Source organism: Puntigrus tetrazona, chromosome 6, assembly GCF_018831695.1.
Source record: "Puntigrus tetrazona isolate hp1 chromosome 6, ASM1883169v1, whole genome shotgun sequence".
Lineage (NCBI taxonomy): Eukaryota > Metazoa > Chordata > Actinopteri > Cypriniformes > Cyprinidae > Puntigrus > Puntigrus tetrazona.
Window position 1 is genome coordinate 18,323,066 of NC_056704.1, and position 244,151 is coordinate 18,567,216.

At 35.9% G+C, this 244,151-nt stretch overlaps 4 protein-coding genes across 8 annotated transcripts in view; 2 read left to right on the forward strand and 2 right to left on the reverse strand.

Moving 5' to 3' along the window:
* oca2 (oculocutaneous albinism II) overlaps positions 1-10,210 on the forward strand; it is a 77,754-nt gene extending 67,544 nt beyond the window's left edge. Inside the window, exon 25 of the mRNA XM_043242595.1 lies at positions 9,774-10,210. Within this exon, the coding sequence (XP_043098530.1) occupies positions 9,774-9,861 (88 nt within the window). The 3' untranslated portion in view covers positions 9,862-10,210. The remainder of the gene's footprint in view (positions 1-9,773) is intronic.
* Positions 10,211-40,772: 30,562 nt separating this feature from the next.
* Positions 40,773-132,722, reverse strand: LOC122346396 (gamma-aminobutyric acid receptor subunit gamma-3). 2 transcript variants are annotated; one of them, XM_043240994.1, is made up of 10 exons: positions 131,979-132,722; positions 131,730-131,836; positions 129,765-129,913; positions 107,580-107,647; positions 71,740-71,960; positions 65,200-65,282; positions 51,277-51,414; positions 49,317-49,469; positions 46,135-46,340; positions 40,773-44,770 (listed from the first exon to the last, which is right to left on the reverse strand). In XM_043240994.1, the coding sequence occupies exons 2-10, from the start codon at positions 131,780-131,782 to the stop codon at positions 44,492-44,494; spliced, it is 1,350 nt and encodes a 449-aa protein (XP_043096929.1). In that variant the 5' UTR covers positions 131,783-131,836; positions 131,979-132,722; the 3' UTR covers positions 40,773-44,491. The 2 variants fall into 2 exon arrangements, with proteins under 2 accessions (XP_043096929.1, XP_043096928.1); XM_043240993.1 differs by having other exon boundaries at positions 131,730-132,722.
* A 2,339-nt stretch (positions 132,723-135,061) lies between these two features.
* On the reverse strand, positions 135,062-165,809 carry gabra5 (gamma-aminobutyric acid type A receptor subunit alpha5). 3 transcript variants are annotated; one of them, XM_043242319.1, is made up of 11 exons: positions 165,674-165,809; positions 160,093-160,335; positions 159,429-159,513; positions 159,092-159,216; positions 157,933-158,000; positions 157,317-157,537; positions 152,311-152,393; positions 145,674-145,817; positions 142,768-142,920; positions 139,076-139,287; positions 135,062-137,070 (listed from the first exon to the last, which is right to left on the reverse strand). In XM_043242319.1, the coding sequence occupies exons 3-11, from the start codon at positions 159,509-159,511 to the stop codon at positions 136,777-136,779; spliced, it is 1,383 nt and encodes a 460-aa protein (XP_043098254.1). In that variant the 5' UTR covers positions 159,512-159,513; positions 160,093-160,335; positions 165,674-165,809; the 3' UTR covers positions 135,062-136,776. The 3 variants fall into 3 exon arrangements, with proteins under 3 accessions (XP_043098254.1, XP_043098255.1, XP_043098253.1); XM_043242320.1 differs by lacking the exon at positions 165,674-165,809 and adding an exon at positions 160,556-161,122 and having other exon boundaries at positions 159,429-159,577; XM_043242318.1 differs by lacking the exon at positions 165,674-165,809 and adding an exon at positions 160,556-161,111.
* A 35-nt stretch (positions 165,810-165,844) lies between these two features.
* On the forward strand, positions 165,845-208,369 carry gabrb3 (gamma-aminobutyric acid type A receptor subunit beta3). 2 transcript variants are annotated; one of them, XM_043242316.1, is made up of 10 exons: positions 165,845-166,582; positions 166,675-166,766; positions 166,900-166,967; positions 184,256-184,476; positions 186,655-186,737; positions 188,169-188,306; positions 192,836-192,988; positions 203,303-203,547; positions 204,600-204,680; positions 206,294-208,369. In XM_043242316.1, the coding sequence occupies exons 1-10, from the start codon at positions 166,503-166,505 to the stop codon at positions 206,639-206,641; spliced, it is 1,509 nt and encodes a 502-aa protein (XP_043098251.1). In that variant the 5' UTR covers positions 165,845-166,502; the 3' UTR covers positions 206,642-208,369. The 2 variants fall into 2 exon arrangements, with proteins under 2 accessions (XP_043098251.1, XP_043098252.1); XM_043242317.1 differs by having other exon boundaries at positions 204,600-204,653.
* Positions 208,370-244,151: the final 35,782 nt, after the last annotated feature.

Genomic DNA, 244,151 nt, shown 5'->3' on the forward strand with positions numbered 1-244,151 from the left:
TTAATTGCATATTGTATATTTGTTTGGCTTTTTTGATACAAGGGATACATGAGTGTTTACTGTACACCACTGAAAATTAAGAATAGTTAGACATTGATGCGAGCTGTAAATTCTGTAGCTGCTCTGGTGTAAAGATCAATCTAAGATATCCAAAATGATTAGAGCATGAGTAATTAGTTATTAAAAAAACCCATTAAAATATTTCATTTCATACGGCAACATTTTGATATAGCATATAAAATAAAATATAAAATATAAAATATAGCATATAAAAAATATAAAATACTCCCCAGCACTGCTAATCATTTAAACACAGCATTAAAATTGTACTTTTGATGCAAGGAAAAATGAGCACCAGTAGTTTGAGTATTTTATATAAGATATTTGCATCTGAATGTGTGTGTGTGTGGTTCAGATTAAAGAACGTATAAATATAGATGTATGCATTTGCATACAAATGCATCAGCATTTTCATTAATGCTGAATTAATTAAACTAAGTGTACTGCAAAACACTTCCAGCAAAGAATCCATGAATACCATCGACTTGCTTCAGGGTGGATAAACAGTCGAAGTAACTAAAAACAACAGAGACAATACTGTCTGATTTACGTGGAAAGGGCCTCATTCTGTTGTTTCCAATAGACGAAGCCCCGCTTTCCTCTTCTGCGGATCTCCCACATCATGTGATGTAATTAGCATTCCCATTTACAGCCGCTGTGTCTCCATACCCCTGTAGCACAGACAATACCAAACCTGTGCTTGGAGACTGCAGGTGTGTAATCTGCATTTGGCACTGAATCAATTACTTACCCTGTATGGTAAATCAAGAACAATGAGTCCCATTCTGCATAGACCACCACAGACATCCTCTCCTCAAGATGTAATAGCTGTACACAACTGAACACCTAAAGAGAAAATAATAGAGCAGATCACTTTCACTGCCTCAGTCAGCCACCTTCTGATACCTTCTGGCTTTAAAACAATATTGAGTGTTTTTTATAACAGTACAACAATTTATTTCATTGTTGTATAGTGTGTTATGTAAGGACAACTTTTAGCTGTAGTGCAGGGCAGTTTGGGAGCAGAAACATTCATGTAACAGGGAGCAGACACATTCAAACATGGACATGACTTCTACTCTAAACAGACTGAATGAGGAGATGCAGTGGTCACAGAAGTTAAAAAAGGAAGATGCAACAAAGTATGTAGTATGTAGTATATAAAGTATGTTTTTTTCATCTGGAAATTGGGTTTGTGCCTTCATTAATCTACCAATCCAAAGAACAAGTGGTAAACGAAAAATAGATATAACAAAAAGCATGAGATGTTTGAAAGTTTTCTTTACTTTTCAATCCACTAAAGTGTTCTTTGGAACTTGGGAGATTTAGATTTTTTACTGAAAGCACAAATACAAAATGAAAGTATGGTTTATGCATGCAGATTTTTTTAAAGAAAATATGTAATAGGAAATATGCTTCTGTTTGCCTTACACTGACAAAAATCACTTTTAGCAGATACACACATTTAAAATGTATAGTCTTTCTCTTCCAGGAAAATTGTTTAAATATTTATGGCTCATGGTGTGCTACACAGATTTTACCCCACTCAAATACTCTCTAGAATGACACTGTGGCTCCGTTTGTGATCGACCACTATATACTGTCTCAAATCCGAGTTCATGAATGTGAGTTAGCTCTTTCTTTTTCAGTTGGACTTGAAAACTGAACATATCATGTAGTGGCATTGGGTCCTTAAGTCTTAAAATCACAATTGACAATAATAGATTTGTAATCAGTTCTCTTTGTTTGTTTCATTCTTTTTTTTTTACCTGTGTTGTAAAATGGACAATGCATGCTAAGTAGTGCATCGCATATGATCAGAGATACTCTCTATGATCCTTTCTCAAGAGATGTCCTCATACTAAAAGAATGCAGCAGGCCACTTATTCTGACTATAGCTGTGTGATTGTTTTGATTTTATTGAAAGATTCAACTTCACTAAAATAGTACAGAAATTATCAAAATTGTTCAACTGTTTTAAGGCCCATTTGTAATGCTGTGCTTAGAGATTACTATTGCACAATTGGTCTGTAATTGTTGAGAATTGAGACACTTAAATGATTCTTTTTCACAGTGTCTTGCACTATAACCACTTTTTAACCTTTATGCAACAGCTTTTAGACATAATCATGGTTGTTGGCCATTCAGACATTTATTATGATCAAAGTTTCATGCTATTACCAAGCTGCAATAAGAGTCCCACTCCATGTCAAATTATATCACACTCCCATTTGTTTGAAGCCTTGGACAAGAAGGAATGCTTGTTAGGGATCGGACTATCATGCTAATGGATTTCTCTTTAACATTCATTTAGGAACAAAGAGAAAAGGCTTTTAAAAACGTATCCTGATTTTGATGTTTCAGTCACTGATCTGTTAAGGTGCTGCACTTCTAAAGGCTGTCAACCTCAAGTCTCATGTGATTTTGTGTGTGTGTGTTTTAAGGCAAAACTTGACAAATGATTAGGGGCCCATTATTGCAGATAGGGAGGACCTAGATTGGTGCTATTTATAGCTGCTGCTGTAGCGTCACATTGGGAGCATGATTGATGCTGTCAGGCTTCTGTAATTAAGGGAAAGAGTTTAAGCGGCACACCTGGGTATACAGGTTTACAGAAAGGGAAGTTCAGTGTTTGAGTCTTTTAGAGAGAGAGAGAGGGGGAGAGAAAGATGCAAGCTTTCAGAAGAACCCTCATCCATTTTTTTGCATTATGTTAGTTTAGTTTGTAATTTGGTTTTAAAGGGAAGTACATGGAATTATTATTTAATCCCATTTTAAATGTTGCACATCTTCCAAACCTGTAATACCTTAGGAACTTCGATCTTCAGAACACAAGTTAAGATATGTTTAATTTACTCAATAATTCTTTTACCCTGTGTTACGTATCACAACGCATATGCACACTATTTGACATGATCCGGGGGAAAGCACGCACATGAATGTAATCTGCCGTTGTTTACGTTTAGAGCAAAGCGTAGAGGAAAGCATTGTGATACTCTCTAAATTAGCGGATAATGTAACTCTGGGAGAAGAATGGTTGAGTAAATTAGGTTACTTTTGTGCTGCTGTCTAGGGAGTGTCAGATGGCTCTCAAATTTCATCAAAAATATTTTTGCTCAGAAGATGATCAAAAGTCTTACGGGTTTGGAACAACATGAGGGTGGGTAATTAATGGCAGAATTTAAATTTTGGGGTGAACTAACCATTTAAATTGAGATTAAAGGACTTAGTAATATGCTATTTACTATTAGTTTTTTGTTAAAAAGTGCATATATTAACAAACTAAATACAGTATAGGCATAGTTCAAATATTTTTAAATATTGGTTAAAACTGTTCAAGAAATTATTTAAACAATCAACAATCAGACAAAAAAGCTTGGCAGTATTTATTAATATTTGATTAATATTTTGGCATAAATCAATGGCATTTGCAATACAAGGCCTCATGCCAGATATCAGATATTTTGACAAATCCGACTTTTTGTCCTGCTTGTTTACATTAATATCCCACCAAGATGGGCATTTTGATCAAGAAGTGCATTTGATGATTCACTGCTCAAGGCAGCCTCTCTGTCTGCCTACTTGGTTCCAACAAAAATTTGATTAAAATAATGTTTCTTTTGCTATTTTAGTAGCAACATACTACTGGTGTTTTTCATACTCTGGATTTGAATTAGGCAATTATTTCAATTAGTTAAAGCACTATGATGCCTCCTCCCTGTTTTTTTATTTTTTACACAGTTTCACTTACATCCCTAGAGAGACCACGTTGATCTAATGGCCTAATGTAAAACATAGTTCTGCTTCTTTTTTTGCAGTGAGTGAAATTGCTCATTGCTCTTTCACCTCTGTTTTACACTCTCTAGAGTAGACAGCTCAGTTATAGCCCTCAGCTAGTCTCCCTCCACAGATTTCCAAAAGTTCTTACATTTTTAAAGATGGGATTTGAAAGAGCTCCATTACATATTTCTTTTCTCCTATCATTTCTAATGAGTCTCTATTCAGCTACCACTTTTATGGAGGTGGAAAATGGAGCTCAAATAGCGTACACAATACCAGCAAATCCATTCAAAAAAAATTCCATTTATTTTTCACATCACTGTGGTCAGTTTTTAGTGCAAATGCAAAAATAGTTTATAAAAAAGACCGCAGATATAAGCTACAATGAACTGTGATTACAGGAGCTGCATTTCATTGCCTAGAAAACACTCATTTTTGTGGAACATAATCCTGATAGAGCTTTATTCAGCCGTAAAAGGTTAATCATTTCATATATGATTCTATTTTTTTAATTGCCTAATTTCAATGAAATGTGTTTGAGAATGGATATGCATTACTTTAACAGTACAAATCAGAAATACAGGTGCATGTTGTATCATAAACACTAGTAATGTTTGTTCTCTCCAAATGATCTATGTTTTCCTTTTTCTTATTGTCTTGAATATTAGAATTTTCATCACCTTTTGTTAATATTAATAAAATATATGAACAAATTAAGAATTTCCACCTACTAGCCATTTTTGATAGTAGTTTTGCATATCCCTATTTTCCATTCCTAGTCTGTCATTTTCTCCCATCTGTTGGTATGATTATACTTATATTCTGTGCTTCTGGGGAGCATGTGTGTGTGTGTGTAACCATGGGCAATCATGGCCTATTGTACAAACAAACCCAGAGCTTGGATCGCATTGTTATTCCCAGTACCATGCCAAGCCACTTTGGCCTTCACAATCCATCATGTGCCCCCTAACACTGGCATGTAAGATAATGGTGGATGTCCAAATGACAAACCATCTGGTGTGTCCCTTTTGAAAAGTACAGAATGATGACAATGATGGCATTTATAATAATGTCTGAAATATCAGGCTTAATCAACACTGACCTTAATTTCCACCCGCTACCGTATCTTTGTGTGACTTTGTGAAAGTCATTTCCTTCCCTAGTATTAATGGCTTTCCTCTCTTTTTCTCCAGTTATAACAAAAAATTGGCATTCTGATGCTTTCTGAGCCACATTAGATGGGTTTTCACAGTCGTAAGGAAATGTTGCGTACATCAGCAATCTTGTAGTAATAGTGAGTGAGATTGTGGCAGATAGCTGTTCTGATCTCATCACATGTTTGAGATGTCGAGTGTTTTTAATACAAAATACGCCACATAGTCGATAGCCTTGAGCAAGGAAGAGTGGACAACATGGATAAAAGAATCATATTTTTTTCCCTCAATTCGAAACAGATTTTTCCCCAAGGTCATGCATATGAGTGTTATAGTTTAGTAGTAAAGTTCTGAGCTTATAATTCAAAGGTTTTAACTTTGAACCCAATTAACATGCTGTGGAACAATGGCATCGTGCTGTTGCATATTTCAGAGAATATTCAAGGATACAAAATGCATGTGTACGTTACTAGAAATTCAGACTGCCCTTACATTGATTTTGGACTGCAAGGGTTTTAACTCGAAACAGTTTGGTAACACTTTAGTATAGGGATCAATTGTTTAATATTCATAACATATTGACTGCTTATTAGTATTTATAAAGAAAATATACAGCATGACCATATTTTATATCCCTAATACAAACTTAACTACCTTAATAACTATTAATAATCAGCCAATTAGGAGTTTATTGAGGCAAAAGTCATAGTTGATGGTTTGTTGGTGTGGCCCTGTTTTTTTTTGTCATGTATGAATAAGGTGTTGTGGTGGTAGAAGTGGTAAAATAAAGTAGCTTGTAATTGAAACATTGTAAAATGAAATCCAAGATGAATGGGTTGCAATCCTTGTGCAGGTATTATAACACACATAACTGACTCTGATTGTCCTCATAGTATAAAAAAGATCATTATCACTTTGAATAAAAATATCTGCTACATAAATAAATGGGAATGTAATGCACTGAACAGGTTGAAAGACTGCCTCCGTGTGCATGTTGGCGTCATCTTTGTCCTGCAAACAGTCATAATGGACTCACCTTTAAAACTTTTAGTCACATTACTGTTCCTTTCATTAGGCCGTTAGTGGAAAAAAAAGGACAAATTTCATTTTAGAATGGTTTATGCAGTACTTAGTGCCATTTAATGTGCTATTTATTCAGACAGTTTAACCAACCACATGTGGAGCCGCTTTTCAGGTTGCACAGCTCACACCCTGGAAACCCTGTGTTTCGGTGCACATCGATTTGTCCACTTCACTACTTATGAATAGGCATCTGGCTGCTTCATTCACATCATTCAAATTGTGCATTAGCCACCTGACCTGCCCTCACACCCGTGGCACGTGCACCTGCTTTGATGTATGTCAAAGTGCCTTATACAGATAATACACACCTGTTTCTTGTGCAGTCCAGCATTTAGCCTCCCCACCTGCCTTCTGGATACTGATAACACCTGGTTTTGTCCTTGGAACAGCTGTAATCTTTGCCATACTTACATAATAGGCCTTAAAATATGTGCTTTCCAATAATCTAATTTTAGAGAACGTTAGAAAGAGATGAAGTAGAAGACAGGAAGTGCTGGAGGACACTGTTCCTTGTGGAAGAGTATTATCCTCATGTCTCATTTTCAAGGCTTGATTTGTGTGCTTTGGCAGCCCCTTTCTCTATTGACTGATTACTATTCACTGATTCCTTATTTCAAATGCTAGTTTTACACTTTTTTTGTGTATCGATGGGACAAACTAATTGGCTACAGTTCTGGCTGCAGTTCATTTTTGCTGTACATTTTACATTTATGGATTTGGCAGACATTTTCAAAATAATTTGCACTGCACTTAAGGATTACATTTTATCAGTTTGTGAGAATTGATCCTGAATTGCTAGCAGCATGAGCTTAAAGCTATAAAGTAGTTCACTCAAAAATGTTGATGCAGATAAGTTTGTTTGTTCATTGAAACAGATTTGGAGAAATTAAACATTGTACAATTGAACACTTGTTCACTAGACGATGCTTGTCATGGGACTAACAGCCAAAAACTAAAACAAAACATCACAATAATCCACAAGTTTAGAACTGTTTTAGACAGGTTTTGTAGATAACACTTTATTTTAGGGTATTTTAACTATTTGCTTATTAGCATCCATTTTACTAGAACATTAGCCATTCATTAGTAATGTTAATGCCTTATTTTACATGACCTTATTCTACAGCCAAAATCCTACCCGCACATCCTGATTTTGCTGTCTTCCTAGGTCATAAGATTTTAATCCAAAGATTTTGTCTTGACCATGTCTCTTCACCTAAACCTAACCTTACCCATGAGTAATGCTTAAAATCAGAGGAAATAAAAGAAGAATGACACTGAAGTACAAACACCAAACACTAATTGTAAGCCTAAATGTCACAAAAACTACTTCAAATTTTTATTAATAAGAAGCAAATTAGCAATTTATTGAGGAAAAAGCCATAGTGAATAAGTGTTCCCTATTCTAAAGTGATATCTTTTTGCTTGGAAATTGTGTTTGATCTGTGCATTTGTAAATTCAGAAAAAGCTAACTTATCTGCAGTAAATTGGGTGAAGTGCAGTATTTCCTTAAGGAACACTCCAGCTTAACACTTTTTTAGACAAGAGTTATTTGGTTTAAGGCTTTGATTTGCAGAAAACCTTGTTTCTCTCTCTGTTACTTGTTTACTTGTTTTTATCATCCATTTGCCTTCCATCATCCTCTCAATCAGTAGCCACTTGCTCTTCTGAGCTTGTTGATTTCTCTATGCCCCAAATGCTCTGTATTTACCCATGCACTCAGTCAGTATCCACTGGACTGCTGAAGGTATGCACTCGGCCTAAATGGATGTCCAGAGCTTTCATCCTCACAAGTGCTTTGTCCTCTCAGCAGCTCTTTCACTCATTTATTCATTCCAGAATCCCTTTCTACGGGACTTTTTATTCAGCAACAAGATCTGACTCTTTTATAAACTATCAGAAAAGTAAACAGAACACAAATTATTAAAATTGCATGTGGATTTTTAGTGTTCTGTAAAAAGAAAGAGGGGACTCAGATCAGCAGGCCGTGGGGCAAAAACAAGACACCGATTTGCTACGTAAAGGTTCAATGTTTGAATTCTAAACAAGTTTTCATAAACTCCCCTCATATACCATTATTATGCTATAGACTTTAGTCAGGGTTGTGCCATGTTTTATTTTTTACCAGATTGAAAACAAAGCAGTGAGGAATAGAAGTGCAGTGTTATTAAATGATTGTACTAAAACAACATACTGATTGTTTAGATGATAAAATATCCAGCAGACAAATCTCCATGAAACAAGTTTGTTGTGAGTAGTAAAAATTTCACGATTTAGGAAGTTTATATACAGAGTATGCAATTGTATGGACTGTAAGTTCAAAATGGCATCTAAGCCGACTAAGACCTATTAAGTAATACAAAGACAATTATATAGAATCCCCATGGGTCTTTAATCTTAGAAATCTGTTAAATGTACAGTACTGCAAATGTAGTGCACATGACTTGTGTACAATATTTTTAATTAATTTAATTCATTATTCAGCGATAATCTTAATCTTCCCCTCCGGTGAGCTGTTAAATGGAGAACTGCTGAAACCAGATAATTGAATCAGTTTCAGTTCATGAACAAATCAACTCGATTCACGAACAAATGATTCTGATTCGTGAACAAAATGTTGAGTTTGTTTTGTCAACTCAATCAACTGAATCATGTATTTTTGGAGTCTTCCAGCCACTGAAGACATTGAACTTTGTTATATAAAACAAGAGCTACATATGGATGCTCATGGTTTTGAAATGGCATTGGGGTGAGTTAATAGTGGCAGAATCTCATTTATATTGGTCTCGATTATTTGATAAAGCGAGGGTTGGCCACATAGTTCTTGGTATATTTGCTGGGTGCTATTGTCCGTGTTCCCTCGATAATCTGACCACTTCTCTTTGTAATCTGTTGATTTCTTTTATACTGATTTACTCAATGTGCAGTTCTTCTACTGATAATATGTGAGATTGGATGGCATGTAGTATAATCCTCATGGACAGATGAGACGCAGCATGTTGAACCGAGGGTCAGAAGGGCACTGATGCATGCCGATCGAGTGTGGAGATTAGGACGGTGTCCAGTTGTAATTACAATGGTAATTCCACTCTCCAGATGGATGCTTTTACAAGCAAACACAGCAAGGACGGTCCACATGTCTCTGAGAGTTGGTGGCTTTGAGGAAAGCAGCTTACGTTAAATGGGGGGACAAGTATCATCAGGCCTATTGCTTCTCCAGCCTTTGACTTCACCGTTAATGCCTGGAGATCATACTATAATGCTCTTGTTTCCTGCGTTGGACTCTGCCGTAATGTTTAAAGACTCACACTGTAATACCACTTCTATGAACGTGCCTGCTACGCTCCTCAGCAGGAGAGCGTCAAGACCCCTGCTGTTCAGAATCGAATCTCACACGCATGCACACACACACACAAAAAACAGACATAAACAAATGCACAGAAGAAGGGAGAATAATGCAGAATGGCTCAGAAATCGTAATATGAGCAACAAAGGAGGAATGAAACAGAGAAAAATGCTGCGAGATGAACTTTAAGTGGAACACAAGAAAAAAGCACCAAGCGACAGACTGTTGCAGATTCTTCTCCCAAAAAGCTACATTGAATTTTGGGGCTTTCTAATCTTCAATTTTCGTCTTCATAGGAACTTTCCTGCAGGGACTCTAACTTGAATTCTCGCTGTGCTCTATTTCACAGGCTGGGCTTCCCCATGATGCTGATGACCTGCACAATAGGTATGTGCTACCTGCTCGCAACTCACATCGGACTTCGCTGGAACACATAAACGCTTTCTATCTGGGGAAGCAAAAAGACTTTGATTTCAAAGACTACGTGTGCCTGCGTGTGTGTGTGTGTGTGTGCTTTGAACGACACGTCTGTTCTTCTTGGAAGAATCCATGAAAACTAAACTTTGTAGACCTGGTTCATCCTGAGACACAGGGAAGATGAACCATGGAAACATCTGATCATCTGCTGTATTCTTACAGGTGTATCACACTGCTATGGTGCTACTGCTGCTTTGTGATAATGCTACAAACAGAGAGGGTTTTGGAAAGACTGTTTATATTTGCCAAAAATGAAGAAAACCAGACAATTGTTATTTTTAAATAAAAAATACAGATCTGCTTATATTATTTATTGACGCGCAGTTTTGTTTTATTTTTTAAATTCAAGTTTAAAATGTTCCCTTTTTTAGGTTTCCTCCAAAATGGATCCTTTTGTTTAATGGTTTAGAAATGAAAAATGATACAAATAATATAATTTACCATATTCATAAAATCTAAAATATATAGTCATGAGTCATGAGTGTAGTTATCCATTGATTTAATAAAAAAAAAAATTGACCCACCAATGTCTGCATTTAAAATTTAAATGCAAAGTTTTTAATGAGAGAAGTTTAATTTGTGCAAAATGCACAGTTGGTTAACACTTCCTACTCATAGTGACTATATAAAATATATTAGAATACATTATAATGCTTACACTGATAACAAAAAACAAAGTGTGTTTAATGCTCTATAAAGGTGAATAGTGAAAGGTAAATATTAATTGTGGTTACAGTTGTTTACAGTATGAATGTACGAAATGAAGACCTCTGTAGTGCCATTATACAGTGCATGATATACACAAAAAAGTGTTTCTGTTGTTGGTGGTGCCAGGCTTGTGGTTTGATCATGGTGTGCAGTCACTGGTTGTTTGCTTCAACAAGACATTCTTGTATTTGATCACAAAGAGAGAGAGAGAAAGTATGTAATCAGTAATGCATTCAATGTTTTTTAATCAGTTCCCATCATTTTTTTCAAATTTGGTCATTTCAGCGCTGACCCAATTAATCATTTCTATCACAATCCACTACAGAACTACAAGCTATTTTCGAATTAATTAAGTACTTCAAGCAATATATTGACTAAGCAGTTTAAATGTCACCGTGTAAGACAGGACCATCCTGAAACTGTATTCATTTAAGTGTGGAAAAATAACAAGCTGTAAATTATAACTTCACCTTCAAGTATTTGATTTTTAATTGATCATTCCATACAGTACAATGCAGGCTACCTGTTGAGGATATAGTTTATGTATATATATATATATATATATATGTATATGTATATGTGTATATATATATATATATATATATATATGTATATATATATATATATATATATATATATATATATATATATATATATATATATATATATATATATATATATATATATATATATATATATATATATATATATATATGTATATATATATATATATATATATATATATATATATATATATATATATATATATATATATATATATATATATATTGATGCTTGTATGTGCATTTTCTATGACTGGGACTAGCATTTATTGTACACTGGACATTGCAGTTTTATCATGAACATTTTGCTTACTATTTACATGTTCAAATATCAGAACATATCAGACTAACACATCCGTGTACTAAATTCATGCATGGAAAGAAACAATCTATTCGACTTAGGATTACTTTGGATTTAAAAGAGAATAAGAAATTTACATCATTCAACAGCTTCTGTATTGCTTTGATCAGCATCAGCTGCAGTTCACTTTTGCTCCATGTGCATTAAAAATTGGATTTGTGGGATATTCTGAGTATGACAAATGGATCAATAATTGTAATTTGCCCATTTGTTTATTCAACACATGTCTGCTGCATATCTTGAATGCACATTATCATTGAGTGAAGTTGAGCATGCATATCACCACACAACTACATGGAATAGCTGGAATGCTTGGGCTGGAGAAAATGAATTTGGCAAAGAGGTGCTGATTACCCCCAGCAGCCATGAAATGTCACAGGCAACACTGGGCAATGGAGCAGTCAGCCAGAAGGCCTTTGATTATTCCTTTATTTTCATAAAAAAGTGCATATCTTTTTCAGGGAATTGCTATAATGTATGTGATTAATTCATAAGTAGTAGTAACATTACACATTTTGCAAAAGCAACCTATTGCCTGATTTAATGTCTTGGCCAACTGAAGCGTAACATATTTATGATCTATCTAAAATACAAAACAAAACTAGATTTAATATATTGAAAGAAAAGCAGAGATCTTTCAATTTTATGAATTCAATACAATAGTCAAACCGTACACAGTAATTTTTGAACATTAATTAATCTTTATTTTAAAAAAAATATGATTTACCAAGATGATTTACCAAGACTTTGTGTGAGAAACCGTGAGAAGACTGTAAGCAGCAATTTTAAATGTTACACTTTACAGTGAACCTTTAACCATCTAACATCTAAAAGCATCATCTTGAGCAATCCGGATGGGTGACAGATAAATCTTGGACATTGTTTACCAAAAATAAAACACCATTTGGAGTAATAATACAAATTGATTTTATTTCTATATTGTACTATACCACTCACGATGGCAGCTTAGTGATCTACAAATAAAAATTCATTGAATCTTGGTAAGATACAGCTGTGCTTTTGAGCTTATAGTGCAGCTGCGTAGCTGTTTATATGTATGTATATGGCTGTGGTTTCTTGTGCTGTGTGTGTGTTTGTGTGTGTGTGTTTAGCTGTGGGGACTGGCTGCAAAGTGAGGATGTTAAAAGGTAAGTCAGTTCCCCTCTGAGTAAGTCTCAGAATAAAGCACACTGGGCTAGACAGTTGCACATATGGCATGATAACACTCTGCCGTGGCAACATCTGCTTAGCATTCGCAGAATCCACTGCATGTTTCGGTCTTGTAGAACATTAGCATACTGAGTTATTTCCTTGTAGTATCACTTTGACACATATGAAGCAAAATAAGACTTAAAATAGAACTGTCCATACAAAACATTTTCCATCAAACCTATGAATGATGTTTTTGAAATGTTAAGCAGTTTCCTTTTACATAGCAATGCTAAGATTTTTTGCATTTCATTTCTTGATCGCTTGCGTTTTGAATCTCTGTCAGCAACATTTGTCAGCTGGTTCCATTAGTTTTCAGCTTATTGTTCCCCTGACGTTGTATCAAATAAGGCAATGCACAGATTTATAGGGTAATGGTTGCAGAGAATAGCTTTTTACATGAGGCATTACGTTTCTGAGGCTCTGATTAGAAATGAGTATTAAATGGTGTACTGCAGAATTTGATGGAAAGAGGTTTTTCTGACACAACCAGGTTCACCTTTTTTTTTAGCTGCACAGCCGCTGTTTAACTATTTCCCTGCCTTTTTTATCCTTATTTTATATAAAAATTTACAAAGTGCTAATAATAAAGCTACAATTAGCACGTCCTTTCAACAAGTTCAGCTCTACTTTGTGATTACGTCTGTCCTGTAATAGCTCTAGGTTCTTTTGGCTGTCAGATTACACAAAAGTAAGCTACAATGATGGGTCAATCTTGTTATTAGGATTATTGCGTGATTGAAGGAACATAAAGCGTAGTAGATGTTCTACCACTGCCAGCTTCTTTTTTTGAAGGAAATGGCAGCATGAATTGGACAGGCATATTTTTCCTGTCTTTCTTTCACGTCACAGCTCAGTATTGTCACTAATAGAAGGCTTGGCACTATGTGTAGATCCCTTCTTGTAGATGTCATTTTCCTCCAATTGCAGTGTGGTTTGAGGAAGGCTGGCAGATTTCAAACCGTACCCAAGTACGATTTCAAGTCCATTGAATACTGGGCCAGTCAAAATCTGTCAGTGGCGTAAATGACTTCTCGAGGTATCAGAAAACCACTTTGTTACAGATATATGCAGTATGCAAATTCAAATTGGTTAGAAATAGATTTATATATATAATATACTGCAATATAAAAAACCCAAATACTTGTTCATGTTTTTCTGTCATATCTTTAATCCCACGCTTTAATTTTTCATTTCACCCAGTCGTTTGACAAACAGATGTGTCTCCTAGTCACAAATGTTTTCATCAGTATGAAAAACAAAAAGGGATCTTTTGTTTTTGCAGTTCTTTGATTCAGAATAAAGCTGGCAAAGGCCCGACTTAGAATTGTTTTGTGGTGTTGCCATGTCAGTCCATTGGGAATCTCACAATTGGTGCAGTGTCCTTAAAGCACTGTGTTTTCTGTTTTATTTCACTGAAAAAATTACATTGTTTCTGTTTCTTTCTTGTTTCAAGTGAAAATCACATCTCTCAGAGGCAGTGTGGTTGGCAGGAAATTACATTATCAAAGGCCTAAACAGGCTTTTGGGTGGTGGCAACAAAGCACGTGAAGATACAATTTCATTATAGCTAAACTGATGCAATTTTGTCCTTCATTTCAGTGTGCCCCTCTCAGTTTCTTTCTTCCAGGTTAGCCTTTCAAGGCTTAATATGCAATGTAAATGCCATTTAAAGAGCTGGATCTGCACCCCAGCTGCCAGCATTGATTAACGTTAGTTAGCACTGAATGAGTCATTATTGTGGTGCTACATCACCCACTATCTAATCTTTGTGCTTTACGCTTGTTTGAGGGCTGATCCCTAAGGGAGGCAAGCGTTTGGCTCTTTTCCAATCTCATATTCCTGCAGTTTTAGTTCTAGTCTCTGAATCACTCTAAAGTCTTGCGTGAGAGCATAGAACTGAAAGTTTTGCTTGAGCTTGTCAAATGTCATTCAGTGCTGAAGCTCCTAAACCCGCTGACACCAGCTATATAAGTTAAATATTTATTCCACTTATATGAGGGCCATGTGTTATCTATGGAGGTTTATTCTGGCTAGTCAAGGGGTGCTTAAAAGTACTTGAGACATATTCACACTCATCAGCCACTTTATTAGGTACCAGGCAGGACTCAATTTTGCTTTTCAGAACTGCCCTAATTCTTAATGGCACAGATTTGACAATGTGCTGGAAATATTCTTCAGAGATTTTGCTCTGTTGCTGCAGATTTGTCATTTGCACATCCATGATGGCAATATCCCGTTCCACCACATCCTGAAGGTGCTCTATTGGATTGGAAGTAATGATTTCCTTGTCATGTTCAAGAAACTATTTTGAGGTGATTTGAATTTTGTAACATGCCATATATCGTCCTGCGTCAGTATACGTCATAAAGGCATGGACTTGGTCAGCGACAATACACAGGTAGGCTGTGGCATGTAAACGATGCTCGGTTGGTACTCAGAGTGGCTCAAAGATTGCCAAGAAAATATCCCCCACACCATTAATACCACCATCACCAGCCGGACCATAGATATAAGGCAGGATGGATGCATGCTTTCATGTTGTTTACACCAAATTCTAACCCTCCCATCTGAATGTAGCAGTAGAAATTGAGACTCATCGGACCAGGCAACCTTTTTCCAATCTTCTATTATCCAATTTTGGTGAGCCAGTTTGAATTGTAGCCTCAATTTCCTGTTCTTAGCTGACAACGGTACATGTTGTGGTCTTTTGCTAGCCTGCAATAGCCAATATAGTATAGCTCAGTTGTAGTGAATGGTTATTTGAGTTCACCTCCTTTGACCGCTACTGTTAACTATAGGGGCGACAAGTGTCAGTCCTGCAGAGTTAGTATACCCTTCTAGTGTACCTTAGACCTTGATTAGCTGGACTGTGGCTATCTAGGACACCTCTGAAATATTTAAATGATTTGTGAAGATTAATGTAATAGCTGCTTTTAAAAAAATGTAATACAATTTTACTGTATTTTTTCTTGTAAAAAACATTCAAAAATGTACAAACTTTGAATAGTAATGTATATACTGTTGCTTGTTAAAAAGCTGTAACAAGTTTGCTTATTTTGAATGGACCAGAACCAGAGACTAAAGGCGTCATGCATTTTTAAGTAAACTCTGAACCGAATCAATCTCGCTCTGTATTTCCGCACTGCCAAATCACAGAGGGTAGAGAGAACATGCTGGATAATGAATGATGCTCTTCGGAAGCATATAGAAGCATTCATAAACATACAGTATGATCATTTGCATATGAATCTAGCATTTGACGAATCTGTAATCTCCTTTATTTTGGCACCATTATGCATAGTGTTGAATAGGAAAAATACCCGGTAAGCTGTGTAGGAGGCTTCGCCTGACATGGCGGTTTTACAATGTGAATTAAACTGTTACTCTTTTGTTCTACCAAGACAGATACTGTAATTGTCCTTTCAGCTCTCTGACCGAGTTTGCTCTCTTCCTGATTGTAGTCTGTGTCTAATTTTCATTGCCCTTCTCCCCCCAATACTACTGCATGCTGAGTCCCGTATTAATTAGAATGGGATTAAATGGGTTATGTCGACTGTAATTAAGAAGTTGGGTTTAGAGCTTAGGGGGGACTCAGTGGAAGGTTTCTGAATAATCGAACCTTGGCCTGTAGAAGCGCAAAGTAATAAGACACAAGATGAGATCAGCGTTGGCCCTGTCAGTCAGCAACCTCTGTGTGTTTCCAGGGATGACCTTTGAAATTCATTCCAAAAACAGCATATGTTTCCAGCTTATTCTGAACCAAATAATCGCAAAATAGACCAGGATTACATTTCACCAACTTGGAGAAGCTAAGATATAAATATATATATATATATATATATATATATATATATATATATATATATATATATATATATATATATATATATATATATATATATAGAGAGAGAGAGAGAGAGATTACTAAAGTTATGGATTTTTGACATTTCATGCAGTGTGTAACACAGCTGTAAGTGAATGAAAACATCCTGCAAAGTTTTAAATCTAAAAGTGCTGTTTCTTTCTCTCAAAAAAAGAGTTGACTCTGAATCTTTGAAACAAGTCATTTTTAAAATGAGTCCCAAGCCGTTTTATGGTGACATCAAAGTGAAACATTAGCATGTTGCACGTCCATTTGATTTTCGCGTCTGAATTAAAATGCAAATTGATTCTTTGCCACTAGGTGCAGCTTTTGGAGCGTTAAAAGCTCACAAACACTGCTTTAATAAATTAAATGGACATTTACCTCACACCAACGTCATGCAACGGAGGGGTTTGGAAAAACAGAATAGTCGTTGAACAAATAGGGTAAAAATAAGCGTTTTTTTTTTTTATTTTATTTAAAACAAAAAATATATATATCCAAGAAACTATATTAAACTTTGCCACCCCATAACAAGCTGCATACGACTTCACAAGTTGTTGACTGACAGTTTCGAAAGAGTTTTCTACAAATCCCTGTGGCTAATGTAGAGGCTCTTCTTGTATCCATGGCTACAGCAATGGCATGTCGTATGTTTTCCTGTTGTTGTGAGAGGGTGTTTTTTGAGGCTTTAGGAAAAAGCCAGCTACACAGACAAAGGAGCACAAGTCATGTCAGGGGCAGTGAAAGCAGTCTAGTCATTGTGACATCCATATTGATGACGCTCTCATTAGTCTTCCCTTCAGCTACATGAGGGCGGTCAGGGGTTGCCAAAAGATTTCCACTGTCAAACAGATACAGTTATTTATTTATTTACTGGTTCTCTGCATCTTGTGTTCAAGGTTAGCCCCTCTTTTCATAGTTCATAAACTTTGCTGAGGCCTGCATGATATTGAAGTGTGCTTGTTTTCATGTGATGTACAAAAGTGTGCACACATGCTATGTGCTGTATGATAAAAGGGCAAGTACAAGCACAGCTATAACCAGGAATACACGCATGGACTTATATAAATGCCATGCAGAGTGTGTGACAGTTACAAAGAAACATCAAATGTATAAACATCAAAGCAAGTTTCTAACTAACTAAACATGTAATCAGGGTCCTAATTTGCATATGCATGTTTAGATAATTCCCAAAATAAGACAATGAGCAAGCCATGAACGACACTGTGCAAGGAGATGATTATCCCTTAAGGGTGTGCTGAAGGCTCTAGTCCCCAGAGATTAACTAATAAAAGGACTTTTTACATGTAAAATAGTTAATACTAGGTCATTCCAAACCCCCAGGTAAATGGAATTCTTTGCTGCATCCCGATTCGCATACTATATACTAAATAGTATTTAAAAATAGAATTAGTGTCAAATTTTAATATGTTGAAATGAGTATGCCATTATCAATTAGAACCATGCATAAGAATAAAAACTGCTAGTCAGTAGAGACTGTCGTAGCATGTAAGTATTTGCTTAATACGTTCTATCTATTTCTGTTATTTAGATTAATATGTAGAAAGAAATAATTCTTAGTTTATTAGTATTTTTAATCAATATGTAACATGATGAAAAAACATTTAATATCTACATTTATTTCCTCTGGAACAACATTGCAAACTTTTAGAAAGATATGCTTGGTCAATAAACTTTAAATGCATCATTATGCAAATACATGCAGGTATTAAGAAGCTGACATTTCATGCTACATTCCTTAACTTGGGTTAACATTTTTATGGTGTCAGTGTCATATTTTTTCGTATGTATGTGCATGATAAGTGCAGCATTTCATATATAGTATATAAAAGACTACATTTAGACCCACTTTACATTAAGTGGCCTTAACTATGTACTTACATTAATACTTATATTAATACTTATACTGGTCCCTAACCATACCCATATCCCACCTTCATGGCAGCAAAGGTGTTTTACAATACAATATGAACACAGTAGGTACATTGTACTTATTTTTGATATAAGTACATACAGTAAGGCCATCTCTCACCTAATATGATGTAAGACCAACATTTCATATAAAATCCATTCTTAATTACTACACTTAATTACTATTTATTGAATCCTTAGGTCTGCCATATTGGATTTACTTTTTCAGGGAGAAATTTCTTCTCTACTGTATAAGGTGCATTGTCTAACGGGTCCATCAGCTCGAAGTGACTTGAGATAAAGTACTATGATATGTCAGGGAAACATGCAGAGAGGCTGAGCTGTGGATGCATTTATCTTTTAAAGGATAATAAATATGACATCAGTGATTGCTGTACTCTAACAGCACTCAGCTCTGTTGGGCACACAGAAAACACAGGGATTTTCTCTGATAGGTGTTATTTCAGATTTGATAGCTTTGAGTGTACAGTGAAAAACATTGCACTCGAAATGTTTAAATATTTTGCCTTCATCTTATCTACTACTGTATCTGAGAGTAGACCTAAAATAGTAGGCCTCACTCAAAAAATGTAAATGATCTCATGAATAAATGGAGCTTTTAGTATCACATTAAACTTTTGAACCCAGACGTGTTTTAAAGCTGATGAGAATGAGGCTGTGGGGAATTGGGTGTTTTTACCCTACAAAAGAAAAAGACTGACACAAATATTCAAGTCCTCTGTGACTGTAACAACTGTCTTTGCTTAAAAAAATGCTGACCTCATTCTCAGGTTTGCTGACCTGAATCTAGCTATATCAAGAAATTACATTTATGTTATTTGAGAAGTAGTGACTAATCTCCCTTTCTTAGAAAATCTGCGTAATTCTTCTTCAATTAATGATCACAGGATGAATCTCTTCCATGTCATCTTTTTTCTCTTTACTTTTGTCTAACTATCCTGCTATCCTTCCCTCCCCCACCACGTTTGTCCCTCCCAAAGGAACAAAAAAGATATACTTCCACAGTTCTGGTTCTGCTGTTATAAAATGAAGAATCCACAGATTTCTGTATCTCTTGTAATGTGTAGGAGTGACTACGCAGTAAACCAAGGCAAGTTTATTTATACAGCACATTTCATATACAGTGCTTTACATAAAAGGAAGTAAAATAATTATTAAATTAAGAACAATAAAAACAAGGAATAAAAAAGACATAGCACAGTGATAATTCAACAAATGCACAGCCAAACAGTTTTTAAGAGTTTTTTTTTTTTTTTTTTTTTTTTTAAAAAGAGTTTTTAATCTGGATTTAAAAGTGGCTAATGTTTTAGCACATCCGATCTCTTCTGGAAGCTGGTTCCAACTACAGGCAGCATAATAGCTAAAAGCAGACTCCCCTTGTTTTGTGTGAACCCTTGGTATTTCTAACTGACTCAATCCTAATGATCTGAGTAGTCTGTTAGGTTTATATTCAGTGAGCATATCTGCAGTGTACTTAGGCACTATGCCATTGAGTGACTTATAAACGAGTAAAAATACTTTAAAATCCATCCTAAATGTAACTAGAAGCCAGTATAAGGACCTGAGGACCAATGTGATATGCTCAGATTTTCTGCTTCTAGTCAGAATCCTGGCTGCAGGATGAACTTCTGGGTGAACTGCAGCTGTCAAATGGTCTTCTAGGGAAGGCCGGTGAGGAGACAATAATCTTCAAAAAAAAAAAAAAATTACAATAATCCAAATCTTGACTGGAAACAAAAGATCTAATTCCTGCAATGTTTTTGGGATGATGATTTAGTAGTATATGCTGATTTAGTAGTATATGTTTCAAGGTTTCAACTGATGCACAAAGAATATGATTGATAGAAATAGAATCCGCTTGATAACTGTAAAGATAAATTTTATCTGTCAGTCACTACAAGTTACGGTGTGATGACAGACTGGGGTCTTGCTTGGAGCCCTAATTAGTTTTGATTAAGAGAAAATGCCAATGACATTTGGTAAGTGGTAACTAATCCAGAGTCACTCACCGTCACACGGATATAAATATGTGACAGGTGTAACCACTCATCAGCTTTTTGCTTTGGAGCTGAGCTTTTGTGCATGACTGCCACGCAAAAGAGTTGGAGACAGAAGTTGAAGTCCTGTTGGCATTACAGCACGATCAGCGGCATCCCTGTTCGACCCTGTCCTCTTGGGTGTGGTCATTACCTCCCTGCTAATGATGGCCACAATTGCTGCCTTTAGTGTCTGGGACCCGAGCATGCTGAAGAAGCAATTGGGGAGGGGCCAGATTTCGGTGGGACCTGTGCCTGGCGACACACCGCCACCTGGCGGAATCGTCCTGGCCCCCCATCCAGAGCCTGAAGGACTACAGCAGGTCTTGCTGCTAAAGCCTACAGTGCCGCTGGCCAAGCTGCCCTCGGGAAGGCAATGTCCGCTCTGGCTTAGATCCGTGATGCTGACAAGATTTGTTTCTTGGACGCTCCCATCTCCCAGGCTGGGCTATTCGGTGACACTGTTGAGGACTTTGCTCAGCAGTTCTCGGCAGTACAAAAGCAGACTGAGGTGATCCAACACATCCTCCCCCGGTGTGACCCTCCATCTGCCACCACTCCCCTGCGGGTTCCCCCTCAGCCTGCTCATTGCCAAGGGCACCCTCCTGCAGCGACAAGACCTGCTCCGCCCAGTACTAAGACCCAGTCGAGGTCAGTGTGTCAAGCCCCCCGCAGGAAGGTGGCTTCAGGGGCAGTCCTAGACACTCCTGTCTTGCGCAAGGAGATGCCTGTCTTCTTGGCAAGGGATGCAGTGTTTTACAGCCTTTACTTCATTGTGCCTAATAAAGGCGGTAGTCTTCAACCAATCCTGGATCTGCGTGTTTTGAATCGGCCCTTCACAAGCTTGTGTTCAAAATGCTCACTCAGAAATGCATTACCAAGTGCATTCAAGTCCAGGATTGGTTTGCAGCGATCGACCTGAAGGACGCATACTTTCATGTCTCGATTCTTCCTCAACACAGAACATTTCTTTGTTCCTCCCCTTTGGGCTCTTTTTGACCGAGGTGCCCCTAGAACAAGTGTCTCGACATGTTGTTGTTATGACATATGCCTCCATGGTCTGGGCCGCCACATGCAACGGGCAGGCAGCTTTAGGATTCTGGACAAGAATGCTTTTGCACATCAACTGCCTAGAGCTGTTGGCAGTGCATTTGGCCTTGAGGCACTTCCGGCCACTGTTATAGGGTCCACACGGACAATACTGCAGCTGTCTCGTACATCAACCACCAGTGAGGTCTACAGTCACTCCGCATGTCACAGCTCGCCCGCCATTTCCTCCTTTGGAGTCAGACGCGGTCCAAGTCACTTTGCACCACCCACATTCTAGGGGAGCTCAGTCATGCAGCTGATGTGTTTTCACAACAACTTACGTTCTCGGAAGAATGGCGGCTCCATCCTGAGATGATCCATCTGATTTGGAGTCAATTTGAAGAAGTTCAGATAAATCTGTTTGCTTCTCGCAAGTCCTCCCACTGCCAGCTAATTTTTTGCCTGACTGAGGCCCCCCTCGGTACAGATGCACTGGCACAAAGGCTGTCACCTTCCACCTTGAAAGTGTATGTGGCTGCAATTGCAGCCCATCACGACGCAGTTGATAGCCAGTCTCAGAGGTTCCTGAGGGATGGCAGGAGGTTAAATCCTTCTAGGCCACCTCTAGTCCTCTCATGGGATCTCTCTGTCGACCTAGCTGGATTTCAGAGAGGTCCCTTTGAGCCACTGGAGTCAGTCAAACTTAAGTTCCGGTCTGCTGAGACAGCACTCCTTACCATGCTCACTTCCATCAAGAGGGTTCGTTTAGTTCAGTTTATTCAGTTCAACATTAAATTATCAGTTCATTCCTCTCCTTCCTTGGATAGGACCTGTTGCAGAGGCTAAGTTTGTGTGTTGCACTGCACCAGACCTGGTCTACATCAGTGTTTCCACATATCACCTCCCTTCGGTAGGATGTGGTCTCCGTAGCGTCCTTTTTCGGAAGGCTCACTTCCTCATCGATCCGCCAAACTGTAACAACAAATAGCAGAGTCCAGCAGTCTCTGGTTGAAGGTCAAAATACCTTCTCTTTAGAAACTCTCAGGAACAGCGGTTTGGCCTGGCAACATTTACAATGCCACAAGGTTGTGGGTACAGCTTGTGGCGTTTTCCATGGAACCCAGTCTGTCGTCATGATATACGGTTACGTATGTAACCCTTGTTCCCTGATGGAGGGAACGGATATGTTATGTCCCCTTACCACGACCATCGCTGGGTGACAGGGACTAGTTCACGCTCCTCAGCAAAACCTGATGAGTGGTTACAACTGTCACCTATTTACACCCGTGTGGCAGGGAGTGGCTAAGGATTAGTTAACCACTTGCCAAATTCTCTCTTAATCAAAGCTAATCAGGGCTCCAAGCAAGACCCCAGTCTGTCGTCATGACATAACATCTCTGTTCCCTCGATCAGGGAATGAGGGTTACATATGTAACTGAGACATTCTAAATATTAAAGGATAGGACACCACAACTATAACAATAAAGGCTCAGAGAAACATTGGAATCACTTTAAAAACTATTTTTTTTCATCTGATGAACGATACAAACATTAAAGATGAAGCTCAGAAAGAAACACAGAAGACCAGTATCAATTTCGTTACTGAATTTACCTTATTTTAACGTTGTTAACTTACCCACATTTACCAGTGACAAGTAGATGTAGAGATTCAAACACAGAAACACAGAAGACCAGTATCAGAAATGTTGATTTTATGGTGTACAAGGAAAAAAATATGTATTTTAATTTGCAATAAATGTTTAGTTTACTTCACTTACCTCGTTAATTTAATGTTGTCATCTGACCCATATTTGCCACGGTAAAGACTCCAACAGCGGCATACTTAACATACTTAATTTACTATTGTCACCCACATTTACCACGGTAAAGGCAGTGGCATAAAAGTGTCCAAAACGAAACACAGAAGACCAGTATCAGAAATACACAGATTTTAGGGTGTATACAAAAGAAAAAAATATTTTCTGATGATATTCAAGCACAGAAACACACAAGATTAGTATCAGAAAGACGGTGATTTTATGGTGTATATGAAAAAAAACCAACTAATTTTATATAATAATAAATGTTTAGTTTACATAACTTACCTTGATAATTTAATGTTGTCACTTTATCCATATTTACCACGGTAAAGAGTCCAACAGTGGCATATAGATAAAGTATAAAAGGAGAAATAATAGACCATTAGAAATCCTCAAAAAAGATTTTGTGGTGTATTGAAATGAAATGCACTGAAACTTTATATTGCAATCAACATTATTCAAAATACCTTCCTAATGTTGTAATTTCACCCACATTTACCACGGTAAAGGCTCGAACAGTGCCATGTAGATATAGTATAGAAAGAAACATAGCAGACAATTATCAGAAATACACAGATTTTGTGGTGCATGGAAATAAAATACATTGAGAATTTATATTCTAATGAACATTTGGGTTATTCAACATACCTTCTTAATTTCATGTAGTCACACACATTTACCACGGTAAAGGCTCAAACAGTGGGCATGTAGATGAAAAGATTCAAGCACAGAAACACAGAAGACCAGTACAGATATGTTGATTTTATGGTGTATGAGAAAAAAATACAGATTTTAAATTGCAATAAATGTTTAGTTTACTTCACTTACCTCATTAATTTAATGTTGTCATCTGACCAATATTTACCACGGTAAAGGCTCGAACAGCGGCATGTAGATATAGTATAGAAAAAATATAGTAGACATGTATCAGAAATACACAGATTTTGTGGTGAATGGAAATAAAATGCATTGAGAATTAATATTTTAATGAACCTTTTTGTTATTCAACATACCTTCTTAATTTAATGTTGTCATCTGAACATTTACCACGGTAAAGGCTCAAACAGTGGCATGTAGATATAGTATAGAAAGAAACATAGTAGACATGTATCATAAATACACAGATTTTGTGGTGCATGGAAATAAAATGCATTGAGAATTAATATTTTAATGAACCTTTGGGTTATTCAACATACCTTCTTAAATGAATGTAGTCACACACATTTACCACGGTAAAGGCTCAAACAGTGGAATGTGGATGAAGTATAGAAAGAGACATAGAAGACCAGTATCAATATGACGTTGATTTTATGGTGTATATGAAAAAATATATTATAATTTTATATAATAATAAATGTTTAGTTTAGATAACTTACCTTGATAATTTAATGTTGTCACTTTATCCATATTTACCACGGTAAAGACTCCAACAGTGGCATATAGATAAAGTATAGAAGGAGAAATAGTAGACCATCAGAAATCCTCAAAAATATTTTGTGGTGTATTGAAATGAAATGCACTAAAACTTTATATTGCAATCAACATTATTCAAAATACCTTCCTAATGTTGTAATTTCACCCACATTTACCACGGTAAAGGCTCGAACAGTGCCATGTAGATATAGTATAGAAAGAAACATAGCAGACAAGTATTAAAAATACACTGATTTAGTTGTGCATAGAAATAAAATACATCGAGAATTTATATCTTAAAGAACCTTTGGGTTATTCAACATACCTTCTTAATTTCATGTAGTCACACACACTTACCACGGTAAAGGCTCAAACAGTGGCATGTAGATGAAGTATAGAAAGAGACATAGAAGACCAGTATCAATATGACGTTGATTTTATGGTGTATATGAAAAAATATATTATAATTTTATATAATAATAAATGTTTAGTTTAGATAACTTACCTTGATAATTTAATGTTGTCACTTTATCCATATTTACCACGGTAAAGACTCCAACAGTGGCATATAGATAAAGTATAGAAGGAGAAATAATAGACCATTAGAAATCCTCAAAAAAGATTTTGTGTTGTATTGAAATGAAATGCACTGAAACTTTATATTGCAATCAACATTATTCAAAATACCTTCCTAATGTTGTAATTTCACCCACATTTACCACGGTAAAGGCTCGAACAGTGCCATGTAGATATAGTATAGAAAGAAACATAGCAGACAAGTATTAAAAATACACTGATTTAGTGGTGCATGAAAATAAAATACATTGAGAATTTATATCTTAAAGAACCTTTGGGTTATTCAACATACCTTCTTAATTTCATGTAGTCACACACATTTACCACGGTAAAGGCTCAAACAGTGGGCATATAGATAAAGTATAGAAGGAGACATAGTAGACCATCAGAAATCAAAAAAAAGATTTACTTTGTAATAAACATTTGGGTTACTCAACTTATCTTATTAAATGGATGTTGTCATCTGAACATTTACCACGGTAAAGACTCGAACAGTGCCATGTAGATATAGTATAGAAAGAAACACAGTAGACAATTCTCAGAAATACACAGATTTTGTGGTGCATGGAAATAAAATGCATTGAGAATTTATTTTCTAATGAACCTTTGGGTTATTCAACATACCTTCTTAATTTCATGTAGTCACACACATTTACCACGGTAAAGGCTCAAACAGTGGCATGTAGATGAAGAGATTCAAGCACAGAAACACAGAAGACCAGTATCAGAAATGTTGATTTTATGGTGTATGAGAAAAAAATACAGATTTTAAATTGCAATAAATGTTAATTTACTTCACTTACCTCATTAATTTAATGTTGTCATCTGACCCATATTTACCACGGTAAAGACTCCAACAGTGGCATATAGATAAAGTATAGAAGGAGAAATAGTAGACCATCAGAAATCCTCAAAAATATTTTGTGGTGTATTGAAATTAAATGCACTGAAACTTTATAATGCAATCAACATTATTCAAAATACCTTCCTAATGTTGTAATTTCACCCACATTTACCACGGTAAAGGCTCGAACAGTGCCATGTAGATATAGTATAGAAAGAAACATAGCAGACAATTATCAGAAATACACAGATTTTGTGGTGCATGAAAATAAAATACATTGAGAATTTATATTTTAATGAACATTTGGGTTATTCAACATACCTTCTTAATTTCATGTAGTCACACACATTTACCACGGTAAAGGCTCGAACAGTGGCATGAAGATATAGTATAGAAAGAAACATAGTAGACAATTATCAGAAATACACCGATTTTGTGGTGCATGAAAATTTATATTCTAATGAACATTTGGGTTATTCAACATACCTTCTTAATTTCATGTAGTCACACACATTTACCACGGTAAAGGCTCAAACAGTGGCATGTAGATGAAAAGATTCAAGCACAGAAACACAGAAGACCAGTATCAGAAGTACATCGATTATATGGTATGTACAAATATTGTATGTACATATTGATTTTATAATGTAATACATTTTAACTTACCTTGTTATTGTTGTCATCTAATCCACATTTACCATGGTAACAATACTCAAACAGTCTAAAGACTTCAACAAATCAACTGTGTTCCAAACTATAATGTTTTTATTAAATGTTGCTTCGCAACTACTACGCCATCGACTGACAGCCAATCACAATCCATCTTGTTATAACGAGCTCGATAATTTAAAGGAACACTCAACTTTTTTTGAAAATAGGTTCGTTCTCCAACTTTCTCAGAGTAAGAAGCTGAGTTTTATCGTTTGTGAATTAATTCCGCCGATTTCCGGCTTTGGCGACAACACTTTTAACATAACATGGCATAGATCTTTGAATCTGATTAGACCAGAAGCATCCCGTTTTCGACATTTTTTTATTTAAAGCTTGACTCTTCTATAGTTACATTGTGTACTAAGCCGACGGAAAATTAAAAGTTTTGGTTTTCTAGGCTGACTAGGAACTATACTCTCATCCCGGCGTAATAATCGAGGAACTTTGCAGCTTTGTGGAAAATAGTATGATAATAGCGAAAACCAGCTTGCAAGACACGCTGCCTGTGCAACCAAAAGGTCCGGCTGCTATCAAGCGCTGCAGCCATAGTATGCCAGCAAAGTTCCTTGATTATTTATAATAAATTAACATGAAAAAAAAGTAATTTTGAACAGGTGCGTTGTTCATTACTAGTTCATTACCAGTGCACACACATACGTACACACACACACACACACACATATATATATATATATATATATATATATATATATATATATATATATATATATATATATATATATATATATATATATATACAGTTATGAGCATTTTATGACAATCTGCTAGCTTGACAATTTGCAACCACCAACGAAAATCAGATCATGACTGTCACTCTGAAATATAAAAATTTTTATTACTTAAAATTATTGCATAATGGTAGTATGAATAATAGTATTTATTTTATTCAGCAATTCATTTGTTACAAAAAAAATATATATAATAATAAAAAAAGCAACATACTGAACTGTTTTGTGAATTTTCTTCCAGAAAATGTGCCTTAATAATTTTAATGTTTGCCCCTCCTTGTGCAATTCAAAATGTATATGTGCTACGCTCAGGTCTCCCATAGCATTTCACAAAACACACAAGAGTTTGGATGGTGTAGTCAGTCTGTCCTTTTTTGACATGTCAACTTTTGCATTGTTAGCCGCGACCTCAGCAAGAGGAGGTGACCCGATGTCCTCTCATCCTATCTGTGACACATCTTAACAGCGAAGAGCATCTTTTCTGCTCCGTCAGCAACACACCATCTGTCACATCGATAGGTCTCTTTAGCAAGAATGGCCTTGTGAAAGTGTCTCTGATGAGTCTTCATTTTGTGTGTGAGCCATGTCCCATGAGAAGCAGAGTTTCAGGATATCACACATGGATAGAATGACCTTCATTCTGACTCACAGCCTGCCTGTGTGAACTGCTGCTAGTCTTTACTATGTATATAGCTATTACAAAGCTATATGGTGAATTGTATAGCTTTGTAAAAGCTAAAGCTTTGGCAAGTATAAAACTTTATTGTGTTGTCTGCGTGTTCTGTTTAAACCCGAGCCTTAAATGATTGCCGATGACCATTAGATGTGGAAGGCTGATGTTATTTGTCTGGACGGAAAGAGAGCCACTGTCTAAAAAGACAAAGATCTCTTACGAGTATCAACAATCTGAACTCTGTCTCAGAAGCCTAACATCTTAATTCAAAACAACGCACCCAACTGAAAGGCACCTTATGTATGCTTCTCCACATCCACTTCTTTTACTCACTCTCCCTCTCTTTCCTCTCATTTGCATTTAAACACAGGACACTAGAGATCACCAAAGACACTTTTCTTAATCAGAGTTGTAACAATGCAACGGTTCATCTTGATGTTGTTTGAAAGGTCTCAGTGTGTCTGGTAAAAGGTCTCATTCTCTTAACAATAGGACAGACTGCCATCAAGATTAGAAAATGTTAGTACAGATCCTAAGAGTTTAGAAATAAGTTGAATACTGCAGAAAGTTTGTAATTTCCCAGTGTATTTCATGCAAATTACTTCCTTTCCCAAAAGGTGTTAAACTTAATCTATACAAATTATATATATATATATATATATATATATATATATATATATATATATATATATATATATATATATATATATATATATATATACATACACATGCACATATACATATATACATACATATACACACACACATACACATACATATACATACATTGATAACAATTCAAAATTACCTTTGATTAATTGGTTGTAGTGGAAAGTTCCATAATTTATTGTCTAATAATAATAATAATGGTAATAAAAAAATATATAATATTAGTTAGAATTTGATTATCTCTAATTCTGTGTTTAACAAAATAGTAATCACAATTTCAGCAGGGTATGTGTTGTGACATAGAAATTGAGCATAAACTCCAGAACAGTACAGCTTTTATTTAGTGAACAGCTCGACACCAAAATCTTTGATCAATGATAATCAGATGCAGGCCCACTAGGACTGAAATGTCATCCTTTCACTTAAAGGTTAATTTGAAAAGCAGTAAATGTAACAAACTCTACTCTCTTCAGTCTGTCATCTAAACATTTGCAGGCAGCTGTGAGCTTTTTCTTCAAAGGTCTCCCAGTTCAACATGCATTCACACCGTAAGATTCACCTTTAGAAATATGAAAGTAAAATGATTAAACTTGTAAACATTTGTGACATTAATGGCAGTTTGTTGTAACAAACAGTACTTTCCTATAATACTTGGTGTGGGCTTTCCATCTGTGACCAAAAAGGACAATAGCCAGGGCAAAATAAAAGCTAATGCAGAAGAATTTTAATAAATCTCTTATTTGTAGATATCCTAATTTGTATTCTGCATGCGGAAGAGGTTTATCTCATTGCTAAACATCCCTCTAAAACTTTTCTACAAGCAGTTGTTTACTGCATTTCAAATCTTATCAGGCTAGCCTAAAAATATTAATGCAAAGTGATCTTGTGTCCCTCATATGGAAGGCTTAGGGATGCCTTGTGGTCGAAGGGAGGAATTATCTCTGTGTGAGTAAGTGAATCTCAACAGTCATCTCTCATCTATCACAATAGAATATCATGCATACTTATCCAAACACCTTTGTGTTCTCAATTTAATTTAGTTTCCAAAGCCGCAGACACAGACATCTATATCTTCAGGGAAATTATATCTTAATCTACTGTTTTTAATCTTAAAAAAGCAGATTTTATTTGTCTTGCACGTTTGTTTAACCTTCTAAGCAGACTTCTGAAAGTCTCTACAGATTTGTGAACCAAGGAACAGACGCATGCTGCTGAAATGATCTTGACAATTTATTTAAATGCACTTAGAAATGCACTTCATTCCCGACACTTGCCACTTGACATATATGGCATTTACCAACATGCATATTGTTCTTTATTGTGCTTCATTCAGATCCCTCACTGACACAGTTTGGACTGATTATAGGTTATAAATGATTATATTTATTATTTATTAGATTAGTAACTTTTGAGCTGTTTGTGAATATGTTTTGTTAATAAATATAATTAATTAGATTTCCATTTAATATAGGATATAACATATAATTAGACATAAATTTGTTTAGTTTTTGAGCACTTGATTGCACTAGATCATTTTAAAGATATACATTTTTCAACCTGGTTTCATAAAAATACGTATCTCTGTAATTACACTTTATTGATTGAAACTTTCTCCATTTGTTTGAAAAAGAATAAAAGGTATCAGAGTTTTACTGCCTCTAGTGTTAATTTCCTTAATACTTGTTATATAATACTTGTTGTACGTATTTCGCATCTCGCTAAAACGTGCATCTAGGTTCGTTTCTGCCATGATACCAGGTAGCATATGTAACAATCTTTTGGTTAAATAAGTAATCATTTCAAATTGTAAGTACAGGCTATAAAAGGTTATAAAAGGTTATTGGTACCGGATTTGGACATATTTCGTGTCTCACTAAAAAGTGCACAAAGTAGGTTTATGTCATGAGAAAAAAATTATTTTGTAAGCTCTATATATTCAGTAACATTTCCTATAATTTCCACCAGACTGAACAGATTAAATTAATTAATTATTTACATTTTCTTTTATATTTTTAGTACAGCACTATGTACTTTTTTGACAATATTTTTAAATAAATTAATATTTAACAGATTTCTGTATTTTACTGTTTTCTGTTTACACACATAACAGCACAATTTCCACATTTTACTTGAAGCTACTTCTCTCTGTTTATGTCTATGATAAATCATGCAGTTATCGTGTCACTTCACACAGCTGTACCCGAATCAGTCTAAATTGTACGAACATAAAAACAGGTGTACCATAGTGATTCAGGACAAGCCAAAAACACAGTTATTTTATACATTTTGTGCATTTTAACACAGAAAGTTGCACACTGCAGCATTAAACTGAAGGCAAAATGTTTGTAAAGTTAAATGATTGAAAACAGAAAAAGAAAACCTTTTCTTTGAGGACAGTATAACTGTCCGTCATGTTAACTGCCTATATAGAATGTATAGTACTTCACTTTTCGTTTTTTTTTTTCTGTCTTCAGTGTTGCTTTTATTCACCTGTAAATCCCAGAAAAGTGGTGTGGAGCATATAGGACAGGATTTGAAAATGTGTCAAAGCTCATTAGTACTGGATCTCTGCATCCATTAGCCAGGCCTGCCGACGGAAGGCGAGAGATGAGAGGATGCATTTGACAGAAGTTCTGTATGTAAGATATCCTTGCAGACATAAGAGGATGGGGAGGGTGGGGAACATTCACGCTCTCTTTATAAGCCTGAGGTGATCCTGCTGCAGAAAGCCTATATGCTGTTCAATGGACGACACCTACTTTATGTCACCTACTTTATGTCCACCCCCCTATTTTTATTATCCATTATCCATTTTTCCATTCAGTTTGTGAAATGCATGACCTTGCAGCCATCCCATAAAGGCTCCGTTTGTATTTTATGTATTTCTTTATTTATTTTTTTTACGAAAGACAGGTGTATTGTAATACGTGCATTTTCCTGACAGTTGTTTTGTCCTTTTGCTTTTGTATATTGGCCTTCCCTCACCGGGTGTTAGACACATCTGGGCATGTCTCCATGGGAACACCCTCTATCTCGCTCCCACACCACTGTGTGGTGCCAGACTGAAGCAATCAATCTACCGATCCCATCAGGCTGAGGAGAAATCTGATCTATTAGGGAGCGCAAAGCAGAAATCCAACCTCAGGGTAGGGCTGTCAGTGCAGCCCTGGATAGGAGAAGAAAAGAGACAAAATCTAATAATTGAGACTGAAATGCCTCTTCATACCAGAAGGCATTGGCTGTCCTAGAGAGAGAAGGTGTTTAGAAAGATTAAACATCCTCTGGTTACATTCTAACCATAGCCAAACATTATGCTGCAGAACTAGCCGACATGTAGTTGCAAAGTTACTTATAGTTAGTAAAATGTCAAACTGATACATCCACAAATTTTCAGACAAGTTTCACAAACTTATTTGACAATAATGATGTGCATGTACTATTATTTATTTATGTATGATATTAATACTGCTAAATGAAATTAAAAATATCTTTTAATGATTTATTTTTTATGGATTAGTTTGTTTCACACAGGAAAAACAAGTCGTATTGTTTTGATGTAAAAATAAAATTAATTAAAATAATAATAATACTACTAATAATAAAAACATCAGACAACCCGTTCCTTAAGCAAAGTGAAAAGGTAATTTTGTTTTCTTTACGCATGTATGAGGTTATTAGAGTTTGCTTCCTCTGTGAAGGAGCCATATCCTACATCTTATAAAAGATGAAAAGCTAATGGAGGCTAAAGAAAGCCATTTTAGAGCTTTCTGGAGAGCCCACAGTGTACTGATGTATAAAGCCTGAAAAGATGCATTTCAGACGGAGAGATTCCATTTAGAATGCTCCTTACCTACTGAATGATGGGAAGGAGTGGATGTCCAAAGTCTTCATGATAGACAAACACTTTTCTGAATAAAAAATTAATTCACCTCCATTTTGAAATCAAAGGCCCATATCTTAGGGAACTGGGATGGACATTGTGTACATGGTACTTTTACAAGCAGTCCTTCTTTCATTTTTAACTCTTCCAGTAATCCTTATCTATGTTCAATGTACTTTTGCAATTTGCCTTTTGGGTAAGGACCTTTACCACTGCCTCCTGATATGACCATCAGTCGTTATACAGTGGTTTGTAGAACACTTTAAAATGTTGTCACAAAAGTTAGTACAGTATATGAAAAGATATAATTTCTGCGAGCACTGAAATTTGTGCACAAAGCATCATATCTCAGCAGGTGGTTGGCAGTACCTTGTTATTGTGCACAAATGTCACATGAGAAGAAAGCAATCAGACAGCTTTTCTAAATCATATATTTAAGAAACGAAAGAGAAAGAAAACTACAGAGAATCTAAATATTAAAGCAATAAGCCTTGAGCAGCTGTGTTACACTGATTTTACCACCGATAATGTTTTTAAGAGTACTTTGTGAGGAAATCTCTGTTACAGTACATCCAGCTTTGAGCAGCATTTTGCTTGTCAACAATGCTCAATGAAGAGTTACATTTATTAAGAATAATTATCAAATAAACAATTCTTCTTCCTAGTAGTTTATTATACTAGCATTAGCCTAGGCGGTTGCCAGGCAACATAGCAGTTTGGCACATCATTATAGAATGAGCATTCACAGGTGTGTGTGTGTGTGTTTGAAGCATTTTGGAGCATTTTGGAGTCTGTAGAATTAGTGTTTTACAACAGTTGCATAGTGTGCAGCAATAAAGCGTTCAGAAAGTCACACAAGGAGTGAAATTGGACAAAGGCTAATGGCAGTAAATCCTTAGCCATGAAATTGCTGGTGTTAAAGTATACTGGAGAGCGCCACTGTTCCTGAGATGCCTGGAGACTTAGTGTCGCTGTCAACCATATCAGAAGTCTGACAATACGGCACCCCACAATTTCTGCAAACATACTTTGATGAGAAGAATACAGGTTTTAGAGGGCAAGTACCAAAGTGATGCCTCTTTTGATCAGAGCCGATAGAGGACTCTCTCGTTCTCGACTGCTATAATGAGTTATTTGCATATCTATGACTAAAACATATTTCAATCACAAAGGCTTATCATTTATAAACATGTATCAAGTAATTGCAGGGAAGGGAAATGAGACTGGTTCTGCCTGAACCTAATTGGATTTCTTATCAGAAAATCGCGTATACAAAGAAACAATGCACTATTGTTGGCTTTGAAATTATGTACAGTTTGAACTTTTAGTTAACCATCTGAATCAAGCACCCTGTGCGAACTATAGCATAATACAGTGCATGAGCATATAACTATTTGAAAATAGAAATACATAATATCTCATTAGATATTTACTATTGGTTAAATACAGTGGGCCAAAATAGAATCCAGACATTTAAAAATGACTAATTAATGGTTATCATGCATTATAATTATCCATAATGTGCATTGCAATGCATTAGGCTTGTAAATAATTATAACTGAATTTTGAAAGCTTAGTGTAACAATGAATTCAAGCGTTATAATGTATTATCTGTGGTTGCTATTAAAATGCATTAAAATGTGTTACAAGGCATAAATACTGCATTAAAACTGCTATTATAATGCATTATCCATAAAGGCATTGTGCCATAATTTCTTTCCAAACAAGTCTTTGGTTAATCATGAAACACAAATAATTTACAATTTTCTTAATGAAATCTAGGTTTTTGCACTATGGAAACTCCAGGCAAAAAGTCATAAACGTTATTAACATAACATTAATATAAAACAAACCATTATCATTAATTTAATTAAAATGATTTTAATTAGTTTCAATTTATTTTAATTTGTTTAATTTTGCTTTCAAGTCACATTTAAATCTACGTTTTATTACAGTAAATATAATACATCAAAATAGGTGGCAACTGGTAACAAATGACACTACAGCACTTCTGAGATGTTTGTACGCATGAATTTAAAATGAAAAATAAAGAATAAATTGAAATAAATAAATTCCACTGATTTGATTTAAATAAATGATCTCTGCTTTATTCATTTATTTATTATGTTTTAAGTTTCCAAATGCTTTTGAGGCCACTGTACATTCATACCTAAAATAAAAAATATGCTTTTCCATTTATAATACATTTTTGTTCATCTATAATTTTGGATTTAGATGGATTTATCAATACATGTAACCTCAAACCTAAGTCTGTTAATTCACTTTAAACAATTTAAACACTATTCACTTTGTACCATGTGCTTTGTTTCTCCTGTTACGCTCCATGAAGGTTTCAGCTGAAAATTCCCATGAGACCTTTTGCTGAACATCCCAATTGCTGCCTCGCTGCCCTCTACTGTGAGCTGTACTGCAGAATGATCAATTGTCCTAAACTGAGCGAACAACAGCCGAAAGAGAAAATTAGACAGAGATAGAGCGAGTTAGTTGGGTGGTTCATCATCTCTCACAATTCCCACAGAACCATTAAGATCCAAAGTATAAGCAATTAAGCATAACACTCAAGCTAATTGCTTAAGTATCTGAAGGTGCGGGCATTACTGATTTCACTTTCCACTGGTTACCACAGGGCTTTACGTCAAATAATACACATTTGTTGTTGTGAGGGTCAAGCTGTTGACATTATTGACATAGAAAAACTTCTGGAGTCCTGGGCTGAATCAAATACCTGAGAATGCAGAAAAAAATCACTTTCTTTCTTTCTGCAAATAGAACAAGATTCTGCAGAACAAAATATAAAGTAAAGAGGGTCCTCTAAAGAAAAAAAGTGTTGTTTTTGTTATCACTGTAGGCTCAGACAGGAACTTCTAAAGACACTCTCCTGATTAAAATGTAATTATGAAGTGGTCTAGTTTCCATCCGTTTATGAGAGATGATAATAGTTGAAAGTACGACTATAATCATTTCTGTGCTTTACGGCTTCAATAATGACATTGCTTGTTCAATGAACTTCCACTTCCACCTCCAACTTGCTATTGCTGCACTAATGAGTGGCACTTTAATTCAGTTCAGTGTTTCTTTCAGAAATGATGTGAATGTGAATGGAAATATTTCATCTAATGAAAACTTTCCAGTCAAACAAAAGGTTATTCTCGTCTAATTCCGCTTTCACTAAAGCAAAAAGCCTGCAATTCCAATCGGTCAGCTAAAATTCTCCTCAAGCCTTCAGACATGTTTCTCAATGAAAATGCCTCACAGGAAATGGATGTGCCAGTTCTGACTTCTCGTGACATCACTTTATTCAATTTGCTCATTGTCTTCCCAGTTGCCTTGGTAACAATAGCTAGTTGAGACTTCGCTAAATAAAAAAGGGTAGATATTGATTGCTCCCAGAAAATATGCATCTCTGAGATCAAGATTGGTTTAAAGAGGGCAAAATGTAAAAGTACGGAACGACTGAATCAATTGAAACCCTTTTTCCAAATTTCATTCACAAATAGACAAACATCCCAGCCTGTCTGGAAACACTTTACGACATCCTGTGTGACACTGGTCACTGTGTTAGAGCAGATTTTTCTCTGGATAGACAAATGTCATGTTTTCTTCCTCTAATAGATGTGACAGGAGAGGGGCTCGTATGAAGGCTCTTAGAGCTGGAAAGCTAAGCAACTGAACTGTGAAAGCTTTCAAGGGATGGGAAGGAGGTGCAGTATAACCTTAATAGAGGAGAAGCCTATAGCTCAGCTGGATCCGTGGAGCGTACACAATACAGCACCATCTTTCATGTAGAGGCTTGTTGCTGCTGATGGACTTTCATCATGCTTTTCTGTGGAGGCCGAATGCTTGGTTATGGGAAAGATGAGAGACAGACCGTGACATTCTGTCCTGCTATATTCACAAACATCCATCACCCAATCTGGAAACCAGGCTTCATCAAAATAAACAGCAGCATGTGTTAGAAATCTGGAACTGACAGCAGTGAAAATGACGGAGAGAAAATGACCACGTAATGTCACTGTTATTTTCAGTAGAATGGATGAATTATAGAAATAACTGGGTCAGTGACAAATTAGGATATCTGAGATAATGAACAGGAGGAATCTTGTAAACACTTAGTTCATATATTAGTGCTGTCAAACGATTAATCGTGATTAATCACATACAAAATAAAAGTTTTGGCTTGCATAATATATGTGTGTGCACTGTGTATATTTATTATGTATATATAAATACACACATGCATGTATATATTTAAAAAGGTGATGTTTATATATCAAATATATTTAAATATGAATATAAATAAATGTTAAGTTTGTATGCAATTTGTTATGATGAAACAAAAAAAAACAACAACAAAAAAAAAATATATATATATATATATATATATATATATATATATATATATATATATATATATATATATATGCAAGCCCTAGAATGTAAAAAAATAAAATAAAATTATGACATACAGTAATTAAAGTTAAGCAGTTTAAACATAAATTGTATTCAAGCACTTGAAAGTACACATTAGTAAATATCACAATCATAAAAATTAAACATGCTTGATAACATTGAAAACAACTGTTAATAAATATGTTAAAAATGTACACTTTATTTTATGGCAAAAATTTTTTTTTAAAAGAATTGTTGAACTAACCTTATTTTTTAATTAATAAAATAAATCTGAATATCTAAAGATCTAAAGTTAAAATAAAAGATTAGCATATCTGCACTCTACATAATATCCTCTCTGTGATATAGTGTGCTATTTTATGTTTGTTTTTTTTGGTTTTGTAAAAAAAGTAATTGCTTTCTGGTTCTTGTTTAAAGTAGTTGTTGCTTGTTGTGAACATCAAGACTAGTGCAATTCTTGTTATTAAAAAAAAATCCATTTCATTACAATGACATTTCTCCAGAAAACAAAATCAGCTGAATCAAAAGACAAAGATACAATATCGCTGTGTGGTACTGTCAGTGCTATCAGGTCATTTGTCATATTTATCTGCTATTTGTGTATGGCCTCTGAAAACTGATGTATTGATTTATTTCGGAGTAATTCTTTAAGGATTGCAAAACACAAATTCTCATGTAATATCATGTGGCCTTCTGTGTATGATGTATAGCATCAGACTTTTCATTTGTCTGAAAGCACTTTGGTAGCATTTAGAGAATGCAATCTATGAAAATAAAAATAAAAAATAAGTTTGCTGAGACATTAAATATACACCCTTGCTTTACCTGGGTTAGGAGAACATATGAATGTTTCATACTGAGTGCATACTTTAATAAAAAATGTATGTCGTTTTTCAGCGAAAAAATGTTCTGCACTGTTAGGTCTGTAAGTGAATGACAAAAGGTAAAAATTCACCATCCCTGGATAAACACTGCACTGTGTTCTGGGACAACGAAGACAAACTTCATAAAGTAAAAGCCAAATGGAGAGTTAATAATTCATAATTGTAGCCTACTGAAACTGTGAGATGAAAAGGGTTTTGGGGCGATTTTAATTTGTGTTTTAAATTTTATTTAGGTGTTATTAGGTTATGGACATGAAAAAAGTGCTTATGTAAAGTGATAAAATCATTTATACATTCAAATGAATGCCCTGCAGGAACAGTGAGTGCACATATCAAAGGTTTGGAGTATGTATGAGGTTAACAAAGATTTGCTGTTATTCTGAGATAGGAAGGACTTGACTTGTTAATATTGTTGCCTGAGGATAATTAAATCTCCCAAACAGAGCAGAATAACTTACATTTTGGTGATTAATTCATTGCAAAAACAGCATGTTTGATGGAGTCGTGTTCGATATTATAATGCAGGATCATCAGAGGACATGTTTGCTGATATTATAATGAATGTGATGCAGCAGAGTTTTGATCCTCATCGTTATATTTCACAGAACTTCGTTCACTTCGGGTCTTAACAAAATGAAAAATTTGTAAAACGAAAATGTAGAGGGTAATTTCTATTTTTAAAAAAGGTTTTCAAGGAAAACGATATGAAATGTGAATATTTAAAAAAAAAAAATGTCCACCAGTAACATTCTGGTTCTTGATAATGGCATTATATTCATCAGAAGGACACATTTATCATGTAACATGTAAGAAAATCTAAAGTTAAAATGAATAGCAAACTTTCTAAGCATTAACTTTTAAGCAAGATCTGTTGAATTTTATATCAAATGCAAATCTCTTGATGCTTCATTTAGGAAAGCTGTCTGAGACTCGGAGACTCAAGGTTTGCGATGGTCCGATGTGATATAACCTCGACGAGATGATTATTGGCGAGAGTTGAGTGATTATGTCAAACAGCATGCGAGTTAGACAAGGAGTTAAAATGTCTTTAAAAAGTAGGTCAGACACTCCAGTTCCAAATCAGTCATCTCTCATCTTTGGCTTCACTTCATTACACACAGAACGAACAATGTTCCCATAGCAACCATTCCAAGTTTAGTGGTAGAGAGATTCAGGCCTCATCAGAATAGAGATTTCAAACAATTTCGATTACATGTGTTCAATTTAATTTTCATTCCTAATTCATTTGCTACAATATTTGTTTTTACTCAGATGGCAACAGCTTTATCATTACATTTAAGGAGGATTTGTGTTAGCCATGCTAGATTCCATTATAAAGAGGTGCAGGCACAAATTAAATAAACGTGCAACGTTCAGGATTTTCAAACTGAAGCCATTTCAAGGGCCTATGAACCCTCTATAACATCTGTCATATTACAAATGCCATTTGATATTGCCTTTCACCTAAAAAAATGATCAAAAGTGTGATTTAACAATATGCAATTTCATGACACTCCAGGGTTGGTGAACTTCAGTGGGAAAGTCTTTTAGATTAAATGTCATATACATCATTATCTCTATCTCTTTGACGTCATGTGTTATCCATCCATTTGCTCAGGGAATCTGATCTGTGACATTATCAAATGTAATCATCCACCCATCTCCCTGTGCATTTCATAAATACTACGTTCTCAAGGTTGGTAATGCTCAATGAATTATTTTGAGAGCGCAGGGCCTTTGTGGATACATATGCAACACTAACAGCATTAACCTACTTTTAGATTCCCAGTTTTGCGCGCTTACTGCTTCTGATGTTTCCATTGTTTATTTTCTCTCCGATTTTTTTATTTTTTTTTTATTTGTGTTTGCTTTTAGCTGAGATGCAGTTTTATCTGTCAACTACTGCTGAGTAAGCTGCACTGCAACAAGCAGATGTCTACCGGGCAGTGTTTTTAAAGGAATATTTCACCCAAAAGTGACCATTCCTTACTCACCCTCATATTGTTTACAAGCGAAAATGGGTCAAAAGCATCATAAGCAACATAAAGGCAGTCATTATGTAAATATGCCTTCAGAACTGTATTGAATCAACTGATTCATTAAAAAGATTCAACTCAAAAGAGTAACATGAAAGTGACAGAATGACGGAATATTCATTTTTGGGTGCACTATCCCTTTAATCGAGCTGATAACGTTGAATATGAACAATGGTTATTTTGATACACAGGCACTGAGGCTGTTATTGACAGCTGCTGGAGCAGAAATCAATATGAAATCGACTTGAGCATTCTCATACATCAGTCTTACTGGACCATGTACCGTTAATTACAGCATTCGATGAGATGGTAAAAAAACAGACGAATGAATGAAAAGTCAAATCTTCCAGCTAGCCAAAGAAACTTCCTCCTACTTACAAAATACCTTTAATTTGTTGTAAATACATAGAACTAAGTCACTTATAAAGTGCAGGTAAGATTGCAGTGATATACAGAAATGGGAAAAAAGAAAACAGTTTTATTTCACATCTTCTGATTCACCTCTGCACTTTACAATTCAATTATAAAAAGAACTACATATATGAAAATAGCACGAGAAATAGAAATGAGTTCATAGACAGGCCAAAAACTCACAGAAACCCTCTATTACCAAATCCATATGACAACCCCACTGACAACACTGCACATTGTGAGCACTTACAAACCATAGAAACATGAGAAATACACACCGAATTGTCATTGTAAACACAAAGCCATAATCTACAATGAAAGGTTGTGTGTTCGTGTGAAAAAGAGGTGCACAATGTGTGTATGTGTGACTGGGGCAATAAAGAAAAGAGTTTTTATTATGATTAATATCATTATCACTATCAGTACAGTGGTTATATTTTAAGACGATTCCCAGAAATAGTACAGGCCACTGACATTGATGTATTTAAAGATTGCTACTAATCTTAACACTTGAAAAAAAAAAAAAGGTTTTAGACATTTCTAGGAATGATGGTGTAATTTACTGTACTGTAATACACAAACAAATCCCAACAGCCTTTACTGAGAAAAATAAATGATATTACTGTGGGGGAGCCATCTTCATAGTAGATCAGTGAATGAGATTTCTTTGGCATTCGGCCTTTAACAGTTGACCTGCAGTTTGAAGGTTTTATTAATTCTATGTAAATTCCAAGCATGTGAAAGAAAGTCAAAATAAACGATGACTGATTTTGAACCAGATTTATCTGGTCTGCTCAGTGGCTGGACTGTGGGAAGGATGCTATAGAGTACTGAGTGTTCAGTGAATGCATGTTATATATCATTAAGGATAGCATATCCACCCTCTTAAAGGTCACTTGAATGTGTAAATCATTTTCTTGTTGTGCTGCAAAAAACAGCAACAACTAAACATTATATTTGTTGCGCTGAAAAGACCCCCTGGCTTGAATGGTGAAGAATGATATCCAGTGACAAAAAGTGACCAAATAATCTTGAAATACATCAAGGGCTAATGCACAAGATTTTCTATTTCCTTCCTCAGAGTACTTCGTCATTGGAATTAATGTCATTATTAGGCCACTATAAAAAGCAGTATAATTGGATTTAATTCCAGCATATGGCTTTAGGTAACTAACATGACTTTTTGGAAAAGTCGGATTTGTCTGATTCCTTGGGAGTGAAGAGCAAAAACAACTCGAACGATGGTCAGTTTGAAGCTCTAGCACCACTATAAATGAACAGCTAATAATTATTGTACGTCAAACTGAATTAACAGCTGCAATAACAACATGTTGAAGCACTCAAAGATTAGCATCAAACAGAATCGCGAAACAGGTCAATAGTGGATTGACACCTTCTAGAAGCCACAACAAAAAAAATCACTATAGCGTCATGAAATGCAAGAGGAGAATTGGCTTGGCAGCAATTCACAGCACATTTCTGGTTAATCAGAACGTCATTAACAGACTCCGAGACAATCCTTAAAAAGATTACCTTACATAGATGTTTGGCACAAACTAAAACGAGAACCTGTAAAAGATGAAATCGAATACAAACGTGACTTCAAAGATGAAAGTCACAGAGAGCACACACTGACAGGTGCAAAATGACTTGATTGATTAAATGTTGATACCTTCTGTAGGTCAGATGTATTAGAGCTGAAGCTGGTGCCAGAATGGTAGAACTCACAGCCCACCACAGTGGTATCAGATGGAAAAATTCAATTAAAAAAATAAAAATGCTACAATCATTGAGGAAGAAAATAACAATAATATTGCCTTGATGTGCATCACGCATTAACATATTACCCATGAGACGATAGTGATAATGAAGATCATGACTACAAAATAATTCATCATAGTTTGGGGAAAAAAAGAAGAATTGTTTCAGAATGTTTTCAGCTAGTGTGAATCCTTTGGTAATGACTATAATTTGAAGTAGATACCTTATATTAATCCATTTGTCTTTCTCTAATGGATCATCTCACAGTATCTCTGTGCAGGTGACCCTAAGGCAACACAGTAACAACTCTTATTGTGAATTACAGTTCGGTAATGAGCACAGTGATCATGTAGGGTTTCTTACTGCAGTGTGCTGAAGATTGTTTGGTAACACTTTCAATTCACTAACATGGGCTAATGCATAGGATATCACGATAGGTCTATCATAATGCTGTAAAAATGTGATTCATTCAAAGATACCTAATGCATTAATTAATGTTAACCATTTGTAAAGTGTTACTGATTGTTACTCTGACACTTCTTTTTATTACTAAATGGATATTTCACTCAAAAAAAAAATATATATATATATAAAATCTGTCAGTATTTACTCACTCTCAATTTCATTGTATGAGAAATCGCAGCCTTGACATTCTTCCACTCCTTTTGTATTCCACAAGTGGAAAATCTACTGTACAGTATGAGTGTGAATAAAGGGTGACAGAATTTTACTTTTTGAATGAACTATCCTATACAGTATATGCAGTGATACCCAACCTGCATGTGTCAAATGTATTGCCATATCATAGGATGGGGCTGTAGATGCAAATCATAAAATCTGTAAATAATACAAACGTATCCATGAAGATCCAGAGACACTCACTTTCCTTGATTTCCTTTGGGTGTAGACATGGACAGCAATTATTGTGCCAACTCATGGCTGGACTGAAGGGTGAGAATCTATGGAACTTAAGATCCATTCTATACATGCATTTTTTAACTAACAGATTGATGCTAATAGATTTTAGACATTTGAAAATAAAATATTATCTACTATATAATATATTGATTTAATCTTTAACGAAGCTCTCTTTTGTGTGGAAAAAAATATGCAATAAAAATCTAGAAATATAGTCAAACATTTGCAGTCTACATACTAATGAATATTCCAAATATTTCCAAATGGATCTACTCTCTTGTCATTATTGTGCTGATTCAGGGTAGAGCTTAATACTATCATATAACATGCAGTGATGCTGGGTTTAGACATGTTGAATGTATCAAAATAATGAATGACTATAACTAAAGCTCGAATAAACTCCAAAAGAAAACCATCAGCAGTCAGTCAAGACCAGATGATGCTCCTGCCATCATTTCTAAGATTTCTCTGCCTGATGGCTTCTCCTCCAGTGGAAGGCACTATAGATGGCTCAGAAAGCTGCGCTTACATGAAAGCCGCTCTGGTTTTGACTGATGGCTAGATGACAGGTTTCCATTCAAGTGAACGATCTACCAGGATTGTAAGAGACACCAAAAGTCAGAGGGTCACATGCTATGCAAGGCTTTTTTTTCTCACACTGTCTTGGCCTAAGGATTTTTCGCACCTTGACTTCTTACAGCTGCTCTCTCACCCATAAAAAGACGAGATTGTGTGAGAGGAACGTTGATTTTTTTTTTCCCTGGTACCTGAAGAACAAAAGGCAAAGGTCTCTGCCAGAGAATTGCAACCACTTAAAAGAGCTTGTGGTAATATCCTTCCTGACCATATAAAAACAGCCTGGTTTTAAGGGTTTTGATGTATCTGCTGTAGCTTTCGGTTCCTGTAGCATTGTCTCATTTTTCATTTTTGTCTTCTACTGGAGAAGTCCTTGAATCACCACAGCTCAACTCTGATAACCGGTATCCGCTTTTATTTGTACCCTACCTTGAAAAGTCCTGCTTCAGTCTGTTCTTCGTGTCTGCTCTGACAGAACCAAAAGTCAAGTTCTTTGTGTCATGAGGGACCGCTAGAGATACAAGTAGCCTACCCAGTAGACAACATTGAACAATAGGAAAGAGGTGGGAAAGAAGACACGAGAGTATGCATCGAGTTCCAAAATGTCTATATGCACACGGCCCTTTCGCCACGCTCCGTCTTTGCACTCTTCGTAGCAGCAGAAGAAACTCTGGCAGTCTTTTCCATCCAGGCACTCATAAACACAGGCATCATCAAACTCTTGCCAGTACATGGAGTTGTTGAGTGTGATAACTGTGGGAGGAGGACCCACATCCAGTACTGAGTAGTTCTGTTGGACAAAAACAACATCCTTTTAGAATTTTAAGGGCTCTTGTTCTGCAGTATGCATCTGAAAAAAAAATTATTTTGAGTGAAAGGAAATCATCACTGGAGTCCTAAATTTGGATGAGCTTTGCATGTACCGCTCACAAAATTTCCCTCAAAAGAACAACATAAGTTTAGCTGAAGTGCATCTAATCTATGCCGTGAGCAAAACAAATCCTTCAGAGTGGGCTGTCAATCAAAACATAAGATCATGGTGGCTTCTAAGAGATTCCCACTCACTTGAACTAACAGCGTTCTCTCCAGTGGGCAAGTCAAGTGCAGCATCGATCTCTCACGGGTAGGTACGATGACCTTAAAATCTGAGCATGGTTGTCCAAATCCTTCCTCTAAACCCTTCCAGACCACACACCGAAAACTCTGCAGCAGTTTTCTGCCACTTATTCCCTCTTATTCATCTCATTATTGTGACATAACTAGCAAAGCATGGTAATTACAGCGCTGAAAGATAATCTATGTGAGATCACCTATAGGGTAATATTTGTTTTGTGTAAAATTGCTATGGTAATTATCCGTGCTTCTCAGCAGAGATAAGATCTAATCAAAATGAGTGATCGGCGAGCGAGTGGGAAAATTTCACCTGCAGAGACTGCCACCGGAGAAACACAATGAATAAAAAGTAAGATGTGCTTGCTCAACCATAATTTAGCATCACATTACACACATAGACAAAGACTAACAACGTCAGCCTAATGAAATCATATTTCCAAACCATACCATCCGGAGAGATCGCCTATATCAAACACATGGGAAAAGGGACTTCTGTCTGCATAGATGGGATAATAATAACACATCACTATATTGTTATGAAATTATAACAACAATAGATTCTGCCATTCAATTCACACTAAATAGATTTTCCTGTATTTAAAGGGGAAACTGCCATACATGTCAATAGCAGATTACTTGATTCAATCATGGCCATTAGTATACATACTGTATATACACCGCTGTTTCCAAGATACATAATAATGTATGATAATATTACTTTGGTTTGTATTGCATTTTTGATCAAACGCAGCCTTGGTACACATAAGAGATTTTTGCACATGAAACATTTGCAAAATGTTGTAAATGTCTCTTATATTATTCCACTTTCTCTCTCTGTCTCACTTTAAGCCATAACACATTGATGCTAAATTAAAAATGATTAGCTGAATGTATTAAGAATGGCCTTGGACGCTATCTGTATTGATTTTAATATAAATATTGGACATGAAACCTTGAATAGATTGCTAGAAACTCAGGAGGCATATTGTATGAACGCATAGTTTTCACCTAACTTTAAATGATTCAGAATATGGTGCTCACCGATCTTTTCGTCTTGTTGCAGGTTGGTCTGCGACTGCGGGCGCTGTAGGAGTAGTAATTGAGTGTGGCGTACTCCATGAGAGCCGCAAAAACAAACAGGAAACAGACAGTGACGAAAAGGTCCATTGCCGTGACGTACGAGACTCTGGGTAGTGATGTCCGTGCCACCGTGCTGAGCGTTGTCATGGTTAATACCGTTGTTATTCCTGCATAACCAAAAGAGGATATGAAAATAACCCTGGTAACAAGGGAAATGGCTGACAATTAACAAGAATGAGCTAAATCATGTATGCTTAAAATATAGTTTGTTATCTCTACTAAATACAAAACACTTACTTTTGGGCTCTAAGCAAATTATGGGATGCCATTTTGCTGAGCAGACCTGATTAAAGTTCCATCTAAGACTCCATTGCTCAGATGGACAGGTGTAATACAATAGCTGTGGTCTAAAACCTAGGAAGTTCCCTTAGTAGGCTGCCTATCAAGTGCAGTATCCTAACTGAAAAGGAACTGATTTGAAATGCTCCACATATTCTGGATTGCAATATGAGAGAAACTAATGCAACACTTTAACCACCATCATAAATCACAAACTCAGGACATTATTTTTTTTTTAACAGAAAGAAAAAACAACACTTTTATATGTTGTATTTGTTTCTTTCAGTCTAACGTATGTCCGGATGTCGAAGTCATTCTCTTGTATTTGATAGGAACAGAGGCACCTGCAAATTAAAAAAATGCCACCCACACAAACACCTAGAATCTAAGAAGCGTGTAGACATTCTTAGCTCCACTCTTGCATGGACATTTAGAGTTGCCTCAGAGAACCAGTGACTGTGTTCCTGTTTTGCATGGGTTTCTATGGAAACAAGCAAGCTTCATCTATTTCAGACAGAAATTTCGCACTCCATTCCTTTCTCCTCTGCCGTTGCTGGCCACGGTGATTACCTTCACCTGTTAGACTGACTTCCCCTGATACAGTGGCACTTAGTTAAATGACTGCCTGCCTGAGTCAGAAAAGCTTGTGAATGAAATATGCGTTTCAAAATGGCACTCTTTCCCGAACTGCTTGGCTCCATTTTAGCCTCATTAGTTCTGTTCATCTGTTTTTGCGATGGATAAGAATAACATAACAACTCTCTGGATGTTTAAATGACTGTAATGTAGTACTTCCTGTACTTATCAAGGCTGTTGGTTTGGTTGGTTTTTATCCTAAAATTTACTAAACTTTTAGACTAATTTTTTTATACTAAATTTGCTCTTCCCGTTCTAAAACATTACAATAATATTCTAATTATTGGAGTAAAAAAAAAAGGTTTTAAGGTTTCCATAAAAATAAAGCTAAATAACATTATTTTCAACATTAATGATAAGAAGAAATGACCAAATCAGCATATTAGAAAGATTTGATTAGATTGAACAAACATTGCATATAAACTACATGGACATTCTCTTTTAAATAACAGATCTCACTATTTTAGTTAAGCCTACTAAAAGGTATAAATAGTATTAAGCAAACAGATTTGATTTTTTTTTTTAAATGGGCATCCTAAAACCTCTACACACAAGGCAGGGGATAAATCTGAACACCTAAATCTGAACACCACTGTGACACCAAGACCTCTGGGAAAAATCTGAGCAATGATTGTGCTCAACATCGGTGCCTGACCTCACTGATGCTCTCACGTCTAATAGGGGAGCAAATCCCAGCAGCCATGTTCCAACATATTGGAAAGTCTTCCCAACAGAGGGAAAGTTGTTATATATACACACACCCACAATAAATGTTCTTTACTGGCATCAGTGGTTCCACAAAGAACACATTCTTTGGCCATACATTGACTATGAACAAAAGCAGTTCATTTTCTCTAAACACAACAGTGCATTATAGTAATCAAAAGAAATTTTTAGGTAGGGAATTTTCAGGTTTGGCAGCAAAGTCGTTCAAAAAGACTGACTGACCACCCTATATTTGAACCCTCACTATTCTTCTGGGTTCTATCTTGGTCACATCCTTTTCCAACCTGACATTTCCACAGCTGTGAGCCCAAGCCCTCTCTCTCTCCCACATTTTATCTCAGCTGCCTTTCTCTCTGGACTTCATCGATCAACTGGACGCCTGTAAAGCAAATCTCTACTTTTTCTCCTACTCCCTTTCTTTCCACTGAAGGTGTAATGACTTCTTTTGTCAGACAGATTAATTGCATTCATCCTTCTTTTTCTTCTCAGAGTATGTTGCCAGTTTATTTCTTTTCTTCCAAACATAGATTGTGCAGGGCTCTGGCCTTTTCTTCCAGTTTTCTTAGCATTTAGCTATAGGATCGCCGTAAGATACCCAATTTATGTCAATCTAGCCTCCTGTTTTTTTCTGACCGTCACTGATCCTGCTTGTTAGCTTGAGAATACTCAGCGAAAACACAATCTCAGGGCAACACTGATCTGTGGTGTTTTCAGAGGTAATCAAACAAGACAGACTAAGAGTGGCAAGCTAATCAAGCTACATCATGAGACAGATTAAAAGCCTGTTGCATAATACTTTACATGCCGATCTCTAGTTGAACTATATGAGGATAAATGAAGGAAATAACATGGTCTAAACAAAATAAAACATGGTTTAAAGACTGAAATAATAAAAGGACCACAGGCATACCTAAAGTTAGTTGATAAAAAAAAACATGAAAAATGAAAAAGAAAAATTACCTTGACAAAAGTCACATTTACCAGGACAGGACATGGACTTAATCAAAGCAGGAAACTATAAAGAAATGAGTAAAGCCAACAGAAAAGCAGATGAAGTGCTTTCATGAAACATGAAAGAAAGTGGAACAAATACACACACTAAAAAGAAAGCAGAGATTTTCCCTTTATAAAACTGAATATGCGATAAAATATAAAGACAAATACTTTACTTTAATTGCCTTTCATTCCCATGACATGTGAACTTGGTTAATGAATAAAATAAAATATTTATTAAATAAATAGTTCCACCAAAATGTTTAATTTGCTCACCCTCAGGCCATCCAAGATACCAATTTTTATTTTTGGGGGAACTATTCCTTTAAATATCATAATTTTCTTCGCAAAAGAATTGTGTATTTAATGCTGCCTATTTAAATACAAAGAACCCAAACATGAATGAATCACACAAGGATCTGGTAGCTATCTGTATTTACTGCATGTACCTAGTGCTGTTCTGGCTGGAGTTGCATCTTTTTTGATCCAAAAGGAGACCCAAGAGAGAACCACAGTAAGTATGCAGGGGATGTAAGTCTGAATTGTGAAATATCCCATTCTTCTGCTTAGGTCGAAATATACAGTCATCACCACATAGTCACCTGGAAAGAGGGGGAAAAAAAAGACGCGTACATTAGTATTTTTCTCTAACACAAACAAAATAAATGTTGTCTCAAATATATGCTTTACAATGACTAAGTATGCAATACATGTAGTGACGAACTGAGTGAAAAGTGAGGCTCATACTACCTTTATATTTTCTTTGAAATGCCCTCCTCCTGTTTTTTATTTTTATATTTTTTTTGCAAGAGGCTGGCCATGACCTTGAAAATATCCTGGCACTCACTCTGATTTGATAGCAATGCTTTAGAATTTTTCACTCTTTACTGACACGATATCCAGATATCAAGGCTATTTTTAAGCGTTCAGATAGGGACATATCTAAAATATATAGAAAAAAGCTAAGTGCAAAATCTCTCAGTTGAACTGATTTAATAGCTGTGCTATTAGCATACAACATACAGTATGATTAGCCTTGTACAAGCACAAGTTTCTTTCTTGTTACTCTGAACTTTGTCTTTCAGTCATCGTTACTGTTTTGACTGGAGGCCTAAACAAAACCTTTCCACTTTTCATTGTAGCCTACAGAAGTTTTTTTCCCCTTCATACAGTGATAAACAGGTCACTATCCATTTTCACAGGCTGAGAATAAACAGTGTGCGAAACGATAGATAGAACGAAACAAAAATTAAACCGTACTGTCTTTTTTTGATCTTTTCTCGCATATTGCAAATATTTTTTCCATGCTGTGCTGCAGTTCTCACATACAGACCTTTTGTTCTGCTAGCCATGTTACAACATGCCCACAACATCGGCTTTTCTAGGATGTAGTTCACGTCTTCATGAAAACGTTTCTCTAACATTGGTTTGTTGATATTACCTGTATCTTAAGAGTTTATTAAATCTTGATGCATTGTCACAGTCCTTTGCAAATATCTCTATCTCTGAAAATATGATACATTACTGTATAACTTTGATTCAATACAACATTGATTTGTACAATAAAATGCCATTCTCTACCATCCTAGTGTAACAGATTTGGTATTTGAATATGAGTATATAAAAATTTCTAGTTCAGTTCATTGACCATGTTCACACTAACAGTTACTAAGCCCTGAGAAAATGTCATGTACAGTAGTGCTTTAACTAAAGTGACATTTCAACTGCTTACAATCCTCTGACCCAGAGTTTTCAATATTAATGGTGGTCCATTAAGATACTGCAGGGGGAAACATATTAGAAAAACTGTACATAAATTTTGATAAATATACTAGAAAGAAAAACAGCCTCATATATCATCTTCAGCTGATCTGGTCGCTTCTACTGAGCGTAAAACCATCATTAAACAAATGCAAATGTATTTCTGCCACAAATACAATTGCCCAATGAATCCAGAACATTAAACAGGATGTAAAGGTAGTTGCTTGAGAAAATAGGTCGATGCTAGTTTAGCATAATTTAATAATGTAAATTAAAGGAAGATATCATACTGAGCAGTTTTACTCATAATAGTTTGAATGAGGGTGGGTTAGAAAAGTTTGGACTTAAAACTTCCAGCCCTAAAACATACAGCTATAAAAACTATTTTACTGACAATTAAATGAATCAAAAGTATAAGTAAATATACAATTACAAAAGATTTCTATAAAAAAAGAAAGCTAATTTGTGTGTTTTTTTATTATTGAGAAATGTTTCTTAAAAGACAAATCAGTATCGCTAATGCAACCATTGATCATAAGTAACCAAAAAATAATCATACATTATTCATAATCAAACTCCTCTTAGATCCAAATAACAGACCAAAAAATAACTAAACAAAAAACTATAACTAAATAAAACAAAAATTACCTGCAGTTGTCTTGATTATATCTGTGGTGTTTCTCAGACCCATGAAATCAAACTGGTAAAGTCTCCATGATTTCTGATCCGCCGCCTGCACCGAATTTTTTCTCCACTTGTAAATCATTTCATCTCGTGGGTATCCATCTGTAATTACACAGAGCATAAGCCAGTGACCCCTAGCACCCCCTTCACTTATGATGGATGCCTGAGTGCAGCCCAGTGTCAGGCATCGAACTGCAGCATTTATCTCTAGCCCAGAGCATGCTAATAAAACGCACATCACAGGCACAAGGAAGACAAAGGCATAGAGAAAGAACAAGTAAATGAGAAGTTTGGTTCGATTATACACAGCATCCATCTTGATGCTGACACCCAACCTTGAGATGTATGCCTCTCGCGTACAACCTGTGGCCCAGAAAAGAGATTTGAAACAGCGGTCTCTTGAGCTTTTGGAACTTTAATCTTAGAAATGATCGCTGATGCTGCTCTTGCATTGATTATCAATGTCTCATAAGTACTGCTAAGTGGAGGGTATTTCAAGCTCTTTTTGAATTCTGCCTTAAAGGGATAGTTCACCCAGAAATAATCCATTATCCACTATTCTCTAAAAAGCATGACAAGTGCCTCTCCTGTGTGAATTAATGAGAGATGCATTAATGCTGGATTTGTAAACAGATTATTATTTTGAGTCAAATCACCAGGGCCTTGTTTCGGTGTGACCAAAAAGAAATTCACACAGGTTTGGAAACACATAAAGGTGATAATGTTTTCATTTCTGTATGAACTGTCCCTTGAAGCTGCTTCAAAGTCCAAGAGTTTTGAATATTTCTTCAAGAATATTTTTTGATAAGTGAGTTGATGCACTTCATCCAGTGCACAAACAGCACAATTAGATTTCCACACAAATATGTATTAATTCCATTGAACACAAAATGACCTGTGCTGTTAAATAGTAATTAAGCCTAATAGCCATCTGAGGTAACTGTCATTGTCTTACCAGATTAGACTAAATGTGGAAAAAGATGAAAGATGCTTTTTGAATAATTGAATTTCATTACAATTCTCCTTGGTCTATGCAGAGGGCATGAGTACCAATAAAGATGTTCTTGACCACAAACAGTTGACATTTTACACCAGTGATGAATAGATTAAAGGCATTTTTCTACCTGTCTGATATTGCTTAAACATTTAATAGATCTTACAGGGAGAGTGACTGAAGTCCAATCATTTGACCCCATTTATTTTTATGGTATGGACCAAAACAATATCAACACCTGTTAGACATCCATTAAATTCACAATCCTATTAATTTGCACTAGAAAGAACTATATCCAGTAGAGATGTACAGGAGGAAATGGAGAGAGGAAATGGGAAAAAAAAAAACACTTTATTAATTGGCACAAAAATAAGCTGAAAAATCCTCATCCTTACCCTGGGTAAATCCCGTTGTGCCATCCCTGTGAACTGTGAGAAATAATTAGTAGTGTATTGTATAAAGTTTACAACTTCTTGGCTCAATCAGCCATAAAGAGGTTGCACAGGATCAGCAAAATAGTTTCAATTAAAATTCTGTGTACACAAAATAAAATAGATGCAGCCTCTATAGATGTTTTTTAGAGGTACCAGGCGACCAGAGCTGAAATTGTGTTATCATTGATTGTCTGAACGTATTAAAGAGAATGGTTTCATAATCTTTTAGTGGTATATAGGTCCAAATGGATACTGACGAAATACCAAATTCAAAATAAAAAAATAGGGCTTTGGCAATTTTATTAATAGTAATTTGGATGGACTTTATGAGAAACTAAATGCTAAATAAAAGAATGGTTTAAATGGTTTAAATGGCAAGAACAACAGTGTGAAATTGTCAACCTAATTTAAGACATGCAATACTGTGCAAAAGTTAAATCTGCTTTAGAGTGCCAGTATGTCAATATCAAGTTTAGATTTTTTTCATTATATGTACATGCATGTACGGTATATACATGGCCTCTGTCAAACTCTAAATGCCTGGTCAGCAGAACCTTTCAATCATATTGTTGTCGTTCCTCAGACATTATAAAAAATAAACTGCTGTGTCCAATTTGATGCTACACTTCTGTTCTCCTTACATCATATTCAGTTTATTGGGTAAAAGTGGAGATCTCCTTATGTTTCTTTTGATAATCATCCATCGACAGTGTCAAAGAAACACTCCTGCTTCATTTCATCTCAACAGTTGCCCTGCCACCCTCTGTCTCTGTCTCTCCCATTTGCATTGTCCTTGGTTCATTATTGTATAACCCATAGGTCATGTTGGGCTAAAGGGTACAAGCAAATTCCACTTAATCAGAGGAAAAAATAGCCATCGCCATGGGAACCAGAACACCATCCACTGGCCTCAGTGGGTGAAGAAAGGGGCGCTGATGAATCACAGCATGCAAGAGCTTCCCGTGATGGTGGGAAGATCGGCAGAGGGAGGAAGACTATGTGATTTAAACCTAATAGGGTGTGTGGAGAAAGCCTTGGTAGCACAACAAATAACTCTGTAATTTCATCATTCATCAACAAAAGAGGTTACTATTGATTTGTGAAAGACTAAATGCGAGCCATACATTTCAGTTTATACATCCTGCCTCTGTCCGCCATGTCGGATGAGAATGCCATGGTTAGGTGGGCAAAAAAGATTTATGGCTCATCTTATGACCCGTAGAAATACAATCAAATAAGAATAAACAGATTGATCTTTGTTTAAAATTCAAAGATTTTACACATACACACACATACTGTTAATGTGTACTTCTACCTTACAGCCTTCTATTGCAGGATTTTGTATCCAGCAACTGACCGTTACATGTACTTAAAAAAAAACAAACATTATAGACCTTGTGAGTCCTGTCCTGTATGTGCTTTATCAGGTTTTTATCGGTGCAGGACTAGAGCACAGTACTAATACCCTCAATGCAGAGCTGGCTGGTTTGCTTTCATGCCTGCTGAGACTGGCTAAAACCAGACAGGATACAGAGACAGTCACAACCAAAATGGATACTGTCAGAACTAAACTGCTTCTTTCCAAAATAATGCACAGTTTCAGAAATAACTACCATTCCAAAGTTTGAAATCACTAAGATTTAGTGATGTTTTTGAAAGCATTCTTTTATTCTCACCAAGACTGGATTTATTTGATCACAGTAAAAAAAAAAAAAAACCTGGTTTTATTCCATCTCGTATTCTTAAAAGTCTGTCTTGCGGGGTTGACTAAAAATAGGCTCACAAAACTTTCTAGATTCTAAATCTAGAATAACATAAGCTCTTTAAACAGTAGTACAAGAGGATGTGGTGCTGGTCCTTCAAGAGTCACCCTCAACTAATCTGTCCATAAAGCCTAAAAATCAGAATGTTACTCTTATAGATGAGGGTAATTTTTTATGATTTTTTAATCTCTGAGAACCTGACACATTGCACATCTGGAAAATAATGGTGCTGGAGACTAAATGCTAATTAATTCTTAATTCTTTTGCAGTTAATGTGTCTTTTCTTCTATACTTGTTTTTTTCCCTGACCCCGCTGTCCCAGTGAGCATTTTTAACAGTAAAAGTAAATATGCCTAATAATTCTGCATATTATGTAAGAATATAAGGAGTTTTTCTACTTCCTGACTTCAAGTACAATTATATATCACTTATAAATTAGTAGATATAAAATCAATAGTAGTTATTTAGAGTTATGTGGTTTGGAAGTGGTAAAAAATGCTTGGAAATATATAAACGCAGTGTTTTTTCATCAAATATATGCAGCCTTGGTGGGTAAAAGAAACTAATTAAATAATGTTAAAGGTAAAACAAAGCTTTACATTAAATTTTACTTTACATTAGTTTTATGATCATAAAAAATAGTATGCAATGTTAATGACACTTATATGGTAAAATACCAATAATAATAATCACACAAACAACACACTTATATAACGTATACCCTCATTGTGTCAGTATTTGAGATATTAATAATTTTCAACTAAACATTTGGTCTTTATAAAAAGCAGCTCTAAATACAATTTAAAAAAATCAGCATGAGCTGTATCTTTTGTTATTTGATGAGCAAGTGTGTGTGTGGGGAGGGGATACAGCAATGAAAATAATCTTGAGTGACACCATTGATACAGAGATGTGGGGAATCATCTAGCAGAGTGGAGCTTTATATTTCACAGACAAAAGCAGAGCGAGTAAATTCTTTAGTCACACATTTTTAAAAGGCAACTGCAAAATCATCTCCTCCTCACTCAATAATCAGGACAGCTACATAACATTAGCATGAATATGCACAGACACAAAGTCACATTCAGACCAGCTGAGACATGGGTAAAACAATGGCTTTAGTCAGGGTTGGTGTGACGGGTTTTGGCCTGAAGTACTAAAGAAGAAACTGAATATGATGGTGACTGAGGATGAATGGTGTTTTAGACCTGCAAAAAATTGGGTGTCTCAGATGGGTTTCAGTGTAGCTGTGGGCCATGCGGAGAACATGAGAAGAGTAGAGTTAAATATGTTCCAGCAAGGAAAAACTGTAAAAAGAGTAAACATTCAAAAAGGGAAAGATTGAAAGCTTTGAGGCAAAAGACAACTGATGACAACCCACTCAGACAGTCAGGTCAAACCTCTACAAAAACCAAAAGCCATTACCCTGAACTAAACTGATGCAAATGAATAAAAAAAACACCCTGGTTGCAAAAAAATATATCTTAATATCATATTGGCTGCAAGAATTAGTGCAAATATAAAATATATGATTCTATTAATTTCCTCTTTCTGCTGGTTATGTTGTTATACCAGTAGGTGGTGACAAGTGACAAGTGTCTTAATAAGTGAATCTTGAATCATTAATTCTGTTGATTCATTCAAACATACTGATTCATTCAAGAACAATTCGAGTGACTTATAGAATTCTAAATCTAACATACTATTCTGACTATTCCCGCCAAAATATGTATCTGAATTCACGAACACACTTCATGAGTGAGCCACTGAATCATTTACTCAACTTCTTATCAACTTATAATTTACTCAATAAATTATTTCAGTGCTGATAGCCGTGTGGACAGCACATGAGTTTGATTCTCCACTTCTCTTCCTCTCACTATTCACTGTCTTATCAAAATAAAAGGAATAAAACACAGCCTGTGTGTTGCTCAGAGACAACTATACTGTTGGAAGATCAGAAACAGACAAAGGAAGTGGCATTGTGTCCAGAATGTAAGGAACTCAATATTCTTGTTCATTTACCTCGTTCAAAAGCAATATCACACTCACAATAAGACTGTTTGTTTGGAATAATGAGAATGACCAAAGTTTGAGTTTAACAGTACATTGCACCGGAAGACAATTAGTTTTAAATTTAGAAATGTCCCTGCTTATTTAGATGGTAAGCTTAGGTAAATATTTGCAAATTGGTAGAGGAAGTTATTATTTCTATGGTAATATGTATTGTCAAACGCTTTTTGTTCAATCTTTGTTGCCTGTGGAATTTATTGCCAGTTTATCTGCATTAAATAATATGTTCAAATGACTTCATGCTCTTGGTCTCTTACCAAAGGCATGTTGGTATGTGGCATATTATTACATTCCATTTCCAATGGCCAAATCCAAGAGTAAGGTTATAATCACATTATATAGCACTGACCTGTTTAAATCTAATCCTCACAATTAACTGTCAGCACTATTATTTGTGTAGTCTTGGCTCAAAAAAGCTGATATGTTGAACTGGGGTAGAAAGAACAGATTCATTGATTTGCCCAAGGGCTCTGAAAACCAGCCAGGACCCATGAACTGCAACCCAGTGGATGTCTATGCAACACTGAATGCTTCCATCCCTCTTTGGTACTAAACCACTGAACTGCACCATTTGCTTTGGATGGATTAAATAACTCTTGGAGACTTCATCACATCCAACACCTCTTTAAGCACTGGGGATTTCTCTCTGGGATTTCAGTTAATGGTACAGCACTTTCCTTCAGCACTTTGTCATGCCCCACCAGACTTGTGAATCCTGACTATGTAGGTCTCCTGCCAGACTCTGGCTTGCATAAGAACTGAGTTTTTGCCAAGGTTCTCATTAGATGAGTTTGATTAGGGATTAAAATCTCAGTGGTGGTTCATAACTTTTTAAAGACTTCAAATGTTCCATGCCATTTCCCAAGCCATTTACTATAGATGTTTCCGTAAGTAACATGATCAGGATCTCTTGACCTGTTTCAAAGGAGCTAAATCTTAATTTATGTCAGCACATTAGTGCAGATATTGATTCGATGTGGAAAAACAACGAGAAACATACACAAGCCATTACTTTGTTTAAAATGTTTTATGGAAATTTGAGGGTGGGGCATGATTAGGTTATGCACAACACCGTACAAGAAAATCATATAAGTTTGGGAAGGCATTTTTGGGTGAACTACAATTTTAAACCAATATTGGGCAACCTGACTTTTTAGTTGTGTTTTTATTGAGGGTTTTGTTGTTTGTAATATACTTTTCTACATGTTAACATGATCTTCTTAGTTCTGCTTGAGAACATTTTTTCACTTCCTGGCAATACTTAATCATTAATCCTCACCAACTCCTCTGACATCGAGGTATTAAGAGATCAGCATGTGTTCTTTTAGTGCCTGCCGAAGGAAGAGCTGTTGCAGACAGAAGAGGTGCATGATCAAAAGGTAATCACAGCAGTCCCTATCATCATTTAAAAATTCCCACTTTATTTAATGAACTGATTCCATCCTAGATCAGCATTATAATTGGTGTCTGAGTGTTTTGCTCAGTTTAAACATTACATCCTCTCTTTGTTCAGCTCACAATATTACTGATTGCCTTTTTAATCAAAGGTTGGAAACAGGACAATGTTCATGTATTTTTAGCCATACATTCCACATTATATACCATTTTCGTTTAAAACTTTCATTTACATAAACTTATTGTCACCTTTTTTTCATTTGCAAGCCTTTGATGACACTATAACTGAATGAAGATAATAAGTAGGTTCTCTAATTTCAGAATAATTTTTAAGTTTGGATTATGCCAGTGAACTGATCCCGTAAATTGCTTGGGAGATCATCAAACAGAACAAGAAAAGATGTTTTGAAGTTGAAAACGTATTGCAACATTTGAAATATTCAAAATATAGAGATGAAGCAAAAAGTGTGTTGCAGACAATAAAAGAGTGGAGAGAGAGAGAACAAAACAAATTAACACAAGAATGAGAACAAGAACAATTTTCTAATACTGACACAAAAAAGACAGACAGGTTTATTATGATTTATGAGCAGCACAACAGAAGCAAAAGCCACTAAATAAACTGCCAATCAATTACGATTTTGGAAATTAGAAGATTCACTTTGAGTATCCAGTGAACTGCATTTTTGCATATTGCTTAGTCATTTACTAATTTCCAAATCTCTTTCTTGTTTTGTGTCACTTGTCTTCTTCAGTCTCACACATTATTGCGAACATTTATGTGAGTAAATTATTCTCAGGAAGCTTCTCAGTTAATAACCCCAACATCCGTCTAGATCTGTTTTTGACCATCCTTTGAAAATGACCAATAAATGTTCCGGAATGTCTGAGCAGAAGTGCCATCAGAGCATGAGAGCGTTCATAACTGCCTCTATGCAGAGTAAAAAGGCTTTGATGGAAATGGTAATGTCTTCCCCTCCAAGCGAATCCATGAAGGGGAGTCAAAGCAATTCGATGAGTTAATGGCACTGAGGTGATTCTGTGCAGCAGGAAAAGCAGCTCCCATCGGTTAGGGCCACAAAAGGTGGTTTTGCAGGGATTGCAAGCACACGCAGCACTTTTAAATGAGTCTGAACACTCCATCTATCTTCATTACAGACTGTACAGAGTTTCATGACCGATGACTTTTCATCAGCTCTCCAAACGGTATTTAGGTCCAGATAGCTTGATGATTTTGGTGCATGTTGCATCACATACGATCGTGACGTGGCAATTTTTTGCTAATTATCTACACAATAAAATGCATGCATTTTTAAGTGTGACTCAAAAATCATAATACATTATTGTAACAATTTACCCTTAGATCATCCTAAACCAGTATGAATTTCTTTATTCTGTATAAAAAATATTAAAGACAATATTTAAGTGTTTCAGTGTTTTTGTCCATATACCAACCCAAGCTCAATGGAAATACATGTCACTAAACACATTTCTGCAAGAACATTACGTATCATACAGCATGTTTCAAGTGAAACGTCCAATGAGTGGCACTAAAAAGAGCTTTCGATATATGACCTCGACACATTTCTGTTACGCTGATAAAGGCACATATTGCTGTGTCTTTATTACATTGCTTTAGGTACATATTGCAGTGGTTCATAATTCAAATATATGTGGAGGGGCACTAAACGTTTATGCTCTATAGTGTTGGAAATATTCTCTACACCAAACCCAACCCTTAACCTACCCGAGAGTGTTAACAAATTTGAAAATTCTTATTTCTTATTAGTTTTACTGCTCTACTGTTCATTTAAACTGAAAACTGCAGCGAATTCGTAGGTATGCTTTTTTTCAGTTTTGCAGAAATGTATGTGGCATTTCCAATGAGCCTATGTTGCCATATGCAATAAAAATAGTTTGGGTCCTAACATTTTTGGTATCCTGCAGAAGTACAATACAGTGGTGATTAAATGGTAATAGAATGCTCATTTTTGGGTGAAATATCCTTTTAAAGAGTGTCATATTTGAAAGTCAGCCTGTTTAGAGTCTAGCCTTTTCTCTGATTTCTGGCCTCACTCCAATTAAAGAAAAGCTAGAAATGTTCATGAATAGGTAAAAATATATGCCACTTTAATGTCACTTAAAAAAAAGCCACTTTAATGTCACTTTAAAAAATATATGCCACTTTAATGTGAAAGCTTACAGCCTTGAGGCAGGTGATACCTTTGATAAACACAGGTAGAAAGGTGCCCACTGCTCTCTTCAGTTTACTTCAGCCGGATCAGAGAAGACAAACCTGATGCCTGGTGTCAGGTCTGCTAAACACCTGAAAGCCCCTCATTCCCTGTAGGGCAGGTACAGACACACTGGCTAGGGAGTGTTTCATTTGTCTGTTTGTTTATGCACACAGGGACTATAGCACTGTATGTTTGAGTCTGTTAAATATGCTTTAGAGAACAAGCTGCTGTGCTGGCCAGTGAGGTGTGAAATATTAAAATAATCTTTCTGGCAAATTGCTCCTCTCGGGTGCGGATGAGGGACCCTTTTCTTTGTGACTGATACAGGGGCAGGCATTTCGGTCCGAGTATGCTCGCTCCTGTGTGGCCGCAAACATGAGAAGGTCCGCAAGGTCCTGCCTGATGGGCATTAACCTTCATTTGCATATCAATTGAATTTAAAATGCAGGGCTTGGAACCCAGCGCCGGATTTTCAAAAACAAATGACGAATGCTACAGGGAAATGGAAGAAAGTAGCTTAGAGGTGAAGAAAAGGACTGAGGGTGTCCAGAAGCTTGAGGGATTGCTTATTATGGCTCATTCTCCTTTCCTCAACAGTGAAAATTTGGACCTTTGCTGTGTTTTAGAGGCCCTGCGGAGAAGGCTTGGACACAAGACAAAGAGAATTTAAATTCTACCCTTAAAAAAAGAAATCTTGCTCACATCCATTGTTAAGAAGCCCCAACTGAATTACCTCATTATATAAAACCTCATCTACATCCTGGCACTTCTAGTAGTAACATTGTATCCTACTACAAAACAAACCTGGCCTCATAAAAATAAGTACCTTTTTGCAGTTTTTATGTACCTTAAGTGCTGTTTCATGGCAGTTTCAAAGGAAAACAATGGTTCAATATGTGAACCCTGGCACATTTTTATTACGTTGATATAGATACGTATTGCTGAGTTTTTATTACATTGCTTTAGGTACTTATTGCGACGGTTCAGAATTCAAACATCTGGGGACTGTCACTAAAAGTTAATGCTCTATCGTGTTAAAAATAGGCCTCGGACCAAATCCAACCCTAAACCTACCCAAAAGTGTTAACTATAAATGCAAAACTAATATAAAAAGGCATTTGTTGCTGCAACTGTGCCATTACAACTACCTTTCACACAGATTGTAATTGTTTTATCAAACCGTAGTTACACAGGATTCGAACTTCGGAACTCCTTACATTTCAAGTACATCTCCGTACTCTGTAAGCTACCAAGTAAACCTGCCACCTTTGAAAACCCATAGATATAAAGCTGGATATGTGTGATGCTAACATTCAAAAGCATCAGTTTTCAAATCTCCAAGCATATTAATATTATTTTGAAGTCACAACATGATATTCTTCAAGTAATTGTGATAAAATAAATCTTTATTAATCAAAACTCTGTAAATTTGTGTGAAAAAAGGAATAAAAGGTGTTCCGAGTTTTACTGCCTCTAGTGTAAATTTCTTTTAGAAACTGCAGCTATATGTACCTATTGGTACATATTTCGTGTCTAGTGCACCCAGATATGTTTATGCCATGTGACCAGTTAGTACAAAACTTCATTATATATGCATACATCTGAGGTGAAAGTGTGAGCTGTAATAATTATTGATGGTTACATGTTATTATCTCTTGCAGCTGATAATGTAATTGCGATTTCCACATATATTTGACCCATATTTTTCAACATTTGTTGACCCAAATCCCCATGCAATAAGGACTCTCTGATATTATAAATCAGAAAAATTTGATAATTTGTTTAAGCACATTGTCCAGCACTGGAGGACCACAGCTTCTGTGTGCCTGCATCTTAGGAACCAGTGCCAAACGCAGCAGTGTACAGAGGCAGGACAGAGAAGACAGATGGTTTATACAGCATAAAGGATGTCATCTATGTCAAGATGCATCCCTGCACGGCGGGGGGAGAGTGGGGATCTACAACATCTCTTATGAGCTGCTTACAATGCCGTTCTGACATCTCTACATCGGCGGTTTCGCTCCAGTTCAAACTCACAGATTGTGATTCACAGCACCAGGCAGGTTATATCCTCAGTGATCTAAATTCATACCTTCACTGAAGCAATTCCCACAGCAATCTGGAGTTGCATGACGAGGTAGTGCGTGATAAGGTTAAATGCAGAGGATATTCCCATCTTACTACCACTAATGAAGCCATTCAGGGGAGAAACATACTACTGAGCAATATTTAATTTTGTATTGAATGAGCTCTATCTGAAATGAAAATTTTCCTGTAGCATCCTTAAAAATGGCGTGTTTCTGAACAGTCACTGCACAAATGCCATGCACGGGCCTTCACTTTTTTACAATTTTTTTTTCGCTTTTATTATCTGATATTCAAATAGTGTGACCCAACTTTGTCCTTATATAAACATGCAAGATATCCTATATGTTTTGTGTGCATCTTATATAAAACAGAATTAAATTAAATCATCGAATGAAGCCCTTCAAAGTGCATAAATCTGTATATTATTACACTTTACAAAGGGATTTTCTTTCTGAGTGTTTTTGTATTGTTTTCTAGTACAAATATCCAAGCATTCTTAAATCAAGACAAATTGCTTGAGAAGCAAAATGACATATATTATATATTTTTTCTTATTTTAAGCACAAAGTCAATTAAAAAAAAAAAAAAAAAGTAGGCCTATGTCATATTGCTTCTAAAGTAAATGTCTATTGATTTAATATTGTTTGTACTGGGAAAACAAAAATACAGAGAAAGAAAATCACTTTTTTTTCAATAAAAACAAATCTAAATTTGTTCTGCTTTAAAAATGGTAGAAAGAAATGAGTGCCTCAGTCCAGACCTAATTAAAACTAAAACAAACCTGTACACCAACTTTAAGAATTTATATAATTAGTAACTTAAAGACCCTGACCTTCCGAGATGCATGGTCATCAATTCACTAATTATGAGAAAAAATTAATAGTGTATATATACAAAAAACTATATATAAAACATTTCAAGGAAAGTAGCAATGACACACATAATGAATTAATTTTTGACACATAATTAATTTTAATTTAAGTCAATACTGTTAAATATAGACCAAAAGAGACTTTATCTTTAGTCTTCCTGCTTTGCAACGTTTCCCCCCTCAAGCGCAGTGTCTCGCAACCATTTTTGTATTCCTCACAGCACCATCAGTGACAATCAAGTACCCCTTCACTGACACCAAAGCAGAAATCTGTTTCATTGAACTCAAATTATATTGGATACTACTTAGCTTTATCATTAGCATAACAATGACCATTATTAAAATGATTCACTTTGAATGAGACAAGTAAAATAAGGCTCTTACAGAGTCATAGTCTGCTTTATATATTTAACACGACATTATCAAAGTCTTTCCAAGCGGCCCAGGAAGCTGCTTTAGTACCTCTTGGGGAGGAAGAGATGTTAACAATGTCACAAACTATTTTTCAAAAGAAACAAACCAAACCTGAGATTAAATTTTTCTATGGCAATCAAAAAGCAACCCAACCGACTTTTTTTTTATTCTTCAAGTCACTTAGGGCCAAGCTTTCAGAAAGGTTACAAAATCAAAGAGTATACACACATAAACAAATGTTTTAATGCCATGCAGCACAAAGGTGGCTATCAATAATTATCTAGTAGTTTATATATTTTCTAAAATGCTTGCATTAAGTAAATAACCATAAACATTTATTATAACAGCTCTCTCAATAAAAAAAATACTTTTTGAAAAACACCGGTTGTTCTTGTCACACAAACTCTAATAAGATTATTGCTGAAAATGGGTGTTATGTAAAACACACCTTTCTGTAAATACTGTAGGTGTCAACTTTTGAGGCATGGCTCCACAAATGATTATGACAAAAAAAATGTGTGTATTAGGGGCAGAAGCAGAGGCCAGGTGAGAAACAGAAGTGAGAAAATACATTAAACAAGGACACAAACTTTTCCAATTTACGTACGTCCCTCTTTGCCTGGACTCTTAACACCGCGGATGCATCACCTATTACCCATCACCCTTGAGTAATGTCATTCATGACACCCTGTTAATGAAGCCAGCTTTCAAGAGCCCATCGGACACGCAGAGTAATTACCAGCCTGTCTGTGCCCTTGGTGTATATATACAATAAAATCCATGGCCTACTTTAAATAAGAGAATATATGGAGAGCCAAAATGAGATATTACATCATAAAGCATGACATCCTAATTAGCGGTGACACATTCCCTACAGCAACGCCGTGTCTGCCATCAGAACAGTGCACTAGGAATATTATCCATAAAATCCAATTTTGCAGGCTAAATATCACTTCTTATTGTCTTTATCCGTTAAAGGGGTCATTTATTTTTTCCCCCTGAAGTCCATATATAATATTAGACTTTTTTTTTGTTCCAAAACATTCATAATTAAATTTTTTCAATTTCTCCACAGACCTACTTTTTTGCTGCTGTGACTCCAATGTAAAGGCATGTGAAATATTGTCATAGCTTGAATTGCTTTTGTAGTAAGTTCTGTTTACTATTGCTATTATTTGAAAATAGAAAAGAAATGTACTGGTTCTGTTGTTATGAAAAAAGGTATGGTAAAAAAAAAAGATTATTGAAATCAATGGCTATAGTGGATTTACAGATCATTTCCCACTTGTTCCCAAAGATATGTGTACATGTGAAAGACATTCTAGGCTATATTGTTCATTTAAACTGAACATTTACAGCATGAAATGTGACAGAGCGAAAAAAAACTTTGATCATTCAAAAAGATAGAAGTTGCTTATGCTGCACTGTACTGATATATTTTAAATGAGGCATTTCATAATGCATGTTGATGCTGCTGTAAATGAATGCTTATGGTTCTCTTGTACAACAGAACAAATGACAGCCAAAACATTTACTGTCAAAGAAGAAAAAGGGCCTTTAAAGGAAATGGAAATATAAAGTTGTGAATATGTGGAGCTTAAAGAGGAGAGATACTCACAGCTGGAGAAGATGAGGGGGCAGGAGTGTTCATCCATTGGAAAGTTATGCAGTTGAAGCTGGCATTCTGCATTTATAGTCAATCTATGAACAGAAAAAGCAACATTTGGTTATGATGCAATAAAAATGAATCTACAATATAATGCAGAAAGCGAAAGGCATTTGTTTTAAGTGAAATATCTAAATCCTTTTTTACGTTATGTGATTTTTTTTTGCTACTTATGCAAGATAATTGCATGTTGATTCATAATATTTTATGATCAGCTGTTGCCTTTACAAGGGCTGACAAATAATGTTTTCTGCTTATTTAACTTTTAATTTTCAGGGTGAGAAACTGGCAGATAGATAAAGCTTGTCTGACAGATGTCTACTCTGAATAAGGTTTAATTCTCTTCTCAGTTCTGTGTGACAGCCAAGTGTGTGACGCTCAGGTGAAGTCACTGATGTGTGAAGCGTCTGTTTCACACATTTGTGTAAGATTTAAAGTTTTAATTATTACCTCCCACCGGAAAAATATAATGAACCACAGCTGTGATGACTGCATGCTTATTAACCATATAGCATGAACAAGGATGACACTGTTAATATGACACAGAAATTATCTCTCTTCTCATGACCAACTTATTCCTCTGTTACCAGTAGTTGGCTGTAGTTAGCATACTTGATTTATATATATATATATATATATATATATATATATATATATATATATATATATATATATATATATATACACACACAAATCTCCAGCAACATATTGTTTAAGTAAGCAATATATTGCTAATATATTATTATATTCTAAGATATTTTTTGAGGGCTCTCAATAGCTTTATTTGAATATTTTTTTCCATTTACATTCTAAGAAGAAAGATACAAAACTGTCAATGGGGTGGGACTCTTTCTAAAGGTATTGTAAAGTAGTAATATAATATGATCCATGCAGCTAGTTTCAGCCAATCAGAATTAACATAAGATCATTGCTGCAGGGTCAAGAGCTTCATGTGAAAAGAAAATAAGAAAGATATAAAAAAAAATAATTAAAACATATAGCAGTTATAAAAGGTTATAATAATAATAGCATCTGCTAATAGCAAATTCAATTCAATTCAGTTAAATATGATAAATGGACCACCTCGTATAGTAACAGTAGCATCTGTGAACACTTTTTTAAAAAAGATAACATATGCAGAACATTATACCAGATCCTCTCCAGCTCATTATTGTTTCATGGGTTGAGATTTTTTTTGTTCGCCTGACCCTTACTTTGAAGTAAACTGTAATATGATAAATAAACATCAAGTAAGTTATGGGTAAATTTCAACCTCTGCAAGACAGAATGATGGATTGGTTCTAGAGCATTTGAAATTAATAGACAAGTAGATACACACCGCTCTGTTGTCTGTTTAAACACAATCCCTTGCTTCAGTGAGTAACATAGCGCCAGTGGATAATTGGCTTACTGTAGAAACCTTAGCCTTTGCAAATATCCAACAAAAAAGCCACCATGGTAAATATTGCCGTATTGGTAAACAAATGTCCCGACAACACACACTAAGTATTATGGAGAGGTATGGCAAATCAAATTTCTCATTTCTGAGCTAAAACCTGAATCAGTGCCACAGAGCTCTGCGTGCAGCAGCTCAGAAAGCATACAGCACTCACAAATTCCAGCATTGTTTACTTCAAAGCTCCGATGACTGCAATTAAAATAGAGAGTGACATTTCGTAGTCTGCACTACCCTTTTCCCTTCACACTCCTCCTAAATACCACTGCTGCATGTCTGCTGTGTCACTGAATATCGATCATGAGCTCCATATGGGAGCATCTAGTTAGCCTTTGTTCCAGATTGGTTTTATCCGCAGAATTTGCCCCTCAGCATCAGTGCTGTTTCTCCTGTTGCCAAGGAAATATTTCACGGAGTGCTGGAGACGGCATGATGTAGTCTCTCCACTGGCCTGTGAAATTTCCTCTGGTCCAAATAGACGCTCTGGTCTTCAGGCAGCTGAGAGATACCTGAATAGGCCATCGCTCTGCCTGAGATGCATTAACCAAGTAGCTATTTTCCCCAAAATACTTAACTGCTTGTTCTCTGTTCGTATATTGTTGTTTTGTCATTGTTTTAACTCCACCTTCATTAGCACTTGTGAATCTGAAAGCATATTTAGCACAGGTCTGGAAAGGAGATATTAAAACACTACTGTAATTAGAAAACAGAAAAACATTAATTAAATCGCTTAATACTACGGTTCATTTTTTGCTCTCATTTAATTAGACCAGCGGCATTCCAAAATTTCTGATATTTCCTCAAAAAAGCACTGGAATAGGTAAAGAAATAAGTTTATCAGTAATAGGCTTACTACACTTCCATACAAAAGTTCCTCTTTTTTTAAAAAGAAATTAATACTTGCGATCATGAAGGAAGCAACAATACAAAAATAAACCAGTAAAATAATTTTTATTACTCTATTAAAAATGATAATAGCATTGACAAAACAATTAAGAAGCACTTAAAGCAAAATATTATGAAACGTTTTTATTATGAAAAAGGACCACACCAGCACATTTCTGAAGGATCACGTGACACTGAAGACACTGGAAATTCACCACCGAGAAAAATTCTACATATATTAAAACGAGAAAACTTATAATTATAAAATTACTCTTTTTACAGAATTGTGCTGAGCATTAGTAACTTTGAAAAGCATTTAAAACTCCCAGACCCCACTACTTGAACTGATGACTAGTAGTATATGTTATTTAACATGAATGACCCTATAGCTGTTGTATGACATATCAGTATAAAAGGAATCATGTTGTTTTGTCTTGAATATCAGTCTGGATGTTCAGTATAATGTAAATTTTGTGTGAAGGCACTTCAATGTTCTTTGCCAAGTTAATGCCAGCTTTCAGTATATTTATTTGAACACATGGCCTTTAAATCATGATTGTACATAAGCAGACAAGGTCTTGATCTTGCTGTTGTTCTCATTGGGGTGAGCTTTTCTGAAGGGACAGCTTGAAAAGGACATGACAAGCAATGTAGCAGTGTGTGTTTGGATGTCCCGATTTGAATAACTAGGGCAGAGTCGGCTTCAGTGGACACCCACTCATCTGACTATATTTGGAAAACTGCAGCTGTAGTTTTAGACTTATGAAAAGACAACAGTAAACTAGTTTCATGTGACAAGCCAATATTTTTCATATTTCCACTTTCACTTTGAATCAAAGTTGGAATTGGAAGCTTGACAGTGCAATTCAAATGAGAAAAACAGATTTTATGCATTTTGTTACTTTGTATTGTTAACTATGAGCTTTGGGCTCTGTTGCTGTAGATGACACTGCTGAAGAAAATGTATGAACCATTTTCTTACAGTGTTAGTCTGCAATAAGCAAACGATGCTATCTCATGTACACCCCTGTCTGCCGCGATGATACATATGTATTTATAACGAGAAGTGCCAGAGGCATATACTGTAATTCAAATTACGGCTCTCATTAGTAATGTCTACAGTGGTGAAAGCACATTCACTCTTGATGGTGTTTAAAAAATAATAATAATATTAAAAGGAAGTAGGGCTGGGCAATATATTGCATGAATACATCTTGTGAGTAAAGCTGGTTCTTTGATTAGCGGTAAATCACCTGCTTTCAAATGAAGCGGTACACAGAGACGTAGATCACTAACAAACTATGCAATATAACGTTCAGCTTGTCAGTGAGCCCTAGAAGGAAGGAAATTGTGTGGTTTCAGGTATGTTCCTCTTAACACTATTGTGATAATTTATGCATTTTTTAAAGCAATTGTCAACATAACAGGATAACTGGTATATTATTTGAAAGACCACACAAAATCTATAGGAACTAAGAAAGAAATACATATGATCTATAAAAGTTAAATTTAAGTATTAACATAATCTGTTAAATATAAGAATAAATTATTACAATAAGCAAACGTTTAAGAAATTTTAAAAAGCAGCCAACACATTAAGGATAGACATGAGTACATCCAAGAACCCCAATGGAGTTTACAGGTTCTTCTTGAATTGAATAACTTGAAATTTAATAAGACAGTATCATTGATAACCTGGTCCCTATATGACAAATGTTTATGTCCATTCCACTTAATTAAAAATGTTCCTTGCATCAAGGTAAATAGCGTTTTTTTATGATTCTCAGTAGAAGAGACAGTTGTTTTCTAAACTGACTGTTTCTTGCAGCTGCCATGTGAATCATAAGCAATTTATTTGACCAAAAAGTCAAAAGAGTGTAAGAGGTTGTTGTGCAGTTCATTCACAGTGTGAATTGGCCCCTATAAAAGATTAACCAGAGGTCTCTGCTGCTGCCCATGCAGGGTTTCCAAAGGTTTGTTCACAAGCCCCATTTGCAGCAGGCTGCTAAATAATATATGACATCACAGGCAGTTTCTGCGGCTTCCTGGCCTAATTGTGGTCAAATCTAGCCTAGAGTCTTATTGAACAGATCCGTCACAAATACCAACCACTGAACCAAACTAGGCTAGTCAGATATGAACGAGTGTCATCACATCTCAACATCACAGACATTGGAGCCACACCAGACCAGAAAGACTGTCTTGCAGTAGAGCTCTAACTCAGAGGACAGGCGGATGTCTCTGAAAGTTCGGATTTGCTGATCTTTGGTCACATTTCCAAAGCCTTTAATGTTCCGATCAAAACACAGACCCATCCCAGACCCATCAAGTATTATAAATATTACTTATCAGAACAGAACACTGTGTTTTGCTGTCTCAGAGAATACACTTTGACATAGTGCTTTGACATAGACTTTTTCTGCTGTAAATTTGTAACTGTTGACCTAATTCATCCCAGCTCCTGATATTTCATCAAGAAACTTTAAAAGAGATGACCTAATCCAAAATAGAGGTGCCTAAAAATGTCAAAGTGACATCTGCTCAGTCTGGGTAGCTGATTAAAGGCACTAGAAATCATATTTAGGAACAGAGGTTTTACAAAAGGGGTGTAAAAAGTACAGTGAAAAGATTTTGGTATCCAGATTTTTCTCAAAAGCCTAAAATATCTAATCAAAAATCCATGTGTGAGTAAAATAGTTAATTATAGACTGATAAAATCATATCACAGACTCATTGTTGTATACTGTATGCATTAGTATCCAACTAAACATACTGCTTTAAAATTAAATTTCATTTCACTTTTTATCATTATATACTTGAAAATTATTTGTTGCTATGTTTAAACACTTTAACGCTCTTCACTGCAAGTGCATTACTTTAAACACATGTGCTTTTCCTTTTTTACAAATTGAAGTAAAAGTCAAAATTCTGTTCTTTAGTAATCAACTGCAGGCCACAGGAGCTATAAACCCTTACGGAACTACAAACAAATGGTCTCACTTTTAATTATGCCCTAACTACTATCTACTTATATAAAGTATAAATAAGTACAATTTACTTATTGTGTTCATACTGTATTGCAAAAACACTTTTGCAGCTATTGAGGTTTTAAACAATTAGCACAATGTAAAAACATTTATATACACAATAAGTGCATTGTACTGTATCAAATGATTAATATCAATGAAAGTACATAGTAGTACCTAAAATAAAGTCGGACCAATAAAAACCACATAGTTACTACACTAACCATAGTTTAGCCATTGTATCTGTGTAAAACTATGATCATACAAATGGTAATCACTATGCCAAAAAACATGGTAACTACACTTTTACTACACATTTGTAAAGGCAGGATTAATAGAAAGTTAATTAATAGAAAGATAACTCTGACCTCAAGTGCTGAAAACCCCTGCTTTACAGTTTTCTTTAGACATTATGCAAATTATCATTTTGAATATATACAATTATCTATATTTATTTATAAAATTTTAAGTGTTTGGCTTACTTAATAGTACTACTGAAAGTTAAAAAAAACTCTCACATACTTTACATATACTTTGCAAGAATCTTGAGACTAGACCACTGAAAAATGACCTGTTTATTATTAAATTCTGTATTGCAAATAGTTTTTCTTTTTCATAGAGTGTTGTTATGATGACCTTGTCAAAAGCTTGTGGGCTTTAAAAAATCATTTTTTGTTGTCCGCTGGTGGCCTTGTCAGGGTGATCCTTATTTGAATCGACAAGACTGACAATTGTTTGTGTTCAGCAACAAAATATCCCTATTTACTTTTTATCTTGCAAAGATGAAAAGAAGAAAACAAAAACATTTTCAATAAAGTCACTGAACATCGGTGACCCGCTGTCATTGACGAAGTGGTTCACATTATCAGTTTCATATCAAGAAAGTGCTTCTTGAATTTTTATTTCAATTGTCTTTACAAAACCAGTGGTGCGCATTCTGTGTGCTCAAGTGCCATAAGTATAGAAAAGCAATTGAATATTTTATTTACCATAAAGAATCTTGCTACAGATATGTTTCTCCATAATTGCTAAATTGTGTTAAAACTCTTAATCTTAAATACTATTGTATTTTTATTTATTTATTTATTTTCACGATCAAATGTCAGATTATCAAAAATGGCTTACCTCAGAGTGTAAAGTATTTTCCCATCATTCCATATTCTAAGGAGCTGATTTGGTGTAGTAATCCAATGAGAATCTGCGTTCTTGGAATTTCTGAAGATAGTGTCTGGTAGCCAAATGAGTCCAACCATATTACTGTTCAAAGTCAATATTTTCATAGTGCTGTTATATCTGAGTCGGCTGTCTGTCCACGTCTGCGCAAATATTATGTCAATCTGGTACTCCTGTGGAAAAGAAAAAGTCATGTATCAAAGAAGTTGTATTACATATTGCCCAAGTAATATATTGCAGCTACAATAGTGGTCACTTCTGAGTCATAAATACCTGTATATTCCCTATTGTTAATTGATATTGGATATATAACCCATTCTAATAAATCCTGGACTTAACCATCTTCTTTAGCGCTCTTAACACAATCCCACTGTGATTTATTCCTAAACAGCTGTGATGAGTAGAGATGTAGAGCCTTACAGCAGCAGCCGCAATTCATAGAATCAGCCCTTAAATTAATGCCAGAATTATTCAGTATTCAGTGATGGAGCGCCGCCGATCCCACTGTGGTTTGGATGGAGGTCAAAGTCAGCTTTGAGATACTTTAACAAGGATTATGAGGTTCTGGCACTGTAGAAGCTGGCAGCAGGAGCCACAGGAATTGAATGTGAGGAGAGACACATAATCACACCCTCATGGTCCACAAACTTTCAGGGATTTCTTCGGCTTTATATAGTAAATTATCCTAGCAGTTGCCCCCAAAGGCTGCTGGATACTTGCATTCATGGTTAAATATTCCATCTGACCCATGCAACCTGTGACGGAAAATGCTAATCACATTATGGTCAAAGGCCATCTGATATTTTATATCATATATTTTAAGTAGTGTGTTTTGGGGGCAGGAGGTCTTGATATACTGTGCTGGAGACATTTACAGGACGGATCCTTTTAACATAGCAACAACACAAAGGGAGTGAGGCCAGAGTTTGTTGAAAGCTCAACAGCTGTTTCATAAATGCTCTTTGCCATTACAGTCTGAATTAGCCTCCAAAAAGGGGCAATTTTGAAATTAGATCATACCATTAATACATTAATTATGGTACATTGAATCTTATGCTTGAAAAAAAAAAAAAATCCCCTGAGGTAATTTTTTGGGTTTTTACTGTCAGAGCGAATGCTGATAATGGGGTTCGCTAATGGAGGAAATGCATTTAATATGCAGTCTCACTGAATGTTATTTAGGTGTAAATGTTTCCTGGGTTATATATTGGTATAACCATACCACAGAATGTCTGACAGAACTTGAAGGCAGAAGTTTGACGGGGTCTCTGAGGTGTAAGAGTCACTGCATCTGAAAAGGTGCATAAATAGCTCAAAATCAATTTCCATTTCAAACATTTGCCACGATTAGAACTATTCTGTGGGAGCAGTCCAATCAAAATATGTGCCTATGCATCAGCGTGTGTATGTGCAAAAGACCTTCTTTGGAGTGATTTGAGGTAGGAAGACTAATGGCCTCATTATCTATTCCAGCTTTGATGTCTGAATCTGGCCCTATAAACGTCCAGCTAATTTACTCCAGCCGTTTCAACCGGCCAGCCTTTAAAAGCACTGACCCCACTAAAGTCTGCACAAACTTCCACACATAGCTGATCAATGTGACCTGCTCCAACTCAGTAAATGATCCATGAGCAAGATAAATGTGGGCATCTGTGTGCTGCATGACAGAGACTTCCTTAAAATGTCATTGCATTGTATACCAAACTCAAAGCGATGTCTGAATATGTTCAAAAAGAACTCTGAATTTCTTAATGCTTTCAAACTGGGCTCAGCAGACCCCCCCGGGGCTCAAAAGATGGTGTTATGTTTTACAAAATATAATGCAAATAATAATGCAGTAAATCAAAAATTAAATAAATAAACACTGTACTACTTTTTAATCTGCTTTTTTAAAGAAAATAGTCTATGAGATTATTATTGTGTTCACACTTTATTTTTACGGTTACACCTATTTGTTGCTTATTAGTATGTATATTACTAGAATAATAGCCATGTATTAGTTCTAATTAAGCAGATATTGATGCCTTATTCTGCATCCCTAATCCTACCCGATACCTAAACAAAACAATTAGCAGCCAAAGCAGCAAAATAAGAATTTATTGAGAGAAAATTGTAATTAATAGTTACATACACATTAACAGTGTACATACTTTTATTTGTAGTGTTTGTATTTGTACTGTATCTTTCTGCAGTTTCTCGTTGTGTTCGTTGCCTTCAGCTTGCTCACTGGGGGCGGTTAGGCAATATTCTCTGTAAAGCTGCTCTGGAACAGTATTTATTGTGAAAAATGCTGTAAAACGATTCTCTTTGGGTATATAATCTAACATTGCTGAGTTGATAGAAAAAAAGATGCACTGACAACTTAATACATCCTTAATTATTTTAGCTTTAGGACAATGTCAGGACAGCCAATTATTTTATCTTGCAAACAACATGCATTTTAGTTAACACAGTTACTATTTCGCGCATAATACAAATGAGCTTATATTCATGAAAATGTATAGCATTTGTATAGCAAATATGTGATTCCATTATCGTTTATGAACGGGGTAGATTATCCTTGACATGAAAAACTTTGAAAACTCCTCCAATCTAAACTGATTGTCCCACTTCATAATTAATGGCACTTGTCACCCTCCAACCCCACGTACCTGCTCCGGCCTGACAGTCATTTGACCTTTTGCTATCTCTCCCCAAAGGAGGGTCTCTTCATTATAATACCACTCTCATTTATCACAAGTCAGTGGGCATGAGAGCCATCAGGCCATAATTGTGACCTTTTGTTCTAGAAGCCAAAGGGAGTTCAGAGGTAGGCGGAAAAGAACATCACTTCAGGTCTAATCGCCGTCCAAGTGAAAATGTGTTGAGTGTCAGAATAAACAGAACTAATGTGAGGTGATTCCATTACATCTGGACAAAAACAATGCACAGATGGTAAACAATAGAGGGAGAGTCTGTCGGTTCAAAAACGCCTAAAGACAAACTGTTACCAGTTTATGAGCCACAAAGTAAAATCAAGCATTAACTTTACTCTTTGAAAGAAAAGATTATGAATGATCCTGTATAACGAAATGAGTGCAAACATGTTCCTGTTGTTGAGAGTTCCAGACTGTCACAGTCTGTGTGCTGCTAGACAATCTGTTATATTAATTAGGTTTTGGAGTGCTCCTTCAAAGCTCCGGGCAAGCATCAAACGCAGAAAAAAAAGAACGAATGTTTTACAGTATTGAGTGTGCTCTCTAAATCACAAAGCTGATGCCGATGCGGGAGAGATTCACTAAAGAAGCTTTGTGTGATAAACAAGAAATTGCATGGCCAAAACATGAGTAAACATGACACACACAATAGAATAATATGTTGTATGTAAGTGGGGTTTGCCTTTGCAAAATGGATGGTGGAACATATCAACAGGTTTGTTTGTCTCCCAATAGATGTCTTTATCGCAAGGCAAGCCCTCACACACCTTACTAGGCTGCACATTTACTCTGCAGGTTTGCCAGTTTGTGGGTTTCCATTGAAATAATTTTGATATTAACAGTCTGCCATAGTTTGATTCCACCAGACTTGTTTTTGTCTGGATAATCCGCCGGGACGACTGTGGAAATGGTAATGTGTGGAGAATGCATACAAAATCAAGGTTTCTGCTTTGTGGTACACTGCATTGGGAAGACTTATTTAATGAATAAGAAATGAAACAACTAATTTTCCCTTTCCTTAGAGGTCCTGACAGACACATTTATGTCAGTGGTTGTATGCCAACACATTCATTAGCTGCAGGCTTTGTTGTAGGGCTCGATTCAAAGGATAATAACCGTTGTTTACAATTGTATTTCAGCAGAAATACTACTATTGCTATAAATCTATTGCTGTGCTCTATTATTATTATTTGAGTTAAATGTCAATGCAAAATGTATATGCTTATCGAGAAATAATTCACCAAAAATTTGGTCTTTCCAACAATGTAGGTATGCTAGTATTTTTCCATGGAACAACAGTAGACACCTATTTTTGCCAAACAACGACACTACATAGTGACCACCGGGGAACTCTTATTGTGCTTTTAAATGTGTTTTTTTTTTTGGTATGGCAAGAACTGCGTAACAAGTCTCCAACAACTTCTACTTCAGAACAAATAACAGCATACAAGGCTTGGAATGACACGAGGGTGAGAAAAGAATGGCAGAACTTTCATTTTTGTTCTCTTCTTCGGAATGGCTTCATTTTTGTGTAGTGCCCATAAGGATTTTTTTTATCAGAAATGACCAGTATAGTATTGTTAGGTGTTACCCAAAATACATAACCACCCTAGCTTTGTCAGCTCTCAAAGTTCATACGTTTTGATGGCACTTTTCCTCAAATAATAATCTATTTTTATCTAATAAAGTGTTGTAACCTCAAGAGACATTTGTTGCACCTGTGTACCCATCTCCTTAAAGCTTTGTTCCAAAATATATTCTCTAGAAGTATTTCAGAGTGGAAATATTTTCATATGTAATTTGTGAAGGACTAGTAGGAATATCGCTCATTACAGTAAATTGTCTGGCCCAGGCTCTTGTGAGTAAGGAATCATTTTCTGCTCTGGTTCCTATCGTGTCCACGAATGACCTGCATACAGATTAGTGATTTCCCTAAGAAGAGTGGCTCCCTCAGCTGTTGATATCAGAATGAGTCAGTTAATTCCACCACACCTGACAGGCACATCACGCCATTTGTGGTAATGACATCTCCCTGCTCTGCTGTCCCACACACACACACTTTCACCTTTGATTTGTGTGTGAGAGCCACAAAGTATCAGATTCATCAGGCCCCTTCTCCTCCCATAGCTCTAATTAAATTCCTTGTGCCATTTATCATCTGAGAAAGAGAATATATAAATAAAGGCCTGTTGAATGAATGATAAAACAGGCCAAGGCAGAGTTATGCAAGCTCTGGAATGTTCACGTCCAGGGGGATGGCATGAAGCAGCATTAAATGAATATGGCATTTAGCCATGACACAACCGCAGGGGAGCAGCCCACAGGAAATACACTGCGGGGACTTCAGGTCTGAGGTGGTCCAAAGTGTTGCTTGGAAGCACAGAAAAAATTTTATATTTGGTGCTAGTTTTTACTGGGATATGCTAGTCTGTGTTGTCTAACATTATATACATTTAATAAATAAAATGTTTTTAAGAGTGATTAAAAGCGCATTTGATTAATAAATTAATTAAACTAACAAATGTCTGAGCTGCAAAGTTTAACATTTAAAATAAATCAAATGGGTCAAACAAACACCATCTATGCCAAAAGCAACCTAGGCTCATTGGAAATACGTTCCTCTAACTCCAAAAACGTAATTGTACATACGAATCGCGGCAGTCTCCAGTTGGAATAAACACTAGAGGCGGTAAAACTTCCACAACTGTTTTTCCTTTTCACACAAAGTATGTTTTGCAGGTTCACAGCTTTGATCAATAAAGCCTAATTTTTGTATTATTACTTGAGGAATATTATGTTATTATCATGCTGTGACATTTGAAAATTGGTATATTTGAACTTTAGTGTCACATACGGGCTTTATATGCATTCGCTTTCTACAGCAGTAGGTTTGCTCGGTTGCTCAAGCACTATGGCGTTGCACTTGAAGAGCTTCGCTTCGAGAAATTCCAAATACACAAAATTCACCAACATTATACACGCACTTTGCATGATATAATGTTAAATGATGCTTGTTCACACATTGCAGAGATCAGGCTAGCATTTATCTGCTATAATGGCAAGCTATGTTAAAAATGTACTCTTTTAAAACAGAAAAAAAGAATAAAGCATGCTTCCTCAAAGCACAAACTCTGAAAGGAATTGCACATTTCCACTGCTATTTCCCATTTAATTAAATATACATTTTATCCACCCAATTACACAAACATTTCCTAGTGAGCACAGCTTCAATGAGTTCCTTTATGTTCCTAAAGATGCAGTTATGCAAGATGTGATCTTTTTTCTTACCAGTATATATGCTATTTTATATATTTATAATTCTGAAAACAGACAGAAATATAGAAACTATGACTAACATTTTAGCTCATCTTAACATTGCTAACTTAGTTTTACAAAGTAAATTTGTTAAATTCCATTAAAAACAGCATAAATACATTTGTATTCATTTATTCAGCCACTTCTGTTGGAGAGAAATGAGTTAAAGAAATAACAATGTATTCTCGGGAGGCTTGAGTAAACTCTTTAGATTAGTCAGTGGAAAAGTTCTGTTTCCAACTGAGCTGCAGATCTGTGCTACGTCTCCTGAGGACACCATAGGCTCCAAGGAACCGCATTTATATTACAGAGTCAACAAACCTGTAAAGTGGTAACTTTAAACCACTGAAAACCAGTGCTAATAGAAAATGTAACATTTCCTCACAAATTTTGACAGCATCAGCAACAAAGGTGTGAATTATAATGTGCAATGGCTTTTGCATGCTAAGGTGTTAAGTTGCATTTGGTAGTTTGACTAAGCATGGTTTTAAAATATTTCTGTTGGATTAGTGTTATAGTGTGCCTTTCGTCTCTATTTGTAGATAATAACTGCCACAACCATTCATATCATGTGGAGTCCCTCAAAGATGCTGTCCTCTTGAAGAAAAACAGACACTTTTCATCCTCTCCAGACAATGTTAATTAACACTTAGCATCCCCTATAGCCTAATAATGGAGCTTGCTGTTTGTGTCCTCATTGAAACACAGAGAATTTACCTCCCGGTGAAAGTCTCTAGTTAAAGAAATGCCTGCGAACTGTTCTATATTAGATTTTTATCCAATTAAACGAAAGTAGGATGACCTTGTGAGCATTTTGAATTTCAGAAACAAGCCTATTTTCCTCTGGTCATGTTTTAAAAGGATAATTCATCCCACAATGAAAGTCTCGTTATTGTTTGCTGCCTCTCATATGAAACCTTTACAATGAATTGGGGACTGGAGCTTTCGAGCTTCAGAAAGATTGAAAAAGCCCAATACAAGAGTCATAAAAGTGGTTCAAATGACTATATTGCAATTCCTACTAGTCATAAGATGTGAGGGACATACTGAATTGTAGGACATTTGAGTCAGTGAGAATTTATCTGATCTGCCTGTCTGATTTGTGAATAAATCATTTAGATTAGTTTTGTGAGCTCAATTCATTGAAAAGATCAAATTCAAAAGAACAATTAGTTCATGAATCAGACATAGCTACTTTTTAACTTCATTTGGTCTTTTTGTCACACAAAGCTATTGTATGGCTTCAAAAGACTTTGAATATAGCACATGAGTCAAAATAACTACTTTTATGGTGCTTTTTAGTGTCATTTTTGAAGCTTGAAAGCTCCAGCCCTCATTCACTTTCATTATACTGATCTTATATTCTTCAAAAATGGCATGAAGATGAGTAAACAATGACACGACTTTCATTTTTGGGTGCTTTACACAAGACTCGGAGTAGACATAAAGTAGTTGTGAACAGTGCTGTGCCATAAGAAAGCCAGCTTCACTAGGAATTCCCTCTTGGAGAAAACTCCTTTCAGATTCATGTACTTTCCAGTGAAGCGAAAAAGTGCTTACACTGCTTTTTACTCCAATTCATTCTTCACCCCTCCTGCTGTCCTCTATATACACTCTTCTCATACCATTCCCTTCCTGTCTCACCTCCCCCCAGCTTCTCCTCGCACTTGCACATGCTCATTCACATTCTCCACATCGCTTTCTCCTCTGTCCGTACCCGTCTCAGGCACTCACCTTTCCACCACTTTGTTCCTCCCTCTCTTTCTCCCTCCGCCCCTCTCTTCATTCCATCATTTCATCCCTCTCAGTGCTCAAACTCACCATCTAACTCAGGTGCTTACCTGGTACTTCAAAACTCAAACCCTCCATTTCACACCCTCTCGAAAGAGAAATAGAGGCTGTGATGGTCTCCAGCAGACAAGCGTGAAAAGTGGCAGATTTCTCTGATCATCTTAGCCCACCCAGACCAAGTGACAGATAAGTGGGCCGCTGACTTGTGGAGAAATGTTGGCAGCGCTCATGATTATGCCGCAGAAGTCTGCAGGGTCAACCTCAGCCCCTGAAAGAGGGCTGCATATGTTCTCTGGCAGAGCTGGAGGCATGTGCTGCTGCCCTCATTACAGACACCCCAGGGTTATTTTATCGATGGGAACTACAGGGTTTTCCAGCCTTACTGAAATAGCTAAATAGGTTACGGCTCTAAGCTAGAGGCAAAGCCATGAACTCAATCTAAACATTCCATGCCACTTTCTTCTTTATCTTTCAGATAGCTAAAATCACCCTGCCGTGTTCACATATACAAACTGTATCGTACCTCTTTGCAGTGCTGTTTATATCATGCAGTAACCACCCTGAAGCCACATATAAATGAGTTAACACATTTGCCCTAACATCAAAACCCTGCTCTTATGATGCATCCTGAAAGGCTAACTCGTGTTATGTTTGCCTTTATGCACATAAAGTGCTAGTACATACATACATACATACATACATACATACATATACATACACACACACTGACACACATAGATAGGTTGATTTCATTTAAAGCCGTGTTTGTGAGCTTTTAAGAAAGAAAGAATTTGCATTTTCTTTCAGACGAATGCAACAAGATCAACAAGTGGACGGGCAATATGCTAATGTTACTTTGTAAGGTCAACAAGAAATGGCTTGGGACTCATTTTAAAAATGACTCTTTCAGTGATTCAAAGTCAACTCTTTCTTATATACATACATATATACATTAAATACATGGTGCACTACTTTAACTTTGGACATTTTCATAATAATGAATGTGTAACATCTGGAATGCTAATTTGTACAGCCATAAAAAAGACTATAAATAGCATATTTTAACAAGAGTAAATGACAAAATTCCAAATGACATCCCAAAAGGGAGTTATTACAAACACTTGGCAGTGGTTTGAAGTGAATTTTGAGGAAAAGTGTATTATTAATCTCTAAATTGTCTTATGTACCGTTATGCTAATGGTAGCTCTAATGCAGCTGCAGTACAGGTGCAGTTCTTCTTCATAATGCATTTATTTAATAGTACTGCATGTAAGGCAGCAAGAAAATGTTTTGTTGTATTTTTTTTATTCATTTAGAAATACTTTTGATAATAGTTGATTAAATGTTTATTAGGATCGAACAGATGTGGCTTGGTAAATGTTTTTATACCAGTATAAAGGCTGATAATAGTTGAATAAAAACAGAAGAATAATGATTAAATAATATTAAGCATTATGTCTCCTTATTATACCTTTCCTTAAAATATTGTCATGGTTTTTTTTTTTATTTCAAAACATTTAGAGGTAAACCCTATTATTTTAAATTTGTAAGTGCTAATAAACAAACAATATTAGCATGACATGTCAAGGTCCTGGGTTCAGTTCCCAGTGAATACCCTTTAATCTACTCCATATAAAGCTAGTCAATGTATTCTATTCATGCAAGACGTCTGTTTAAAATGTTTCCATAAGAGCGTTAGATAAGCAAAAAGGTCAACACTAACCTTAAGTGAGAGAGTCACACTTTAATTAAAAAGATCATATCATGAATGACATCCAAATACCACAACAAGAACACACACAGCTATACACACTCTGGAGGTAGTTTATCATTAACAGACCATTAAATCATCAGCAAGCGGTCACATATATTAAACAACTCAATATATTAAGCTGGCATAATAATTTATGGTGCAACCTAAAGCCTGTAATTATGTTGGGGAAGCTTGAAACTAAAAGCTATTATATTTTGATAAAGTAAAATGAGAATCATGTGTGAGCTGATACATATATAGACACAAATACATAGACACATACACATGCATGTATGTACGTATGTGTGTATGTCAATATAATCAGTGCTTTAATATAGAATGGTAATTAAACAGCTCTAATGCACAGTATTTAGGCAGACCATTATGTGTGTATTTTAGGAGAAAGATGACATATGATGATGTTTAAAGGTATAGTAGTGGTATCCCATTTCTTGGGGGAATATTTTCACCCCTACTACCTGTTTCGTAGGAGTATGCGAAGGGGTTTAAAATAGAACTGGGATCGTCTGCTGTCACTTTAAAAGCTGCACACATTTAGTATACAGGAATGTATCTATTTTTCACAATACTTTGCTTTCACTTCAGATGTAACCAACTGTGTTTATGTAAACCTTATGTGTTATTGACAGTGTTAGTGCAATCAGATGCGGAACATAACTCCAAAACAAAGCCAAATAATCTGCCGCTGCTTGACAGGTTTTTAGTGCGTGCGCTTCAAGTGTACGTGCTCAGAAAAAGCATGTTGTTAGAATGAAGTGTATAACCGGCAAGGATTTAAAGCACATGCAAACGGTCGCAGTGAATTTGTCAAGTAAGACATGATCCTGGATCAACATTTTTTGCTGATCCTAGATCAACATCACTATCCAAAAATATAGACTTATCCCAATCCCTACCTCTAAAGCTAACTCTACCCAAAATGTATGCCTAAAACCAGTGGGAAATGATAGCTGATTAATGTAGTAGCACCTAACCCTGATCATAAGTCTAAAAAAGATATTTCCTCAAATATTATCCCTCAAATCTGATTGGTTGATTGGAATGTTGTTCCAGGATCAACAAGAATGTACTTGGTGAAATGTCACGCACCATACTAAGATACTTCTTCTTCAAAAGCAGATGGTGGAGACATTTTAATCATCCACAATCAAAAATCTTTAAGTCTACGTAGAATTATAAATTTCTGTATATTGTGACACAAAACAAAAGGTTTTTAAATTAACCTCATTATGGTGAAACTAAATTCAACAGCAAACTGAACTACAGCCTAATTTATATAAACTAAAAAGCGAAGAAGCTCTCAATGGTTTTTGGATTTGTTAATTAAATGGATGATTCACTAGAACGAATCAGATGCTTACTGGCTACATACGAGAGAGGTCCGCTTGGAAAAGAGCGTCTGAAAAGTGCCTTGGGTCACGCAACTGCGTAGTTTTGTGCAAAGTGCAGGTTGACATTAAGAAGTCATGAAACATTTTGTCACGCAACTCGTAACTGAAAAAAGCTACATTAAAATAGACAAGTTAAGTTAGTGGGGTCCCTTTTTTTATTTACTTTAAGCTGCTCCCCAACACACTTATCTGGCCCGTAATTGTGAACATGTAATTAGATCAATAAATAAATGTAATAAATCCTAATGTTGTCAGAGAATGGCCTGAATACCTTGTTAGCAGTCCATCTGTGCTGCAATTATTAGATTTATAATTAACTTCTATCACTTTTGGAATGCAGTGAACGAGAACAGGAATTTCATCCACAGAGGAATGTTCTGGTTCTGCATCTCACTTTCCCATCATCATGTCCTGTGCTCTTTGATAGTTTCCCGTAATAAACTGATTTACTGCAGCGGCAGATTACATACGAAAGGCACTCATCCCCCTCCTCGCTGCATTGTTCAGGAGGAAATTAAATAGGGGAACGGCAGTGACCACAAAAATTGAGTGTGTTTAATCTGAAATAAAATTGGGGGCACACAAGGTTAACCAGACAACAGCACATGCACAAATAGATTTGGCGTTGTAAAAATCAGAGAACACAGATCTTCATGACATGTGTGCCATATTCAGTCTTTAAATTATACCAGTGACTTTTATTCTCATAGCATTTTCTATGATCCCTGCTCTGGTTGTTTTACATCATGTCAGCATCTAATGCTAATATTCATGGCGAGAACTGGGTAAAATTAGCTTAAAAAGTGAATGAATGTTTGAAAGAAGAGGCAAACTGGGTAAATAACTTACATACAGAAAGCTACATATAATGTGCTTATGCGTCTTTGAGATAAAATTCTGTTTTCCTGTTGACACTGTACTAAACATCCTTTGGGAAGACTTCTGAACAAACTGCTGCCTGAGAACATTAAAAGCAGTTCAATAAAACGTTTTAACAGTCAAAGGAGGATTACAGGAGCAGAAAGATGGAGTTTCCTCATCCTTCAAAAAATGTGAGAGTCTAGTATGATTTCATATTTAATTAAGATTTAAACATAATTGTAACATAATACAGTAAAGACAGAGGGTCAATATTGCAAAATAAGCTCTGACAGAGTCATTTTAAAAGATATGATGCTTTTTAATGGCCACACTTCTTAAACGGCAACTTACCAAAAATATTAAATAGACATTAAATAATGCTTTGATAGGGGAGTAATAAACTATGTGAGACAGAGTCTAGAGTACTACTATGCTGGAAAAGGATAAATCTGACAATGCCAATCAGAATCAAGTATATGTACACAAATTTTTACTGTAATATCATAAATCAAAGCAGTAATTAAAAATACGATGAAACACTTTATGCATATAACAGGAAATATGATGGATGTCTACATATGCTGCATGACTTTGAGTGGGAAATGAACTAAAATGTAAGGTCAATCAATTCTCTAAGGGTCACCAATTTGCAGCTCACTTGGGCCTGAATGGCTCACATCTACAGCTAAGTTAATTTAAAAATGTTCTGCATATGAATATCGAGTTCAGCTTCAAGCTACCTCATTATGCCAAACAAACGAGCAAGTCTGCGTGCCCAGTGACATCACTGCTTACATCGCTGTTGTGCTACTTCTTCAAACTCGAGCAGAATTTGCATCTCCATATCAAATGGCAGGTGCACAATTGCAGCTTTGATTTGGAACCTGCTTTGATCTACAGCCACATCCTACGTCATCACATGCCGCGTGCTACTGTAACCGAGCCTGTTTTCAACCGGCAACTGTGTCATGATTGCATTGTCTGTACAACAGCGATGTTGGGGGTTTGAACAGATCCCGTTTAAGACGAGATCAAAAGGAATACTGTCTTAGTGTTCACACTCTGTTTGTAAGACTGAGAGTTTTGGGACTTACCAACAGCTCTGGGATGTTTTCTTTTTGGTATTTGATCATGTTCGCTAGCCTTATGCTGTTGTTTGAGCACTTGTGGTGCTTTTGCTAAATGTTTCCTGTTTTTGCATCACAATGTCGTCGCTGTGTCACACTGCAGGCTAACTCTCAGACTTCGCCAACTTTGCTGTTAAACATGTGGGAAAAAGTTTCTGGGACAATCTTGCTGAATCAGCTAGCTGCACCCGAGCCTGCAGAGAGGACCCACATGGGAACACTTCCTATGACCTTCTCAACCCGAAATGTACTGAAATAGCCAGATGTGAAAATTTGTTAATGTATGCATCATTTGCTGCTGTATAACAGTGGCATGTATATTAATCCCACGCCTGAGATAAAGAGAGCTCTGCTGTCCTGAGAGAGATGCTTCTATTTCATATCCTGTATTTTGCGTGTTCAGTTCTAGATTAATGACCTACTTTCTTCAGCACAGTTCAGTGATTTTCCACCAAACTCACCTTGTTTGTTTAGGCACTTTTTGAACATGATTTAAAGTGGATTGTGTGTGTGTGTGTGTGTGTGTGTGTGTGTGTGTGTTTGTGTGTGTGTGTGTGTGTGTGATTTTAGTAAGCGTTGCGTACATACAGTGCCCTACAAAAGTTTGAAAGGTTTTATGGACATCAACGATTTAGGCTGATATTGTTAGCATAAATGTGTAACTTGATTTTCTTCTTCTATATATATATATATATATATATATATATATATATATATGTTACAGTCAGACATGCCTCTTTGTAGCTGTGATGTTGATTACTGGATTGCAGGTTTCTTTTGTGATGATTACTGGGTTAGCACATCATGATCGCTTTACTGCTTGATTGCCTGTTAAGATTTATTTATTTATTTAGCTCTAATATCTAATATATTCTCTGTTCTTAATTTATTGATTTATTTATTTTTCACTGTGATAGTTTGTTTTGTCGATAAACCGTTTACAACCATTTAGATAGCAATCAAATAATGCTTAAAATCTAAATTTAAATGCAGTCAAGACAAACTGGGCCTTATTTATCAATCTAACACAGAAAAGCACTGAGCAAACAAATCAGCTCAGTTCGTGTGTTATGCGCAAAGCGGTCATACGCAGCCAAACCTATATATATAATAATAATCTAAAAACAATCGTCATTTGAATATCATGCCCCTAAAAACACCCTGGTTTAGAAGACTTGAACCTAGATTATATGACATGTTGAAAAGTAGCCTGGGAAAAATTAGGAAACAATCATGAAAGAGAAATTAATCTTACTCCAAAAACACCTATTAAGCTTGTAATTGCACATAATTTAGATGTATATTAAATATCATATTACGTGCACCTTAAAATTATGCCACCTTAATATCGAATCCGCCAACTCTCTCTTAAAGGGAATGGGAGACTCTGACTGGTTTATTGCACGTTATGCTCAAAAACACACCCATTACTCTTTAAGAGAATAGAGACAACCCTTTTAGAGCATACGCTCGGAGTGCTGACCGCTTAGATTGTCAAAACAGGGCCCTTGGTGTCCTTGGTATTCGCATCGGCTATCAACCAAAATGAGTCAAAAACACATCGGCAAAAATCCAATATTGTACACCCCTAATGTATACTATTTAGTTTCCCTCAATTAAAAAAAAAAATCCTTAACATTTCACTGTTTTACAAGGATGGAAAATAAGTAGATACAAAATTATATATTAATTATATACTAACAAAATTACATATATATTGTCACGTTCTATGGACTTTGTTATTGTTTTTGTCGTGTGCCATGTGTTCCGTTTGACCTACTTTTAGTTAATTGTCTCAGTGTTTACACCTGTGTCTTGTTTGTTAAGTGATTCCGTTGAATATTTAAGTCCTGTGATTTTCAGTTCTGTTTGTCCGATCTCGTCTTTATGTGCGTGTGATTTTATTTTCTTATCTGCCTGCCTGTCTGTATTTATATTGTTTATTTCGTCTCTGAGTAGATTATAACGCTTTATTTTCATTTATACTCGTTGTGTGCTCTCCTGCTTACCACACGCGTGACATATATATATATATATATATATATATATATATATATATATATATATATATATATATATATATATATTACGTTGGACCTTTTAATTGAGCAGTGTAAATTTATGTTTGGTTGACTATATTTTAGTTTAATGATGAATGGCAACTCTAATGAAATGATATGTTGTGTGTGTGTGTGTGAGAGAGACAGTTTTGCATTTTCTATGATACATTTGTTTTGTAATTGAGGCCCGTTGTGATTGGATCAGGGTTATAATAGTAGAGTAAAACTAATTAGCTGAAATATAATCTTTTCCATTACAAGTCCTGATCACATATGACAAACATATAAATACTACTGTAGTTTCCTTACCGACATGCTAAACTAACTATAGCTATGTAGACAGCACTATTAATAGTCATTACATTAATAGTCCTTTTAGAGTCTGCATTGTACATTCTCCATCATGCTCCATCTTTATCCATCATTAAAGCTCTATAGCACGTTCTTGCCTTTTTTGTATTCTGCTTTCGCATTGTGAACAAGACAACAGACACTTTGGTCGATATAATTAACCAATATTGATAAGTAATTTAGTGAAGTAGCACAACTCGTATTGTCTGCATTGAATTAATTACTTCTGCTTTATTATTCTCATTTGTAAGTCACTTTGGATAAAAGTGTCAGGTAAATTAATAAATGTATATGTAAATGTGAAGTGAGAGAAACACGGACAACTCCTCGCTACAGGCAAAAATCACAAGACGACCTGCTCCTGGGCTGTTTTTGCAGGGATGATTAAAATAATTGTATTTTGTGCCTTTTTCTTCACTTTTAACACATACGAGCATCCTTTTGCTGTCTTTTTACAAACTAGCCGAAATGGTAGGAAGCATTTTAAACTATCTATCAGTGATAGTTTTTAAATGTGTTAAATGTATGGCTAACCTCAATTTTAGGGAGGTCAGTTCAATTGGATCTTTTCGATCACATTGGAGTCGCACTAGAATGCAAAGTGCAAATGCAATCCTGCAAAAGAATATGAGATACGAGCCTGATAACGTAAACATACAAAACAGCAATACATAAACATTCTTATAAGCCACTTTCATTCACGTACCAAGTAGTTTTGCAATGTACCAGTGTGATTTGCATGACTAGGGGTGTCTCTGCATCAGCGTACGCGTGGGAGATGACGGGGGCTGGTGATAGATAATGGACAATTTGATTCGTAAGGGAAAATGTCTTGTGTGATAAGCAGGCCAATTTGTCACATGAAGAAGCGCAGAGAGAGCATAAAAGTGATGAAAAGCTCCCAAAGTGATCAATACACTTTCAAAACAGGGACATCTATATAGAGACCAGCATCTGTTATCCCTGTATCAGCGAAGATACATATCGCTCGGCTGTGTCAATCAGTGCATCAGGCAACCAATGGATGTGTAGGTGGAAATCAAACTGTCTGCTGGGCTAAAACAGAAAACACAGCTGTGGCACAGTTAATTAATAAAAGTAATTATATACTGACCTTGAATTGCAATAATCATTGGATGGTTTACGGTGTAATGAAGTGAACTGAATTATGATGACTTTTGAAGGCTTGTTGAGTTGTACTAGGTGCATTCATATGCTCATGGAATGATAATGGTGTTTTGTTAAGCGCTCCTCATGTTCGGAGTTATCGTACAGCCGCAACTATCAGCCCACATTTCTATTAAAGCAAATACAGAGAAGAGGCAAAAAACAATAATATTTAGTGTGTTCCCATTGATGACAGACATTTTTCATCCGTGCAAAAATAATTAAAATAAGTCCAACTAATCTTAATTTAAACAAAATTTTCTTTGCTTACATTTGATTAAATTGTATTAGCAGCGACTAATACAGGCTTTTTAAATTTTGTTCTAAATATTATATTTTAGTTACTGTTTTCTGTTTCTGTTTGCTTTGAGTACAGACGGGAGGATATCCAGTGCAACTCACACCATGTCTACAATGGATGTGACGGTTCTCGCCAAAACCGTGGACTCGACAAAGTGACCATTGAAAATCATTGGAAACTTGTCAATACATCATAAGTAGAATCAACATTCTGTCTGGAATTCGTTGCACCGCGCCACATACAAACAGCGGGAATAGGTTCTATTGTATTTTGTCTCATCGTACACACGTGTCAGTCCTTCCTGACGATCACGGCGCACTACATTACGAACAACTGGATAATTAAAATCTATAAAAGCACACACGAGTGATCACCTGTCAGAAATACTACAGGGAGCATCGCGCCACATCTTTACAATTTGAAATCATTCATTGCTATAAACTTATGCACACACCGTCAGCACCATTCGGCGTTTGTCCGCATTGCCTAGCAACGATTCAAAATGATGTAAAGACGTGATGCAGCTCTTCTCGTCCGGTGTGTGACCAGCTTTATTCTGGCATCTTGTTCAAGTTGTTGTTGTTGTTGTTATTAAGTGAATCTATTGTTTCTGAGCATTGCTGGTAAGATGACATGAACCCACAGCAAACCGATCCGAACCAAACGGTGGCTTCAAAACCAAACCGTGCCACTGGTTTATCGTTACACCCCTAATTTCTTCCTTCTATTTAAATTCCTTCTGGCATCAGAAGTGATTGAAGATACAAGTAGGGATCCCAGCCATTATCTCTAGTTTGTAAACGAATGCTCAACTCATAAATCAATGAATTATGTAAAAAACACAATGGGTAGCTGACAAAGGCGTATTAATAACATTCATTTTTTTGTCTTCATTAGTCATTGTCAATGATCCTGCAGTGAGACAAATGAATTTCCAAAAGAGCAAATATCCAATGTTTAATGTCAACACAATAATATGAGGTCATAAAGATAACCAGTAATTAAAATATGCCTTGATAAATGCTGTGGAAAGTTTTGTATGTAGTTTAACAAGTCACACTGCAGGCAACTGTTTATAATAGGTATTAATCTATTTTGACACATTGTTTCCAATGGTTAAGACTCCCGTAAGCATCTCCACACAAATATGTAAAAACTTTGTTTATGCTTATTAATGCCGAATAACTCTGCAAAACTCAAAACATGAACATGGAAATAGTTCCGCATTAACATTACACGTGTGGTCCTGATTAGCATTAGTATCCCAAATGGATGCCCATTCGTAAATAGATTGAGCCCATAGGCCTCAGTAACTGCTATATATATATATATATATATATATATATATATATATATATATATATATATATATATATATATATATATATATATATATATATATATATATATATATATATATATATATATATATGTATGAATATATGTATAGAAAGAGAGATAGATCCCTATAAGGACAACAGCATGTCAGTGTCTAGATTTTCAATTAGTATTCCTTTAAAAGTGACCGTATTTTGCAGCCTTTGATTGCACAAAGAGCTAAAATGTAGTGGCAAGAACAAAATGTTCAATGGGGCATTTTAATTCTGACTCATCTGATTTGTTCTCGTTATATAGCGTCTTACTCAGGTACAGTGTCATGATGCCATGTCTAATTCAACTCACATTAGTCAGTCATGTAGCTCTTATGACTTCAGGTGCATTATGCGGTCACATCACTCCAATGTGCCGATAGAGTTTCAGCTCTTGTTATTTCAATAATTGCATTAAAATCACTATTATGCTCTGACAGAAGGGAAAAGCAAGAATGAGACATGTAAGAGGCTGATATGCTCGGCTGATGCTTTCATACTTGCCCTTAATGTGCTCCCTAAAGCTTCTTCGCAAATTAACTGATATCCATGGAAATGGAGAAAGAGCAGTGTGTCAGCATTTATCACAATGGAGATGAAATCAGTGAGATGAATTTAAGCCCAGCTGTTCATCAGTGAGAAGTCTGACTGAAGTTTAATGAAAGACCATCTGACTAAACTAACCACTATTTTAAGCTCTTATCAAAGTCAGATATTAGCAAAGAAAAAAAAGAAAAGAATTATGCACTTGCAATTTACAAATTTATTAAAGAACAGTTAACCCAAAAATGGGAGTTTCATTGGAACAAATTTGGAGGAATTACATAACTTGCTCACTAATATACTCTACAGTGAGCTGGGTGCCAGGGGCGGTTCTGGGATTTTGTTTTTAGGGGGGCTTAGCCCTCAGAGAGACCATTAGCTTTCTGTTTCTATTTAGGGTTCTATTTATACACAGAAAGTGACTTTGACATGCATATGAGATGCAATGGCTAGGTTTAGAGGTGTAGAGAAAGTGCGTATCATAAGCACACCAAATAAAAGCAGAAAATCGTGCCAATGAAACGCATTTTAATGAGACCCGGCTGGCGCACGGCCTGTATAGTGCCTTGCACTTCATTCAAAAGCATGCCGCATTAACATTCTATTACAGTGCATGAGATCGGTAAGCGAGCAAGAAAGATAAACTTTCATGAAGAAACAGCACTGGCCTGATTCTTTAAAGAACTGATTATAGTTTTAGGGGAGCTGAGATGAAAAATAGGGGGCTGAACCCCCCCCTAAAAAGGGTCTTGAACCGCCCTTGATGAGTGCCTTCAGAATAAGGGTCCAAACAGCTGATAAAAACATTACAATATTCCACAAGTAATCCACTCAAATCCAGTACATTAATAAATGTCTTGTAAAGTGAAAAGCTTCATGTTTAAAAAGGAACAAATCCATTAAGTCGTTTTAAAGTCTAACCGTCGCCTCTGGCCAAATATAGCAAATAATAACACTTCCTCTAATGGAAAAGTCCATTCCCTGTTGCAAATCAAAAATCCAGGAACATATTTCTTTAGAACTGCTCTGGACTGTATATGCTTGTAAATGGTGATCTGTGCATATTTCTCTCCTGATTCAGAAAAGAAGACTGAAAAAAGCAATATTATAGATAGAAGACTCATATTTAGGCTACAGCTGGAAGTAAAAAACATATAAACATGCACCTTTTCAATTTACAAGACAATTAATTGATGGACTAGAGTTGTGTTGATTTACTTGTGGATTATTGTGATGTTTTTATCAACTCTTATTCTGACAGCACCCATTCACTGCAGATGAACTAGCGATGTACAGTAATGCTAAATTTCTCCAAATCTATTTCAATGATGAAACAAAATGATATACATTTTAGAAGGCTTGAGTTTGAGTAAATGCTAAGCAAATGTTACTTTTTGGGTGAACTATTCCATTGTGTACCATATATTGCGAATGGTGATTGCTAAGGTATTTCATACAGTAGCTGTTCAACGATCTTAATTTTTAATATTTCAACCGGGAAAAAATTATAAGCGCGACTTTATTGTCTACCAATCCTATTTCAGGCATTGTTTCTCAATATATCACAAACCTATCACTACTAAATCAGGTGGGTTTATTGTTCTGTATAAACCCTAACCTAAATAAATTATATGGCTGATGCAAGATTGTACCTTCTCTTTAAGCTCAGATGAAGCAGTTCTACCCCTCTCCTTAGTAACACCTCCACCCTCCCCGCACCGTAAGCGTAGGTGTTGCTCTTGTGCATGCGATCCGAACCCCTGGTTAGCTAACGTCAGGAGAGATCAACATCGTTCCGGTTAACACACTGAGAACGGCATGTTCTCCTTTCTTCATCTTGTGGAGGGCCTTTCACATCCTCCTCTTCTCCTCCTCTTACTCTAGGCAATGAAAGAGGGATGGAGTTTGGGAATGGTGTACCTCCCTCAGACTGGCTTCTCAGGGGATGAAGGTTGCCTGCTGCGTATTCCTTATGTGTGGGAGGTTCGAGGAGCAACTTTTCTAGCATTAATTAGCTAATTATCATGTTTAATAATGGGAAGGAGGATTAATTTTTGACAAGGCTTGTGTATTCCTTCTACGCAGCGCATCTTTTATTTGCTTTGAATTATTGAGTTCACCTCAGTTTCGTGCTGTTTTTGTGCAATGGCATAATCTGGACAGCTGAGTATTTATGAATAAACATATTTGTCTCTTTTGACAGCCTTTGTTTGTTATTGTTTGGCATTCTATGGAAAGTTATCTACTAAGATTCTCTTCATAATCCACCCTAAAAGATTTTTAATTAGCATTTAGACATACTTTTCTGGTATAAGCATGTTTTAAATGCTAATGCTATGGTCAATTAGCCATTAATGCATGTTTAATGAAGAGTTTGCTATTGGTAATGCATTCCTGATAAGCGCTTAATTCAGCGTATCATGTTCTGGATCATTACTGCAAGCAAGGAGAAGAAACACTATGACTTCTGTTTGCCCTCCAGGACCTGTTGAATGATTTCTTTGTGAAAATATCTGTATATAGTCAGAAGTCAAACGTCTGATTGCACAAATATTGACTCTAGCTAGCTCAAAATCTGAATTAGAATTTTCCCTAAAAAGTTTAAGTATTAACTTTTTATTTCTATAGCTGTTAGCAATATATAAATAATAAAACAATGCAAATGCATTGTCAGCTAAAAGTCAGTTTATAATATAGTGGAATATATTTTTAAGCTATAAACTTCACAATAATCATAATCACAATTGTCACATTTTAATGGCTGAGATTGTCACGTTTTTTAATTCTAAATTGGTAAATTCTGTCAAAAATTACAATTTGATTTCTGTACAATTTATTTTTACTGTTTGTTTACCTTCAATAAAATTTTGACCTTTTTCCTTGTGCTATGGAGTTTTGTCCTCTGTTGTGGACATTATAGTTTTGTGGATTTCTCTGAGACCTCACATGTTTTAATGGATGTTTGGAAGTTTCACCATGACCACACCTTCACTTTACATATATATATATATGTATATGTAATGACATGAAAAAAATTATTCACAAAGACTTTTTTCTGGGAGTACCGAAAATGTTCTTTTCTTCCTGGGCTATAACAGTGAAAATTTTTAGTAGATTTGTTTTTTTTTTGTTTTGTTTATAGCAACACAGAAACAGAACAAAAATAATTTTCTCTGTCTATGTGTGTGAACATACACCCGAGCACTACACAGCAGCGCCATTGGCCTGGGAAAGAGTTCGAGACCATAAATAGCGGCACTTCTCTGCTAGATTTCTGGCATAATAGAAAAGCAAATCACTTCTCAGCCTCTCAGCCAGCATTTGTGTCAAAAGCAAAAGATGATTTCTATGTAAGAGCTACAATCTGTTCCCTTGTGTTGTTGTGAACCATCCAGCATAACCACATCAAAGATGACAGAGATGACCCACTGGAGGTAGAAGAGGAGACAATGGTCATTGGACTATGCCATACATTACTGCTAAGGTCAACTCTCTACTGGTCTTACTGTCAGAATCCAAATGACTGGTTGGTCTTAGATGTGGAAAGGTTCTGCATGAATGCACTGCATACCTTTGGGATAAGGTTACGTGTTATGCTTTTCTGCACTGTCTTTATCTGTAAAGTATAGCACATAGAAATTCAATATTTGCTTCCTTCTAACACATCAGTGTTTTCAATTAACCTTCTTTTTCTTAAAAAACAGAACATTTTCAAGTTCTTATGGACATGCAGCTGCAATTTTAAGCAAGTTATAATAGTTGCATTTAGCCTATATTTTTTAATGTACAACCTATACATTTTATACTCTTTCTGTAAATGACATAATTTCACCAGTAGGTGGCGACAAGTGATCGTCTTTATGAGAGCATCATTTCAATTAACTGATTCATTCAGGAACCAAAGAAGTGCTTCTTAAGTCATTGAATTATTCATTCAATCAAATTGTTCCCTTTACAGTGAGTCACTGAATCATTTACGAAATGGTTGAAAAATGTGATTTCATTCCAGAGCAAAACACCTCTACCATGTTTTTTGCGGTGACTTTGTTTAAATTGAAAATATGCGCACACAATAATTCATATATAGTCTATATACTCTATGTGCTTAACAGAATGGAACAAGACCTTCAGAGCTTATTTGCAGAGCACCTGAGCATAAAAGTTTCTGAAGTATTTATTCCCGATTAAAATATACTGACCCCATGACATTCAGCTGGATTCTCATGAGCAAATCCAATTTTGTAGCGATAATGATTATGATAGTGTAAGCAGATGGTGGTTGGTGTATTTATATGCAATCATCAATGTTTTGGGGGCAAAGGAAATTAAGATCCTTTTCTTTGTGAGACAATGAGTAGGAGGTCGATATTATCTCAGAAAGAATAATCTTTTGTTTGAAGCAATTCAAAATCTTTTGTAAAAAAGATGTCAGTCTCAGTAATGACACATAAGTGTCATAACATGGTTTGAAAAGATATAACAAATATTAAAAAATAAAGGAGAAAAACAAACACACTAAGATGTACTGATGTTCGTTGTGCCTTTGTGTTATAAATGTGTTCCTTTAAGTGATTTGTTTCTGTGCATCACATGACACTGACAAAGCGCAAAAACAATTTTGATAATATGAGTTCTCATGCTGGCATTCCATTTAACCAGAAAATGAGTCGCAGACAGAGATAATTTCTTTCTTTTTCAGTTCTCTTTACAATAATTCATAAGTTGGGGTTTAGAAGCCATTGGCAAATGATTCTGAACAAAAATACTGAAATATTTAAACAAAGAGAACAGGCTTTGGTGAGTTATACATTTTAAATGTCTTACATATTGTCAGAGCTGAGACTTTGATTAAATAAATTTTCCTTTCAGAATCATTTCATTTTATCAGTAACAGGACATAAGACTTCTGTATCCCCTTGTCTGAAAAGTTCAAAAAATCTCTACAAAAGCTTAACTGGAAATACTATACACACAAGCAAAAAGGTGCTTTTTTATACTTGTGAAATACACATTTTTACATTCATATTCACTAAATGTAATAATAATGTTTCTTTCTGCTTTCTAAAAACAGAAATCTTTAACTAACAGTGATTAAAAATTTTGATTTTTAAAGCTAACATGGAAAGATGAAAACATTTCTAGAATGTTCTGTAAAAAAATTACATTTTCATCTCAAGCAATGGACATAATTAGTTTAGGTACAATAACAATGCAAACATGTATAAAGCAATATGCTTTATAAATGACTAACTGTATAGTATTATATACAGTATCTACAGTTTTCTCAGTGCACTCCCCTGTAACACATATCAGTGCAATCCTAAAAACTCACTGAATATTTATTTAGGTTCTCAGGGTTTCTGCAGTTTCTCTCTAAAGCTAAAGCAAAACCCTTCTTACCAAAGCCCACACTCCAAAACACTGCAATACACTTAGACACAGACAAAATCAGCCACGATCCTTTCAGTTCCGGCCTTGAGACTGTTGGAAGTCTTAAAGTCTCCTTTAGCCTTTCAAGAAGCAGTGCAGTGCAGACGAGCAAGTGGTTGGTTGTCTGCCTTGCTTGTCTTCACTCCGTTAATCTATGTAACACAGCACACTCTTGATCGCAAATGACCCTTCAACTTCAAGGTGACATTCTGTGGCAGAATGCCGCTCTGGTGTCTGTGCCAAATCTCTGTCAATAGTGTCCACTTCAATCTGCTCTGACTCGATCTGAAGTAGTGAGTAAACCCATCCTCTATTAACTCAGTGCAGCGCCTCAGTCTTAGCCCCTAGTTCTCCTCCATCTCCTCCTTACACACAGAATCTAGTGATTATCACAGCACGACTGGAACACTGTGGTGACAGTTTGGGGTGACTCATTCTAAAAGCAAAACAATTATAGAAAAAATGACATAAAAAGAATGAGCAAAAACCTTGTGAATAGAAATAGAGGGAGGAAAAAGAAACTGATTCTCAACTATAAAATGCATGAAGAGTTTGTGAACGCGTCAAGTGGAAGGGACCCCTGACTGGACAAAAACAGGAGTTGGAACATTGGGATTTTTCATAATTGAACCTTTGATATACTGGCAAAAAGAAAATGATCATGTATGTATATATGTGTGTGTGTGTGTGTGTGTGTGTGTGTGTGTGTGTGTGTGTATATATGTGTGTATATATATTAATGTTGAAGACAAACAAAAAATGCAATATAAATCAGTAATGATTAATCATGGTTTTTGTTTGTATAATATATGTTAAGAGACACATATAAAGTATATATTTTGAAAATACGTATATATTAATATTCATAAACGTTATAAAATCTCTCTCTCTCTCTCTCTCTCTCTCTCTCTCTCTATATATATATATATATATATATGCATGCATGTTTGTATTTATACATAATAAATATATACAGTACACACTATTATGTACACAAAAACGTTTATTTTGGATGTGATCATGTATTATTGTTGCCCCGCACTAATGTACATATGAATATGTCCATATGTTATACATATAGCAACCAAAAACTGATTCAATTTAATTAAATTTTAACTCTTAGCTGTTCATTTATTGACTTGCATATACATATAATGTATATAAAGCACACACATGTATAAGGCAAACCTGGGAAGGCTCTAAAAGAGAGATACTCTGCTCATTACATTCTCTGGTACTATAATGTCCATGAGCAGAAATATTTGTGGAACCACTTCCTGCCTAAAAATCGTTGGCAATCCTGTATGTGACAAGAATAATAACAGTTTCTGCACTGATCATTCAGAATTAGCATTGCACTAATGTAGTCCTATGCTGATTATGGCAGTACCTGGAATGCTGATAATATGATGTTCTCTCTGAAGCTTTCATTAAGAAAATAAGCACTCATGAGACAGAATTGCATATTTACGGGGCTGCTTAACTCATTAGCAGTTTATGTGGCTCTATTAAACCCATTTTAATGTGTTTATATGTGTTCTATGCTGTCAATGCGTGCGATCAAAGTGGCACTGATGAGGAACTGGCTGACTCTGTTGTTTGGAAAAAACTGAAATATTTATCATGCATTGAGTAATTCCACTTAAGCTTGTAAAAGTTTAATGGTTTTTATACACATCTGAACAACGAGATAAGTGTAAAATGGTGTTTTTGTGTGCTCAAATAAAAATATATTCTCAACACACTGTTCCAAGGAGATTTGCTTATCATGACTTACCTAAGTAGATCAACGTTCTTACTGGTCCTAGAATTACATTACTATTGGCCAATTAGATATTAGAAGCAGACAAGCGGTTCTGAACCAGACGCAATAAGATTAAGCGATGCGAGAGGCTATATCTTAAATCAGAGGTTTTGTCCTAAGCAGCTGCACCATGACCTACCAGGGTAAATGTATACCAGCAACATTATCATAACGTTCTGATGGCTAGTGTTGGTTCATGTGATAACTAACATTGATAATAATACATTAAAGTATTTATTCATCTTTGTTAACTTTGATTAACAGATATACAACTCTTTACTGTTAGTATTGTTAGAACTGCCTTGTTCACGCATGAATCCTCTCCAGTGAATGGGTCCCACTGGAAGAGTCTCGCCTGAATGAGGAGAGAAATATGCACGATCGTCATTGTTTATACGTAGAAAAAAAAAGTCCAAACTTGAATTGGTGTTATGTCAATTAATTGCGTATTACTTATTGTGATGTTTTCCTGAGCTTTTTGGATTGTAATTCTGACGGCACCCATTCACATCAAAGGATCGAGAGTGTGAACAAGAGATGTAACGCTAAATTTCTCTTTCTTCTACATTTTCAGCAAACTTTTATTTCCTTTCACAAGTTAACAAATGAAAACGTATTGTAAAGTGTACCAGTATTTACCAGTGTGTGAGAAGGAACTGATCAGTTGAATATAAAACGGTGTACCACTCCACAGCAGAAGGTGGCGGTAATGCACATATTTACATTGGTTGCCAGCCGCCGTTAAAAACCAAGAAGAAGAAGAATCTGAGTCGATTGTGTCAAAACAAATACAACACACGTTTTACTATCTGACTATCCAAATCACACATTGGTGTTAGTGTGAATAGTCTCTGCCAACAAGAGTGTAAATAGACACTTTTTTATTTTTGGGTGAACTATCTGAGGTAAATAGACTTTAAATCAAGTCTGAAACAGGTTCAGTCACGCATGGAACTCAACCTAACCTACAATAGTGTCTATAAACCTCTATAAACGTTGTTCATATCACCTTCTTACTTTTAAATACATCACTGAAAGCAAGTAGGTGGCTGCACTAAAGAGAACCAACTGTACTGGAGTGTTTGTGTGGGAGAGACTGGCTTGCCAGCATTTTACTATCGATGGGTACCACAGTGAAGGATTTCCTTAGCTACACATGGTTGCCTAGGACACAGACTGACCCAGACGTTTAAAAATAGCCAACCCCAGTACCGACACGCTGAAGTGGGCCTTTTCAAGCTTTACCCTGTTAATGAGGTGAAACTCATTGTCTGTGTGATTTGCTCAATCATAACACCTTATACTCACACTGTTTACCTGAAAATGCCAGAGACAAAGTCAATACAAAGTGGTCTATCAGAGAAAAAGAGAGACTCCAACCTGCAGCTCTAGAACTTGCTGCCTTTTAAATGACTTTCGGCACAAGTTATCTTGGCCACATCACTGACTAAATCTTTGTTATCAAAGAAGGTCATAACAAAGACGTGCATAGGAGGACAATCGATGCCATGCAAAGTTAATTTTACCCCTTTCCGTACAAGCTTCAGCAGAAAGTATATCACTGCATCTTCATTTTCTTTGCTACTGAGGTGTCATGTTATAAAGACATTCACAGGAGACGTATTTTGTGACATCAAAAGCATTTTAGTGGAGAGAGAACAGCTATTTTTATTTGCCTGAACCTGGGATCAAGAGAATTCAGAATCCAGACAATGTTATATGCAGGGCCCTTGTGATTTCCTAGCACGCATTACTGGCAATTCTCTTCAGATGTGCCAGAGACAGATTTCAGCCTCTTATCTAATGTCAAGAGAAAGCTTGTGGCTGAGCTCATACAGCTGGAGATGTGTATGCAGATAGGAAGAGTTTGTTCCATTAAAAAATGTCCCCTCCTACCCCGCTGCTAGAGGCTCTTTTGAAGGTACTGGATGACCATTAAAAAGGACTATTTACAAAGTGTATTAGAATATATGGCAAAACAACTTAAGAACTAATGATTAGGCAAAAATCTGTATATAAAAAGACGTTAAAAAAGAAGTTTGTTCAAACGAAGAAGTCCTAATAACTAAATAAATAAAATAATAAATAAATAAACAAGGTACAATTCAAAAGTGTGGGATCACTAAGATTCACCCTATGTACATTAATGCCATTGTCAAATATTATTTCTATTTTATGTACTTTAAAAACTTTAATTTTAACCAGCCATTAATTCATTATTCTTCAGTGTCACATGATCCTTTGGAAATCATTGTAATATGCTGATTTATTGTCATTTTATAGATTTTTAACCATTGTTTTTTGTTTGTTTTTTAAAGGAAATTAATACTTTTATTCAGCAAGGATGTGTTAAATTGATGCAAACTACTTAGTGTATTTTTGTATGGGTTTTCCCGTTTTTCAGTTCTGCTGCCATGCTTTCTTCCTTTGACCCAGTTTCCCATGTTCCCTTGATTATGCCATTCTGTTAACCTGTGTTTAGTTAAGTTATTAGAAGTCATGATACAGCATTACCTTTTTAATACTCCACTAAAATTTTAATTTTTGGACTTTTTAATTTTGAGGAAAATGCATTCCTCAAGCAGCTTAATAAAATAAACATAATACAGAAATGTATACAGAGACACATGTTTTCATGAGCCTGGGTTGGATGAAACGTGATCATAAAGACTTGAAAAATTATTAAAAAATGATTTCTATTTGAATACATACAGTCTTTTTATCTACCAAGAAAAAATATTTTAAACAGACAGTTATACAATTATAAATAAAGTGTGAGAACATAATATAATATAGATATATGTATAATAAAATTAAGAACCAAAAAAAAAATCAATTTAGAACACAGAACCCCAAGGATTTTATAGGAATAGTTCATCCAAACATTTTTATTGAAATAAATTTATAAATTCACATAAAAAAAAAAAACACAAAGACAATGACATCAAAATTGATAATATATATTAAATAAATAATAAATATGATAAAATAATATATATTAATAAAATAATATATAAATAAGCATTTGTATATAAAAATAAACATTTAATTAGTAATTAGTACAAATAAAAGTAAAAACAAATAAAAACAATATGAGAATAAATATTGCTAACATTTTCTCCATTTGACATATCACCGTAAAGACAGCTTTTGTACATGGGAAAAGCATGTCTCCCCTTGACAGGCTACAAATACACCTGTCATTTGTCTGAGAGCACATACCTGTCTGACTCTGTAAACCTTAGGCCACCGCCAGGGGAAGCTGAAAGATGACGCTCAGTTTGATGCTATCAATCATACCTCAGCTTTCACACGGGATCATTGATTTTCATTGCAGGGCTTGACATCAGCTCGACACATCAGCCTAGCTAACGCAGGGCCGTTTCCACATCAACTGCATCATGTTGTCACCGCTTTCAGCTGTTCGGCAAGTAACAGATCAACATGATAAGTAGAATGATCTCACATTTTAATGTAGATCTTAAAGCTCCATTAATTACAATTATACCATCAACTGCGGTTTAGGGACACGGGGGACACAAGGAACAGGGATGATTAATGCTAATTTATCAGCCCTATTCAGCGTCTGGCTGCTAGCTGACTCATGTTCTATAGAGCCATTAAAATCAAATTATATAGCGCTTGAGACCCGTTTTCTGCAGTGAATACTATGAAGTTGGCTATTTCAGCTTCACACAATTAGATTGATGAGCAAAGCTGATTTCTCATGTGGACAAAAATCAAGCGGCACTCAATGCGCTTTGATAATCATGGTCAGTTATTAGGAGCATTCATATCTCTGAAGCACCATTACAGCATCATATCACACCGTAAGCAAACCACACTGTTATTTTAGGTGCAAATCTATTCAAGCCTCCTGTTCAGCCCTGCCGTTCACATAATCACGTATCGCCTCTTAACACAAGCCCTCTGAATAATTTGATCATCTCACACCGGCCATTTCTTACCCCTGCAATAAGCCTGAACACCCTCGGGCAGTCACTGGCCAAGGCCAAGCTTGAATCGCTCAGTGAATGGAGTGACCGCTGACTTCAAACTGACAAGCAGATGTTGGCTGACGGCTGCTTTCCTTATTCAGTACCTCCTTAGTAATCCTCCACTCCAGCCTCAGGGAGAAACTCTTACCATCTGAAATGTTACTTTTTTGCCATGTCCTTCAGCAGTGACGCAAAATACAGCAGAAAGAAAAGTGCTAAAAATACACAATAACAAGGTTCATATAAATATAGTCAATGCACCTAATTTGTTTTCATTTCAAACATTTGAGCAAATTACTGACTAAATATTGCTTGCTTGACAGCTAGCCATATTTTATCCATGTTCATACTTTGTAAATTGAATAAATGAAATTGTTTTTACAGTAAACAGATTTAAGCTCATTAAAACGGATTAAAATCAGTCAAATTTTTAATGCTTTGCTTTTGTGATCCAGATGGTGTAGTTACCTGAATTGAATATTTGTGTTTTAAATACACAATAAAAAAGGTTTATATATTTAACATCAATTAATTCAATTAGTTTTAATCGTATATATTTTATATAACTACTAACTAAACTACTTTACTTGACTTTTTAACAAATAAATTAAAGTGAACACAGGTTTGTGTATTCTTAGCTATTTTTATATAAAGGAAGTTTGATTAAATATGCAAATAGTCTTTTCAGTTTCTTAGTACTGTACCGTTTCATGTATTGTATGAACGACTCATTTGGTAACACTTTAGAATAGGTAACACTTGCTAACGCTTAACTATGACTTTTCTCTCAATAAATTCTTAATTTTCTGCTTATTAATACTTAGTTAGGTAGTTGTTAAGTTAAGGTATTGTGTACGATTAGGCATGTAGAATAGGGTCATGTAGAATAAGGAATTAGCAATAATAAATGGTTAATATACTAGTAATATGCAAGCTAATAAGCAACTAATAGGTGTGGAAGTAAAATAAAGTGTTATTTTAAATGTATTATTATAATTATAAAATATGATTTATTAAATTCATAAATATACTGTATATATTATAAACACTGAAATCCAAATGATTGGACATTTTATGTATTTCAAATACGCAAATCTTAAATTTGGGCCTAAATGTTTTTTAGTGTACTATAATAAAATTAAATATTTGCAATTTATATATCGCTTGCAAATACTACTACTACTACTACTACTAATAATAACAATGATAATGATAATAAATATAGAGAGAGAAAACCGTCAAACTTCTGAATTGCTATTAATAGAAAAAATTAGCCAGACACTGCAATAACAACATCTACCAGCAGGGGCAGACTGGGTCATGCTAATCACTCAATCTCGAACCCTTGTGAATACCCTCTGCATGAACTCTGTTATTGATGGCCTTTCCACAGACACTTTGTCTCAGATTGAGTTGATCAATACTCAGAGCAACTGTAGCAGCAAATTTAAACTAAACTATAAAATATTTCTTCTCTAAGCATTAGTAAATCATGCACATGAGCCGCACTGCAAAATGTGCCATTCATTCTGAGCCCAGGAGTGAATGACAAGTGACAGCCAAGTTTCATCATGAAATGAGCTCTCCCCGGCCTTATCAGTGTAACCGAACCAAGTGAAAATTTGATTTAGATGTATATGCACATCAGTGTATGCGTTATCAAAATATAGACTGAGTATGTAAACACTACTGACTGATACATGCAGATATGACAGGTCCTGATAAGTTTGAATTCAGAAGACAGAATTGCTGCCAGTTTTGTAATAGCTGTAGACTGATGAACTGCTGGGATTTCAATATCTCTCCCACAGGTAGGGTTTCACGGTATAGTGGTATAAAAAATCTGAATTTCATATCAGTTAGAAACCAACAGCAGTTCAGAAAGCAAAGTTTTGTTTACACTGTAATACGATTTACATAAAAGCCTGTTTTTACAATTAAAATGGAATGCATTTTACATAATATATATTGAATATAAGCTTATAACGGTGTCAAAACTTACATATGTGAGTAAACGATCCCTTTAAAGTGATCCAGTGAATGCTTACATTATATGCAAAGCTATTACATTCGTTCAGTTTGTTGTTGAGCCAATCCTACTAAAAGATACTACACTTTATTGATCCCACACCATCTCTAAAGTTAGATATCCAGCAGGTGGGCATAAACATCTGAGGCTACCACAATCAATCAAAATCAACACAGTTTGGCAAAAAAAAAATAAAAAATTAAATTGCAATGAGCCATTGTCTCTCCCTGGGAAATGATTGCAATCCGTAACAGGTGAGCAGGAAAAAAAAAAGCAAGCTGAGGATGAGATCAATACGCAGTTGAAAGAAGCAAGGTATGAGAGCAATCAGGTGTGGCCAGGCTCACAGTCAGCCAGAAAAAGAGTGAAGCCGGAGGGCCGTGCTTAAACCTTTTCACCTTTTCTGTAGGGAGTTGTGAGCTGGACAAGGATCCGAGCACATAGCGACAGGACCTTTGCCGGTCTCTGCAGGGTATTAACTGCGTTTTGTGATGGTGATGATCTGCCGCACTGACTAATCCCCACATTCTTTCATATAATTGTTACCTATAATCCACAGGATTTTAAATGGCACATGGAGAATTAGGTGCAGCTAAAGCGACCTGCTGTGTTGGGGGAAACTGACCCCGTCTATCCGCAATTTTCTCCTAGGCCTTTAATTTATTGTGTAAATGTTGTGCTACTGGCGTGGTGGTGTATGGGGAAGGAGGATGACGCACTGAGAGGACCAGATCTGTACCCCTGCAAGCTCTTTCCACAGAAATCTATACAGTCGCTTACCTGTATTAAGGTTTATTCACTTTATTAGATATAGAATAACCAAAACACAAATGAAGACCTCCTTTAAGGCAACAATCAATGCCGTATTAAATGTTCTAGCCACCATAATAATTGAGAAGCCCAGCAGGAATTCTGGTGCCACAAACAACAAGCGATAACGAGAGAAAGTTTGTCCCTGGTTGACAATGGTTTTGGCACATCCTGTGCATAACAATGATTAAGCTCTATTTTGCTAATCCACCATCACAGCGTGAACTTGAATAATAATGGCTGGATTTAATTGCAGGTAAATGACACACGGTATTTCCTGTCCATTACAAGTAAAGCTGGTTTAATAGTTAGCTGATAATGGTTTTGCATTTATTAATGTACACAAATGATGTATGCCATTAAAGGTAATTACAGGGATAAGTAAAGCAGAGTACACAAAATCAATTGCGAGTTGAAGAGTGTGCTGCATTGTAATAAAGTATAATTATAATAATCACAATTAAAATAATGAATACAAATGCCAATGAAATTATTGATAAATACTAAACAAAAAAGTGTCTTTATTAATAATTAAATGAAATAAAGACGACTTTATTAAAAAAATCTAATGTCAATAAGGTCCAAATGGCAGAGATAAAAGATCCTGTTTATCTGTAATACTCTGTTTAATACATAACTCATCTACATATTCAACTACATATTCATTAACTAAATGAATAAAATTGAATTCAACTACATTGCGATCTTAAAGTCAAGGAAATAATTTGCTGAATGGCAGGTAAATATGCACCGCTCATCTTTATTTAGGATTATGGTAACATTAGTTAGTAGCTATATTTATTTTTTTACATGATTTATTGACCTGTTGCTGTTATGCATGAAAATATTATTTTTAGTGTAATGTTAGAAAATGTTTAAAAATGTACTAGTAAATGTTGAGGTTAACCTCAAATCCAAAGTTCTAGCATGAAACTTTAGATGGCACAGTCTGATTGGTCTAACTCAATCTCACATAATGAGATTATTTTCACTCGACACAGCTGATGGTTCTCTCCTGTATTTGTAGCCAATGAGCTCGCAGCTCAACATTCAAATCCTCGCCTAGTCCTTGCTGTAGCAGTAGCAGCTCACAATCCTTCACCCTCCCCAGCTCCACCTGTATAGGTCTACAATTTTTTGTCACTCTTAAACAATAATAATTATTTTCCCCCAAAATTCTAAACACTCCTATGAAAAGGTTACAATGGTGGCTATGTCCCTGTACACGGGAGGCGACCCATGCAGCATGATGACGCTCTATAAGCGCATTTAGCAATTGAGTTACATAGCCAAAAACCCTCCCACTGGAATCACTGCTGTGGCTTCTGCGTAGGTGTTTATTCATTTTCTAGAGTTTCCACACTATGTAATACAGCAGTGGCCAAACAAAGGAAAGCACAAACAGCAGGATCGGACCATGATGTAAGAACAGATGCCTTGAGGAGGGAGTTTGAGTCTTGAACATTATAAGAGCTCCACTACAACTATTATATGACAAACATAGGCAACAATAAATACTACTTTTAATGTATATTTTCTATTCACTAAGGTGGATGGTGTAAAAGCCAGTTGCAGAAAATAAAAATGCCTTTTGCTTTGTTGGCTGAGCCGGTCCTAGATGTGCAAATAACCTGTCTGACGATGTTATTGTATGTGAGGCATTTCAAGAAAATGAAATTGTCATGGACAATAAATGAGATATTGGGAGATGGAGAGACACAGTGTCACAGAGCATGAGATAATAGATTAATGTAAGCATATTTAAATGTTTTTCACACTTTGCATTCTGACAACTCATAAAGCCCATGCAATAAACCAAAATGAAAAGATAGGAAGATTACAATAAGTTAGATTTCATGTTAATTGACTTCCATTCATGTTATTGAGAAATCCACATTCCTCTGAGAAATGAAACATTTTCTTTACCTCTTTAGGCTGAATATGCAAATAAATCATGTGAATATGCATGACTGCGTTCGTCGCAGAGGTTGCGACCTTTAAGGTTCCATTCAGATGCCGGTCTAAAAAGAATGTCAATGTTCCTATCTTAACATTTAGACATTTAGACCTTGAAAACTTTTTAGCACTCTTGAATATTATTGTCTGCTGTGAATTGTAAGAAACATCTCCCTTAAGGCTTTAAAACAGCCCTTAGCACACTGTTAGGTGACATATCGATCAATAGCTGCTGTTTCTTCAGGTGGTTGTTTGGCCGCTACTCATTATCCAACAATTCTCTCTCATTCTCAGAGCCCTGGGCCGTAATAATTGGAAGTGAATACACACACTGATTTTCAAGGATGAATCTGATGTATTGGGAACCAAAGACAGAATCGAGCTCCAGAGGAATTTAACATCCATTTGAAGTGATCTGTCGCCGTCGTCCACATTTACATACGATTTCTATTGAAGCGCACATAAATATGGAACAAGCTGCGGCTTTATTTAATTTTTTATTACTACAGTAGATAAAGGCGATGAATTTTTATGATGAACTATTATATCAAGTGCCAACCACTGTGCAAAAAAACACAGATACTCTTTTCCTCTGCCGCTTCCTATGTCTCATTTTAAGTCTGAGTCTTTTCTTCCTCTGTCTTTCCCCTGAAGCTTTTCTCTGCCTCAGGGGAGATGAAGCTTGAGCATTGGACTCACATCTCAGAGGGATAGCTAGTGGCCCTGCTTTCAACTCAAACCTACAGCCATATGTCACCTATGGGACTTAACTATAACTGTTGAATGAGTGAAAGAGAGTGACTGTGAAATAGAGAAAAGGAGACAGTAAAGGAACATAGTTCACCCCATAATGAAAGTTCTCTCATTATGTAAGCTGTTTTATGGAAAATAGCAGCATGGAGATTCTAGAAAAAGTTCCACAGAGAAATAAAAATAAAATAAAATTTATAGTGGGAACTATCCCTTTAAAAATCGTAATAAATACAATAGCACAGCTTATGGACATGCATTCACTCACCATATTTATTGATGACACGGGTCCAATACTATTTACGAAGATATCAACATCAATGACTGTCGGTTTAACTGCAGAGAGAGAGAGAGAGACAAAGATGACATTAGACTTATTCCCAAAAAGTATTTTAACGAAAGACGCTTTAGCTTTGAAAGTGTTTCACAATACAGTTAGTGAATTGACATCTGTTTATGCATCCTACGTAAAAGCAATTTTATGTTTGACAGCAGTGTTTAATGAATGAAGTGTCTGCACATCAAGAGGTCATAAAATTGTGATGCCATTATATTGCATAATTTTCTCACCCTGAATCCAACTGAAATCTCTCTTAAAGGATTTCCTCTTTGAGCAGTTGATTGCAATAATCTACAGTTTTAAACATTGGTTTGATTGACATTAAGCGTGGCTGAAAAGCACTCGTCACTTCTGAGAAATGAAGTGGAAAGTTGAGGGAGGGGGGGGCCACAAAGGAAGGGAACTGTAAGAATTTCAATATGAGTGAAAGCCTGGTCTGACAACCCTTCATTAGGAAAGCATTTTCTGTAGCCGAAGAGATGAAGGAGTGGTCCATTCTTCACAAACCCAAGAAAATGACAAAAAGACAGCGAGTCAAGTATGATCAGCAGTATATAAAAAGTATATTTTATTACAATCTTTGACGAATGTACAGTAACAACCACATTTTTCCGTTTCCCTCAGTCTTGATGCCTTATCCAACCTCTGACCACTTCTGTCAGTCCATTAGCGCTCGAGTGGGCACAACCCCCTCAGGTGTGCTTAGTCTTAAATATGAGCATGACATTTTCAATCTCCCTTCTCATTTCCTAAATGCCTTCTTCACTGAGTGAGCATCAAAAGTTTCCCATATGTGCAAGAATTAACAGTGTCAATTACCTTGATATCTTGCATGTTATGTAGAAGTAATGCAGAAATTACTACATCAGGACGCAGTTTTTTTATTAAATATTAATAATAACAACACAAACAAACATAAAACTGTGTGTGAACTCCATAGGCATATCATGGCTGATTTATGCAATAAGTAGGAGAGACAATTTAAAAAAATTATATATAATATATAAAAATGAGCTCTGTAGCCCATTTATTACGCTCACTAAATATAATTTATTTAATTAACATTTTTGTTTATTTATTAATTATTTTTATTTGATATGTTTTATTTGATATGTTTTATATATATATATATATATATATATATATATATATATATATATATATATATATATATATATATATATATATATATCACTATTTACTTTTCTGACTACTTTTTGCTTTTACTCCTTACATATTTACACAAATATCTGTACGTTCTACTTCTTACATTTAATAATATACTATATAATAATACTGCAAACTAAACTAAATTACTATCATCAATGTATAATGTGTAATAATTTAACAGACGAATCATTTTATAATCAGTTTAGAGGGAGCTAGGGCAAATAAAAGTAAATAATAGTTAAAAGTAATGGTAACAACAAATTAAGCACTAACCAAAGTCTAACCATGTAATTTTGAAAAACTATGGTAAAAAAAACTTTTACTGTAATAAACCATGGTTAATTTTGGTGAGAGTAAAATATGACTTATGATGAAGAAATAACATGCAGAGTATTAGGATTGTTCTTTAAATATATTGTCATGATATCATTACTGTTGTACTAGTTTTGATTTTGGCAGTTTAGAAAGTATAGTTTCAGTAACTCTATGGTATTTAAGTCATTATAAGATGGAACAACAATATGTGGTCACAATGTGATTTCAAATTGAACTAAAATAAAGTTACATTATTAATTTTATTAATTATCATTACAATTGAAAATTATTAACAATATACACAAAAAATAAATTTTAGCAGAATGTCCAAGTTGTATGCCAAAAGGCTTGAATACTGTCCAAATTAATTGTGACTTGAAACTTCAACAGAAAATTGTTATTCATTGAACATCTTGCCTTGAAAATCTTGTTAGAAACATTCAGCTCTTGTCACCATCCAGTCATTTAGCCCCTTTCATTATGGCTAAAAAGAATCTTAGACATTCTAAAAATATTTTTGACTGCTTTCAAAAGACATCAGGGTAGTCAGGTTTTCAAAACAAAACCTGCCCAATCGTGATTTGAGGGGGGTTCCCCAGTTAAAATCCTATTCTAGAAGTAAAATACATATGTTTTGGTGAGGTTCCCCTGGTAAAAGTCACTGTAGGGGCTATTTGTCACATTATTTGGCGACGTGAACAACAAACCCAAGCAACAGTGTTAAAGTAGCCCAGTTTTCCAACACTGAAAGACTGCTAACTAGTTATTTAATCTGCTGTCTTCCAAGTTTTGATTTAACTGGACTTGATTTTTGATTTGAAACCATGTGTACTGCTAGAACATGAAGCTTTTATTACGCTCTAAGTCAGAAGCAATATTCGTACCTGTTTTAAATTTTTATTGGATATGTTTGATTAATTATAAAGAACTATAACACACTGCTGTCAACTTTGAATGTGATATGGGAAATAACAGCTAAGTACCATGAATATTTCATTACTCACGTAAGTCACAGTTCATCATCCAGTGTCCTATTTCACAGCTGGAAAATTACATTTACAGTTTGTAATTGCTTTCAATTTACAGCAATGATACAAATTAGACAGATATTGTTGCTGTGCTATGATAATGTGCAATAAAGTTAATGAGCTTAGTGTTTGGAGCTGGACACAGAATGTTTGGTTGTGCTTCATGCAAGATTTATAGATCTCTCCCTACTGTCTGCCAATGCCTTTATAGCTGAGCATCACCATCCACATGTTTGCACACGTTCCCTTCCATTTTAGGAAGGGAGGAAGCATGGTTGATGTTATTCCGTGTAAACTCGTGTTTGGTATTGGTTTGGTGTCTGCTGGCAGCTGTGGGGTGCTGTCGGGTGAGGAGGTCAGGGGCCTGTCTCCGACAGAGGATGTCTGCTCATTAGAGTTAGGATGAGGACAAGCACCTGCGTCAAATGTCACACTAACTCATTAATTGCTTTACACACAGATGTGGCCACCTAGCCAAGTGAAGGGAAGACAAAAGAAGAGAGAAAAAAGGAACAAACAGGAAAAAATAAATATGCGAATGTCTTTTTGGAGAGATGAACAGTACTTGCAGGAGGAAAAGCCAGAAGGAAATCAGAGCAGAAAACAGATGTTTAATCTGACCCACAACGATCTAGATCTGGTACCTATTTTAGTGAATCTGCCAACGCAAACATATTTTAGAAACAAATGCTATGAACTGTACGTACGTTACATGAAAATTAGGAATAATAATGTTTTCGAAAAAACCTGCCGTATACTATTTAACATATCAACGAAACAATTAGCCATAAAACTGTTAATTATTTCACTAATTTAGCGTGGCACGTGCGCATGAATATGATGCGCTACCATTAAGAGTCGCCAAATTCACCGACTTATGTTCACACAAGAGAGAATGCTCCTTGCTAGCAAAAGAATTGTAATGCGTGTTATTAAGAGACTGGCCAATTCTTTATTTAATCTGTTTACATAACTCACACTACAAGACAATCATTGTGAAACTCCCAAAGACTTCATTTAGGATGCAAAATATATGGGAGGAGAGTGTTAAAATGAATCATGTAATGCAATTTGCTAATGTTTGTGCTTGCCAAATTACTGGTATTTGCATCATTATTTTAACAGCCAGGAGCATAGAAGGGAGAGAAATTTGTCAGCAAGTATTAATTGATTAATTTATTGATTGGAATGTCCAGAAGAACATGCTATCTGAATCTGAAAAAATCAGATTAATAATAATCCCTTATTTGCGTTGTGCTTGGTAGATTGCGTCGGTCATCATGAGAAGTTGTGTCTGTGTTCTTTAATTTGCACATTGCCAGTAAATCACCATCAGAAATTTTCACACCCATCACTGCTGTTTTTTTTAATTACGCAGTAAATCTGTACCTATGGCACTTGAAATTAATAACTCAAACAAAAAGGTATCCTTCACCTAGGCAAACATTTTATTCAAATCTATTTTAAGAAACACGAGGCTTTGAGTCCAAGATTAAAAATCGGATAAATTTTGTTGAAGAGTTGCATAAAATATACATGTTTATATGGTGCACATCGTCTGTGCTTCAAATGAATGAGACAAAGTCAATACAAGTAGTAAAACATTTATATGTATTGGAAGACAAAGCTAATTACAACCACTGAGTAAACAAACACACAAGAGCATAATCAATGGCAATTAAAGAGAACTAACCAATGAACCAATGCACATTTTATATAAAAGCAACAAGACTGAGCAAGAATGGTACATTATGCCTTTGAGGCAGGCAAACTTTAAATGCCACTTCCAAAAATAGATGGATAGATTTCATTCCAGCATTAATTTCTTTAGAAGAAAAAAACAACTTACTGACCCCATATTGTAATATATATTAAAAAGAATAAAAAGATTAATTACACTCTTAAACCTTAAGTTATCTTGCCAAGGGTAGCTTTTCTGGGCTTTTAATGAAAGTGTAGGTGTACGACACTCCAGGAATAGTACAAGTTTTTACGTAGAAAATGCAAGAAAAGGAAGGGAATGGGAAAGAAAGGAGACATTAGCTGAAGCTGAATTCTTCTCTGAACCCTGTGCCACTCTTGTGCTTTACCTCCCGTTCATCTGTATTCCTGCAGGAGCACTTTGGGCCTCCCTGCATCCTCCGCCATGCCTCCACATTATCGAACCACGTCATGAACAATTCATCGGTGGGATTTCATGCTCAGCTTCCACCCAACATTTAAAGAGCAATCTTTTAAATTTATTAGCTCTCTCTCGCTACAACCAGCCATTCACGCTCGCGTGGTAAATTGCACAAACATCATTATGCAATCCAGTTCAACACAGGCCTTATGTCTTTGCCAATTAAATCAGAGCTGCAAGTTTTGTAGTTTAACAACAGGATTTTGTCACATGCAGACGAAGGAGTTCATCATGCATTTATATCCCATTGTGTCGCTGAGGGATATCCCTTCCCTTCAACATCACTGTAGTAAAGTGTGTGCGCTTTGAAATGCGATTTGACAAATAGTCCTTTGAGACACTAATGGCTTGAGTCCTATTGTTATGAAGCTAACATGTATCGACTGTGGCATATAGCAGAATGCATGCTTCTATCATTTTACATCCTCTAATGCTATCCAAGGGATGCCGGCTCTAAAGTGGGTGTTCAGTTGCTAAGAAGAGGATGTAAATTGCGCTGAGCATGTTGATGGGTTAGATGAGACCAAACTCATAATGGCTAAGAAATTCATGGACACGCTGTCTATCTCACAAGATTCGGCACGAAAGCGAAGGAAGTGATCAAAGCGTATCCTGTTTTTCAAGTGACCATGTCGTAGCCGAACACAAGGGCAATTTTTGTCTTACGCTTCCTGTCAGCGCAGCCGTCATCATAGAAGAGAAACAAATTAGCAGCAATCAACCCTGCATGGCCACATTTAGCCCCTGCACCATTATGTTTCCTCCCAGAGCTGTGTGTGTCCATCGATGAGAACATTAATATGCAAGCTCTCTGCCCAGAATCACCATAGACACACTAATTAAATCACCCGCAACAGACCGGGAGCAGGAACATTAATGATGACATCCACCACCCCATAAACAGCCATTAAAACTCTCTAAACACAGAAACCCTGACCTTGTTAATGATGCAACCATTTAGAGGTAAATAACATTTGATGAAAAGTCTGTGGTGAGCTTATTCGGTGTCCACTATCTGTGTGCAGCTGTCTACGTGAACATAAAAAGAAGTTCATAAGAAACTGAGGCAAGCAATGAGGTAAAATCTGGAGTTGTCTGTTATCTTCCGCAACTATTTCCATGGCTATTGCTTGTCTGGTGCATGTGATTTAAAATCTACGTATAAACTTAAAATAGAATAAAACAACACAGAATGATAAAACATCCATACAAATGACTTTTTAAATATATTTCAAAATAGATGGCTAATTTCACTGAAGACACATTTTTGTTCCCACTTTATATTAGGTGGCCTGAACTACTGTGTACTTATATTTCAATTAATTATTTGGTACAGTGCATTTATTGCGTACATGTGTACATTAAAAAAATACGTATATGTAGTTGTACATCTGTAAATTTCTGTAATTACATTTATAATTGCACTATTGATCTATCCCTTACACCTTAACCCACCCTTAAACATACCCATACCACCAAACCTGTCCTTAACCTTATACGTATCCCGCGTCAGTTGCAGCAAAAGTGTTTTGCAATACAGTATGAACACAATAAGTACATTGTCCTTGTTTGATTGTATTTAAGGCCACCTAATATAAAGTGTAACCCAATTTTTTTACTTGAACTTTAAACTATACTGCTATGCGGTACATAAACAGGGATAACAATCAAAAAATACAAATAAAATAATAACAGCTTATACACATATTGATTAACATTAAGTCACACATTTTAATTTCCTGTCAATACTGTTCAGTAATGCATGAAAATATTGCCTACGTTCATTATAAATGGTTCCTATTTATTATGAATCTTTCAACTTTCAATCTCATTTTCACCCAAATGTTATTTTAATTGAATGTAAAAAAGCCATGAAATGGCCATTGTGTTTCTGTTTCTGGTGCAGTAGTAGATTATGTAAGCACTCCAGATAAACTCTACACTATACAGTAAAACACATTCAAAGGAGCTCCTGAAGAATGTCTGAAGTATAAACCTCCGCCTGCACCGGTTTATGCCACGCTCACTCAAAAGAATAAACAAGCTCACAGTTATGATTCATTTTAGCTTCATTTTATACTTATATTCACATGACATTTTTGTCTATTATAAGTTGAGTTGTTTTAAAATATTCTGCATGTGAATTTAGGACATAAATACTATTACTATATGTAACATTATAATATTACACTGTTAATCAGATAATCAGAAATCATTTAAACGTGTAAAATATATATAATGTATAATTAATTATGTGTGTGTGTGTATATATATATATATACAGTCTTAGTGAAAAATAAATATACTTTTTGAAGTATATTTATCTCATGCTAAGTAAACTATATGCAGAAATACACTGCAATTGTAATTTTGGCATACTAAACTGGTAAAATCTGCTAAATCGGAAGAGCTAATTTTGTACTTAATGCACTTTATTCATGCAAAAGAAGTGCTGAAGTCCAATACACCTTCTACATATTTAAGTATATTTAATAGTGCTATTGCAAATACAATTTAATTAAACTTTTAATATTTTGCATTTAAAGACCGATATTATTCAAAGATAAAACCCTCATCACTAGTGAAAATAAAGTTTAAAAATGTGTGTTACACAAGCAGTACTGCAAATAAAGTTCAATTATAATTTTTATATCAGTACGTCTTGAGCGATATGTCAGTAATAATTAGTATTGAGTAAATGTATTGAATAAATATATTACTGTTTTGCTAGGTTGTATATAAAAAAAAAACATTAAATATGATATTTTTTATCTACCCTTATGCAATATTAGTTTAAAAAGCTGTGAAGGGAATCTATTGTGATTGTACAGTATAATTTATGGTGATCAAATGAGTAAATGCATTTCACTATGTGATATGTTTTACGATTAAATGACATGGACTAAACAGACAAAATCATTCAATTGCAATTATCTGTATGAGAATTAATTTATAATAATAACACACGCACACTGAATCCTTATTGTGACAAGCCAGTATATTAAGGTCAAACTAAGCTCAAATTTCCTTTTGGAGAGCAAGACTGCATCTTTATCCTCATACTTTATCCTCATACCTGCTAACAGGCAACAGCATAATTAGCTCAGCATCTGTGGTTAGACTGACAGATAGTAACAATCTAGAGTGATTACTAAAGGCATCTCAGCAGCTGCCTCCAAAGGGCAGATGCTAGCTCTGGTTCTTCACGTCTAGACGTGATCAAAGTCACACTAAGCAACATCTAATAAAAGAAACAGACAGGTTTCTCATTCCATTTTGCACATTAAATTTGAACAGATTTCCCCCAAAACACTTTTCCCTCTTTAAAATACTGCCGTGCTGTGCTTTTCTTTCGAATATGAGCGCCTTGGATTTATTCTCTCTGAAGCCATATGAACATCCATTCATCAGTAGTCAAAACGAAATGTGGACAGGAGGGGTTCTGGGAGGCTAACATTCGTCTTCACTTACGTCCAAACTCTAATGAAAGATTGCTCAGGCAAATCGAGAGTGTACCATCACGGCTCCAAAACTGCAATGCCGCCTGAGTCGTTCCAATTCAAATTCCATCCCAATCAGCTGCCTGCAAATATTCAACCGCCTGCCGGAGCTTATATTAACACAGCAGAAGCTCGGTGAGCTTGGTCGTGTTAGAAAGCGATACAATTTTAATGCTGTTCTGTGAGGGAGGAGCTGAGGGAGGATCGGACCGTCACGAGCAATGAGGTAGTAGAAGATATTACATGAAACTTACACCGCTGTGAAGTTTGGTGTGGTTGTTTAGCTCCATTAGAGAAGTGTGTGCTGCCCTCGGGAAAATGTCTGTGCTCTTATTCATTAACCTCAAGCGACCTGTGTAAGTGAAATAACAGCAGGGGGAAGCTGAGCGCTCACCAATCAGCACTATGGCTTGGGGCAAGACGAATGTCCCTCTTGAAACATTTACTGGAAATCATCCAATAGCTGATTTTAAACACTTCTCTGGCTAGCGTCTACTGCATTCTGCATGATAAGGGTCAAACTACTCTCGGAGAGAAGGAAGCGGTGGCCTGCCTGCCAAAACAACACCTCTCCCTGTTGTTGTGCTTCTACATTGCTTTGCAGACTCCAAAAGGACCTTTGTATTCATTGTGGACTAACGTTTCCAATGCAGTCCCTGTCACAACTGCAAAATCATTGCGCATTGTTCCAAATAGCAAGGCTGAAATAAAAAGTACTGCGTGTTCCTCAAAGTGCATTTCTTCCCGGAAAGACCTTTCACAGAGTCACTGGCCAATACCTTTCATCTCCTCCTGTTTGGCGTAGGTGTTTTCATAATGTTCTCAAAGTATGCAATACAAATTTCAACATGGTTCTGCAAGCTTGTGTTTACTCGGCGTGTACATATGAGCTTTGCTTTCCAGTAAACCAATAGCACCTCTAGGCAGCTAATAGATCATAGTAGTATTTGGACCAAAATGGAGTGGAATTTTACACCCCACTAAAACCACAAATTGCTGTATTATTTATAACCTCTTACCAGTTCTCTGTATAGTGTAAAATTGGGGGTGCAAAAACACTGAATGCATTAATCGTCCAGATTTTCCTACTCTGGGTGATGATGAACTCTGTGAATGTATCATCAGCCAAGCAGATGTCTTTGAGGCCAGCTTGCATTTGTGTTAAAAACCGCACACAAATCTGATGACATACTCCACTCAATATTACATGCTGTTTTTACAGTTTAAAGCTTTTTTTTACTATTTACAGCAACAAAATATCTTTTAACCAATAATAAACTGTCTGAATGTCATACGTCAAAATCTGGACAAGCTCCATGTCTATATGCAGTATATCAATAATACAGTACCAACAGATAATGTGAAATATTACTACAATTTAAAATAACAGTTCTCTATTTTACTATACCTTAGAATAAAATTCAATAACATTCGTAAACATGTGGTATGTTTTTTTCATGAATTCTTTGATTAATTTTATTATTTAAAAAAAATAATAATAAATAAATAAATATATATATATATATATATATATATATATATATATATATATATATATATATATATTTTTAGAACAATATACACTTACCATTTGTTTTCTTTTTTCATTAATACTGTTCTTCAGCAAGAATATGTTAAATTCCCCCAAAAAATTTTAAATTCCCCCCAAAAAACAAATCAATTAAATTAAATTAAATCTGTACCTTTTTTATTCACCAAAGAGTCATGAAAAAAAGAATTACAGGCTCCAAGAAATTCAATTGCTGACATTTTGAGGAACATTCAGTACCTTTTGTTTCAGCTGTGATTTTGGAGAAAAGTTTTTTTAATGTTCAAAAACACCTCCATTGTAAGCATACTGTCCACCATCTGTCCACCTCTGCTACGGCCATAAGTCAGAATTCTCTGTATTAATGCATTAGAAGAAACGGCAAGGAAAGAGAATGAACAGATCTTAATCAGATGATGTGGTCATGGTCAGAACCTCAGCGAGGCAGATGATGCCTCCGGAAAGGCTGGCGTGTGGGGGTGTGTAAACATCTCTGGGGGGTGACTGCTGCTGATCTGTAGCAGGGTAATGACCAGTCAGAGGAGGAGTTTATGTCACAGTGAAGTTGAACCATATCAATGTCAAACACTCAGACGCACAGGAGACATCTGAGAAGATGGGGAGGGCATGATAAACAAGGCTGATATGACCAGTGGGCAACTGATCTCTCTATCATATCTTACTCTTCTGTCATTTCTCATACCCTCTTTGCCTGTCTTCAGCTTTCCTGATGTGCTGCATTTATGAATCATTTCCTGTATATGTCATTCCTGAATGAATGGAATTGAAATTTCACATTTACATACATGCATTTCTGACAGACAGACACCTATTCCTTCTGGACAATCGACCACAGTTTGTAATCTTCAAAACATAATTCAGTCTCTCTTTCTGTAATTTAGCTATACATAATCAGAAAAGGTCAACTGTTCAAAATAATTGACCAACAAATCTGTATTATCACACATTGGGCCGTGCATAACGCTGTAATAAGAAATTATAGCACATTTGTAAAGTGTCATCAGAGCAGTTACTGTATTAATATGCATATTTTTGCATTTATTATTTTTAAAGATTTTTTTTAATTAATAGGTATTTTATCCACTATGGACACTTACATGTTACAAGGCAGGATCAAATAATGTTTTCGAACAAATTACATTTATTTATTTTTTGGACTTTTTGGTTCATAAAAAACTAGGCTGTGTGTCCGGACAATGTAACTAAATAAATAAAATGAACAATGTGAAACATTTATTTTTTAAAAGGCCAAAAGACTAATAGTGCCACCCTAATCTGCATATCACAAATATGAGAAAATTTCAGACAAAATGCTAAAATCCATTACTGCACTTGTTGTCATGAGTACATGTCATGAGTATCTTCTATGGTGCCTGCATTTCAAAAATTATATTTTCTGAGTATTATTAAAAAAACAAGATTAATAGACAGGTGCAAAAAAAAATATGCTAAACTTTAAAACAACATTACAAACAATTAAACTCTAACCAGAGCTATCCAGTTACTTATAAACATGTTTGTCATAAATGAGTGCCACTACAACTATGTCCAGCTCTCTCAAATCCTCCCCTTCGTCTCCCTACATCACATTTATCATTTTATTCACTTCCATTTCTCTTACGCTGTAAGCCCTCACTATAATCAGACAAGAGCCTTTTAGTAATTTTACATGAATGCTGGATTGAAGTGTTGAGTGTGTTTCTGTGTGTGTGTGTGTAAAGCAAAGAGAGTGAGAGAAAGACAGAATGTGACAGGGACAGACAGAGAGGAGTCCAGGAATTACACCCTAGTCAATTAGTGTGACATACACTGACAGAGACGCCGCACAAAACAAAGCTTGTGGCCACAGGCAGAGTTTTGCCTTACTAGTGCAGATCAAATTAATAGTGTCCTTGTCAAGGCAAGTTATTGCATTATTCCCATGGAGAGAAATTAAGAGACTTGGCAGAAATAATGTATGATTGCTGGCAAGAAGGATATAGCAATAAGAGAATGATGTGTTGTATTTATGATAACAGACTTACCAACATTCAACTTGCCATGACTTATCATAGAAAATACTTCTGTGATTTTCATCTGTATATTAGAAACCAATCCTTCTAATAAATGTATTCAAATTATGTTATTTATTCCTAGGAGAGCAATACAAAACCATTTTTTTGGCCAACATATGTTGAATACATATTGTATAAAATAATCTAATTTAATTTAATGCATTTTACATTCCCTGTGTTTTGATGAAATTGTATTATGTGTTATGTTCTAAAGGTTTGGGGTCAGTAAGAAAAAAACAAAAACATAAAAACATATATATATATATATATATATATATATATATATATATATATATATATATATATATATATATATATATATATATATATATATTTTTTTTTTTTTTTTTTTTTTTATATTTAAATTAAAGAATACTGAAAACAAAAATTTAACCAAAAATAAAAATAAATATATAAATAAATAACGATTTGCAAATTGGAATGATTTCTGAAGGATTGTTATGCAACACTGAAGACTAGAATAGCGACTGCTAAGAAGAAACTAAAATCAGCTTTGCCTTTACAGGAATAAAACAAATTTTAATATGTAAATATGTATTGTAATACATTTTATAGCACTATTGTATTTCAAATGAAAAAAGTATTGGTATCTTTCAAGCAATGTTTACTAACCCTAAAAATTTTACCATCTTCTCTTTTTTAGTTTTTTTCTAAGCTTGGAAATCACAATTTAAAACTCCCTGAATTTCTCGGGTCTTCCGTGGGAACCTAGGTTACAAAAGTGTGCATCTTATCTATTTTAAGCAATTCATGTTGTGAAAAAAAACTCTAAAGACTGATCTGAAACATACAGAGAGGATTGCTCTTCTGATATAACAAAGCTAAAGGAGTACACATACAGCATTTCACAGCAACTTATCTTCGTGTCACTTTGTGTCTGAAGCTGTGCTAACCTACGATAAGTACTCATGATCCTGTGGAGGAGGGTGATCTTTAAGGCTTACATCCTGGCAGAAAGGTGTTAAGCGTTCCTTCATGCTCACCTTTTCTACCTAATCAGGAGCGTCAGACTTCTCGCACACTCGCTGGATTATGAGGGATTTCAGCATCACTACACTAAATAAATGGGGTCTAGTCCAGGTGAATGAGCAAGAAGTGTGCCTGGCTGATGCTTTTTCGCTTCAAGCCAAAAGGGTTTGGATTGATGAAGCCGAGTCTGACTCTCCTTAACTCCCGCCCTCCTTCCGCAGACGCGGATAGGCTCATTACAGGATGAAATGTCAAGGGGTTTTGAAATATTCAATGAGCAAGGGGCAGATATCCAAGTCGAGACCTGAAACATGTCACTGATGCTGAGAGAGAAAGAGACGTATGAGGCAGGTGGCATGGCACGGAGGTAGCAGGCCTGTGGAAATGGCTGGGATCAGACTGTCGGTCTGCTGAAGAGCCAGAGGAAAACGGAGAAGCGCTCTGACAGCTGGGCTCGCTGACCTTTATTAATAGGGATTAATAAAGACTAGCAGCCAATTCCGGCACAATCACCACTGGTAATGCTTTAACCAGAAGGGTCTTGAAGAGAATTGGTGTTAATGAGGGGTATTTGTTGGTTGACAAGTGACGAATGTCCACTGGACATAGACCTTTAGCTTTAAAGGCATAGTTCGTGCAAAAATGAAATGTCATCATTTATTCACCCACATGTTGCTCCGAACCTGAATGAGGACCATAAAAGAAAGATATTTTATAGTATAGTATAGATATTTTATTAAGAACGTTTATGTGAGGGCCAAGATGATACTGACTTTTTCCTTATGCGACCAAAAAGCCATTCCCTTTCTTAGAAAAGACATTCAATATCTCGTTATCCAGTTAAAGTGGGTTTTGCTTAGCTAATTTAATTGGATTATGTCAAATTAATGCACTTTAGCAGTTTTAAGTCAATTTCATTAAGTTTGTCAAAACTCAATTTACAAAGGATTATTGAATTAATTCCACGTCAGTCCAACTTAACTTGGTTTATTAAGGATTAGGGTCACTGAATAGATCAGTAGAACATTAGCATGTGAAATATGACTTTTTTATTATATGTCAAATTTAATCCAATGTTTACCTTATGTATGAATTCACAATACAAGCTCTGCTCTTCAAAGAAAATATTTTTCTTTTAAAATATTTTCTACTGTACATCTCTAAATAATGAACACTGAATATAGCCTTTCTTGTAAGTCTTGCCAAATGGTGGAATATATATTTTATAGAATATAAATAATATATCTTTCATTTTACAAATATAGTGTACTCAACAGGATGAAGTTATATTAAATGCTCAGCTGCTATATTAAAAGCTCAATGTGTTCAATTCATTTAAAGATGTAAAATAGAAAAAAAAATATTGTGATGTAAAGCCTTCTTCTCTTCCCTCAAATATCTAAAGACTTTTAATATGCCATTTCAATTCCATCAGGTATATCCATTTTAAAAAATAAAGTAAGCAAATCAGACCTTGATGATGAAAAGTTGAATTATTAAAAGGTTGTTTTCGTTCTTGTCCTTGCCCGGCAGCTGAATATCATACTATGCATATTGTTCAGAAATGTCCAAAGGAAAGCCCCGTTTTTTTTTTTTTACTCTTAAAGAATAAGATGTCCTCAAGTGAGATGGAAAATGTCAAAGTAATTACTTGTATTTTCTCTATTTTTGGATGCTAAGGTAGCCTGTGACATTTTTTTCCCTGGAATATATGAAATTTCATACATGTACAGACTCTTTTAAATAAGAACATTCCACCTCAAATAATTTAGCCTGATACTAAACAACACTTTTGATGACTCTAATTTATCAGTTATATACCGTATGCAATTCAGTGTTTCTCGTCACTTTTACAGAGCCCAGAACAGGATGTGCAGATTGCACGGAGATAAATGAGTTTCAGTGGAACACAGCTCATTAAATAAACATATACGTAGAAGACACAGAGACAAGAAGAGAGGGAACACAGTAAAAGACTGAACAAAGTAAATGGCAGCACATTAAGTTATGTCCTGTGAAGATGCTAGTGAATGGGAATCAGAAGGAGCATGGTGATAATAATGTGTAAAGATGTGAAGTATGGAAAAAATATGCTTCTGATGCTATCTATCTATCTATCAATCTATCTATCTATCAGAAACAAAAAAAAGAAGTAAAAAATGAAATCATTGGTATTGTAATATTCATTTAAAATAGCGTGTGGTAAAACCAAGAGAGACATTCTGATTTTTAAAGTGCCCTTATTATGGGTTATGATGGTTTATATTTAGGTTTTGGGAGTCCAAAACAACATCTTAATAGGCATGCAAGATCAAAAATAAAAACACGCTTTAATTTTTATTTATTTATTTATTTTTATTTTTACTTTATTTGTTTGACATTTAAACAGACAGTTCCAGTTATGTTTTCGTCATTATCATTGCTGAAGATTGATGAGTTGAGATTATTGTTTTTATGGATAACTGCATATACTACCAGTATTTGGCATGATGCTTTTGTACAATGAGCAATTAATTAACTAATGTTAGTGCAGTCATTTTTTTTCCAACTTGAAAAGTCTGGCTAGAGTCTAATGTCTGTATACAGTCAAATACAAACAATCCTTACTCAAAATCACAGATTTTAAATAAATGAGCACATTTCACTAAAATTATTGTTTTCAGGTACATTCTATTAAAAAGCTAACCAATTCCGTTTAAAGCTAATCAAAAATATTACATGTAATATTGTTACCACAGTCATAGCATCATGAGGCAAAATGCTGCAATATTTTTAACCTTTTCAATTTTGAGTCAATGTTGTGGAAATTAAATATTAGTCTCTTATTACCAGTGTTAAATTGACCAACCTCTGGATGTCACCATTTACTTTTTAAATACCCATATCTGTTGACCTAAAGGCTATTTGACTGCAATGCCACATATTTTTAGTTTACCCAGGTTCAAATTCAGTCAGCTCTTTGGCAAACATGTCACATAGATGTACTAAGTAGTGCACAGTGGCAGAATGACATATCTGTACTTGTGCCAGGACTACAGTGGATAAATGACTGTTGTTGACACACACACACACACACACACACACACACACACACACACACACACACACACATATATATATGCCTTGACTTCAATGGGCACTTTAAAAAAGAAAAGAAAAAATATGAGGGAAAAACAGAGAAAAGAAGGTGAGGAAGCCATTTGTGCACAGTGCTTGTGCCTGTGAGAATCAACTCTTTTTTGCTGCTACTTTTGCACCTTCATTCTGGCACAAGAACACAAGCTCTAGTATTTTTTTATGTTCAGTGGCTGATGATAAAACAGAAGTTGCTTTCGCTGATGGCAAAAAGGGCTTAAAGGTGAAGGCTGATGCTTTACACAAGTCAGCTTTATACACTCTGCATACACACACGCACTCAAATTTTCCCACACTGGCACTCTTTTGCCTGAAGGCTTGTGTACAGTACCTCTCTCTATACTCTCTCTCTCTTCCTCCCTCCCACATTCGATCTCTTTGTTTCTGGCCCATTACTTCTTTCTCACCTCACACTGTCTCTCCGCTGTGATAAAAATCACAACATAGTAATGACCAGACTGCCCCAACCCCACACACACACACACACACACACACACTTTCCCACACCACCCCCACCACGCCCCCCAGCTTTCTCCATTTCTCTGCTGCATAGATGAATCTGGGCTAACACAAACTAGCACTTTATAATGAGTGTTCCTCCAGGGGGCTGGTCAGGGGGCTTATCCAAAGTGAAGCGATTCTTTTTCCCTCTATTTATGCAGCAGACGGAGCAGATTGCTCTAGAACGTCTGCCACTCGCCATACGCCATCCGCCTTATGAAGGAAACTCGCATGGATGGCCCAGGATCGGCTTCCTGAATTCCAATGCGCATGTGTCACATGCGTTTAATGTCCCTAAACCCTCTTATCCAGTCTTTCCTCTACCCTGGTAATGATGTCGCCCGGCTGAGCGAGGCTCAATGCACATGAAGAAGAAGAGAAGAGGGAGGCTGACCCACTTTGAAGGGTTTCCCCTACAGCTCAGCCTAAAAGAGAGCTGACACAATTGGGCCACTGTGACACTGCTACTGCTGCGACAGTTGTGGTGTCAATACCAAAAGTGCACACACACGTCGCGCGCATGCACACTCCCAGAGATCCATACAGACATCTCATTTAAAGGGACAGTTTAACAAAAAAAAAAAAGGATATATTGATAAATGTATCACGGACATGCACACTCCCAGAGATCCATACTGGCATCTCATTTAAAGGGACAGTTTGCCAAAAAAAAAAAAAAAAAGATATATTGACAAATATGTCACACATGCACACTCCTAGAAATCCATACTGACATCTCATTTAAAGAGACAGTTTACCAAAAAATATATATATATATATATATATATATATATATATATATATTGACATTTGATAGTTTTTATAATTTGTAAATATCAAACGAAAGAAAAGTTTATTAGCCTAAGACTTACGACGCGCTATGTATAGTCTTCTAAAGGTATACCATGGCTTTGATAAAGAAACAAAATGCAGCTTAAATACCAAAACAAACTGCTATTACTCTTCAGTCATCTACTGAGTTTGTATTTGTGAATGAAACACGCAGATATGAACGAACAGGCAAAACACCTGTCAATTGTGAGATTTGCTGTAGGGCTTTTTGGATTTTCATGAATGTTTTTCAGACTAGTAGAAAGAAAACATCTAAAACACTTTTTTTAAGTGTTTCTACTATCCGTTTGTGTCTGTAAATTTTAGTAACAATATGCAAATAAAGGGAGTTTTCTAAAAACATATATAATTTGTTCACATGTAATTTAACTTGTTTTATACAACAAATGAAAAAAAATATAAAAAGACTGTTAAAAAGAGATATCCAAAATCCACTCTGCAAAACCTTTGAGTCTAATATCTCAAAATTAAAACAAATTGAACTTGGCTTCATTCAATCAATGTTAAGAGTTTTGTTGTAGAAATAAATGCAAATTTATGCATATTTAGTTAGAAAACATTTGCATATTTAAACGTTTCAGAAAACACAAAATACAAAACAGTTTGTAATTCTAATCAGCTGGATAAGTATTAGTTATATTTTTACACAGTTCATCTGGGGTGTCTCACCTTAAGATATAAGTGAATAAAGACTTGCATTTGTAAAAATGTTAGGTCTGGTCCGAATAGAAAGCTAATATTATACTTGAGAGAATCTAAAATATAGCATAGAAGTGGTACTGTCAACTTTAATGGTGCTTAATGGAGCTACTTGTAGTTTCACCATAAATACATTTTTTTAAATACATTTTATGCAAAAGCGAAACTTTATTGAAATGTACTTTGGGGATCCCAGAAAGTTTTTTCTATGGCATCAGTGTGATAACTCCCTATTGGACCCTTTATTTGTAAGTGCTTTTAAAGCATATGTTTGACCAATCGAATGATTACAAGCTAGACAAATATATAGACAAAAATAAATATGAACAGACTTTTTATTTTTGGGTGAACTATTCTTTTAATCTGATCAAATCTTATCAAGCCCTCCCAGAGAGTATACCTATTTATTACAAACTAAATGAGACGCTATACTGCATGTCAAAAAACACATCTAATTAGCCTGTTTAATATGCATCCGTCTTGTCCAAAACATGTCAATGTGATTTACAGTCTATTACTGTTGAATTCCTTGCCCCCCTCTCTAATTGCACCCGCATATTAGCTTTAATGCGCCGGTCGTTTTCATGCTTTTAGAATGCAGCAGACTAAGAGCAGTAGCCATGTGACCCTTTTAAAAGACAACCTTGTAACTAGCTGATTGAGCTTAGCACAGAAGGCACCTTGAACGCTGGCCAACAAAAGAAACAAAACCATCAAATGAATGCTGAAGAGGGAAGAGTGCTATCTGAAGCTAATTCCTAGAAGTCAGCGAATCACTGGTCAAATCGCTGGCAAAAATGGACCCTAATGAGAAAACAAAGCTGATAAAAACAAGCTCGAAGCAACAGGTCCTTTGCACACAACTTGCAGCCTTCTAGATAATGCACTTGCACAGATGCACTGCCATCCGTTGACAAGCTCCATAAAACACTGCCGTGTTTGAGACTGATGTTATTGTACTATTAATCAAAGGCATTCAGGATAATGCACCAACGCCATAATCAAATCTTTGTGGATGAGTTCGAGGACAACATCATGGAGATTCAGGAAATTGGCAGTGGCAAAGGTTTACAGAAGCTCCTCTTATCGTAACAGGCATAATAAGAATAGAATAGAAAAATAACCTGAGAGTGCTTTGAACAACCTCTGTAAAAAGTCAGTAAAATGCTATATTATGACAATAACAATATGCAGTACGTCTGGTTTCAGTAGAAAGGGATTCAGAAAATAAACAGTAAAGGATTCTTTAATGTAACAGCAGAGCTCTTGATTTGGGTCTTTGTTCTGTAATCTTCCTATTGGGCAACTGCAGTAGGTATGAACATTTCATAGTTAATATATTTCACAATAGTATTTTGCCACACATTTGTTCTTATAGAGGACAAACGGGAAAGCGAGTTATGTGTTTCTGCAATAAAATCATCTTCAGGGATATTCCATAGTGAAAACACAATCAATATATTTTTCTCAGCGAGGAAGGTATATTGAACAAACTTGTGATTTATGTCCAAATGAAAGAATGACTGTACAAAGAAAATTATTTGTATGCTAATATCAGGCTTAATTTGCGTCCAACAAGAACCTGGAAAAAATTTCATCTAGTGTTGATGTATGTAATAAACAATATCATAAAGAGATCTAACAGCCTATCACAGAGCAAAAATTAATGCAACAGCTAGTCATTCTGTGTCAGTAATAAGTCTGCATGTTCTGCATGAATGCGTGGAGTAATTTTGTCCACCACACAAACTCAAACACCTGTGACGCTAATAGTGTTTTCAGCATCTGATATCTCGAAGACATAGGGAAATGTTAACTTCACTTTGAGAAAAACTACCATTGAATGCACAATGAAATTCAAAGATCTTCACAAAATAATAATAATAACAATAATTTTCAGGAATATCATGTGACCAAGATATTTTGAAACCATGTTTAAATTTGTACAATTTGACAGAAAGCATCTTATTTGACAAAAGAATATATAATTAAATAAGTAAAGTAAAGTGTTGTTGTAAATTAATTTAATTCAATTGTTAAAGTTTTAATTTTATTAGATTAGGCACCATTTTGATGATAAATTTGTTTTGAATTATACAATTTAAAAAACTTAAAAATTACTGTAACTATAAAATAAAACAAATCAAATCAAATGGATTTTTTGGGTCCCTAAACTAAAATTATAGCTTACTTTGTTGAGTTTAATTGTGTTTACATTCATTCTCATGGTCTAACAAACATGTGGAAATCATTACTTTCGAAAAAAAAAAAAATTGTTAAATAATTTTTTGGCCAACCACCTAGCTGTATTTCAAGATACCAGACGGTCTTAGGTTGTTTGTTTTTAATCCATCATGAATCATATGTATTTGCGCTATTTGCAGCAAAGCAATCATACCTGCTGATTCAATACACACAACCCATCATGAACAGAAAAACACAACACAACAGAGAGCCTTAATACAGAAATGCTAGCAGATAAATAATTATGGGGAAAAGAGGATTCTATTATCTGCTGTCTATTCTTGTACTTCATAACAACTTGCATGTAAAAACGGTTCAAGAGCTATTTATTTTTTTCTAGCTATGAATTCTGCAAAAGTGAAAAAACAAGGAAATCATATTTCTGACTCACAACAGTCTGAAGTGGTAGTAAAGCAAAAAAAAGAGAGAGAACTAACAAACGAAAGTGTGTGTGTGTGTGTGTGTGTGTAAAAGAGAGAGAGTGAGAGTGAGAGGGAGAGGGAGTTGAAACAGGAGGTTCAGTTGTAGGAAGTATATTAGAAACCCCTTTCATTGACCCACTCTGCACTTGATGTGACAGATCTGAGACGTGTCCACCGTCTCCATTCCCGAGTTTCTGGGGACTTCACTGGAATCTTTCTACTTCCTTAAGTGTGTCTCATGTAGCTGTCTTCATACATAGTATCGCTGCCATTCAGTGGCATTCTTGATTATATAGCAGTACAGTTCTCTCCAGACAGACTGAGCTACAAAAGTGAAAAACAAAAGCTATTTCACGGCAAGGTGGCTCTGAGGCAATATGCTTGATTTGTGTGGGTTGTTGTAGGTGTGGTGTGTGTGTGTAAGAGAGCACATAAACGTGGTCTTCCTCTTAGAAATCAGACATGAGTATAAGAAATATAATTTGGAGACTGTCATCCATCACACATTGAGGTTGTTCTTCTCATTGAAAGGAAACAAAAGACATGTAGAAATGGTGAGATTTTTGCAGAGATAGGCTTTCTAAAACGCTTTGAATCCAATAAGATGTAATATATCACAACAATGCCACAAAACCAATAACAGACCTGACAGAAGTGTCAAGAGCGGTTGTGATGTTCTGCGGTGACATCTCAGATCAAGTACAAAATGCTCTGCTTGAATTGCAGATTGTGATTTCCTCTCATGGCACTCTATTTAGTTGCATTTACTAGAAAATAGCATCAATCTCAACCCTGAGATATGCTGAGAAATGAAAATTTCATGTTATTCTGACGGAACGCCTGAAATTTCCTGACGGATCCATGGATCCTGCCCTCAGAAGAGGCGCTCTTTAAGCTAATATCACTCTTCAAACACGTGAAAATAAGCAAATTTGTGAGATTACGTGCAAAAGTGGATTGCAGTGCAGTCCATTAGACTATTAAGAGCACTGTGTTGTTAGAAAAAAGAAAAAAGTAGGGAAAAAACATGAAATGCCTGTATAAATAAGTAGAAAATCATAGGAAAATATTCCACTGCTCCAGGAATTCAATTACTTAATGCAAAACCATAAACCTGCAGTCTAGTTGCTGCTAACTCTCAGTGTCTCTCAAACAGTGAATACATTTGACATTTTTATTCTTCATAGTATAAGGAAAATTGTGTCGCTTAGTGTAATTTGCAGGTCTAGACTCTACCACAGTGTGAAGCTAATGCACTCCACCCGTTTACAAAAACATGAATTGTTGGGGTAAACACAGCAGTTGGGCATTTTATGTATATGACACAGATTTGTAAATGTAGCTCCAAGATGAGTAAGGCTGAATGCAGTAAAGCTGAATGGATTTCAGCACCATGGACAGCTCAATGCGGCTCCACGGTCTTCAATGACAGTATTTAGAAAACCACTTACCTCCAATATCTGGCCGCAGCTTTTTGTCATACTCCTTTAGTAAGTTGTTTAGTATTTGCGTTGCGTCTGTCTCGTGGGTTTTGGGGGCCAACATTTGATTCACAGTAACATCGTCGTACTCATCATCCTCAGAAGCGACTGTTTGAGAACTGAAGAAATAAAAGAAAATGTATTCCACAGGTCACGGATGAGGTCTATTTCTGTGTCTCGTCTTGTCAATAATCAATCGTTTTGAAGACAACAATGAATACATTTATGTCAGAATTGAATAGTTACAGCAATGTGGAGTAGCAGAAACGTATTAGTTTAAAGCATCCTTTCTAAATACAAGTATTAATTTCTATAATTTATTTCCTTCCACCAAAAAATTAATAAATTATACTGACTCCAAGCTTTTGAATTTTATAGTCTGTAATGTTACAAAAGCACAATAAAGCCAATAAAGAAATAGAAACCGTTTCACAGTTACACCGGGAACTAAGCAGAACTTCAGTCACAAGTACAGTAAGTTATACTTATTCTGTACAGCATGTTTACCAAAAGCATCATTATCCAGGTAGCAGGTAAAAATGTTCAAACATTAGTTTCTGATCAGACATAAATCCATTACACGCAGTTTAATACGAATATTTATTTTTTCCCCCCACATTTTAGTAGATATTTTAGTATAGATATTTAGTATAATATTTTGATTACTGCAAAACCATTGTACGCTACATCCATCCCACTTGAGACACATGCATTTACAAGGTATAACTTCCTGTAGGCCTACTTTGACGAGCTTAAGTAATTAATTTTAACAGAGAGACAATACATTCTTCATTATAAAGGCATTTAACATGGAAAGAAACAATCCTGCAAAAATAAATAAATACATACATGCATACATAGATGGGCCGATAATTCTTATAGTAATTTGTATTGCTATAAAAATCATAATGCATATAAAGATTATACTAAGTTACCATTTTCTTAGTAGAGATAAATAAAAAGATGGAATAAGATATAGATGTAGAATCAAAAATAATGATCAGTTCTAAACATCAGTTATCTGACACTTAAATATTAAAATAATAGCAGTTTGACCTCTACAGATAATAAATGAATTATTATATATCATTAATAAATAACAATAAATAAAAAAATAATAAAAATATATGTAACGTTAACATGACGTTTGAGTAAGGATGTACTAATGAGTGGCTCTCTCTTCCATCAACAAGGACAGATTTGCATCTAATCCATTAGCCTTGTCTGTTCACCAAGACATGTTCACATATTGCGTGCGTGTGTGTGTGAACGAATGAACGAATGAACGAATGAATGCAAAGAATGATGCACATCTCTCGCAGATCATTCGTTACAAGTTGAAATTCTTCCCAGAGCACATTTATCTTCTATAATTGAATGTAAAACAACTTTAAGCAGCTCGACACAAAATAGCGTCGTTTTCACGTTTTCCAGTATTTCCACCCTGATTTCTGGCTAGGAAGGCAAACTTTCGGGCACACTTAGTTCAGCGCCTTCGGAACTGACAGCTCCTGTAACGACGCGCGCGTGGCGTTATCTCCACCGTGAAATAACATAGACTACGACGTTAGTTAAGATCAATTCAATGGCGCGATTTGTAAAACCCAGACAATCTCGCAGATGACACCTACACAGATTGCGTGCTGAAGATACAATACAGATCTAAGTCTTATACGACTGCGCTGCGATAAAAAAAAAAAAACAACAACTACCAATGCAAAGATTGAAATAAGGTACATAAAGTCCTTTGAACTTCTTAAATAGCACAGCTATTCTTAAAGTTAGGCGGTCAGTGCGTGCAATACATAATCCTTGCCAGATTGGTGATATAGTATGTGGCATCAAGCTAGACTGTGCATAAGAACACTGCAAACACAATTAGCCTTATGAACAATTAACTGATGCCGAGACAAAGAGGCTAGCAAAGTCACTTACCACGCGCGAAACACTGACAGAAGTAAGAAGTAGAAGAACAATTTGGTGGACATGTTTTAGGTGAGATTGACTCCGTGTTGAATGTGGCACACTGCACGGAGACTCTTCTAAGAAGGAAAAAAAAGTGACACAGCTGCAGCCTTTTCTTCCAGGCTCAGTTAAAACAGATGCGAGTAGTATTCGAGGTTATAGTCCAACGGGAACGGTAAGACCTCCTCGGCTAGTGTCCGGTGCTTAAAGTTCACTTACATTGGCAATTAAGGGGATCAAATAATAGAAGAGCCCCTCCTGCTCCTTGAAGTTGCGCTGCTTTCGATTGCACCACCAGATACACATACTGACGTTCACGCAGAGGCAGAGCGCAAACTTCCAAAGTGGACACCTTCAAACCCCTAACGCATCCGCTAGTTTCTGCAAATTACGTCATAAAAAAAACAAAGTCTGCCTTCCCAGACGCTTCGGCGGAACTTGAGGTCCTCTTCGGGTACGGCGTCAGAACGCTTCGAGGAGAGACGTTAAAAAGCGGCTGTTTACAGTATCGCTATCAGCTAGGTAAATTACCGCGCGGACTGCGTTCGAAATGGAAATTGGCGCGTAATTGCCGTAATTACTTTGCACGTGCATCGATCGCAGCGCGATTAACCCGATAATAGAGCAAGATTGAGGGTGAAGAAAATGTCATCAACCAATTTGGAGTCGAATAAATTACTACAGGGTATTATGCAGTGCATCGCGCTGTGATGTTTCTGGCATAGCCTAAATATAGAGGCAAATGCATTTTTTTCTTCTGTAAGTTACTTTGCCGTTTGCCGTATGATTGCCGGTGAAATGGCATTCGTCATTCTTTACTTCTTTGTTTTAGTACCTGAGACGGATATATATATATAACTCCCGCTGCTAATTTAACATTTAAAGCTAGAGAAACGTCTATCCATACGTTGTCCTCGCATTGTTGTGTCTGTATGTGAGCAGGTGCACACATATGCAGTATAATATTTGAGAGACAGCGCCGACATTTATCACCACAGGCAGCTCCCAGTCGCCCACGCACTTTGGAAAAAAAAAAAAAAACACAAGCCCCTTTCTCTCTGAGATTTCTTCCTCTGACTTCTCTCTAGAAGGTTCAGTATCTGTGCTACTCTAAACACGCCAAAGGCAAGTCTAGTTTTGAATATATTTTGAGTAGTAGTTATTTGGCGAAATTTAGATTTAAAAAAAAAAAACAGAATAATAAAATAAATAAATAACTAGTTCTAATGAGTGTTTCGATCATTTTAGTATCATTCAGTGTAATTTAGAAAATGGCCATTGTTTCAAACATTTTTCCCTGTGCACTCCCTCGTCTGCCATTGGTCAGACAAACAGATAGTCCCGCCCCAACCGCACGCTATTGGGTGAATCTTCGACGTGCTTTGTCGGGAGCGAACGCTCGGTAACCACACACTGCATCAGTGGCTACATTTTTAGGAAAAGTCCTTACTTCCTTATCTACGAACATAGGATAAAGTATGTTAACAATGACACACTTCAGTTTTAATAACACATAAACCTACATGTCGACCCACTTTGCTTTGTTTCCAAGTTATTATGACGATATGGTGTCTCCCTTTTTTGGGTTAGTGAGAGCATGAACTCAGCCTGTTCAGAAGCATGATAGACTATCCTCTTGTGGCTGATTACAGAAATGCAGATAGGAAGTGCGGCAGAGATTAAACCATAGTATACTGAACCAAACACAATTGAAGAATAAAAAAAAGGAGCTTGGCTAACCACGGAGTAAAAGATGTGACAAGGAAACTGTCAGCAGCTGTCAAATATTTGAACTCACTAAAATTAAAAACAACTTTTGATGTACAAAGTGGTGCCAAACCCTTCAGAGAAAAAAATGCTCTTTTAAGACCACTTTGAATTTAAGCAAATCAAGTTGAAACACACACACAAAGGAAAATGAATAGAATCAAGTAAAAAAAAATAAAAAGAGCGGATGAAAACAAAGACATTCTGAATAATAATGATACAATTATTACGATGTACAAGTGTTTTGAATACTATGCTTTTAAAGCGTTGTCAATTTCGACATCTCTATGCCTAAATTGCGAATGATCAACGGGTTATCTGTCAACAAGCACGCCGCTATCGCTTTAAATGGTTAGCTCCATCTTTGCACAATATTTTACATCAAAATAGTGACATAACCAAAATACGAAAATGCATTTTCACCCTTAGAAGATGCAATCTATGGCTTTTCTCAATAATACAATGAAAACAACTTGGGAGTCTTTTATGATACAGACGTAAATCTGTAATGACATATCTGAGCGACAGCTTCTCAACTGTACACTAGTGGAATTCCGGTCCGGCACCAGGAATAGGATTCCAAGCTCTCACTCCACCACTCATGGGATTAAAGGTTTAAGGTCCATTGGCATGCTGTGTATTATTGTGTGAGAGATGAGTTTAGTATATTGGAGTGGTTTACACTTGCCTTACATGTATAAAAATGAAGTAAAGGCTTTCTTTAAACCCACGACAAGAGCATGACATGTCAAATAAATGTCAGTGTGACTCTAAAACAAAATAACAATATACTTTAACATTCATAAAGCATACCTAATAACATATATGCAAATACTTCAATATCTAATTTGTATATTCTATGCCATGAACTAAACACAGCCGCAAGTTTCCAGCAATATGCTAGCATATAATAACGCACATAATGCAGAAATGCAAACACTTGATGCCACTGGTGCTAGTTTAATTCAATACCATGTATAGGAGCACTGGTAGGAAAAGCAACTTAAGTGAAGCTAAATCCTTCGCAAACAGATGTGGGCCAGATGTTGCTGGCACACAGGACCAGAGGAAGGATTCCGTATCCTCCCTGCTCCAGGAACTCTGGTCTTGATGTGTGCATGCGTGTGTGTTTTGTATAATCCCAGGAGTAATCCCAGGAAGAATCCTTCTTCCACAGTTACAGTGGCTTCTGCAGCAGCCATTCCATTAGGACAATATCATACTAAGCTTCATGTGCATGTCTTATAGCCATGAGCCTGTGAAGAGCAGCCATGAACCCAATAAATATAAAACCCCTGCAATCCCGTGGCACATGGTCCAGCATTAACCAAAGCAAGCCAACTTATATACTATTTTTTATGTAATTTTTTTTTCTTTTTTGTTGATCATCATTCCTGGCTATAACATTCTAGGTCAGTTTAGTTGTAAAGATGTGAAAGTAAGAGACATATGTGAACCTGGACCACAAAACCAGTCACAAGTGTTGGTCCAGGGTGGCATATTTTGAGAAATTCAAACAGAAGCAATCACAGAAGTTGGTCAAGAAACATATCAGGCAGAATTTATTGCTTCAGACATGTATGCTTTGAGGAACATCTGTACATTTCTGGAAACATCCATTGTTGTAAAAGGGCACATTACTGACTCACTTGAATACTTTTAATGATTCATTTTCCTATAGGCCTGAGTGGCGTACAGAGGAGCTTAATGGCTCTCATAGTTGGCCTCTTAATGAGCTACACATCACCCGTGGGGTCACTTACTTCTTTGTGCCTTCTCACTTTCATGTAACAAGTTCAGAATAGAATGATTACAGGATAAAACCCAAATCTTTCCGAGTCACACTTTCTCACTAACAAGGTCATTGTTCGCTCCTCCATTTCATTCCCCAAATAAGCAGCCATGCGTTTCGGTTGAAGGCCAGAGATGGCAATATGGTGTGACATTTCAGTTTCAACAAGATCCATTTTAACATGCTTGACAACAGCAGGTTGCTCCTTTCTGCTCTGCACCTGACCTTCTTTCTCTCTCTTTTAGAATCAGAAAAATGTATGAATTATTCAATGTAAATGTTTCTCTCATTTTGTTTTCAGACCTTTTTACCTGATCATTTCACATTAGTCTACATGGTAGCGCAAAGAAAATATCACTAGGTGTCAACATTTAAGGCTTTTGCTGACTCGTTCCAACCTCAAAACCCACTGACCAAGTTACAACACAGAGAAAAGTAAGAAAGCGGCTTTCGCGTAAACAGCATGAAAAAGCCAAGTTAAAAACTACTGAGTGTAAAAGATATGCCACATTCTGTCAAAGCCTACAATATTTCACAATACAATCTGCGTTTTCACCATCGTTCATGTCGCTTTGGCTGCACATTAGAGTAGCGTATCAGAATCATTTTCAGCTCTTCCTCACTGACGTTAAGCCGCATCTACATTAAAAGCAAAGCATACACAAGCTATGTACAAATGATTCAAAAGTCTTAGCTGCAACCCGACCTTGTTCACCTCGCAGGATATCTTGGTCTAAAGTGTGAAAAGCTGCCTAAGGTGCACAATTCTATTTAGCTACTTCAAAAAAGCTTAGAAAATAATGACAAACGAAAATAATCAGTAATTGCGGGACATTCCCTAGCACTCGTATGAAGTAGTCCCTCCGAAGGCAACATTTTTAGCACGGCTAAAAACTTAGCATAGCATCTGTCTGCCTTTTATCACTGATGCTAAAGCTATTAAACAAAAAAGAGAAGCCTCAAGTCCATTAATAAAAGAAAGGTTTCATTATAAGCAATTACCCATTGCAACATAGTAGAAAATGTTTTTTGCATAGCATTTGGCCTTGCTGTACTTCTTTTCACAAATCTTTTTTATATACTGTGATAAATGTTGATGCCAAATGCGTTCATTTTTGTTCACGTCCCTTGGAAACTTCATGACTGAAATGGACGGTTGTGTGGCGCTCAATTCATTGAAAGATGAATGCGATAACCAGTGGAAACCGGGGAAATATAAAGTAGGAAGTCAAGGCAGATATGGCAATTATATTCCCATAGAGCTTTGAATCTATCATGCAATTTATGATATCAAGAGGAAACTTCAACAGGAGCGCTCCTCTTATAGATTAGCGAAGTGAGAGGTGCAGTAAATAAGTGCTCGGCATTGTTTTTTTGCAGGGTCAGCTTGTCGTTGAATATTGAAGTGGAGAAGAAAAAAGAGGTTGTGCGGGGAATGTCGTGATGGTGTCTGGGATTTTAAACAGCTCCTTTAATAACCGGTTCCCTGTTGAGGTATGTGGCCCAGTAGACCAAGTTGAAAGTCCCAAAGAGGACCGGGAACACTATCCGGGACATCTTGTCAATTTTGCTGACGCTGTTGTAGGTCTTTTTGGGGTCCATTGCAGGTTTGGACTCAGCGCTTTTCAACTGGACAGTGGTGCTGTTGGAGATGGTTGAGATAGCAGCATCCTTCGTGATGTTGGGGGTGAAGTTAACTCCAGACGAACAGGCATTGTTGGGCTTTTTGGAGAGTGCCAGTGGGTCTTTTTTCTGTGGGTGAGAAAGGTGAAGACATTGTTACAGTCAGAAGATTTTAAACAATGTTGTCAATGTAAGAACAAAGCTGCCAACTATCTGCTCAGAGCAAGCCCAGATAATGAACCAGTTTGAAGGTCGTGACCTTCTAATTAAAGGTGAAATACAGTCATGGTTAACAGAGATCTGAGTCTGAACATTAAACAATGGCCTCTGCAGGGCCAGCAGAAGAGATTAATTAATAAGGCGACCGTATAATAATGAAGCGGTCGAGACTGTGAGCGAATTGAACTTGACTCACTTAATGGTATGTGCAAGTGACTTTGAGGCGCTTTTCCAAGTGAAATATCATTTAGTCCATTACAGTTACGCATCTTTTTCATCTTGTTCATCTGTAAAAGTTATACTGCATTCAAGGACATTTCTCAACAATCAGTATGATTACTTTAGATAGAAAAGAAAATAAGCAGCAGTTATAGCTCTGAAATCCTGCTGTATTGCTTTTATGTTCCAGTACTTTCAGGTGGGCAGAGGTAATCTGTCATCATGCCAGATTGTGGGGGTGGCGGACAAAAGGTAGTGAGTTGCTTCTAGCCACCCCATTTTTCCACAGTTCATCTTTGCTTAAAAGAATAGAGCTTTTGGGTATAAAATGGGGTGAAAATGCACCATTAAAATAGTCCATAAACGCCTGTGTGCTGTATTACATGTCTTATCATTGAATAACGTAATTGCTGTAAAGATTTCAGAACACTTTTATGATACTTTTTGAAGACGCATGCACACATATACTCACATTTGTATTTTTAACCTTTTACTCATCAAGGAATTCTGAAATGTAAGTCTTTTTGGTAATTGGCTTTAGAATAGGTAACATTTTTCCCTCAGTAAATTCTTATTCTTAAAAAAGCTTATTAATAATTAGTAAGGTGGTTGTTAAGTTTAGGGATGTAGAGTAATGTAGAATAAGACATTAATATGGGCTCAATTATCACTAATGAATGGCTAATATTCAAGTAATATGCATACTAATAAGCAACTAATAGGTGTATCCGTAAAATAAAGTGTTGCTGAATTTTTATGTAGAATTAAAATTTTTAAAAGATCATGTGACACTGAAGGCTATAAATTACAAATTACTGAAGGAATAAATTACATTTTAAAGTATATTCCAATAAAATAAGTTATTTTAAATTATACTCATTTTTCACAATATTACTGTTTTAACTGTGTTTTTCTTGGTGAGCAAAAACATTTAAAAAAACGTACCGACCCCAAACCTTTGAATAGCAGTGTGTGTACGTACATAATGAACAGTATTTTGTATACATCGCTTCCTGCTCTTTCTTAAAAAAGGGCCCCATATTAGGGGCTCAGGGTTTTTCAAAGACTCCTCAGCAGGAGAGGAGGTAAGTTGCCGTTTGATAAAAAAAGTAAGGGTGACATTTAAGAAAGCTGTGCTGGAGGTCCAGATCTGACCTTCAGAGGTCTGACTGCAGAGCCTTTACTAACAAACTCAGCGCAGTGACATGTGCACTGACCGTTCTTTGAATTCTGTTTGTCCACTGCGAATGAAAAATTACCACCTGGGTGAAAATAGATCTTGCATAAGGAGAAACCTGGCATTTACATGCACATCAAACAAGCAGCTCTCAGAAATCTCAATGAAGTGGCTGGTCTGAAGGGCATTCTGGGTAAAGGCTAAATATTCATCCTGTAGAATTTCAAAATGTGACATCCATCAGCAGCTAACACAAATACAGCTCATCTAATAAAGCAGTTGACATTTGAGTTAGTGTCACCATTTGAAATGTTGTGACTGAGCACTCTCAAGCTGTTCGGGTGTCTCAAAACAATTAGAAAAGGCATATTATATAACCGTAATGTATTGTAACCTTCGCGTCAAACAGAACTGAAGTGTCATGTTATGCAACTGCACTCAACAAAGACTCTTTCTGAGGTTTTCTAAAAGAGCTGAACATCACATACTGTATGCACAAACGTGTGAAAACATACTAACTTTAGGCTGCTGAGCCTCCAAGGCCTTCTTTCCATCCCAAGCCCAGCTGCGTTTGGTGAAGTAGTTGACTGTTGCGAACTCGATAAGCGCGGAGAACACAAAGGCATAGCAAACAGCGATAAACCAATCCATTGCAGTGGCATATGCTACTTTGGGAAGAGAATTGCGGGCGCTGATGCTGAGGGTGGTCATGGTCAACACTGTGGTCACACCTGAGGAGAACCAAACACATAGATTTAGGATATTATGAAATAATAAGGGCTGTCTAAAGCTGGTCTCTCGTGCTCACCAAGGCTGCATCTATTTGACTAAGAATACAGTAAAAATTGTGAATACTTGTATTTTTCCACAAATTTTTCAAAAGTCAGAGTAAAGGCAGTTATAATTTGTGCTGTCAAAAGATTTATCGCAATTAATCAAATCCAATTTAAAAGTTTTTATTTCACATAATATGTGTTTGTTGTGTATATTATGCATATATAAAAACATAATAATAATATAATTTAATATTAAAAATTCTTAAATATACACATGCATGTGTGTATTTATATAAACGCATAATAAATATGTGCAGTACACACGCAAATATTCCGTGAACTTTTTTATACAAAAGTGATTAATCGCAATTAATCATTTGACTACACTAGTTATAAAGTAAAAAAAAAAATTGAGTAAATACTCTATTGAACATTCTATTCATCAAAGAATCCTGAAAAATGGTTTCCACAAAAAATATGAAGCAGCAAAAACAAAGCAAAAACACAAATAAAAAGTAATAATAATTGAGCACCAAATTAGCATATTACAATGATTTCTGAAGGATCACGCAAAAATGAAAGCTAAAAAAATCTGCTTTGCCATTAAAGAAGTAAATAACTTTTTAAAATAGAAATTAAGCATTTATAGTAAATTATATTATGTGAAAATATTGTTGTCACTGTATTTTTTGATCAAATAAATGTGTGAGATACTTAATTCAGAAACATTAAAATATAATTATTCCAAATAATATACCAAAACTTTTGATGGGCAGTGTAAATGTTATTAGACATATTAGATATTATAGTATACATCCTTAAAGTTTGTGTTTTTGAAAAACACCATAAATCTAACAAGCTTAATTAACAAAATACATTTTGTTAAAACATATAAGAGTTACATTTCCTCTGCAAAATATACAGGCATATAACGCTTATAATATAACATGATTAATGTGCCGAAAACAATCACAGTAATCCATCAAAAAATATTTCAGTAGCAGCAGAGTCATTTTGTGAATGCCGCTATACCAGTGAGCAGGGAAATTTTGTCTTTCATCCAACATAATTCTTTTAATATTTAAAATACTGTGCATGAATAAAATATTGCTTCATGAATCATAAACTCATCTTAACACCAAAACAAAGCATGCCAGCTGGGAATACTAACATTAAGATCATTTCATTCCCAGAAATGCAGTCTACTTTCTATCAAAGCAAAAAAAAAAACTGTATAGAAGGTAGCAGGGTCAAACACAGCAGCCCTGGAGTTCAGATATAAGAGTTTTTTTAATATCTAACATGCCGTTAGAATGACAGTATCATTATAATTCTTTATGCAAAGCGTCTGAGAATAGTCCTAGATAAGAGTCTGAGGAGAGGAGGTGTGCTGTCCCTGTCAGAGGGAGATCTGCAGATTGCCCCAGGCAGCGGTCACAGAGACTTTTAGACATAAATAGCTATGGTACTACAGTCCCTCAGGCATACGGCTCTGGGATTTCTCAGCCTTGGGCTATGCAAATAAAACACTGTCACATGAGCGATATCAGCGAGTGGGTCTTTGAGCCTCTGTTCATGGATATTTGTATATTTATGTGTGTGAGAAAACATTACGTTTTGATGTATCCTTTGTTGGCCAGTCATAGAGATGTTGTTTGCGTGGGCACATATTCCTTGTGGACTGTCTGCTCGCTTTGCTGATTATTGCCAAGATACAATGCGAGGCCCCAGAATTGAATAGGAACGGTGGTGTGAATTCAAAAACAGTCATCCGAGTGGATTAGCTCTTCATTCCTTCTGATTGCATCAGTCAATTGTGATTTCCATTTTGATGAGAATTATCGATGTACAAAGCGAAACATTAAAGGGATAGTTCTCCCAAAAATGAAAATTTGATGTTTATCTGCTTACCCCAAGGACATCCAAGATGTTGGTGACATTGTTTCTTCAGTAGAATTCAAAGAAGATTTTTAACTCAAACCTGTTGTGAAAGATTGTAGTGTATAAGAGGTCAAAAATGATATAAATACTGTTCGGGGTTTTTTTTTTGCACAGACCAATCGTTTCATGTCTTAACACCTGAGTGTATCGTCACGAGCCATAGGGTTTAATTTGGTTTCGTCTGTGTATGTTTTTTGAGCTTTGGATCGTTTGGTGCCCATTGACTTGCATTATATGACCGACAGACTACAACGGTTTCAGTTTAAAGTCATTGTTTTTGTTCTACTAAAGTAACAAAGTCAGCTACATCTTGGATGCCCTGGGGCTGGGGGTAAGCAGATAAACATCACTTTAAGTGATAAAACGAAAGGATCAACAGATAAGAAACCATACATGCTAGGTGAGTGAAAATGGAATATAAATCAAAAAAAAAAACTCCATTGCATTAAAACAGGACTGAGGGAATTAATACCTGATGGTGATGAGCAGATTTTTTCCTAATAACTGTAATACTCTTTAATAATTTTTCTCATAATCTGTAATAACTGGACAATGCTATTAACATTAGCATGATGTAGTTCTGGCATAAACCAGTAGGGGCTAATGGAGTCATGCTAAACAGTGTTGTTAATCCTACCTAAAACTATTGAAATCGTTTTCCGGGTGAGATGCACAATATTGGAATTTTGCCGACATCCAATATGCTGATACATTTTACTTATTTTGGCCTATGAGAGTACCTAAATATTGAAAAAAATATATATTTTTCACTTTTCAAACAGATGCAGTGGTAACCTTTACATTTCATAATATCAGCATCATTTTTTTACATTGGGCTGATGCTGATGTTTGCATTTTAAGCCTTTATTTTAATAAGCTGACATAAAATAATATACAAAAATTAGGCTTTACTAAAAATGTAAAAAAATAATTATACTTAGAATTAGAAATGTACCTTTGCCAACTAACTGAAATGTGCAGTACTAGAATTAGTCTGAAAAAATGAAATGAAAATGAAAAGTCAAAATAAAAATGTGAATATAAAATAACAATTCAAAGTAATAATAATTAATACTATACAATTTTATTTAAAACTGTGAATTACTAAAACATACAGTTTAATAAATCTGTAATAACACCAGAAATCTTTTAGCATTAGCAGTTTCTTAACTATTTAAGTAAGTTAAGTAAGGTTAAGTAAGTTATGCTATGCATATAATATTGGATTTCTCAAAAAAGAAAGATGGTAAAAATAGTTTTTGAAATAAAATGTGTATTAGGCATAATCATTGAAGCAATACGGTTAAATTTAAAAGAAAAAAACATCACTGGATTATTTGTAATTTCTATACTATTTTCTATACTATTTATACATTCTTTTATGGAACATCTGTTTGTGTGCATATACGTGTGTGTGTGTGTGTGTGTGTGTGTGTGTGTGTGCGCGAGTGTGTGTTGACTTGAATACCAGGGGGCAAAAAGGGAAGCACTAACCAAAAACCGTCCTGGCAGGGACAGATTCACGGTTGAGCCAGAATGAGACTTGGGAGAGAATGACAGTCATGAAGCAAGGCATGTAGGTCTGAATCACAAAGTAACCGATCTTCCTCTTCAGGTAGAAATGGGCCATCATGACTGTGTATTGACCTGCAGGGGGAACAATGAAACAGAAGAAGAATGAAATGAGAGAAAGGATGAGAATAGAAAACAGTGATGGAAAAATAAGTAAGAGAAGAAACAAAGGGACTAAGAGAGAGAGGGATAGAGAGTGATTAAACTCTTGGGGGGATAAGTGCAAACCAGCTGAGAGGTTTAAAGAGAAAATGAGAAAAAGAGAGAGAGAGGTGGTGAGAAACAAGTCAAAGGAAGACAGGGACATAAGAATAGTAAGACAAATCAAAACAAATGGGAAGTGAAGTAATTACAGAATTTTCCAACAGTACTGTCAGTGTTCTTTCAGAGTGAATGGAAACACTTTCACTTCCTAGTTTGTGGTCTCATTAGCACCAAATAGTGGACAGTTACTGTAATGTCTGACCACAAAGATGATTCGATTTTGTTTTAGTACAACATAAATAATTTTAAAGGTAAAATAAATGGCATAAATCATCACAATGGAACTGACTGAATCGTCTAAACAAAAGTGACATTTATGGTGTATTTAAGAGCTGTCACGCTGTGCACTGGAACATGGTGAGGTAAATCATTAACTGGAATAGAAAAGAGAATACAGAGTGAAAAAAACATTATATATCCTGTTAACCAAGCGAAGATTGAATTTGAAGCTTTTAAAAAAAATCCTTTTGAGCCACACAGTCTGATAAACTATAGAAAATCCACTGATGACTGCTGCTTTCTCCTGGCAAAATCGGATTTTTGTGTCCCACTAATCCCTTGTCACAATCTGCATCCTGCAGGCTTCTCTCTCTCTCTCTCTCTCTCTCTCAAACACACACACACACACACAAACTCTTCTGTCTCTCGCTCTTTCAATAGTTCCATCCATTCTGTCAGGCCAGGCCATCCACGTTTAGGATATACTCTTTCACGGCTTGCAGAGAGAAAGCGAGGAAACAAAAAAAGGGGTTAAAACAAAGCGAAAACGCGAAATCTAGTCGAGATCAGAGGCGACAGATCAAGTGGATCAGATGAAGAGGACAACAAGCTGTTGAGCCTGGGAAGTCAAGGAAAAGTTTGAACGTAGTGAGGGCCCAGGGGGCAAAGATGTCCTCATCATGAGGGGCTCATCGCATCCCCTTTGTCTGGCTCGCCCTTTTATTTCAATGACCGGGAAGAAAGCACAACTGGCAGTGCCCCATTTCATATATTCCACCTTGGATGCGCCCTGCGGGGTGGGACTCTTCTGAGAGCTACAAACATGCGACTGTGGTGGATTTTACTTCTAAGCTTTTGGAGTGTTTATGGAGAACTCCCATTCATAGCAGAGAACAACGCTGCCATGCTGGTCAACTGGTGAGTGGTCTGTTTTTTTTTTTTACGCTCAAAGAAAAATAACACAGCATTGAACGCCGACAGGAACGGATGAGCACCTGTGGGGGGTCAGCTTCTAAATCTATTTGAAACAGTTGGGAAGGGCAGGTGCTATTTTCTGGATGGGAGTTCTTATTAATAAAAGGTGACAGGTTATCTGGATGTCTTTACAGTGCAGGCCAAGTGATTGAATGTTGACATTTCCACTGGAGATAATTTTACCCTCTGTTTGGCAGACTCTAGAAGGTCTTTTCTCCCCTTTGTTTCTTTTTCTTCTCCACTGGGTTTGAGCTAATGACCCTGCGCTCATGAGATGAAGTCCTGGTGGATCTATTTTTAACTTTGTAAAGAGGTTTCCACCCCAGATTAGCAGCAGTAATGACCAGCTGACCTTTGTCCTGCAAGTCAGACGGGGCAAAAAATCAGAAGACGGAGGAAGACAGGTTATAAAGTCCTGCCAGAAAGGAACGCCGTGGCCTCAGAGCTAGTTTCTAAAAGTGTTTCTGGCCACCTGATGACAGCTGGCAAACTTTGATGTCTAAATCAATGGCAGAAAGATGGCTCAGCAGGGTTTAAAACATGACGTGGTCGGCGTAGTTGATAGTATCTGCCCAGCTCATGATCAGAGCACGATAATGTCTTATTGAATATGAGTGTATGCCAGCTCAGCACGGTTATCCATATATGTACATCCATAAAGACGGAACAAGGGGAAGCCCCCAACCCCACCCCCCACACATGATTACAAAGCTTGAGGCAGAAATGATATGAGTGTATTACCAGTCATCTTTACATAACCGAATTAGACAGATGCCACCTAGGCCCCCTTCTCCCCCTTGCTCGTCTCCCATGTGTCTCTTGCCGGCTTGAGCCAATGGTGGCTGACCGACGTCACATGGTAAAAGCACAACTGATGGGGAAGCACAAGGATTAACCCTCCAGACCCAATGGCTCAGGATAAGTGTTGTTTTCTCCCCTCCCTCCCGCTCATCTTCATCTCGTCCTGTACTCTCGCTGGTCCTAGAGACAGCTGGCCGTGAGTGGGAGGTGTACTGAAATCCTCATCACTCATTTGCCATCCAGCTTGATTTGAAAAAGCTATAATCACAGAAGGGCTATCATTTTATTTAAGAGAAACGACGTCACGCGGTGTAGGAAAATGAAACTGAAATGGTGTGATGCAACACATCCTGTTCCTGGAAATAATGCATTAGATATAACAGGTTAGAAGGCGAGATGAACTGCGAAGGAAAATATATGAGATATTAGCAAGAATGGGCACTGCATTACTGCATAACCCTTAGGGGCATGGTCCTAACTGTAAAGCTGAATAGCAGCTGAATCTTACACCAAATGACTGACTGACTGACATTGCGGTGAACGGGATTAGGTCAGAGAAAGTTATTTACCTCTGCTTGTTTTGATATCTTCGGTACCGACAGTGTGGCCGATCAAATGGTATTGGTTAAGACGTGACCCTTCCTCTGCCACTACCACAGACATACCAGGGCCTTTAGTCCACTTGTACACCACTTCTGAAATAGGGTAGGCATCTGGAAAAACACACAGTTGTTTACACTTATTATGCAACAATAACAGTTATTAACCAGACACTGCGAGTACCTGGAAGATTAGTTCAAATTAAATGTAATCTGTTTAGTCCTGTCTTTGAATAAGGTTGCATAAGTGTTACCCACTCTTGATTGTACAGTCATCGTCAGTTGATTGCATTGCGATTTGCATGCAGGGAACTTTCATTTCTCAGATTTAGGAGGTACACCTGTCAATCATGGGGAAACATCAGCTTCCTTTATCAACAGGGAGCATGTTTTTCTGACTCTGCCAAGTGTAGAGCTGGGTAATAAATTTAATAATCTGCACCTGTGTTAAAAAATAGGATCAGACCATGACGGATTTACACAGACACCTGCACCTCAGTTGAAGACAGCTAGAAGAATGCTTCAGTAACATGACCTGGAAACATGGCAAGTCTATGTGTAACCTTTGTATAGATGTCCTTCAAAAAACAGTCAAAAAGAGATCTAAAAAAACCAGACAATCCTCTTAATACACTGATCCACAAATAAATCTTTTTTTTTCCATTTTCATTTATTTTCTCATTTACCTTTCTAAGTATTTTTATTGCATATTTATGTATTTTCATTTACATATGGTAATCGGCTCACATTCAAAGAGAAACTACATTTTCAATAGAAGCTAGTTTCATATAAAATAGCTGCAGCTTTTACAGAGAGTTCCTTACTACTCCATGTTTTCCCTTTTACCCCCCTCCCACCATTGTGACATTCAATCTTGAAGCAAAACATTAATCCTGCCACTCTGATGCCGGCTGTCTCCATCACAATTAAGATTGACTTCGACCATCTAGACTGAGGGATTATTCTGCCAACAATCTACACACACAGAGGCACGTACCCTTAGATACCCCAAGCAAAATTCCTGCAAACTAATTTGCACTACACAAATTGTCAGTCTCACCACCCCCACTCCATCCACTTTTCCCTGATTATGAAAATGTGCTTTTTTTGCAAACTCGCTATTGATATTGCTACAAATCTTCTGACTAAATCCTAACTAACAGCACTGAAAACAGTTCAGTTACGGTGAAAGCTCTCATGTTGTGTACCCCTACAGATAATAGTGTGCTATTACCAAAAAACTGTGCCAGATTTCCTTGGATGGTTGCAAAAAGGCTTTTGCATGTTGAAATACTGTAATAATATAATGCATTATGTAAGGCATCATGGGCAAGTAGCTTCTAGGCCATTCTCACAGACACTTCTTAGTATGGAAAGTCCACTTGAGGACAAGCCCACACATTACCTCTTAAGACTCTATAGGGTACCAGCCAAATAAGATTGTAAAGCTAATACTGATTGTTGGGACAGAGAGCACACATAGTTAGTTCAAAATGCAGGCAAGTCCTGTAATTTTTTATTTTTAACTACTGCATTTTACACAACGCGTTGTTACGTAACACTTTTGGGACAAATGTACCGTATGTTTAAAGTTCTCTAAACAGAGGGTTTATTCATGAAACTCATGAATATCTTTAATATTTATATATTATGTGCATTCCAGTCAATAGGAAGATTTACACACCAATGGATTTAAGTGCAACTTACACAAAAAAGCTATGAGTTCCATGAATCAGGCCACAATTTTATAGGAAGGGTTTAATCTTTCAAAATGTTTAATTGTTAAACATTTTATAGTATTTTTTTATTGTATTTTTTCAGCATTTGCTATAGAGCTATATATATATATTTATTTATACACAGACATGTGATAAGCTGGTCATGTCTGTATTCTGTGCTATCTCCCTGTCTTACACAAAACATAGACATGCATTACTGCTGTCATCATTATTGTGGATTTATGGCACGAACCTCTACTGGTGTGTGACTTTTCAAATATTTATTATTCTTATTTTTTGACAGGCTGTAGTCTGTAGACATTAAGGAAACAGCATTTGATAAACAGAAGGAAGTGACAAGGTCTAGCTAACAGAAGACAAAATATTTCTCATAGGTCAAGGGTTGAGACTTGAGGGAAACAAATGTAGCTCTTCATTACGACAGGGTCACCACAGCCCAAAGAGAGAATAGCCTGTAGAATAACCTTCTTACTCACACACAACTGAAACACTTTCCAGTAAAATCACTTGACAGAATGTGTGTGTGCATATACAAGTTTGGCTAAACTCAAGAGAAATGACAAATGTTCTCACAAATAGTGTGAAATATCAAACACAAAGCGGCTCTCACTAGATGTCCTCATTAAGTGGAACCAGCATGTGTGTTGTTAGGAATGTTAGTGTTTTACAGCTCATTTTATTCCAGGTCTATATCAATTATTTGATGATTTACGACCGTTTTTTTTGTTGTTGTTTTTGTTGTACGGTGACGGTTGTTCACGATTCCCTTGTTTGTCCCTTGAGTTAAACTGAGCACTGTTCTTCAGAAAAATTCTCCATGTCCTGCAGATTCTTCAGTTTTCCAGCATCTTTTACATATTTGAATTGAGGATTGTTCTGAAGAACAGTGCTCAGTTTAACTGTTCAGAACAAACAAGGGACTAGTAGATAATCTAGGCTAACACACACAGTATTAACAACCAAGGGTTCCCAGATTCTAAAGGGGGATTATTTTCATTTTTTGCTTTTTTTTCTTTTGTCTTGGAACTATATGTAAACATTTTTTAAATGCAAAATATCTTATTCGGGACAGTAGTAAACAAAAAAATAACATGCATGTTGTCTCATCTCTCTTATTTCTCTTCTGCAAGGGGTGCCCAAACTTTTGCATGCCACTGTAAGTAGCATTTAAATAATTAATTCCCAAAACGTGACAATCTGCAAAAATTACACAAGTAAATCAAAATAACATTCAGTTATAATAATGATTATCTTTTGTTGTTAATATAAAATACTAAATATACAGATTTCCACTAGCTTGAAGCAGGGATAGGCAATTCAATAAAAACTGCAAATGATATTATTTTTCTTGGAAACAAACAAATAAATATAAGAATCTCTTCTCAAAAAAACACCCACACCTTTCAACCTGTCCCTATAAAGCCTGTCTATAAAGTTCTTTGCACTGAGATTATGAGGCTTGGCTGCCCTAAAGTGACCCTAATGCTCTATACAAACCAGCTAGTGACATCTTTAGCCATTAGCTCAGCAGGCTGAGAAGCAAACACGGACAGTATTCTTAAAGCAGCAAGATATGTTTGTGACTTGGTTGTTTAAATACTGTTGTTTGTGTGTGTACTTGTTTATTATCTGTCTTTAAATAGGCCTATACATGTATTTCACACATTGTTTTGTAAACCTAACTTATACGATATATCCCCCACTGCTGACCTATGCCTTATCTTATTTCTCTCTCAAACTCTCTGGGAAAAGATATATTGGATTAATCTGAACAAAAATATGATTCACCATTGGGGACCTTTACAAGGTTGAATCATCTTTGTGATATTTGGTCTATATAATCTTTTGAGGTGAATCAGCTGGCACGAGAACCTGAAGGCTGCACTGCTGTACAGGAAGTGCTAAATATACACTATACTGGTACTAACTTTATCAAATAAACCTTAATGGACGTGGCAGGAAGTATATATAAAAAAGACATACAGACTGAAAAATATGGAGTGAAAGAAAATAGCGACTTGCTGAATAATGGCTGTATAAATAACTGTTTATTCACTCAACAGTCTCTACATCTTTACTAATGTATTCATTTCGACAACAACCAAAATATTTAATCTCTGTTTATTAATTTGTCAAACCATGTAATAACTGGGTTAATGTCCAGTCAGACAGTCATATATATATATATATATATATATATATATATATATATATATATATATATATATATATATATAGAGTTCAGTGCTCCTAGACGCTCCACAGTCTCTCTCTTTTCACATAATGAAATCATTTCAACTCGAAATCAATATTTCATGTCCAGCCATGCAATAAGTGGGATAATGTACTGTACAGTCAGCCTATCTTTACCGCAAAATAAACCCTCACAGGGTGATATGAGACCCTAAGCTTCACATCAGGGACTATTCTGTGATAATGACCAGCTGACTTTACATTAATCGTGAAATGAATGTCTTTGTACCCGAATCGCTGAATGTTCTTAGCCTAAGATGTACATTGTGTCTGTTGAGATTAACTACGAGAATGATTGTCTGTCTCTTTGAAGAGCAGAATATTCCTTAACAAAAGCCTCTGCATTAACATAACGCACACATCAGCTTCACAACTTTTGTCATTTATATGAACGCATTGCCTTTCTAAGGCATTTTTGTTGAGATGACGGTTAAAACCAGGCGTCTGTCACTGTTATCCAACCAGCCAAACAAAAGCTGCTAAGTGCAGACAGAATTTATATAACCCTTTACATAACAGAGCACAATACTTCAAGTAAACACATTTGTTGTGCGATTTACAAGTTAAATCACTAATTCTCTGCTGCCTGTATGTAGAGTAACTCGCGCAGAGGAAATGGCATTAAACAAGTCTGAGAGCTCAAAAGTTTGAAAGTATGTTGAGCCCTAATGAAGGCTAAATTTTCAATTACCACCTGACAATGAATAATTAATACCATTTGAGACATTTGAGTTAGCTCACGGGGTGTTTTAAATCTTCAGTAGAATGTAAAATTAAAAAACCCAAGAAATGCTGAGAAATGACTAATTAAACAAAATAGCTAAATAATAGAATCCAATCATTTCTGTGCAGGATAGTTCATGTTTATTAACACCATACTGTTCATTTGTGGAAATCATGCTCAGTCTTCATTAAATATTCATGATGTGTTAAGTACTTCTTGCTTCTATAATAAAAGAGATAATATATGATCAGATCAATGAAAAAAAAAGTAAGTCAAGTCAAGTTTGTTGGTTATGCTATTGTCCATAAAATGGGTATAAACCAAACCAGAGCTGGTGGGGTGAGGGGGATTAAGCCTTGTTATTACTGTTATTAAAATATTTTCAGTATACCAGAAGAAGAGTTTTATTAGTGTGCAAAATATTTTTTTAGACAGGGGAGTATCTTCAATTGATGCAGCGTGGCTGGTTTAATATTAGTTTCAAGGATTGTCATCAATTTGGATTCAGGTCAAACCAGGCATGCTAGTACAATTTTACTTTTAGAGTGATTAGATTTTATTCTGTACTTCTAACTACATTGATGTTCTAATTTAACAATCCATCCAATCACATCGGGAAGCCTATGAGATTCCCAAAAGCACTGCATCAGACTCGTTTTAGGTCACGGGCCAGATTAGATTAAACATCACCTTATGCTGGCCTATTTTTATTTATTTATTTATTAAATCTTGACATACCCATAGAGAGAGTAAGCACAATGCGTGGTTTTATGCAACTACTGAATGAACTTCGGGTCAGGAGGGATTTTACCATGAAGCTACAAAAATACAATCAAATATTTAGATATGCACAATCATAAAACATCAGTGACGCCCCCCCTAAGCGCTGTCTGTCATGGTTTCTGCTATATCCCAACCCAAAGGCTTTCTGTATACAGCCCTATCCTCTAATGCTCTGAACATCAAAGAAAGCTGAGCCCATCTCAGGTCATCCCTGGCTTCTTAACACCAAAAAGCCTTTCTTTTGTGTGTGGGTAGTGCGTACGTGAGCGCGGGAGAGATGGCAGGACACCTTCCTACTAATCCAGTCCTCAAGTCACCCTTCTTTCTGCTAGCACCAGGTGATAATCTTAATCCTGCTCTTGGACAGGATGCCATGTGATAATCAGACTAAACTGGACACAGTATGTGTACAGATATACCTTAAACACCAGTCCATCAAGCTGACTAAAGTAGGCCAAGTTAGCATAAATTGACTGAATATTTTGGTAAAAGCTACACAAAAATGTATTGAGAACAAATGCAGTGAGAAATGAAGATGAAGGCAAAGAGGTGCTTTGTGCATAATATAAGAAAGATGATTTTTCCCATCATCTCCCAGCAGAGGAAATTTCCTATAAAATATACACAATGTTGCTATTATTCCTTCCTCTGCTCTGCTAACGTTTCATAAGTGAATACATGCTGTGCACACACACACACACACACACACACACACATATATATATATATATATATATATATATATATATATATATATGATTGCACATGATTGTAAAGTTGTATATATATATATATATATATATATATATATATATATATATATATATATATATATATATATATATATATATATATATATACGAAAGAGGGTTTATTCTACAATTTTCTTAATCTAAATGAGATATACTATTCATATGTATTTACTGAATAAGACGGTAATCTTGCATTTTGAGTAGTGACTATACTTCATCAGAGAGATTCTTTTATGATTTCTTGGAATCTGCTATTTCCAGGCAAAATAAAAAAGGCAATGAAACATTCAAAAAGGATTTTTTGGGCAGTGGTAAAGGAATTGTTCTTCATTCAGAATAAAATATTATGGACTTACAGCTGCCAAATTTAAGTGGGCAGGCATGAGTATCCATAGGGAAATCCTCCAACTGCATGGGACACTCCGCTGATATGGTCAGTCTGAAGACAGAAAAAGAAAATATGATTAAATCTATATCTGAATATGTTTTAAAGATCAGTTTTTAGTATAAACATCATCATCCTCTTACACAAACATTACTGGAACAGTGAGTAGCCAATTGTAACTAATTCAATCAGTGTTCAATGTCTTTTTGAGAATCCTCTTAATGTAACTCTAGGCTTGAATAACTTGTGTATATTAATAGGAAGACTGAGCTAGCGTGTTGAGTGCTCTTAGATATATTTATAGATCAAGGGTGCCCTCATGTGCCAGATGTAGGAATGCTGCCAAATCGGTGAAGTAAAGCGCCGCTAATTCTGGCTCTGCTTATAAGCAAGTGCGTGCACACACACACACACACACACACACACACACCAGTATTACAAACACATGAATAAAAACATAATTTCTTATTCAAAATTCAGTTTTCACTCCTGTTTGATTCTAGTGCATCTTTAAACGCTGAAGCTTCATACAATAAGATTTCAAAGATTTATTTTGAACTGACATTGCCACCATTGGAATATACAAGCAAAAAATTATAATAATACTGTGCCATGTAAGCCCAGCAGAAAAAAATCACCTGTGCTATAAATCCTAAAAAAACTTCAAATCATTTTTGATGTGTGCCTAAACGGTGTTTTAATATACTATTTAGGATAGTGTGTATAATGTCAGTCTTTAAATGCAGTCTTTTAAAGCCTACCTGAAGTATACTTGCAATAATTCCACTTAAGCAGTATCAAGTGCAATGACACTTAAGTGTTACTTCAAGTACAAAATGAGTTGTTACAACTTACCAGACTTTAAGTATACCAGTTACAATGCACAAGGTATTTTTTATTAAGCACAAACAAGCAAATATGTAAATGTACTTGTAATATTAGCATAAAATAAATTTATTTGAAATACTTTTTTTTTTCACTAGGGACTACATTTAGTTCTACCACACTAGAGAAGACAGATTCGATTTAAAAGTAATTTTATTTTAAATTTAAGTGAATAAATTTGAGAAACTAAAAATTACGTTGCTTAGTATTGTTTATTATATTGTTGTTTTTCTTATATGTATATATGTATTTGTTTGAAAGTATATATTGTCTTTATGTTAAAAGTTTAAACCCCCTGGAGAACGCTGCAGTGGCTGAATCTGCTATCCTGTAGCCCCCTCTAGTGGACCACTTATGAAACACAGCATTTCTACAACCATATGATTTTCTGAAAATATCTGAGGCTAAACACATTAAATGTGATGGAGATGGATTTTTGCAACATCAATTCATTCTATCTGAGAGAGTGCTGCTGAATTTGATTGCTGGATATTATAGAGTACATAAGTGATCTAACATGACATTAGCAATATGAAATGGAAGCAGCATCGCATTATTATTGTCCCTCTGTTAAACAGCCAGAAGGATTTGGGCATTTCCTGTTTTAACAAAGTACGTCCATCACATATACAATGTCTGGCTGCATAAAGTCTATTTAAATCAATGTTCAAGTCTGCTACTAAACCAAAAGTCATCAGCAAGGCCGTTTAGCACAGCAATTATATGAGATCAAGGCTGATCATAGCTAGAATTACCATAATGGCTACAGGATGGTTGCCATATTATGCTACCCTGTAGGCATTACGCTTCCATGCTGGAACCTGTTCAATGATTTGGCGTAAGCAGTGCAATAAGACGTCAGTGTTGACCCTCAGCTGACAGCGTAATGAAGGGTTTGATATTGCCATGCAACCAGAGCTGCTTAAAACCTCCATAATCAGCATCTGAGGATGAGACCGGGGTTGAAGGGCCCATGGTTGTATCTCTGACTGGAAATCCTGCGAGAATGTAATTAATGGGGCGGGACACGTGAGGCGCTGTTCTTTCACTTAATCAGTGCAGGGCCTTCATCTCTGACAGCTCCATGATGAATTGCTGTATTGGAAAAATGAAGGACTGTCCTCTAAACTCAACCTCCATTCGACCAGCTCACACAACTTTATCAAAACCAGCCATATGGGAGGTGAAGGGCTCGCTATGTACTTACTGAACACAGTTAGTGCTGAGGTCAGCATTGCTGGATGTGGAGACGAAATGATGTGGCACCGGGGCCTTGACAAATCATGAGCGTTCAGAGCTTGATCCTGACGGTGAGCTTTATTTGGTCTGTGATAGCCCATTAAAGCTCATAAATTATTATTTTCTGTTCTTCCTTTGGCTGTCTTACAAATTTCGCATGAATGTTCTGTAGAGGAAGTCGGTATCTCTAAATAACAGTGGCTGATTCTGTGCCAGCACTATAGTAATATACAAACCTAAGCTGTTATTATAAATAATGCATACTTAAAATATTACTTTCTTACTATTTCTTTTCAATATATATTTTGTAATATTTATTTTTTTACCTTTCAGATTGTATATAAAGAGTTTATTTACAAAAACAGACAACATGATCATTTTCATAAATCATGTTTTTATTGTGTTATGGTGTTTTTATTATGTTAAGTTAGCTGCATTTGTTTAGTTATTATTATTTAGGCAAAACAACCCAATTGCAGACTGGCATTAAATGAAATGCAGGATTAAAATATATATATATATATATATATATATATATATATATATATATATATATATATATATATATATATATATAATTTTATATTCTCTTTATATACAGTGTATGCAGGTGTCATTGCAATTTATAGAAATTATTGTACATAACAACATACAACAATTATGGACTATCAGATGCCTGTACTGAAGGGTGGTTTTGTATATACAAAAAATATATAGAGAGAGAGGGAGAGAGATAAAATTTTATATATACATATATATAAAAACAGATATATAATATTAAGAGGATCAAAGGTAAAAAGTCGCTTTTTGAAAAATTCATATTAGTCAACCAATAATTTAAATATTGAGGTGGACATGTCTTATGGCTCTGTTTAAAATCGTTTTTTACCATATAGTTTTACAATGTATGTTTTCCTTCTGCACCATTTGTCTCAACATCAAGCTCAAGCTAAGAAGTTATTTTAAAAACATGGCAGATCCTTCAGAAGATTTGACAGTTTCTAGAACATCTCCCTTTTGTTCGGTCTCATAACCTCCTTTTTAACTCTAATAAAAGCCTGTAGACTGCATTCCACTTTTAGAATGTGGGTGGTGAAACTGTTTTGCCCTGCTTTTTCATGGCAGCTAAGGTGCTCCTTTCCATCTCAGCAGGAAAAATAAAAAACCTTACTGCTGATCACTTTTCCGGAAACAATGTGCGCATTAGTGAGTGGTAAAAGGCCTTTTTAATGGTTCGCACTGTTAGGAAATGCAACACTGGGCAGAGTTTATTGTAGGCAAGCTACAATAGCTCCACCATTGATTTCTAAATGACATGCTCTGAGTCATTTCCTCTCAGAGTCATTAATGTTTGATTGATGTTCTCGTTCAATCTACGATCTAAAAAAGCAGCTCTATCTAAGGCTTTAGCAATTGAATAATTTTTGTAAGATGCATTTGGTCTAACAATATACAACACAAATGATGAAAAAAAAACACGCTCCGCAAATGAGAAAGCAATGCGTTTCATGTAAATGAAATGATCCATGTTCTTTGACTTTTTCATTTATTTTATATTGCTTTAGCCCCACTACACGAAATCTAATTGTTACCTCTGTGGAAAACTCACCAAATCCCTCTCTGCATTTAAATTTGAGTTAATAAAAACTAATAACTCATTATATAATGGATCATCGTAACCGTAACCCTGGAGGAATAAAAACAATGAATACATAACCGCCACAATTTAAACACTTTACGATTGTGCTCTTCAAAATTCAGCACTTACTCAAGCAGATTCTACTACAGAGAGGATTTAGTATTGATGCCATTTGAGAACAACAATAGCGGCTTTTATACAGCACTAACACAGCAGTGTTCAGTGCTTGGCAGTAGATTGTTGCTGATGATAGCATGGCGAGCAGAAACTGTTTGTGTGTGATTGTAAGTGTGTGCGTGCGTGTTCTCTCCCTCTGCCCTGATACTGCGAGTAATGGAGCAGACAGTCTGTGAAGAACAACTCAACAACAGGGGCATAAAACATACAGCCACATGCCCTCTTCTGCTTTCTCTTTTTCTTTTGTTTCTATCTCTTGCTTTGTCGCACCCCCTCTTGCTTTTTCTCTGGAACACCCTTAGGTTGGAACACCCTTGGATGACTGGTTTAGGGCACAAAGACAAACTAAAATAAACTAGAGAGAGGTACATTTTCTGAATAAAATGTGCGTGGAGTGTCAACAAAATCGTAATTTGCCTCTAGAACCTCAGTACACTGCTCAAAGTCAAAAAAAGTTTACTTGCTAAAAATATGTAGGTTTTTAAGTGAAAAATAGACACATTGGTCTTGATTAAAATAGTCTTGGTAGGATCAGTAATAATGACTTAAAGTGGCAAAATAATCAGTGAAGTTTCACAAACGTATTCCACAATTTTCAAAAATTACATTTAAATAAATGTACAAATTAAATTAAACATATGGTCATTGCATATATGTATGTATGTATATATATATACGTCGTTTGTAATATTTTGTTGGCAGGGCAAGCAGACAGATAGATAGATAGATCTGATGTAACGTCCTATGAATAGACAGCATCAGAAAAAATGTATAGAAAGAAATCTTAGCTTTGGCAGGGGCAAACTGAACATACCCACTGAGACTGTACAACGTGAAACATGAGATGCTGAGTTCGGCAGGAACCAAGTTCACGAGTGCTTAACACATCTGTGGCATTGCAGAGGGTTCAACAGTGCAAGACAGGAGTGAGAAAGGCATAAATGATGAAGGTCAAATTTGTAACTGTACTAGCCATAACTACTCAAATCCATTCATGCACGCAGCAGTTGACAAGGTTTTAAAGCTTAAACTGGTACCTCATGGTGTACAGCAATGTGCCATCATCCTTCAGTCTCAGAAGCTTGTTGGGTGTCGTCATGTTGTGAGCAATGGATTTTTTGCCGTTGAGGAAAAAGGTGTCCGGTGTCCAGATATTACTGGCCAGTAGGTTATTCAGAGGTAGCATCTCCATCGGCCCTTTAAAACACAAACGCTCATCCTTCCAGCTTTGACGGAAAAACACATCAATGGTGTACTCCTGTGGAGAGAAAAATATTAGTGTCATTAGTGTGCACCTGAAGGCAGGGTCGTCGCGATGTACCCCGGGTACTGTTATGAGGAGGAGGGGTCCGCTGAGGCCTCCCCATAAACTTTTTCTCCAGTGGCCCATCAATTACATCAATGACCTTGCCTGAAGGAAGAATCGCATGTGTCACGTGACTGAATAAAAAAACGAACAATAGTATCATTCATCAAACGTACTTTGACCTGCGTAAGATAGCGCATACAGAATATAAGGGAATGTTGCAGAGGTGAAGTATGGAGGCAGGATTTAATGAAGGGGGTCCTGATGAGGAAATATCTCAGAGGAGAATTTGTGGAGGTTAGTGAATGATGCTTCTTCATAAAGAAGGATATGGCTGAAATACTTACCATCTCAGTATCTGAAACTGGTCCAAAGCTGGTAACAAAGATGTTGGTTTTTATTTCTGTCACTTTCTCTGTAAAATCCAAAAACATTTTTTTTAGTTCAGTTTTGGTCATTGCATACTGTACATAGTTAAATACATAAATACTAAAACTGAAACTAATATTAAAACAATTAAAAAACTTTTATTACTGAAATAAAGTAAAATTCCGTTAGTTTCCAAGGTATCATTTTGATTTAGTTATACTAAAAAATGAAAAAAAAAATCTATAGACACAGAAAAAAACTAAAACTATTAAAAATTAAATGCAAATTCACAGAATTTACATTACAAATATAGCGTTATGTACATATAAGCATATATCATGCATAAATATAATATAAAAATATACAGAATTTGCACTAAAGTATGCTTTGATCCGGCCACGTTATTTAGATGCATTCATTTTTTAAATGAAAAGCAATTAATTTCATCCGCCTGATTGCACTTTCCTTCTCAAGGCACTAAATCAAGTCCAATGCCATCATTTGTCAATTGACATCACGTTGCTGCAGCTACAGTTATGAGATGTGCTCCCTTGAACTCTCTCACGTGGAAACAGAGCAGCCTGTGTTTATTCTCTTTCTCTGCCATGCTTTCGACCTCTGAGAACAATGAACCTGCACCTTTGGAAAAGAACGATAGCTTTCTCAAGGTCAGCGGCCACATTCATATCCCGCTCTCACCCTCTCTCTCTACCTCTGTCTCTGGCAAGAACACTGTAATTGAGAGTGCCGGGAAATAGTGGCCGTTTGATTTTCACAGAGGACCAGGCAATTTCAGCGATCACTTCTGCTCGGTGCAAACATCTGCTGTATAAAAACAGATTTTTTTTTTCTTTTCTATGTACTTTTCCTTCCAGTTAGAAGATTGAATAGAAGCAGCATCTCTCTCCTTTTTAATGAAAGTCCTTCATGCTGCTGTCACGATGGAATGTGCAGGCGTTCTCTCTGTTTTTCAAAAACCATCTGCCTTTATCTGAGCACATCTTTTCAGAATAACTCTCAAAGGTCAATGCCAAACATAAATGCCATTAATATACAAAGAAAAAACACCTTTTCACTAAAGCACGATTTCGCTACAGATTAGGTTTTAGAGATGGAAATAGTATCTAGGCAGTTTACCTCCAAGCCCAGGTCGCAGTCTGTTATCGTAGCCATCCAGCAATCCATCCAGGATTCGTGTGAAAACTGTGATGTTATCATTGAGCTCTGACTCTTTAGGAATCCCTGTAGTAGTCTGGGAAAGGCTGATGAACAAGACCACAAAGATAATTAATAACTGCAAGCATTAACTCCCATCCTCCTTTCAAACACGACCGCAATGGTAGCGGTGAGGAAATTTGAATCAGCATCAATTAATTGCAGATATATGATATTTAACGTAAACTGACACCTGCGAAAAAAAACTAAAAGAACAATAAAAAAAAAGAGAAAGTTACATGGCAAGCGTGCAATCTACCTCGGATGGCAGGTGAAAGTCATGAACAGAACACCGACCCACAGACTTCTCATTTTAGCGCTGCAATGTGGTCCATATCCCATGCCTGCAAAAGTCCAGCATAGGGAGTTCAATCCAGCACTATGATAATCTGGCCACTCTCCAGGAAACTGAAACATGCACATTTTAATTGGAAATAAAAAGAAAATTAAGAGGGAGAGACAAAGTTTCGGGTTGCATACAAAAAAAAAACCTAAAACAGGACGACCTGTGTACTCAAAAACAACCAATGTCATTTAAAAGCAATTAAGCAAAAGTGTTAACAAAATACTTTTTTAAATCGCTATTATTATTGATGCAATTACAACGCTGTCATCATTTCATTTTAATTATGCTAAATTCGAATTAACATTTGAATTACTTGCTGATCGAAGCAATTATTTATTTATTTTAACGCCACGTCAAGAATATGTTCTCATGTTTTCTCGCACGTCCCCTGAACGCCAGTTTACAACATCCCCCTCAACGCGACCGTTTGTAAAAAGCTGTGGAAGCGCTGAGTTTGCAGCGGCTGTAATTCGTAGTTTTAACAGCCTCTGGCGTATAAACTTGTCGAACATTTATAGCGGGTCCTGCAAAGCAGAGTTGAGCAGAGCCGCTGTACAGTAAAAGCCTCGCGTCTTACCTTAAATACCTGAATGGTGCAGTGGATCCACGTTGAACAACTGCAATGAATTCCTTTTGAAGCAGTGAGCAAAATCCCGCAACGTCCGGCTTACAGCAGTAGTGCGATGCGTTGTTCTTCAGATATATCCAGTCTTAACCGTACAGGCTCATTGTTCCGTCCTCTCTTACGACTCAGTGACTGAAGAACCGCTGCAGAGCATCCCTTCCTTTCCCCCGCATCCCAAAGACCTCTTCATCACTCCTAAATCCAATTGAACGACAGTAACCAGACAGCACAACAGCCCTTAAAACAGTCTTTCTCTCTCCCCCCTTATTCCCCCTCCAGTCAACACATCCCCTTTAACAGACCATTACTTTTTTCCCCCCCTTCTTCCCTCTGAGGTTGCTTAGTGTACGACATCTCAGCGCTTATCTGCGCAACCGTTCGAGCGTTACAGAGTTTAACAGGGTTCTCCGCTTACCGGGTCGCCGGTTTTGGACGTCCGTTGCTCTCCCCCACTCTGTCCCGACTGTCACTCTACTGGCATTTGTTCGTGTTTGGGACCAAAGTGGTAGGACGTCACCTCTGCGCGCGCTGCATAATTACCCCCCGAGGGAAATTTGAGCGGCCGTTGGGGTTTGAAACTTATCTTGTTTGAGCTTATTCAGAGAAAAGCGCGATTACCCCGGCGCCGGCGCGCGTCGCGAGCGCGGACGGCAGAAAATGAGCGGATTTCCCAACAATTCCGCTTACTAGGCATTTTGCGCGCGAGCGTTTACCCCTAGGCAGCCCCCCTGCGCCAGGCTGTTTAATGAAGACTGTCTTCCTCTGCGCGCGGGCTATTATATCTCCACTGGGGATATTTATGGTTTAAAAGTATCAGTTTTAACCTACTCAATTAAAACGGGTTGTAAATTAAGAGAATCGTCCTGAGGATAAATTAAAGCGTGCGTGAAACCTAGGTATCAGTAAGTAATCGAGGTACCAGTGAAAGATGCGTAATATTGATTTTGATACGACTAGATTCAAAAATGGTTTGCTGGAGCTGGAGTCGGTTATTGTTTTATAAAAGGCACGAGTAGTAATGAGGACAGCCATCAGAGGGAACTCTAATCCCATTTTTTTTTCTGATGCTGACTATCACCGCAGTGCTTCAGTCGATACATGAAAACCTTAAAAAGCTCTGCCTGCTCCAGTTTCACGTTGTGCATAAGTCAAAAGAACTTATTGAACCAGTTTATTTTATGAAAGACGTCCCGTTGCTGATTTGGGCTGACAGGGCATCCGGGAAATGTCTTAAATGCCGTAGGTATCACAAAAAAAAAAAAAATTAGAACAGGGCTGTTCTGGCGATTATGCAAAATACCTAATCCAAAAGTATTCACGTTATAACTTAAAAATAAATAAATAAAAGCACACGTATTAAAGAATCCCAGTAAAACACGCTTGCTGCGGGTATCGTGTTGATTTACAGCAAGAGAAGCGAAGAGTCTTTGATTCAAGTGAGTAAATTAAACATCTGCTTTGGGTTGGCTTTAATGGTCACAGCGCTACTGAGGGGGGGAGACATGTATCCGTAAGGATTTTTCTAGATTCATGAAGATTGTACAGACAGTTTTGCTGTGTAGGTATAATGTGATATCGTAGTCTTTTGTTTTGGGGATTGATTCATTTTTGAAGTGCTTTTGTCTGACTTCTGATTGACTTCATTTAAGCGGCCTCCAGAGATTTTCACACGAGAGCAGCTGTTACTTCTACAGTCCACCTGTGTCCTGAGAGCCTCTGATAATCCTCATCTAGTTTCGTGTGTGTGTCTGTACTATACGAGCTCGTGGTAAACAGATATTTAATAACAAAGATTAACACAATGACGCAATTGCAACTCAAGACATAAAAGTAATATGTTTGGAAATGCTTTTGGAAACATCACAATTGTTCACAGAATGTTCATTCTAAAATTGGTTACAGGGCATTAAGTGATGGGAAAAGTAACATCACCTCCCTCTGTTTTGCAGGAATGCAGTGGATGGGAATAAAAAGCTGTTTGCGATCTATGATACAAGGTAAGTTACTCATTTTGTAGATTTCATTGCATTTTACAAATTTTTTTTTTTTTTTACCTAAAAATGATAATTCACTGAATTCACAGAATTTACCCACCCTCGGGCCTTCCAAGATGTAGGTGAGTTTCTTCATATGAATGGATTTGGAGAACTGGGCATTAAATCACCGATGGATCTTTTGCAGTGAATGGGTGCCGCCAGAATCAGATTTCAATCAGCTGATAAAAACATAACAATAACCTACAACATGACCCCAATCCACCAATTAACATGTAAAGTGAAAAGTTGCATGTCTGTAACAAAGAAATCCATCATTAACATGTTTTTAACTTCAAAACATTGTTTCCAGCTAAAATACGATTCCTCTATTCATATTATTGATTTCACCTGTGAGAAAAAAAGGGTCTAATCTGTATCAGTGGAGAAATAGGCACAGACCCAACACAACTAATAAGGAAAAAACAGTCCTAAACAGTTTCAAATAAATATGATGATAATTTTTGATGTGAGAGATGTTTTTATTAGCTGTATGAACACTCCTGCTGACGGCACCCATTCATCACAGAAGATCTCCGGTGCGCACGTGACATAATTGCTACATTTCTCCACATCTGATGAGATGAAGAAACAAACACATCTGCATCTTAAATGACCTGTAGGTGATTAGATGTTCAGCTCATTTTAAATGTTAGGAAGCATAGTATCACAGGAGTCTGAATCCTTCGATAGGTATTATGAGTGAATTTGCAGAGTTCTGTCTCAATCAAAAACAAATCAGCCCCGCCACATACATACATTATTCATTCAGCACAATGCAATATTCACTCCATCCAGAGGATCTATTTATCTGTGTCCATTTAATCTGGAGGAGGTGGTGGGGGCGCGCGGGGGAGAGAGGTCTTCTGCATCTGCAATTTGACACAAATGGAAGGAAAAGCCCTTTCAATGGAATTCAGTGGAACCACGTCACACCCCCCCCTCCCTTTCCGTGATACTACATAACCCCTACGGTAGATCTGAAAACAGCTTTGATAGTCCAGTGGGTGAAATAAAGCAAAGTGTCTTGTGAACCTGCAGACGTGGCCTTATTCCTGACAATTACAGGGGTCAGAGGGCACCGGTCATTTTAAAGGCAAAGACAGGGATCATATTAAAAGGTTCCAGTCCTCCACAGCATGTTTGACTAGTGTTACTTTAAAGGCTTTAACAGCATTTGGCTTGGTGTGTGACCGTGACTTGGTGCCATTTGCTCAGCCCACACACCGAGGAGCCTTTGCATTTGCAGATGATGTGTGAGTGGAGTGCTTTGTTTGGATGATGGGATGTGGGTGTGTGTGGGTAAGTGCTGTTCAGAGCTACCCTCGCTTTCCATCTCTCTCCTTATAGTAGCTGCACTTCATAAACGTTTATGCTGCAAGAAGCTTAGAAATCATTTCCTATATGTATATGCCTACAAAGAAATTCCCAGAAACTTTTTTTTTCATATTAAATGCTCTGTACTCTATTAATCCCAACACTGAGGTTAAAAGGTGAACAAACACTCGTACGCTTGACATGATTCTATGAGTTTTAGTTCTGTAGAGAAAGGGGTTGTTGCAAAATTCTACTGAATAATTGATATCCTGCCAGTTCATGAGTTTGAGCTGTGTTGGCCGTGCCCTAAAGAAATTAATACTGAAATTTGAAATGGAATGATGAGAAAGGAAATGTCGACACAGGTTCAACGCAACACAATTCAGCGCAGGTATTGAACTCTGGGAAAATTTGGTGTATATTCGCCCATCCCACGAATAAATAAACACATAAAATAAATACATAAAATAAAAAACAATAACTTAGTACATAAGATTAAATATATAAATGAAATACATACTTTCTATTAGTTTAGTATTCTCTTTTCAAAACGATCTATCGATCTATCTTTGATTAAAAATATAAATAAATATGACTTTTAGTCTCATTTCAAAATATCTATCTATCTATCTATCTTTGAATAAATACATAAATTAAATATGAATACATTTTAGTCACATTTTAAAATATCGATCTCATTTTAAAATATCTATCTATAAAACGTACTATTATATTAATTTAAATTTCAGGGTTTTTTTATTTACTGTAATTGAAACAATCTCTATTGTTTAAAGTAATGGTGGTGTGACTTTAAAATTCTTTTTCCCAATTCAAACTGCAATTCTGCGTGTTGGGTACCACAATTCAAATTCAGTTCAAACTCAAAAGCTGACAAGTCATTTAAAAGGCATTCGTTGAATGGTAATCCTAGCACAGGATTCAGGACCAACTGTCCTAAAATAGTTTAAATAAGAATTGCTATCAATAAAAAACGATGACGGTTTAGATATATCCATCATAATAGACTAATGTCGTCCTAACACTTTTTCAGGCAGCGAATCAAAAGCTAAATATTGCTATACTAACAGAATGTACCCGAGGACACAAGAAGAACGAGCGTCCAAAAACATCTTAGTGAAGTCTCAACCCTCGCCTCTCTGGGATATAGCTTCTGAAACCAGGAAGCACAGCCACATCCCTCTGCATCCGGCGTCTGCTTCTAAAAGCATTAGGGCGGCATCAGTCCTCACACTACAGTCTTAATGCAGCGTGAGGGATTTAAGAAGGCCACTAACTTCAACCACTGACCGTGTCAAATCCACCAACAGCTCTCGTAAACAGCCTTTCCATTCAGTTCCGAACAATGCGGACCTGTTTTTTGAACACAGGTCAAATTAACAGGATTAGCTTAATGAGTTTTTAAAGCTTGGTAGAAGCCATTACACTTGTGCTTAATCTTCAGCAGACTGTCAAGCCTCACTGAAAATCTGATTATGTATAATAAAATTGTCTAGAGGCTAAATGGAGGAGCCTTAATATCCATTGATGGGGAGTGGTAGTGAGAACAAGTAATATATCAGATTGATTGTATCACAGAAGGTGTCAATAAAGCAGAATTATTCCTCTTCCGCTCTGTCACATGATGTTCTGTTTATCACTATTAGTATGCGCGAGCGCACACAGAGGTACAGTGCAGGAGACGTCCTAATAAATGTAATGTTCTAATAAAACAGAAAGCACTGCATTTGATACCTTGTTGTAGCCGATATGTGCAGTTGAAATGATCTTCTCTGAGAGAGAAGAAGAGATTACTTGTGTCCATAACAATCAAATGGAGAAATGACATTTATTGATTGGTTGATCATCACACACACCAAACGCATATTAAACCAAAAAAGATGCACCAGTTCTTGCTCATTTTCTTGCCGAGGTACTGATGAAACTAATCAGTACTTTCACGGTCCCTCCCCTGACTTCCTGCGTTCAAGTCACGGTAAGAAACCACCGATGATGTTTACCTGAACAGCAAATGATGAAATTGCAACACAAGAAGTCGTGACTCAGTCATCGTTGCGCTTTTGTTGTAGGTTGCTTTCTCTTGACAAAGATTTAAAATGTACACCCACCAGCAACAATGGCAAAACACAGGAGCCGTTTATGAATAAATCGTCTAAAATACTTACCGTTTTTATTGCTTTCCATGAACGAATAGTTAAACAGAGGGGAAACCCCTCCCAATCGTTCTCTTCGACTTTTACCCAAGCGTAGGGTATACGCGCTTTTTTTTTTTTACTAGATCACGAAACCGCGCGCGCCGAACGCTCCATAGTTAAGTTTTCGTTTGAACTGACTCGTAAAGAATTGTTTGAGCAAACTCCGCGTTACACGCTCAAACGAAACGCCGTTTGCGCCGAAGCTTGTGGAATGTCACGTGACCACTTTACTTATAGTGAAGTCCTCGTGCTCACATAGCAATTTCATCACACTCCGGTCGTCTCGGTCATCAGTTGTCGAATCAATAGTCGAACTTTCGGTTTCAGTTTTTCAGTTTCCAATTCACGCGTTTCTCCTAGCAGGCGCGTTTTGTTGGGTACATGAGAAAAATAATTTGTCAACTGTCTCGAAAGACCGTTCTTTGCTTGTAGCTGAAACATAACAAGAGGCGTAAGACTGAGACTTCGGCAGAGGGTGTAGATTCGGGACGGCACAGCTACGGGCGTTAAAACCGAAGGATGGGGATCTGGCTGAGCCCCAAACACCGACTCCCCTGCTGCAAGCTCCGGTAGTGTCTTGGGCAAAATGCATTGTATTTACCGAGCACCTAACCAAATAACGCAGTCTCCACAAGAGAGCGAAAACCCGGATCGCAGCGATTTGTTTACGCGCGTTTGACAGTAATTGGAGTTCTTTAGCAAAAACCCACTGATGGAATAACGTAACCTGTTACCTACGCGAGGAAACCTTACAACGTCCGTTTTGTCGCTCGATTCCTTGCCTGAAAGAGTATAAGGAATGTTTGGAATACAGAAACGAAGGCTGTTTGGTGTTCTTTCGTTACCGGTAATTGTGGCAGTGATGTGCTGTGCTCAAAGGTAAGAAGAGCTGGTGGAGACCATGGCGCGAGAGCATAAACCTCCTGGGCTCTAATGTGATGGAAATAACCTTCTTTATTATTTCTTTTCAGCGCCAATGAACCAGGAAACATGTCTTTCGTCAAAGAGACAGTGGACAAGCTTTTGAAAGGCTATGACATTCGTCTTCGACCAGACTTTGGAGGTATGATGTTGTTCACATCATTATTTCTTACTTTTAAGGTTGCATGAGTACGTCAAAATAGTTTTTAACACTGATAAAAAATAAATAAATGTTTTCAGTTAACTTGAGGATGAAGTTTTTCTTCTCATTTAAGGTGCACCGGTCGCGGTTGGCATGAGCATCGATGTGGCAAGCATAGACATGGTGTCTGAGGTCAACATGGTATGTCTGTTTATATCTTTAATTATTTATTGGGCCATTGATAAGTAGCAGACCTTTGGACATGTCCTGTCATCCTATGCACTAGAAGGGTCTTTTAATGCCGCTGTCCATGGTGCTTAAATCTCATAGCTTAGTTTCATCTGCCTGTGAGCTTTGCTCAATCTGTTTTAGTGCCAAGGTCTAGTAAGGGAAGTGTTTTTAATATTAAAATCCTTTCAGTACTACATTGTGGAGGATGTGGCATTTCTCATCACGTTAATGCTTTTGTAGCGCAGATCAGCACCAGCAAATCACTTGCAATGTCAGATGATAACTTTGAAAAAAGCTTGAAAGATATTCTACTTGTTTTGGAACTATAAACCGTATCAGTGTATTTTTTGCCAGTCAAAGATTGCGACTACTGACTGTATTTAAGCGTTTACTGTTTATTGATAGACAGTGAGCACGGTTGTTTCATGTACAACATTGATAAAAGTTTGATTTGGGGCAATAGTTGACAATATGAAGTCTATGCCGACCGTGTTACATTTTTTAAATTTGTATTTGAACTCGTGCTGATTTGATTGTACCTGTGAGAAACATTGCATCAAAAGTCCTCCATGGTCCATGTCCACATCATCATATGAGAACAGGTTGTCTCCATGGTGACCGTGTCCATTTCACAGTCATGAATATGCAGATGGGTTAGCCCTCTCACCTGGGCACTGAGTAGAGGATGCTGTCAGCTTAGAGTCCCGCAAGGGGACGGCCACATATGCTAAAGTCTGTGGCACAAGAAGTGATCATAAGTCACCTGGACCTGTGTTTATACATTTCTAAAGTTGACATGGTGAGACTGTGCAGTATCTGTCCTCATCTGGGTGGCATGATTTTATTTTCAATGTTTGGCATGGGTGTTTTTCATATCGTGCTATTTATGAATCTTATTTATGGCTTAATCTGATACACTGGCTTTGATTTGCTCTGCCATTGTATCAAATTACAGTATATGTGAGGCTTAATGTCTGCGCACTTGTGGCCTTACCTTTAAAGGTGAGAGTTTGAACAAGGTGCTCTAATCCTAGATTACCCCCGAACAAGTCCATTGGATCTCATAATCCACGTAGAAATTTGTACTTTTACAGCTTGAAAAATTACTTCATATCCCATGGAATACCATTTCTTCCACAGATTGACTTTTCATCGCACAATTCAGAGTTTTTCTCAGAATTGCAAGATATAAATTCAGATGCATTTCTGACTTCCTACCAATACTAAATATAGTTTTTTTTTAATTATAGACTTTTTTAAAATCTGAATTGCGAGTTTACATCTCACAGTTTAGTTTTTTTTCTCTAAATTGCAAGTTTATACCTAGAAATTCAGAGTTTATATTTCTCAATCCTGACTTTTTTTTCTCTGAATTGTGAGGGCAAAAAAGTCTTTACTGTGAGAGATAAAGTAGCATGAAGTAGTTATCTTTTTTCCTACAGCGGAAACAAACTTCCCTAACAGTTCTTTCTCAAATCTAGCTGATTTTCTAGGTGAATAAGCTTTTAGCTTGTACAACTTTTGATTTAGTTCTATCTATAAGACAAAAACTCCAAACTGGTTTTTGCATCATCCAGTACTTGTTGTCACGTGAGATGCGTGCTGCTCTGATTGGAGCTGTCTGTAATGCAATGCCACTCAGCCCAACTGTTCTGCCCACATCTTTCCTTTCACTCACTTCTCCCACTCACTGTAGAGATGCATTGATCAGTGCATTTTGCAATATTACGATCATTAATAATTAAACGCGGCCACGATTAGCCTTATCAGGTATGTGAATAATTCACTATAGCCACATTTAGCATTAGTTCTCCCGTGGAGTAAAACTGACCCTGTCAGCCTGAAATATTAACTCAATTTGTAGCTGAAATCAACAGGGCTGCAGACATTAGCCTGGTTGATGAGGTCAGCCATGTGACTGAACTTAGATCGCTTTTGCACGGGAAGTCTAATGGTAAGGTAATCAAGCAGACGCTAACAGGATTTTCCCGCCTAAGAATGGTGTTTGCTCTTTACAGATTAGTTATTTCTGTACAATGGATTAGCTTTCTTTAGAGGTACAAATTAGGATTACTTGGCTCGTATTGTTAATAGCAGTGATCCGGGCAGGACGAGGATGTGTGAATGTGTGTGGCGGGGGTTGCTTCAGCTCAGCAAAGCTCAACGCAGCCCAGCACAGTGGGGATATCAGGGAAACCTCTGCGCACAGTAGGGATTACAGCAGTCAGTGTGATTATTATTCTGTGAGACAGTTAAGCATCCAGGGAGTGACAGGAATAGAGAGCAATATGAAACATTACCGGCAGAGGCATATCCGTGCACGTCGACGCACACACTCTGTCTGTGTATACATGACTGCTTATGCGGCCTGTATGGAATAGTTCATCTCTCTTGAGATTATTTTTGAAATGATATGATTGAGTGCGTGTTTGCGCAATAAAGAAATGAGTACAGAAAAGTGTGCATTCGTGTATGCGTCAAAGTTGATTGTGCGAAGGGACATGGATCGCACACTACTGGTCAAAAGTTTGGAATGATTAATATTTATGTTTAAAAAGAAGAACTGGGTAACGCTTTATTATAAAAAGTGTACAAAATACAGAGTAATTACCTAGTAAGTCCTAAGTAGCAGCCGTTGTACTTGCGTAAAAAAAACAAAATGTACTTACCGTGTAACTAAGTTATGAAACAGTTGGTGCTTACGGTTTGTAATTATGTAGATGTAATAGACTGCTACTGGTACATAATTTGTTACAGTCTGAGCCTGTTACACAGCTACTTATTTAACCAAAAGATTGTCACATATGTGTTGAAAATGTTATGTAACGTAATTATAAATTCAAGTACATAGACATAAGATACTTAATATAAAGTGTATTAAGATTGTACTTAAGTGTAGTTCATGTGTATCTGTACTGTACATCACATATACTGCATCTTAGTTTGATTTAACCCATTACTACACAGCTTTATTACAGGCTAATTACAGGCTGTTCCATAACTTACACAATAAGTACAGTTTGTTTCATTTAAGTGCAATGGCTACTACTAAGCACCTAATTAGGCAATGAGGTCTTGGCATAGGCTAACTTAACAGTTGGGTGCATCAGTTGTTAACCTTGAGAATATAATAACACAAATTAGGGCAAAAGTTACTTCTTGTCAACTTAAATGTACAATATATGTTTTTGACGGTGTTTTACTATGTTTACCAGATGCTACTGTAATTTTACAATTCAATTCTGCTCAGTTCCGTTACTCTGACATTTATAGTCAGGCACACATACATATTCAACAGGACCTTACACTGTCAATATGTCAGATGAAGCAGCTTTTATTTTGTGTTTTGTTAATTTCAATAAGAGACCCCTGGAGTGTTCAATGCAGATTCTCCTGTAAGTGTGGCTGACAACACCAAAGGAGTAAGGAATTTAAGTTATTTTGAATTTCCTAAGCCCAAGGTTGACTTTAAATGTATTGTTCTTCAATACAGCAGATTGAATAGCTTCTTTATATCAAGGCAAAAAAAATTATTTGCTCGTGTCTCTGTAATCTTCAGTCCAACGGCAGACACTAAGTATAAAAATTATAAGCATTGTATTTTAATTTATTTTTAATAGTAATACTTTTTTTAAAATTTGTCTTTGTTTCTTACTACCTCTGCAGTTTCAAAGAGAAATATTCACTGAGTGGCATTAATACACAGGTTTAATATGTGAACCCTGGCCTATTTTTATTACTGATATAGGTATGTATTGCTGTGTTTTTATAGCATTACTTCATGTACATATTGTGATGGTTCAGAATTCAAATATCCATGGACTGTCACTACAAGCTAATACACTATTGAGTTGGAAATTTGCCCTACACCAAATCCAACCCTAGACCTACATGATAGTGTTAACAAATGCAAAACCAATACAAAAAGGCATCTGTTGATGCAACCGTACCATTTCAAATACCTTTTACACAGATTTGGACTGTTTTGTCGAACTGTAGTAACAGGATTCAAACTTGCCTTCCAAGTACGTCTCTGTACTCCGTGAGCTACAGAACAAACCTACCGTCTGTGAAAACCCATAGATAGGAAGCTGGATATGTGTGATGCTATCATTCAAAGTTTTCAAATCTCCCAGCATATTAATATTATTTTAAAGACACTTGATAATCTTGAAGTAATTGTGCCAAAATTGTGCTTTATTGATCGGAACTGTAAACTTGTGTGAAAGAGAATAAAAGGTGTGTTTTGCTTTCTCTGGTATTAATTTGTTTTGGAAACTGCAGTGATATGTCCTTATTGGTATGTATTGGTATGTCTCGGTAAAAAGTGCACCCAGGTACGCTTATGCTATGAGACCAGGTGGTATTTTTTTATTCTTTTATTCAGAAAGGATGCATTTAACTGATTCTATTTTTGTTGTCGAGAACAGCCTACAAATATAGGCTAACAGGGCCACACTACCCAAATCCTGACCCCTTCAGTGGAGTCATGTGTCAGTATTCCTCCTGTCTATTTCCCAAAACAGAACGGAGTAAATGACGCTCAAATGTTGACATTTAGACTGTTCAAGTGCAGGTGTAACTGTATGTGATGTTTGTGATAGATTGATAGAGGTAATATAGTGACAGAATTGCACAACTGCCTCATCCAGCCATGATTAGTCCAACCTGTTAACTCTTGCCATTAGCCAGTGAGTCACAGGAAAACATGTCCTGATTGACTGACATATCCACGGCTTTTCTTACACCCCTGTTGACTGTGACAAGGCCTGATTGTGTGGCGTAGTGTATAAATAGCCGGCTGCCATGGCAATGAGGCTCGCTCTTGCAGAGTGTCAGGTGGGCAGGCGGTGTGTGCGCATGTGTGTGTGTGTGTGTGTGTCGAACATTAAATTGTGGTACCTCATTAGCTAGACTGACGTGCCAGATACGGACATGAAACACATCAAGATTTTAGTTTGCGCGCGTATTAATGAAACCAAGAAGAAGGAAATCAATGGAGTGGATGTTTTTCGAATGTCTCGCCGTCACTTTATATGACAAAAGTAAGAGTCCCAGAGGTTCTGTAGTGACATGGATAGACATTACAGGAGAATTTGTGCTTTCCCCACAGCATTCAAGCGCGTAGTCTGAGACAAGGCTGTTACACTGAGATGCTTTCCAGATTTTTACCTCAGAGGATTGTTTTTGCTGTTTTCCCTGGGTTTCCTCTGAACGTCTTCATTGGTTTTTACTCAAGCTCTAAAAGAATCACTCTTTACTGTGTCAGTTGTGGAAGTTGTGTCTAATCATATCATACCCTAAAGTTTGTTCTGGAAAGTTACTCCAGTTTTTCTGGTGCAGTACAACTAAAACTCCAAGAAGACTAAGATCTGTTTAGTGTATTGTTTACCACAAAACAGTGATATATTAGTACTATTCATATATTATATTCATATAAGTATTCATTGATATTTTGAATTGGCTTTAATTTTTTTACATTTTGAAGTTTTAGTAATGATGTTATGGGCCTTCGGCATTTTATCAGGTTTTACATATTAATAGCTTTAATTCACTTGTATTTCAGTTGTAGTTGTATTTCTTTTGTATTTTAATTTAAACCTATTTCAATTAGCTGCTAAGACTACATTTATACATTGTTTCTATACATATACTGTATATGTGTGTGTGTGTGTGTGTGTGTGTGTGTGTGTGTGTGTGTGTGTGTGTGTGTGTGTGTGTGTGTATAATGTCTGCAGAAAAAAAGTTACAGAAAAGTCAATTAATTCAGCTGTGTCTGACTCTATATAACCATATCATAACTTTGTCCATGAAAGGGATGCTCAGGCTTAGAAAACAACTTATTAGCTTTAATGACTAATTAAAGCTTTACTTGGTAATGATTTCTATTTTTTTCATACCAAAATATATGGTGTTTGAGTTGAATAAAATCATAATTTTATAGGTGTGCTTATTTTTCTAGGTAGATTAAACTAGAGTTATGTTTTCCTGTGAGTGAGTTAATATGAACATCACTTTAAGCGTAGATATATTACATATCCTCCCAGCTTTACATGGTTGTAAAAATTGAAGGATTGGATATCACCTTGCTTTAATGTAAAGTGTTAGGTTATACATAAATTCTAAATAAAGTATTTTAAACTTTATTTTGGTGCATTACCTTCTCTCACTTTCACTGGAAAAGCATTACGGCGAGCACAATCTTTGTTTGCTTGTTTCACCGATAGAGGGACAAGTTGGAATAGTTTTATAGCTGAACTTGTTTTGAACCCAGAACATTCCTTTAAACAAGTTTATGTTTCTTTTCCTCAGAGTTGCTATTTTGGTAGACATCAGCTTACATGCCCGAGTAAAAAACCAATGTTGTAGGATTCTGTAAATGGAAATGTATTACATTATCAACCAAATAGCTTCAGCTTTAAATGTGATCCATGCACTGTCTAATAAGGTCTGCTTTTTAATGTTGTGCTCTTGATGTCAGTGCGTGCAGCTGTATTCTGTCTTTACACCGGAAGTGACAGGGCTGTTAAAGGCTAAAAGCTCTCAAGTTGTCAGTGGGGTAAACTCAGCGCCTTGAGTAAAAAGGATTTGCCTTATGTACATTACATTTTACTGTACAAGCGCCTCTCTCTCTCTCTCTCTCGTCTCTTTTAAAATCAGGGAATGGGAATGTCATTACACACACAGAGGCGTATTTTCACTCACAGAGTTGAGCTGTAGTGCAAGAATTATGGCATGAAGTATCCCATTCCAAGATGTCTGTCAGCAAGATTACTTGGAAAAGGAAAAAAAAGTGTTGAAAATATAAGACTATTCCATAAAAATGAATTAAATACAATTTGCATCTAACGGACCGTGCTGCTTACGCAGCCTCTCTCGAGAAGGCCCCGGCACAGGCGGTATTAAATTACCCTGTCAAAATGTGCTGTTAGCAAGCAGAATATTTCTCAGAAATCAAAAGCATTCAGACATAATCAATATACTGCTGCTGTTCTGTGTTCAGTCAGGAGGGTGAATCTCACCAAACCTGTCAAGAGCAGTTCCCAGTCCTAATATTCTTATACCAAGATAGACCAAAATGAAAATTCACTTTGAATTTACTCACCTTCAGGATGCAGATAAGTTTGTCTTGTGTGTTTCAGAACAAATTTCAAGAAATGTAGCATCACATCCCTTGTTCATCAGTGGATCCTCTGTGGTGAATAGGTGCCATCACAGCTGATAAAAACATTAATAATCTGCAAGTAATTCACATGACTCCAGTCCATTCATTAATGCCTGGTCAAGCAAAAAGCTTTTGTGACGAAAGTCCATAGTAAATGTCCATAATTTTAGTTTTTCCGGTGAATCAGGGGAAAAATATGCACAGATGAAGAACTGTTAAGAACACGGTACTAAATAAATATGTCTGTGGATTTTCATGTGAATATGGAGATGGACTTTTCACTGGAGCAAGCATTATTATGGATTATAGACTGGTTATTAATTAGTTTGCAGCTGCTAAATACTAAATATCTCCAAATCTGTTGAGGAAAAATTCATTTACATCTTGGATGGTCTGAGGTTTAGAACAATGGGTAAATAAAACAAAAGAAATTAAATTATATTAAACTAGATAAAAAGAAATAATATGTCTATATTCAATGCAGTATTAACGTAAAAATAATAATAACGTCCAAATGCAAAACATCTTAAGGACTTAAAAAGGAAAAAAACTAATCTAAAAACAAACGCTCTCAAAATGATACTGAAAAAATTCATATTAAACTGTAATTTAAAATGTAATGTTTAATGTAATGCCATGTGAATTAAGGCTTTTCATTTCAAGTGCTTTGATGTATTTAGGAATGCCACGTTCGAAGAGCCCTGATTTACTTTTTTGCATTTTTTGCATATTTCTAATATCTTAAAGCCTTTATTTGTCCCCAGATCACTAATATGTATACAATTAAAGGTACATCCTGCCTTTCTTACTCTTTCTTCAAATGTTTGATGGGCAGTCTGGCCCTTAAGATGCTTTCCTGACAACATCTGAAGTCAGGGAACATTTTCTAAGTGCTACTGACGCACAAGACTGAAATTCTCATCTGTGCACGAACACCAATGAAACATATTCAGCGTGATAGTACTGCATGGATACACAGCAGATGATCGCTCTGGCACAATGTGTGTGGCAAGTATAAGTGGTTGCCCTGGAAACCAATATCATCTTTAGTCAGGATTTGAAGATGTTTGTGGTACTTACCCAGGTGAAGAGGGAGGTGGGGGTGGCTTTATGAAATTACTGTTTAAAAAATAAATAAAAAAGCATGTGGCCCTGAAAGTGTAATACCTACAAAAAAAAGCTCCCTTTGTACCTGCTGCTTTCTGGTCAAGCGTCAAAAAAACCTGTCAAATAAATCAGTTGATCTTCATGATACAAAGAAGCTTTCAAAAACACGATGATCCAGTTATGATGAATGCTGGTGATTTCCTTTCATTTAATGCAGCCGTAACCCGACAGTTGAGTTTGGTCAAAGAGCTTTTAAGGTGAAAGCGAGAGAAGGAAAAAGCACAGAAAGCAAAGAATGCCCGGAAAGCCTCAGAAACGTACAAGGTATCGGCCTAGAGCTCAGCACGCCTGTGTGGGCGTTCTGCGGAGAGAGAGCGTTGTCAAGGAGACCGGAATTATTAATATATTTAGTCTTTTGTTTTCTCTCGCCCCCTTTATTTTTAGCCTGATAAGTCGGCTTTGTGGCCTGTAATTGTTCAATCAGGCGTAATATCAGTGTATAGAAGTGTTAACTCTGAACTTCGCTAAGTGCCTATTATCTCCACCTTTAGGATAAATAGGTGTGCTTTGGGAAGCGTTTCCTTCCAGGGACTGGTATGTGTCATATGACCTGAAGGCAAATGGAGCATGTTGCGGTCTAAGTGCCCTCTAAAAACAGTTTACGTGGACCGTGAGGTGACATTCAGGGGTTCTCGGCTTCAATTATAAATGGAAGTGTGTGTTAAGAGGAGATCCCACTGTTTAAATCACCCCAAAATGTTCCGTTGGATACTCTCAGGCTCCTGTTGAAAGTCTTATTAAGAGCAACAGACACAGGACGTTCACACGCACAGAATGCTCTTGCAAAGCCCCTGGGCTTATCCCTGCAGAGCGCTAGCAGGCAATGGAGAGGCCAAGCAGCAAGATCACGCTGTGACATCAGCCTCTTTGAACACCGTGTTAACTACAGCCTGTTGAGTTGCAGAGCTCTGGGGATGAGTGCCTCTCTCCGCTCTTAGAAATTCATCCGCTGTTACTAGGAAGTTTTTTTCCTGTGCGTTTTACAATGGTTGTCTTTCCTCCGTGTTGTTGTTTGCATGGGAGGAAGCACGTTGATGTCAGGAGGAAAATCAATATCATATGAAAGAAAGCTGTCTCTACGCCTGACCTGAACCTTGAGCTGCCAGATGTAATTTCTGAGCAGTGAATGCAAGAGCCCAACGCTTCTGGAGTCAAAAGTACTTGGAGCAATTAGGCTTTTGTTTTGTTTTTTATTTACAATTCCAGTTTCTTTTTAACCATTTGATATCCCTGATAGTTTCATTAATAGTTTGTCATTTTTTTAAAAAAAAAGTGTGTTATTTGTCATATAATGAAAGTCAATGTTATTTGGACCCATTTAACTGTAAAAAAAAATCTAAGAGGTTGGTAATGAAATGAAGATGAGGGAATAAAGGTATTTTTGTTTTTGAAGCAAACAATCCCTTTAAGAAATAAGTCAGTGGCATAGTTTATATTAATATTTATGAAGTACTATTGACAAAATGCATATTGCGTATCTTTAACTCCATGTTGGTATATGAACAGTCTACACTGATTTAGGTTTTCTGTTAAATGTAAGCTGTATGCAGTAAAAGGAACTGACTCATTATTGTCATTCATTAATCAGGCTACGCTGTTTGTACTGCATGGTTTTGATTCACTAACAAGAACCTGTCTATTAGAGTCATTTGTTCTGTATTTGAATGACCAAAATAACTAGCACAGCATGGAAAATTGCACCAGTACAGTTGAAGTCATTGAGATATATATCATCACCAAATACCAATGTTTTGTGTAACAACAAAGATGCAAACATAATTCCTGTATTAAAATTTGATTTCCATCTGTCTTGGGAAGTGTCTGAACATATTTACAAGTCAATGGTGTTTAGCGAGTTTTTTGGCTCAAGGACTGCATTTAAAGTCACACCAGAGGTATTCAACTGGGATTAGGAATTGTCTTTATGCAGACCAGTCAAGTTCTTCCACACTGGCTCAGTCAGTCATTTCTTTTTTAACCTTGCCTTATGCACAGAGGCATCGTCGTGTTAAAATAGAAAAGGGTCCTGTTCAAACTGTTGCTTTAAAACTAGAAGCACACAATTCCCTAGAATATCATTATACGATTTAACATTAAGATTTTTACTCATGGATATTGCAAAAGTAGTCAAACCTGTTCATTAGAAGGGGGTTACCCAATACTTTTGGCAATATAGTGTATATATGCAAACATATAATGGCATCAGTTTAATATTAAAGTTTTATTTTTATTGTTATTTTTTATTCAACACATGCAAGTAGATAAATATAGTTCTGTCAGGACCACTATTGTCAAAATGATAGATACTAGCATAACGTTTTTGGTTTGGCGGAATGGTTCTGTTCTGTAGAAAAACTCCCTGCCCGTCCATGCATCATGTCATGAATCCCACGGTTAACAGAACAGAACAAGTGGATATCATTAATGTACGTAATGAGTGTAATAAGTGTAACAGTTCGAGATATACTGTTGGACTTTTTATCAGAAAGCCAAGTCCTGACTGTGAAAAGGGAGGAGTTGGGGATGGAGGAGGGTAATTTGCTCCTGGGCAAGCAAAAAAAGCTGCTGATTAATAGCGTAAAGAGCTTATATAGGAATGCCGTGATAGGGTTTGTGTTTCTATAGGTAGTTGTGATCAGCCGAGAATCAGCTGATGCAAGCTTGACTCACTTGACCTGCCAGAACAAACGCTAACGCTTCATTTTATACACCATATAGACCATATTTTATAAAATAAGCCTACATTTCTAAATGTATGTGAAATGCTATGATCTTTCTTTATTTATCGACTGATCCGAGGTGCGGGGACTCTTGTGCTAATTTCTACCTTTTCCAGATCTTTTTCTGCTAGAAAGTTTACACACGACTGCAGTCATGCACACCATAGAATTTTATATAACTAACAGACGCTACATTCTAGCTAACATGATGATTTCCAAGTTAACTGCAAATGTTCAAGTTGTGTTAGTTGAGCCTGCTTAAGCAAGAGTCTCATGCATAACTATATATATATATTTTTTAACCTTTTTGAGGACAAAATAACTCTAAAGTTTCAGGACATGAAAGTGCTTTTCCCAGCAGAAAGAATCATAATTAACTGCAGCAAACCTTGTCTCATCTTCACGCACCAGCAGGTGGCTCACATGCAAAAATGTGTCAATAAAACCAGTAACTACTTTTAAATGAAACAAATGTTATCCTGATTGTATTCGCACTTTTTCCAAATGTAATCTGAATACCTTGTTTTTTTTATGTAACAGTTATGTAATGGATTACAGTTACTTGATTTCTGTATCCTGATTACATGTAATCCATTACTCCTCAACCCTGTATATTTATATATACATAGCCATTGATAGCATACCAATGCAGTTAATAACTAAGTTATGAGTGTGTGTGTGTGTGTGTGTGTGTGTGTGTGTGTGTGTGTGAGTTAGAGAGAGCTTGTCTATGCGTTTGTCTCAAAAGTGTCTGGCTAATGTCTCTAACATTACTAATAGTGAAACATTAAGTTTATTTTCTTCACGAACAGCGCTATTGTTTCCTCTCTTGTGAGAAGTCAAGTTGTTTTTTTAAGTTAATGTTATGGATAAAGTCATCAAAGTAGCACTAACAACATTAGTGCGTATTGTGTGTGCAAACTGTATGCGTCTGAGAGAGAGACAGAATGAGAAAGAGATTATGCACTTTTCTTACATAATAAAGCATAGTTTTGTGGCAGAAACGTGGCATTGTTTTTTATCATTTTGATTATTTATTTGATTGGCCAGTGACGTTGTGGGTTTTGGTTATTTTGCTGTTCTAAGACCTTTGAAATAGACAACCCAGGCTCACTGGAAATACATGCCTCTACATACATTTCTGCAAACGCTTAATTATGTACCCTACAGCACTTTTTGTGGCAGTTTGAAAGACAAATGTCCAGATAGTGGAGCTAAAACACACATTTAGGACGTGACCGACACACATTTTCATTAAGTTAATACAGGTACGTGTTGCAGAGTTTTTATTGTGCTGCTTTAGGTACATTTTGTGGCAGTTCAGAATTTAAATATCCAGCGAATGTCGCTAAAAATGAATGCTCTATCATGCTGGAAATATCCCCTACACCAAACCTAAACCTAAATGTACCAATAGTGTTAACAAATGCAAAAGAAATGTAAAAATGATTTTACAGGGTTCGAACAGGAATTTTTCACTGCCTAAGTGGAACGTCGTAGAAGTTATATGGAACTGTAATGAGGTCTATGTTTGCATTTCCCTGAAAATAATTGCACACTTTAAAACATTCATCAGCCAACCAAGCATTCAATGGCCCCATAGTATAAATATATATACTGTATATTTATTAGTCAAAAGTTCCAAAAAAATATTATTACTAAAAACTAATTAATGATGCTGAAAATTTTGCTTTGATCAAATGAATTACATTTTAAAACAGTCAAATAGTATGCAGTTATTTCAGTTAGTAAAAATAATACACATTATAACAAATAAGTATCAAATAAGTATAGGCTTGGTGAGCAGAGGGGATTTCTTAAAAAAAAAAACTTACTGTACAAACACTTTTGTCTGGTCCTGTATGCGCATCTATTGTTATTAGTGTATATCTCACAAGTTCAGTACATTTTAGTATGGATCAGTGAAATTTTCACGCTGACTTATGCACGCTGCACAGAGGAATTTCTCTTACTGCTGTTATTCTGGTATTCCCAGTAGACATGGCGGTGGTAAGTTGACGTAAATGCTCTCTGACTGGCATGCTGAAAGCTTGTCTTTGAATGAGAGCACACACTCCTCACCCAGCTGATGACACTATCACCTCACCCTTCCATTTACTGACAGATATTCTTTCCTTTTATATGATTAAGCCACATTTTAAAATTCAGTATAATTTAGGGTGTAAATTCTGAAAAAACTGTCATTTCTATGGCATGAGTGCCTCCAAATTGTAAAGTAGTAGTAGTATACAGTAAAACTTTCATTTATAGTACAAAGAATTAAATTACTTTTTGCCTGGCTCCCACAAATCCTGTGTAAACTGTAACTAATCTGTAAGTAGCAGAAGTAAATCCACGCCACAGTTCTGCTGTAAGCTCCCACATGTTTGATATCAGTCCCTACATTAATAGATTGTCACTTTCAGATTTGAAATAATGTCTCTCTGTTTGTTTCTCTTGCGTTTCATCTGTTATTTTTATCTGTGGGACAGGGAAAGTGGTGTATATGTCAGAACGTGATGTCATTTTGTGGTAGGGAATCCCTCTCTTGAACCTCTCAGTGCAGAACAACAACGATGATTTACTGAGGAGTCATACCCTCAGATGTAGCAAGATTTTTGCCTCTATTTTTAACTGTTGTCTAGTTGCTGCATGAGTGTACTACTATAATATTTTGCCTAGTAATGAATAATTGATGCCTTTGCTTATATTTTGCGTGTCCACTGCAGCGCGGTTCCCCAGATATCAAAAGTATCAAATCGCTCAGCTGGCACGATGGCATCTGTTTACTCCATTATTAAACAGACATGAAAGTGACACTGGTTTTCACAGTTTTCAGAGCACTTCTGGCTTCGCTGGTTTGTCTGGATCAGGTTGGGTAATAGTACTGAATCACTGCGCTCACACGCTGTAGACCCAGAGAACTCGCCATAACAAGAGCCTCGAGACACCTCGCTGCGGAACATGCTAATATATGAGAGGCAAAGAGATAGAAAGTCACAGATGGAGAGATGACTAATGGTAACGCTTTGGCATTAACTCATCTAGTACATTCCTGAATGCTGATACGGTGGCCTTGTCCCATGTGATTAGCCTTTGTACAGAACAATATTTTCCTACGTATATTTGTTGGATCCTGGTGTTTTAGGTCACCACATACTTTAGAGGGAAGCCACTAGTTTGTAGCCCGAGGATCAAACAGGCATTCAGAGGACTTTTTTGGCCCAGTCTTAAAACTGTGCTTAAAAAGCAAATATGAACACAGTAAAGGTCAACTGTTTATTCTTTGCTTTATTTTTGGAAAATCCGTCTTGTGAAACCGAGCATCTATTAGTGCAGTAAATAATGAATTGATGATTGTGTGATGTAGCTAATGTTTGATTAATGGGCTGTGATGATACAGTACACGGTTTTGTATATTAATTCATATTTGTATACTTTTGTAAAAAGGCTCCCAGCTACTTTATTAAATAATTATAGGCTATTTAGAAAAAGTTGTTTATTAATTTGAATTCATCATTTGTATAATTTTATGAACTATTAATTTATTAAATTATGTGATAAACGCAGTAAAAACTGTAATATTATGAAATATTAGTAGAAATATATTTTTTTTCCTGTGATGAAAAGGTCTTCAGTCTCACATGATCTTTCTGAAGTTACTCTAATATGCTGATTTGGTGCTCAAGAAACATGTAATATTATCATTGTTGAAACGAGTTGTAATTCGTATTCATATTTTTGTGGAAATTGATTCTTTGATTAATTTGAAAGTGATAGCAATTTTTATGCGTCCTTTCTGGAACATATTATTTTGCCACAATTTAGGTTTTTTTTGTATATATAATTTATTCACACTGTTCCACATTTGTATGACTTTTTTTCTTCTGTAGAACACACCTAAAAAGAGGTTTTTGTAAATATTTGTATCGGTGTATATCTTAAACAAGAGAAAAGAAACGTGTTTTTAGAAGAAAGGTCAAACAGGTTTGGAATAACACAAGGATAAGTAATGATAGCAGAATAGTTTTAAATATCAAATTTTTGGGTGAACTATCCCTTTAAAAGTTGGCTACGGATTGTGTTAACTCTACCCAGCACTGACTGGGCTATCAAGCATTTTTAATTCTAATTAGCATCTACACTTTTGATGTGTAGGGTATAATGTATTGTGCGAAAGGGTTGCATCCATCAGTGTCATTTAGGCAGTTAATTAAAACAAAAGCCTTACAAAGGAATGGAGCGAGAAAGGAGTACAATAAGAAGCAGGAGGAAGGACAGTAGTGCAAAGAATGGAAGAATGAGAGAGAGGGGCAATCACAGACATTAGTAATCATAAAGAAGGTTTCCCTGTCATGTCGTCCCCCCTCATCTCGTTAGCTAATGAACTCCACTTACACGCTCTCTTGCACAGCCTCTGCTTTCACAGATCTCCTGGCACACTCTGAAGTTAGCCTCAGGGGCCTAAGCCCGCTCTAACATATGTTTGTAAGTGAATTACTTCTTATTACATCAACAAGTTGTGCACATTGTAGGGGACAGCATGTCAGGTCTTCATTTTACCCATGAGTACCTAATATAGCAGTTCAGCAGACACATCTGTGCTTCCTACTGGGTTTCAAGTAGGTTCTGCTCTAGCCCAGGGGACAAATAAGGTCCATAAATTTCCTAATTTCAGCCCTTTTAAAATTCATTGAGTCTCAGAGACGGCCCAAATGCAAGGCCTATCATGCCTATGCTTTAGTTTGATTGAATTTCTATACTGTGAATCGCTGAGGTCATATAGTATAGCTCTACGAGCCGATGTAGAGTGGACTACTGAGACTCTGGCAGTGTAATGGAAATCTATAGTCAGACCAGACTGCCTCGAGGAGATGGCCACGCAGCGTCTTCGTGGCAGACAGGCTTGAAAAATGTAGGCCGAAGGCAGCTTGTTTGCAATCCAGCTTTGACGCTTCTATAAATATCTCTCAGACAACAGAAAATCTATTTGCTGAAGGCCACAGTCTTTGGATTTCTGTTTCTGACCTTGACACTTTTGACCCTTCAGGAAAAACAGAGCGTGTGAGCTCTGATACGAAATCTAGGATAAGTCTGAATGGCATTTTGGAGTCCTTCAAGGACACTTAGGGAAGGGGACACGACCTGAAGGGTTGTTCCAGAACAAAAGTGAGCAGCTGAATAATTTCACAAAAGGCCTTTTTACAAGGCTGTTAGCTAAGGGCACATGTGATGGTCACTTTGAGGAAGTTATTTTGTCATTTATGATCACATGGTCCTAAGTGGATCACGTGTGCCCACTTTTTTTTTTTGCCTTATCCAGTGCCACATGCATGAAGAGAGAGTGCAAATCTAATTAAATATGACAATATTCAACATTGCCTATCTTTGGAATAAATTTAAAAAAATGCCCCTTCTGTATATTCTTTTGACAATAAGGAACTTTGTAGTTATTTGTCGACAAATTTTCAGTAGAGTATTAGTAAACTTTCTGATTAATATCTGATAACTCTTTATAGTGATAGTCTCCAAACAGATACTCTACAGACTATAAATATCTTTGCAAGTGCATGTCAACTTATTCTAACCCTACTTGTCTACTAATACTCTACTAACACTCCAATGAGAGTTAGTATATATATGTAGGTGCAACTTTACTTACAGTCATCAGAATGTGTTAAAGGGACCATCAAAATAAAGTGAAACCCATTTTTTTAATACTACTGGCATATACCTCAAGATTTACTGATATGAACATTTTAATTAAACTCGATTTGCTTGTGCACAATCTGCATTTCTTAGTATAGAGTTGTCGCTATTGATGAGAATTGTATGATATTTAAATGAAATTGCACTTTAAATGCAAGATATTTATATATCTGAAGTATACTTGCAATAGTTCCACTTTAGCAGTATCAAATATACATCAGAGTATCTTTAGCTGGAGTTTATCAATACTTCCGCACAATTAAAGTCAAGTGGCAAATTTGTTGTTCTATTTTCACACTTTAAGTGTACTAGCTTATCATACCAAAAATACATTTGCAGGATATTTTAATATAAAAATGTAAATGCATTTATTTAGCATATTTTAAATATTTAAAATAAACATATTTATTTTATTTGAAACATTTATTTATTTATTTGGATGAATAAAAATACAAAACTTCTGATGATTCTTTTTGGGTTTTTTTACTTTTCTACAGGACTACACACTGACCATGTATTTCCAGCAGTACTGGAGGGATAAGCGGCTCGCATATTCTGGGATCCCTCTCAATCTCACCCTTGACAACCGAGTAGCCGACCAGCTTTGGGTTCCTGACACGTATTTCCTAAATGACAAGAAGTCTTTTGTCCACGGTGTCACAGTGAAGAACCGCATGATCCGCCTCCACCCGGACGGCACAGTTCTTTATGGATTAAGGTGAGAACCGATCCCATATCTAAAGCCATCAACCAGTATTGCTTGTTTTGCATTTTAATTTTTAAATTTTTTATTTCATTTTAACCTCATTGGTTTCCTTACAATGGAGATCTTTTTCCCTTAAAATCAACCTTTCGCAAAAATGGTTTGTATTTAACGTTTCAACTGTGGGAAGCGTCTGATAGTACGCAGCTTCGGTGGACGCACATCGTGAGAGCGTGCCCTGTTTTGGTCAGTGCACTCGCCTACTAAATTGCATGAGTGTTAATGTGTGCCTTTATCTTGTTAAACCCCTTTAGTGTTATCAGACTCTGATCCTAAATGAGCTGCTTTGCTCGTTCCCACGCGGAAGAGCATGGGTATGCCTCCATCCTCTGTACCAGCTGGAGTGCTCTATGAGCCAGTTACCGTAGCCTAATTTAGCCTTTCGTTTTGTTCCAAACGAGATCCTGTGGACTAATGCGGCCATATGCTAATGTATGGGTCTTGCTTATAAAGTTTATTGAACCATTTCCGTCTTTTTATGATTTATCTCCTTTCGCTCGAATGGAACATCAGCAATCTATTGAACATCATTTTACAGTTCACCTAGGGAGTTCCCTGGTCATATAACACAGATATTGTAGTTTGACGAAGCGATAGTGAGATGGAGGGCTTTTATTTGTTTGCCTGAGCTGGACGCCATTAAAGAAAGAAGAGCCTGCATATTTATGGTAAGGCATCTGAGTGTGCGCTCATTAAAACAGCTCTGAAGATAGAATGAAGACACTGAGTTTCCTCTTTAATTTACCCACTCTAGGAAGAAAGGAATAGAAACATAACAACCTACTTCAAACCAATGTTATATGGTCTGAGTGTGTAATACAAAGATAAAATGATAACACTTTACAGTAAGGTTCATTAGTTAACATGAACTAAGAATGAACAGTACGTCTGCAGCATTTATTAATCTAAGTTACTGTTAATTTTTATGATTGACTAAAATTATTGATAAAATTAGTTAATGCTCTGTGAGCTAACATGAACTAAAAATGAATGATTACATTGTTATTAACGAGTTACCGATAACATCACTAAATAAAAGACTGCTTTAGTATGGTGTTACTTGAAAATATAACTGGAGGAATAAACAGTACTCTCCAAAATAGTGCTTCGGTGATGAAGAGGAGACGAGTTGTTGAATAAAGTCATTAATGTTTTTGCGTAAAAAAATTATTCTTGCAGCTTCGTAAGAATTACGGTTTAACCCCTGCTGTAATATGTATTATTTTACCAATCTCCTTGCTGCGTTTATGGACGTTGATCATGTTAATTACATTGCTGCCCATGGGAGGGTCAGAGAGATCTCAGATTCCATTAGAAATATCTTAATTTTTGTTCTGTAGATGAATGAAGGTCTTGTGGGTTTTGAACGACGCGGCGGTGAATAATGACAAAATGTTCATTTTGGGGTGGAGTAACACTTTAACATTACAGAGCCTAACAAAAAAACTGAATGCAAGAAATTTGAAACCATTATAATCTACTGGTACCCCCATGTTGGAAAACTCCTGCCATAGTAGACCTTAGCGAGCCCCACTTGGTTGTACCCCTCACCACATCCCTGCATTCATCCAGATAAGATTAGAAGGATTGAACATGATCTTCCACTTACGATAGGCTTACTTCAACTGTTACCAGAAAGAGAAATCGATACCTGGATGGTATCATTACCTGGATGAGAAACCAACCTAACTTTAAATGTTCATTGATATTGACTCACGAAGAACATTTGTCATCACTTTTTAGTCTAAGCTCACACTTGCAGCAAAGTGACATGATGAATGGGATGAAATGAGATGTGGGCTTTCCTTGAGCTTGTTTGGCTGCTTGCTATACCACTACTCAATAGCTACTTTTTTGGGGCAAAAACTGCATTTTCATATATTCAAATCTGTACTATTTGTTCATGTCCACTCATCCATATGCATGCTCTGTGCTATATTTGGTTCAAAAGCCTTTTGAAGGGCAGGGGGAGCCGTATTTTAATATGCTCCATCTTGCTCATCTTGTTTACAATGAGAAACACAAAAGTTTTGCAGTGTTGTTTAGCAAGGGCAGTACCTGCTGCATAAAATTATAGAATTGTGGCTTTGATTTTTCTGTGACCTGTGTGTGTGTGTGTTTCTGTGTTTCTAGAATCACCACCACTGCCGCTTGCATGATGGATCTGAGAAGGTATCCATTAGATGAGCAGAACTGCACTCTGGAGATAGAGAGTTGTAAGTGTTCTCTTTCACACCCTTCTGCAAAGACCAGCATACATTTCCATGCGGTTTATACTGGTCAGTGCTAGTCTAGTGCTTTTGTCTCTAGTAAAACAGGGAAAATAAAATTGTTAATAATAATGTTGCATCTCTCTGCTATGGTGCCTAAAATAGTAATAATAATTGTATAGCCTTTGACAATTCAGCTTCTGTATATTCAATAGAACATGTGTTATTACCATATCCATTTTACTGTATATTGTACATTACCATTCATAAGATTTGGGGTTCTTAAGATTTTTTTCTATATTCACTAAGGCTGTCAAAAATGAACGCCTAACCAGGGGTTGGAGAAATTGATAGAGTGTTGCCAACTTGCCAGCTACCAATCTTTAGTTTTTGCTCGAACCATTTTTACTGTCTCTTACTGTACCCACACCACCTCTCTCTGTCTTCTTTGCAAAATGTATATAATGAGCGAGTACATCATGTACATTTTTGCCGAATCACTACGGTACATTTATAATAAGTGCTTACATTTGGACTATTGTAGCCTGGTAGTGTCGTCGCCGCTTCGGAGTAACACATACGTGAATTTTCATAGACATAAACTTAGAAGTAGCTCCAGTTAGAATGTATTTCCGCAGGATTCGTGCAGTTTTGTTTTATTAACCACTGCATGCAGTTCTGCGCCAAAAGTATACCAGAAATCTCACCACATCTATTATTTTTGCACTATTTGAGACAATGGCTCGATTATAAATCAGGATTTTTGTGCAGATTAACATCTTGAAACGTAGAGCTGGTTATGTAGTCTAAATGGGCTGTGATTCAGTCATTATTTCATATTGATTAGGTTGTTTGACAACAGAAAATATATCAATAAATTTTTTTTTGCTGCATTATATGTGTAGTATATGCAGTATATGTGGGCCCAGAGAGGCAAACAAACGTAATAATAATATAAATAAATGTACATTTTGCATTTTCAGAAGAAATGAGCTGCTCTATAGTGTGAAAATTTAAAGAGGTAAAAAAGGGAAGTAATGGGAAACTGGTATTTCTGTATTCTATTTGATGTGTAATAGACATGAACAAGTTATTTGAAAAACGTCTATGACCTTTAAAACGTGTCTAGTCTTCATGCTCTATGTTAACTATTGTTTCACTAATAATAAAAGTATATTGCATAACATATCTGTCTATGCCCATGTCAAAGCATTAAAAACGTGAAAAATATTAATTTAAGGTACATATACTACAGATAAAAATATGCAATTAAATTGTGATTAATCGCGAGTTAACTCATGATAAATATTTAATCACAATTAAACATATTAATCGATTGACAGCCCTAATGTTTATCAGAAATACAGGCAAAGCAGTAATACTGTGAAATATTTTTACAAATTACAAAAATAAGTTTGATTTCTGTTCGTCCTATAGATGGATACACAACAGATGACATCGAGTTTTACTGGAAAGGAGGAGAAAATGCAGTGACTGGTGTGTCGCGTATCGAGCTCCCACAGTTCTCCATCGTGGACTACAAACTTGTATCCAGAAATGTTGTCTTTTCCACAGGTAAAATAGCAAGACAAGATTACATTTTTTTTTAATTTACATTAAATATAATACAATACAATCAGTGCTGTCAAAATTAGCATATTAACGCAGGCATTAATATTTTTCAGTTTAACGCATTAAAATTATTTACCTCCGCTAATGCAGGGGTGGAGCTTAGGGTTGGCCATGGTCAGTTACAGCATGAAGTTACCAAAAAGGTGATTAAAGCTGCCATGTTCTGTGCGTTCATGTAATATGTTACATATGAGTTACATTAGGAAGGCCTCCCTCATCTAACACAAACGATTCAACTCATCAGTGTATTAGTTAAAGACTAAAATGGGTCAGAAAAGATGATAAAGAAATAGCAGCCAAAACGTGATGTCTGTCAATCAAGAATAAAGGAAAAAAGAAGAAATCAATAACTTTTACATAGCTGTAAGTATTTACCTGTATTTAGTTCAGAATTTAATGTTGATAATTTTATTCAATTTCTGTACATTTCTGCTGAGGGGCACAGGTAGCCTAGCTAAATATAACAGTGGTCAGTGGTAAAATATTAGAGGAACTGGTAGCAGTGATACTGGCCTACATGTCATAAAAAATATGTCATTAAACAAATATTGAAAATGTGTTGTTTGTACATTAATTTAAAGATTATGTGAAATGTATTATATTATATTATAATAAATATAAGGAAAAGTATATTCAAAGTATGTTTAAAAACTTAAATTCAAGGTGGGATTAATCACGATTAATAACTGTGTGATTAATACATTGTTGTTTTTTTAATCGACAGCAATAAATATAATAATATAATATAATACAACACTTTAGTATAGGGACCAATTTTCACTATTAACTAGTTGCTTAGCATTCCTATTATTAACCTTATAAAGACTATATTGTGCTTGAACATATTTTGCATCCCTAATCTTACCCAATACCTAAACTTAACAATAACCTTAATAAATATTAATAAACATAAAATGTGTTTATTGAGGTTAATGGTTTGATAACATGGAGAATTAGACCTTAAAATAAAGTGTATATTATAATACAATATAATATTGTGGCTGCCTCTTTATTTCAAACAAAAAACATTTAATCACAAATGATTCATATTTGCAATCTTGAGGTCATGACCCCTTAAGATGCATAGGATTTTCTTAGCATTACAAATGTGCACTTTTATATTTAATATAGTAATAGAATAAGTTAATTTGCTTGTGCTTAAAATATTCAACAAAATGTCTACAACATAACCTGGATCCAAAAAGCTATCTCAAGCCTGGCTCACACTACAGGAGTTTTAAAATTCTAACCGATGACATAAACACATAAAAGAATCTAAATCGGAGCCAAATCAGGCTAAAACCCTGTAGTGTGAGCCAGACTTCAATGTATGTGTACAGGGATTTTAGTCTTAGAACAGCCTTAAAACTGCAAGAACTTATTATTATTTGTGCAAGACAGGATTTAGGACAATAGTTTGCATCGGAAAAGTCAATGAAGGGGTGCCCAGAGCATTTGTTACAGTTCTTGTTACAGAGGCAATAACAATAAAATTGATTAAATACTAAAATAGTAGAATGTGTTGTCTTAAGAGTGTAATTTGCTAGTCATGTAATTACGCTTGTGATAAAGTGTATAGCTTAGTGCAGAGACATGACCCTGATATGAAGTGTGTCTGCACAAAATGTGCTATTAGAATAGTTTTAGTAGCATTTTAAATCTCTGACCAGGCTGAAGTTTTTAACTAAGTGTATTTACAAAGCAGAAAAGTGCTGATTTTTACAGATCATGCCTTTTTTGGAAACATATTTTTTTCCCTGTTTGTCCTGTTTTCTGGCTTCACCCTCACGAGAATAGCATTCCCATGTACCACTTATTTGAAAAGCTGCCTAATTGGGGCCTGTGCATCAGATATCTCTCTTCCTCATGGTAGAACAGACCAGTAATAATGGAGGAGCAATTACTACTCTATTTCCACAAGCTTCTAAGGAGAAGAGCAGAGATGGAAGGGGGAGAGAGTGAGAGATCGAGTCAGAGAGGGGAAAAAACAGCCACTTGATACAAACCATCACATATTCATGAGGTAGAAGACCCACTGCATAAATTATTCTCTTCTAAAACTAAGGCATTCATAGAGGCAGCGCTGTAATGATTATTCCCCATCCTGAATTAATGACACATAGAAAGAGAATGGCTATCTACTGCACATAGTGAAAAGGATTATGGGAATTGTGAGGTTTTGATTGAGAAGGATGTGACCGTACTGCCGATGCCATGATCAGCTTTTTCTAGAATGTCAGAATTCGTGACAATAGAGACTTGACGGCCATCTTTGGAACCAAATTGTGTGTAGAAGCTACAACACCTACTAGAGTTGTTAACTATGTTAACTGTCCCAGGTTAGTCGGCCAAACCTTGACCCCTTGACCAGCCCAACACAGCAACATTGACTCAACCAATGCTGTGAGTTTAGGGGCGGTGCTATTTCTCTGACCAATAGAAGACGAGGGAAGAGTTGCGTAGTTTCGTGTGTGTCTGTATATATTTTACGTGATTTGTGTGGGTTTTTATGAGGTATAAGTAATTAGTCTGAAGTATGTGTAGGTAGCTTAAGTTCATCACGTAGGTTACGTAGCATGTTTTTATAGACTGTGATGTGTGTACAGGTTTCATAATGTGCATCTGTAGGTTGTGTTATGTGTGTAGGATGTGTGATTTTGTTCATAGGTTGTGTGCATGTTTGGGTGTGCATGTGTGTCTAGGCTTAATGCTTGTTAGTTGTTTTTTTCACCTCCAAAAATAACTAAGCAGAGATTTCTCATCACATAAGCTTCAGTGTCAGATCACTTGTGTATTTTTGGATCCTAATGGTATTATAATATATCTTAATATATATATTTAACCCATCAAACCTCTAACCCCTTCACATTAGTGAAAGCTTTTTTTATTAGCATCAATAGTATAGCAACATTTTTAATCACAGTTCACATTCACTTTCAAAACAAGCAGCTTTCTCTGAGCCAACCAACTTTAATATCGATAACCTTTCCACCACACGGAATTCCTGAATGAAATTACCACATTTAATTCAGCAAATGATGGGAAATGTGGATAAACCTTAAAAGATAACCCAGATCACCCAAAAATGACAATTCTGTCAATAATGACTCACTCTCATGTTGTTCCAAACATGACAGCAACGCAACTGACACATTCAAGATCCAGAGTGTGTGTCATGAACGTGCCTCAAAGGCTGACATGGAAGAGAAGAAATTATTGAATAAAGTCATTATTTTGGTTTTCGCACACAAAATGTATTTTCTTAGCTTCATAACATTACAGTTTAACAACTGAAGTCGGATGGACTATTTTAATAATGTCCTTAATAGCTTTTTGGGTCTTCGACATATCAGTTGCATTGCTTTCTATGAAGGGTCAGAAAGGTTAATCAAAAACATCCTGATTTGTGTTCTGAAGATGAATGAAGATCTTCAGTTTGGATCAACATGAGAGTAGGTAAGTAATGACAGAAGGTTTGGGTGAACTGTCCCTTTAAATGAATCTCTTGACAAGCACAATTTTCAGGTCATGTGCCAAAAAAGTTACAATACAACAAAATAATATGAGTAAGGAGTTGTTTTTCTTGTTGTTGTTAATGTTTTTTTGAATAACAGTGAATTTGTGACATTTCACTATTCAAAGTATGAATCAAAATAATTGTCTGACATAAAATGACAGCACATTAGATATGTAGTTAGAAATAATTTGCCCCATAAAAATAAAAATGCAAATTAGGATTAATTTCATCATTTCACAATTCAAAGTATGAATCAAATTGAATATAATAGTGTTTGACATAAAATGACAGTACATTAGATACGTAGTTAGAATTCATTTGCCCTCATAAAAATAAAAATGCTAATTAGGATTAATTACGTGGGGTGAATATTGCTGTTAAACAAAAAAAGTGAATTTCTGTGTTGACATATTTCCATTTGGAAAAGGAAGTTTGGCGAGGATATTAATGTGCCCTAGTAGCATTTCATTGAAAAATCTCTATAGTGCCATTGAGTAGGTTTTTGGTCCAATTTCCTGTGCATCTTAAATGTGTGTTTTGTATTTGATAGAACACTCTTAGAAGTGTTCTATAGAATATATGGCTTCAAAACTAATAGACATGGACTACAAGCCATAAAAGTCTAGTTTTGATTTCATAGGGGGCTTTAACATTTAATGTTTACTCACTATTTCATTCTCTTTTCTTGTCTCCTTTCACACTGTGGTGTTTGTGCTCAAGGCTAAACTACAACAAATCACAGATTTTTTTTCGTCCACGCTTGCCAGTTGCCATAGCAACAAATGCTACCATGCTGCCAGTGCTACTGATGTAAAATGTAAAGAATTTCTCCAAAGCCTTTTTGAAAGAAATATCCGTCTTTTTCCTCTCTCGTGTCTCCCTGTTTATTTCTTTTCCTCTCAGTCTTTGCTTCTCTTTCATACTCTTTAACTATCTTTCTTTATCTCTTTAACAGGTGCCTATCCTCGACTATCTTTGAGCTTCAAGCTAAAAAGAAATATCGGCTACTTCATCCTGCAGACCTACATGCCCTCAATCCTGATCACCATCTTGTCCTGGGTCTCCTTCTGGATCAACTACGATGCCTCAGCAGCCAGAGTGGCATTAGGTATGCTATTTTTTCATTAGGATGTCCTGTATACAGCTGACAGGATGTATGTCGTCTGTCGTTTCCGCTGTGGAAGTGCATGCTTTATTTAACAGCGCATTGTTAGATGTTCCAATAACTAGAATGCCAACATTCGGTATTCTGTTTGAATTGCAACTTTTTCTGTACACACGCCAGGTCTCCTCAGAGTCCTCACCCTCCCTTTGGTTTACTTTTTCTTGGATCTTGCCTCCAGACAAATACAGACACACACATATACACTCAGACACATACACAGACAGATATTGTAGAGGCCCATGCATCATTTAACAAGGAACCGGGTAGACCCAGGTAGCCACAAACCCATTGCTTTTGACACACTACAGCGAGAGACTGTAGAGAGAGACTGTTCTCAGTGTGTCTTTGCTCTGATGTTGTTATTCCAGAATGAGGAGTGACTCAGTTTGCCCGAAAGGCTACAGAACCTCTCCAGCTACAGTGAGTAGCAGGACACAAAAAAGCTCTGTTTCAAAACCCAGCATAAACAGCCTTTTAAAGCACACTCCCGTTGCGAAGGCGGTCCCAAATGCTGCCTAAATACTAAGGAAGGCAAAAAATCTCAGCAGTTTAATCAACATTTACTCTTTGCATTTATATGGTATGGAATATTTGTTTGTGTCGTGTATTTTTATACAAGGAGTGCGACACTGAAAACTATTAACCTAGTATTTTAGGAACTTTCGCAAACAATTGCAAAGAAATTGTTTGTCAAATTACTAGACAAATTTACGTGATATTTTCTTAAAACATACTAAAATCATTTTACAAAGATTTTTTTTGACAATGTATACGCGCACACAAAATTTTCAACTGTCGCTTCTCCAGCAACAAACTCATTTTTTGACAAACTTAAGCAAAAAAAATAATTATATTTGCAGACAAGCAATATGAGAAAATAAATCAAATAGTTTAACGATTGTCACGTCTTTGGACTTTGTTATTGTTTTCATCGTGTGCCATGTGTTCAGTTTGACCCACTTTAGTTAATTGTCTATCGTCTTCAGCTGTGTCTTGTTAATTGTAGTCATTCACCTGGTGTATTTAAGTCCTGCGTTTTCAGTTCCGTTTGTCCGATCTCGTCTGTATGTGCGTGTGATTTTGTTCTGTCTATCTGCCTGCCTGTATTTGCATCGTTTACTTTCATCTCCGAGTGGATTAAAGCAGTTTATTTTCATTTATAGTCTTTGTCTGCTCTCGTGCCTTTCACACGCGTGACAACGATATTAATGTATTTTTATCAGATAAATGCAGTAGGAGAGACATCTTTCAAAAACCTTAGCAAATCTTAAAACAAATTAAGAATGTTTTATATATGGTTACATTTAAAGGGTTGCTTCACACCAAAATTTTATTTTCTTAGTAATCTACTACCCCCAGTTGTTTCAAACCTGTGAAAGCTTAGATTGTTTTTGAAACATAATTTAAGATATTGTAGATAAAAACCAGGCTTTTGACTGTGCCATTGACCGCCAAGTAAATAACACTGTCAAGGCAAATGATAATTAGGTTTTCATCCTAAATATGTTAAATTGTGTTCCAAAGATAAATGAAGCTTATGGGTTGGGAATGATATATTTCACGATATATCATGAAATATATTTCTTAACTTCGGTCTATGCAATATACTTACGATATCGATATGAACACAATTTATTTGAAATAGAAAACTTTTTAACATTATAAATGCCTTTATTGTGACTTCTATAAATTTTTTGCTGATCAATTTTTAGCACCCTTGCTAAATAAAAGTATTCAATTGTATAATCCCCCCAGAGATACATTCATATAAACACCATGCTCAAAGAGGTCAAATGCCACAAATAAATCAATGCATGGGAAACACTGGTAATGTATATCGAAATATCTGAAATGTATATAAAAATCATATCATCGTTATTGAAACTAATTATATCGCAATACATACAGATATTGAATTATTATCCAGTCCTATATTCGTCTGTAGTAAATGTTTATACACAAAGTTACTGTGTAGTTGAACTAGTTAGACATTATGAGCAGCTTCCATTTCAGTCGGGATGCTGCCTAGGAGGCGCCTGCCTATTTAGATAGTTGACAGCAAGGCAGCTTTCTGGGTTGTGAAACAGAGCTACTGCGAGCGGCTTTTAAACTAAATTTCAGTCTCACTGCCTCCAGCCTACTCACTGCCCATGTGGACACCAAACTCAGAGCGTATCAGCTCAGATTTACACAAGCTTCTGCTGAAGACACTTCAGCGCATGTACAATATTATCATCTAGGCATTTTTAAATCACAGAGATAGATCACAGAGCGCAGTACAATATTTTTTTAATCACATGTTTAATGTGTGCGAGAGTGTGTTTGTTCATGCACCCAGGTGCAGCTCTTTGAGATGGATGTGATGCGTTAGATATGGGCCTTCTTTAGGGAAATTGTCCTCATTAACCATGTTAAGCGGAGAAATGAGAACACTTTACACTGGGAGGAAGGAGTCTCCTGGGTCCCCCACACATATACCACCCATCTCACCTGCCTCTACGCATCATTACAAGGCCCCCACCCCCGTCTATCTATTTTCTTACTCTCTCTCTTTCTCTGTCTCTATTCCTCTTTTTCTTTGTCTTTTTCTGCTGTCCTCCCACAGCCAGGCAGCCAAATGAAAACAAAGGGATCAATGCAGCTAGAAAACAATTACATTTAACTTCCATTTCAATCCCAAGGCATGCTGCAGTACAGATGAATCTCTGCCTTAAATGCCTCTGTCTCGCCGCCTCCCACTGCTCACTGACTCCATCTATTTTCTGCAGCCATATCCGGCCCGGCCCCGGCCCTGTATCTCGCACTGCATTACTGCAGCACACTTAAAGACTTGATTCATTTCAGAGAGGAAGTTATCAAATGATGAAAGAAGCAAACCTATTGAATAATGTAGGTGATGTTTCATTGATACCTTCTGATAGTTTTGCTGACGTAGTCTGGCGTGTAGATTTTCAGTGGAGATTATTATACAGTAAGATCTCAAGACTGGCTAATGACAAAAGCAGAGCATATTGTATTTGGAGAACAGCTTTTAGATTTAGTTTTCTTCTGTGCATTACTATTTTAAATATATTTATAAATTGCTAAATATAATTAGGCAGTATTTATTAATTGCTTTATGTCTGGCTCCGTTCTAATATTAAAGTGCCCCTATTATGGCAAATAAAAGGTTAATAATTTGGTTTTGGGAATCCCCAACAACAGGTTGACATGAATTCAAGGTCAAAAAACACATTCATTGTCTTAAAATATGCACTTATTTTTACCTTACTTACTTGACTTGATTCATCAACGATTAATTTTTCCAAACCTCTGCATTGCGTGATGCTAATCTGCTGTGATTGGTCCAATTGGTCTCCTTTTCATTTCATGAGGCCTGTAATGCCGGATAAGCAGTGCTGTTTTGTGACCAGCATTCCCGGGGAAACCACAGTTCTAAAAGTGGCACCTAGTAGCAAAGAATGAATAAGCATTTTCATTCAGACCAATGCAAAAAGACCAACAAGTGGGCGGGCAATCTGCTAATGTTTCACGTTGACGTTAACATGAAGTGGCTTGGGATTCATTTTAAAAACTGACTCATTTCATTGATTCAGAGCCGACTCATTCTTTTTAGAGAAAATAACATTATACAGCGGTGCACTTTCCAATTTACGACTTTGCAGGATGTTTTTATTCACTTAGAGCTGTGTTGCACACGGCATGAAAGGTAATTCTTAAAATCCGTAATAAACTTTTTATGATTCAGCCCAAAGATGTTATTAAGATGTCAGCTGAATTCACTGATTATATAAAAGAATAGTTGATTAAAACATAAAAGTTCTATTATCATTTAGTTACCCAAATGTCATTACAAACCCTGTATGAAACCTTTTCATTCTTGGAACACAAATTTCATGTAATGTACTGGTTTATCTTTCTCAGTGGAATTACAATGAATAGAAACTGAAGCTTTCAAGAATAAAAAAAATCTACATAATATTAGTTGTCTTCTCAAATAATCACAGTTTAGTGTGGTGAAGTCAGTTTTGAACAGATCATTCAGAAAGTTTTTGTGAACTGGATCAACCGATGTATTGAACAGATTAGATTAAAAATGACAAATCTTTTATGAGTTGCTGCTTCTTCCAAGACAGATGTGAAGATTTTCAGTGAATATTTGATCTGTTCCTCCTCACGCAAAGATATCATTAACCCCCAAAGACAGAGCCAGCTGGTATTTGAGCTGGTATTTTACTGTGACTTTTCTAATATGTTTTGTTATATTTCAACACTATTTCCATTTTCTTTCTCTCCAAATGTTTAAAAATCTATATTGTTAGTAAACTAAATAGACCTGATTTTCACTAAAAAAACACCTATATTGCAATAAATAGCTATAACTTGCATAGGAAATTTTATATGTAGAAAAAATTTTATTTGGAAGTGTATATCGACCAGATACAACTTTCTAAAGAAATAGTTGTTTGTGTTTTTCTTAAAATTCCGGTTTATTATTTCTTAGAAAAAAGTTTATTATTTCTTAGAAAAAACAGAAGGAAAATTGAGAAGTTAAGTTAGCTAGATTTAAACTTCAAGTTATCCTGTTTATAATGATATATAGGTGTCACGACTCTGGACTCTTTGTTTGTTTTTCGTCCCATGCCATGTGTTCCCTGTGCCCTGCCTTCCCTCTGTGTTAATTGTATCATTGTCATCAGCTGTGTGTCGTTAATTTAGTCAATTACCCCGTGTATTTAAGTCTTGTGTTTTCAGTTCAGTTTGTCCGATTGTCAAGGTCTATACCCGATGTCCATACCTGTGTTTGTCCTGCCTGCCTGTCGTTTGTATCTTTATTTTGCCCATTTGGATTAAACCCTTTATTTTCATTTAAGCGAGTTGTGTGCTTACCGCATCCGTGACAATAGGTCTGAAAAAAACTAAGAAAATTACAGGTGTGTCACGCGCCCCAAAATGCTCTAGGTCTTTTTTTTTATTTAACCAGGCAAGTTACTTAAGTTCTTATTTACAGTAACATGTGGCTTTAGAAGATCTCAAATACAACCCAAAAATCATTTTGACCACTTTTATAATACTTTTTTTGTTTCTTCTCTTTCATTGTATTGAAATAATTAGCCTTCAAATATTCACCTTTTGTTTTGTACAGTATAGACACCATACTGTACAGGTTTGGAATTAAGTGAAGGTAAGCCATATAAAGACAAAGTTTTTATTTTTCTTTAAAGGAACTTTAACTAAACTCATCTGGTCAAAGTGCCTGAAAACAGTCCGGAATAGATCTTGAGTGCTTACCGATGTTGTGCATTTCACTTTCAAAAGTCTAACTCAAAAGAACGACGTCCCACACTATTCGCTGCAGACAGGTCTGTGTGAAGGTAGATGTTTGTTCTGGTTAGGTAACTCCTCTGCGCTGAACTCTGTACAGAGGCGAGTTTGATCCTCCCTTGCTGTGACCTGGTCGTGCACAAATCAATGCAGTGTGCTCCGCGTACAGCCCTCTTCTTCACACCAGAATGCTGCTTTTGAGTTTATGTAAGCTAGGACAGGCATCCATCTGCCCACACATGTCCTCTCTCACTCTGGGGACTCAGGCCTTTACAGTGAACGCACTGTGGGAGTGAAGTGCCGACCATTTTCTTTGGTCTCTGCTTGTTAAATTGTATTCTACATTCTAATATTCAACTCAGGTAAAAGAAAAAAAAGCTTGTGAATAAAAGGTCTGAGAGGCTAGACATGCTAATTTTAGTTTTGCAGTTCTGTGGCAGCTCACCTTTTTCTAGAACATTGGATGGTGGCCTGTAAAGTTAATTCTGTGAGATTACATAAATGTATGACAAATGGGTCATTGATTCTATACACCAGTGATTCTTATCCCTAGTGTTGCTGCAGATTGGTTAAGCATTGCTTTATAATATTAGATAAAAAACAATGACTGCAAACTGTACAAATGTGTTATTATATACACTTTGGTGCAATGTTAAAAGTTATGGGTCAGTAGTTTCTTTTTTTTATCTTGCGTTCGATTGACCAAAAGTGAGAGTGAAGAAATTTGCATTGTTAAATTATTAGAAATACTTTCTATTTGTTTCTAAAAATTGTGACACTGAAGACTGTTGGCTTTTAGTTTTTTTTTATATTTTAAAATAAATTAATATAGAAAACTATTATTTTAATTTGTAATAATAATAACATTGTAATAATATGACATAAAGTAATTTTTTTTGTATAGTTATACATTTACCTGATATATAACGCAGGAAAGCAGAACTGTACTTAAAACAAAAAGAAAATGTGCATTTAGACAATATAAAGTCAGCAGACAAAAGTTATCTCACTTGATTCATAGTGCTAATTTATACCCAGTGCAATTAAAAATTTAAATATAAAACACTGTTAAAGAATATGAATAATGTATGTGAACGTAAAAGATGTTCATCTCAAACTTCTGTACAAAAATCACTTTATTCAGTGGGAAACCTGTTCTCTGCAGCATTAGGGTTAACGCTAAATTATTTAAGCCATTTAAATAGTCAGGAGACAAGAGAAAATAAGAAAAGCATGTATATTCTTTTAAAATCCACTGTTTGAGATGTTCTGGGCAGTCAGAGTCTCGGTTGAAAAGTGCCTGGATTGTAATTCCTGGAATTGTGCTTAATGTAACTTTAAATGTTAATGCGATGCTGCTCAGAGTCGAAACTAGGACATGGCTGCTTTGCAGTCAGTCGACGAGACCCTTTTCTTGTTAACGAGGTAACAGCATTCCTTAGGGAGTGTGAATGTGACGGAGACAAGGTCCCCTGTAAAGCACACTGCCCTGCACTAATTACACTTTAATTAGAGGAAAAACCCAAAGTAAGGGTCTGTAACTTTAGTGCTCGAGATCTAAGCTAAGAGATCAGGCTTGTCATAGTTGGGCTGTACGCTCATCACTTCCTTGTAGTTTTGTAGTGTGGTTCGGAGAGGAAACTGGCAGTTTGCTTGAGAAATTAGCTCAGCTATGATGGAGACTTGCTGTGTTTGTTGCAAAAGAGGTCGGTCCTTTGCAGGGCAACAGAAATATTGACAGTTTCATTTCTTGCTCCAGTCAGGCATATTCACACTTATGTCCCACCACAGCTACAGCAGAGTCAGCAACAAACACTGTGATTTGAGTGGCAGCGTTAACCCAGAGCCGACGTTTGTAAAGCAGATTTATGTCTAATCTGAAAATGAGATTGCAGAAAGGTAGAACTACTAAATATGCAGAGTAGACATGACATGTAAGTTAGCGTTAAAAGGGTAGTTCACCTTAAAACCAAAGTGCTGTCATCGGTTACTTTCTTTTACAGAACACAAACAAATATATTTTGATAAACATTGTGGTACAAAAATATAATACAAATAAAAATATAAAAAATCTAACTTTTAATTGCATGGACTAAAAAGTATTTTTTATAAAAAATTTAATATTTTTTTAACCTCAGATATGTTTTTGACATAGTCTGCACGTAGACAGTGATTTTTGTTTTGACATAATGGAAATCTCCTTGAAAGCAGCGATAAGTTACATCAAGATATGTCACAGCTAGTCTCACTCTCAGACGGCACGTCCTCAGACCGCCCACAGTCTGTTCACTGACCATCTGACTGATGCATATTGCTCACAAAGCTGGAAAGCGCTTTCTCAATCTGGCAAGCTCCAATCTGATTGGCTGACTTCGCACAAGTCGTGGGAGTGAAGGCATGGAGGGATTTTTTTTAATCATTGGGCCTTATGAAAGTCATATTTACAAGTTACTCGACTGACAAAAGCACTTTTGACAATAACATAATCAGAGAATTTGACAAATATTGTCAGTTTATTGGCATCAAATCTTAAAAAAATATATAGACATTGTGGCAAAATTTTCTGCTATGTTTCTCTACAAACAACCCGGAATTACATCCTCTTTCATGCCACCAGTCTATTATTCTAGTGCTTAAAGGTCCCATGGCCAAAATTTCACTTTATGAGGTTTTTCGATATTAATATGAGTTTCCCTAGCCTGTCTGGTCGCCCAGTGGCTAGAAATGCTGATAGGTGTAAACCAAGCCCAGAGAATTTAACACACAAAAACCAGATCAGTCGAACTGAGATTCTTACTGAGGTGAATCAAACTCAACTTGTCTATCTAGTCATAATGAAGATGTATGATGTATTTCAGTTTCATCAGGCAACAAATGTTACAGCTACGTTTTTATTCCAGCTATCACTGCAACTAGTCACTAGTCCAGCTAATCACAACAATGCATATACAGTAACATGATATATATTTAAATCGTCAATTTGTTGTTTTCCACATATGCACACAGACATTATTTCAGAAACAACATAGTCGTGAAATGCAATAAAACTTTAGATGCACCCATAACAACAAAAGACAATACTTTATTAAACCTTTTCTGATAAGAAGTGTGCAAACTCAAGCATTGTTTCTGTCCAATCCGCTCGTTTTATAGTGTTTTACCACAGCTGTCATCATTTTTTTGTCAGGCATTTCTAATTTGAGGCTGTGTCAAGTCAATTCTGACACCCAACATCACAAGAAGATTATATTTTAAGCGCTTTATTGTAGCCAAATCTGCATTGTTTTGAATGAGTCTCCCCAGTCTTCCCTTTGTTTTGCATCCAGTTAGCTCTGTGACGTAATTGTGAAATTACGTTTGATTGGCCTGGCCGTGCGTCACTCAGAAAAAACAGGCCAATCGGAAGAGAGGCTCATGAAGAGTAAATCGACCTGTTTTTAACTGAGCTCCTGAGACTTGTAAAAACATATTGAGATGGTTTGTGTTATTTATAACACAAATTCTTAAGGACATTAACACCTTTAAAATTGTATGTATTTTGGCAGGTTGCTTTATATGTCAGTCAATGGGTCTCCTCAAACTTTTCCAAAAATCACCACACATGAATAATGAATAAATGATTCTGAATAAGGGCTGTCAATTTTGGCTGTTCTTTGGAAAAAGTTTAGAAAGATAATGAAGATATTTTACAGAATGGAAGTTGGAACAGTGTGTGTGTGCGTGTGTGTGTGTGTGTGTGTGTGTGTGTGCGTGTGTGTGTGTACATATTCGAGTGGGTGTTTGAGCAGTTGGAGTATTGCTCCTCTTTGAACTCACAGTGATACTGACTCAGGATTGACTCACACAATAAACAGAATAGAGTATCACAGCATAGAATCAATAAAATGCATAGAAAATAGAAAAATGCTATTGACTTTTCTATTTATATAATATAATCTATAATATAAGACATTCTATTAAATATAAATAGCGTTTGGGAATGCTTTGGGGAATGGGAAGAAGACACTCAAGGAAAAAAATATAACAACAACATTGCTGGGCTCTTCTCTTCAGCTGCGGCCAAGCTGATCAGTCATGCTGTTTTATACCCTGTATGTTATTCTCAATTTCTCAGATTTGGCCTCGGTACAAATGAATCCAATATAATCAACTAATTAGGTCAGTGCTCGCATAATGCATAATATACAAAAAGGATGTAGCGTTGTGGCTTTGTAGTGGCAATTAGAGGTTGGGAAACTGTCACTTAAGGGATAAAACAGCATTTTATTTGGTATTGCAATCAATTATGAAGTTAACCAGGCTTCTGCCATCATAAGTGGATTATTCATAGCTAGATTTGACAGTGTTGTGGTTGTGTAATTCTGTTTACTAAGCAGGGCTCGGATCTGGCATTTTAAACATTGTGACAGCACTCAATCTGTAGCACCCATTCTCAGAGTCCAGATTCATGGTGGGCGTTGGAACAGAGGTGTCAAATGAGAGCGCTTTCATCCCTGGCTGAGTCCTTCCCTCAAATTTCAGTGTCAATGTGTTCTGCCTTCCATAAGCTTGTACTTTCAAATTAGTTACACTTGGTTGTACTGAGACTTGAATGTGTAAACCTTAAAGTTTTGCATGTACTTCATGCCCTATGGGTTGCAATGGTTAGCTCACACAAATAAGTCTGTCGTAATGTTCAACTTTGTGGTATTTTCTAACTTGTGTGCTGTAATATTTTCAGCAACATTATCACAAAAAAAAAAAAAAAAAAAAAAAAAAAAAAAAAAAAAATATATATATATATATATATATATATATATATATATATATATATATATATATATATATATATATATATATATATATTTTTTTTTTTTTTTTTTTTTTTTTTTTTTTTGCTGAACTATTACATTTATTTAAATATAATTAATAAATATAATTTTTCCCATGCAGGTATTACCACTGTGCTGACCATGACCACCATCAACACTCACCTGAGAGAAACACTTCCCAAAATCCCCTATGTGAAAGCCATAGACATGTATTTGATGGGCTGCTTCGTCTTTGTGTTCTTGGCTCTGCTGGAATATGCTTTTGTCAACTACATTTTCTTTGGACGAGGGCCTCAGATGCAGAAAAAGTTGGCTGAGAAAGCTGAGAAAGCCAATAACGATCGCAACAAGTACGACGGCAACAAGGTAAAAGTCATTATTATCTATTGCAATGCCAGTTTGGAGAATGACTGTATTGTGTGCTAAATAAGAGTGTAAGCGTGTTAGATTTTTTATTTTTTTTTGGTAGAAGTTTGTGTTATAATAGCCCTAAGGGATACGATGCAGTAGCATGAGAGAAGAAGAGGAAAAAAAAACAAATGTGAAGTTTTGAAGTACAAGTTTAAGAAAATGTTGTAATTAAAAACAATTAAATTCTTACTGTTCTACAAAATAAAGTAACAATGCAACATCATTAGCTGACAACATGTCAAAGTTATTTGTAAATATTTGTAGCCTTCAAACTGCTTTGGATGACTCAAAATAAAATTAATTATAAATTGTGACATAAACCAGACATGATGTATGATACGAACCATTTATATTTCTGTAATGCAGAGGCTGGAGCAACAACATACAAACAATGATAACCTTAAGTGCTTTATGTAATGTCTAAGAATGTCTAAAATAAGTTTGAATGTCCTTTTGCATGACCTCTATAGCCATGATGAATATGAAAGAACCTCCCTCAGAAGGAAACACGATAAAGATTGAATCAGTCATTTAGTATGTATATTTAATAATGTTATAATATTAGAATATTTCTTAATTAAATAACATGCTCATCCTTTTTTGAGAACCCACCCGCACATTCTTGTGGTTGATTATTGATTGATTTGCGATTCGACGAATTGCTTATTGCTACAATCTTACCACTGAAGCATCTGGTTAAGACATGGTGTGAAAATGATCAAATTAAGTAACTATTTTGCTAAGCTGCTTCCATGCAGCACTTCTTCTAACCATACAGTTTTGAGATCTGGACTTATTTCACTTTATCAAGTTTAAGAACTCTAATACTGATGAAAGTCAGTATTCCTTCTGCATGTTTATTCCTGGAATGTTGTCTGAGGAACATGGCCACTGTCCTGAAGTGTGTCTTTTTTCTTCTTTTAATCGCGAGACAAATTCCAGACTCAAGTTGAGATTTTTGAGGTTAAAGCAGATGAAGAATAAATTGTGTGTGTTTTTCTGACCAGTCTGTTCAGGAGGGAGGCAACTGCAAGCCATCATCTGTTAAACAGTCCAATCAGGTACAAGGCCACCGTCACTCACGAGGGGTGAGTGCGTGTATTCCTGACTGTTGTGTCAACATTTGTGAGCTTCCTTCTGAAAGCCTCCTAGCAACAGTTTTACTGCATAACAGTGTTTCTCAACTGGTGGGTTGTATGTTTGTTCTCAGCAAGGAAATATAAGTGTATTAAAAGTTTAAAAATGCTTAACATATTTTTAATATCCAAGACTTGGGTATACAATGGATTCAATCACATAGTAGAAGATAGTCAGATTAAACATTCTTACTGTATGCGTGAAACCATCAAAATCTTAAAAAAGAAGAAGAAAAGAAAACATTCTTATTTGTATGTTTTGCACTGTTGTGTCATACAAGAATTGGATTTTTGTTATTATTTTGAATTTTGCTAATTCAGATTGAAAAGCCAGTTGACAACCACTGAAGTTCTTTTGTGCCATCTTGTTTTTGTTTCTTTGTTTTTCTTCCTTCATATGTGGTATCTGGTCCAGTTGAAAGTTCAGCAAGAAGCAGAAATCCACTTGAGATGTTTTTCATTCAGTTGAACTTTCTGGTTTAGTGCACATCATCAATATACTACACCCGTGTTGTACCGCTGTCCTCTCATTCACCCCATCACAAACACTGATCGAGATTACAACGTCAGGTTGAGCTGTAATGACATTTTTGCAAGAACGTATTTCTGAATTATTTATTTATAGACTCTGAGGTAACAGTAAATAAACAATTAATCTCACAGAGGGGCCTCCTCTTGTGAAATAACCTGAACGTTTCAGTAAAATGGAAATTATTTCTAGCACTTACTCGCTTGTTTCATAATGTTATTTTAATCCACATTAATGGTGTCTGTGGTCGGTGTGAGCACCATTACAATAAACAAACTTCTTTTTATTGATTAAATAAGATTATGACAAATATATTGCTTTGTATAGGTTACATTATAATTTCAACTTCAATTACCAACGTGCAACTTGCTGTTTTTTTTTTTTTTTTTTTTTACAGTAGTCCCAATTCTACGGAGCCCCTAATAGGAGCTTTGCAAAAAATAAAAAATGAAGATTTTCGCGTTCACTCGAGAAACGTTTGCCGAAAGTCTATTTTTTAGGTCCCTTCAGGGGCTCCGTACAACTCATCTCATTACTGTAGTACAACCTAACTATAATGAAAAAAACTTTTTGAAATTGTGGCTTGTTTAGCGCATCTCATTATCATATTGTTGGTCCAGTGATTCATTAGCATGTTGATGTTTGATTTTAAAATGAGTGCCCAGCAGCGATTAATGTCTGTGGCATCTGTCTATGGCAGTTCTTTCCATACCATTATTTTTTATTTTTTTGCGTGCATTTCATATAGTGGTTATATAATGTAACTGAAGAATATTATTCAGAAGACAAGACTGTGATAAAATATGGCCATATGAAGCTAGTTGTCTTTTACATTTGTGCTCATGCTTCTTGAGTTCCCCACCAAATTGTTTCCTTGCTTTGATAATGGCTTTATAACTTCCTTTTAATTTACTGAACCCTTTATAGCCTGACAAGTATTTATCATAGCCTTAGAGTGGGATTTACAAATCCATACAGTGGGATTTATGGATTTACCAAAAATAAATGTGGTAACCAGGATTGTCTCTGCGTGCAGGTGGATTCCCAGGGAAATATCCTTCTGACCACTCTGGAGATCCACAATGAGGTGGCCGGGAATGAGATCACCACCAGCGTCAGCGAGGCTCGAAACTCCACTTCAATGGTGTTCGATAACTCAGGGATCCAGTATCGTAAACAAAGCGCAGCACGGCCAGAGGGCCGCCACAGCATGGACAGGAACGCACAGCCCAAGAAACCGCGGCTACGCAGACGCTCCTCTCAGCTCAAAATCAAAATCCCTGACCTCACAGACGTGAATGCCATCGATCGATGGTCACGGATAATATTTCCCTCAGCTTTCTCTCTTTTCAACTTGATCTACTGGCTGTATTACGTGAATTAGGCCTGAGACGTCAATGGGTTTTTTGCCCCTTCACGATTTTTTCATGTTGCCAAGTGGAAAATAGAGACTTTTTTTTGCTCTGACGTACTTTTAAGGGACGTACCTGCGCGCCATATATATATATCGAGGTTTTTCTACAATTGAACCTTTGCAATGTTGTGAAGGGTTAAGGAGGAATGCTACCTGCACCAAAACCCATTCTCATATATAGTACATATGTACTCAAACATTCCCATTCACACATGTGAAATCAAAATCAGTTTTCTAAAGACTATCTCTGTATATACATGTTGCAATTTTTGAAGCCACAGGACTTCCGCATGATGCACTCGGAACTGTTTTTAATTTGTACATGTTGCTGTGTTATTCTGATTGAAAGATGCTAAATGCAAATGTCTCATGCCAATAAATCTTTTTGGTTGGAGCGCAGGAGATTAATATTGAACGAAGATTATATAGTTGTGGAAATGCAATATAACAAGGGTAGGTCAAATCATGTCTTCAGTTTCAAAGCTTGCTACGTAAACATTAGCTGCACTAAACGTTGCTGTTATGATCTTATTTAGACAAAGTTTGTATATAATCATGTTATGATATGCTTTTGGAACATGATTTCCATCCGCCTTGGGTTGATATGATTATACGCCACTTTTTGCAATCATGTAAAGTGCTTCGGTACATGTAAGATAAGATAATAATTGTACACTTATCTCATTCCAAGGATATCAAAATGAAGAAGAAGAAAAAACGCTGCAAATGTGGAGTATTTAAATCAGGGCCTGCAAAGGATTTCCACGATGCCATCATGAACATCAAGCATAAGCAGACGAACAATCCTGACATTGTGTTTTGCTTTTCGTTAGTAGATGTTTAGCATAACTGTACGATTTTCAAGCCAGAGGTTTGGGTGCTTTATTCCCCACCGTTTTTTTAAAGAATGCCTGAGTCATTTCAGATATCATTGTGGGCCTTATGTAAACATTGTATGGCCCATCACTTCATTTCCTTCCCTTCCGGTGAGAGTTATTTTCATGAAGGTAAATGGGAAAGCTCGTAATGTATTTGAGGGAATTATACATTGGCATCAATACACAACTTGTCTCAGGTTTTAGTCCAACGTGAAAATTACCCAAATTTTTCTGATTGTCAGTATTCACATCATATTTGTTGTGATTAATTTGTATTATATCCTTGTGTACAGCAACAATGATTACATAGATTTAGACAGCATGATATTGTTTGCATTTAGAGATTCTACACTGATATATGATTTTGTTTTGGGAGATTTCTTTACCACCGGTCACATGCACTTACTCTGTTTCAGGGGCTGAAAACTGCTGTCTGGTTGAGAGTAATGTTGTATACTCATGCTTGCAAATCATCTAAATATATTTATAAATCTCTTTGAAATATCCCGTGTGTGCTGTTAACATGTCATTTTAACAGGTTGCTTTGCAGCTGCATTGTGTCAGTAGATGCTCATTAATTCTTTGATTACTTTTCTTCCCTGTTCTATTGTATGTTGTAAATATATAACCCACAATCCACACACGTGACCCATTTCTTTCTTTCTTTTTTCTAATATTCAATTCTGAGGTTTTATTCTGTACAGTCAACCCCACAAATGACCAGATCTCTATTTATGAAATGTGTTTAAATGATTAGATAAATGAGGGCTGAATGTCCTGAGGACAATATGAGAAAATGGAATAAACTTTACTCTTTCAAGTAAGTGGTTTTGCCTTATTTCAAATTCTGATTAGGTGTTTTAATATGTTTTAATTGTTGTCATTACCAACATCATTAAGCTTACAATTATGTATACCTTCTCCCTATCATTTCTAAGTAGGGCATGTATTTATGAGTACTGGGAAGAGAAATGTTTTAAATATAAATGTAATTAAAATATGTAACTATAACTGACGAGCTAAAGACATTGGAATGACTTTCCTGTGGTAAACATCTTATGAAACGTTGCATAAACAATCATTTTATTGAAGTTTTTGGAGTTTGGAAAGAGCTTATGGATTTTGTTAAGCTGTTCTGCACCTTTCAGAGAATTCTAATATTTATTTATATCTTCCCACGAAGACAGTGATCTTCCACTCCATGTTAAAAGTGTCATTTTTTTTATAATTAGGCTAATAATAATAAAGTTCCTTTACTCGTATATATTGCTATAAACCTGAAATAAAGAGTAAAATCCATTTATAATTCATATTTTGTGATAAACCTGACATAAAGCTGAGCTGTTTTATATCAAAAGCAACAAAGCACAAATTTATTTGCATAGCTGTGCTATAATGATAATGAATGGAATACTGTATGCAGAATTCGAATAATTAATAACCATTTCCTTACTTATAAATCCTAAAATAGATCTCAAATTATTATGTTTAGATGAATGATATATCTCAAGAGCATGATAGAACATGATAGAGCTGGACACAAAGTGGTAAGTGCGTGGATTTCAAATTTGGAAATCAGCAAACATGCTTGTGATAAGAGCTCTGCACGGGCCTCAAATTTCGGCCCTAGCCTGGCCCTGGCCCAAGACTCTCAGTCCCTAGCCCAGGTCCGGGTCAGACAGCTTATCACAATCACCGGTCCGAGTCCCACCTGAACCCACCGTTTTTCCCCCTTCTCCCAAAACGGCTTAAAGCTACTATTTCAGCTATTAAAATATTTAAATGTGTGTAATGGCGAAATGATTATATTTAATTTCGTTTTATTATTAAGTTAATTAAAAAAGAAGGTTTGGGGCGATTTTTGTTCGTTAAATAGCCTAATTGTTTTGTTTTTTTAAAGTTATAGCCAAGGCTATGTTTGATCAATTGTGTCTTGCCTAAGATAAAATCTATATAGATACTAAAATAGTTCAAGCATATAACAATGTTTAAATGTTAAACATGCACTATAAGAATAAATGTGGAGTGTGGAAGTTTAGCATGCTCTGCAGGGTGAGGCACCGGCGCAGTCACTTGTATTTTTTTCAGTAGCCTAGACAAAACAGCCTATGCTGTCACTTTCTCTGATGACGATAAGGGTAGTCTAATACATCATTCATCACTAATTACCATGTTTTCTTCATTAATTGATAGAAGCCTAAAATATTAAAATACGCAGAAGTCTAAAATAGGTATGAGGCCAAGCCTGTGTCTAAACTATGTCATGAAAATTGGTTAGAGAAAATTTACAGAAAATTAATTAGACTAGGCTATTATGCATGAAAAACTAAAGTACAGCCAGTCAATCCAGTCTATTTCCGTGCACTATAGGCTACTCTCAAAATATTATAACTTTAATTTCCACGATTTAAATTCTTGAAACATTTTGACTCGGATCAGTTTGACTTTATCCACATAAAATTTTAACTTTTATCTTGTAGTTTTTAACTTTATTCTCCAGATATTTAGACTTTATTCTGAACTTTATTTTCAACTTTATTCTCATTTTGATTTTGTTCTTGTTAATTTCAACATTAATCTTGTAATTTTTTATTTTTTTTAAAAAGTGGCACTAAAACGCTGTCATATTCATGAGAAGCCTGTCCACCCAACACAAATTATTTTCTCAATCACTGGCATGAGTTCAGGGCGATTTAACCGACCAATAGCAGACAGGGAGTGTTCCATGTTTATTTTTTGTTTCATATATTTTCCGTCATCCTGATGAGCCCAGCCTGTGAAGAGGTAATTCAATTATTTTTTTAAATTTTTTATTTTAAACATTTTTATCAACTGTTTAGATTGGACAAGCTTGCATCAGGTTTGCAAATCCAGAGCATAACACTCCATCATGCATCCAATTTAATAGTAATTCAAAGGCAGTATGAGGGGAATAATAACTCTGAATACAAACTCCAACTTATTGGGTTTGAGCAGTGTTGGGAATAAATAAAGTATCTGACACTATAATAACAGAAACTGGGGGGGAAATGACGAAATTTTAAAAGAAGGCCATTTTTGAGAACATATCCTAATGCCAATAAAACCATCAAACTCCAACAAGCATTTCTGAAGAAAACAGACAAGCCCTCTCCCATCTGCAATGCTTCTGTCTGAAGCAAACTGAGTTGAACATAAAGGGTCAGACATCATAAACATGACTAATGTTACTGCCGCATGTGACTGCTATCATTTAATAGATGTATTAACCAGTGGCCATGTTGAAACAGCAGTGTTGCTTGGATCATATCTTGCCAGTATAGCCGAACAAGTTCTTAACAAGAATGATTGATCAGTTCACCATCAGTCATCAGAAAGACACTGTGTATGCGATAAAGAAAGCATTATGTTCATACTAATGTTTCACAATTGTTTTACTGCTTTAATTTTACTGGGGGGTTGGGGGGACAAGACATTTTTCTTGTCCTTTTCAGGTTCATTCAGACAGTCAACCTATCTGGCTCCAAATGCATACAGATTAGCTGGAATTCTTGAACGATGGTGCAGCCTGAATCCCATCCTGCTGTTTCTCATTGGAGAGCTCGTCATCTGTAAAAATTACTAAAATGTAACCCCGCCACAAATGCATATTTACTGTATTTTATTTACACTACGTCAAAAGTGATTGAACATTTTTTTTTCTGCTCACCAAGCCTGCATTTATTTGATCCAAAGTACATCAAAAAATAAAATTTTACAATACAAGAAAAAAGTATATTTGAGTTTTTACAGTCTTGTATTTGAATATAATTTATTCTTGTGGTCAAAGCTAAAATTGTTAGCATCATTACTCCAGAAATCATTCTAATATGCTAATTTTGCTATCTTTTTTTTAAGTTTACCTGATGAAAAGGACATTCAGAAGAACAGTATTTATGTGAATTAGAAATCTTTTGTAACATTCTAAATGTCTTTATCATCACTTTTTATCTAAAGCATCCTTGCCAAAAAGAAGTAATAATTTCAATAATTTCTTTCTTCCCGAAAATTATGACTCCAGGCTTTTAAGCGGTATAGTGTATAATGTTACAAAATCTTTGTAACATTACAAAAGCTGATCTCTGGATCTTTCTATTCATCAAAGAAACCTGAAAAAAAATGACTCAACTATTTTAGGGAGCATTCACACTTGTCTTGTTTGGTTCAAATGAAACAAACTCAAGTTCGTCTCCCTCTTTGGTGCAGCAATCGCAGTCTTTTGTGCACCAAACTTCTGGTTCACTTGCAAAAAAGGCAGTATGAAAGCGAATCGCACCAAACCAAAACTAGCAGACTTTCCTGGTGTGAATACATCCTTCAATATTTGTAATATAAAGAAATATTTATATTAGAATGATTTCTTAAGGATGGTGTGACACTGAAGACTGGGGTAAGGTAATGGTTTTTGGATTCTGTTTCTGGATTTTGTTACGAGCAAAATGTTTCAAATAACTGAAAATGAACTATAGCACTGATAGTGTAAATCAAAATGCGGTAGTAATAATACTGTAAATGCAAATACAGTAAATACATTATTGTACTTTAAAATCAAAATACGGTAGTAATACTATAAATACCAATACAGTGAAGACATTATTGTACAGTAAATAAAATTACAGTATTAATACTGTAAATATTTTACAGTAATTTACTGGCATAAAAAATGTACAGCACCCTTTTTACAGTGTATCTTAAGAACTAATCACCGAATGGATTGATTGTTGGTTTGTTTGAAAACCCAAAATAGTTCTTCACATATATCAGTTTCATTTGTTACATCAATTGAAATTAAACTGTCTTGTTTTGTTACTCATTTCTGTAATGTTGTGGGTTTGTCCACTTTCATTTGCTTGTTTTTAGCATGATTATTCATAAATATCCAGCCTCCCAGCTTCTGCTGTGAAGACAGATTTGGATGAAATACTCCCTGCGTAACAAAGACGGGTCAGTCTCCATAATTCATTTCACAAATTACAGCAAATTTGTAATTATGCAAATTATACAAACAACATAAACAAAAAAATAAATAAATCACTAGCTACACTAAATACGCACATGCCCTGCACACATACCGACACTATGACATTGTGTGGACATAAAAGGGCAGGTTGCCATGTATGCATGTGATTTATTACCCTCAACTCATTTCAAAAGGGATGATAACTTCATTTTAGCAGGTATTACTAATTAAAGTAGAAAATGCACTTGTAAGCAGAACAAGTTCTCCTCTAATGAATCCCATGAGTTGGTTCCTAATAGATTTTTAATCTGATCTTTCCCCTGCCACCTAACTAATGGGAATATAAAACAGGATCTTTAAGGCGTATCATTTTATCTTTATCAAAAATAACGGATCAGCATTGGGCAGCACATACTGGCTCATTGGGTCATTTTTTTTCCCCAGTAATGATCATCTTTTTGAAATCGTTCTTGTGATAAATGGCAAAAAAAACCTTCAATGCATTAGGCTTTGAGATGTGGGACTTGAGAAGAGGTATGATCATTATGAAAATTAAACCCCCTGAACCTGAAGCTATAAAATCCAGCTGTGAACCGTTCCATCTGTCTCATGTTTTATCTGTCACAGTAGACTTATGTCTAATTGTTAGGCTGCAGGTCTCCATGTAGGTGTGACCCAGAAATGGGAAGCTCTATCAGCCACAAATAATAATTACATTTCATTCGTTCCCTCATACACACTATTATACGCTTCCTGTAAAAAAGTTTGGAATAATGAAGTTTTTAATGTTTTATTAAAAACTCTTGCCAAGGCTGTGTATAAACAGTATGTAAAATAATATAAAAGTAACTCTTTCTGTTTAATTTTGTTGAATCATGGTGATTTTTTTAAGGATCCTTTGAGGAAAGTTCAAAATATTTGTAACACTATATAAAATGCCTTTGATGTCACATTTTGATCAACTATCAACTATATATCCATATTCATACCAAAAATGATAATAACAAAAATATGCAGAATCCCCTAAAATGGGACATCTTCATTCTTTAAAATGAACTAGCTTCATGACATACTCTGCTGAAGCATACCATATTAAAAAATAATAAATACATAAACAAATCTGGGCTGCTTTAATTCTAATTAAAGGCCATGGACTATAGAAAAAACGGGTGAGAAAATTCAGTAGATCTTATGTGTGTGTGTGTGTGTGTGTGTGTGTGTGCATTCGATTGTCACAGGAGACTATTTTTATTGTTCTTTCGCCACCCAGGAGACATTGTAGGCTTTATGGTCATAGTTCAAGCTACAGTTTCTCCCAAAATAGAAAATGGAATCAAATTTTGACATAGAGCAATAGCACAGAACTATAAAATGAAAGTGGAAAGCAGAGAAAACTGAAAACTTAGCAAGACTTTGGGATCTTAGCAAATCTGAACACATTTGGGATATGATCTTGTGAAAATTCTTGTGGAGATTACATATGAAGAAAAATCTGAGAAGCAGTCTCCATTGTCCTGCGTTTAATCGCATTGCTGTCTGGAAGAAGAGTTGAGATATTATGAAAATGTAATTTAGTCATTTCTTGTGGACAAAAATGACCCAAGTTAGATCTCAATACAAAACAAAGTTTAAAAAATGTTCAGCATACAAATAATCATAATTAGATCATTACTGTGAAAGCTTATATGTAGCTCAGTTGCCTTTTAATGCAATACAGCTGCATATTCAGAATTGCACAGTATTGCAGCATACAGTATAAGTGTGTATACAGCAGTTCTGTGTTCTCTGTTACAGGATATTGCCTTTAAAGCAAGCTGACTCTGTCTAATCTGTCAAAGGGGACATTTCATGTCGTTCAGTCAAGAAATGGAGTGCAACATAAAAATTAAATCTTAGGTTTTGTGAATAAGAGCAAATCCTTCCAACCGCTTAATAGGTTTCATGCTTGAACAGGAATCTTATTATAGTCTGATACTCAGAGTTTCGGTTCCCTCCCTGCACACTTTTTTTTTTCCTGTTTACTTGATATATTTCTGACTAAGCTGTTTTGGGTTTTCAGTTAAATCAAAGATCTGGAAGCTATAAAAGTGTCACAAACATTGCCAGTTTCAGCAAGTAGTGCATTTAATTTTTGCATTCTGGTAAGTATGGTGTTTTAGCTGTGCTAAACTTCATAATATCACCCATAAAATGATATTATGTTATTGTTTATTAAAGAAGCCATGATATTAAAATTTTCATAAACTATTTTGTCTTAATAGATCAAATAAATGAAATTCGGACCAAAAAAAACAACAACAATTAATTCATTAATAAATGATTTAAGTTATTTAACTAATTGACTTTCAGTTTGGCAATTGTCAATTTAAAGGTGAATTTAAATAAATAAATGCATTTTTATAATTTAATGATTTATTAAATAGTTTAATGTAAAGTTGTGTCCTTAATATTCTTATATTGCATTATAACATTGTTGTATTGCCAAGTTATATTGCATTAATCATGACTATATTCAGCATGGCCTTTTACATCTCATTTTTAAATACAACATTGTTCCAGATTGTACTATAATGCCAAAAACAAATGAGCGAGGTCAAAGATAGAAAATTTCAAAACCTTTATCAACCATACAACAACCAATAACGGCTCAAAAAGAGTAATTCAAAATACCAGTATACCCTTTACAACAATCTCTGCATGGTGTATAATTCTAAGTTTCATAATGCACCGATAAGCACAGTAGAATCCCTTCTGAAAACATATGCTCCATATGTCTCTCTCAGCTGCAGTGGATGTAGTGGCAAATGTCATGGGAAGCATAATTAGCATGCGTGATTAATTAAAAGGCATTATCAATCGTTAGTCCTTTAGCCGCAAAGAATACTCTAAAAGGTCGCAATCTATAATTAGTTTATTTGGAGTAAAACAGATATGATTGAGCAAACAGGAGTCGCTGACGTCTTCGCCGGAATTATTTTTCACGCTGCTGTATTAATTTGTTCAGTAATTGGCATATAAATGAGGAATCTGATTTTCGTCGGTGAGGGGAAAAGCTCTCCGCGGGGATTCGTGCCATGCGAGCCAGTTTCCTCCTGGAAAAAAAACAGAACCCTGTGGTAAAGGAGTGCCCACACGAACAGAGATCACAGCACTATGACACTTTATTTAAAAATATCTGCATGTTAAACACTGTTATTTGCCTTTCTCATCAACTAGATAATGTTCTGATGACAGAGCAAACCACCCTAGAGGGCTGCAGCCTGACTCTCATAGATGATTATATAACTATATGAAAATATATGTTTCTGTTTTCCTTCACACACTAAGATCACACCTCCTGGGTAATAGAGAAGAGGAGCAAAAGAAGGCCGTATTAAGCATGATTGGCTTGCACTGTGCCTGTAGGTAGGAGGCCAATGAGAGGAGAGCTGTAGGGATGCCAATAATGTAGATTTTGGACTTAATAACAGGCGCTGCATGAATATTTGCACCGAGGGATGGGCAATTAATCTAAATTAGCAATGTTAGAGAGAGGAAATGGAAGAACTGGTGGTGGAGAATTTACAATGAGGCCTGAGGGGAAATGGACGCATCGCAACAGAGGCAGTTCATTAAAGAAGGTCATTAATCACAAACAGGGGTCAAGCAGAAAGCTGCGCCCTCTTGTTCTTTCAAAGAATGCTGTAAATGTAGATTTCAATGGTGCCGCCCAGTTGTAATGATGACAGCTGTTATTATGATGTGTTACGAAAAGAAACAATCTTGGTAAATTTAAGATTTTATCTGGCACATACATCTCAGGGGCGCTCCCTCTGAGGAGGAAAGCTCAAAATATTGGATGAGAACAAAATTCATAGTACAAAAATAAAACAACACCAATATTACAAAATAGGAAGCAATGGCATGATTGGATAGTACTGGTTATGTTTGGCTGTGATTAGTGTATGTGATAAATCCCGCCTCTAGTGTTCTGTGCACATTCCACATTCTCAAATCAGTTTGAATGAACAAAATAATGCCATTTTAATTTTAATAAACAAGTCAAAATAAGACTTAAAGGAAACATATTATACCGCTTTTTACAATATGTGATATAAGTCTCTGGTGTCCCCAGAATCTGTCTGTGAAGTTTCAGCTCAAAGTGCAGATCATGTATTATATCATATTGAAAATGTGAAGAAACAGGCTGAGTTTGTGCCTGTCTTTTTAAATGCAAATGAGCTGCTTCTCCCCGCATTCTTTTCCAGAACAAACTCATACCTGCTAAAAATTGTCATGTTTTTTGCACTGAAATCATGTGTTTTAAACCACATGAGTTTAATCTTCTGATATGTTCTCATTCACACCCAAGTTTACATTAAAAAAACACACAAGTAACAAAAACTGTCGGTCTGGGAAGATGAACAGCTGGGAAATAAATTGCACGTTTATATAAGATTTGTGTGACAGCAGCGGTACAAGTTACAGTAAACAATCAATAAATCCATTGCCCTTTTGTCTCCTCTGAGGCTCTGTTGTAGGATGTTTTTCGCCATGGCATTACCACTGATACGCCGTTGTCACTTGCGAAATCAAAAGGACGGCGCCTTGGGAAGAAACTTACAGATTAAGATTAGGTAGTAATGTTATAATGGCAACGTCATCGTCAGTGCTCGTTTTTTCAGAGGCTTGCAGAAAAAGGCTTAATAAAACAAAATTACTGGGTTAAACTTTTTCATGTTTTCTTGATTGGCGGATGCTCCGGGGAAAATTTAAATTTAAATAGGTATGAAAACATGATCTGTGAGTTTTTAAGAGCAATCAAATGTAAGTAAAATTAAAGTAAATCTTCATGTCTGTGACCAATATTTAGTGAGCTTTAAAGACTGATGACTGATGTCTTATATTAGGTCTTTTAGCTTAAAGTTAACTACTAAAAAGAATAGCTGAAAATGATTTCACGAGTAAAACATATTGCTAAAATTACTACCTGCTTCTGCCATTTTTATTTTGGAATAAATGTAGAATGCTTAAAACGACTGCAATTCAAAGTTGAAAATGAGACTGATTCTGAATATTGCACGACCATATTAAATGATGACCAAATTTTTTTTTTTAAGTGAAATAATCCTTTAACAGAAACCGGTTTGTCTATATGGTTGACCGCTGCTTCAGAGAGAAGGGGTGTTTAATCTTTCAGTATCACATAGGTTACAGTTTCCCTCCAGTAAAATCAGTCATAAGGAAGCTAAGCCAAGTATGGTGTTGACCACTGGGCCACTCAGACGATAGAAACAGGCAGGACAGAAGGCTGTTTAAGGGCGATAAGGACCATGTTGTCTCCAACCCGCAGCAGAGCTCAATACCCTGTGATGGGGCCTGTACAGAAACACTTCTCCATCAGAGACTACCCAGGCATGGTGTGATGAACGAGCCGCTGTAGGGGACAACTGAGCTTACCATGATAATAAAGAAAAACGGTTGAAGAAGTACCTTTAGTGGCAGAGTTAGTTCCAGAAAATGAATACCAAAGCAGGGTCCGGTTCCAGTAGGACGGCATGAATGGCGTATTCACCTTACCAGTGAAACATATTTACCCCGAAGCCCAAAAAAACTCCTTCATAAATCAAGATAGTAAAAAACTAAATTGTAATGAGAGTCAAATTATGGCTGTTTATTCAAAACGTGGCAGGCGGTCTGCCACTGGAATTATTTGAGGAGTCTGACAGCTAGGTCACTCATGTTTAATTCATGAAAATGTAAATTGTAGTATTATGTGCACAATTAGCTCTACCCATCACTGCTCAAGCCTTTTCCCAGCATAAGTTGTAAAATACACATTGATAGTACAGAATAAAACATGCATGAGTAAGCAGGAGGGTTTTTTTAAAGGGGTCATATGGTTAGATTTAAAATTTTCCTTTCTCTTTGGAGTGTTACAAGCTGTTAGTGCATAGATAAGATCCCTAAGAAATCATAACTAGAAATCAGTGGTTAGGTTGTATTTACAACACAAGTACAGTCTGCACTGCAAGGACAGTTAGAGGCTTAGAGGAGAAACAAAAATGTACAATATGTGCAAAATGTATTTTTTGGACCACATAAACACATTGCATTGCACCAAATACACTAAATAATGTTCTTTTAGCAACTTATGACCCCTTTAAAGAACTTGACAGAAATGTAAGTGTTTACTGATAGTATTCACCTCCACTGTGGCTCTCAGATCAAATATGGCACCCATGCCACAGGTTTGACGTCAATAACATCAAACGTCATTGGTTATCAAATGTCTCATAACTAAGCGCCATGACATCAAACATGCCATAGGCACTGTATTTGATTTGCAAGCCACAGCGGTGGTGATGATTATCAGTGGAAAATGACAAGAGAACTATACAAGCTGCTTGTCTGTCATCGGTGCTGGTGGCAGCTCTGTGAAAAGTCAAACTAAATATGTGAAAACAATTCAGACACCTTTCACTTTTGACCGGTGAGAGTTTTGACAAATGGATGACTTTTTTCAGCAACAACAAAAAGTCTCAGACGTCTTATGCTGCAGGATGGACAGGCCTGTGTTTTATTTACAACACACACACACACACACAAGTGACTGATATTTTGATACAAATGGATTCAAACTCTTCACTGTGTATAGTCATTTCTGTTTGCAGTCATTAGCACTCAATATGCAAAAAGTTACAGTAAATTTAGCAGCAAGTGGCAATTAGCAGGGTCCGAGCAGATGGGAAAACAGGGACTCAAATTACAGAACCTTGCCAAATTAGTTTTTTACGTTTTTAGGTCACAGTCCTGCATATGTGTCCTGTTTCACCCAATACTTTTTAGTTGCCTGGGAAGTCATGTTGAATTTAAAATGAATCAGTCTTTTTAAGGAGATGAATCTTCTGAGTTTATTTCTTAAAATATAAAAACAGTTGCCATATTTTTAATTGTAAAATGAATATAATTCGAACCGAAACAGCAACTAAAAATAAGGGGTAGAAAGGGGTTAAAAACAAAGCTAAAATACAATCCTCAAATCCCACGCTCACAAAAGGCTCACAGCTGATTCAAAAATTATCATCTGATTAGCCTCAGTATTCTAATAAGCACAACAAAACTGCCTCACACACAAATACTGGATGGAATGCAAAGTTTAGTAACTCTGCAGGATTGTATTTTTTTCCATCAAAAATGTTTATACAGCATCTTAGATGGTGGGTGAGGTCCACCAGGAATCCTGGGTTTTGAAAACGGCCTGGAGTCGAGCATTCAATCACCTCCTCCATTCATCCTCTGACCAAAAGGACTGAATCACTGCCCAATTGATCAGTCCGACTGCCAGAATGATAAATAGTTATCTGTCAAGAAGAGCCACCCCTTAGATATGAAGCCATGGTGGTGGCAGACTACAGTACAACCTTCACCAAACCGCAATGAATCAGTGACTTATGGGGAATAAAGGAGACCTTCTTGACCAATCAGCTCCGCAAGAGGTTGGGGGCTAAACGGTCAGACAGCCTTACCTTTAATCCATCAGGCAGAACATTCTGGAACAAGCATTTACTCTGGGAAATTTCATCCATTTCCTCACTCTCTGATCTCCATTCCTGCCATGCAATCCTTAGGAATTTGAAAATCCATAAATGCACACTAGATCAAACAATGATTTTCTGCCATGGTGGACTGGGACAGCCAATCCTATATGGACAACAGGATGCACCCCCCTGCCCATGACCCTCTCTGTCATCAGTACCCTTGAGTTTTCTGGAAAGATGATTATTTGGCATATATCCCAGTAGTTCTTCATAGAATTTTTATTGGATGACTATCTGCCCAACCTTTCTTGGGTCATTCCTATTATGCAGTACATTTTCATGTCTCTACCATATATCATATATTGATAATCAGTTTATGTGTTCGTGTGTGTGTGTCCAATTTCAAATTATGTCCTTTAAGTCTTTCCAATATCTGTACAACTAAGTAAAACTAGGTCTTCAATGACATCATCGTACAAGTGACATCATTGTTGGAGGTCAAATAACAAACATGAATGAATTCATATACTGTATATATATATATATATATATATATATATATATATATATATATATATATATATATATATATATACACTGTATATATATATATATATATATATATATATATATATATATATACACTGTATATATACTATATATATATATATACACTGTATATATACTGTTCCAAAGAAATTATGATTTGCTAACATTATGTGACATAACTTGATAATAAAATTATATCATGTTCAGTTCTGTAAAGTAATTAGTTTACTGTAAACCATGGGGAGTACTAGTATAGTAAAAGACCACTGCATACGGTACAAAATGTTTAGTATGAATAAATCATAATTTCTTTTTCTATATAACTTTATTTATATAGGTTTATAAATCAACACATGACCATTATATGTGGAAGACAAAGTGCTCACAAATAATTAACTAGATTTTCCCGCTTACCCTCCTCGTCTTTTCTCTTATACACTTAGTCGCACCTCCTGCCTTTTAGTCATAAATGTTTCATACTCATTTCAGGAAGTAGCAAATGTGCAGGTTTTTACTTACACTGAGGTCAGAGAGATGCTTTTTCTTTTTTTCATTTCTTTGGCTAATTTAGCCTGTTAAATGTCCTAATAGGCTACTATAAGGCCCTAAAAAAATGCATTATTTTACAAAAGTGAAGAAAAATATTAAATACATTTTCTCCTTGGGTTGCTTTGTCTCAGTATTTGTAGACACACTGAAAGAGAGAGAGAAGTGCAACATGCTTATTACTCCTGACAGAAATGAAGAGAGAAATGAGAAGTGGAGTGGCTGAAGATCGTGCACGGGTCTGGATATTTCTCGTAAACTCTTGTGCTTGTAAGCACTTAAAGTGCCAAGAAATGTTGGTTTGCCTGTGCTTTTTAAAGTTTCCCTCAACTCTCACTGCTCTCATCTGAGAAAAAGCACTGTAAGCAACTAAGTGCACTTCAAAAAAAAAAACAAACAAAAAAACTTGCCGTCGGGCACTAACCAATGACAAGCATCTTTGAACGTGCTGATTGTACATATAGAAGTGTGTATGATGAAACAGAGGAAAGTAAGCATTGCACCTGCTGTGGTCTCATGACTTAGGTCTTTGTGAGTTATACCTTTATAGAAAGGAAACAATAGAACATTTTTTGGCTAATCTATTCCAGTAGGTGTACATGTATATGTCACTGTTTCCCTTCAATGCCAAAGCCTTCGTTGTCCCAGAAGCTTTGATTGCATCTGATGCCTGATTGTAAAACGCCCAGTCATGATGAGTCAGGTTTTGAATGCACAACCTACACAAGCTAAACTGCACTATACAGAATCAGGTTTGTCCTGTAGGGTATTCTTAAAGCTCGCTGGTATTTGCCACGGTATATTTCCCTGTATGGCATGACCAACAAAAAGACTTTATATATATATATATATATATATATATATATATATATATATATATATACATATATACAGTATATATATACATATACATATAAATACAGCTATATTTTTTTTCTCTCAATCTGACTGGTGGGTGTTTTTCCTCCTCTAGCTTTCCTTTAGGGACATCATTACGCATTCATGTGCTATATTTGGAAGTAACAGTCTGAGGAATTCCTCTGTATCCATTATCCTCCTGCACGCCCTCACAATGAAAAAATCAGTAATATACACACATTTTGTGCATTTCTGGAATGCATGCACACAGTGTTCACATTCAGATCATTTGTGTTTAGATTATATAAAATAATATTATTACAAATATTTGTCAAATGGTATCTACATATAGCAGACATTATCTACATAAAATACAAACTATCCTTCTTTTATCTATATTGCATGTACTATATTGTATTTACTGAAGTGTTTGCTAAGGTTCACACATACACATGCAAAAAATGTTTTACTCACTTAAGTCATGGAAGACAGTAGATGAGTTTGTTTCCTGATCTTTCTCGCCAATGGATCTTTTGCAGTGAATGGGTGCCGTCATCATGACAGTTCAAACAGCTGAGAAAGCACTGGATAAAGCAATATCATGGATACAGGCCTTGTTTCAGCTCATATTTTACTAAATTTGAGTCGTGTGGATTACTTGTGGATTATTGGGCTGTTTTTAGCAGTTTGGACTCTCATTCCGATGGCATCCATTCACTGCAGAGGATCCGCTGCTGAGCAGGTGATGTGCTGCTAAATTTCTCCATCTACATGTAGGACAGTGAACTATTTCTTTACGTTGTTCTGACAAAATCCAAACCTAAACTTACACGTAATTCTTAGCAAATTGTGAACATTTTTTAGAGTTTTGAAATTCTGAAGACATCACCAATTCCATACACCCACTAAAGTGTTCATTATTATGTATTAAAAAGAAAGATACAGAGAGAGAGAAAAGCGAATGTGCAGAAGCAGGAGTGCTCAGATCTCTTTATTGTCTCTGTGTGTGTGGGCTGTATTCAGAAGTGGTAGCAGGAGGTGAAGTGCATGTGATTAGTCTTCTCCAATAACAAATAAGAGTGTGTGGAGTAAATTCTCATTTGCCATCTCCCACGACTGACCTCCACACCCACGTACAAAAGACAGCACAATTAATCAAAGCCAAGCAAGGCAGGAAATCAGTTCTGTCAGTGGTAGGGCCCATCAATGACCACATCGCTGATATGCAGCAATCAAACGCTCCTAACAAGCTTTTATTAACAGATGTGCCACAGAGCTAACCCTCTAATAAGGCAGTTCACTTCTCCGCCACCATCTTCTTCTACATAGGGATGAGACAAGTTTCAGGAAGGAACATTCTGGGTTTTCAATTTAATCACATTTAGATAGCATTCTGTTGATTGTCACAGGAAATGATTTCAGCTCATCCCACAGTTAGACACATTTACAGTAATGTTCTTATAATGGAACTTCTAAGTGTGACTATTTGAGCGACATTTCAGTATAAACATTTGGGTTAACATTAGGGTTTACAGTAGACAGTACAAACATTTCTTGTACATGCAGTACTGCAAATCCTTTTTTAACTTATCAGAACATTAGTACAGTACAAATTAACTTCTATTGGCAGCATATGTGAGATAATATTGACATGAAAATATCAATTACCACAGTTATTAATTTGCTTTAGAGTTTTATTTTATACTTTACTTTGAATGTATATTTACATACATAGGTTATATATATATATATATATATTTTTAAATTATTATTATTATTATTATTATTATTATTATTTATTAATTTATTTATTTATTTATTTGTTTGTTTATTTTTTTATTTTAGTGTAGCTTAAAATAAAGGAAAATTTTATTATTTTGTCTTGGCAGCTATTTTTTCATATATTTAAAAATAAATATATCAAGACAATTGTACTATGGAAACATGGAATACAGAATACTCCAGTTTCTAATCTAATGTTGCCTGAGTGCTGCATGAGTAAAAAATACAGTAAATGTATGAACTTTTATCATTGTATCACAAGGTTTTCGGAGCAAAGGGTAGATGGAGCATCTACTACTGCTGCTATTACAGCGAGGCCTGCACCATCATTCAGGGTGTCAGTCACCTTGATTACAGTCTGTTCTCTTCTCTTTGGCCTGGAGAAAAGTTCTGCAGGATAACAACCGACACAAGCGGATTTGGGAACTGTTTGTATCCCCAAACAGCGTGAATATTGAACTGTCAATCAAACGTGTATTGACAAACAAATTGAACTGTCAGTCAACATTAGAAGATGAGCATATTTCATACAAACAATACTGAACAAATATTGAACAATTTAATTCTATTATTTATATGATGTGTTAAGAGTTCGATCTTTATGCACAGCTGCCGTACCTCTGATATTTTTCACTGTAAAAATATTACACAAGCTTGGAAAGACATGAGGGTGAGTAAACTCGCGCACACACACACACACGCAAATATATATATATATATATATATATATATATATATATATATATATATATATATATATATACACCATATACACACTGAAGCAATCCACACATACGAGCAAAGAATAAAGGGCAAAATGATGTTGAAACTTCCAGCTCCATTACAACCACATTCATCTGACCTCTCTTGTAACGACGGTTGGACTCCAATATCTCTAAATGTTGTGTTTTATCATAGTATTATTGTCCTGGAAAGCCTGGCGTGATTCCCAGAAGCCCCTCAGTATAATAGGGAACGCTTATACACGACCAGTCATTTTGTTTCTGTGCATCGCCACACAATACACAGACCTTGAGCCTCCAATTCAAATCACACTAAACAACGACAAGAGCATTATACCGTAACACATGCCAGCTCAAAGTATTTTCAAACCGGAGAGAGGCAAATGCTTTGTACGGCGCGCCTTCAACAGTGTTCTGTACATTTTAGCACGAATGTCAGCGAGCATTTCCAGACAGAGCGGGAGGAGATTTGTTGGAGAGGTATTAGAATAACAGCGTCTGAGCTACATGTTTTTGCTGCTGAGGGAGTTTTGACAGTTTCTCTGCTCAGATGCGAAAATCAGTCGTAACCACTAACAAAAAAAGTTATCAACGTGCCAGGGTATCGTCTCATGTATCACACATCTTGAAATATGATTTTTGATAAGACTTTAAGAACTTACTAAATGCAAGTTATTCTCCATTGCTCTCCATTTAAACACATTGCTTTTGTGGAGAAAGAGCCTTGGTTAAATGTAGGGTAACACTTTATTTCGATAGTCCACTTTAGAGATTCAACTAAGCGTAAGGGTATTTTAAAGTGTCAAAATACAGAGCAATTACCTATTTAAGTAGTAGCTATTGTATTTACATGAAATAAACTGCACTTGCTATGTAACTAAGTTATAGAACAGCCTGTAATTAGAGTTTGTAATTATGTAGATGTAATAGGCAGCTAGTGTTACACATATGTAACAGACAGCTACTTGTACACTTAAGTACCATCTTGATACACTTTATTATGAGTAGCATATGCTGCAATTTTAATGTCATTACATACATTTAAGCTGTGTACTAGTGGGTTAAATCCCTACGGTGCAGCTTGATAAGGTGTACAGTTTAGATACATATGAAGTACGCATCTTAATACACTTTACTTTAAATAGCTTATGTTTTGTACTTACATTTATAACTACATTGTATGTAGCAATCTTTTGGTAACAAAAGTAGCTATGTAGCAAACTATTACACTGTTAAGTATCCTATTACATTTACATAATTACAAACTGAAGGTACAAGTTGTTCCATAACTAACTTACAAGGTAAGTACATTTAGTTTCATGTATGTACAATGGCTAAGTATTTAACTAGGCAATTACTCTGCATCATAGGCACCTTAAAATAAAGTGTTACCACAGTAAGTATAGCAGTCATCATACTATTAGTAGAGCGTCTGCTTAACACCTTCTAACACTTTATTTTGACGGGTCCACAACATACAAAATACAAAATTTTGCTTTTTTTGCAATATGCTTTTGCAATATTTTACAATATGTCCATTTTGCAATATGTTCTACTAACCCACAGTCTACTTTCAGAGTTATCAGACATGTAGTTGCAAATTAATGAGAATTAGCTGACATGTAGTTGACATGTCTCAGTACAATTAGTTACTTATAGTTAGTGAAATGTCTAAAGTGGACTACCAAAATAAAGCCTAAACAAATGTAAAGTATTATTATTATTATTTTAAATCTTACTAAACCCAAAGATTTGAACAGCATTTTATATGATATTTCATTATTCTTTGAAGTATGAACGACACATTAGAATGTTCTCACTATCAACTAGCTGCTTATTAGCACATGCCTGTTATTAACATATTGACTGATTATTAACATTTACAAAGCATATATTCTGCATGACTATATTTACATTTCTAATACCGAAACCTAACAACTACCTTACTAACTGTTAATAAGCAGCATTAGGAATTTATTAAGTCATAGTTAATGGTTTGTTAATAACATGAAATCAACCTTAAAATAAAGAGTGACTGGATGTTCTGTTACAGTATGTGTCTTTGGATGTACAGGGCCAGATAAAGAAAGTCCAGACCCAGTGAAAACATTCCAGGACTGTAACTACCACATCAATCTTATTCAGAAAGTCTATGATGTAAGCTCATATTTTAGGTCCCCATATATCTCCCCGTCACTGTGTGTGTGTGTGTGTGTTGGACTGTGTACTTGTGGTGGTTCATGCCTCTGTGACTCACACTCTTCAGATGAAGGACTCCCTGAATAAAGCTGCCTCCCCCAAGGCTGAAACACAACCTTTCTTTCCCCTCACTGGCTGGGAATGTCAACAGAGTTAAAACATTCACTGGTGTCCGCCACTCATTCACACACAAACACAAATCTCCTCTTTATTCCCAAGTTATTGGACTACTGCATATTACGCAGAAGCAATACCTTTTCTGATTGCAAGCTGTCTACTCATGTATCAGAGGATTTTTTTGTCCCAGACCCTGAAGGCAGAAAGTCTTGTCTGTTGTGCTTCATAAGCTGCTCACCCATGAGAAACACAGCAACGAAAGAATTAACACAGTCAGCATTTTCTAAAGGGTCTGATAGTAGTTTTTTTACAGTATTTTTGATCACAACTGTAAATAGCCTTAGTGAGCATTAGAGACTTCTTCCAAAAATACTTAAAAATCAATATTATTCCAAACTTTTGGCCACCGGTGTATTTCTGTAGGGTGAAAGAGTGTTACAGGGTTACAAGTCAAACAAGCCCTCCGTTTTTACAGATGGAGGAATCAAATGGACCATTAATCTGATAAATACATGACAGACTCTGATTTATTGCCTTTCTCACCCTGTAGCATCCATCTACTGACCTAAGATCAGCAAAGGTATTTTTTAATCATTAGTTACAGACACTGAGTAAGACCAAAATGCTTCTCTCAGCACTGCCATCCATCCTCATTATAACTGGGCACAGCCAATAAGCAACCAATTGTGTAAGAACAAAAATACTACATTCCTGTTTTTCTTTACATATACTTTTATTTAGCAAGTATGCATTCAAAAGAAAAAGTGACAGTAAAGATATTAATAATGTTCTATTCATCAAAAAATGTATATTAGCACAACAGTTTTCAACACTGATAACAAGAAGAAATGTTTCTTGAGCAATAATCATCATCAGTATATTAGAATGATCCCTAAAGGATTGGGAGACATTGAAGTCTGGAATATCGGTGGAATTTTTTATATTTTTAACATATATTAAAATAGGATATAGTTATTTTGGACTGTAATAATATTCAAAGTATTACTGTTATGATATCAGTTGACTTGATTAGTAGCATGCTAACATCAAATATTATTTGAATTCATTGTAACTCATTGTAGCACACAAAACTCGGTCACTTGTGAGGTTCTTTGACAGAATGGTCACTAGGTTTTGAGCAGGTTTATGGTGTTCTGAGTCTTAAGAGAGCTGCCACTGGTATTCAGAATGGAATCCATGGCGTGCATATGAAATAAAGATGCACAACTTCAAAAATTGGCACAGAATAAATTCCCTGTGATTTCTCATGCCAGATTGACACAGTTTATCTCAGTTCAAGAGTGACTGTGTGAGTGAGTGAGTGAGTGAGTGAGTGAGTGAGAGAGAGAGAGAGAGAGAGAGAGAGAGAGAGAGCAGTCGGCCAGCTCATTAAAGTCTCTCTTTGTGACACAGGGAATAGATTTTTTACTCCAATGTGCTTTTGATGCAGCTTCTCTTTTCAAAGAAATGAAGGAAAAAACACTGCGTTTGGTTTCAGGCCCAATCTTGCCTTCAATCAGCCTCCACATGATGTTGCATGATGGACTGAGACTAGAATAGCCTAATATCCTACCTCAGACCTCAGCATCTTGTTTCTGAAGTATTTTTGGGCTGAATTCTACCCAGGTTATATTTTGGACCGTAACAGATATTTCAAAGCAAATTAGTTCTAACTGCTTCATTTCATCCAGGATTGGACTACTTTGGACTCAGAGAACAAAAAAGGATGTTAGAATAATGGACCATACCAAAATAAAACAAAACAAGTAACAAAATAAGTAATAAAAAGTGTGTAAAACTAAAACTGAGATCCTAATAATGCCATGAAAGTGCAGGATTCATGAAAAAATACATAAACTGCTCAGATTATAATTAATAATGAAATAAATCATATATATATATATATATATATATATATATATATATATATATATATATATATATATATATACTGTATATATATATATATATATATATATATATATATATATATATATATATATATATATATATATATATATACTGTATATATATATATATATATATATATATATATATATATATATATATATATATACTGTATATAAAACACATTAAGAGTAACTTATTCTCAAAAGTAGGTCAGGATGAGACATATTTCTCTGAACATTCTTCTGGGTTTTGAACTGGATCACGAGGGAACCCCTATTAGTCCTGCAGGAGAGAACCTGGTGTTTCTGAAAAGCATGATCTTTAAACCTTTAGGTGAGGTAGCATTGGTATGTCCAGATCGATGATCGATCACTACTTTAAGGGTATGTGCTGTGAAACTGGGGATTCCTTGAATCAATCCCTTGAGTCTAATGTTGCTGCTTTGGCATTATGGTAAGAAATCAATACTTTCCTGCTTGGTTTTTCATATGTAGGTTATTTGTGTAAGTGTGCTACAGTATTTGCCTTTGAGCCACTTAACACACAATATTAGCAAAAAGACCAGCTAAATAAAGGTCACCCTTTATATTCGGTGGCTTTACTACTGTGCACTTACAGTACATCAAAAAAATAAGTACAATGTACTTATTGTGCTCATATTGTATTGCAAGACACTTTTCCTGCTGCTGAGGTATGATACGGGTAAGGTTAAGGACAGCTTTGGTGGTATGGGTATGTTTAAGGGTGGGTTAAGGTGTAAGCGAAGGGTCAACATTGTAAATATAAATGTAATTACAGAACTTAATAACAGATGTAATTACATGTAAGTATTTTTAAAAATATAAGTACAATGCAGAAACATGTTCGTGCATTGCACCAAATGATTCATTTACATGTAAGTACATAGTAGTTAAGGTTACCTATTATAAGGTGGGACCCAGATTAATTTAAAGTAAATAACATTTTACTTGTTAAATTTAGACCCCAATCCAGCAGGGAAGAGCGGCGACAAGACAGTGAAAGAAAAAATTCTAGAGGGAGCACCGTGAGCGAGCAGAGAGGGACCAGGACACCAAACCAAGACGAGCCGAGGGATAGAGCTGATCTGGAGTCCTGGAAGAGCAGAACAACTAGACTAGGAAAAAACCTCAAAACCAGATTGGGAGCAAGACAATCTGAACTTCGGAACAACATACTACAGACTGACACAAGACAGCAAACATAAGGGGCAATAAAAAGGGTCGATAATGAGAACACAACAGGGTCAGGTGTGGGTGAATTAGATAATAGGGATAACAAGAGGGGCAGGAAGACATCGCCATTCAAAATTCAATTTTTATTGTCAACTACCCTAATATTAAATAATTAGATCGATTTTGTTTTATTTAAAATGTTTAAATAATGCTTTCCCCAACATTTATTAAGTTCTAGTAAAGTTTTAGAACGCTTTATTTAAAGGACAGCTGGCTTATCAGTGTAGCATTTGACTGTCTCTTTAAAAGATCAATAATGGCATGACTGAATGCCAGGTGGGAGCATGGAAGTGACCATTCATCATTCAGTGTGGGAGTGTAAAGACAGAGAGAAAGTGTAAAAAGAGTACAAAGAAACATAGTAGGGAGGTGTGACAAAGCAAGGGTGATCCTTAATATTTACCCACAATTCATCACAGCAAACATCCCTCAGTAGGTAGAATAACATCTCACAGTCACTGCAGCTTCTCAGGTTGATGCCAATCAATAATCAATCAGCAGCAGTTGGAAAAGCAGTTCAGCTGATTACTTTTCATCATATATGTATATTCATTTCTGCAGCACTCTTTCCTAGTCATTTCAGTTTTTTCATTTAGGTCATTTTAAAGCTTTCTCCCTGAAGAGCTTTTTGATCTGTTTTAATTGATTGGTCTATATTAATACCACAGATAATTAGTCAATCTCATTATGTCAGGAGTATCTTTCAAATTCTATGAAGATCTTGCTGATTGCACTGATTGATTTGGGTTACCTAATTTGCTTGTTTTCCCTGTATTCTTGTGTTCCACAGTCAAATCAATCATTTCAAATGAGTAAACCTCATCCAAAAATTTAAAATCTGTCATGCTCCACACCTCTACAGCCATTGACTTCCACAGTATATTTTTCAAGTCAATGGCTACCGTCGACTGTTGGTTACCAACATATTTTTAAAAATATCTTCTTTTGTGCTCAACAGAAGAGAGAAAATCATACATAGGTAATAATGAATGATGTGAATTTTTCATCTTTGGGTGACCGATGACTTTTAATGGGGGGGGGTTCCTCAAAAATAAGCCAGTGGCAGGTTTTTCCTATGCTTCTGAAGTGAATGAATGCTCTGGAGAGCCAGAGCAGCACGCAAAAGCATGCACAACCTGACATCTGAATATGGTTACATTGTTCTGTGTACACTATATGTAGTTAAGAGTCAGCAACTTTTTAGATCTCCTCGGATTTCTGCTGTGGTTTATGCATTAAAGCACCTAAAGCAAGAATAATACATCTTTTGTTAGAAGCCACTTGTGTAGAGCGTTGATTTTGTAGCGTGCAAACCAAAGCATTCAGACATACCAGGGAACTGAAAGCTCCATTACGATGCTAGTTGAAATAAAATTGCATTGCATGCTCCCTTTATACGGTTAAGGAAACCTTTTATGCGTTGTAATCCATTCTTGGTGGATACTATTATCTGATACCGTCACGCTCATCAGGCCGGCGTTTAGAGTTGCAGGCTGCATTCAGTAAAGCAGTACGACAGCAGAGCCTTGTTTTCAAAGAATTCAGACAAAATCAACACAGTGGCATGGGTTTATCATTGTTTCAAAAGCATTCGTTATTGAATTACCATTGATGCCCGGGCAGCTGCAGCTATTGCAGATTGCACTTTTTGATATTGTGCTCCAGGGCTGCAGTGATACTAATATGAAATGTTTCTTAAGCATCAAATCAGCTTATTAGAATGATTTCCGAAGGATCAAGTGACATTGAAGACTTTGGATAATGAAGATACAGGAACAAATAACATTTTATATTGTAATAATTTTTTATGATATTAATAATGCTATATATTTTTTGTGGTTGTACAATTAAGATTTAATCAAATAATTTCCTCAGTAATTATTTTATACCCTAAACAAATTAAACTTTTTATTTATTGTAACCCTTTACAAAAAGTTAATTAGTTAACAATATTAGGTAATTTATTAGCATTTTTTTATCTTAGTTATTGCTAAATTCAGCATTATTAATATAAAAGTTGTGTTTGTTAACATTAGTTACTGCACTATGAGGTAACATGAGCTAACAATAGTTGTATTTTTATTAACAGAATGTTAACAAAGATGAATAAATACTGTAATAATATTGTTCATTGTTTGTTCGTGTTAGTTACTACATTAACTAATTTTAACAAATGATACCTTATTGAAAGTGCTACCAAACAATCTCACTATGCTCTTATAATGTAATGTTCAGTTTTACATATTTTCATTTCAGCAATTAGGAAATGAATATGTTAATATCTCTATCAACTCTTTTCAATTACAAAAAAAAACAACATAATAATTAATTAGGAAATAATAACAAATTACACAGTCAATGTTCCGCTGTTCAAAAGTCAACAAGCTTTCAAATTTCATCTCAAGGACATTAGACAGCAAGAGCAGCAGTTAAGTAAACACACTGAATGTTACTGAAAAGCAAGCCGAGAGGGAACACTGTTTTTCAGTGTGTCTCAGGAGAGTGGGATTGTCAGAACAGCAGAGCTGTGTGAAAGTGGCCAGTAATCTGTAGCGTGTGCTCATGGGAATGGGCCTGCAGTCAGTGAATTTGGGGTCTCACCTCCACAACTGATCAGAATCTGAAGTGACAGAAAAAGAAAACAAACATACACTCAGTTGAGACAGCAACAAATGTTTAGATAAAGATCAGTACAGTTTTTTTTCTCACAAAAAAGTATATTTTCTGTTTAAAAATTCTTAAATGAAGATATTTATTTGAGATGCAAAATGACTTTATTATTAAGTAGTGATAAGGACTGATCAATCGCAGCAATCACATCCAAAATATAAGTTTCAGTTTATATAATATCCAAATGTGTACTGTGTATTTACTATGTATAAAGATATATATATATATATATATATATATATATATATATATATATATATATATATATATATATATATATATATATATATATATATATATATATATATATATATATATATATATATATATATATATATATATATATATATAAATTATAGGCTATATTTAAAAAAAATATACATATATTTATATTCACATACATTACATGATATATGAATGTATTTAATATATAAACATAGCATTTTTCTTAATTATATACTTGCATGTGTGTGTGTATTTACTGTAAAGCCAGATGCAACAGCGTCAAGGAGCCAAAACCCCATCCATACAGAATATAGAAAAAAAAAAACTTGGGAGACCAGGCTCAGTTGGGGTCAGTTCTCCTCTGGCCGAACGCCCAGCACTTAACTTCCAGTTCAATTTTAAGAGCAGCTGTGTCAGATAGTGTAAATGACTTAGTGTGTGTGCATCAGGATCTGGTGATCTGTCCACGGAGCGCTTCTAGGTGTTCTGGTCTCCGATGAACATAATCTCTGAGTGCTGATCCACCCTCTAATCTGGATACAAACTGAGAAACAGAATAAGAAAGAAACAAGACTAATATTAGTGTAGATGCCATTCATTTTACGATGTCACCAGAACATTGTGTTTTAGGAGTAGTGTTCCCAGATCCAGCTGATCTAATTAATGCAGCCTAGCAATCCTTTAACGGATTTGAATAATAAAAATGTATTAGTGTGTTATGTGTAGGCTAGGTCAAAAAGATGTGTCTTTAATCTAGATTTAAACTGACAGAGTGTGTCTGCTTCCAAAACAGTGTTAGGGAGATTGTTCCAGAGTTTAAGTGCTAGATAGGAAAAGTATCTGCTGGCTGCAGTCGATTTTGATATTCCAGGTGGCCAGAGTTTTGAGAATGCAGCACACCTAGGTTCCTTACTGATGATGAAGAATAAACAGAGCAGCCATCAAGTGTTAAACTGTGTTCTAGATTATTACATGTGGGGTTTTTAGGTCCAATAATTAGCACCTCTGTTTTTTCAGAATTTAGCATTAACTAAATTACTCATCATCCAGTGTTTTATATTGACTATGCATTCTGTTAGTTTCTCAATTTTGTATCACTGGTCTGCGATGAAAAGTAACGTTGAAAAGTAACGGCCCTAGCACTGAGCCTTAAGGTACTCCATATTGCAACTGTGAGCGATATGATACCTCCTCATTTACTGCTACAAACTGATAGTGGTCAGATAGATATGATTTGAACCATGCTAAGGTGATTTCACTAATGCCAACATAGTTTTCTAGTTTCTTTCGAGAGAATGTTGTGATCTATAGTATCGAACGCTGCGCTAAGATCTAATAGCACTAATAACGAGGTACAACCATGTTTAGATAATTGAAGCAGGTCATTAGTAACTCTAATGAGAGCATTCTCAGTATTATGGTACGGTCCAAATCCTGATTGGAGATCCTCAAAGATACCATTTTTCTCTAAGAATGAATGTATGTGTGAGGATACTACCTTTTCTAGTATCTTTGACAGAAAAGGGAGATTAGAGATTGGTCTGTAATTTAGTCTTTGGGGTCAAGATGTGGTTTCTTAATAAGAGGCTTAACTACAGCCAGTTTAAAGGTTTTGGGGACACATCCTAATGACAATGATTAATTAATAATGGTCAAAATAGACTTCTGGAAGCAGATCTTTTAATAGTTTAGAAGGAATAGGGTCTAACATACATGTTGCTGGTTTAGATGATTTAACAAGTTTGTCAATTTTTTCCTCTTCTATAATAGAGAAGGAATGTAATTTTTCCTCTCCTATAATAGAGAAGAAGTGTAATTTTTCCTCAGGGGATCTATAGTTCACTAAATGATATGAAACTGTAGCTGATGGCTGCATAGTTACAATTTTACCTCTGATAGTTTCAATCTTAGAAGTAAAGTAATTCATGGAGTCATTACTGCTAGACTCTTGGGGAATGTTAGCGCCTGTTGACATTTTATTTTTCGTTAATTTAGTCACTGTATTGCATAAATACCGGGGGTTGTGTTTGTTTTCTTCTAAAAGAGACGAAAAATAATCAAATCTAGCAGTTGTTAATGCTTTTCTGTACGATAGGATCGTGTTTTCATTATACCATGGAGTCAGATTGTTTTCTTTCATCTTTCTTAAGCGTAAAGGAGCAACTTTATCTAAAGTGCTAGAAAAAAGAGCATGCAGAGTTTTTTGTGTTGTATTGGATGCGCTAAGGAATTGAGATAAGTCAGGGAGGTTACTTAGAAAGCATTCTTTTGTGGCGGAAGTGATGGTTCTACCATACTTGTAATAAGGTGCAGAGTTTACAGGTTTAGCTATACTGAGTTCACACAAGACTAGATAGTGATCTGAAATATTGTCACTTTGCTGCAGAATTTCAACCATATTAAAATCCATTCCATGTGACAGTATTAGATCTAGAGTATGATTTCGACAATGAGTGGGTCCTGACACGTTTTGTCTAACCCCAATGGAGCTCAGAATGTCTAAGAATGCTGATCCTAATGCATCTTCTTCCTTATCGACATGGATATTAAAATCACCAACAATTAAGACTTTATCTGCGGCCAGTACTAACTCAGTTAGAAAATCAGCAAATTCTTGTAAATCTAATGAAATCTGTGCTGTGCCCTGGTGGCCTGTATATAGTAGCTAGTAAAAATATGACAGGGGATTTATCACTAGCACATGCATCTATAGATATTGTTATATGAAGCACCAAAAACTTCTAATGAGTTATACTTAAAGCCTGACCTCTGAGAAGTACTAAGAATATTGTTATAAATTGCAGCATCACCTCCCCCTTTTACATTTTAAATGTGGCTCATTTTTATAGCAGTAATTTTGGGGGGGTAGACTCCTTTAAAATAATGAATTCATCTGGTTTACCCAGGTTTCTGTCAAACAGAGCAATAGGTTCTAGGTTCTGATCTTTGATCAAATCATTTATATAAAGTGCTTTTGTGGAAAGGGATCTAATATTCAGCGAATTAAAAAGTTTTATCATTTGCTTCTTTGTATTATAAATAGTTTGTTGAACATCAATTAAAGTATTGCTTTTAATTTGGTTTGGACATTCACTGTGTATTCTAATTCGGGGAACAGACACAGTCTCTATAGTGTGATATCTAAGTGAAAGAGTCTCTATGTGTTGAGAATTAACTGCCTAGGCAGCTAGCAGACGGTCGGTTTAGCCAGTCTGTCTGCTTCCTGACCTGGGCACTAGTTGGTCAAGTTGGAGCTCTAAGACTATATGCCATATTTCTCGACAGAAGAGCAGCACCACCCCAGGAGGGATGAAGACCGTCTCTTTTTTACAGGTCAGGTGTGCCCCAGAAACTCATCCAACTGTCTATAAAACCTATATTGTTCTGTTCTGCGGGCACCACTTAGACATCCAGCCATTGAGACCCAGCAGTCTGCTGTGAATCTCATCACCCCGGTAAGCAGGGAGGGGACCAGAGCAGATTACATAGTCCGACATCGTACTTGCAAATTCACACACCTCTTTAATATTATTTTTATTGATCTCCGACTGGCGAAGTCGAATATCATTAGTGCCGACGTGAATAACAATCTTACGGAACTGTACTATGGTGGCTGGTGTCTCTATTTTCACGTTCTATACAATAGAATCGCCAATTACTAGAGCACTTTTATCAGGTTTCTCAGTGTCTGTGTCACTGAGTAGGGAGAACCTGATGTCCTGATCAGAACGGAAGAGCAGTGTCACCGAGTTGCCCTGCTGCGTGGGCTCTTAAGCTGGAACCTAACAATGTAGAATTCTAAAACCTTCTCTGTCAGCCTAGCTATTTCCTTGCATTTATCACATGTGAAACCCTGATCGCTGACAGAGAAAGATAAACTATACATGTGGCAAGCGGTGCAAGTGACGATGCAAGGAGAAACCATTTACTCACTGTGAGTGATGGGAGATTTACTTGCCATTCTTGTTTGACAAGCTTGTAAAAACAGTGAACGAGCGCGAGGGAGAAATGAAACAGAGTGGGAAAAAGACAATAATAGGCGCGTAAACGCGGGAGGCAACTAAAGTGATAAACTGATTGGCTAACGACTGAGGGTTAACGCACCGCACGGTTTTAGATTAAAGCGAGCGATCGAACAACAGTTGAATTTGTTAGACTACTTTGATAGATAGTTTGATATTTAAATTATATTTGATTGCTAAAGATTTGTTTTAATTATATTTTATTTATTTGTTTGTTTGTTTGGCAATATCAATTTTTCATTCATAGCTTTCTACATTCCTAATTGTTGAGAAACCAGCATATGCTAGTTTGAGCTGGTTCAAGCTGTTTTTTGCTGGTTTATGCTGGTCTTAAGCTGGTCAGACCAGCATAAACCACTAAGAGCCAACCAGACGTTTTTTTCCTACAATTTCTGTTAACAGTCATTGTCTTGTTTTTTGTTGCTTTTTTTATTTTTGGTTGAATTTTGAGTCTCTACTCCAGCGCAGGCACTATTGCTGGTCTGATGAAGGGTTTGTTCTGTGGTGTAATTAAAGAGCGACTTTCCCCCTGGCCAAACTGTTTATGCTGTTTAACCTTTGCCTCGTTCTCCCAATCTCTGCCTCCATCCCTTCCTGCAGACCTTAAAAAAACCTCTCTGTTATGAGCATGAAAAATAATGAAATCAATTACAGAGTTAATGAATTTGATTTATTTGGGTTTTCTGCTCCAGGAACTCCAGAATTGTATTATACCTTCAGAAACACAAGGCGAGCGAACTCCTTTTTAATAAACAGATCATGCGCGAATCCACTGACTGGTTGGTGATTTTCAATTGCTATGGATCAACAGTTATAACAAAACAGGAGTGTATGAATAATTTAAAAGTACAGCGATTTTAATGAGGGGCGCAAACCGTCAACCCACATCCGCTTCTGTAACATGCATTCATTGTATCGTGATTTATTGTTTGATATGCATTTTCTCTTTGCCTCCAGCAAGAACAAAGGTGGTTTGGTTAATTAAACAAAAACAAAATCCTCCACGGCATTAAGTAAGTGCTTTAATTGTAATGAGAGAAAACATCCATGAGACCTTAGAGTGAGATAAATGCGAGAGAAAAAATGTAATTACGAAAAGATTATTGCTAGGGAGAGTGCAGCTATACAATTAGCCACTTATAAAATCATATTATAATATCATATTATATGTAATATTATGGACTAATCCATCCCTTGAAGAATATATAGCAATATTGTATCATTGCCTTTGCTCCTCACTTCCTCCTTTTGGGAGAAGACTGTTCTTTGATTTAGCCATTCATCAAGAGAAGCATATCGGTGTCCTGACTCTCAGTTCAGCACTCATGAACACTCTTCATGTTATCGCTTTGTGTCTAAAACAGGAACAAGGGCCGACATTTAACAGCAGGAAGGCAAACAACAAGGAGGTGAGATGAAAGAACAGGTTCAGGCCGTCTTGTTGTCCAGTGCTTGATGATGTTTTGCTGTTACAGCTGAATAGCTTAGAGGTTTCTCTTGAAATGTTTAGCATCCTTTACTCAGCCTAATGTCAATCTAATTTTCTGCATTAACGTGTAACAAAGATTTAAAAATAAATAAATAAATAAATAAATAAAGTTGAATTTTCTTGAACACAGATAGTGATTTGTCCTGCCAAAATTTAAAGAGGACAAAGAAGCAACATAAAAGTACAATACAACTTGTTTATATGATTTGTGTGCTTCGGAAGCACTATAAAATAAACACATATAGCAAATTTTATCTAGATTAGATAATTAGATTAGTTAGATAATTTTCTCATTTTCTTTAGTTCAAGCTGAAGTATTAAAATAACAAAAACTATACAGACATTTAAATAAAGAATTACAAAAACAACTAAATTACTAAAACAAAAAATGTATGAAAATATTAAAATAACATTTAACATTTAATTTAATGTATTGTTGATACTAAAATAACACTGCTGCGAAGAAAATGTAAAAAGTAATGTTTTAACTAATAATCCTTTTTGCCAAACCTGGTGTTATTAATGGAGAGATGTCATATTTCATTGTCATTATTATTATTTCTTTGATGAAATTAAAAAGTTTATTTATTATAATCATTTCATGGCAGTATTCTAGTATAGTCTTCATTCATATCTTGAGTTTGCTATTTTTATATATTCAGTTTAGACTTTAATGTCAAGTTAAGTTTTAGTCATTTTTATGTGTGCCTTGTTGTGGTTTATATATATTGTGTGTGTGTGTGTGTGTGTGTGTGTGTGTGTGTGTGTGTGTGTGTGTGTGTGTGTGTGTGTGTTTCTAGATTTCTAGTTTCTAGATTTTGTCTCTTCGGTAGTTTTAGTTAGCGAGAAACAATACTGCTGTAGGCCATTATTTTTGCAATTCCAATTGGTGCAACCAGAGGTGCAAAAAATACACACTTCACTTTTAACCTTTATAAACACATATTGATTAAAATGTTTAAGTAAATTAAGTAAATAAATAAATATTTAAGTAGCATATAATATACACATGTAAATAATATATATATATATATGTTTACTATATATATAAATATATATATATATATATATATATATATATATATATATATATATATATATATATATATATATATATATAACTTTTTATTATTTATTTATTTATTTATTTGCCAAGTATAACAAACTACAGACATCTTCAGAGCATAATAGTCCCTCTAATGCTGTTTGAGTTTTGGGCTAGTAGGCTCACGGAAAGCTGAAAAATGTGAGCGAGAGGGGTCTTTGGAGAAAATAATGAGCTGATCAAATGAGGCACTTTTATATCCAAGCAGCAGGCCATGGCAAACTGAGATGTATTTGTGTTGTGTGGGTAATGTGAGCCTGTAATGGATTAAAGAAACAAGATTGTATCTCAGCGATGTTGAGCCACACTACCGTGCACAGAAGTGATGAAGAGACTGTTAGACAGCACTGCTTCACTCCCGGTACCGCCGTCGTGACTGTGATACACAACACCATCCTAATGTCACCTAAACGCACTGCAATCTCCAGCGCACCCTGCAGAGTACACAAACACACTTCCCCCCTGCTCATTTTTTTGCTCTCTGTCTCTCTCTCTCTCTCTCTCTCTTTCTCTTTCTCTCGATGCTGATGTATCATCCACTGCTACTTTCTGGAACGGCTTGGAAAAATGCACTTCAGTTTCCGAGCCAGAGCCTATGATAATTTTGCAACTCTTCTAAATCTAAGTGGGCTGATAGTTCTTTAATTAAGCGGACCAGTGGTTACTTCATAAACTCTTGGGTGGCTGAAGTGATCAGCCGATGTGTTTTCTCATTAAATACCAATTTAACTTTCCGGCTTCAGCATTGCTCTTGTTTTAGAGGGGTTACAAGCACAAGGCCATGGAGGGCAGTTTTGCAGCTGTTGACCTCTGTCGGGAGACATTGGCTTTATCAAGTTGACCTAACACATTCAATCAAATTATTCCCCACCTCACTTCCTCTCACTTTCCTTCTGTATCTCCCCCCTCTCGCTTTCTCCCTCTTCATTCCCATAAATCAGCTCCTGCACTTGCCATCTAATCAAATGTTGTTTTGGGGTTTTATTTATGGAGACTCTACAATGGTTTCCATAAACAGTCTGATTCAAGTTTCTTGTGAAGTAAGCTGATTTTCACATCCAAAACCACTGGGTATTTTATGGTTTTTATCTCATTATATTAAGTTATACAGCACTAAAAATATTAAAAAGTACCATGGTGTATCTCAAAGAGCTACATAATACCTGGAGATGCGTAGACGTTAGCATATCCCTTCACAAGCAAATCTCCTGAACTTTGACATCAAAGGCATGAAGGAAAAAATAAAAATAAATATTAAATTATATTATTTAGCAAAAAGGGGGTAAAAAGAGAATGAAAAGAGAATATTTGAAATAAATATTGTTTTTTACTTCAATCTATGTTTTTTTGCCATTATTAATGAATGAATGGATGAATAAATGAAGGAACTAAAACATTTTCACAATACATCCCTTAACAATATAATATTAGAAAGATAAAAATTTATTTGCCAGACAACAATTTGAATTTTTGAATGGCTGCCAATAGAGAAAACTCAAAGGGGGATAACTGATACATAAGAACCAGCTACCTTTTTTTGCACATATACTATGATAATGATATGGTTATTATAAATGGTTGTAGCCCTATCCTTTGAAATACCCCCGACTGCCAAATTAATACCATTGTTTATGGATATTGCAATAATAACTATATTTAAAATAGAACCATAGTATATATAAAACTTTCAAAAATCCTGGACCATTAGTAACTTTGTAAAGTTATGGGTGCTACATGATTCCAACTGAATGATCTAAAAAAAAGCATTGGAGAGGCGTTAAGAGTGTCTTTAAGGTTATGTTAAAGTCAACTCTTTAACATGGTTTCTAAAAGACACAAATCCATGCGGCGATACTTATTTCTCCGGGCTGCGTTTGATAAACACTGGCCATAAATCAGGGGCGAATCAATCTAGATTATCCTGACAGTGGCTGGAATACACTCAATAGCAATGATAACACGGATAGCTTCTCATGTTTCTCTCTATATAAGAGCAAGCCCCGCTCGCTTGGAGAAAGTGTGAAGGTAGGCGGAGCGCCTCTCACGGATGGATCTGTCTGGAATGGACACCGAGAAAGAAAGCTGGAAAAGAGAGAGCAGATGTATTACCGCATGTCCGAGCACTTGCTTGAGGGGAAAAAAATCACCTGTATTGATTGATCTGCTCTTTGCCGGTATGCCTCTTCCACCATATTGTTCTAATCTAATAATGCTCTTAACAGATGTGGCTGATACGGTCTCTCCATTCTGAATTCGGATCGTTTAATGTCTGGTTCGTTCCTCCCATCGGCTCTGCTTTAATGGACTCTGAAATTCCATCAGTAGGGCTGTCCTTTCCCATATTACAATCTAATCTGAAGTGGAGGCATTGTGATCTCAAAGACAGCTGAATACACCACTTAATGCTTTGAATTATACGTAGTGTCCTATTCATTATGTCTTAATAGTTGCTGTTGTTTTGAAGTCCAGCTTTTACATTATTTACAGTAACTAATTGGGACATCAGTAGAGGGAAAAACATATTAGCATAAATTAAACTACTACCAACTAATTTTGCCACAAACCATGCATTTGTTTGATTTTTTTTTTTACTTATTTAAACGGTAGTATTATTCATTTATGTTTTAACTGTCATGGAAAGCTTGGAAGTGTTATACAATTTTAAAATGGTTATTTCAGGCCAAGGAATAGTTATGGAATAGCATCTGAAAACGTAAGTACAGATGATATTTCATGAGCTGCAAAATTGCTCTTTGCGAGTGCAATCTCTATAAAGGAATTTTTTAAATAGTCACAAAATAGCTGCAAGTCACGCAAAATCAATGGTCTAAAGGTGTGCAAATCCTAAACTTTGCTGTTGCCACAGGTTTAATATGTACTCTAAGCACATATGTTCATGCTTCTATCTATGCAAACTTGATTTGTGTGGGGGGTTTTTTCAAAATGTAAATTTTTTACATATTTAAATAATGTGCATGCATTGCCCTGGCACTGTTGCCACAAAAATCGCCAACTCGAACAATAGCATTAAAGGGTTCCTCCACCCCACCCCACGCTACGGAAATGCTGACAGACACAGGAGAGGAGATGAAATGCTGAAAAAAAGTTTTTTTATTTTTATTTATTTTTCATGTCTTCGCGTACAAAAAAAGTATTCTTGTCGCTTCATAAAATACAGATTGAACCACTGATGGCAGATAGACTGTTTTGACATTCATACTTTTCTAGACCTTGAAAGTCTTATTTACTTGGCTGTTAATGAGACAGTCACAACTTAATTACAATTGAATCAAAAGTCACATGTTCACAGGAAATAGCACATTTGCTTTGAAAAATAAGGTGGCTAACTGGTTACTTGAGGAAAAATGCATTGTTTAAAACGTCATTTAAAGGTAACCAATTAACTCTACTGCCCCTTGAGTACTGGAGTTGTTACTTCAACGATAACATAAGAGTACATGTTAAGTAAAGCATGATCAGACTCGCAATGTTTGCTAACTTCACATCCATGTCTGACTGTATCAATGCAGTCTTGCAGTAAAAAGAAGACCAAATTCTGAATGGTTTCAGCACTAACATTTCAAGTTCAGACAATGCTGATGAACAACATGTTCTTGTCATCTGATGACCAGCTCATTTGAACCCCACTGCTCGTGGCTCACCTCACCCACCACATCCCTCCTCCTGAATGATTACCCTGCTCTGGATGGAGTTTACTGGTAGGAGTGTAATTAGCATGAGCGCGAGTGCAACTGCTGTGCTAATCGGTCTCAGAGCTGTCGTCCCGTTTCTGAGATGTTCTCTCTGGTCGGGTAGAGCGCGTTTGTTTTAATATTTGGGGCAGTGTGGTGCCTCAGATTCCCACACACAGGCAATCATCTGCTGAAACCCACTCTCCTCAGTTTCTGGGGGTCTGAGATTGAGTTTCTCTTATTCTCTCTCTTATGTTTATTTTCTGTTTTCTTAAAGGTGTATTCAGTATTTTTTTTTTTGTTTAGTTTTCTTGTGACTGTAAAAAAAGCTTAAATCTGGACTTAGGTTTAATTACTATGAAGTGCTGTTTGTGCACTTGTCTATGTTTCAAATAAAGGGTTAGTAGTTTTGTTATTATGTTACTTCATAAACGCTTATACTGTTGATAAACAGGTTTATAATGATTTTTCAATGCATTTTCTACTGAGTTCAGTAGGCCTGCTCTTCCCAGCTATCGCTTTACCAATGCAGGCAATGTGTAACTGTAACCTGTTATTTATTTCCTTCTTGCTCTGCCCCTCTCGCTCTCAGACTTTGAGCACCTATCTTTGTGACAGCAAGCTCAGATGTGTCGACGTGGGTGGTTTCGCATATGTCATGGTGCAACAGTGGACTTTTCCTCACACTTCACACTCTACCTGAGGTTCTGTAGTTTGTACTGTGGCAGTCTGCTTTCTAATATGACAGTGGCTCTGTTCCAAAACAGTGAGCTGCCTGTCTACTGTCTACATAGGCACATACTTTCTTGAGACAGCATCCGAAATGCTACCTTAGAAATGACTAGAAAATGTTCAGCCTTGGCAGTTAGGCTGGTACATGTTCACTCACAAATGTTCCGAAGTCATAAATAAAGCAAAGAGTATGTTTTCCAGGAGGGTGGGG

What these genes read in the sequence shown, in the direction of transcription:
- LOC122346396 (XM_043240994.1), bottom strand. Translation starts at nt 131,782, where the DNA reads ATGTCCACCAAATTGTTCTTCTACTTCTTACTTCTGTCAGTGTTTCGC. An exon ending in CCCCCTCATCTTCTCCAGCT is followed by an intron (nt 51,415 to 65,199) that starts GTGAGTATCTCT and finishes GTGTAATTACAG; the next exon opens with ATGGATACCCACGAGATGAA. An exon ending in GCAACAAGACGAAAAGATCG is followed by an intron (nt 44,771 to 46,134) that starts GTGAGCACCATA and finishes TTTGTCCAACAG; the next exon opens with AACTACTCAGTACTGGATGT.
- gabra5 (XM_043242319.1), bottom strand. Translation starts at nt 159,511, where the DNA reads ATGGGATATGGACCACATTGCAGCGCTAAAATGAGAAGTCTGTGGGTC. An exon ending in CCCACTTAAATTTGGCAGCT is followed by an intron (nt 145,818 to 152,310) that starts GTAAGTCCATAA and finishes GTGTTTTTCCAG; the next exon opens with ATGCCTACCCTATTTCAGAA. An exon ending in CCCTGCCAGGACGGTTTTTG is followed by an intron (nt 139,288 to 142,767) that starts GTTAGTGCTTCC and finishes GGTTCTCCTCAG; the next exon opens with GTGTGACCACAGTGTTGACC.
- gabrb3 (XM_043242316.1), top strand. Translation starts at nt 166,503, where the DNA reads ATGTTTGGAATACAGAAACGAAGGCTGTTTGGTGTTCTTTCGTTACCG. An exon ending in ACAAGTACGACGGCAACAAG is followed by an intron (nt 203,548 to 204,599) that starts GTAAAAGTCATT and finishes TTTTCTGACCAG; the next exon opens with TCTGTTCAGGAGGGAGGCAA. An exon ending in GCCACCGTCACTCACGAGGG is followed by an intron (nt 204,681 to 206,293) that starts GTGAGTGCGTGT and finishes CTCTGCGTGCAG; the next exon opens with GTGGATTCCCAGGGAAATAT.